This window comes from Sebastes fasciatus, chromosome 14, assembly GCF_043250625.1.
Source record: "Sebastes fasciatus isolate fSebFas1 chromosome 14, fSebFas1.pri, whole genome shotgun sequence".
In the NCBI taxonomy this organism is placed as follows: Eukaryota; Metazoa; Chordata; class Actinopteri; order Perciformes; family Sebastidae; genus Sebastes; species Sebastes fasciatus.
Window position 1 is genome coordinate 1,476,804 of NC_133808.1, and position 210,626 is coordinate 1,687,429.

Consider the following 210,626-nt stretch of genomic DNA (forward strand, 5'->3'; position numbering starts at 1 on the left):
ACACCCATCTACAAACGCTATGCTCTTAGCTTGACTCACATTTAGAGGACAAAAACTCAACTCAGCAGAAGTCAGGTCACTTTTAACTGTGAGCAACACAACACTCCTACTATAGAAAGTAAACCTTAAAGTATAGCCTGCTCCTACATGCTCTAATCATATTGATATAATAGGTCAAATATAAAACACTGGTTAAACACATTTACATACAATGTATTCTCATTATAAGTAATGAGAATACATTACATATAATATATACTGTATACTACATACTGTACATATGTATGTAGTATGATATCTGCCCAAAAATTATTCCTAATTTTCTATGCGTTTTCCTATGAATGCCCAGCAACACGTGTCAGTTTCTGCTCGTTACATGCAAACAGTCTTTTCTAAATAAACATCAGTCTTCACAGGAAACAACTGTGTTAGGTTAGGTTAGGTTAGGAGAACTGGATACAGCGTTGGAGGAGGACTCCCGTTCATTCCTATGAAAGTTGCTCAGTGCCTCAAGCCAAACTACCAAATGATAAAGTACCTGGATCATCCAGCGATCTTCCTCATCCATTGGGCCCATAGAGCAGGCGCAGTAGCATTTCCTTTAACCTCGGCTCCCAGGCCTCACTCCAGCCTCGGTCTGGGTCTCATTCACATTAATGGAGGAAGGGAAATAACTCTGGATACAGCTATTAGTGCATTTTACAACTTTTAGGACCTGATGATTTAAATAAGGGCTATTCAAGTTGATTTACCTAAAAAAAAAACTTATCCGCCAAGTTACAGACATCTCTTTCCCAAAATAAGTCTATAGGGAAAAGTCTTTTGGGGCCCAATGGCATCATGTGATGGACACGTTGTAGTACCACCGTTTGGCCACTACGAATATTTGCTTCTCAGCCCGGCACTCTTCCTGGGGGCTTGGACAGCCTAGTTTTTTTGGTGGAAAAACACAGAAGACTCTTCTCATTTTTCATCTTTATCTCATCTGATCATTCCAACACGGATATTTTCACAGCGACATGAACATCTGTAGTGAAGCTAAGTGGTGAGTGAGGGTGGTGTGAAAATGAACGTCAAACGCCGCTTTGTTTCATGTACGTATTATAACAACAGCTTGTATATCCCCAGTCCTCGAGCTTCCGGTTTCCCTTTTTCAAAGACAGATACAGACTACCGCCACCTGCCGGTCGGGAGAGTTATTACATGTCATGCAGGCGCAGAAGGTACAGTAGCTATGTGGTAGTTGGCCGTTGGCTGTCGTCTTTGTGGTGTGTTCAAATACAACTTGTCAGCCAAGACAAAGGCAACGTGAAGTGACTCAACGGGCGGCCTTCGTCGCCGTTGGTTCTTTGATGTGGGGTTGGTGTGTCTGGGCCTTAAAATGCGTTATCATGAGACGCAGAATGTCCTTGAAATGTTGTGCGTCTATTTTAAAAATGGTGTTGTTATTTCAGTATTCAGTGAAGTGATTGTAACCAGTTTTGTACTAACAATACATACATTTCTCCACATTTTGGGAAATTCATTTGTTTGCTTTCTTGATGAGAGGGAGATGAGAAGATTGATACCACTTTAGTGTTTGTACCGTAAATACGAAGCTACAGCCTGGACACAGTTAGCTTAGCTTAGCACAAAGTCTAGAAACAGGGGGAAACAGCCTGGCTCTGTCCAATAGTGAAATAACTGCCTACAGTTTTTTGTTCGGATTAAACAAACAAGGTATATGAAGGGAGTTTAAGAGGCACTGATAGAGCAGAGCCAGGCTAGCTGTCCCCCCCTGTTTCTAGTCTTTGTGCTAAGCTAAGCTAACCTGATGCGGGCGATAGCTTCATATTTGACTGACAGATATGGGAGTGATATTAATCTCCTCATCTAACTCGTGCAAGAAAGCAAATAAGTGCATTTCCCAAAATATCAAACTATTCCTTTAAAAAGAAACTGGAACTGACATGGTAGCCATAGGTTGCTATTTTTCTGTTCCAGCTCAGTCTTTTGTCCAACTACACATGTAATCATTAGTGCTCTCGACAGATTCTCCCATGTCAACATCCAGGACTAACACCTCTTCTTGAGGTTACTCTTGAGCTTCAAAGCTGTCAGAGTAGAGTGGAAGTGCTAGACACACAAACACATTTCCTTCTTCCTCTAACTCAAAACCTGCAGTGTTTCTATCCCCTCTCTCTGTCGCTGCTTCTCCTTGGAGGCTCACACTTTTGTCAACATAAAAGTATGACCTCCCATTCCTAGCGTTTGAACTCTGACTTTTCCCACTTTCACCCCTTGGATAGAGCGGACGGAATGACGCTCCCATCCTGTCATTTTTCCAACTGTCCCCCTCCTTTCCATTCCTTTCCTTTCCTCTGCTCCCCCCCTTTTCTCCATCACTCCCTTTCCTCGTTTTCCTCCTCCCTCATATCTTCTGCTTTCCTGAATTCCTCCCGTGTTCCCGATGGTCTGGTATGTTTCACACGTTCCCAGTGATGTGTCAAGGAATGTTGTCTTTCCCTTGCCTATTTAACAACAACACTTGCTATTTATTTAAGGGTCCTTTTTGCTGCCAACTCTCCGACAGTTACATAGAATAGAATGCACAAGAAATCAATGATGTCATGCACACAGGCTGTCAGAAAATGGGTTAAATAAGAAATGGTGGATGGACATTTTTACAAGTCAGCAAATGGATGTATTTGCCCTCTAGAGTCCTAGAAATGCAAGTGCATGATCTAATTCTGACAGATCAGTGAGCGTTAGACCTTTGTAAAACAGAGCAATAGCCAATAATATATATATATTAGGGCTGTTAATCGATTAAAATATTTAATCGCAATTAATCGCATGATTGTCAATAGTTAATCGGGATTAATCTCATATGAATCACACATTTTTTATCTGTTCAAAATGTACCTTAAAGTGAGATTTGTCAAGTATTTAATACTCTTAAGTGGTGGACACACTACCAACGTCAGGAGCGCGTCGCGGCTGCGTGGCGTGTTGTTTTTTAGAGTGGCCACACTGCCTACATGAGACGCACGTCTCACGCGCGTCAGACGCGCGTCTATTTTATAGAATAGAGGGCTTGCCTATTTTTCACGCGAGCCGCGCGCGTCTCAGCTGCGTCTCTCAGCAGCAACAGACAGTGAAGGTGATCTATTGACTGTATATTAACATCATATCAGCAAGACTTTACTACAGTTTCGATGTCTATCTGTAGAATATGTTACGGAGATGAAAAAAGTAAAGACTTATTTTTTAAATCAACACTTCCTGCTTTTATTTCGAAATAAAAGCCCTCAAGCGTTTTTTCTGTGGACAGAATTCCTTCATTTGTTAACACAAGGCTTTTATTCTGAAATATGTGCCAGACAGTGTTCTAGAACACAGAATGACTTGGAGAGCTCAATGAAGGAATATAGTAGGAGTTTTAATTGTGTTATTACTATTATTTACAAATTACCACACGTTTCTGAACCTTTCTCTGTCTAAAATAAATATAAATCACATTTATCATGAAGTTAAATGGCCATTAAAAGGCAAACTCTATGTAGAAAGAAAGGGCTGACCACAGCAGCAGAAACCCAGCAGACACGCAGCCGACACCCAGCTAGTGTGAACACCAGACGCGTGAATCACACAGCCACCGCGCGACGCAGCCTCCACGCGCTCCTGACGTTGGTAGTGTGCCCACCACTTTATCAACACGGGAGTGGGCAAATATGCTGCTATATGCAAATGTATGTATATATTTATTATTGTAAATCAATTAACAACACAAAACAATGACAAATATTGTCCAGAAACCCTCACAGGTACTGCATTTAGCATAAAACAACGTAATGACTATGACAATGACTTGCCCCAAACTGCATGTGATTATCATAAAGTGGGCATGTCTGTAAAGGGGAGACTCGTGGGTACCCATAGAACCCATTTACATTCACATATCTGGAGGTCAAAGGTCAAGGGACCCCTTTGAAAATGGCCATGACAGTCTTTCCTCACCAAAATTTAGCGTAAGTTTGGAGCGTTATTTAACTTCCTTCATGACAAGCTAGTATGACATGGTTGGATTAATTATGTTTTCATATGTATCTTCAATCTAGCTTTAAAACGGAGTCTGCTACAACCTAAAAATCGCGAGTTGCGTATTAAAACTGTGACAGCCCTAATATATATATATATATATAACAACATTTCCAATCATAATTCATGCCTTTTTATTCTGCTAGAGGTGATTATGATAGACTCATAGTCTCACAGACACAACTCAAATTGTGCGATTTTCTGATTTTGCCAAAGGAACATTTCCGTAATCAAATCTTCAACTGTAAAAATTCTCCCTAAATAAAAAAATGTGGGAAGCTGCTGCAGCAGAAACAACAATCAGCATATTCCCTCATTTCAACAAACATGCCGCTGCAAGTCGCACCGTCGAATGAATGAGCTTTGTGTCCTGGGAAAGCTTCCTGGAGTTGCTTGAAAACCTTCAGCAGGGGGTGTGGCATTGCTGTAACCGTTGGCTGTTGACAAACTACCAGGATGGATGATGACCAAGTTTCTTTGAAAATGCAATCTCATGCAGAGGAGGATTATTTGGTATCTGTTTTCTTTTTCACAAAAGTAAGAAATGAATGTTCCTTTTCTTTTCCTAAAAGTGATCTAACTAGTTTTGATCTGAAGCACCAACCCACAAAGCATTTTACATACAAAAAGGAGGAGATGGTTAACATTTTATTTTGGGCGGGAACAACTTCTCACACACTTAAAGGGCGGGTCCATTTGCATTCTTTTCAGGGTTTTTTTTCAAATGGGAAACCCACTCAGCCGTTTGCAAAAAGCAGTGTGCTAGGTTGCAAAAGTAAGCTACTCAATAAGATTAGGAACAAGCCCCCAGGAAGCACATTTTCGTAGTGGCCAAACGGCGGTAATACAACTTCCGTGTCTGTCACGTGATGCCATTGGGCCCCAGAAGACTTTTTCCCATAGACTTACATTGGGAAAGACACATTGGTAACTCTGCAGATAATTTTTTTGAGGTAAATCAACTTCCGAGTACGAACACTCTAATAGCTCTTATTTAAATCATTAGGTCGTAAAAGTTGTAAAATGCACTAACTAAATGAGTTATTTCCCTTCCTCCGTTCATGTGAACGAGACCCAGACCGCGGCTGGACCGAGGGCTGGGAGGCGGAGTTAAAGGAAACCCTACCCGAAACCCGTCTGCTCTCTGGGCTCAATGGATGCGGAAGATCGCCGGATGATCCGGGTACTTTATCACTCGGCAGTCGAGCTATTTCGGCCTCATGCGCCACTGAGAAACTCATAGGAGTGAACAGGAGCCTGCCTCCGACGCTGTATCCAGTTCTCTTTATACGTCCATGGATATGAATAATGTGAACGCTAGCACTAGCTGAGTCAACGTTAGCCGGACTAGTTAGCTGCCAGTACTCCTGTCTCCTTCTCCAAACTGGGAGGGTGCCGACGGCCATTTAAGTTACTATATGTATTACACTGACTATAAAGATGTATACTGTATATGTTGCAGCATCATCATGTAGAAACCTACGTCAGGTCACGTGGGAAAATGTTTTTTGAGAGGCTTTGAAGGGAAAATAGCATTTTGATGCTAAAACATACATACTTCAACCAAAAATACTAAATCACCTGTACTGAGTAGTTTCCACATGTTGTCACATCTTTGTTTCACCTTTACATATTCTACAGTCCTTTTCATCGTTGACTGCATCTGTTGACTTCAGAAGATGGTGACATGGCCCCTCCCTGTGCTCCTCTGGGTTGCTCCGAGCCACATGTTTGTCTAAGTGCCTGCTTGATGTATATACAAGAATGCAACTGCAACACCTTGAGGCAAACCTCATGGTGTACTTTAATGATGGTTTCTCACACAGACGGAGGCCTTATACCATGATGTCGAGGAGGACATTTTTGCATGAAGTGTAGCTGTCTGGATTTGTACTTAAAGGTTGATTTGATACTGTATGTGTGTTTAGGTTGTTAAATGCACAGTATACAGTATGTGGAAACATTGTAAGCCCTGGGGTTCAATGCACAACTCAAGAACAATACTAATGGGAATAATAATAACCTTTATTTGTATAGAAACCTTCAAAACAACTGTGCGTCACAGAGTGCAAGACAAGAATATGAGTATACAAGCGACAATAACAAGTAAAACACAAGCTAAAATACATTCATATGCAGATAAAATGTATAATAAAATAAAATACAAAACACTTGGCTGGATGATGTCAGCATGAAAATACTTTTCAGTAAAATTATGTGTTATGTTAAAGGTTTTAATATGTTTTATGTTCTACGTTGTGCTGCTATTTTGGCCAAGACACTCCTCTAAAAGAGATAGGAGTCGCCCCCTGCTGGCTGTTAGAAAGAATGCAGGTTTAAGGCACTTCCACATTGGCTTCACTTCTCAGACCCGTAGGTAGCCAACTGATACCAACCACGTCATGTTAGCTTGTCGGGATAATAATATCGCTCCAAAGGTCTGCTAAATTTTGGCGATGGAAAAACTGGCATGGCGATTTTCAAATGGGTCTCTTGACCTCTGACCTCAAGATATGTGTATGTAAATGGGTTCTATGGGTACCCATGAGTCTCGAGACCAATTTATGCTAATCCCATGCAGTTTGGGGCCAAAAACATGCAATTTTTCTCATGCACGATAAATGTGATATTTTATGCTATTCTAAAAATGGTGTATTTGAATATTTCTGCATACTGGGGTCCCTAAACAGTCTTGGAATTGCATAAATTGGCTATGACTGGAAAGCCATGACTTGTGGATTCAGTGAGCCCAACTGTATTCATGTGTGATGATATTAGTCCCCATAGTAGCCATTTCATATAGTGAGACCATTGTTGGAAACCTGACGTCATGGTTAGTTTTGTTTACTCCAGGTTATGTGATATCTGCAAGAGACACAACAAACAGGTTCCCTGATCAGTGTTTAAATGGGACCCCTAATGCTTGTGATTACCAACAACAGTCCAGCACAGGTGGTCATACCTATGATGATACGATGGATGCCCGGCAGTGTTTGATTCGTATAACCAGCTCAGACTGGATGTCTGGTCGCACAGCGGGAAGGAAGGCAGTGATGGTACCCTTTTGTCGCTAAATCAAAGGCCCCCACAGAGGGGAAAATGGCATGCTGGGAACAAAACAGATGGCGATGGATCTTTAAATGACCCTTTTTCACAGGCCAGCGTGTGTCTAACACACGCTCACTTAAAGGTGGCCTTGTACGCTACTATAGGAGTGTGTGTGTGTTTCCTGTGATGCTATCAATTCTGAAGCTAATGGACCAATTTTTGCGGTGTTGAGCTTTACACACAGAGTGTGAGGAATGCCTTGCGTATGGGTGAGTGTGTGCTTGTTTGTTTGTGTGAGTGTATATGCTTTCATGTGTCCAACACCATCAATTTTCAAACCAATGGGCCAATCCTTCCCTGCCAAAGGAGTTGAGGTGCAGTTTGTTGATTGTAAAATCGATGTGAAGGCTCTCCTGGCATGATGGTTCCCAGAGTGTGGGTTTCTGAAAGACAGCCACGTGCCTCCCAGCAAAACAGTTTGATTTTGCTGTTATTTCATTCATCACCGGTACTTCCCTCCACACCATCGCAAATTTCCCAGATGAATCTATCAAGCAGAAGACATTTTATTATTGGCATGCACCTTATTTACATTTGAATGCCTTGGAGAACAAGCATGCACGTTTAAGCATGCCGTCTAAAATGGTTAAGGAGCTAGTTGAAGAATTAAGCATTTCTAAGATATGTGTCAGATTCCAAAGCTGAGTGCATATCTGTGAGGCTCTGTATGTGTGAGGTTGGGCATGTGCGTATGGGAAATCATTTCTGTATACACTGGTTGTTGTGTGTTGAGAACAGAATGAGAGTTTGTCCTTTAAGGTCTTTGTCTACCACAAACAAACCCAAGGCCATCAGAGATTGATCTCATCAATGCATGGTCACACTTTTACTCCTCTTTATTTCACTTGTAGCTACATCCAGTCAAGACAAACACTCACAACACATGTAAACCTGTAAAAGGCACCTCTGTGCTTACCTTTGGCAGTATGTATGGAGTGGGTGGGGCCACTAGGACCTCACCTGAGTAAAGAAAGACCGGGCGGACTTTACCATTAGACGAGATGAGCTAAAGATTTATTATGATATGATACATATAACTCCCTACGAGAACTTATGAAATGCTCTCAAAGCACTAAATCATCAATGTCAATGTGCCACCCCCTGCACACTCCAGATGAATGGATTATTCCATCAGCAGGCGAGCCACCGCTGTGCACCACAAACTTGTTGAATCTCTGGTGTTTAAGCCTCGAGGTAAAGTGCAAACACTGAAACGGAGTTTTTACATTTGGCATTCCTACAGCAAAGAAACTTTCTGAGTTATTATGACGACCTTAGCAAACAGTTGCTTATTTACACATCCAGCAGTGACAGAGCCACATCATCTTTCTTTCCTAAAAAAACATACTTTCCTAAAGCTTACTGTTTTGAGAAGGTAACTGTGTAACTATGGTGACAAACACAATATCAGAGTATACGGCAAACTAATCTTTACCAGCACATTAGCTGACTAACATCTACCGTTAGCATTAAAGGTGCTCCATACGATATCCAGAGCATTAATATAGCAGCAAACAACAATTTAAGATATAGAGGAGAAATGTCTACCTGATCAGAGAATGAAGTCCCCCTCTGTGTGTGTTGTAATCAGAGTTTCTCCTTGCTTCGTTTACATACAGACCAGCACACGGGTACTTCGCAAAAAGTCATGGCCGCGCCCCCTTTTGGTGGATTGAAAACCGAGGATCCCAAAGACTTCAATGCAATTTGACGTATGTTTGGATTATAATTTTGATAAAATCATATGCATTCATCTCGTTATACAAAGTTTTTTTTATACACACTTCTAATAATTATTCTGTGATCTTGCCTGAACCTGAGCATTCAACATACCTTCATAAATGAAGGTTGATCGCAGTCATGTCCCTTCAGTCTTCCCCTGTCCAACACAGTGGCTGGATATTGCTTATCCAGGCATCTATTTGATTGAATCCCGTTAGGCTGAGTGTTGTCTGTAAATAACCAATGTGTTAATAGACAACTGTTTGATCTATAGGCTGAGATTTAGTTGGAGTCTGATGCTGCTATAACGTTAATGTATGACTGTATTACTGCAGCAGCCTCCCACTCAAGCTAACGTTAGCTAGCCTTGCTAGTCACTGTCACCAGCATCATTAAGTAAGTTACAAATGTCTTCATACAAGACTGGAGATAAGTGACATTTGCCCAGTGGGACTTTAACATTCCACATTCTGTGTGACTTTCTTATAGATTGGATTTTATTTCACTTCCATTTCATTACACAGAAGTTCCTGTAGGCTAGGCTACTGTTCACCAGTCACTCTGAGCAAAAAATAAAAGAACTGTGAAAGTGCTTTTATATGTTTGTGGGTAGAAAAGATAAGATGTACGATAAGATCTACTTTATTGTCCCCAAGGGAACATTTTGCTTGGGAAATAGTGCTGCACATCAGATTAAAACAATACAAAATTCAAAAGTGTCAACCTGCACTTGACTAAACTTGATAATGCAAATCCAAGTAAAAGCGGCAAATGGTACACTCACATGGCAGAAATATAAAATCATACCACCTGCTGTCTGCATGACAAAAGTCTTCCTTTATTTCTGGAAATGAGGTGGGCTTTCCTATTTTTTTGGCAGCTTGTGGCCTAGTTCACTTGTTGTTGTATTTTTGAAGTAAGTAAAAGTGAAATCCACCGTGGGATGATCTTGCTGTCCACTAATGACAGCATTCACCACATTCCTCGACCTCAGATGAGAGCAGATACTCAGACATTCACAGAAATGTCCTTCCTACTCCTCCCTGGCCTCGGGCCCACTGGATTTGAGCCGAAACGGGCAGGAGAAGACAGGAAACTGACAGGATTACACTGACTGGGTCTGCTACTGCGCAGACACACAAATATAAGCTACAAATAGGGGTGTGCCCAGGGGTTGAACTGCAGGGTACGAAGCCCGGGAGGTGTCATGGAGAAAAAAACAAACTCATCTATGCTCTCAAACTCGAGCTATGGATTTATTAATTTGTGCGCAGCACATATTACTTAATTCATGTTCTCAATTTAATATTATTTTTTTGTTTCTCTCCCTGCCCAAGAAAAGCCATGCTTTAAGCCCCCCCCGTCACCCCCCTAGTGTATTTTTACATTTCTATGATATTTCATATTTATTTGAGTCATTTCCTGACTATATTGATTAGCCACACTGTTTGCCATTTTTTGTTAACAAATAACTTAATTTTGTGTTCAAAGTGAAAAAAAGAAGGTTGTTGCTAAAATGGGAGTATGACGGAAAGCAGACGATATCGGAGGTTTGCTGGCCTCTAACAGGTCCGAACGACAGAGAGCACAACTTTCAGCTCAACAGAAAACAAGAGGAAAGTCCCGTTAGAGAAATAAACAAATCTCAGTGTAGCCCTGTGCGCTGTCGGTGCTGGAGCTGAGGAGAGAGAGCAGCCGGTGCCGGAGCTGAGGAGAGAGAGCAGCCGGTGCAGGTCGACGTGCACCTCCAAAACGTCACAAAACTGTATTTCAAACAGCCAACCTAGGCAACATGTCTATCCATCCTCCGGTGCGCTGTGACTGGGGTGCGGCTCCTCGGTTCAGCCCAGCAGCAGGCAGACGGCCGCCTCGCCAGGAGGAGACGGTAAAGACGAGTGCGCGAGAGAGAGAGAGAGAGAGAGAGAGAGAGAGAGAGAGAGAGAGAGAGAGAGAGAGAGAGAGAGAGTCGGTGTATTGCGCTAATTCTTGTCTCATTTATGGTCTGATAAACACTTAATTCATCTAAACTGGGGGACTGAAAGAAGCAAACAGGCAGGCCAAGACAGAAAATCAAAGTCATTGATCAACTTTCTCATTTCACAGCTAAACAGTACACTACAAGATGATTCTGAAAGCATCTAAGGAGAGAAATAGTCATTACAGTAACAGAATATTGATTCATATTTGATCAGCGCTGCCTAGTTTCACCGTTTGATCAGAGCTTGTGAGTGATTGACAGCTGCTCAGAGACGGCAAGGCTCCAGCTCGGCTCTGATTGGTTGTTTTCCTCCGGTCTGTGAAATCCTGCAGATGTCATTAGGAGCACTGGAGGACACCAGAGGACACAGAGGACACACAACATGATGTTTTCAGATTACCTGTCTCATGCACTACTGTCAGGATATAGTGACCGTTTTATAAAAATAACTTTTCTAATCATATTTGCTCCATTTCTACCCACTGCTGCTTTAAATATAGCCGTGGGTTTTATTTCATAGGCACACATTTTCCTGCTGCGCCACCCATAAACTCTGGTTTTATGTGCAAAGTGATGTTTAATTTCACTGATTAGTGGAACAAGTTGGCAACGTGTGAACGCAGAGTTTGGACTTTTACCAACAGTGAAATAAAAATGTTATGACAGATTTGATGGGAGCTTGGGGCTCATCCTGAGGACAGCTGCTTTGTTTCAAAATATTTCACTGTCTGTGTGGAATCTCTGTGTTACAGCTTCATCAACTTATCAATGACGTCACCGCTGCTGTGCCTAAAAAGTGCCCATTTTTAACCATGGAGATGTTCGTATTATTCCTGCTGCTGTGTGACAACTACAGGTATTTAATAATAATGTAAATATAATTATTCAGGGACGTGAACATAATGGGTAAGATGTATTAATGTAATGCATTACAGACTGTGATATAAAGCAGAGTGATAGAGGCTCAACTCAACATACATGAGAGCTACTGTATTTAGTGATTTAGTAGATGTCTGTGTGCGTGCACCTCCACCAACTGAAGCCGCACTAATTGTCTCGGAGCTGCAATGTGGGACGTTGTCCTGTGTGCAGAGGCAGACTAGTTACAGCTACAGTCTATTTTTCATTAAGGAGTGGTTTTGCAGCTTTGTTTGGATGGCGGGAGAGCTGTATGACACCTTCCAGGCTCCGTAGTAGCCCACGTGACTGACTTCTTATCTTAAAATTTGGTGGAGGGATAGGGCAGGGAGATGAAGATGAATGACTGTGGGGACTAAACATTCTCCATGAGGGATTTCTCTTCCTAATAGGTTTAAGGAGGTCAAGTACAAGACGGTGCTGCAGGTGAGAACAGGAAGGAGAATATAGCTCCTCTCAGGTGCTGTTTAGTTCAGATATGGCTGCATATAAAACGCTTGTATTTCTGTCTGGTTGAACAGACCTTGATTAAGTTAACCAACTTTACTTAGCACATACATTAGCTAGCTAGCTAACATAGTCATTCTCTATCACGGTTGAAGCTGAGCAGTGCCGGCCAGCCGGTACACGCCGGTGGTGGCGGGTGGCTCGGCCGGTTGGAGACGGGTGCTGTTGGCCAGCCGGTACCCGCCAGTGATAGCGAACGAGCCAGCCAGCCAAAGCCAAGCAACGCCATCCGACTGGTTCACTATCGCTGGTCTCGGTTGGCTAGCATTGCTTGACTTCAACATAGCTACGTTAGCTATCCAGCTCACGTAGTCATTCACTAACCAAGATATGCTAACGTTGTACTCGTATAACTCAACTAACATGTTTAGTTATGCTAACGTTACAACTTCCTCGCTCTACGGTGGTGAAATGTTCAGCATGATGATTGTGAAGGTGACTATGCAGCATGTTTGAAGTATTCCCTCCTTTGGTTACTGTAGCTCCACATTCCCTTCACACTGGAGCAGTAACAAGAAGGACTTTGTTTTTCTTGCGCAACCCAAAGAATTCCCACACTGCAGAGTTTACGTTTTTAGCAGGGCGATAAAGTATCTCCTTTTCATTCGTCGTCATTTTGACAGAATCACGAAGACAAGACGTGCGCTTGCTTATGGTGTGTTACTTTATAGTCATGTGTCATATAGTCGCGTGTGTGACGTCATGTCTGTGACAAGCTTTTATTTACTGCGTGAGGGAGAACACAAAAGAGAAATAGCTAAACCAAGAGCTAAATTGAATTGAACACGATATACCGTGGTTGGATTATTTACACGATATTACTATTTTCATGTTTTTAATACCGCGATTACTGCAAAACCGGTATACCGCGACACCCCTAGTGTCAATGCATCATTGCCTGATTTTTTTTGTATTACACTTGGCAAAGTGGAGTTGACATTATGAAGTGTTTGAGGTTAATAACAGACAAACAAACATGCCTGTTCTGTATATGCCCACAGGTCCATTTCAAAGCTAGGAACATTTTGAAGTCTGCCAGAATGACCCATGGGTGACCCTGAGCACAGTTCCACCTGAGAACCTTCATATATGAACTCTGCATGATCTTTCCCCTTATTACAATAGTCTGCTGGTGTTTTTAATAGCAATGTGACTTTGATGTTTTCAAAAGCACACAATCTTGAGGAATGCTGCTGGTGCTTTGTCCTTAAAGGGGAACACCGCCTAAGTAAGAATTCCAACATGTTATTTTCATGTTCAATCAATATTTGTGAACACGAGCTCCTCTCTCTCAAAGCCAGAAACCACAGAAGTAAGTCTCAAACTTGTGATGTCATAGGGTATAATACTGATTTTGTGTTGTTTTTTTTTATACCCAAATGAGCTTTATTCTATTGAAGTGTTGTCAGTTGTGAAAATGTTCCCATATACTCAGAACATTCCCCTGGGTGCTCTCAATGTCATCTAGAACAGCTCTCCCCATTCACTGTCTATGGAGCAGCTCCACACTTTATACCCTGTGACATCACTAGTTTGAGTTTCAGCACTCTAGTTTTTGGATTTGGGAGAGAGTTGTTCATGTGTACTAATACTTTTTGCACTGTTTCAGACAATAGGAAGAACATGTATGAATTTTGAAAATGGGTGTAGTTCCCCTTTAAGGCTACAGATACCACATCCACTCATTCTGTGAATGAATGGCTCTTAGGAGGGTTTATCAATGGGTAACCAGCAGTGTAGAATTAATATGTTTTGCTAAAAAAAGTTAATAAAAAGAAAAAAATACTCATTATGCTGAAGAACATAACGAGTGTTATATTATTGGCTTGTTATTACTGATACAATAATATATAAACAGCATTGCAATGTAAAAACATGTATTTATTGTCTATTATGTTAAGTTAAACACTTTTTGATAGCAAAATCTGAATCAGATCAGTCAGTCAATTAAAATACAACCTAGTGGAGTAAAAAGTACAATATTTCCATGTTATGGAATAGAAGTATAAAGTAACATAAATTGTAAATACTCAAATTAAAGTAGCTCAAAAAAGTACTAAACTACAGTAGGCCTACTTGGCTAAAGTAAATGGACTTACTTACTTTCCACGAGCACTAGTCCAAGGCTGTTGCTCTGGATCTTTGAATATGTCATCCTTAATACATCGGAGGAACTTATAGGAGGGCTTTCTGACAGACTCATTCGAGGTCTTGAGTAAAGTTCAAATAAAGCACACATCACAAAAACAAAGTATGATACCAGGACATTTCTGTTACCGAAGTACTTCCGGGGTAGCAGTCTCCTTGTGGATGTCCACTGAACTGAATGTCCCCGCTGTGAAAACGGACGTTGTCGGCAGGATTCGAACCTGCGCGGGGAGACCCCAATGGATTTCTAGTCCATCGCCTTAACCACTCGGCCACGACAACCGGATTACTGTATATGTAATGGAAATTGGCAAAAAACATATTGATTCCAGTTGCCCTTAGGGTCCACTGACTGTTCAGATGGGACTCAATCATGCAACAGCAACATGATTCCGCTGACATGTCCCTCTGAAGCCGGGAGGAGAGAGGTGCTATTTATGGTGAGCACAGCACCATCTGGTGGTGGACACCTGCAGCTGAGAGACATTCATTCAGTCCTCTTTATATGCACTCAAAAGTCTTTGGAGAGGAAGTCGGTTAAAAACGGTGCAACAGCGAAAAACAACATGTGAAGGGAGGGCCAATGAGATGTTCACTAGTTGTGTTGCTCCCCTTCATAAATCTATTCCCTGTATATGAGCAGCAACATGCAGAACTAACCGGCCTGGATGTATGGGTGGATTTGGAACAAGGGTTGAAAACACATTTTACATGGATACACATTAAAGTCAGAGTGGTAGAGGAGGTGTTCAGCTCATTCACTTATGTAAAAATAGCAAATATGTAAAAAAAATACTCTATTAAAAGTACATTTTTGCATTAAAATTGTTATTTAAGTTAAATTAGCAGTAGGCAGAATGTTTTTGGCATATGGCAACAATTCCATAATAACCTTTTAGTATATTGTAATTCAAGTGTTTTGAGAGAAAACTAGACTTCTACACCTCCTCATGGCTCTGTTTTCAGACAATATCTTCAGTGATCGGCCTGCTAAGTCAAATCCTAACAACTCCTAACACTTCCTACCCCCCTCAAGCAAGTCCTAACAATTCCTAACAGGTTCCTAACAATTCCTAACAAGTCCTAACCAAAGGTCCTAACATTTTACCTACTAAGTCCTAATAGCCAATAGCGCACAGCAGTGGCATGTCACGTGACATGGACAGCAACAACAACGGATACGCCCCCTTCTCCATCTCTGACAGCAGCAAACACAACAACAGAAGCAAAACAGTAACGTTATTTACGAGGAAATGATCGTATGCAAAATGCTTAATTTTCAAATTACTATTTATTTGCTAGCTGTGCTTGATTGAAGTTGTCAACGTACCCGTAATATAAAATTAATTCATGTACGGTAACTGTTAATAACGCTCATAGAAGCGATAGTTGCTGTGTTCACACAGATTCTTTTATGGACCTAAATTCGGCAACAAGTGTCTGGACTTACTATCAACATTGTGAATGTTAATTGTGAATTTATAGTGCTATTTTACCATTACTGTAATGCTAACTCTGTAGTGTCTGTAATGTTAACTCGGCCAACTGACAAGATTCATGAGAATGACGTTTGTTCTAGTTGCTGTTCTGTTGTAAATCAGCTACTAGCTAGTAACAGTATTTATTACACGGCTGTGTTGAATACTCGATTCTGATTGGTCAATCAAGGCATTCTGTGGTCTGTAATTTCTGTATTACAGACCGTTGCGATGTATAACAGACCGTTGCTATGTGCGCAGCTCTGATGTCGGGCTCTGAGGGACCGTTTTTGTGTAAAAATATTGATTTCTTCAGTAAGTAGTCTTTCACAACAATGACCGGCTCACTGTACATTATCCCTTACATACAGTACAGCTAAACCACTGTTATTATACTTTATATGTATATATTACAGGTGTATTTAAGTCCAATATATAACAAAATGCAATGCTTTATGGTCTTCTAGATAATACAAATCTGAGAAACATCAGTTTACCTGTCAATGTGTTATTTCTGTAAGAGATGATTTTTTTCAGATTACCTGTCTCATGCACTACTGTCAGGATATAGTGACCATTTTATAAAAATAACTTTTTTTTTGCTCCATTTCTACCAACTGCTGCTTTAAAGTACCTAAGTATTATTAGCTGAATGCACTTAAAGTAGGCCTATCAGAAGTAAAATTACTCATACTAATATACAGCATATTATATTAATTTATTAATTCATTGCATGTGTGAGTAGAATTTTAGTTTAGTTATTGGTTAGTTTAATCTATAAATGCATCACATTCTGTAAATTTATCATATTTTTTGTATGAAACAACTACAATTTTAGAGGAACTAGTAATAAAAACAGCTCTCAAATAAATATAAAAAGTACAATATTTGCCTCTGAATGTGGCGTAAAAGGATGAAGTGGTATGAAATGAAAATACTCAAGTCACATACAGTTACTTTAAAATTGTACTTCAGTAAATGAACATAGTTAAATTCCACCAGTGAAAAAGCAATGCACGAGATGCGTTCTGCATCTATTTACTATAATGCAGGTGTTTTGTTCCACCATTTAAGGAGTGACATTTACTGTGTGATTGACACACCAAGAATAAGAAAAACAAATATGACTTTAAAGATCATAGATATATCTATATATATATAGATACAATTTGTTATTTAGAAATGATCTGTATGTTAAAGAACATGATTGTGACAATAATAGTCACTAGCCTCTGTGTTATTGCTTAGTCACTGTAAAATAACTCGGCCACACCACAAACAAAGAGTGACACAGCATGTTACATTTCGTGATATAAATTATTTATTTACATTTACAGAAAAATGACCCCATCAAGACAATGTAGTAATAACTATTGGAAATAGAACCCAAGATACAGAAGCCGACGTCATCGTCACAACCGAACAGAGAGCTCTATAATAACATTGTGCCCTCTGTCAAAGGTCTCCTATAACACAAGGTGCAAGGCATCACGTGTAGCCCCGAAACCCCCCCACCCCCCTCCCAGACCGAACAACACACACCTCATTTAAAGCCCGTTACCCTGCTTTGCACTACCCCGCTTTGCTTTAACCCCTCATCTAGAAACGACAGACACCGGCTAGCCCGCCTCTACCAAAGCTCACACATCTAATACACATTCCCACACACACACACACACACACACACATTCAGTATCCTCAACGCCCCCCCCAACACCTCATGGTTGAGTTTTTCAGAAAAAACCCTGGGCGGAAGTGACAAGGTGCAGGGAGACACATCTGCGACTAGGGGGTTTGGCGGCGGTGGGGGGGGCCGATGTCAACATGACCCCACGTGTGAGTCTTGTCTCTGCCTGGTACGCCAGCTCTGTCTCTGCCGTACCGCCATCCTCCCTGGGCATCCTTAAAGTTCATACTGGGAGAGAGGGCGAGGAGTGAGGGGAAGCAGATCCTAATTTTCGGGGTTGGCCTACAAGGGGGGGAACATCTAATGCCGCGGCGCTCCGGAAAGTGGAGGGCGACTCTCTCCGGTGTGTCTGGGCTCAGATGAGCCGAGTGGAGGCGCGCATGGTGTTCTCTGTACTGAAGTGGACATTGTTCTGCTTCTGCCGGTTGATCCTGTTGGTCCGTGGGCACTTCCTGTGCAGGGAAGAAGAAGAAGAAGAAGGTGAGGGAGGGGAACATGTAGGGGTTAGCTACGCCACTTTGCAGCTCTGAAAACTCATTCTGATGCAATTCTGATATTTTTATAGACCTCAGTAAGGCTGTCCTGAAATGATATCTTAAATTATAAGGTTGGAAATAGTCTATATTTTTCTTATTGTCAACAATTCCTGTGAAAAGACCAAAACCAACAATAAATTGATTCTACTGCTAAGTGTTGTCTGTGTAGCTAGAGCCTGATTGATCTGATTCCTCTGTGCCATAGAGCTCCATTGTTCCTCAAATACTCATCAGTGAGCCCATACTTGCCAACCCTCCCAATTTTCCCATTTTTCATTGCCCTCTACTGGTTTCTTCCCGGTGTCACCATTCTCACGTTTTTCTCCTGATTTTTTCCTTTACGTTATCATGCTTTGTTACGTTTCTGGCACTGTACAGAGCGTATGAGCCCTACTGCTTCCACCCGACAATACAGCTACACCAAATGTCGTTTCCTGACGGAAGAGTTGTTTGCGACACAAGTCTTATCTCACTCGCCGCACATCACAGTGACCAGCACCCAAAGTTTAGCTTTGCTCTTCAAAGCGAAAAACTGTCGTGGTGCGACGCAAGCCACTGGTAATAATGTCTTTCAGAGCGCAGTGGTGCCGTTGTCGTGTTGTGTCTGAATGGACCTTCAGGGAGTGAGAGATGGAGAGAATAATGGAGAGTACTAAGAATAAGAAATACTCAAGCAGGGGCGAAACATGAATAAAAACAGATTAATATTAGTTTATGCCAGAGATTCACTCAAGTTCTCACCAGAGGGGCGAAATATTAATGCCACTAATTTCTTTAACGCATTAACGCAACTTTTGATTTCTAGGTTGTAGCGGCTCAGTTTTAAAGCTAGAGTGAAGATACTGGCATCATATGAAACTAGAAAACCTAAAGAATCCATTGGTACTATTGTGAAGGAGGTTGAATAACGCTACAAACTTACGCTAAATTTTGGCGGGGAAAAAACTGGCATGGCCGTTTTCAAAGGGGTCCCTTGACCTCTGACCTCCAGATATGTGAATGGGTTCTATGGGTACCCACGAGTCTCCCCTTTACAGACATGCCCACTTTACTTAGTACTTTTTCAGCCCAGAGTAGTGCTTGCTGTCTTCCTCTAAGCCTGGGCATGCTCAACATCCTGTTTGTAGCCTGAGAAGTCAAACCCAGGACATAAAAGTCCATGTCCAGAACTCTCTAATGCCCTGTTAGTTCTGCTCTTTTTCACAGCTGTGTCTCCAGTAGGAAGGATACAGAATTGTGAGGTAACATGGTATCTCACAGTGGAGCCCTTTCCAGCAGACCTTTTCCAACACGTGACAGAATGTTATACACAGGGGGGAGAGGGGGGGATCCAGATGACCTTTTCCACTCCCACCTGTTTGTCCTTTAAGTGAATGGCAGGTCTATATAATAAGTGGAAACATGAACTACAGCTCAGTCTGCCCAACAGAGATAGGACACTGAGGTGAGTGAGTCACTGGCAACTGAAATGTACACTCATTGGCCACTTTATTAGGTACACCTGTTCAACTGCTTGTTAGCGCAAATATCTAATCAGCCAATCACATGGCAGCAACTCAATGCATCTTATACTTACACTTAAATTGAAGCCTTATTAATGTTACAGAGCTGCCCGTCGCTGTCTGTTATGAACGTCGTCTTCACTACTGGTGTCCAGTATTTACATACTGTAATATTTCATCAGAAATAGTATGCCAATCGCGTACTATTGGTTACATACTAAGGATTCAAACATACAAAAAAAAACTCACATACCGCTTTAGCGCACTAAATAGCATGTTAGTATGGAATTTCGGATGCAAGTGAGTTCACTGAACTCAAAATGATCTCCACAGTCACCAGATCTCAATCCAACAGAGAGCGCCTTTGGGATGTGGTGGAACGGGGATTTGCATCATGGATGTGCAGCCGACCAATCTACTGACACTGCGTGGTGCTGTCATGTCAGTATGGACCAAAATCTCACCATTTTGAGAAAATTGGCAACCAATTCTTGGCCTTTGATTGCCATCAGTGGCAACCACTTTTTAACACAATAAATAAGTGAAAATAGGGACAGCAAACAGCAAAACGCAGCAGATGTTCACCCCAAAATAAATACTTTTAAAATATTTGTTGCATTAGTGATATTTAAATATTGCTGACAATCCTGAAACACTAAGCCGACGGCGGGCGTCGAACAGTTTGGGGTCGTCGGTGAGCGTCTGTCGGCCTAGTTTTTGCGGTGTGTCCCGCACCGTCAGCTCTAGTCTGCCCGTGTCGGAGGTTTTTCGGCCGATTCAGCATGTTGAATTGCCGGCTGCGCCCGTTGGTGAGAGTATTCACTCTTATTGGTGGTTCAGCTTAAACGGATCAGTGCACGAGAAGAGAAACAGAAGTGAGGGAAGTAAGAGGAAAAACACAGAAGGCTCTTCTCATGTATCATCTTCATCTCATCTGATCGTTCCAACACACGGATATTTTCACAGTGACATGAACATCTGGAATGAAGCTAAGTTGTGAGTGAGAGTGGCGTGAAAATGGTCGGCAGACGCCGCTTTGTCTCATGTACGTATCATAACAACAGCTTGTATATCTGCCGTCCTCGGTCTTCTGGTTTCCCTTTTTGAATGATGAATACAGACTACCGCCGCCTGCTGGTGTGGAGAGTTATAACGTCTCACGCAGGAGCAGAACGTACGTGCTAGTTGGTCGTTGGCTGTAGTCTTTGCAGTGTGTTCAGGTGAAACTTTTTGGCAAAGACAAAAGTGACATGAGGCGACTCAACTGGTGGCCTTCATCGCCGCTAGTTCTCTGATGTCGACCCGGCTTTAAAGTCAGAACGGAACCAGACAACGATGCACGTGCGTTTACAGACATCTGTGGTGATTACAAATGGCGACCTTATTTTCAGTTTCGGCGACCAGAAGTTGATGCCTGGCAGCCTGGCAACCACTGGAATGTTTCCAGCACCTTGTTGAATCTATGTCATCAAGAATTAAGAAAGTTCTGAAGGCAAAAGGGGGTCCAACCTGATACTAGCAAGGTGTACCTTATAAAGTGGCTGGTGAGTGTATGTCTGTACAGATTCATTCATTCACTAGACGCCACTGTAACAAGTGACAGCTGTGTGATGAATTGTGGACTTTTACAAGGCTGAGTCTTTTTATATTGTTTGCTTTAAATAAATATCGCTGAGCAGCAGGAAACATTAATGGTACAGTGGCTGTATTATAATTCTCTCTTTCCTTCTTTATCTTCTCCCCTTACCCTCTCGCCTTGCCCCTTTACAACTGCTCGCTCTCTCATTTTGTCCCCCGTCCTCCTCCCCTCCTTTGCTCAGAGGAGCAGTTTTGTCTCGGCCAAAACTCTTTTAAAATCTTTTATTAAATGTCATAAATTGCTTAGGTCAGCCGGAGGCAGACAAGCCCCAGGCTATATGTGTGTGTGTGTGTGTGTGTGTGTGTGGGCCATCACTGTGAATACAAAACGCCTGTTCAAACACAAGTGTGTATGCTTGCCTACACAGATATCTCTGTGTATCCGTGCTTGTACACACATGCTGCATGTTTTCTGATGTGTGTGTGTGTGGGTGTGTGTGTGTGTGTGTGTCTACAGGGACTGTGACAGTACTTTCTCTCTGCGGTGCAAGCAAGGTGACCTTTCAGCTCTCCTCCAGGCTCAGGAGCTCCACAGCCTCCCTTTGTGACTCCCAAATACAGACAACATGGAAACAACTGCTGCCAGGTTCATTAGTAAGCTGTGTTTGCATGTGTGTATGTTAGGGGTGGGGCATATCACCTCAAATCTATATCACTGTATTTTTGGGGTTTTTTGCGGTGACGGTATCATATCACGGTATTACAAAATTAAAAGGGATTTTTTAAAAAACAAGCTAATAAGCTTGAAAATGAGGTTTAGGCCTGCATGTGTTGTGGGAGAAGTAGCCTGCCTCATAATGTAAATGTAATGTGATTCATTCAGAGTTAATAATAACAGACATGCTGCTGTTTTGAGTTGTGAGTGAACTGTAGCCGAAACCTGGATCTCAGCAATAAAGAATATTTGGAAAAAAATGTTTCACAAAGGCCGATTTACTGTTGGTTTATTATTTTAAAGCTTTGTTCACCTCTTTTCATCACAGCCAGACTGGGAATCACATCACATTTAAAAGAATTTACATCTTTGAAGAAACCGAAAGCTGACATAACCTTTTACATCTTAACCCACATGAACTAAATATACAGCGTACGCTGTTGGACCAGTACTGTCCAGAAGACACATGGACCGTGAGCGGCGCGGCTCGGCTGCGGACGGCTCATCTAGAGATTCGCCGTGTGTCGCCTATTTTTATCGTGTGATGCGCGCAGTTCTCAGCCAAAATAGAAAAGTGGAAATGATCTGTTGAGGGCTGCAGAAGCAGCTCCGCGTGAGGTCACAGCAGTTAAGCACCGGCAGCCGCGCTGCTCTACCAGGCTGTAAACTGATAACATGGGCGCTGAAACCGGTATATCGCCCCCCCTTAGTGTATGTGTGTGTGTGCGTGTGTGTGTTTGTGAGTGTGTGTGTGTGTGTGTGTGTGCGTGTGCGTGTGTGTGTGTGTGTGACTCACCTGGTAATGCAGAGCACCACCACACAGATGATGACCACCTGGAGGGCTCCGATGATAGAGGCGATGAGGACATAGTGCAGTTTGCCAGAGCCTGGCACCACATAGAGCACGTTGTACTCTTTGATGTCACACTGGGGGCCTCTGAAACCCGAGTGACAGCTGAGAACACACACACACACACACACACACACAAAAGTGAGAAGAGAGAGAAATAATTATTTCTTTGCACTGAGAGACAGGTTCATTATTTCTGTGTTTCTAATTGAGATGTCAGTAACTGTTTGGTAAAGACGTTGTGGTGGAACAATGCATTTGTGTGACAGTGTAGCGACGGTGTTTTTTCTTTGCTGTGACTGTTTAGATGAACATGACCGATAAGGCTTGCGGGGGGAATGGGAAGAATGCGAGTACGTTCACGCTAAGCATGATGACGCTAAGCAGCTAAACTCATCGTCATTTTCTCTTTGTTTTGGGCCTCTGTCCACACTAAAGCTGGAGTTACAGCTGTGCGTTCAGAGGTTACAGCGTAACTACGGAACAGACACAAGTGTAAAACCGGGTCTACAGAAGCAACGGAGATACCACATGGAAACTGCCAGAACTGTGATGGCCGTCTTAGGCTGCTTGTCTTTTCTCCTACAAGTTTGTGATGCCGGTGGATTATTGTTAGTGAAGATAAACAGTATAGCAAAGAAGACAACTTTCTGTCCCCTCCAAAACGCTGCGATCACTCATTTTAAAGAGGACCTATTATGCTTATTTCCAGGTGCAAACTTGTATTTTGTCTTTCTATCAGAACATGTTTACATGGTTTAATGTTCAAAAAAGGCTTTATTTTTCTCATACCAGCTGTGCTGCAGCACCTCTTTTCACCCTCTGACTGAAACGCTCTGACTTTGCGATCATAAAATAGTGATTTGATAGACATCTCCGTGTCACATTTTGCCTGGTTAAATCACAGCTGTAACTGGGCTATATCAACTGTGTAACAGATGTTGGCTACGACCAACAGTAGTTGTTTGTTGACCAAAAGAGGATGAAGAAGAAAAGATTTGACTGTTTTCATATTGTTCAGGTATTTCAGAAAAACAACCTGAAGAAGCTACTGTGGACGTGCATCGTTTTCACCAAGCGGCGACCTCCGGTGCTGAGAAATGAAGCCACTTGAGGCTGGCTCCAAAAAAGAGTCAATCTCCAGAGACCCCTATGTTAACATGCCAAACTTTACAGCACCAATAAACATGTTAACAGCCAGGTACAAAAAATGGTTTTGGTCTCAATAGCTAATTTCCCCGTTCAACTGTACAGGGTGTGAATGTTTATACACCCGTTTCAATTATATTAAGGCTTAAAGTTGAGCATAGTTGAGGACGTAGCCGCTTTGAGTGACAGGTGGGTGCCGTACCAGGTCGCTAGCTGCTAGCTGTCTGCTCTGCTACGTCGCCTAAGCTCCACCCACCATCCACCTCTTTGCGCATTTTGGATTAGTAGGGAGTCAGGGGCTGCGGTCCAAAAGTCTTTTCCTCTCAGGAAGTTTCCTAACTGAGTGAAATGACCCGGAAGTACCTCAGTAGCAGCCATGATAAGAGCTGTTAGAATCCTCTAAATGCTGAGGAAAGGAGCTTCAATGTTTCCTTTATTATCTCCTTTAGCATAGGATACACTGGACCATCCTTTACCAAAGGAAAGGAGAGAATAATATCCCACAATTCCTTGCAGCCGCAGCATTTAAAGCGACGCACCATTCGGCCGTTCCTGAAAACAAACTATATGCTTATCTTGCATATTATTTTCATACACTCATACACTAATTGGGATTAATGTTGATAAATAGTGAGCGGACAGTGACAACCATTTTGTTTCACTTTATTCTTAATTATCTATTTATTTCAGTAAAAAACTAAACAAGAATAACAAATAACACGAACAGTGAACATATCGCAAACAGTCAATTAACAAATGATCAACGAAAAGGAGTAGAACAGCCTACACATATGTATGTCTCCATAACTCCAACAATTAACTCAATATTCATATAAACTTTGGTGACTGGTAGTGACTAAGTAACGTTAGGTCAGCTGATCCTTTATTATCTGTTGATAGAGTGTTCCAGCAGCAGGAGGAGGACCTGTGGTATCTCTCTTTCACACACCGCAGATGAAGCAGCCAACACTGAAAGACCTATTTAACAATGCACGGGGCAAACATGCACCTTTTGTAGTACATCTATGCAACATTGTAGTTTCATCACGGCAGACCCGCGTCACTAACATCCGCCGCCTTCGCATCATAATTAAGGAGCCTAGTGGAACTATAATCAGATCTCTTAATACAACAGTTGTCTTTTCCTAAGTCCTTGTGAATCCTCCTTCACTTCTTTCCTTGACCTCATGACGTTTTCCATCGAGGTCAAGGAGAAGTGGTTATGTGAAGAGATTAGGACGTGATCTTTTTTTACTTTTTGACAAGCAGCCAGGCTGTGTCGTCGCTGCCAAGATGGCGACGGCCGGAGCCGCCCTCTTTGAGCTTCACAGCGGCTCTTCAGAAACCACTGGATGACGCCACGGAGACTACGTCCACATTTTATACAGTCTGTGGTTTTCACATGTAATTGGTATTTTTAGATTTAGCCGGCTTAGTGTGGACGTAGTCTGAGAGAGCCAGACACACACACACACACACACACACACAGAGAGAGAGAGAGAGAGAGAGAGAGACTAATGGAGATGATCTTTGTCCTCAGAGAGGAGCTAAAATGGTTCCCCTTTTAATCTCTCTTTCCCTCTCCACCTCCTCTTCTTTCCCTGCTTTCCTGCTGTCTCTGGGGAGGTTGTTACCCACCAACACCTGCATATCCTTGTTTGGTACCAGCATACACACAGAGTCTCCTTCACATTCTCTATCCCTTCGACCTGACAGTGGGTAAGATGAACATTGCAACCTTGTTCTGTTTGGAGTTTGTGCTCTGTTTCCACACTCGCATAGAGACCACGGTGCTTCCCTTCTCAGTAGGGCAAAACCTCCAATTCCTGCCACCAGTAGGGGGCAGCAGAGACCTTTCACACTCCCTCTCTGCTGAGCACTGCTCTGTATGCATGAAGAACGTCTGGCTGGGTGAGCTGGGACGAGCGAGGTTAGAGAGAAAGGAGAGAGATAGAGGGAGCGAGAGATACCAAGACCCCCTGGCTGCCACACTATCAGGCTGTAAAAGATGGCAGACCTGAGCGGCACACATGCACATTCACTGTGTGTGTGTGTGTGTGTGTGTGGGGGGGGGGGGGGGGGGAAGGGGGGGGGGGGGGGGAGTGGTGGGTTTAATATCATTCCTCATTGTGCCTTTGTGTAAATGCATGTCTGTGCTGCCTGTGTTCAAGTGCATTGTGTGTGCTTATGTGAATATGTGTGTACTGTATGTGTGCTACCAGGTGCAGCTGTGAGACTGCTGTTCTGTAAGTGTGTGTATAATGTGTGCAAAGTGTGTCTGCATTTGTTGTTTGTTGCATTTTCTTGTTGTCCTATACTTATGAGGCCAAAATATTCCCTGACGTGAGGACATTTTGCTGCCCTTTGCTTCTTTATAGGATATATCCAATTTATGGATCTTATTTTTGTCCAGCCATTGTTTGTATTGGTTTGGATAACATTTGTATTCACCAAAGTCATTGCTGAGCACGGAATGACTAAAAGAAAGCCTGACGGGGCAAGAAACAAAGTCCCAGGTTGGCCAAACTTAGAAGAGTTTCTAAGTTTTGTTTCTTGTTTCTCTTTAAGGTGAGCCTCCATCACAGTTCACTGACTGACTTTCATCTGCAGTGAGGGATTATTACACACAAGTTCTGGCCAGACAGGTTTGTTTGGAACCTCTCGCAACAAGCAAGCTTCGTACCCCATTGAACTACGTACAGATCTCAGCTCAGTTTGGTGAGAAGTAATCAGAACCAAAATGATGGCCAAGCCTTCAAAATGATCATCCAAGGTGGAATTAAACTGTAATTATCCTTTAAGGGGATGGTTTAGGATTACGACTACAATTAGGACTAGGGTTAGGTCAAGGTTTTGAGTAATACCAGGCATGCAGTGGTCATGTTAAACCTGCATTAACTATTTTTTTAGCCACTGGGAAACAACGTAACGAACTGTAAACAACACTGACATTATCACCATATGCTGATGTGTTAGCAAACAGTTGTCGACTGTATTTACTAGGGCTGTCAATCGATTCAAATATTTAATCGTGATTAATCGCATGATTGTCCATAGTTTTCGCAAATTAATAGCACATTTTTATCTCTTCAAAATGTACCTTAAAGTGAAATTTGTCAAGTATTTAATACTCTTATCAACATGGTAGTGGGCAGATATGCTGCTTTATGCAGATGTATGTATATATTTATTATTTGAAATCAATCAAACCCTCACAGGTACTGCATTTAGCATAAAACAATATGCTCCAATCATAACATGTCAAACTGCAGCCCAACAGGCAACAACAGCTGTCAGTGTGTCAGTGTGCTGACTTGACTATGACTTGCCCCAAACTGCATGTGATTATCATAAAGTGGGCATATCTGTAAAGGGGAGACTTGTGGGTACCCATATAACCCATTTACATTCACTGATCTGGAGGTCAGAGGTCAAGGAACCCCTTTGAAAATGGACATGCCAGTTTTTCCTCGCCAAAATTTAGTGTAAGTTTGGGCGTTATTTAGTCTCCTTCAAGACGCTAGGAGGAGATGACATGGTTGATACAGATGGATTCCATATGATTCCATATTCATACGATACCAGTATCTTAATTTTAGCTCTAAAACAGAGCCCGCTATGACCTCTGAAAGTTAGTTAAAAATGTTGTGTTAATACATAAAATAAATTTGTGGTGTTAAAACAAATTTGCATTTATGCGTTTTTATCACGTTGACGTTGACAGCCCAAATATTTACACATCCAGCAGAACCAGTGTTGTCTCTGGCCACCCGACAAATCTTTTAGCTCTGTTTTGGTCTACACCAGCTCCTGAGGGAAATATCTGGCTCTTTATGTGCTAAACGCTTCACTCGTTCACCAGCTGGTTGCAAACTTTGTCTGTCTGCTGCTTGGTGCTGGGTAGTAGTGTACAGTGGGTTCATCAGAGCTTTTTAACTGAAAGCCACGCTGACAGCCCCAGCGAGGCTGAATGAAAACAGTAAAGTTGCAGGCAGTAAAACTGAAACAATGAGCTGAAAGATGCTAAAAAGTAATCAGTAATTTCCTCCATTGTTAATATAACATCAATTACAGTAGAACAGCTTTGTTAAGGGGTTTGGTCCCAATGCTGAAAACTGTACTAGATTGTTAGCAGTACTTATGTTGATCTCTTGTAATTGACACTGTTTTTACAGCTTCTGACTCGCTGATGACACACTGGAGGTGTCAGTCATCAATGACGGTGACAGCAGCATGATGGTGTGTTAACAGCCAAGTATTATCACTGGCAGACAGATGATGGTGCAACAAAGTGTGGGTTCTCAAGATGAAATCCTTACCAAATCAAAATGAAACTTGTGAAACAACATCATAATGTGCGCGGAAGGAAACACCAACATCCTCATTTAGCAGTGAGAAATACAACATGAGATTAATTTCAGCCAGATCTCAAACACTTCCCCCTCTCAGTACACTGGCAAGATAAACAAGTGTGATTCAAAAAATAAATGGGGTCCGGCACTTGCCTTCTATTGCTACATTTTTAACTGACTAGCCATTTTACATTACACGCTTTCATTTTCGGTGTCGGCAGATTAGGGAGGGAGAGCATCATCACATTTGTGGTGAAAAGACAGAGCCGGTCTGAGTCCTCTTGCTTTATGTAGGACTTGTTTATAGCCACACTACAGACAGAGTTACAATGTCAGACATTGTAGCCAATGATAGCTAAGATGAATATAGTTTAATTGATTGCTACATAATAATCCATGCACTGTAGCCCATAATTAGCTACTGCAAATATAGCCGTATTGATTGCTAGCTATTAAAAACCCATTCAACTCATTATGAATTAATGACCAACAGTCCCAACTCAATATATTATGCTAAAATTACACCATATCTAGAAAATATTGTTTTGTCATCTAACTTTTTAGAAGGAATTTCCTAAACTTGTACTCAAATATTGTGGGTTTAACTGTTGACATTAACTTTCCATAACCGTCACCAGTCTGTGAAACAGAACATGTGTCAGTTTAATCATTAATGTATTTATAGAGATATTATGCTTAGTTGTTGTAGAGCTACCGTGGTGCTAACGTAGCAGCTAGGTGGCTCATGCTAACAAGCTGCGGCCGTGTTCGGTTTGTGATTGGCTCGGATGGGGGTGTGGGCGGCACCTCATTACAGCGGCTTCAGCCCCCCCGATCACTACTGCGCAGACTCTGGCTACAAAGGACGTTAATATCTCAAGATGGCAGCTCCCGATATTTTGGCTTGACTTTTGTACAGTGGGAGGAAGTGGAGACACGTCGTCCATCTTTCTATACAGTCTATGGCCCTATTCCTAGGGCTGTCGCAATAACCACAATATCACAATACTGCCCTGTTGACAAGTCAACCGCAGGGGACGGCAAGCAACCACCACAACCACTATGTTCACATTGTTTCTTTTTCTGAAATCTTTGCAATGAGAGCGCCACGGCAACAGAGTGACACGGTATTCTGCGCTGCACATTTGGTGTTTTTTTTTTTAGTTATTTTTTTGGAGAGATTTTTCAAGCATTTTATTGATAGGACAGTGGATAGAGTGTTGGAAAGGGGGAGAGAGAGGAATGACATGCGGAAAGGACCACAGGCCGGATTCGAACCCGGGTCCACCGCTGCTAGGACACAGCCTTGGCAATACATGGGCGCTCGCTCTACCGACTGAGCTAACCAGCCGCCCTTGGTGTTTTTTTTTCTGGTCACCATCAGTTGAAAAATGTTCAACTTTGGGTAAAACGCTACGCTCATCAGTGTCACTTTTTACCAAGCCGTCCAATCACAATGGAGGAGGGGCGGGACAAATACCACAACGACCAACCGTCACATCCTACATGTACAAGTGCTGAACAAAAACAATGGAGGAGAAATGGATACACAACAGCATACCTAATAATAGTTACTCATCCCTTGTCCTCACAAATCTAGTAATACTGTATGTGTGTACCTGCAGGAGGGCTGGGCCACGATACTGGGGAACTGACACTCTCCGTGGACGCAGTAGTTTTTGTAGTGATCAGGACAGGGGATGTACAGGTTGCGGGCCCGCTCGTTCCTCGGATCCACTTTCACTTTCTCCTCAACTGCGTAAACACAAACACACACACGGACACACACGATCCATAAATCCTGACAGCAACATGTGCTTGTGGCCATCTGTGAACATACATTACTGTCCTGTACAAGAAAGACACAGGTTTCAATAAGAGAGGAAGAGATTACTAATTAAAGTAAAAAGGATAGAAATGGATGTAGTGAGAGAAAAGTGTGAGAGCGACAGACAAAAGGAAGTGAACAGAACAGAGTCAGGACTAATGCAGCTTTGAGTGGCAGCACATGTTATTTGGCCACCGTTCCACATGCACTCACCTGGGAGGTCGGTCCGTGCGAAGTGTCCATCTCCGCCTTTGATGTCGCCTAGAAAGGCCAAAAACACATTCAAACTGATCTCAGGTCACCACAACCTCTCCTACAGCTCCAGCCCCCTCCATTATGGGTTACGCGTTCAAACTGATGCCTGAATGTGAATCATCATCTCAACAAAGGGTCCACTTGGCGTGTGCACCTGTCAAGTTAATGCGCATTTATGTGAACCATTCTCTTCAAAAGTGAGAAACCATCTCCCCTAAAGCATTGCACTGAACAAAAGGTAGAAAGGAGCAGAGCCGGGTGGAGAAGATCAGAGGGAATAATGCATTTTTGTTCACCTTATTGACGCTGCATTGAATTCCTCTTTTCACAACGGCTAGACAAAATCTCCTTCCAATCATTATCATTTTATTGCGATTGATTTTTTTTTCTTCCAGTGGTCCGTGAATTTATTCCCTCAAACTGAGTCTGTGAAAGTATTTCCCAGGTTTATGATGCAATTATTTCTTATTTTTCTTATTTATTTTTCTTTTTTATTGGCTCTTGGTACACCAGAGGAAGACTACAGGTAAAGAAACAAAGCAGTGAGATCAGAACCTTGAGACTTGTACGTATGACATCCACTTAAGAAAAATCAAATATAAGACTAAATTAATTTTGAGACTGCTCAAAGGGGAGACGCTACAAACTAAACAAGACTGCAGCTACAAAAACGCTCCTCTTTCTTCCTCCTTTAATCTTTCCTGGCACCACACATCGATGACAACGCAACGTCTTAATGATACAATACGTCATTTTATGAGCATCTGGTGCCACAAGTGCATCATGTTGTTCTAGATTACTGAGCTACAGTAGAAAGCAGGGCTATTTCCAGAAAAAGAAAAATTAAATGTAAAGCTATTTCCCAATAATATGGCAAGTGACACATGGGGAAATTAGTAAGGGTGTCACGATATTATCGATTCTATATCGGAACTGAATCAAAATAAGCTTCCGATCTCGACCATTGAAAACATTGATTATTTCGTTGATTATTTTTACTTCTCTGTGCTCCGTCTAAGAAATGTAACAGCCTTGTCACTCATGGTTCAAACTATAAACCAGCACAAACATCCCAATCACTAACATCAGCCACCATGTTCTGAACAGACACATTACATTACAAACACTAACAAAAGTGACATTTGTATTTTGGAACATAAAACAGCAACCTTTAACTACTAGTCCAGCACTCGGGACTAGGCAGGCATGATGGGAAATGTGGGCCGTCCCTGTTGCTACAATACTCAGGGCACTTCCTGCATATGCCCAAGGCCTATTGAAAGAGGCTTGGTCACGCTTCATCAACGCCTCATATCTTTGGGGGTATAACACATGCGCTGTAAAATCTGACCTGCACTCTCTGAAATTGAGCCAATCGCAACGCACGACCGCAGCTTCAGTTACACTGCGCATGTGTTATACCCTATACCCCAAGACCCGTGTCCTCCCGTGACCCAGCCTCCTTCCATAGGCCTTGCATATGCCTGTGGCATTTTACACCAAGGCCTATTGAAAGGCTGGGGCACAGGTCTTACATGTGCAGTGTAACCGGAGCTGCGGTCGTGCGTTGCGATTTGCTCAATTTTTTATAACCCAGACTGTTGTAGTCTTATTTTTGAAACACTTTCTAAATAAAAAGGAGTTCAGTTTTCTTTTTAAAGTAGAATTTGAAAATGTAAATGACAGTTGTCAGAGCATAAAACCAATGACCTGTTGACCTTTACAAATCAAGACTCCGTAGTCTAATAATGGCATGTTTGAATCGAAAATCGAATGGAATCGTGACACCCCTAGGAAAAAGTATAAACCAGCAATCTAAATATCAAGGTGACACTTTGAATCCCGGCTAACATGAGGTCTACTTTATCACAGGTCTAAATCCCTCAGTTTCTTGACATTTGTTTCGCTCCCCTCTTCCCCTGATTGAAACAGAATGCGTGGAGCCGTGATCAAATCGATCAGAGTGGTCCGACCCAAAGGGTGTGACGTGGGGGAATACAGATTTCTATTTGTGTTCCAGAGCTGGTTAGCCCTGATTGCTTTACTCCCCATTACTTCTCAAAGCCTACATCTTGCTTCTCACATCTCGATCAATTGTCCTGTTGGTCCCGGGTGGATGCAGAGCCAATCAGATGCTCGCAGATGTACCCACACACAATAAAAGCTGCTACAATTGAGATTTGAACACCTCCCTGGATTGTCTCTGCCTCTCTTTCCACCTGATGACGGCTCCACACAGATCTTATAGTAGCGCAGATGAATCAAAACAAGCAAAGCTAAAGATGTTGGTAGATCTGACCTCAAATAAAATACAATTAAAAACACATTCAAAAGAAAAATGCCTTTGTCTTCTCCCACATGAATTAGCAATAGGACTCGGTTTAGGGATTTAACCACAAAGATTAATAAAATAACTTTATCCCTGGAACAAACAAATGCTGCACCCAAATAAAAGATACTACACTAAAAAGGGGGATTAACATTCAGTCAAATTATCAATATACATAGCAGAGAAGCCTATGTGGGATTTGGGGATTATCTTTGCACACTATTCCAAAATATGATTGAGTGAAAATATCAGTAATTCTGAAATGTGGTTGAGTTGTGCAGCTGCAGGGAGATATAGAGGCCTGCTGTCTGCATTTAGCTCTGCACGCTATCTCATTTGGCTCCATGGCCTCACTTCAACCTGAAGTGAACACCTGCCCCGGCAGTCAGATTGACGGCGTCCGCTGTGTGAGTGAAGGTGTTGTTGTGTCTTTTAGAGTGAATGTATGCACGCCTGTGTGTGTTGTGTTCGTGGGTCTGACCTTGGCAGTGGCCCAGGTACTTGACCTCGATGCGTTCCTGCTTCTGACAGGACGCCTCCTTCACCTGGCAGGGGTTGTCATAGGAACGACCGTCTGAGGCACACACCGGGTTGAAGCTGATGTGGGAACAGTCGATGTTGCAAACACACCTGCAGAGCAAGAAATCACATTAGAGTCTAGACGTCCTAGTATTGTATTTATTATCACTGTCAAGATCTAAGATAAATGAGATGTGAAGTATTAATGAAAGCGAGAGCATCTTTATTCTGTGTATGTTTGGGGACGCAGACTGAAATCCGTTGGGGGATTAAAAATGAGACAAAAAAAAACCCAGTACATTTTGCACTCAGTCAGGACGCTGGACCATGCATAGTAATCCTGTTCAAACTGGGATGTGGCACATTCAGTCTGACACAATAGCAAATGGATTGCAAAAAGAGAGGCTGCACTGAGGTCTTGATTGACAGATGATGTATTCTGACAATCGCAGGATGCAATTAATAATGAAAGAATTGTAGATAACAAAGATGTTTTTGTGTTGCAGAGGAAACTGTAACACAAAAAACAGCCACCATTCTAAAGCTTTCAGATATGCAAAGTATTTTAGATAACATTGAAAATAGCCTAAATGGAAAATAATAACCTGTAAGCTAATACTATCATAGTGCACACTGAAACAGCTTGGTGGAAAAAGTCAGTGCAGCTTGTTTCTGCTATCACACCATGTCTTTTTAATGTCCTTCAACAAAACGCACTCCGTTGAGAAATTGTAAAAAGTGATCTCAATGAAGATGACTGCAGAACATCGGCTTGGAGGCCACAGGCATGTCTGCTGTATTATTGTCACAGCTGAGCACTAAAATGTGGCCTACATTACCTCCAAATGGAAATTCTCTTTTGTTTCCACGAGCAAGTTATAATCACTGATAGCCTGATTAGCTTAAAGTGGCAAGTTTTTTGCTTTAACTTATCATTATGAAGTAAATGTTGATTGCACAATGTAATGGCTGCAGAGTAACGACACCATCTGCGTTTAGATTGGTTCCCTATAAGCCTCGCTTTCACTATACAATTCTGTCTGCCACCGGGTCGCGATCTGCTGGCAAAATGAAGCCTCAATTTTAATTTTACTCTGCCCGCTGACATCAAAGAACTAGTGGCGATGAAGGCCGACTGTTGCGTCGCCTCACGTCGTCTTTGTCTTGAATGACAAGTTGCATGTGAACACACTGCAAAGACTACAGCCGACGGCCAGTTAGCACATACGTACAGAAGAGCCTTCTGTGTGTGCCCTCTTGACTTTACTCGTTGGCTTGCTTTCCTTACTTCCGTTTCTCTTCTCCTGCACTGATTTGCTTAAACTGAACATCAAATCAGAGTGATTTCTCTCACCAACTAGCTCCGCCGCCGATTCAACATGCTGAATCGTCCGAAAAGCCTCTGACAAGGGCAGACTAGAGCCGACGGTGCAGGATACACCGCAAAAGCTAGGCCGACAGACGCTCACCAAAGGCCCCAAAGTCGGCTTGTTGTGTCAGGACCTTTATAGCTCTGTTCAAACTGGGATTCCTACGGTTGATCCTTGCTTTGGACAGCAGCCAGGCTGATAGTGGTAGACATGTTGCTAACAACACCGCTAGCTACCGCTAGCAGAAAACTAACCAGTGGTGTGTTCCAATCCGCGTACTTCTGTACTTACACTTTTTTTGAGTGCATAAGTGCGTTCACACTGGGAAGTACGGCAAAATGCAGCGCACTCAAAGTACCCGGATGTTGTACTCAAAACGGTCAGATCGTTGAGTGTGGAACGCTGGACACTTTCCACACTCAACTGTCGCCATCTTGGCTAAGTAGCGGAAGGGGCGGAGCCACGACCACTATTCAAACATATGTAGATAACAGAATAAAACATTACAATACGTAAACATACCGGTGCATTTTCAGCCAAAAATAGGAAACATCGTAGACGTAGGCGACGACGTTGGAAACGTAATTTCCACTCTGCTTTCATTTTTTTCTTCAACAAAGCAGGCAGATATTTCAGCGGTAGTTGACGGGTAAAACCTGAAGGAGGCAGCAGTGCAACACAAAGGATGCCAGCTGCCGTAAAACCCCTAGAAGAAGAAGAAGATATTTTGGCGGGTAGCGAGCCGCGGTGAAATGTTGCGATCGTCATTTCCGGTCAGTGCGCCGCAGAGTATTCGATTTGAGACGACCCTACCTCAGTGAAATTTACGCACTACTCAAGTTAGTACAGAGTGCACACAGTGCACTACATTGAAGTGTACTTCAGGAAGTACGTGGATTGGTTAGTTTTTCTGCTAGCCACATACAGCTAGCAGGAAGCTGGCTGAACCCGATATGTCATATGAGCGTGTCCCGTGGGTCTGATGACCGTTCATTATGCCGAAGAAAATAACTCTGAATTTGGCTGTTAGTTCATTTTACAACTTTTAGGACATAATGATTTAAATGAGGGATGTTTAAGTGTTCGTTTTTTCGACGATTTACCTCGAAAAAAATTATCCTCAGATGTACAGCGCCATCTAGCGGCTGTTGACAAAAAAGCAGCAGAGTTTTTGTCTCTTTGCTTCTGTACTCTTTGACAAACATCTATGATACGTTTAATAAACTCAACAACGAACCGTTTTTTTTTTGCAGTGACCTTTTTAAAATGAGCAGTGGTGAAACTTAGCCTACTATATTCTATTATATCTTTCTTTACAATGATAGCCTACCACTGCCTGTTGCCACTTTAAAATGAATACATTTACTGCTTGCAGCTGATGATTACTTTAAGTGCAAGTTGTTTGATTTAAAGTTTGGAAAAGCTTTTCCATATAACTGACTAAAATTCAAAGTGTGTTCGTTTTTTTTGTCTTTGGCAAATAGCTGCTTACACCCCCATATGCTTTTTCTTCTCTGTATATTGAATCAGTTACTTCCTCCCATAAAGCGGATATTTCTGGTGTGTTTTTGTGGCAGACTGATGCATTCATTTCTCAGTGACTCAGACGCTTACTAGATTGCTTTTAGCTCTCGCAAATTAACCGGGCAATTTGCTGTCGCACCACAATTTTCGGGGAAATTTAAGTGCGAGACGTTCTGTGTTTGTCTCTGTGTGTGAGAGTCTGTGTGGGCTCCACGGTGTGTGCGACATCTGCACAAATGACGGAGAGAGAGAGAGAGAGAGAGAGAGTCAGCACATACACCTGCGTGCATGTGCATAAACGTTTGCTTGTGTGCGCGTATTTTGGCATACCTGTAGTGTGACCCTTAAGTGTGTGGCAGGCCTGATCAGCAGAAATTACACCCAGATTGCCTTCCCCAGACAGTTGCTGCTGAGTGGCGCTGAACGCTAGATTCTGTAATTATAAATCTGTCATTATTCTCCTGGTCTTTTCATTTTCCCCTGGTGCCAGGCTCTCAGTAAAGCACAGGCATTCAGCTGTCTTACAGCTGCATTTGCATATGCGCCCACGTGGGAGCCCGCCAACACATAACCGTGCGCCCACACACACACGCAGACACCTTCTCAATCAGCCATGATGATTCGTACTGCTGACATTGATGTTGATTGAAACCCCGTGCAGCAAAGCGTGGCAGTGCTCAGCTACTGTTGTAATGATGGATCAGCAAAGTAAGAATGATGTGAAGAAAGGCTTCGTTATGCATCAGAGAAAACACAGTTGTATCCAAAATCCTTCATGACACTGCAGGTGAGCCGACGCAGCCCTGAATGACCTGCCACTGCAGAGGGTTACACGGTGAGACTGTGGCACCGTGATTTAAAGGCACAATGAGTAGGTTTTTCCTAAAAAACAACACAGAGACAAAAATAATCCCTCTCAATCTTCACTCGCTGTCAACAGTTTTCATTCCAAATGGAGAAATAGTCCCGAAGAAAACAGTTGACAGCACGTTGTGTGTATTATCCAGAGAGGTGAGGATACGGTTTGTGGAAAGATATTTTACTGTTGATTTTTCTTTTATGCGTGAATGAATTCCCATTCGCTTCCCAATTATGGGTGTCAAGATGAAGAGAATCAGAGATATGACTACATTGATACCCAACCACAGATCTAACACAAACTCTTTGTGACACTTGGGGCAAAAATTTAAAGAAAAAACTATCTTTTCAACACTGTCTCACTCTAAACTAAAAGATATGTCAGACTCTACCCTATACAATACTGCCTGAAATATTCACATTGAATTTTCAGAATGCAACACGCAGTGGTATCATAAAATGTACTGGTGGAAATAAACATCTTGCAACAAGGGCTGTCAATCGATTCAAATATTTAATCACAATTAATTGCATGATTGTCCATAGTTAATTGCCATTAATTGCAAATTAATCACACATTCTGTTCACAATATACCTTAAAGGGAGATTAGTCAAGTATTTAATACTCTTATCAACATGGGAGTGGACAAATATGCTGCTTTATGAAAGATATATGTATATATTTATTATTGTAAATCAATTAATAACACAAAATAATGACAGATATTGTCCAGAAACCCTCACAGGTACTGCATTTAGCATAAAACAATATGCTCCAATCATAACATGGCAAACTGCAGCCCAACAGGCAACAACAGCTGTCAGTGTGTCAGTGTGCTGACTTGACTATGACTTGCCCCAAACTGCATGTGATTATCATAAAGTTGGCATGTCTGTAAAGGGGAGACTCGTGGGTACCCATAGAACCCATTTACATTCACTGACCTGGAGATCAGAGGTCAAGGGACCCCTTTGAAAATGGCCATGTCAGTTTTTCCTCGCCAACATTTAGTGTAAGTTTGGAGCGTTACTTAACCTCCTTCACTACAAGCTAGTATGACATGGTTGGTGCTGATGGATTCATCAGGAAGTTAGTTTCATATGATGCCATATCATCATAGTAGCTTTAAAACTGAGCGCGCTACCACCTCAGAAAGACTGATTGCGTTAAAGAAATTAGTGGACGCTAAAACAATTTTGCATTATCGCGTTAACTTTGACGCACAAAACACACTTATGATTAATTAAGAAACTAAATACAACACTTTGCTTCTAGTGCCTTACTTTGCACCAACATTCTGTGCCATTGAACTAGCAAAAGTGGAGCTGGACACACCCTAAATTATTGATAATGATACAATGTTGAAATAGGGCCCATGACTGTATAGCATTGTTAAAAATACTAAATTCAGGATGCTGACCTGGTTAGATGTAAACAATACCCGTTTGGCAGCATTTAAGCAAGAGCTAAGTGTTTCCAGTGTTTCACTCCCCATGTTTACTGGTGTTGCTGTGACATCATTTCCTGGAGTATTTCTCGTTCCGTATTTGATATAAAAAGAAAAGAAATAAAGTAAAGAAAATACTTTTCTCTTTTCGTTACAGATTATGAACGTTTTTGAAAGAGTAAAAGTATCAAAACTTTTGTATTGGGCTGAATTGGCTTGTAATCACAGTGTATTGTATTGGTACAAATGTAGTAGCATTTTTTTGTATTGGATCATGGACAGAGTATGTAGACAAGTGTTAGAGGGTTAGATACACACCAATAATTCCATTGTATTCAGGTGCATGCAGATAGCACACAGTTATAGCCAACATTATCTGCAGGGCTAGATGCCACGAGAGGCAAGCAAGATTTTTTTTTCTTTGTAATTTGAGTAAACCTTTAAAGATTATAAAACACAGACTCTAATTTTGCAATAGCCACCCTCAAGACAAGATTAGAGTCATAATTAAAGTGTCTGCGTTATCATAAAAACGATCTAAATGAGAATAGTTTTATCATGAAAGGAAGCAGTGAGAAGAATTATGAGGAACTAAGAATCAAAGTCAAAAAAAATCTTAAGAGCTGCTGAGCTAAAATGAAATTTCCACACATAGGGAGTATAGTCTTAACACGGCACACATGTGCATGCATACATGCACATTACCCCCCCACAGCCTCCCATCCTAGAAGAGCTTTCAGGGTCTCGGACCATCCCGAGAGGCCGCTGTTGCTCGGTGGCTGATGTCTGGGCTTCATACATTTTTAATGAGGCCTCTCACTTTCTCCACAATAGGCACTATACCACTAGACTGCAGTGCGTCAACACATCCTAATGCTACTCGCACACACACACTCAAACACCTGCAGACAGCCGTGCACTAACAGCCATATACATGCACCAGACAGCAATCGCTTTGTGATAAACCTTGTTTTCCCCCCTTTTTCTCTCACACATACCAAATCATTCCTTCACACATTGTGCTGAGAGGCACAAAGACGTGTTAGTGGTGTGTGTGAATGTGTGCACTGTACATATCGGAGTGTGTGTGAATGTGTGTGTGTGTGTGTGTGTGTGTGTGTGTGTCACATGTGCGTGAGGGTACTTTCTTAGCAGGATGTGTCGTATTGATTAGTTCCCTGCAATTATTTCCCTCCCATCAAGCCTCCCCGCCCCCAGACTGTCTGCTGGCTCCCAACTGAAAAGGCCACTTACACACATGTAAACACACACACACACACACACACGCACACGCACGCACACACACACACCACACACACACACACACACACACACACACACGCGCACACACACACACACACACACACACACACACACGCACACACACAGGCACACTGTATATTAATTTTTTTCTATTTAGACAGGTAATCTCATTGGGACACGGGGTCTCATTATCAAGAAAGACCTGGTTAAGACAACAGCAATAGGACACAAAGTTACAGAGACATGATATTCATATAAAGACAAGATAGAACACAAGCAACTTGTCCTCCTACAACTGTTCCTATTATATCTTATAATATAAAATATCCTTATTTTTCATGCGTTGTCCTATGAATGTCCAGCAAGACGTGTCATTTTATGCTCGTCACATGCATAAAGTCTTTTCAAAATAAACTTCCGTATTCACAAGAGACAATTTAGTTAGGATTATGCAACAAAACTACTAAATCAACGTTGACTTCTGGTTTCACACGGGACACGAACAGAACAGAACAGAACAGATAAGATAAGATAAGATAAGATAAGATAAGATAAGATAAGATAAGATAAGATAAGATAAGATAAGATTGTCTTGGACTCCGAGCCACTGCATCACACAACATACCAAAGTAACAATGTACGTACATACACGCATAAAACATGGATCGTACATACACTCATGCATGAACATGCTTAAAATCACATGTGGAGTGTGAGACAGTAGTTCTTTAAAAGAATAAAGGATAATAAAAGACAGAAGTTTCAAATACTATAACCAGTTTAAACCACTGGTTTAGCCGGCAGTCCAAGGGTAGATTTATGGATAACGTTATACCAGTACAAAGTTCTGCGCATGGATAATGATGACTAGTTGACTAAAGAATACAGAGTACAATGGTGTATGAGATGTTTACAACCGGTTATGAACCTCAGAGCTTCGTCATAGACAGCGTCCAACAGATGACGAGAGTGAGCTGAAGCGTTTCTGTACAGAATTCTGTACAGGACATTCTGGGGGACCCCAGAATGTCCCCATAGTTCAGGAGAGACAAGGAAGTCGCAGCAACAAACCCTTTCCTGGCATTAAAGGACAAATAGCATTTGTTCCCAAAAAAAGCCCAATTTTAATTTCAATTTCCTTAAAAGACGATCAATTTTCATCAATTGTGATGTCCAAATATTTGTATGTGAACTTTGTAGGACATTGTAACGTCCACACACAGTCGCTGAGGCAAACACATCCACTGACTGCCTCATGTTGTGTACAAATCCTTAGCAGCAAACCTTATTGCAACTGAACATAGCATTGATTTTCATAATCCTTCGCCTCAAGTTTCACTGTAATCCTTTGAAAAAATGAGTGAGAGAGAAATAGGCAGACAGGGAGAGAGAGAGGAAGAGAGAGAGAGAGGAAGAGAGAGAGAGGAAGAGAGAGAGAGAACAAATCAACAATGTTGAAACAGAAATAAAAAGGGAGAAAGAAAGAAGAGAGGATAGATATGTATATACATATAGAAATGATTGGAGGCTGAAGAATACACGCACGCACGCATGCATACACACACACACACACACGCACACACACACAACATATTAACATGGCAGTGCTTGGTGGCATTAAACATTGTGAGTTCAGTAGTCATGCATGGATAACTGAACGGGCCTCCCGGTACAGACCCAAGGGCCCAATGGGTCAGGAGGTTGGAGCCTCTGTTTGAAGTAACTGTTAACAGTTCTTGTTGGAAAGGCAATCAAATGACTACAAGGAGTCACAAAACGACATCAAAGAGATGTAAAACAACCACAAAGAGTCACAAAACGATTTTAAAGAGTCACAAAACAACTACAGATATACAAACTCTACAAAGAGTCACAAAACTACTACAAAAAGATGCAAAACGACAGAGACAAAAAATTAGTGCAGAGTCACAAAACAACCACTTTAGAGACTCAAAACCAATGCAAAGACTTGCAAAACAACCTCAAAGAGATGCAAAATTAGTGCAGTCACAAAACCACTACAAAGAGATGTAACACAACCACTTTAGAGACTCAAAACCAATACAAAGACTTGCAAAACAACCTCAAAGAGATGCAAAACCTGCACACAGAGACTCAAAACGAGTGCAACGGGTCACAAAACAACTACGAAGAGTCACAAAACAACTACAAAGAAATGCAAAACTACTACAAAGGATCACAAAACGACTACAAAGAGATGCAAAACAACTGCAAAACCTTCATAAAGAGACTCAAAATGAATGCAAGGAGTCACAAAACAACTACAAAGAGGACTAAGATAATCAAATAAAAAAAAGAAAACATAAAATGACCACAAAGAGACGTGAAACTAATTCACAGAAAAGCAAAACTACCACAAATTCATTCTGTGTTTCTTGTTCCTATGCAGGAGGGTTGGGGTAGGATGGGGGGGGACTTGTAAATGTCTGTGCCCAGTGGCCCATTGTCTCATAATCTGTCCGTGTCAGTAATGTGTGGAGGGCTTCCAGTGGACTTGTCGTCTGTCTGGCTTCTCAGTGAGATTCTCTTTAGCTCTCCATAGAATGGGCTTTAACAAGGACACAAGTGGCCCTCGCTCCTTTCTCAGGAGGCCTAAAGCCAGCGCTCACACAGCAAGTGTCCCTCCAGCCCCTCTCTATGACTAGCCCACTATTTGCTCCTCCTCTACCTTAATTCTATCAACACTGATGGGTGCTATTGATGGCTTTTTGTGGGTAATTACAGTTTTACACCACAAATGGATCTAAATGGGTTTTTGCGACACTCTATTGATCCTTGAGGGCTAAATTGGTCTTTTTGCCTGCCGCCTGCCTCCAGAGTACAGAGAGCTCCAGAGGGACGGTGGAGGATAGCAGGGCTCTTTGCCACAGCAGGTCAAATGCAGCATAGTTTAGCCAAAATAGGTTCAACCGACATCCAGTATTTCAGTCACATCACGGAGCATGTTTTTCTTGTCCTTATCTGAATCCAGATGGTGATGACAAATCCAACCAAAGGAATGTTGATTGGGGGAGGGACTGGCCTGATTCTCCTCACCTGACTGCTCAGTGAAAGCATCATTTCTTAGCACATTATGACAATAACCCTTCATTAGAATAGTCATGCATACTTTTATGCTGTCAAAGTGTATTAAAAAATAACATCAAAATGTCTTGTGATGATTGCTGGGAAGAGCACACTGATGGTTTCTTTCTCTAAAGGCAACATAGGATGTTGTTGATGCCACCAGCAGTTACAAGTGTCTCGACATTTCATTACATTTTGAAAAGGAATGCATTCATTGTATGGTGGCTTTCATAGTCCTTCGACTCCCGTCTAGTTCCAGACCTCTGAGTTGCTGCCCACAGGTTAATGGAATACTTCACCCACTAAATGACCATTTGTATATCAATTACTGACTTTGCGTTACCTTGAATTCTTGAAGAGAACTTTGTTTTTCTCACATGCCTCCACAGTGAACGGAAAATTAAACAAGATTCCGTCCAAACCGAGTATCTGTCTGGACCTCGTGGTCAGTCTGTGAGTTTGTGGCTAAATTGTTATTCAAATAGTCAGTGGTCATGTCCATAATGTTAAATCAAGTGCTACATGTCCACCAGGTCCAGTGAGGACACGCTGCTCCACTCAACTGGCCGTGTAAGTGCTGACATATCCTATCGTGGAATGCACCTGATTGGTCCCTGGTTTTCTGCTTGCTGTTTCAAACAGGAAACAACATGGCGGCCTGCTCATAAACTTTCTGTTATCCCGTCTAAACAATCTACCAAAATCTACTTCTGAAAACATTTTCAGTGAGAAACAGGCGATGATGCCACTGCTGAACCTGGTTCATTTTAGAACTAGATCTCCTAGTCTGACAGCTTGGTCCAAGTTCCATGAGACGGACGCGTCGTGCTGGACGGGCTCATTTGCATAAAGGACAGTTCCCCGTCTTTTCATTTTGAAAGAGCAGCGGCCAATGAGGAAACTCCAACACTCGGCCGACTAATCGTGTAACTTCATCACTCAGTCAGTCACTCAGTGACAGACTTTTGGGTTTGTAGGACTGGCCCTCTGTGGTCCAGCCAAAAACAGAGAGTAGACTTGATGAGTAGCGCACCTGCACAAGCGTGAGACTGTGTGTTTTAAATAGTAAGGTTTTAGTGTACAGGAGTCGTGTTAAGATGGTGCTGATGAAAACAACATTTTCTTGCTTCATAATAAAAGCTTTTAAATAACTAAATAATGGGGAGCTTTTATTGTGAATAATTGAAAGGAAATGAAATGTGTTTATCAGCGTTTTATAGGCGCTCCTTTGACCGCTAGTCACAGCCGTGGATCTGCTTTTAAACGTCATCGACTCAAGACAACCACATCATCAGTTAAAGACACACTTTCAACCTCGTAGGCCCGTTGTAATGTGCTGGGCTGATGCACCCAGTCAAACCAAGCCAAGCCAAGCCAGCATGTGTATGGAAAAGGGGCTTAAGAAATGTCAAACAACTCCTGTAAAACCCAATATTTCTTGGATCAACGAGACAAAAGTTAAGTTAACTGCTCTTTGCAACCTCTACCGCAGCTTCTATGTCATCAGCAGGGTGGATACATCACTCACCACTGATTGGTTAGGGCATAATGAAAAAACGCTCCCAAGCAGAACACAACCAACATGAATAAAACGTCAGACTGAATAAAGAAATGAAAACAAAATGACACTTGAGTCTGATTATCAGGCTACTTTGAGTCCCACATGCCCAGAAGCACTTCATCCAGTGGCTAGCAATCTATGGAGCAGCATTTATTTATCACTTTGTATTGTTTGTATGAAAATAAGAAAAATGCAATATAATAAACACATCACTTTGCCATCACCTGGCTTTTGATTACAGTCATCTCTCTCCACTCATTGTTTGATTAACTGACGGTTTTGTTTGATTAAAATCAGCTGCCGCCTGATTGGAATAACATTCATTTTAATCTAAATGATCCTACGCTACGCCAGCGGTTGGCTGCTGTTTGATGAAAATTACCTGCTGTTGGGTTGCAATCACCTGTCTGATTATTCGCCAGAAACATTCTTGTCAAACCACCTTGGGGCTTTTGAAAGATTAAAGAGTACTTGTCGTTTCCGTTTTACAAGGAGGGACGCTGAAATATTCATACGTCTGTTTGTGTCAACTGCTTTTTTAACGAGATACATTATTGACTTCGGCTGCCTCTCTCGTCTTCTTATCGTGGGGGCAAACGTCTCGCGGCATATACTCTGCAATTGCCTTTTGTTCTAGTCATGCCGCACATGCTCGAGGCTCCATTTTCTTTTATGTTTTCACTTTTGTGTGCACACATAATCGACAGTACATTGTGCTGTTGTGACCTTATGAATTCCACCTTTGGGGATTAAGAAATTGCCAATAAATCAATTTCTGCGTTTTAGTAGAATATTAAGGTGCATTTGTGAGAGTGGGTGGCATCAGGAGGAGTGGACTCCAGCTGTTTGGTATTTGCAACAAGGCTCAGAATGCATCATGAAACGTTCGTTGGCATTACGGTTACTGCACACCAGGGTACATTATCTTTCCATTACATCAGGCAGTTTGATGGAGTCATACTCTCAGGGCACTTCTAATTTCAAGCGGTACGTCTGGGATTTCTCATAAGCGCTGCTTCCCTTTCTGCTGATACCAGCTGATCCTTGTTCCACACCAAATCAGTGATGTTGGTTCATTTAAGCTGTAGAAAGCAAATACACTGATGCAGCTGTCTGCTGCTGGAAAACAGTTCACCAGTTGAGCCTTCTTCTAATTGGGCTCTGCACCCGCATGTTCATTATGTACCCCTGAGGATGTTTCTAAGTGCTGTTACTTTGCTAATGCATGCGGGGGAAGCCGATAACATATTACGTGCATCCGTCTCTTCTGCAATAAACGGTTAAATTCACGACAAACGTTATTTCTTCACTGAACTAGTTTTCCTTGTGTGAGTCAAAGTCATTTTTGGCCTGACATTGGCAAGTCCTGTAAGGATAGTAATTGGATTTCCAGAATAAGCGAAAATCTCCTTTCTCTCTGTGCCCTGCTCTAGTAATTGAGGTTAAATGAAATGGTCAACCATGCACTAAACCTCAGTGGGTGTTCGGCGACGGATGTGTGCAGTAGAAAGAAGAGGTCTAATCTATATTCTTAGTGTTCAAACACACTCAAATCTTCAAATAGCAAATAGGGGGCATTTTTTTAACGTTTATATATATATATGTATATATATATAAGGGCTGTCAATCAATTAAAATATTTAATTGTGATTAATCGCATGATTGTCCACAATAATCGCGATTAATCGCAAATTAATCACACATTTTTTATCTGTTCAAAATGTACCTTAAAGGGAGATTTGTCGAGTATTTAATATTCTTATCAATATGGGAGTGGGCAAATATGCTGCTTTATGCAAATGTATATATATATATTTATTATTGTAAATCAATTAACACAAAACAATGACAGATATTGTCCAGAAACCCTCACAGGTACTGCATTTAGCATAAAACAATATGCTCCAATCATAACATGGCAAACTGCAGCCCAACAGGCAACAACAGCTGTCAGTGTGTCAGTGTGCTGACTAGAACCCATTTACATTCACACATCTGGAGGTCAGAGGTCAAGGGACCCTTTTGAAAATGGCCATGACAGTTTTTCCTCACCAAAATTTAGCAAAGTTTGGAGCTCTTTTTAACCACCTTCACGATGAGCTACTATAACAGCAACACTCCGATAGATCAATTGCGTTAATACGTTGAAGAAATTAGTGGCGTTAAAACAAATTTGCGTTAACGCGTTATTATTGCCTTAACTTTGACAGCCCTAATTTTTTGTAAATAAGCTATTAGCTGAAAGTCAGAAGTCACTATCGAAGAAACTAAACATGCTGTTAAGAAGGACTAGTGCATGAACGATACAAAAATGTATATAGCATTTCTATTTTTTATGTCTTTCTTTATTTTTTATTATCGCGTTAACTTTTACGGCCCTAATATATAAACGTTAAAAGATTGTCAAGATCACTTGCGTTTAGCTGTGTAGGTCAACTGGTGTCATAAAAAGCATTCTGTGTGTGTGGGCAAACTCACCAAACGTCCTCTGCGTCCACATCGCATTCGGCCCCAAACTGGCAAATATCACAGGTGGACGTGTCCTTCGTGTCTGCCTCGGCTGAGCCCTCTCCTCCTGAAACACAAAGAGACAGAGCAAAACGTTTAACGCCCGAGACAGATGTGTAACAACGTGTCTGTGATTATATTTGTCTAACACCCGACTGGTTCATTCAGAGAGGGAGTTCAAACCTGTAACAAAGGCTCGTAACAATGCGCCTCTCACAATGCAATGTGACCGTGAGAAATCAGCCTTGGACAGCTCAAGTGCATTTATATTCTGCCATATCCTGCCATAATCCCACCGAAGCCTTCTCCTTCATCCTCTCACTCCTTCCCCTTCTCTCCACCCTTTCCCTGCTCCCTCAAGACTCTCCTTGCCTGACTCTCATCTATCACTCCCAATATCCCCGCTGATCTGGTTGGAGTCCCTCTTTTATTTCGTCGTGCTGGTTTTCTCGCATTGTGAGTGCGACTCCTTGGCGGGGGAGGGAAGGGGGGGGGTACTGGCGTCAGGCTTATGGCGGTTTAGGGACCCCGCCGGTGCATATCACACCTCATGAGCGGGCCGAGGGGGAGAAGGAAGAAGAAGAAAAAAAAAAAAAAAAGCAATCTGGCCAATCTCAAATTGCATTCCCCTTCCACAGAGGACTCCTCCAGTCTCTGCACGCTCTTCTTCTCTTTCCCCTCGGCCCTCTTCTCCATTAGAAAAGCTATTTTTAAACTTCCTCGGGCCCATGAGGACAACTTTGGAAAAGGAGACGAAGAGGTGGAACTTGGCATCATTTCCACATGTCATATCTTTAATCTGCTCAACACACACGCATGCACAGATACCCGCATCGCTCCCTCGTGTCGCCACTTACATTTTCCCTTCTGAAACTTTTGTTATTTCTTGTGATCCCCGGCGACACGCTGGATGAATTGGGAAAGAACTCTGGTCGAGAGGTTTAACCTGATTTTCCGCTGTCGAGCTTAAGTTGAGTTTGACTCTTATTTTAAGGTCAAAGTCGGTTAACGTTCCTTCGCTGTCTTTCACAGTTCAATCTAGTTAGCATGTGACTTTCCTCCTCCATAACTCTCAGCTTGGATTTTGTGGCTGTTGGGTCAGATTATCCCAACAGCTTCATTCGCCTCTTTTGCCTGTGTCCAAACACACAATGCAGCCTACAAGATTGAAAAGTTCCTTTGCTGAGGATGTTAAGCTCCTTTCAAACGTCCTGCCTTTGCTTTTCAATGCTTTTTTTCCTTTTGAAGCTGTGTCTGAAGCTGCAGGTGTTGGAAGGCAGCCATGGCGGTGAGGCATCATGTCCTCTGAATGCTGAACATTTGCAGTCAGGTGGCAAGATGTACATTCTGTATTCACAGCTTTGGTTCGCTTTACCTTCAGGTCACAGGACTGGCAGGACTACAAGGTGCGAAGCTGAGTTGGCACGTAGCCCACCAGTGGAGCTTGAATGCCAAATTGTCTTAGTGTTCACTGCAAAAACCATTTCAGCAAATACACTCATATAGAATTCTGCAGCTTCATTTGTTTCCAAAATATTCTGGAAATTTTCTACCAAAGTTTCCCAGTTTGATGATAAGATAATCAAGCAGCTTTCTTGATAAGAGTAAAGTGAAGGCATCTCAAAATAACGGCCTTTTAGTTGTGAGAAACATTTTGGCTTGTAGTTTCATGGCGGTGTGGAGGTACAAACTAAACAAGACTCTTTATTGTGGCTGTCAAAGTTAATGCGATAATGCGTTAAAGCTGAAATAGGCGAGATTGGAGCAAATATGATTAAACAAAAGTTATTTTTATAAAACGGTCGTTATATCCTGACATTAGTGCATGAAACAGGTAACCTGAAAAAAATCATGTTCCTCTGTGTCCTCTGGTGTCAAGATTTCACAGACCGGAGGAAAACAAGTAGTAAGAGCTGATCTGAGGTCTGCTGTCCAGCTTCCGTCTATGAGAGTCAGCTGTCAATCACTCTGAACTCCGACCAAACGGTCAAACTAGGCAGCGCTGATCAAATATGAATCAATATTATGTTACTGTAATGCCTATTTCTCTCCTCAAATATTTTCAGAATCATCTTGTAGTGCACGGTTTAGCTGTCAAATGAGAAAGTTTGTGATGCCGCCGCCATTGTAAAATCTGGTGAAGGAACGCCAAGTTCTGGTCACATGACCGGAGAACAGCCAATAGGAACACTCTCTCTCAATGAAGTGACCTGTGATTGACTAAAGTCTCCCGTCACGGGCTAGATGTTCTAAAGCCTGAAAACAGAGCCATGAGGAGGAGCAGAAGTCTAGTTTTCTCTCAGAACACTTGAATTACAATTTGCTGAAAGGTTACTATGGGATTTTTGCCCAATGATGCCAAAACAACTACTGCCACTTTAACGTGAATTCATTTTAACGCCACTAATTTATGTAACGCATTTATGCAACCTGCGATTTCTATGGTGTAGCAGGCTTAGTTTTAATGCTAGAGTGAATATACTGGTATTATATGACACTAGAAAACCTAAGGAATCCATTAGTACCAACCATGTCATACAAGCTTGCTGAAAAGGAGGCTAAAAAACGCTCCAAACCTACTCTAAACCACGAGTCTCCCCTTTACAGACATGCCCACTTTATGATAATCACATGCAGTTTGGGGCAAGTCATAGTCAAGTCAGCACACTGACTCACTGACAGCTGTTGTTGCCTGTTGGGCTGCAGTTTGACATGTTATGATTGTAGCATATTGTTTTATGCTAAATGCAGTACCTGTGAGGGTTTCTGGACAATATCTGTCATTGTTTTGTGTTGTTAATTGATTTACAATCATAAATATATACATACATTTGCATAAAGCAGCATATTTGTCCATTCCCATGTTGATAAGAGTATTAAATACTTGATAAATCTCCCTTTAAGGTTCATTTTGAACAGATAAAAAATGTGCGATTAATTTGCGATTAATCATGACTAACTATGGACAATCATGTGATTAATCGCGATTAAATATTTGAATCGACTGACAGCCCCACCCTTTATACAGCCAACCACCTCTGCTACTAATATCATGAACGTCATCCACAGCATTATTAAAGTGCAAACCTAAATCGCTTTAAGTGGCTGATTTAACCAAATCCTTTTGCATAAAAATAACCTAAATGTTGAATTTGTCATGTAATATAAAAAAGGTGATGAAATAAAACAGTTGGGCAATGCTATCAAAAAGTGCTGAAACATAAAGAGAAAAAAGAGAGAAAGAGAAGAGAAGTCCTCTAGTAACCACTGTGCTACTCAATAGTGAGTTTATTATAAGTTTCTCTTATATCAGCGAGAGTACTTTTAGTCCCTAGAAATGGTTCAAGCTCCCAAAACTTTAGACCCTACATTTGAATAATGTAACTTGATAGCATATTTTCGTTAGACCCTCCTTGCCCTGGTAAAATCCCCCGCTTTGTAAGGCAGGCTTTCTGTTATAAATTAGTTGTCTCCATCACTAAGGTTATTATTTCCTCCTGAGCCAAAGTGATCTTGATGTGTAAAATCAAAAACAGTTTGGGGCCGTCGATGAGCGTCTGTCATCTAGTTGTTGCGGTGTGTCCTGTCCTAGTCTGCCCGTGTCGGAGGTTATTCGGTCCATTCAGCATGTTGAAACGGTGGCGGAGCCCATCGGTGAGACTTGGTGTGTCTGGACCTTAAACTCACTAATGCAAGCAATACTTACAAACCCATGTTTCTTAATTCATATACTTTCAAGGCGTGTTGTTCTCAAGTGCTCAACTGTGCATGACGGTTCAATTATATGGGCTTGTGTTTTGTCTCACATCAGAGTTTAAGGTACTGTGGACGCCGGGACTGCAGCTAATTGAATTAGCCAGTTGTGACTCTTTGCTTTCCGCTGACGTAAATGTAATTTCCCTTATTTCCACCCGTCGTGTATGTTGTGGTGTGTGAAATTTCCAGAGGGCTCTCGCGGGCACCGGAGCTAGCCAGTCTCTCTAGCTGCTCTGTACTCTGTCAAATGATCAGCTCCACATAAAGGCTTGTGTGCAGGCAAGCATGTAAGCTCTCCCACGACTCTCCTCTCCTACGAGAGAGAGGGAGAGAGAGAGAGAGAGAGAGAGAGAGAGAGAGAGAGAGAGAGAGAGAGGGAGGGACTGTACACGATTCTGTAATGCCTGCTCGTATTTCTTACGCCCGTGCACGTACATGCACGACGCAAATGCCAACATTGTCTCCTTTCCCTCTTCTTTCTGTCCTTTGCTCTACAGCTAACACATCTTGTATGCACACTCTCTCACACACATACTCACACACACACACACACACACACACACACACACACACACACACACACACACACACACACACTCTTCCCCAGATCCCCATACACGGTACTGCAGGCACAATTACCAAAGGCGACTGGGGACAGGCAGTGTTTTCCACTCCTCAAATCCCTGATAGAGTCTCCTGTAGCACTAACACAACATCGCCCCTGTTTCTGCGTCTACTAATCCCTGGAATCAGGAGACACGGCTGGGTAATGACTGAAAAGATTAGCCCATCTACTGCCCCCGCGATCACCCCCCGCCAGCTCCTACATCACCTAGTATCGATCCACGCTTGGGCCAGACCGGTCGACTAGCCTCCTCTTTGACTACTGTCCTAGCCTCACCTTCATCTCCACCAAATCCTTTCTCTCCTTTCTTCCCTTTGTATCAAGCAGTTCACTTAAATAAACGCAATACTTTCTCTCTGTAAGTGAAGCTCGGCACAACAGGAATGGGAGAGAAGAAGAAGAGAGCAAAGGCAAGAAAAAAATGGAGATGAAGTTGCCAGGAAGAGAAGAAGAAATGGAGTGAAATGGGAGAAAAAGCAGGATAAGAGATCAAACTACAGAGGAGCCAAAAATGGTGGGTCATTCACAAAGGTGTTTTGGAGCTTCCTCCGGGATTTAAAGTATCTTTAATCCCCTTACTGGTATCTGGAGCTTGGCCACGCTGAAAATACTATGTGCTTACAAATTCACATAAAAACACAACAAAATTCAATACTGTGGCTTCTGCATTTAAACCTTAGATTCCACTAGCCATACACTCACCTCTCTTTTCCCACAGACAATGGGAAAGGTTTTTCTGCTATATAGAAATAATAAATAGAAGCAGGCACGGCTACTGTGCACGGCAAACTAGAAAAATATCTGTGATGATATGACAAATAACTTTTGACAAATATTTTTTTTTAAAGTTACTACGAGGAACTTATAACTGGTTATGAATGACGTTACGATGCCTCTATATGACCGACACAAGTGAACAAGTCCATCAGTGCGAATATTGACGATATATATTCTATATCGTTATTCTTAATGCTTGTCATCAGTGCCACCAAGTCAGATTCCATCAGACGAAATCATGCAGGTTCACCAGAAACTGCTTCAGCTCAGACTCCATAGAGGCCTCCGGCTGCGAGCGGCCCACCGCGGACAGACCCAGATCCGGCTTCACTGCCACCTCCGACCTTAAGTCGCAGCTCCGGCGGGAGGTGGAGAGCTCCGCGCTCGGCAGCAGCAGCTCCTCTTCCGGCCAGGAGCTGAGCTTCTCCTCGCCGCTCTGCCAGTCCCCGCTGGGAGCCAACACCGACACCCCGCTGCTGGAGGACCAGGACGTATTGCTGAGCCCGCTGGAGGGAAGGGAGTCACGGGAGAACCAGAACCAGGATGGCACGGGGCGGACTGTCAGACCCTGCTGCACTAAAATGCGAGGTTTTCTAAAGGGAGCCTGTTGCTTCGAAACACTACTGCTTTTGTCCACAGGGACCACCAAAATCAACACAAAATGAAAGTTCCTCGTAGTAACGTTAAAATGCGTTCGTCAAAAATGGAAGCAATGAATGTATATCGCCATTTGGACATCAGTGTGTACAATCCATAGTAAATTAAACAAAAGCAAAAAGAAAATGGTGCAGTTTAGCTAATCTTAGTAGAAATTAAAGACAAATATAACACACTAAATAATTAATTGCACAAGTATTCATTCCCTTTACGAAGAAATATTAACCCATTTGTGCCCGCAAATTACATTTTTAATTTCCTTTGGTGAAAGTGTGGAATTTTTTAAATCGGTCAAACCGTTTGACTGAACAGTGAGTGTCTCTTATCACACTATATCTATTCTTTGGGCTCATGGGACTACTGTTATACTCTATTGTATTTTAGGGAAAAACAGTAGTCCCATGTGCCCAAAGACTACATATATACTGGAAAAACAAAGTTTGGAAACTTGTGTTTGGTGGATTATTTCTCTGTTGTTACAATGCTAATGGGCATTGTATTTTACACACTTCACAATGATGTCCAACTTGTAAGGATCATGCATTTGTGGGATGAGCAGCACAGCTGATTATGTGGGTAGTGCCCAAGAAAAATTTGCCAAAATGCTCTGCCAATGGTAAACAGTGTATTCTCATAAGGCTACCAGGAAGCCTGCAACGACTGCCCTTCACCGTCAGGCCCGTTTGCGCTGGTGTCGACAACACAGACAATGGAACCTGAACATGTGGGGGAATGTCATGTTCAGTGATGAGCCCAGGTTCTGTCTTGGATGGCAGGGTCAAAGTATGGAGACGACGCGGAGAACGCTATGCTGATTGTTGAACCGATGGAGTAACAGCTTTTGGTGGGGGCAGTGTCATGGTGTGGGGCGCCATCTCCCTCACTGGCAAAACAAGGCTGGTCATCATTGAAGGCCATCTCAATGCAGTGAGATATCAGGATGAGATTCTGCAGCCAGTGGCGATCCCATACCTCCACAATCTGGGACCTAACTTCATCCTCCAAGATGACAACGCTCGCCCCCACACAGCCAGGGTTATCACAGACTACCTCCACAATGTGGGAGTAGAGAGAATGGAACGGCCTGCCAAGAGTCCACACCTCAACCCAATTGAACACTTGTGGGATCAGCTTGTACGTGTTAGAGTACGTGTTGCTGACCTGCAACGAATCCTGGTTGAGGAATGGAACGCCATCCCACAGCAACGTGTGACCAGGTTGGTGATCAGCATGAGGAGGAGGTGCCAGGCTGTTGTGGCTGCGTATGGATCTTCCACCGCTACTGAGGCTCCTGACGGTGTATTAAATGAATAAAGTGTAAAATAGCCAATATGTCATGTTTGTTCCTTGTTACTGATAGAGAGTTCAATCATCCAATCCACCAAACAACTCAAAACAAGAGTCAATACCAACAGGAGAATACACTGTTTACCATTGGCAGAGCATTTTGGCAAATTTTTCTCATCCCACAAATGCATGATCCTTACAAGGTGGACATCATTGCGAAGGTAAATAAACAGGCTTTCCAACAATGTAAAATACAATGCCAGTTAGCATTGTAACAACAGAGAAATAATCCACCAAACACAAGGTTCCAAACTTTCTTTTTCCAGTTTATTATGATTAAGAAAATGGATGTATCTCATAAACTAAAAGGAACACAATCAAGTATTTGTTATCTATGAACTCATAACAACAATATCAAAGATATGCACACATATGCAGTGTCTCATATATTCATGAATTACAGTCATAAAGCCTTAGGATAAGTTTAAACATTTTCAACCCCATTAAGTTCTATTCCCGCTGCCCACTATGAATTTACGTATGTTTATGTCCGCTGATGTTTTTGACTTTATCTGCAATAACAGCTTGCATTCAGTACGTACACAACCTTGAGACAAGTTAAGGAAAAGTACGATCCAGAGAACAAGAATGTCAACTACATCCAAAATGCATTCAGAGGTAACATGCTGTAATAGAGCTAACCAATAGTCATCCTTTTGATATAAAGCATTGCTTTGAAATGAAGAAAACTACAAAGGCACTGAATATTCTTTAGAGTACAGTGAGGTAAATTCTAACAACATGGAAACAACATAACGCGGCATTAAATGTGCCTGAAGTAGTCGATTAGTGCAAGAAGGCCACTGGTGGAAGAGGCCATCAAGAGTCCTCTTAATGAGCTGCAGGGTTTCACGGCTAAGAAGACACTGAGACACCGTTGCCAGGATGATTCACCTGTTGTTGCTTAATGGCTATCTGGATGAGAGTTTTCTAGTGGCGACTCTGAACCTAAGCGGAAGCAGGCTCTATGCTCTAACAACACCAAAATAGATGGTCTCAACAGCTCAAATTCCACAGTCCTCATGCAACCCGACAAAACCCACGTCCTTTTGCAAAGAAGAATGGGGAACAAGTTGCCGTGTCCAATTCGTCCCCTAGCTGATCGACCTATTGACGTAGACTCAAGACTGCTACTGCTGCCAAAGGTGCCTCTTCTATATATTGTATTGACACGAGGGGTGAATGGTCTTGTGTTTTTGCTATTGTCTTTCTTAAATGCCTTTCTTTATTCCTTGCACAATCTCATGTTGCGCTGGGTATTACAGTATAGTACTATATTATAGTACTATAGTATAGTACAGCATATTCTTTAGGTGCTTTTCTCCATCCATACATCGATGAAACAACAAAGACTTTTAGGGAAGGAGACAGGAAGAGAGATCATTCATTTGAACGAGCATACGGAGAGAACGAAAGACAATTTCTAGACACACACACACACACACACACACACATACACACACACACACACACACACACACACACACACACACACACACACACACATGTACCCACAAAGACACACACCCAAACACAGACAGGAGATTTAGGGCACTCTAGCATGCGGCTATCATACGGATGATGAATGAAGCCCACACACCCCTGGAAACAGAGCAAGACCACTACGACCTTGGTTGCAAACACACTGGGGAGAGGAGAGGGCCGGGAGGGAGACATGGGTGGATGCATCCTACATACAGTATGGTTGTGTGGTCACTGAACCAGATTCAGTGTAAACCCCACATGGCTCTCTATTGTGACTGAACCACCCCGCAAAAGGTTTAGGCTGGGTGCAATCTAAAAATTTTTACAACAATATATTCAATTGATAGATATTGCGATAATATCGTTATCATGAATTCTTTTGGCGGCGATAATCATGTAGTGAAAATCTGACATCAACAAGTCATGGTGCAGAACGCCTCCGTCGCACCAGACAAACTCAGCGAAGGAATATATTTTGGCATCTGTCCACGGACTGTTCTCCTCCATGTTGTCCTTCATAGCTCTCCGCTAGTAGCAAGACCCCAGGAAGCACACATTTTCGTAGTGGCCAAACGGTGGTACTAAAACTTAGTGTCCATCACATGATGCCATTGAGCCTAAAAAGACGTTTTCCAATAGACTTAGATTGGGAAAGAGACGTCTGTAACTCTGTTTTTTTAGGTAAATCAACTTCCCAGTATGAACACTCTGATAGCCCTTATTTAAATCATTAGGTCCTAAAAGTTGTAAAATGCACTAATAAAGTTATTTCCCTTCCTCCGTTCATGTGAATGAGACCCAGACCGAGGCTGGAGCGAGGGCTGGGAGGCGGGGTTAAAGGAAATGCTACTGCTCCTACTCTATGGATGCTGAAGATCGCCGGATGATCCGAATACTTTATCACTCGGCAGTCGAGCCATTGTGGCTTCATGCGCCACTGAGCAACTCTCATAGGAATGAACGGGAGCCCGCCTCCAACACTGTATCCAGTTCTCTTTATACATTAATTGGCTAGTAGCAGCATGGATCCTGCTCAGCACTTCCACACTTTGAAATCCGATTTGAGCGTCCAAACTGAGACTCCTCTGTAGAAATCTGATTGGAATAGCATTTAAAACCACTTCCAAATGTAGTTTGAATCCGAATTGCAAAAATCACATTTCAAGTTTGTCTGGATTTTTTTTGCTGTCCAAGCTTTTTAAAATAAATCTGGATACGAAAAAAAAGGATTTGGCCTGGCAGGTGAACAAGGCTAAACTGACATTAGTGATGATTTAATGACAGGATTCATCAATGCAGATTAACTCAACTTCCTATACACACGGTGAAACACCCTGTAGACAGTGTTCTGTAGCCTGCTCTCATTGATATAAATGAGTGAGACACAATATTAGAAACACCTCTCTGTATAACACAATGCAATTAAACAAACTATAGCCTCCGAATTAGAGTTCAATCAACACTCCCTAAAACAGTTTCAACAAAAACTGAATACTATAACCTTCATGAAGGTGCAGGGCTGTTGTATTATTTGTTTTAGCTACGTGTACCTAATATATTTCTCTTTACCAATTGCATTGAGGGTCCCAAAAGAGTTGTATACAGACAACAGAATAATTGCACCATGCCAGTGAAACAAAATTATGCCTATTGGCAGCTGTGATAAATCTTACCGGGGGCTGTTTTCTTCCCGTAAACAGACATGTGATCCATGAAAGGTGATACAGGAAGCAATAAACATGAGCCAAATAGCTGATAATGGCCCCGGGATGATGATACTGAATCTATGGTACAGTCACATTGTATCTGCATCACACTGCCAGTGGTACATACAGTTTGAACTCTGACTCATCTACATAAGATGTAGTCTTTCATTTGTTTGGGAAGCTCCATTAAAACAAGACTGCTGACAATTAAACTATGAAACCCATCAATCAAAATGGCAATATCAATGGGCTGCTGCCCCAAGTGGCCGATCTGACAGGGCGAGCTGGGCCAGAGAACAGAAGACAGCAAAATAATCCATAAACATAATGGACATCAATATTGAAAAGATGACAGATGAGACTGTCGACAGAGGCCAGGATTCAATTTCTATTCTTTTTTTTTTTCCTGCAGGAGACCATATCGCTTTTCACAAAGTCATTTGTCAGCCATAAGGCCGATGAAGAGAAGCCGAGCTCCTCCAAAAAGTAAGCCAAGGGCGGTTGTTCCAGTGACGCGAATGAGAAAATGAATCAGGCACGGGGCAATAATGACTGTGATATAAATAATGATACTATCAAAATGCTTGGTGGGCACTGCCAGGGAAACACAAAACAGAGTCCATGTAGTAGTACTCATGTGACCAACATATAAAACCCATCAAGAAATATTTCAAAAGGTTGGAAATGAGGACAAACCAGACCCAATTTGCTTTCCATTCTATCAAAATATGGATCAGGCAAGACCTATTAGAAATGATCCCACCATATTTGCCTTGTGCAGAGTTCAATCGAATTGAACTTTGACAAGCGAAATAGCAAGGCTTTCCGATGTCCAGCCAAGTCAGTTGGGTGGGACTGACCTCATTCAGAAAAGACTGATTGTACATATCCTTGTTTATAACTGCACAGCAAAATAATAGAAGCAGCAGAGAAGGAGGGTTACTGTTGAGCTGCAGAGATTGTGTTTCGCCATTGGCCAAGTTTGGCCTGAACACACCATAACTCAGATAAAGTCCTCACCGGGGTGGATTTATTAATCGAGCGTAGCGTTAGTTCATGCAGGCCATGATGTCAAGCTCTGCTCATAAGATGGCGATCGGCTGATAACAGCTGATCTTAAGCCAGCCCAATCAGCTGATGCATCAGCTGACAGATCAGCTGATTCCTCTCTATGCATTCATTGGTCAATTTCATACAGGGCACCTTATTTAAGCTGCTTCAGCCGGCCTACCGTTGCTGCTTCCTCTACAAGCCGCTCGCAACATGAGAACAACCAGATTTTCCACGTACAAGCTTCAATTTACCCTGCTGCTCGTCATGTCGATTTCCGTCCATGATGACTGAGCTATGGAGTCACAACAACAGCATCCGAGGCAGAGGAAGCCATCGGCAAAGAGAGCCGTTCCCTATCCGCCGGAGCTCGCATCTGATAAGTAGACATTCAAGTTCTGCTCCCAGCATTTCCTAATGGCCAGTGTCCAGGCTCCTACAAGTCCTGGTTGAAAACCACATCACGGCTCCAGTCGGGTCTTCTAATGAAGAGCTTTTGTAATGTTTTGGAAAGCGTCCATGGCAAAACTCCACCAGCAGATCTTCTCAAAACCTGCGCTCCCAGGAAGCCGCCGAGAAAAGGAAAGAAGTGCCCGAAACTCCGCTGCAGTCCCAGCTACGGCCGCTGAGCCGCCATCCAAAAGAGCACGAGATCCAGCGGTCCAAGCCCCGGTCCGAGGCCCGGTCCGAGGCCCGGTCCAAGCCCCGGTCCAAGCCCAGCAGTCCGAGCTCCAGCGGCCCGAGCTACAGCCCCGGCAGCCGGCTCCCTGGAGCAGGAGGACAACCCTGTCATTACAGCTCTATCCAGCATCCATGTCGGCATCTCCAGTATGACTCCAGATCCAAGCTTTGAGTCCATGTCGGCATCTCCAGCAAGCCGGCTTCTTCCAAAACACGGAAGGGCCGTCACCTCTACGCGCGCCGCAGATCGATTACGTCACTCCATCGAGCTTTGATGACGTCACAGTCCCGCGGAGATTTCTGGGAATTGCAGTCCAAATCTCCACCAGGGTCCATTATTCCACCTGCTGCTGCAATTTCGCACAATCTGAGAAGCCAAATCCTTGCAGCCATCCTTCATAAAGGGTGCAAGACTGATGGAGATAGGAAGGAACATCTGTTTTAATCTGAGTCTAATCCCGTCTTCAATGATCCACTATCTGAGATGCCAACCTCAAGCCAGCCAATGAGAGTCATTCTTTGTCACAGATGAGGGGAAACCCATGTCCCAAGCTTGGTTTGCTCACACCTTCGCCTCCTCTGCCAATCATGCGGACTGCCACCAGAACGCTGCACTGCGCATTCTCTCCGCATAGGAGCAACAACAGCAGCATTAACAGCTCTTGTCTCCACACTCGAGGCTTGGGGCCGATGGTCATCAACCGCTTATGAGCGTTATCTCCGGCCGGAGGCTCAAGACATCCTCGAAGCTCAAAAGCTATGAGTGCTCAGTAACTTGCTGGCTATATATAGTAAATGTTACGGCATATCTGCTTGACTCTCTCATTTGACTTTCTAGCCATATGCCTCAGCTTGCAACCTGTGAAGAATCAAAAGGCTTCACTGTATATGTTTTAATCTAATTAGCTTTTCATTAAGTTTATGCTGATGCTGCTCTACGCTGCTGTTGCTCTACGCGGCTGTTGCTCCAAGTTGCTACTCTATGCTTCAACCTGCTGCTGCTCCACGCTGCTGCAGCTCCACACTACTGCTACTCCACGCTGCTGCAGCTCCACACTACTGCTGCTGCTGCTCCACATTGCTGATGCTGCTCCACGCTGCTGCTACTCCACACTACTGCAGCTCCACGATACTGCTGCTGCTGCTGCTCCACACTACTGCAGCTCCACGATACTGCTGCTGCTGCTCCACGCTGCCGCTGCTTCAACCTGCTGCTGCTCCACGCTGCTGCAGCTCCACACTACTGCTGCTGCTGCTCCACGGTGCTGCAGCTCCACACTACTGCTGCTGCTGCTCCACATTGCTGCTGCTGCTCCACGCTGCTGCTGCTCCACGCTGCTGCAGCTCCACACTACTGCTGCTGCTGCCTCACGCTGCTGCTGCTCCACGCTGCTGCTGCTTCACGCTGCTGCTGCTTCCACTGCTGCTGCTGCTCCACGCTGCTGCTGCTCCACATTGCTGCTCCACGCTGCTGTTGCTCCACGCTGACAGAGGAAACTCAAGAAGAAGAAGGATGCAGGAAGCTGGAACTCGGGTTCAGTTTCCATGACGGAGGGAATTCTTCAACGTGTAAAAGATTATAAACAGCTCTGCTGACTCGTATGTTCAGAGAAGAACACATCGGTCTGTAGATGATCACGTTTTCCATGTTACAGCCTTAAATTAACCCTGCTGATCTGTCAGTACTACCAGTTCTGCAAAGAACATTTACTCAAGTACTATACTTAAGTTCAGTTTGAGGTACTTCCATGTAGGCGCTGGGAAGGCCAGGGAGGTTTTCTTGGAGTGGTCATTTTTTTGGGGCTCCCTGCGCTCCCTGCTTTTAGCTTTCCATGTATGCACATGGAAGGGCAAGGAGGTTGCTCTCCTTGCCTCATGTTTTCCACGTATGCGCGTGGAACCACGTATGCACATGGAAGGTTGCAACCTGTGTAGATGCAGGCGAACTGAAGCTTCATGAAGCATCAAAGCTTTCCAGCATATTGGTCGGGAAAGGGTTAATATCTGGATGTATCATGTGCACGAAACCACCTGGTGGTCAAAGATTATAAAACAGGCAGATATGATCTTAACCATGTGATATACTGTATTTTGCGCCAGTAAAGGATGTTCAGAATGATTATATATTACAAGGTAATCCATTTATATCATGTAATATAATGTCCATTTTCTAGTAAGTATATTTTGAGTTTATAACATACATGTATATTAAACTGTAATTGCTGCTGCGCTCCTGCCTTTAGCTTTCCATGTGTGCACATGGAAGGGCAAGGAGGAGTGCTCTCCTTGCCTCATGCTACCACGTAGGCTCGTGGATCCACGTATGCGCGTGGATGGGCAGGGAGGTCCCAGAGCAGAGCCATACCGCCAAATATAATGTATATATATTACTGCAATGTAATAAGTGTCTTTGACTAAAGTGGTCCTGACTGAAATCGAGCGTAGCGTTAGTTCATGCAGGCCATGATGTCAAGCTCTGCTCATACAATGGCGATCGGCTGATAACAGCTGATCTTAAGCCAGCCCAATCAGCTGATGCATCAGCTGACAGATCAGCTGATTCCTCTCTATGCATTCATTGGTCAATTTCATACAGGGCACCTTATTTTAGCTGCTTCAGCCGGCCTACCGTTGCTGCTTCCTCTACAAGCCGCTCGCAACCCACCTCCACCCCACCACCTCCTTTTAATACTGTTTCTAGGGCTGGGTGGTATGGCCTAGGATAATATCGCGATATTTTAGGCTATATCGCAATATTTTCAAATATCCTCTAAGCACTTCATAAATGCTCAATTTAACCCTTTGATGCATACAATCACACCAATATTATGATCTTGTAGTCCCTGCAGTATATGTCTGCATTAAAATCTCTGTTGATATCCATTAGTGGTTCTTTGGAACAATTTTAATCTTTCATACAAAAAGGGTTGGCTTGGAAACATTACATGACAATTTGTGTTCGATGTTCGCGATGTAGTCGTTTTCTGTACCGCAGGGGGACAAGCCGCGATACATCGACTATATTCGATGTGTCGCCCACCCCTAACTGTTTATGACTTAATCAATGTCAATTCTGTTGTCATTGATTCCGGCTCTGTTCTGCACCCAGGGGGTCTTTGCTGCTGCTCTCCCTGCCTTTGGCTTTCCATGTGTGCACATGGAAGGGCAAGGAGGAGTGCTCTCCTTGCCTCATGCTACCACGTAGGCTCGTGGATCCACGTATGCGCGTGGATGGGCAGGGAGGTCCCAGAGCAGAGCCATACCGCCAAATATAATGTATATATATTACTGCAATGTAATAAGTGTCTTTGACTAAAGTGGTCCTGACTGAACTGGCTTGCTCTCATGGTTTAGCAAGACCCAATCACAAATGACATGTTGGTGCATGATGTAGCGATGATTCTCTTGCGACCTTTCAGCTTTAGTGTCACAACATGTTGTTGGTTCTCTTTATTCATTTCGCAGGTAGTTTGTGGTGCAATGGCAGAGCCACGTCAATGGGGAGGGAGTTTGGGAATCAGTAATTGCATTGTTTGTTGTTCTGGTTGTATGAGTTGTCACTCAAACATTTTCTCATTCCCTCAACTTTTTACTTTTCACAATAAGAGACTGGGCTTCTGAGTACTACAGTACTATAGGTGCAGCTGCAGCCAGGTACAACTACCATTTAGGGATGTGACGGTGAGGAAATATTACCACCGGTTAATAAACCTATGACAACACTGGTGTTACCGATTACACCGGACATTTACAAGAAAAGATGACGGTGAATTTGTGTAGCACACTTAATTTGATCTTTACTGTCGGGTGGCGGTGTGTCTGGCCTCTCCGGTAGAGCTTTTGCTGCGGGGCTGCAGGGGTCTACCTTGCGCCGCACACACCGGCTGTGACTGCTCCATCCTCCTACGGCGATTAACGCTACCTGATTAGCGCTACTTGATTAACGCTACTTAATAAACGTCATGGTTCTCTTATAGCACTGGGTGTAAATATGAAATATTGCCAAATAGTGCTTTTGCTTTTCGTTTCGACACCAAATCCTCCGCCATCTCTCGGTCTGTCAACTCCCTCTCGTCCCGTGTGTGTGAAATCTGACACCTGCTACTCTGAGCTGACTCCTTAAGATGCATTCACTTTCAGATTGTAGCGTCCGTTGTCCGACTATCTATTGATAACATGCCGCTGATATGGGAAAAATTAACTAAATGGGTTTTATTTCTGTAAAAAAAAGCTAAACGATGGTGGGGACGGTGGGTACGTAATGTAATCGGTGTGTGCTGGACCAGGGTGTAACACCGGTAACACCGACATGCCTACTACCATTGGTGGTGACTGTGCAACTATTAACGAATTCACGAACAAGGTCCCCAACTGGGACAGAGCCTTTCTGAATGGATTAAAAAGAGGAATTATGGCTTTAAACCTTCATTTTCCCCAGTTTTGGATTAGAGGATTAGATCCTGCATTCTGTTCCCCTCTCGCCTGAATGGCTCAGTGACTGTCTTTCAATCCTGTCACCTATCTACAGTCAATAAGAGCTCTGGAAAAGTGTATTCAGGTTGCTCAATAAAGTGGTCGTCTACACCTCCTATTTTCTTTATTCTCAACTAAGACAGAGAGACAGAGTATGGCCTGTGTAATTCGTGTCCATTGATAGATATGCAAATGATTTAATACCAAATTTTGATGGGCATTTATATTTAGAGAAACTAACTGTTCCACAGGCATCTCGATGGTGTCCTGGTTAGGGCTGGGTATTTGAAAGTTTTCGATACTGGTCATAGCCTGTATATAAGAAGTGGACGTAGTCACCGTGACATCACCCATAGGTTTGTGGACTATGGTTTTGAACCCTCGAGTTTGGCATTTTGGTCGTCGCCATCTTGGTCTTTTGAAACCAGAAGTGACAGAAGAGGGTGGAGCTAAGTACAACCGAACGCTGAATAAGACATTTTCAGGCGACCAAAATGTTACAATTAACTTTCATGAACTGAAAACACACTGTGAAAGGGTTAAAGTTCTAAGACGAAAACACGGACAACGGCGTGGTAACGACCTGTCAATCATAAGGTAACCAATGTCTAAAGCATACCCTGCTTTATGGTCTATTTATTTATTATTCTATTGCGGTGTGAACTGGTAGCTGGAGAGGTGCCAGTTTGCCTCTTGTGTACTACCGAGGTGCCCTTGAGCAACGCACCAAACCCCCAACTGCTCAGGGCGCCTGACAGGGGCAGTCCCCTCGCTCTGACATCTCTCCATTAATGCATGTATAGGTCCTGTTTGTGCATGTATGTATTTCAGGCCTATGTGTACTGTGTAAAAAAATAACAACAGAGTGACAAAATAGAATGAAGGGGATCAATAAGGTATGCCTTCTTCTATTTGACTCTAAATGGGACCATCATTTACTAAATGAACATCATGCTGTATTGAAGAAGACTTGAAACTAGCGATTGAGACCATAAACTCATGTTTACAATGTTTACTGAGGTAATAAATCAAGTGAGAAGTAGGCTCATTTTCTCATAGACTTCTATACAATCAGACTTCTTTTAGCAAACAGAGGAGTCGCCCCCTGCTGGCTGTTAGAAAGAATGCAGGTTTAAGACAATTCTGCATTGGCTTCACTTTTCAAAAGAGGTTGCTGCATGATACTGGTGCCTATTCAGAAAAAAATGTGACATTTTAGGATATATGCTTATTTCCTCTCTTGCTGAGAGTGAGATGAGAAGATTGATACCACTCCATCTCATCCACTTGTTGCCAAGAAACAATTACAATACGGTACTACCCATTAACACCACAACTTATTGTTTTTGATGTTAACTGTTTTTACTGGGCATGCATTAAATAAACAAGGTATGTGTTGATTAGTGAGCTTTAGATGTGCTGTCAGGCCTATTTTTGAACTAGCTAACTGTTCGCCCCCTGCTTCCAGTCTTTATGCTAAACTAAGCTAATCGCCTCCTGGCACTAGCTCCAGAGTTATTGCACAGACATGATTGAAATCGATCTTTTCATCTGGCTCTTGGCAAGAAAGCAAATAAGCACATTTCCCACAATGTCAATGCATTCCTTCAAGTTTTGGTACCAATGCCAAAATGATACTGTACATTTGTTGATAGCTCACATTGAGGAATAATCTTTTTTTCTACAAAACATTACTTTCTGTTCAACAAAATAATTGAAATGATCATTATTTAATTCAGTCTTAAAAATAAACCAAACACAAACATTGCCTAAATATAATGCAGTCTACAATTAGCACATCTCAGTTGGTGCCCAAAAACAGCTGAAGCTCTGGTGGTGGGTACAATTCATTTTGGCTGCTATGAAATTTGTTAATTTTGTTATTTTTGAGAATGAACAGACCAGTGAGAGTTTAAATAGTAGTCCATCAAACGTCACTCATCCATGATTTCTTCCTGTTTTCGGCTATCAGTCCTAATCAGAGAGATATCTGGGGCAGTGTCTTTATATAGAATACAAATAAAAAAATCACGAAATACTGTGTGTTTATGTTGATTAATAGCATAAAAACTACAATTTCTGAACCAAGTCTTGGACATCTGGAATTTGGAACAGCTCAGTATGATGCAAAAAGCATTTCACAGTGCACTGCTTTGGCAACAACAGGGCGTGGAATCAGCTTTTGTGCCTTTCCTCCTCTGTATTTGCTATGGCCCTTTTTTTTTTAACAGTCCCTTCCTGTGTTGTGTCCCAGACAAGATTCATGTTTTAATCCGGAAATAAGCTGAATTAGCCTAAAGCAAGTCCCATTTGACTTCAAATAACACAGGGAGAAAGCAATGCAGGCTATTCCTCCCTAAAGAGGACACCCATCTAGTTTAAGTTTGATTTTTACTAATTCATTATGACAAAGCCACAGCCCCAGCCCACAGCACTCACTGTCTATTAAACTGGAAAAATTAATCAACCACACTGAATAATTCATGCCTTTGTTTCTGTTTAATTTCAAGTCTATTTCATTTTATATGAATGTGGAAGATAGCACCACCAAGGCATCAAAATGCAACAGATCACCATTATTTGGCCAATGTTTTTTCTTTGTGTCCATCTCTCCCTCCTTCCATTACGCCATTATTTGTCCTCATACACACAGCTCACAAGGATTTTGAATTTCTCATCCATATCTCCCATCAGCATGCTCGTTGGAAATTCAATTAAATTCCCTCTCAGTTCGCACTAGCAGCTAGGCCTCTCTAACCTTGGCATATTTACTCTCCAAGCCCCAGCACAATGTGGGGAATATACAGGAATGAGCTGGCAGGGAGTAATAAACATCCTCTCTTTCTCTGTCTCTATCGTTAGCCATTCACCCTTGTGGAAAATTGTGATGCACTCTTGTTTGTCAAGTGGTCGAGTTCTGCAACAAATATCCTGTCCCATGTGGCTTGTATGGGCCACAAGTGGCACACCTTGACCAGTGTAGAGCTTTTGTGGATAGATAGCATACTGAGGCACTTCTGAGGCACTTTTCTATTTTTTTTTGTGTTGAAAATTACTCAAAAATAATACACCCAAAATTGGCTGAGCAAATATGTTACTGTCAACTTATTCTAGGAACACCCAGACAGGTGTTTGAGTATGGCTTATTAGATCTCTGTTTTCTACGTGCTAATATTTTCAGCAGAATGTTTGTCCACTCAAAACACAGCTCTCCAAAGTGACTTAAAGCAACAGTTTGACATTTTGGGAAACGTATTTGCTTTCTTGCTGAGAGTTGGATGGGAAGATTGCTACTACTCTCATATCTGGGCATTATATGGAGTTAGAGCCGAGAGAGAGTTAGCTAACAGTTAGCATAAAAATGAGAAGTGGGGGAAACAGCTAGCTAACATGTTGTATCATAGACTATATGAGATAGTCAACATGACGTCACCCATTGGTTTGTGAACTCTAGTTTGGCATTTTGGCCGTTGCCATGTTGTTTTTTTTGTAACCAGAAGTGACACAAGAGGGTGGAGCTAAGCACAACTGAACGCTGAATTTTCCAGCGACCAAAAATTGTATAATTAACTTTGATGAACAGAAAACACTGTGAAAGGGTTAAAGAAAAAAACACCGACAACTCCGAGATTGGACAACGCCGTGGTAGCAACCTGTCATCACAAGGTAGACATCCCCTAAAGCATCCCCTGCTTTATGGTCTGACTCTAAATGGGACCATCATTCACTAAATGAACATCATGCTGTATTGAAGAAGACTTGAAACTATAGATTGAGACCATAAACTCATGTTTACAATGTTTACTGAGGTAATAAATCAAGTGAGAAGTAGGCTCACTTTCTCATAGACTTCTTTTAGCAACCAGAGGAGTCGCCCCCTGCTGGCTGTTAGAAAGAATGCAAGTTTAAGACACTTCTGCATTGGCTTCACTTCTCAGACCCGGAGGTAGCCAACTGGTTGTATCTCAATCTGTTCACAAACCAAAATGTAAAAATGATTTATGGGGAGTTACCTGCTGCTCTGCAGGCGGAGTGATAATGGACGGAGCCAGGCTAGCTGTTTCCCCTTGCTTCTAGTCTTTATGCTAAGCTAAACTCCTGATGGAGAGTGGAATTGCTCTGCTCATCTTACAAGAAAGCAAATGAGCACATTTCCCCAAAAAATGTCAAGCTATTATTTGTGCCTTCAAAACCTTCTGGGGGTGTACCTGAAAGCTAAACTTTTATTCCATTTATATTAAAATAACAATGGCTTAATCAAAATTACAGTAGTAGATTTCAATTTAGGCTACATTAGAATATGAACACGAGCACCCAGTATCAGGCCAATGAAAGAAGGCCTTTTGCACAAACACATTGTGGAATGAAGACCAAGTGGAGCACAAGCTAACCTTGAAACTGGGATGGTTGTTTTTTTGTCATTTCAACTGCTCTTGCTGCTATCCACGTGGCTGGTCGTGGTGATTAGTTTTATAAGCTGGTGCTGCTGACTAGATTTATGGGCTCAAAGTTAAACCGAAAGAAACACCCAGCCCCAACTGGAACCTAAAGCAAATCCATCCATATCTTGCCGCTTACCCGGGTCCTTGGAAACACACCAGACCCCGATTCCTCTCCGTGCAGATGGCGAGCCTACATGCTAAACAGACAAGACAGTAGCTGACTAAGGACTGTTAAGGTAATGCTACATTTGACCAGCAATGTAATTATATGCGGTCATTTGCTGTAGTTGTTATTGCTAAACATGGCTAGCGTGGCTGCTTGTAGTAGCTAGCTCTTAGAGCTAATTTGGGGATGCGGAAAATATTTCAAGTGCTTTCCAACTTCACCATGAGTAGCCATTGTCCGGTTGCTGAGTAGCTCATCAATACGACTAATTTTTGTCCATATGCTCAAGTACTGTATCACTGTCAGCCAGTGGCTTTGAACTGTATTATGTTGTAGGAAAGATGACAGCTGTCAGATATTTTTCTAGAGCCCAGTGTTATGTAATTTTGTTTTACATTGCTTTCCCAAAAGTATGACCCGATTAATGTTGAAAAGCAGCAAAATGGTCGGTCTGTGTATATCCCTCAGGCAGGAAGAAGAGACGACAAAATGACGGAGAGAAACAGAGAGAAACGATACAAGACGTGTGTGGTTTCATTTGAGTGTTTTTGTGTGAATCTCTATAGCTATGAGGACCAACATGGGATTGAAAATGAGGATGATTAAGAGTATAGTAATCATTATATCTGGGTGTATGATATGGGAGGGATTGTGACTTATCTTCACTGTTAAAGTAAGCATGGGGTTAGCATGAGTCTAAGGTTCATCAAATCATTTCTGAATGTGGTCAAGTTAAAATATTCATAGGTAAAGCAATATAATATGTGTGTTGTAGTGTGTAAATGGTTGTTTCTGCATGCATGGTCATGAAGACAGAGGCCCAAGGCATATATTATATGTACTGTATACCCACACTGTGCGCATGATGAAAAGTCAAAGCAGCAAAAGAAAGAAACGTTGCTTATTTAATTATCCACTTTGTAAATCAATTGATAAAATACAATTTTGCCTCCTACACATTCATATTTTGCATTCGATGCAAGGCTTTAGGGCACTTTGGCAGTGAAAGTGGGTATTTCAAAGCCTGTACTGACCCTTGATGACTGTAAAATATCAAACATTACCAACATCCGCTCATTAACAAATTAAAACTGACTCTTCCACCTTCAAAAGGCCTGTATTTACTTGCTGCTATATCAATGCCGTAAAAGAGAGTTTGCTTTGCTTGACTTTATACTGGCATCAGTCCAGGCTTGAATCTTATCTTGGGGATCGTCTTTCAAGCAGATAAATTAAAGCTGCAGTCGGTAACTTTGAGCAAATATGATAAAAAGTTATTTTTTATAGAACTGTCACTATATCCAGGCAGTAGTGCATGAGCCAGATACAGTAATCTGTGAAAAAAAAAAATCATGTTCCTCTGCCTTCTCCTAATGGCATTTGCAAGATCGTAATGCCATTGCATTGTTGTGTTTTGGTGAGTAAAACTGAATGTAACACTGAAACTTTAAGAATACATTTTTGCACAGAACCAGGACTGTGGGTTTTGTTCCCCATCGTATAGTGTAGTACAGTAATTCTCAAAGTTGGGTCCGTGGAACTCTGTCAGGGGTCCGCAAAATAATTAGCTATAAATTATAAAATTGTGCTATAGACTATCATTAAAAAGTACATAAATTATTTACAGATGGGGAGCATTTTCACCAATAAAACAAGCATATTGTGTCCATTACTCCCAGCCACGTTGGCTTTGGGCCAACAGAAACTCTGATATGATTGTGACATATCAAGTCACTTCACTCAGGGTGAAACAAACCGTTCCTGATGCTGCTTAGCTTATTAGCCAGCTAGCTACGTGGCAAAATATTTGAGTCAGTCCATATCGTCAAGACCAAACTAGCTAAATTGAGAAAATATGACGACAGTTATATAAAGCGACAGTGACGGGAGACCAAAATGCATCCTGTGTCTTCAGGTGCTAGCGAACAAAGCCATGAAGCCGAGCCAAGCTAAAGCTACATCTGATTACGAAGTACCCGGAATATCAGGGCAAAACAAAGTGGTGTTAACATGGTTCAAACTGAAATGTATTTCTGTTTGTCACCATCAAACAGGGCTTAAGTATTTAGGTTGAAAAGTTATATAATACAAATAGTTCCAATGGCATCTAAGAGTACAAATGGTAGTAAACATTATGCTTAATCGATTATGAGGGGGTCCTTGGACAATTTTCTCCCCTTTAAGGGGTCCCTATCCCCAAAACGTTTGAGAACCCCTGGTGTAGTATACTCATGCCATAAGGACAGGAGGAATCATTACAGTGACCAATAACTCTTTCAACTTACAATGGCATTTGAGTATTGTGTTAAGATGAACTTGATGAAATCTGTGCCTATCCTTTAAGTTTATAGATGGAATGTTTTGCCATAGAACAATTTATGCACCTGCATGCACAGCTTCTCTGAGCAGACACTCCCCTGACATCCCCATCAATTGACCCCTCTGTCCTTGGGCAAACACACACTTTAGTGGTCTTGGCACAGTAATGCCCCTTCTGTCCCCATCACCTGCTTGCTCCATTATGCATCGGTGACAGAAAATCTCAGGAAATGTCAGCCTCCAGCCTGCAACTACTCTGTACCAACTCCACCGGTGTCGGCTGGCAGCCCACTGAGCCCCGCCATGCCACGTCTAATCTCGCCACCAGCCTGCAGGGCCAATCTCACACCACCACTGAGTGTTGGAGAGAAGCCTTGGACAGCCGGATGGCGGGTGAGTGGTGGCAGGGTTTGGTCTCAAGGGAGGAGGAGGAAGAGAAAACTACGGGCTAATGGCTAATCCTGCGTGCACAAGACCACCAGAGAGGATTGGCCAGGGCTAAAGAGAGAGCTACAGGGGGATAGAGGATTGGGGATCAGACTAGGCAGGAGGAAAAGGAGCTGGAGAAAAGGGAGGAAGAGTAAAGCCATATCAGGGTGTGGAGGCTATGAGTGGGGGAAGAAGGATGAGGAGAGGCAAGAGCTGGTGCTCACTGGTTGAGATATCTGCACTGTTACAAAATGATAATAAAGTCAATGTAATTCATCAGCGCAGCAGTTTGTGCATCCCTACGATGAACCACATGACATGCAGTCCAGAAATGAGCCACTCTGCTCAAACCAAAAGCACCATGACCATGATTGTTCTCTGACCTTGACCACATTTTTTATTATTGTAACCATGACGACGAAGCTCCCCTAACCTTAAACAGGACATATTATGCTTATTTTCAGGTGCATACTTGTATTTTGTGTTTCTACTAGAACATGTTTACATGATTTAATGTCCAAAAAATGCTTTTACTTATACTATACTTTTCTCATATCAGCTGTACTGCAGCACCTCTATTCACCCTCTGTCTGAAACGCTCGGTTTAAGCTCCTGCCCCCCCATCCCGAAAAGCCCAGTCTGCTCTGATTGGTCAGCTGGTCCACTGTTGTGATTGGTCAACCGAACCAAACTCTTCGGACTGACTCCGCTCCAGCTCTGCTCCAGCTCCGCTCTAACTAGCTTTGTTTGAGAGAAAAATGTGTTACTTGGTGACATCACCACATTACGGAAGAAAAGGCAGGACTTCAAGCGAGGCGTTTCAGGCAGTTCAGGAGCAGTGTTTCTGTGGGGGAGAGTAACTCCCTTTGGAGTGGACTTGGGGCTTTGTCACTTTGCAGACCTTTTACATGCACAAAATATATAACACTAAAGGAAAGGGAAAAAGCACAAAAGCCAGACTGTTCTCATACACCGTTCGTAACTATACCTACGAAAAGTAGATGCACTGTAATTTGTATATACTGTATCCCACAAAATCAATTCATATGTAATCCACGTAATTGTGAACGAGGAAGAAAGAAAAATAAATAATAATAAAGAGCAGCAAATGCCGCACAGGGAGGAGGTTAGGGTTGATGAATGGGTCAAAAAACATCGGACTTCGTATCCCGTGTGAAACCAGAAGTCGATACTGATTTATTTGTCACGTAACTTCCATACTTAAGTTATGCCACTTCCGGAGTTATTTTAACCCAAACCACAATCTTTTCCTAAACCTAACTAAGTAGTTTTTGTCATGTAACTTCCGTAATTAAGTTACGCCACTTCCGGTGTCGTGTAACCACTTTGGGCGTGGCATACTACGAGCTTTCCTAGACCTAAGCAAGTAGTTTTCTTTCCTAAACCTAATGCCGTTGGTTCCTGTGAAGACGGAAGTTTATTTTGAAAAGAAGCGGAAATTGACACCGGACATTTGTAGGAAAACGCATAAAAAATGAGGAATAACTTTTCGAAAGATATCATACGAACCGCATAATAGGTCCCCTCTAACAAAGTAGTAACCCACACCATAATTTTTCTCCAAACTCAACCAAGTCATTTTAGTGCCCAAACCTAACCAAACTTTAACCATCATTTTCCCACATAATAAAACAGAATTATTTGAACAGTAATTTGTACCAGTTAGAGGTGTCAGATCAGAAAACATGTGGTCATTCCAAAGGGCAGTTACAAACAACCTTTGGCCGTGTAATTTGAAGGACTTGTTGTTGGGTGTCCACCATCTGCCAAGATAAATATGTTGCTCTTTAGCAGTTAAACAGTCCACTTTGTTCACCAGCTAGTTTCTAACTTTGTCGGTCTGTTGTTTGGTTTGGTTAAAAAACAGTTAAATTGCCGGCAGAAAAACAAAACAATGACTTAATACACTGTAAAAAGCTCTGTACAGCTGAGAGGAAATGCAGAGTTGAGTGGTAGTTTTCTGTGAGTTCATCACTACAAGCGACACCTTTCACATACATGTAGTCATTTGATCCATTGTTAATATGCATAGACTAAGAAGTGAACGTAGTCACCGTGACGTCACCCATTGGTTTGTGGACTGCTGTTTTGAAGCCTTGAGTTTGGCATTTTGGCCGTTGCCATGTTGGTGTTTGGGAACCAGAAGTGACACAAGAGGGTGGAGCTAAGTACAACCGAACGCTGAATAAGACATTTTTAGACGACCAAAATGTTTTAATTAACTTTCATGAACTGAAATCACACTGTGAAAGGGTTAAAGTTCTACGACAAAAACACAGTCAACTTTTTCATTTGTGTAACTTATTTAAAATATTGATTAGACACAAGTTGTCTTTAAAGCACTTTGTTGATTTGCTTCAAAAAGAGTTGTACAGGTTTAATTATCAATTGCACTGCATGGAAACGTACTGATTGCAAAAACATGAGAACAACATTCTGCCAAAGAATTCTGACAAGTCTTTTCTTGGACTGACTGAGTTTTCTATGACAGTGAAAAGCATTGGAAGGAAAAATGTGGCAGGGCAATAATCCAACAGAGAAAAGAAGCTCGGACACAGAGTTGAATTCTTGTGTTTTTTGTTTTTTTTGTGGTTATGACCATTTTCATCTTCATACGAGCCATGCTGCTATGTTTTGCTGCAACTCAAATGATTCACAGTTCAAGAAGTTCATCGAAGCAAATCTTTACAAAAAGTGTTAATTGTTTGGGTGGCCTTAAAAGCAACACCTACAGTAGAAATGTCATCAACAGCTGTTCCTTTCTCCTAATTTGTGAGAATTTGAAGCTCCATGGTACGAGCAAGACGAGGGTAACATGACACCTGTGTACTCTGAAGTGTAAGAAGGCTAAAAAGTGCACAACACAACAGATGAATAGAAAACTATTGCAACGCGCAAAACATGGAAAGGCTAGTTAATTAATTTCTTTTACCTCTATTTCGTTCTGATGGTAACGTTACCTTATATATGTGATTCAAGTGTAATCATCAGTGCAACCTTTTGCAATAACCATAATTTATAAATGGTAAATTGATAGTAAATGAAACTTAGTTAATAGTTATTTCACTATTAAATAATGAAATGATAATGTTAATTAATTATAACGGTATAATTTATGTTATTTTAACGGTTTATTATTGAACACATTATTACATTTCATATACTGTATATGTAAGTATTTGTTAATGATAACAAACTTATTTGTAAACCTTTAAGACGTTGTTTTGTAAAACATCTATAAACATTACATAGATCGATATTATAATTGTAAAATGGTTAATAAATACTTTGTAAATAGGGCTGTCACGATTTTGATTCTAAATGGAGAATTGATCGGAATTAGCTTCCGATCACGGACATCGAAATCAAAAGCAGGATTGATGGCCTCGAAATTGAAAGTCAAATCGAATCGTGAATTTGGAGAATCGTGACAGCCCTATTTGTAAAGCGTCTATAAACATTTTTTAATAGATAGTTAATACTTTGTCAACGGTTAATAATTGGTTCCTGATCCATCTATCATTTACCGATGTTTTACAACCAATTTCTTAAAGGTTTAGAATTAATTTGGTAATCACTAATCACTATTTAATACACTATATAAAATGTTATAATGTGTACAACAATAAACTGTTCATAAATAGTGTACTAATGTAATCAGAATGTAATTGTTTTCATCTCTTATCAGATATGATATATATAAATAATTTATAAACTAATTATCTCATATTACACAAACTAATGATGGAAAGTATAGCATTACTAACACTAAGTAAACATTATTGATTATTATTACATTGTTTGTTAACAGTAAAATCACCATTAACTAAGTAAAATTAACTATCATGTTACCATACATAAATGGTTATTATAAAGTGACCAGCAGGGGTCAGCTGTGAAGCGTGATAGACAAGTTTATTAATAATCTAGTTAGATGTGTTAAAAAGGCAACTGTAGAGCAGGGCAGCAGAATGGAATGAAGAAGAAAGACGAATGTAATTATTAACCTAAACATCCACTTCAGACATGTCTCTCTATTTAGAGAAATAACTTATATCTAATACGGTGGTTCACTGAAAAAAATCCAGAATCTATAAATATGAAAAATGTTACTGCTAGACACAAGATGTCTCCTACAGTACTTCACTGAAAACTCTATTCTCAGTGTACGTATGTGCACTGGAGGATTCAAGTTTCCACATCACACTTCTGGAAGTCGCATGTTGAACCATGATTGGGATCACAAAATCACACATCTCAAACTGAGAGTTCATGTGAGCACAGAGAACCGTCCTAGCAGATGAATGTGAAAACAGCCTCTTAGTGTCAATCTCTGCACAGTGATGCTCAAACATCACAGAACATCACACACACAAGTCAAAATATGGTGTTTTGCATCTACATTTATAGTCATACAGGCAGAAATGCAGCAAAGAAGAAGCAGAGATGCCAGTTCTACCAGAGAGAAACCTAAACAGACGTCCTTCCAGTCTCCCTATTATCTCGGCCTATTGTACATTTCAGTAAATACACAAACTCAAGAAGCTGTTGAAAAGTATTTTGAGAAATGATATAAAAACAAAAACTAACTGAAGTTGAAGAAGATAAGGTGGATTGACTTAGTGTGTATGCACTGTGTAACAATAGGGGTAGGAAAAAGAAATCGATTCACCTATTTATCGCAATTTTTAATTATTTTTTACGATTTTGAAATCAATTCTTTAATGCCAGAATCAATGATGATGATCTCTATAGACCACCATGGCCAACTTTACAGCACAAATAAACATGTTTACAGCCTGGTACAAAAAACGGTTTAGGTCTCTAGAGCTAATTTCCCCGTTCAGGACAATTGTATGAATTTTTATATAACTCACTCGTTTAAATTATATTAAAGCTTAAAGTTATGCATAATTAAGGGCGTGGCCGCTTCGAGTGACGGTTGGGTGCCATCGCAGCTGCTAGCTCTCTGCTAGGTGTCACCTCAGCTAATTCCAGTCACTGAACTCAGCCTCTCTGCCCTGTTTGTGACGTTGGTGCCTTTTGGAGATATTTTCATGCACATATCGGACTAATAATATGGCTTGCTGTGTGGTTAATTATTCGATGGGCATCCTGCTGACCAATGTGCGGGCATTGGATGATGGGCTCCCGCTGGAGGACCTCCGTTCCCAACGGGACATCGGCTAAATCCTGGAATACTGGACAGCGCCATGCAACCGTGACTCATTTTCCATCTACCGATCTGACAGAACAAAGGATGCTAAGAATAAAGGAGGAGAGGTGCGTTTTATGGTGATTACCGTTAACGTTAATGCACAAATTGAAAGAGCTGACGGCGTTGCATTTCACTGAACTTGTAACGTTACCTTATACGATTTCATGTGACAAATAAAGCTACAATGATTGATTAATTTATTTGAAGCCTGTGCTCCAATTTTTTCAGTGAGTGAAATTCTAACGTAAGTATTTCATGTATATGTTAGCACTGGTACCAACCGGCAACCGGGAGCAACAGGTAAGGAACCCGGTCTCCCTCCATGCTGCAGCGCACCCACTTCTCCCCCGCTAACCTGCTCAGAACATACTGGCAAAGTCGGCAGAGCATAGAGTGAGACCGGGGTCTGGGCTACTGCCGGTGCTGCAGTGCAGGGTTAACGTTAGCCGGCTACTCAAAGTGTCATGTAGCTTGTGCTTGTAGCCCGTTCTCTTCCATGATATAGCCAAGCTTCTTAGCCATAGCTTGCTAGCTTGGTAGCTTGGAGATTGGTGGATGTGCTTCAGCAACCAGGCTTCATTCGGCCTGCCTCAGCTCCATCCATGCTCCATCCCATTGCCCATTTTTGGATTAGCTAGAATCGTCACAGCCAAGCTGGCGACGGCCGGGAGCCGCCCACTTTGAGCTTCATTTTTGCTCCTCAGAAACCTCCAGGTGACATCACGGAGACTACATGTTTTCTACAGTCTATGTTCACACTGACTTTTTACAAACGAACCAAGAGTAAACATGAAGTTATACAGACTGACAGATAACTCCTTTAATGCTTATAAGCATTATTAGTCTGCAAATTGACCGCATGTTATGAATAATGACTAACAGGTAGAGACAGTAATGAGTCGGGGCTTATTACTGTGGGAATGCTGACTCACACTATTTAATGGACTTAATGAACTGACAAAGTACGCACAGTCGGATACAAGCACAGCAGTTTGAACAGCTTTTGACCTATTAATCAGGAAAAATACCCACACTGACGTGCATACATATTACTATGGTAACCAAATGATTTGCATAAATTGGTTATAAACATGGCCTTATACATCAATTTATAGTTTATTCTATTTTTAGTAGTAGTTTAGCTTTTGAAATCATGCTAAAATCCCATATCTGCTATCATTTATGGGCGGCTGTGGCTCAGAGGTAGAGCAGGTCGTCCACCAAACGGAAGGTCGTGGTTTGATCCCCGGCTGCCCCGGGTCACATGTTGATGTGTCCTTGAGCAAGACACTTAACCCCAAATTGCTCCCGAAAACTGAGCCATCGGTGTGTGAATGAGTATTTAGATTAGATCCTGATAGGCAAAGTTGGCAACTTAGTAGCCTCTGACATCAGTGTATGAATGTGTGTGTGAATGGGTGAATGCTGACATGTAGTGTAAATCGCTTTGAGTGGTTGGAAGTCCATTTACCGTTTACCATTTAATCCTGGTTCCTTTACTTTCACACCACAAACAAATGGCACCAGAGTCCGCAAGACCCTCCTTTTCAAGTGGTCTCCCTTCGGTTGTTTGGTTCACACCAGGGTTTGATTGACAACTTTCACACCAGCCCAAACCGAAAAAAAGGACCTGAGTTGGTTTTAACCGAACCAAACCGGCTAGGTGTGAAAGCATAAACACACTGACTGCTCCTTTACTGCCGATGCACCATCCCATTCCTCAATATGATCTGCTCCTCTAATGTAAACAAACCACCAGCCATGCTGGGCATTCCCAACGCACAACCTATAAGTTCTGCTCTCAAAACACAAAGCCATTAGCACGCATAGAGTTTCCCCCCACTTCAGTGCCACGAGGGATTCGCCCGCTCCTCCAGAGAGGAGCCTTAAAGCCCAAAAATAAACAGCCTTCAGATGTTTACATGTGAAGCACAACGCTGTGGAAGGCCCGCGGAGAGTGAGTGGAAAGCTCATTTGCACTGTTGATGAGAAGAATCAGAAACGGCTGCCTTTGGTTAATGGTGATTGAAACTGTATTTAGGTAGCAGGGGGAAATATTACAGCCACAGAGCAAAAGGACAATTCGGAAAAAGTACTTTTATAAAGCAAATTTAGACCTATTCAATTTTGCATTGTAGATAGAGTCAACCTTTTTCATTTAAAAGTGTCAGTGTACTGGATTAAAATGGCAGTAGACAGAATGTTTTTGGCATCATTGGGCAAAAATTCCATAATAACCTTTCAGCATATTGTAATTCAAGTGTTCTGAGAGAAAACTAGACTTCTGCTCCTCCTCATGGCTCTGTTTTCAGGCTTTAGAACATCTAGCCTGTGACGGGAGACTTTGGCCAATCACAGGTCATTTCAGAGAGAGAGCGATCCTATTGGCTGTTCATTCAACGGCAGCTGTCAATCACTGGTGAATTCCGATCAAACGATCAAACTAGGCAGCGCTGATCAAATTGAATCAATATTCTGTTACTGTGATGCCTATTTCTCGCATGTTTAGCTGTAAAATGAGAAAGTTTGCTCCGGCTGGTGGGCGGTGCTTGGTATTTCCTCAACTGATCTCAACATGGCGGCCGGGTCACAAACTTTCTTATTTCTCAAGATGTTTCTGAAAACACTTTATTCGAGAAATAGGCATTACAGTAACAGAATATTGATTCCTATTGATCAGCGCTGCCTAGTTTGACCGTTTGATCAGAGTTTGTGAGTGATTGACAGCTGCTCAGAGACGGCAAGACTCCAGCTCGGTTCTGATTGGTTGTTTTCCTCCGGTCTGTGAAATCTTGCAGATGCCATTAGGAGCACCGGAGGACACCAGAGGACACAGAGGAACATGATTTTTCTCAGATTCCCTGTCTCATGCACCACTGTCAGGATATAGTGACCCTTTTATAAAAATAACTTTTTGTAATCATATTTGCTCCATGTCTACCTACTGCTGCTTTAACTGTATATCTGTGAGCCATGTCATGATGTAGAATAAATGCACTAATGGAGCCCACTGTTGAAACACTTGTAATGCTTATCTGCTCTACTATCACCATGGCTTACTATATTAATGGCTTCTGTAAACAATAAGATGAGGAAAAAAACTAAATCAAACAAATATGTACAAGTTGTCCAGCAGATATTACACCTCAGCTGTGAATATAAGTCCCATATAAAATGCCCTGTTCTGGGTTACTGAGCATCAGCAGAATAATAACTGCTGCAATTATATTCAGGCAAATGAAAAAATGTTCTCCGTGGTAGAATGACCCACAAGAGAAACCGCACTATCTTCTCTCTCTCTCTTTTCTCCCCCCCCTCTCTTTCTTTCTTTCTTTCTTTCTTCATACCTGGAATTGAGGCCAACATCTCTCTGTGAGCCCGTAACTCAAATTGCTTTGCTAGCATCATCCAGCCTCTAATGAGCTGCGCTAGCTCACTGGTGACAAAGAAAATGACAGCTGGCGTGATTACAGAAATCTGGGACTTGACCAAACTGGAACTTGTGGGGAAGGAGAAACTCTACAAAAAGGCACATGAATAGAGCTTGGAATCCAATATCTAGAAAAGGAAAGGAAAGCATATCACCATGGTGACTGAAAACCTATGATGTTATGAATAAATTGGGCACGTTAGAAGTAATAATACCAGTAAATTTAAATCCAGAAATGGAGAAACTGGGCTGAGATAAGCGTCAATGTTCCATTACAAGGCTTACATAAGAAGGCATGCCCTGAAATCCCTAGGGAAGGGCCAAAAGGGCGAGTGATGTCTCCACTGCTGCTGTATGAAGGATTATGAGCCTTCATTTATCTGTTTCCCTGAGTACAGTCTTTAGAGCCATGACAGTTACACTGTAAGACTTGTGTATACAGCAGATGGTTATGGCACATTATAACCGAATATCACTGAGCTGATATATACTGTGCAAGGTTTCCCTGGAAGTTGAACATACAATCTGTCATTTGTTTTATTATCCACTGTATGTTGTGACATTATGAGGAACCATTGTTACATGTGCACTTTTACAGTGTACTTTTCTCCAGTTAAACCTGCAGTCAGCAGAATGTTTTTGGCATCATTGGGCAAACCTCCATAATAATCTTTCAGCATATTGTAATTCAAGTGTTCTGAGAGAAAACTAGACTTCTGCTCCTCCTCATGGCTCTGTTTTCAGGCTTTAGAACATCTAGCCCGTGACGGGTGACTTTGACCAATCACAGGTCATTTCAGAGAGAGAGCGTTCCTATTGGCTGTTTATTCAACGGAGGCAGCTGTCAATCACTCCGATCAAACGATCAAACTAGGCAGCGCCGATCAAATATGAATCAATATTCTGTTACTGTAATGTCTATTTGTCATGTAAAATGTTTTCAGAATCATCTTGTAGTGTACTGTTTAGTTGTAAAATGAGAAAGTTTGCTCTGGCTGGTGGGTGGTGCTTGGTATTTCCTCAACTGATCTCAACATGGCTGCCGGTTCACAAACTTTCTCATTTTACAGTTAAACAGTACACTACAAGATGATTCTGAGAACATTTGAGGAGAGAAATAGTCATTACAGTAACAGAATATTGATTAATATTTGATCAGCGCTGCCTAGTTTGACCGTTTGATCAGAGTTTGTGAGTGATTGACAGCTGCTCAGAAACGGAAAGGCTCTAGCTCGGCTCTGATTGGTTGTTTTCCTCCGGTCTGTGAAATCTTGCAGATGCTGTTAGGAGCACCGGAGGACACCAAAGGCACCTGATTTTTTTCAGATTACCTGTCTCATGCACTACTGTCACGATATAGAGACCATTTTATAAAAAATAACTTTTTTTAATCATATTTTCTCTAATTCTACCCACTGCTGCTTTCAATAGGAAGGTTCACAACTGCTGACTGTCAGCTTACACTGAAACTGGAAGGGGCAGTTCATAACAGTTTGAAATCCTTCTGCGAATATGCCCCCTCACACACACACACACACACACACACACAAAACAGCTCAAATTCTTTCCTAAAGTGCCCACCTGATTCCCCTGTTCTCTCTCTTAATCCCGGTCAAATCCTTCCACTACAGAAAAAAAGGTCCAATCCTCCCATCTCTCTATCCCAATATCCGTCCTTCCCTCCCATTCCGTGCTCCCCACCCGCACCACTCTCCGTCTCAGCCCTGTTCCATTATTTTCAGGATGACAAAAAAAAAATATGACAATAAAATCCCTGATGCCGGTGAGAGCCCAGGCTGGCCCAGAGGTGACCCTGCTATTCTCATCAGCCTCCGTCCCACTTTTCACCCACCTCCACTGATAGCTCTGACACTCGCCGGCTGCCGCTCGCCGCTTACGTTCTCTTCTCACACCAGATACTGTCTGAACCTCACCACCACCAACACCACCACCACCCCAACTCATCTCACTCAGAGCCCCTGCTGTGCACACACACACGCAATGGAAATTTTAATAATAATTTCAGAGTGGTATGATTGGATACATTCCCGTGGAGAGACGAAGGAAAAGCGAAAGCAGCAGAGGTGAGAGATGGAGAAAAGAGAGAGCGAGAGATAGAGTGAACTTGTGTGGATGAAGGGATCTAATGACTTTGCTTCTACCTCATTTGCAGATCCCATCCCTCTCCGTCTATATTACGCCGTTATCCCCGTGCCAAAACAAAGGCTTATCGGCCGAGCCTCTCTCGTGTGCACGGTCTGAACGTATGCTCTGTGAGATCGTGATCTGTTTTAACGTAGGGACTATCTGGGTGTACATTGCAATAAACATCATATGCCCTTCCTTTTCATGTGCTCTATGAGGAATGGGGCTGTTTGTGTATACAATACCAGAACGTGGACATGACATAGTCTTTATCTTTATTTCACATTCATCAGCCAGTCTGGATATATATTGAGTATGTAATGCTGCTGTTTGGTAGATGTTTATCCAAAGAGAATTATGTACCAATGAAAACATTATTTTTTAGCAAAGGAATGACATACTGTAACTTATCATCCTATCATGCACAAAGCTGCTGGATTTAAAAATATTTTAAATGACATCATGTACGACATCTGGTTAAACCACAGCCTCTATTGTTAATACTGCTACACTAACTAGCTTTCATTAGCACCTATGTTAGCCATTTTTAGCAACTCTAACTACTGCTAATTATGCATTATTATGATAATGCAGGTAGAGGTGAAGCCAACTTTAGTTTATTTATACAGTCTGCATCATCAGTGTAGCTGCAAAATGAAGAAAACACAGTCCTATAAACTATATTAGCATTTCCTAAAATATCTAAGAGCAAGAAGTTGCAATTATAGATTATTTTTTACAAATTATAAACCTGGTAACTTGATCTTAAACCATTTTCTAGTTTCAGTCTTGCTCTGCTTGTAATTTATCTAATGTTTGAAGCTTTTTACTGCTAAATATTATAGTCCTGGAAACCCCTCACATGTTCAGCACTCACAATTTAATGATCCTGTAGCCTATAGAGAGGGGAAGTCCCGCCCCTTACGGTGGACCCCATTGGACCTTATTTCGGAAAAAATATGTACGTAATTCAACGGCGAGAAAACAAATAATATTTAGATTTTCTTTGAATTGTACCATTGCAGTCTTTCTAATTATGTATTTTCAAAGTCTGATACTTCAACAGACTGACAACAAACTGAAACATTCTTGACTTGCAGGAGAGGAAAACATGCACATTCTCAAAATAGTTTGTGGTGCTGGGAGTAGATCCCCTCCAATATGTACTTTTTCAAAAAAATTACTTGCTCCCGCACGCACTTTTCTCTGCTTTATTAGTCAACGTTTCGGTCAACAAGGACCTTCATCAGGACATTAAGAAGATAAAATGGTAGTGTGTGTTCTTTTAAACACCACCAAATCAATGTGATTGGATGATTGGAAGTGTCTGCCATCCCTATTGGTTGACTTGCAACATTATGTTCTAAATTGACAAACATATGTGTTTAAATGTGTATTCAATGCACAATTCAAAAAAATATTAGTCTCTCGCCGTCGACTACCGTACATATTTTTTCTGAAATAAGGTCCCATGGTGGTCCACCGGAAGGGACGGGACTTTGCCTCTTTATGGGATAAATCTGTTCTCGTGGGCTTGGTCAGACATATGACAGAGGTATGACCTGACAGTCAGTTCAACGTGATCTCATCCCTACTCGTCATATTTTGTCACTTGGAGAGAAGCTTTTTGCATAGTATCTTGAGGCTTAAGGTTCACACATGGTTAACGTTGTGAAACGGTGGCGACTTAGTTAGGGTTATAAAAACATCTTGGTTTGGCTTAAGATAAGTACGCTTGTAACGTAATGTAAGCTATGGCTGTAACGTCTTGTGGCTCAGTGGCACTGCATCACGTGACATAACGTCGTCAGTAAAAATAACTCAACTTTTGGTTTCACACGGGACACGAACACCGGTCCCCTGAGTAAAAGTCCTGTGTTTGTTTGTCCCATCCACCAACCCCCAACCACCGTTAGAGGACTTCGCATTTTTAAATACTACGTCCGTTGCTAATAATGACGCGGATGGGTTAACATTGGAGTTAGCTGAAAGCCTGGAGCGTCTCATACAGACGGTAAAGGGTTCCTTGTACGTCGGGATCAAGACGCCGAGGGGCACTGCCCAAGCGTCGTTATTTGACGCCCTTCGAGTGAGACCAGGCTGGTCAGTTGATGGACAGTTGATAATAGGGTCCGGCGTATTGGACGAGTACATTCGCTATCTGTGGGGCGGTTGGAACATTTTAAAATATCGCCCAATCCATCAAATCATCATCACTGCAAACCCCCCCCCCCCCCCCAAAAGAAAACAGAACAAACAAGAAAAACAACAACACCATCATGCCATTATATTTTCCTGTAACTGTACAAACAGCAAATGAACTTTGGTGGTGAACATGTTTGCTCGTTGTGTATGTAGCTGGGCAGATTCTCAGTGTTTGGGATATGATCTAAAATGTTGCACCTGACATTGCAGAAATTGTTGGAACAAGTCAAACTTTTTGGTTAACACTCAAGATTCAGCTAACCTGTGCAATAAAAGCAGTGGAGCTTTCCTTTCATGTCGAGGCTATTGGTGCAGAATGTCAACTTCAGTAAGGTTCAGACTTCTCAACAGGCCTGGAAGCCTATCTGCCCTTCGGCTTTCACCTGCCTATTAGGGTGGAACATATTGGCTAGATAGCTTCTGTGTGTGTGTGTGTGTGTGTGTGTGTGTGTGTGTGAGAGAGAGAGACATGCAGCATAGAATGACCAAATAGGACATGCACAAACACACACACACACACACACCCACGTACACGGGTGGGCTGGCGGTGGTGAGCCTTATCGCAATGCCACAAAGTGGGAAGATTAGATTACTCACTTCCCTAAACCTCTAACTTGGTTACCATAGCAATAGCAGTGTGACTGGGGCAGCAGCCGCTCATTGTGGAGGCTGCTGACGCGGGAATGGATGGCGGAACAATCACCAGGGGAACTGCAGGTCAGCCAGCTATTCTACCTCAGTAACTCACTATGCTGGTCTATTCTAGTCCAACTTCCAATTGTTTCCAAAGTCAGAGCAGGCAAATGAGCTCACCTTCTGGTCACCAGCTTCAACATCCCGACACAACCACGACACTGAGACACTAACAGCAGAGCAGAGATTATTCTGGATTATTCGCTAATATTAGGCCTAATAGTGGAGTTTTTATTGCTCCACAATATTTGGAGAGTCCATAAAATCATAGTGTGGAGTGCAGCATCATGTAATAATTTTTGTGCATTGCTGCATACCGACCACGGGAGATCAATTGAAATTGAATTCATAATTGCACCATAGTGGAGCCTCGCCCTTAATTCAAATTAATGAAGTGCTTGCAGATCCATAGTGTTGTGGGTTTGATCATTAGATGAATTACCCCAATCAGGCCATTGTATTTCAATTAAGCCAAGCACTGTGTTTATCTTTTCATTAGTCAACACTCAGAAAAGTAAATGTGAAATAAAGAGTGGAGGCAGGGTGTGCTGCGTGTGCACATGGATATACAAACACATATCTAATACTGTTCTCTATTTAGAGATCCTGTTGTGTCAACAACAATGATAGAATAGTGATTTTAATAGTCGTGATGGTGCTGAGGGACTAGTGCTTGAAAAGTCTCAGCCTGAACTAAGCTCAGCAAATAATTAAAGAGACACACAAAGGAAAGCAGAAAGGACAGAGAGACACGTAGAAGAATGCCTCATAAATACTGGTATTAAGACCGCAGACAGACTGATGCTCTCTCGCTGCCGCTAAGGACTCATAATGGAGTCCTTTTTTACCATTTAAACAGAAAAATGTCTCTGATAAGTTACGGGACACTGTTTTGACCTTGACAAAGCACTTAATTTAGATAAGAGTTACCCTTCCAAACTGCAGTGAAATGAGGTCACTTTAATGCCGGAAGGCCGCAGAGCATGACAGAGTTTAAATCTTTGACTTTGGGGCTTGAGGCAGGAGTGTCCTGCTGGCTCCTAACCAGTGTTCTAGTTGGAACTATTTGGGACTAATTTAGGTCTACTGGAGGATTTTTTCAAAAAGTACATATTTAATATTGAATTGAAAAAGCCACACAGATCTGAAGTACATTTAGGTCTTTTGGAGAGACAGTGAATAATTAAAGCTACTGGTTGGCAAACTAACATTTGAAGAGGCTGGGTGCTCCATAGAAAGATATTTCAGAGGTATTTAGTGGTCAACTACATGCACTGTTTTTAGCCTCTCTAATGCTGGGTACACACTACACGAGAATCAAGTCCATTTGGGGCCTGATTCAGCCCTTATGACGATCGTCAGCAAAGCCACCATGTTTTGATGGTTCTAAGGATTATCTTTCCAGATGTTCCTGTGGTGTGAGGTAAGTTAAGAGTTTTTTTTACATCCCCGATCGGCTCGGAAGTCGGAAGTTCATCCTGGCTGCATCGATTTCAAATCGTAAATATTAAATATGTTCAATATTTATGATTGGATATCCTGTTGTGTGTGAGGAACCCCGAGGACAGCCGATGACGCAGTCACGTGGGAAAGAACGACAGCCAATAGAGAACCAAGCTGACTGAAGCGGAAGGATAACCAGCGCCATCATGGCAGCCACGGCTAATGCATGAGCTAATGCTAAACACAAAGCATAAAGTAGTAGTAAGAGGAGCCTCAGGAATGGAGGACCGATCTGTTGATTTGTGGCAACAACACAAGTGTTTATTTAACGTGTCTCCATGACTTCATCCATCCATCCTTCGTGAATGTTCAGTACAAAGTAGTAAAAACTAACATCGCTAATTCTTCCTGCCCGTCGTCCGCCATGTTTGTTTACACTAAAGTCACGTTTGATCGCAAGATATTTTGCGAGACTTCTTTTAGTCGTGACTGTTGTTGTTCATGACTAGAATCTGTTAGTGTGTGGTGTGCCAAATTGTTGCTCAACGCACTACAGGAACAAAACGATTAAATCTTACATGTCGTTATGTGTGGGGTCTGTCACATTTTCAACATCTGTTAAGATTTGAAAACTCTTTAAGTGTGGGTCTGCATAAGGACGGCAATGCTGGTCCATCAGGTAGTCGGTCCACCCCTTTTCATACACACTAAAATATCTCAATGAATGTATTTACATTTTGTACAGACATTAATGGTTCCCAGAGGATGGATCCTAACCACTTTAATGATCCCCTGACTTTTGCTCTATAGCGCCACCATGTGGTTGACATTTGTATCACGCTATCACTGATAACATCTCTGGCCGTGGTTACACTTGTCTTTTCAATGTGACTTTTGACAACCGATCATTCCAAGACACTAACTGTCAACTCTGTACGCTCCACGATGGGATCTTGCTTGCATTGGGATCCAACCAGCCCGACCACATGCTGAGGGGGCCGGACTCTGGCTCGCATTGACTCACATCTCAGTGAGGTGTGACAGCATGTGGGCACAGTCTGGACAATTTATCACACGTAAATCTCATATCACACCCCCCCCCCCCCCCCCCCTCCCCCCTGTACAGGAAAATGTGTTTATTACTGAATTAGTGGAGCTTTGTTAGTGGATTTTCTTTAATAAAAACAAGTCTATTAATGCTGCAGGGAGGAAGAGTGAACTGTAAAAGTAACGGGGAACGTTTATTGTGAAGTATTTATAGGAAATTAAATGTGTTTATCCTCCGTTTGACAGCTGCTTTTTTGACCATGAAATATATCCCATCACTTCATCAGTTCCGATCTGGCACATCGGATCACAAAAGTCGTATTGAAAAGACACTCTCTCATTCACAACCTCTCTGTGTCTCTCTCTCTCTACTGGCTCCTACTCTATCAGCTGACTGTGGGTGGTTCACTCTTAGATAACCAAACAGATTCTACCATGCCCGCCTCCACCCCGTCACCTCCAGTCTTCATCAGATTCAGTGTCCAGGCCTGCTCTACATCCCTTCATTAGATCTTCAGCTACTCCCTTCACCACCACCACCAGTGTTTAGACTCCAGAGGGGAATATACCTAATCTCATCACGGCATACTACGTCATGCTGGAGTTTAATCACCTCACTAATCACCTCTAATCATGCACTATTCTTCTATCATGTACCATGTAATAAATGATTGTTCATTCGATACGGAGTCTCTCCTGATTGAAATGCATCTCCTACCAACACTTCCCTGCTGCCAACTCCTGTCAGTGGAAGCAATGAAAACCTTACGGGTCTTCCCAACCACACGCCTCTGATCAGCCACAGAAAACTATTTCAGAAGAGACACCTTCCACTAACAATTATTCCACAGAAAATTCTCAGTAAATGGTGAGTTATATTCTTTATATTTGGTATAAGGCAGCACCAGCCTCCCTCTCGCTCCCCTCCTGAAGCTGTCCATGGTTCTGACACATTTTAAGACGACTCCCACCTGTATAAAATTTCATGGCAATCCATCCAGTGGTTGTCGAGTCGTTCAGTCTGGACCAAAGTGCTGGACTGATTGACATTTACATCCATGAAGCCAAGCCACTAGCAAGGCTAAAAAATAGAGGCTGTATTTCTTACATGTCTAGCTTATTTCCTAAATGTGATACTATAACATTTCACAAATTATGGACCTCAATTTATATCTCTCTTAAGGTCTTTACAAACTGGGGGCATTTTTTTGTGTGATATATTTGCACGTCAATATATTCACTCAAACTGTTGTTTTTGTCATGCGTACTTTCATACAGAACACAAATATCATATCATCGCCAATATTTATTTACGGAAAGAGGAAGATTTTTCTGAGCTTTTGCACTCTGAATAAAGGCATCAACCAATCACGCTGTGTGGAACGGGCATATTCAATATGTTCACTATAGTGCACGACAACATGGAGGCTCTAAAGTCTGAACCAACCTGCCTTGACAAAGGCTGCACAGACCAGATCCACTCCTTCCGTTCTTCCCTTTCACAATAAAAGCCCTAGACATAAACACTGCGTAACTGTTTACCAGAGAGAATTTCAATTCACTCAGAGCATTTCGCTATAGGAAACTCAATAAAATAGCTTCCAGTAGTGACGATAGTTGGTCCTCTGCCTGAATAAATCTATTCAAACCTTTTATTGAAAGGTTTTTTGTTGCAACTGTCACAAATTTGATTAGCTGCCCGTATGAGTAGTTTTGTTACACAATATTCACAGTATTCGTCACACCCCCGTTGTGTAAAGGCATTTAGAGTTTGGTTTTCTTTACAAGGAGCTTTGAAGCTTCACATATCTACCAGCGTTTTTTAAAAACACATTTGTGGGACTTTGTTGAGGCCCACAGAAATCTTTGAGGTTTAACCCCGTTAAAACTCTAAAAAGAATGCTAAATAACACTACAAAGTTATGCTAAATTTTGGCGAGGGAAAACTAGCATGACGATTTTCTAAGGGGTCTCTTGACCTCTGACCTCCAGCTATGTGAATGAAAATGGGTTCTATGGGTACCCACGAGTCTCCCCTTTACAGACTTGACCACTTTATGATAATCACATGCAGTTTCTTGCATGCAGTACAAAAGTGTTATTTTTTCCTATGCTAAAATGGTGTTATGGTGCATATAAAGCTGAGACTCTTGTGGATCCAATGAGCGACACTGTATTCATGTATGATGATGTTAGTCCCCAAAGTAGCCATTTCATTGTAGTGAGACCATTTTTTGAAACTTGACCTCCCTGTATAAAATGACCTGTGGTGACCTCTAGGATAATCACAGCCTCATGAAACTTTACAACCACAAACTAGAGACCTAGAGCATTCAGAGGATGGATGGATCAGACTTGAGATTTAGAGCATTCAGAGGATGGATGGATCAACTAGAGACCTAGAGCATTCAGAGGATGGATGGATCAAACTAGAGACCTAGAGCATTCAGAGGATGGATGGATCAGACTTGAGATTTAGAGCATTCAGAGGATGGATGGATCAACTAGAGACCTAGAGCATTCAGAGGATGGATGGATCAACTAGAGACCTAGAGCATTCAGAGGATGGATGGATCAAACTAGAGACCTAGAGCATTCAGAGGATGGATGGATCAGACTAGAGATCTAGAGCATTCAGAGGATGGATGGATCAAACTAGAGACCTAGAGCATTCAGAGGATGGATGGATCAGACTTGAGATTTAGAGCATTCAGAGGATGGATGGATCAAACTAGAGACCTAGAGCATTCAGAGGATGGATGGCTTTCCTAGCTAGATTGACAATAAGGGGGTTTCTGAGCACAACAATGATCACTATTCAATGACTGAAAAATGCAATTCTTGCAAAAATCTCCAAATGTCAAAAGTTTTTTAAACTAAATCACAGCATGGCTTTTTCTATGGTGTTCCTCAAGGTCTTGCCGTCTTAATGTGGCATTTTGGAGGGATTATTGATAATTTTTTATCAATTCTCGATTGGTAAAAAAAAGGTTAAATTTAGCACCAAATCTGTGTAACAAATGGTATCAACACAAAAATTGCTGCAACAACTTATGAGACATAATAGAGCATGGGGATGGACATCACAAACTCATATCATAATGTTCTATGCTCTTATACACTTTCACAATTTATCTTAATTAATTAATTAATATCTATTTCTGATTCATGATTAGAACATCTTAACACACAGTGCCGAGCTGCACCTCAAATTAATCTTCAGGTTCTCACTTCTCACTTCTATGTGACATCTACTGTTGACCTGCTATCTCCCCCTAAACATCCCCCGTCCCCCACCCCTACCAATCTAAAAAAGACGGCGGAATGGTGAAGGGTTAAGGCTTTGGTTATCCTTTGTCCCTCCTTGATCATGTGAGGGCAATTCAATTTCTCCACTGTACAATTTGATTTGGACAAATGTCTGATTCTGACTAAAGGGGCCATGTGAGCAGACTCATGTCCTGAGGGCATCTGTCCCTGCACAGTTGTCTCACTTATTAGATCAAAATAAACAAACACACAAAAAAGAACGAGCATAAATGCACGCACACACGCACGCACGCACGCACGCACGCACGCACGCACGCACGCACGCACGCACGCACGCACGCACGCACGCACGCACGCACGCACGCACGCACGCACGCACGCACGCACGCACGCACGCACGCACGCACGCACGCACGCACACACACACACACACACACACACACACACACACACACACACACACACACACACACACACACACATATAGAGCCAAAGAAACTGGCAACTACCCAGCTGAGCTGACCGGAGCTTTATGCGTGTAGATTTATCATTGGCCATTAAAATACATTTGATTTTTAGCGGGATGTCTCTCCACTGCTGGTTTCCTCTATAGGAGTCCAACCCGCCTTTAACAACCACTTTCTTTAACCTTCTCCCCTGCTCATAAAACACCAGCAGCTCTCCTCTTTCTCCACCTCTGCCAGCTCCCCTCCTCATTGTCTTCCGTCTCTTCTACAGTATCTCTCCATCTATGTTGACCTCTGCTATGATTCTATCTTTAGAGGGCGTGTTTGTGTTTCTCCTCTTCCTGTCCTTGCCCTCTTCTTTCGCTTCCCGCTCCCCTACTGCACATCCACCCTCTCAGCCCCCGGGCCATTTTTTCTTAATTGTCTCTTTTCCTCCTGAATGATCGATTCGTCAGATTTATCTGACAGTTTGAGAATAAGGACATTTCTCCAGCTCCTCCTTTAAACCACCCAGAGGTCTCAAAAGGTGAGCATTCATGATGAGCTTCCGAATGGATGTTCAGAGAAAACCTCTCGCTTGTTTTCAGAGGATGGCGGCTTATTTGAATGAGGATAATGACACTAAACTCTTCCCCCTTCCCCTGCCTGATGCTTCACTGTCCATTTCTGCTAGTCCTAATTATTATTATTACTATTTTTTTTATGACGACAGTCAAGTGTTGTGATGTACTTCTATGGGAGCAAATACAGTATGTTCTACTGTAGAATTTGCACACTTTAAGAGATGCGGATTTGTTTTGCTGTTCCAGCTTTTATTCCTCTTTTTGTTCTGGATGTTCGGCTGGGAAGCGATGCATTTTCTGCGCTCTTTTCACTTCAAACAAATGTAAATGAAACGATATTTTCACATTTCGGGGGCTAAAATTTGATTCAGGCCCAGGTCCACACGTATACAGATATTTTTTAAAAACGGATATTTTCCTCTACGTTTTGGCCTCTCTTCCACAAACAGAGTTTTGGGTCACAAAAAAAGGATATTTTTGAAAACGCCTTCTAAAGTGCAGATTTTGAATTACTCCAGTTACTCTGTATCTGTGTGGACGTGTTTGTATCTGTGTGGACGTGTTAAACGGAGCGTTTGGGAAACGATGACGTCCTCTTTTTATTTCGTGCATGCCCATTGTTGCATTGTGTGCATGCTCCAGAAACAATAACAAAGATGGCCGACTACCGGCTTTTCTATGTTTTGTTAGCACCGCTCAGACTAATTACTACTTTACATTTGAAAAATGTTCCAGTCACAGGAGGCCAAAGCAGGAACACATTAAATATGTTGAGGCCGAATGGTGACTGAATGAGCTTTCGGGCGATTAAAGGCGAGGTTTGGAGCACTCGGAAGGGCTACGGATGTAAACCTGAATGACCTCCCTTTCCTCATTTATGCATGTAAAGAGACAGTTGATGACAGCAGAGTGATGACAGGAATCCAGCGACCCTCCTACCCCCCAACAATAACTGTTATTGACCTGACTGTAATGAAGCCGAAGGAGAGGGAGAGAGAAGGGTGGTAACAAAATTCCTTGACCCTTAACTTGTGATCTCACTTGTGGTGACATGTAGATATTAGGGCGAGCGTTTGGAGTTGTTTTTGCATTCGAGCGTGGACGGAGATATTTTGTAAAACAAAGGTTGGGTGGACGTAGTTTTTTTTAAAGGGGGGGGGAAATATCAGTTTTTAAAACTATCTGTCTACATGTAGACGGGGCCTTACTTTCATGCATAAATCTGCTCATTAGAAGAAAAGTTTGTGGAGGCGTGTGTGTGGCAGGGCTGACCTGTAGCTTGCACTGGCTACAGAGTGTACTTTTGAGACCTTGTTGGCTAGTATGGAGCATTTTGTGATTGTCTATTACACAGACAGCATTTATGCAAGAGAGACTCTGTGAATCATTTGTTTCTCCCCCCTCAACTTTGCAGCCTCCGAAACCACCATAAAGATGAATCAACACCTCTCTTGAACATAGGTTAGATTATTGATTAAACTTTCTTTTAACAATACAAAAGGAAAGGCTTTCAGGATGAGGACTAACTGATGTGTTAGGCAAATATAACACCATCTCCACTAACATTGCTGGGGTTGCTGGAGTGTGAAGTTCCCCAAAACGAATAAAGAGCAGGACAGAGCCGCTAACGCTAAACTCTGAAAGCATGGAGGACCGGCTCCCACACGGTGGAGGTGTGAACAGGGCTTTTGTAACGTAACCCCACAACACTCCTTGGCCATGGAGCTAACGTTCCGAGACCCGCTCCTGCCCCGATACCGTGACGTGCAATACTGATCCCGCCCCGCCGCCCACACATATGACCAATTAATTCCGCTACCTGACCCACTCGACTCGACATCTGTGACCTCACCCGGAAATCCTATATTAACCATGCGCTGTTAAAATAGTTCCATTAGGCAGCACGTTTAAAGTGATCATTTTGGGCCATTTCATACATGTGAAAATAACATAATATATTTTAATATGAAGGTAACTCAGGAAGTACAACTTAGCAGTAGGCTAAAACATTAAAACATTAAAAAAATAATAATTATTATTTTCAATTCATTTTAATATATTTATTACCAACACCCGAGATCCGACCCGCAGGATCTTTGTTTTATCCAGAACCGAACCCGGTTTTTACAGACATGCCCACTTTATGATAATCAAATGCAGTTTGGAGCAAGTCAGCATTTTTTTAATACTAAATGCACCTGTGACAGTTTCTGGACAATATTTGTCATTGTTTTGTGTTAATATATACATACATTTGCATAAAGCAGCACATTTGTCCACTCCCATGTTGATAAGAGTATTAAATACTTGACAAGATCTCCCTTTAAGGTACATTTAGAACAAATAGAAAATGTGCGATTAATTTGTGATTAATTTGCGATTAATCGTGATTAAATATTTGAATCGATTGACAGCCCTAATGTTTACATGTGTATTTTTCATAATTTTCAGAAGGTTGTAATATTCTGGTTATTTTTAGTTTTTTTTATGAGAATTTCATATATCTTTTTTGAGAATAAATCATGCTCACTTTCTTACTCTTTTCATTCTAGACATTTCCCTGGGAAGGCTCAGAGTATTTGTACGAGACAGAGACCGTCTGAATGCTTTGTTTCTACAGTTGCAGGAAGTAATGACTGTGCCTCGCGATGAAATGCTGAAAAACTCTCTCGGGAAGTGGAATCCTTGTCCAATGTACAACAGGGTTAGACTTAAATGGCATTGCTTGATTTAATAAAAAAGACAAGGTGACAAATGCTGATGTAAATTTTTACAAGCCACAGTTTAGGTTATGCTTCTTACCCTGCTGCGTCACAGGGATCCTTGTCAAATAATCAAGTTCAATGTAAAGCAGCAGATGTTGTGAATATTGTGTTCAGAAGACACGTTTCATTTTGTTTCTCCCACATGTTTCTTATCGCTGTCTGCACTCCTTCTCCTTCCCTGCATCACTCGCCCTCTGTTTCCTCAGTTCTGTTATCTATTTTGCGACTTTCCTCGGGCCATTTCTTTGTCCACCCCCCCACCCTCTCCTTCGCTCACCCTCTCTCTCTCTCTGGTTGACCTAGCACCAGTTTCATTTCCGCTCGTTCATTCGCCTGTCCGCCGTCTTTTTTTGGGAACTAATCTCTTTTCCAATCTCTCTCTCATATATGCTTGGTGAAGCTCCGTGCATGAGAGTTAATGAAGGAACTGCATGGGTAAACACACAGGACGAAGGATAGAGACGGACCAGAGTAAATATATGCATACGAACGAACATGCACCGACAGATGAACCCGACTACTGACTGTGTACCGTCTGGGCTGACGTTGGAGCTGCGTCTTGTTAGTCAATTAGGCAACTAATTAGAGTTGAATGACACATTATTAATCAGCTGGAGGTTTGAAAGGATCAAAATAAAAAGTCACTCGCAGCCCTAAGCTCTTCTCCATCATTACAAGAATAAACTCTCACACACTTATCCCCCCCTCCCAACTCACATCCTCCTCCAGCTCCAGCTATTGTTATTTGCGATGTTGGTCACAGACCATTCTGAGAAAACAGCCCTTGTTACTCCGTTTCATTCACAAAGTTGAAGAGAACAAAGTTCCCCCACCACTTATAGTCTCTGCACTGTCCTTTAGGGCTGGGACGATACACCTATCTACCGATTCCATACAATCACAATACTTGGGTGCTTATTCGATATGTTTTGCGATTTTTAAGTATTGCGATTCTACAATAATTGTGATTCGATATTACGATTTATTGCGATTTTTGTTAACCATTTTAACACTAAACCAAAAGTTGAATCATACACTTCAAGGAATTTTTACTTTGGAAAATATCTAAATTGATACAGTGATGTGCTGACGTCAAATATATCAGTCATTGTCAAGAATTATTGATTATTTTTTTTCCAGCAACCAAAAAAATCAAAGAATAAAGATATTTCCCTCACACATTAGAGGTATTTTCTTTCTAATTTATAAGGGACATGTAATGTTTTATACTTCTGGTGAATATAATCCAATCATTCTTATTTCCATAGATGTATTTTGTAAATACAGTTCCCTTTGTTAACACCATATTTTCAAAACCAGACGTCCTCACACGTGTCTACTTCCTCTAACTTCTCCAAGGTGGTCTCTAGCTCTCCCGTCAGCTCCGTTCTCTTTATCCATCCATGGTCAGCTCCATCGGGGCCGTTTCAATGCAGAGAACATAAATGTCAGTATCTGGGTGCTCTACAGTCGTAGCGTCGGCCCGTTTGACCACGGAGACAAGAGCGACGGCCGGCTGGACCGCACGTTACCGTAATACGATAACGTTTCCTGTCCGTGACAGAGTTAGCATGCAGCTTTAGCTCTGCTCTGTCTAGCTCTGCTTTTCCTGTCAATGTGTGAAACCCAAAGTGTTTCCATCCTTTACTGGATGTGTAGTGTTTACCACACTGGATTTAACAGGTTAACGGGTACGGAAAGGATATGATGTCACTTTACTCAGACTACAACAATAAAAGTATCTATTTCAAAATTGTAAAAATAAATAAATCGTGATACATACAGTAGGTGAATTGATTTTTTTTCCACCCCTACTGTCGTTGCAAGTCTTTTTGAAACTAGCCCTGCGTATATTCAGTGAGGATATTACAGTGGCAGTGCACATTTGCTGCATAAGTGGATTTGTATTTTGGACCTCCCAGTTGTACAAGAAAAAAAAAACCTCAGTCAAGTTAATCAGTTTGAGATTAGGATTCCCAGAGGGCTGTGCCAATCATGTTTTAGTGAACTGTGTACATAAAAGTTATGCAATTGCTGAACATTTTTTTCAAACCATACTTTCAGTTTTTCTAATTATTTCCTGCCTTCAAGGCCATAAGTTTCAGGATGATCTGAAAATTATCTTGCTTAGACTCAAAAAATAGCTTGAGACAGAAAATCCATCACAAGCATTCATTTTTATAATTCTCTGTTACGGTTGCATTATCATTCACTGCAGCAGTTGTGAGCAAAAACCATTAAAAAAATCCTCTCCTTTATGATGCAATCAAGGCCACTTTGATATGTTTTTTTTCCTTGTAAATATTCCCTGCTTCGTGCCGAATTAAATTCCACCAAAGGAAAAAATAAATAAATAAAGGGAATGAAATGTGTGTTGATATACAGACTGTTGGCAGGCAGAGGTAGCGCTTGTTTTTGCTTGAGAGTTCTCAAGCAAAAACAAAGGCAGCGCTAGGGCATCAGGTACGGGGACGCTAAATTAGGAGGGGAGGGGGGTGCTGGTGCCCAATCAAGGCTCTCCATTGCCAGTCAGACTGTGGCTCATCCCAGTGTTTCCCACAGGATCTTGTGACACTGTGGTGGCTGGACCTCAGACCCTCACAGGGGTTCTGGGGGCATGCTCCCCCGGAAGGAAATGTTGTAGTTTAAGTTAAATGCATCAATCTGGTGCACTTTGACACCAAAATTAATATACTGTCACACCCACAAAGCATGGTAAACGAGATGGGGTGATGGGGTCGGTGTTTCAAGACGAGTCAGGTGGGTTGCCGGCAGACAGACAGTCACGCCGGGAGCAGGGGACCCCGGGACCCCAGGAAGGGGTGAGGTCCGTTCGAGGGGTGCTGTAAAGATCACCTTCACCCTGGGCCTTTCCAAGCCCATCTAGAGCCAATCGCGGCACACCGCCATGGAGGAGATGCGCCTGCCGAGAATAATCATCATTTTCTTGAAGGTAAATATCTTTAATAGGGCTGTCAATCAATTAAAATATTGAATCCTGACTAATCGCATGATTGTCCATAATTAATCACGATTAATCGCAATTGAATCGTACATTAAAATATGTGCATTATGCAAATGTATGTATTAATGTGGGCCAATGAATTTCTTCAGTTTTCTAATTTCGTATGATGTCAGTATCTTCACTCTAGCTTTAAAACTGAGCCCGCTACTACCTCCGAAAGATCGATTGCGTTAATGCATTAAAAAAATTAGTTGTGCTAAAACAAATTTGCGTTAACGTGTTATTATCACGTTAACTTTGACAGCTCTAATTTTAAAATGATCTACATTTTTCAGTGATAATTTGCCTCTTAATAGCACCGCCTGTACCGTCTGGCATCAAATTAGAAAGCTGAAATAATATTCATGAAGACTGATGTCGTGTGTTTCTTGCATTGGTGTACTGTAGGTAACATAGACTTACTGACTCTGCTGCTATTAATCACACTGCTGTCACTTCACCATGCTATTTCTTTTACTCTCTCTATTTATCTGATCTATTGCTGTCCTTGGGCTGCTGCAACAACCAAATTTCCCCTCAGGTGATCAACAAAGGTTTATCTTGTCTTATCTTATCTTAAAGTAAATGGCCATGAGGGGGCAGTGGTATCAGGCTGTAAACACAACATTGACATATTATCACATTATAAAGCTGCTGTGGTGAACGTGTTGGCAAACAGTTGCCTATTTACACATCCAGCAGAAATGGAGTCACATTAGCATTCATATGGGGTCATGCTTATATGTTTATAGGTAGTGTACAGTGTGTTTTTGAGTGGTTGTTTTTGCTGCAGACATCTGTCTGCTGCATCGTAAAAAACATTCGAGTGGTGACACTGAACAGTTTGCAGGCCATCAAACTGAAACAAAGACGCTAAAACACTGTAGAGCTGAGGGGAAGTGCAGAGCTGGCTCATAATTCAACTATGATTGACCCATTTCACTCACAAGTAATCATGTGATCCATTAATTATATACAAAATATTGATTATAACAGCTTTCAATAAAATAATAAGGTGTATAAATGCAATTAAATAAAAAAGCAACCTAACATGAGTTACAAAAACAAATATTTAAATTACTCTAATGTGCAGTATAAGATCATTATATTCACATTTGAATATTTTTAATGATTTAATGATATTTAGAACTTTAAGTATCTGTTTGTTTGTTCAAGAATGAATAACATATTGTTTAAGGTCACAAATTACCCCGATTTCCTTTAAATAAACTTGTCTGGGCTTAAAGTCAACATGTCTGTTCTGCTGCTGAGTTGCACACAAAGATTCAGTGGAGGAAGACCATGAGCACAGAGAAATACATTAAGAAGCAGCGCATGTGGAGTTAGAACAGAGGAGGAGGAGGTGAGTAATCTTACCATCGTCTCCTGATCCTGAGCCTGCATCTGTGGAGGAGAACAAACAGTTATTAACCAGAGGCTCACACAGCCACAGACATAAGCTGAATAAGCGTGTGCGTCTGCATATGTAAGTGTGTCTCTAGGCCGATGTGAATATCTGCTTGTGAGTGTATTAGGGCTGTACCGAAAGACATTTTAAAAAAAATATATATATTCAAAGCTTCTATTGAGATTTTCGAATGAAGCTTTGAATGTCTGCTGTCATATTTTATGACGTCATCACCCTAAAAAAAAAAAAGTCCTCGAAGAAAATCGTCATTTTGAATAAAGTGATTCATCAGATTAAATTAGTCTCTTTTTTTTTATCAAATCAACATTCTACAATGAATATAACTCCTCAGTTTCATCAACATAAATACATATGTGGTTATGTAAGGGATAACTGCCGCACTTGCATCGCCCTGAAGGGGTTTCTCTCACAACAATGACCCGCTAGCTGTACATTATCCCGCTTATTACACGGCTACTTACTGAAGAAATCAATAATTTGACACAAAAACGGTCCGCCAGAGTCCATAGCAACGGTCTGTTATACATAGCAACGGTCTGATATAAAGAAATAACAGTCCGTAGAATGCCTGGATTGACCAATCAGAATCAGAAAGTATTCAACAAGCTGTGTAATAAATAAATGTAATTTATGGTGCTGTTAGATTGCTGCTAGACCCCCCCTGTTAATGCAGGTGTGTGCCTCCCTTTGTGTGCGTCAAGCAGGAGAGTAAACTGCAGTGATGTTATTTTTTAAAGGCTAAACGCCAACAAATATGGATTGAAGCAGAATATTTCATTAGATAAAAACATGTTGTAAATTTTAGAAACGATAACATCTATCTTTTTTCAATAAATATTGACTATTGGACTTATAGTAATAATATTAGTGTAGCCTGATCTTTATCTACAACTGTGCAGAAATACCAGGTTTAACCAGAATCAAGAAAGCAAAAAAAAAAAAAAGAAGCTGCGCAGCATTCAAATGTTGATTTAGAACTTGAATGTCAATGTTATGAATGAGGCTTCGAAGCTTCCAACTATTTGGTACAGCCGTGGAGTGTATGTGTGTGAAGAGTGAGACGCTGTGTGCGCTTGTGGGTGCATTTGAGCGAGACGAGATTTCTCTAAAGATGGTGCAGAAAGTGATACTGAGAGTCTGGTTCCAAAAAGAAAAAAAGTGCAGGGTGCCCTGGGGCTTTGAGCGTCATGCATCCCCTCCATTCTACAGCAGTACATTGATGATAACACCTCCAACTGTGGACCTTTCCTTGCTAGGACTGTGGAGAGACACTCTGTTTCCAGTTGTCAATGCGTTTGTGTGTCAGCGACTCCCTTCTCCATGGCTTTCACACTGAATCTGTGTAAAGCTCCCTCAAACACATTCAGCTTACTGAGACTGTTTAACAATATGGCTGTGAAAGGGATACTGATGAGCACTTCGAAGAACAGGCAGCGTGTAACTTGAGCCGCAGCATAAAGTGATGTGCTAAAATGCCCAGGGCCAGAGAGCAGACGCAGGGCCTCAGAGGACTGGAGGGGGATAATAGCTCAGCTCCATATGAATATCATGTGAGAAGGGTTTATAAGAAGAGGTGCACACACTAAAACATATGGAGTCTGACAAGTAAGCTGTGCTGATACTTTAATGACATGAGCTTTGGGTCGATAAAAATACATTTCAGACGGGATAACACCACGTCTCCAGGGTGATATTCTTTGAGGTCAGTGCAGCAGATGGTCAGTTGTGCCAAGGGAGAGTAACTCTCAAAGCACCCAGTCAAAGTGTGATTATAATTAGTGACGTGGGACCACCTCCAAAATGAAAGTAGACATGAATTATTTTACTGGCATATTTTTAAATTAAAATGACTGAAAACATTTTTTTTTCTCATTGTCAGATTTCTTTAATTGAATTATTCAGTCCCCTTACAGTTATTTGCAATCGCCAAGACACAAACACTGGTACTTGTTGCACAATTATTGAAACCACTAACTCGTGTAGCCTATATCTATTGGCCAAAACTGTCTACTTTACACTAAGTTTGAAATTCTATGGTTTTTCTACATTAGACACATCATTAAAAACTAAAAGCTTGTGTGTGTTGTTTGCTAAACACTGCCATTGAAATACTCAATTATCAATCACCTGCACCCAAAATGCATCTGTGAAAACACCTGTAACCAATTAGATCACTTAGAGCTTGAACACTATAAATAGGATTCCGGTTTGCTCTTTGGTGTGCACAACAATGGAGGCCAATTTTGGAGAGAGAGACAGAGGAAGAGGTAGACTGTATTTTGTTTACAGTACAATTCAGTGACTATGCTCTTGTCATCTTCAGATCTTCAAAGGAACTGTGTCTGATACTGTTATGAGTATATGAGTATTGAGAATGAACGAATGTATTTGTTTCCCCATTGCACTTGTGTTCACAGTATGCTACAAATGAGATGGATAATAGTGTTCTATGGAAAGGGCTATTTATTTGGTGTTTGTATGTGAAGTTGTGATGCAAAAATCCCATTTTTGGAAGACTTTATATGAATGAAGTCTCTTTTGCAAGAGACGTAAGATATGTAGTATTTTCTGCATATGTTTTTTTGTGTGTAGACTTTCGAGAAAGAGGACCCTGGTTTCAGAAATTACATTTACAGATTACGCGTTAATGCCACTAATTTCTTTGACGCATTACTGCAATCAATCTTTCGGAGGTTGTAGCGGGCTGTTTTAAAGCTAGATTTACGCTAAATTTTGACAAGGAAAAACTGGCCTGGCCATTTTCAAAAGAGTCCCTTGACCTGAAAATAGGTTCTATGGGTAGCCACGAGTCTCCCCTTTACAGACATGCCCACTTTATGATAATCACATGCAGTTTGGGGCAAGTCATAGTCCAGTCAGCACACTGACACACTGACAGCTGTTGTTGCCTGTTGGGCTGCAGTTTGCCATGTTATGATTGGAGCATATTGTTTTATGCTAAATGCAGTACCTGTGAGGGTTTATGGACAATATCTGTCATTGTTTTGTGTTGTTAATTGATTTCCAATAATAAATATATACAGTACATACATTTGCATAAAGCAGCATATTTGTCCATTCCCATGTTGATACGAGTATTAAATATTTGACAAATCTTCCTTTAAGGTACATTTTGAAGAGATAAAAAATGTACAATTCATTTGCGATTAACTATGGCCATCATGCGATTAATCGCGATTAAATATTGTAATCCATTGACAGCCCTAGTTAAATCCTATCTATACAATCTGGATACGAGACACATTTTAATGACAGGTGTAAAGGGGGTCTGTCAGCCAGTCTGAAGGTTATACTACCATATCAGCAGACCCACAGTGATAACGTAATGCACAGCACAGCAGACTAAGACCACTAGATTTTTTTCTTGATATATCATGACTTTATTCTATAATATTACGAATATATGTATATAACTCAGATATGTTTTGAATGTGCACTAAGTTTTGAGCAAAAATCTTTCTGAAACACATATGAGCTATTAAAGTCCAGGGGAGGAGTAAATCATGCCTACATGTGTGTTGACTCAGCAGAAATAACTTTCATATCTGAAAGAAATACAGAATGCCTGAAAGCCTTACTTCATTATATTCCATTATATTCCTTCACTTGCAGCCTGAATTTTGTATTTTTCTTTACATGAATTAAGACATTTGCATCATAAATTGTTACATGCAAATTTCCCCACTGTGGGACTAATAAAGGAATATCTTATCTTATCTTATAAAAAAACACCAGAATGCAGGAAATGAAGTGTTTGATGGTCAAAATAATCCCCCCATTGTTGAAATTAAACCTATATCTTCTTAATCAAATCTGTTATTTGGCATTCAATTACATGCTTTTTAAATGATTTAACACTGAATAATAATCAACATTACTATTCAGGGGAGGCAATTAGCCTACATTTTAATTGATGGGGGGGGGGAGGGGGGTGGTAATGGATCTGGATAATGGATACGGGGGCACTGGCACAACAAAAAAGGTTGAGAACAACTGTTTTGTTGGGTAACACTGAATGCAAATAGAAATTTTAACACGTTTGTTGTACATTTGTTTTCAAATGAACTCCACAGGGCACCTTTAATGTTGAAAAAAAAAATCTCCATGCACACCCTCTACAAAAACTGCCCTCCTCTGTCTTACCTCCTGTTAAATCTGCAGAATTTCAGTGACCTTGGTACATGTGGGACACTAAATGTGCAGTGTTTCATGAAAAGGCTTAGCTTGAAGGATCAGGCTGAAGTCAGAAGGGGTTCATGGGAGATCAATAAAAACCTTTAGTATCTGTACAAGGGCAGAGGTTTCAGGAGAAAAAGACTGGCATTAGAAAATAGAACAAAATGGCAAGGGAGATAGGCACAAGCCTGCTTTTCTGCCCGCTTGTCTGCCAAATGAAGGGTCACAAAGAGGAGATACCACACAATCTTATTTTGTGAGAGGCACTGAAGAGTGAGTAAGAGAGCAGAGGAGGAGTGCCAAGAGAAAAAATAGTTCCCCTCGTAGACAATAGATGATTGAGGTGATTTTTTTTCAGTCTTGGAGCGATTGATTAAAAGAGGGGAGAAGCAGATAGAAGAGAGGAACCTTCTATAGTAAACCTATTGTTCATTTTGTGATAAAACGCGCCAAATTCGGTACATATATATCTCAATATATTTAGAAGAAATCTGGATATTAGGCCATTGCAGACTGGCATTCTGATGACCATGGTAGCCATTTTCCAAAATGGCTGCCAGCGGTTACTGACAGAACACTTTGGCCATCCCCAAGCTGCTGTTTCCATGTTTTCAGCACCGCAAATGTTATTTACATACAAGTTAAAGTGAAAAAATATGTTTTATTACAATGTAAGGTAATAATAATTGAACCCCCCCGCCTCCATCCAAAGGAGAGAGGAGATCTTGGTACCTGGAGGCGCAAGGCAGGCGACCAGGGCGAGGCTGCCGCACCACACTTAGGTTAAGGTTCCAAATTGACACCAGATGGAAGTTGCAGCTCACATCAATGTCGGTCCAAATGTCATCACTTAATTTTATCCTATTGGACATTTGTGTCAAATTGTCATACTTAGCATATGAATTCTTGAGTTATGGCAAAAAAATTGTTTTGTGAGGTCACCTTGACGTTTGACCACCAAATTCTAATCAGTTCATCCTTGAGTCCAATGTTTCTGTTAGATATAATGGAATTCCCTCTAGGTGCTCCTGAGATATCTCGTTCACGAGAATGGGATGGACGTAAGGTCACAGTGACCTTTGACTACCAAAATCTAATTGATACATCCTTGAGTCCAAGTGGACGTTTGTGCCAAATTTGAAAAAATTCCCTCCAGGCGTTCCTGAGATATTGCATTCATGAGAATTGGATGGACGGACAGATGTACAAACGGACGAACGGACAATCATAATGCTTCTGGCCACGGCGCAGAGGTATAAAAACAATGTTTTCTCTAGTATCCACCATCTGAAAAAAGAATACTGGGAGAACTGTTTTTAGCAGGGTTACTAGGATCTAGAACATGTCCGCTATTGCATGTGGGTCCAATGATATAGCAAAGTTTGATCAACCGCTGGTGGCCATTTGAAATGTTTGCCGTTATGAGTTTGTGATGGCCCAATATCCAGTTTTGTTCCCAATTTATCGATCAACACATCTGCCAAATTTGGTGCAAAATGTTCAGTTGTTAATATATGCTGAGCTATGCCGCCCCACTACCAGTGGAACTGTAACCTTACTGTGCTGCTAACATCAGAGGCTATGCAGCATTGCACACAAACACACACACAGCACTACCTGCTTCCTGCTACATTCTTTACTGTGAAACCTTGTAATTTATGTTTTTTTTGTGATACACAAGCAGCACCACTTTCCATATTCTTTGTACAAAAACTTAAAATGCGTAAATGCATATATGCAGTATTCCTACACTCGCAAACACAACCCAGGTGCAATATTTCCAACAGCAACAAGAAGCATATTATTTCCTCACATTTTGTGATGTTGAACTGTGGCATGTGCAAATATGAATCTTCAGTGCACCTTTAAAAGGCTACAGTAGCTGTGTGGGGAGATATAGAGCAAGCTTTTGCACCTTTGAAATTATGTTCCATCAAAGCAGGACCAGATAGGAACATTTTCAGCTCAGTAGGAAACATGGGTTTTAATCTGCTGACCACAGGAGTTGGCAGATCCCAAGACTCTGCACGAATCTTTACTATCTTACTGACCAAATAGCTTTCTAGATAGAACACAGATCCCAAATTAAAATCTCAGTGGTGGACTGTCCAGCCATCACTATAATTTGCCATAATTGACTTTTCCTCCCTGATTGCCATTAGAGCTCACTTTTCAAAGCCCCAACCAGCCCAGTATCTAGGATTTATGTGCATACTGTATGTTTCTGGGATGTCACGAGCAACTTGGGGTTTAGTGTCTCCCTCAAGGACTCTTCAATGTGCAGACAGAGGCGGGGATCGAACCACCAACCTTCTGCTTAAGGGACGACCAGTCTACCCACTCGCCAACTGCTGCCCTATTGCCCTATTCACGATTGACGTCCATTGTCAACCTGCCATTTATGTAGCAAGGCAGAAAGTATGGGTGTGGAGGTGGTGGGGGTGAATGGGCATCACATACATGCAATTAATAATTAAGCACAAATATTAAAAACACTGGCATTTGGATGTAGTCCAGGATTTTGCAGAATCATCTAACACTAAAGTTCTAGTCTGGCGACAGGGTTGTCCCACTCCCAACTTAAAATGTCCTTCAGAAAGACCTTGAATCCCAGCTGCTCTGCAGCTCATCTTGACCTCTGACCTCCTTGGAGGCGAGCAAGCAAAAAGAAAATCTCCCTACAGATCAATAACGTATTAGACTATTAATTACTTAAAGTACTTAGAATTCAGATAGAATTTGCAACCAATTAGCACTGACAAGACCTGGGTTTTTTGTACACAGAGAATTAGTGGTGTATTGATGACTTCTCCTGTACTGTATGTGAGACACCATTACACTGATTCTCATTCAGCTCCTGGTCTACTGATAACCCGGAGTGTGCTTCTTAAATCATCATAAACATATGGCTCCTGTCATCTGTTGGTGCTCAGGGATTGCAGAGCGACAAAACGGTGATTAAGCATGTCATCAACATTTTAACAATGTGTCAATTAAACCTTCTCCCAACTCCCCGTTTGACTTCCTGGAAGTTATACTGTTGACATTTGTGAACTGAGTTGGAAAGTGCTATGTTAGCGCTTGCCTTAGCTAAACTCTCTCCTTTGGGGAAAATAAAGCGCTTGGTTTGTTTCACTTCGCCAGGCTAATGCTCCTCACTGCGCTGGGCTAGCACTTGATGTGATAGAAAAGTGGTACCATCCTGTGGTAATCAGCTCTCACTGGTTTTGTACCGCTGAGAGCACTTCCTGTTATCAGCCTCTAAATCAGAACTTCCTTATCTGTCGGTGACATGAAGGTAATAAAGACTAGAATGAGCTGGAACAAAGTGTAAAGTGTAAATTTGCTTCTTCGTCTGACAGATGTTTCACTGAAAAAGTCAATAATGGGCTAAAACAGCCCACTTTATAAGAAGGCACAACCCTAAGCCTCTGCAATATAATATTGCGCATGACGTGCACACTTTTCTACGGCAGCCATTACAAGATTTTGCTCGGAGACGACAAAACAGAAGGCTATGGTGTCGTGTTTGTCTATGCCTCAGTGTCGTCACTTAGCATGGAACTGGCACCTCAGCATGCCTCCTGTTTACTGTTTGGAATGACAGCCGACTCTAACGTCTGGCCTCTTGGCCTCAGCAGCATCCAAGAGGGTTGATGAGAGCACATGAAAGTGTCAGGTGGCTGTTTGGCTTGGTAAACACGAGAAGGATCCTGCGGGTCAGTCATGTACAGTAAACAACCTGGTAATGTGACAAGATGGGTCACAAGTACGTAAAAGGTTTCACATCAAATAGGGAACGTGAACAACTGGAGCCCTTCCTTATCAACTCCGGCTGAGGCCATATACACTGAAGTCTCTTAAACCCATTTTGATTCCAGGTCAGTTCTCAGTGGCTCACAATAGTGCCAGTTAATAACAATCTGTCCTAAAAATTAAAACCACAGGAGACAAAGGAGTCACTGGGAGAAGATGTCAACACTTCTGGCTACTACATCTATAAGCTGATTTAATATGAAGTATGTAAATCAGCTGTTTTCAGCTCTAAAAATGTGCACGACCTGCCCAGCACCAAACAGCAGAAAGACATAGTTAGCCGCTAAACTGGTGAACATAGTGGAGCATTTAGCAGCTCAAAAGACACATATGTCCTTCAGGAGTTGGTGGAGACCAAAACAGAGCTAAAAGATGAGAAAATGATTTATCAGGTGACTAGAAACACATCGTTAAATGAATGCTAATGTTGCTCTGCGTCTGCTGGAGTAGGGATGTCACAATACCAGAAATTTAGTAGTCGATTCCATTACCAGTGAAATTCCATGATTCTTGATACCATGGTAAAAAAAGAAAAAAAAGCCCAATAAATTCCACATACTTCAACATACATTATTACCGTTTACATACTGTTTTGTTTTTTTTCGAATTTCTTATTAATCTCTGATGATCCGCCTCAAGTTTCTCACCAAAAACTAAATTTTACAAGATAATATTTTGAACACATGATAATGTTATCCTTCAACCAATATTTTTACAGAATATATCTTGAACGCATCATCATGTAACTCAATGTAACCTCCGTACGTTAGCTCCGTTGTTTAGCCGAGCAGGACTGTGCTTCCCACCGGCTGCTAACAGGTAATGTTAACTAGCTCTCTTCCTACTGATTTCATCAAGAATTTGTTTTTTACAATGTGGCGTTGTCAGGGAAATTTTCAATCATCAATCATCCCTAGGACGACGGGGCGCCGTTAGCCTCGAGCCCTGATCCCCGGGACCTAAAACAAGTACTGTCACATTTTCAGAATTTTGGCATTGACTTGGTACCAAATCAGTTCTCGTGACATCCCATTTGCGAACATGTTAAGCATAATTACTTCATGAGGTAATGATTTAAGTATTAAAAGTGACTTAAAAGTGCGACAAAATAGAGAACACATTAACAGTGGAGGACTCCCTGTTTTTTGTTCCACTGATCCAATAATATGACGAGTGTTTCCCCCAGAGATGTCTGTTTCATGATGTTTCTCACCCTGGCAAGGAAAACAAGCATTGGCACTGGCAAGCTGACATATATCCATTACACTGTGTACTGTCGGCGCTAATGGGATTCTGGAAGATGGAAACGAAAAGGAGGACAGGGAGGGACCGAGAGAGAGAGGGGAGGGAACAAGTGAGAGAAAGAAGGTTTTGTGGCAGTACATGTGCAGCTTGGGTAAAGTAGTTTTGACGCTTGCATTCCTTACAATTAGCTACTTGTATCGCTGGTATTCGTGATATCTCTTAACATTTTCCACTGCTGCACTCATTTTGAGTTAGCTTAGCTGAGAGTATCAACTGAATGGCTAAGTGGTGAAGAGAGCAGAGAGGAAACACTTCAGAAGTAGCTGCCTGCCCTACTTTTCCACATGAAAGGTTTGTGTGTAACACTTGCTTATGTAAGAAAGCTCCCACACAGCAATCTCGTCATGTGTTTAACTTTCCAATGAAAAGGAATGTAAATTTAGATATCGAAATGATATCAACTATTCCATGACTTTAAATTGACTGTAATTAGAATGTTTTTTCCACCTGATATACAAAATCTGCTGTATAAGGTAGGGCTAGGACAATACGCCCATCTCCCGATTCAATACTATCACGATACTTGGGTGCCAATTCGATAAGTATTGCCATTTCTACAAGTATTGCGATTCCATATTACGATTTATTTTGATTTTTCTCACCTTTTGTTAGCTAGACCATGGGAAAAAGTTGAAACGGGACTTTTACTTTGGAAAATCTCTAAATTAATACAGTAAAAATATTTGATTTTCATCATGTATGTAGTCAGATGTTCTGAAGTCAAAGTCATTGTCAGGAGTGATTTTTTTTTTTTTCAGCAACCAAAAAAATCAAAGAACAAGGCAAAAGTGAGCATGGCTCACATACCCCCCCCCCACTCACTGCTTGACCCCTACTAAAGTAGGGACAAAAGTTTTGCCCTTTTGCAAAAATTTCAACAAATTTGGGCACTCTCATACCATCATACCAAATCAGAAGTTCCTAAATTATATAGTGTTAGCGGCAACGCTTCCAATACGATGAACCATTTCTGAAGACATCACCCCGGTGTGTCTGTTGATAGCGCAAGGAGGAGAGAGTCGGGTAGGAAAGAGCAACTCCTTCACCCCGCAGCATTTAAACAGCCTCTACATGCAGACTCAGACAGGGTAAAGACACAACCACAGCATCGGGGAGGTTTATAATGAAAGATGTGCAGCCTTATGCAGTCGTGGAGGACGCTGGATTTCAGCATATGATTAACATAACGTTACTTGATCCGCGCTATAATATTCCCTCTCGCTGACACTAAAGCAACACAGTAATTCCAGCAGCACAATCCCTGTAATGTGTTTTATATTTATTAATTATTTTTAAATAACACAGTGGCACAGAAATCCAACCGTATTCCTCCAAATACTGCCCTTTATGAGTGGAAAAACTAATCTCTCAATTAAGAGCTGATCATCAGGGAATTGAGACATATGTTAAACTGTTGTTGTTGTTTTTTAGTAAAGTTCTGGTTGAGCTTATGCTTCAATTTATGTTGATGGCCTTAGTCTATAATTACATCATATTTATATGAAAATAACAAAGCAACATTTTTTGTTTGCACTAATGACTGTAGAAGACCTATTCTTTCAGTTAAGATTTGTCAATGAAGAAGAGTTTATGTTCCTTATTTAAGCCATACTTCGCTTAAGGCAAACATTTGTTAACTTATTTTTGCCAAATAAATGAAAAGCATGTTGAAATCAGAACATGACCTCCTCGCTGTGACATAAATGTACCGAACCGAACCGAAAACCGTGACCCCAAAACCGTGATATGAACCCAACCGGGAACTTTGTGAACCGTTCCACCTCTAGTATTTTGTACATACAGTTCCCTTTGTTAACACCTTATTTTGAAAACCGGACGTTGTCACACGTGCATACTTCCGCTAACTTCTCCAAGTCCGTTGCTAGCTCTCCCATCAGCTCAGACAATGAAAGGGAAAACCTCAATAAATGAGTGGAAAAACATAATCATTCCCTAAATGAATAGAAGTTGGAGAAGTCAGAGTGACGTCTATTTGTTTAGTTTAATGTGCAGCGACATTCCAGAGTTGCAGTTTGATTGACATGCATCAGCGCACGTATTGTATCATTTACTTTTAGTATAAGAACAGCCTTTTGTCAAATAAGTACAAAAACAATATACTAAGTATATTATACTGCATACAATTAATATGCAGTATGGCACAGGGACACAGTGCCAGTCTATGCAAAATATGATTTCTGAGCAGGAGAAAAGCTTCATATCCAAAGACAATCACATGAAAGTTTTTAAAGAGAAAAGGCAGCACACTTTGTGCACATGTTTTCATTAGTTAGTCTTTAATTATTATTATTGCTTGTGTCTGGGCCACTGCTAAATTAATATTAAATTTAACACAAATTTCTGTAAAACATTTTTTTCAGCCTTTTATCATTTATTTGTTTGTCTCGAGGGTACATCAACAAAGTTCAATTTTTTTACGCTGTCACACCAAATTTAGCACAGCAACACAACCACACTAAAACTTGAAGTCACAAAATTACCCACAAATGTAGTATTCAAAGTTAAAACCACTGGGCTATACTTAGAAAACAGAGTGGGAGTCAGAATCCACTGAAATGAACATCCATTGGCCCGAGAGGGAGGGAAGTAGACGTGTTTACTGTGGCCTTGTTCTGGATAAATGGCAGAATAAAGTGTACATCTGAAGGGAACATGTGACGCTGAAGAGAGCATATACTGTCGTGGTTTGTTTGTCGGAAGACTGCACCACAAAAAACGTCCTTGTTTAAACCCTGCATTAACCTTTCAAAGGCACTGCTTGTTGCATGAAAGAAAGGGGTCTCTATCCTTTTCTCTTTCCAAATACACACAAATCCATATCACGCACACTGGCTTACACCATCACATGTCTTGCAAAGGACCTCGCACACAAGCCACAAACAAGCACACACTAGAGAAAGGCTGGACATTTCATGTGACACACAGTGCACTGTCCTGCCTACTGGCACACAGACACCACTTCTATTACTGCAGTAACATTTCCAACTCGCTCTCCACATGTTGCCTCTGCTGAGCTGTGCCCATTCAAGGGCCTTTTAATGGACTTCTGCCTGCTGCTTGTCACTGAGGGTAACTGAGTCAGCAACTGCTCAACTGGAGCCAGCAGCACTATCTTAGTCTAAGCAGTGATTCACATGTGCCTCAGAAACAGCCAATATCACCTTGCCTGTGGATTCACTCATTCACAACTAAACACATTATTCAGAACATGACTCAATTATTGTTAGATTTAGAGAGAACTCCTTTGTGGGCGTGAGGGAATGTTGGTTTTTTTACTGAGGTATTTGCTCATCCATTTGGATTAAACATATTACACGGGCCAAACATAATTACTAGGGCTGGGACGATCCACCTATCTCCCGATTCGATACTATCACGGTCCTTGGGTGCCGATTTGATGTGTATTGCGATTCAATATTACGATTTATTGCGATTTTTGTTAATTTTTTTAACTGTAGACCATGGGAAGAGGTTGAATGATACACTTCAAGGGACTTTTACTTTGGAAATTTTCTAAATTGATACAGTAAAAATGTTTGATTTCCAGCATGTATGTATTCAGAGATGTCCTGAAGTCAAACATATCAGTCATTGTCAGGAATTATTTATTAATACATTTCCCTCACAAATTAGTGGTATTTTCTTTTTAATGTATAAGGGACATGTAATGTTTTATAATTCTGGTGAATATAATTCAATCAATCTTATTTCCATAGATGTATTTTGTATAGTATGTACAGTTCCCTTTGTTAACACCTTATTTTGAAAACCGGACATAGTCACACGTGTATACTTCCGCTAACTTACCCTAACCAAGTCCGTCTCTAGCTCTCCCGTCAGCTCCATTCTCTTTCTACATCCATGGTCAGCTCCATCGGGGCCGTTTGAATGCATTTAATGTAAATGTCAGTATATGAGTAGTTTGGCGTTTTTTTCCCCACCCCTAATAAATACACATGTTCTAATGAAATAAAGAAATCAATGCCCACAATAATGTCATGGGCTGACAGTACAATGGAACGTTACATAAATGGGATCATGTAATATTATGTATAATTAGATAAGGAGAGTTGTTTCAGTCACTGTGGTCATTTTCAAAAAGAATGCTCCAGGTACAGTTCATGGCAGCGGATGCAGGAGAAACTGGGTGTCTTAATTAAAACAGTCCCACCTTATGCTCAGTCATCGGGATGAACATGCAGTCATTTTACAAGGCTCTTATTTCCACTACTACCTATAGAGTGAATTCATATAACTGTTCCTAAACCTTTTATGACCAAGAACCTTTAACTTTATGGCACTGCGTACTCCGTGCAGCACTACTGGTCTCCATAACAGCTAATGAAGTGGTTGACCTTTTCCGAGTGAAGACGCCCACTCAGCAGCTTAAACACCAAACTATATCGGCAAACAGTAATCCCAATTATGTTAGATAATTACACAGAGCACTTTTTCTTTCCAGTAATTGGAAAGATGAAAACAATAGGGGATGCCATCATTGGAAGGTGTATACAAAAGTGAACTATGGTCTTAGAAAAAAAGTTGCTACTAAAAAAGGGATAATCTACAACAAGCTGTGCAGTTGATGAAGAATATAAAAAGATAAAAACAAGATGGAAGCTAATCGCTCATTGATATGAAGAAAAAGGGGGTTTGCCATTGCCAGCAATTAAAGGGGACCTATTATGCTTTTGTGCTTTTTCCCTTTTTCCTTCGGTGAGAAATATTTTTCTTCCGTAACGTGGTGATGTCACCAAGTAATACATTTGCATAATACCTGCCTAGCGGCTAGTTTGGCATGCCCTCAGACAAAGCTAGTACGTGTGGAGCTGGAGCGGAGTCTGAAGAGTTTGGTTCGGTTGACCAATCACAACAGAGTGGACCAGCTGACCAATCAGAGCAGGCTGGCTTTTCGTGTTAGTGTTTCAGACCACAAGATGTGCTGCAGCACGGCTGGTGTGAGAAAAAAAAGAGTGTTTTTTGAACGCCATACCCCCCCTCACCGCTTGACCCCTACTGCAGTAGGGCCAAAGGATTTGCCCTTTTGGAACTAATGGAATTAATGGGCATTACCTAATTAATTAATGGGCACCCTGGACTTCTAACCCCCAAAAGGCACAACTAGACAACACTGTCAACCATCACACCAAATTTGAAATTCCTAAATTAAATAGTTTCCGAGTTGTTCTCCGTAAACGAAAGTGTAACGGACGGACGCGGAGTGCTTTATACCCCCGACTACATTGTCGCGGAGGTATAATTAAAATGTTCTGGTAGAAACCCAAAATACACTTATGAACCTGTAAATGAGCAGAATAGGTCCTCTTTCAAACATAGTTTCAGTTTCCACCACACACTATTTATTCTTTCTTGTAGTCTATTAGTCATACAGTGAGTATTTATTTAAAAAAAAAAATCAAGTGGCTTCACTAGATCCCTCACAGAATTAATTCAAGTACTCTTTGAAGAGGATAAAAGAAAAGGAAACATCTACACATTCCAGAAAAGAATGAAGTGGCCATCAAGATGATGTGTGATTCAGCCATTCAATTTTCTGCTTTGTTGAGCGTGCCTCTTGGCGACAGAGTTACAGTAACTACCTATGACAATTTGGCGAGCATTTACATTTTATGCCTTTTGACATTTATTTAAGCATTACATAACGAAAGGCCATAGCTGTCAAGCTTTCTCCTACTTTCTAGTTAACACACCGCATTTAAATAAACTGTATAATCAACTTGTTTAACACTCGGCAGTTGAGCAATGCAGTGTTCAGTTTCTTGTGAGGACATTGTGTGGCTATGATGAAATCTTCATCTGTTCAATGAGAATACTCGTCACTTGTCATTGTAGTCGTGCTTGTTACATTAAACTCGGGAGAATTACATCAGTCTGTCACCTCTGGCAAGTTTTTCATCATGCATTTTTTTTTGTAATTCCTTTGAAGTAATGCATCACTCTGTAATTACTGAACCTCTTCCACTGGATGTATTTGCATGTATTGATGATTAGAATATTTAAGCCTGGAAATTGAACCAGTGTATATACAATGTTCAAGTTGGATTAGGTTTACACTTCTAGCAGCCAGCTTTACATCACCTGCATGCTTACAGATAACTGTGCACCAAGTGTTCAGTGAGCGGTACCTTCTTAGTTGATGGTGTAAATATTGTGTGTACTGCAGGGGTGTGTTGGTGTCAGTCCTCTGTGTGTGTGTGTGTGTGTGTGTGTGTGTGTGATCAGCCCTGTCTCATAATAAGTTCCCATACAACAAAACTGCATTGTGAATTACGTTTCAAGGGAAACTTATTTTTACATTTGTTTTTGACGTGTCACAAATGCGTTTGAAATGATCGTCAAATGATCAAACAAATACAAATACCACTGTCAACATTGACTTTTAATTCATGTCCGTAGCTTAATAATGTAACAAATGTAGTCATTTTCAGCCTTTACGCTCCCAGCCACTGGATAAACCTTCTAGAGGAACTGAGAGGAGCTGAAAATAATGATATTTTTAAACGTAAACTTAAAACCCATCTATTTAGTCTGGCTTTTATGTAGTGTTTTAAAATGTGTATAATTTTATGGTTTTATTGTTTGTACTTATTTTATTTATCATCATCATTTTAGTGTTTATTTTACTCTATTTTGTTTAATCAACATGTTTTTGCTGATCATTTTTACCTCTTTAATTATATTTTATTTTATTAAATTTCATTATTTTAAAACAATCTGCTTATTTTGTGTAGTTTCATAATTTTTATTTATTTATTTTCATTTTCTTGTATTTTATTTATCTTTTATTATCTTAAGTATCCATCTTTTATTGCTTTCTTATTCAATGAACTTTTATATTGGTTGTTTTGGTGTGCATTCGTTTCTAAATCCATTTTTAACATTCTACATTTCTGTCAATCGTCTGTCCAGCACTTTGAATTGCATTTGACTTGTTTGAAAGGTGCTATATAAATAAAGTTTGATTGATTGATTGAAACTATGATGTTTTTTACACAACCTAATCAAATAGTTTTGTTGCGTTTTTGTTTTGTTTTGTTATAATTTCGTAGTCATTTCAAAGCAGCAGTGGGTAGAATTTCTTTAAAAAAAAATTGGAGCAAATATGATTTTATAAAGTTATTTTTATAAAACGGTCTCTATATCCTGACAGTAGTGCATGAGAAAGGTAATCTGAAAAAAAATCATGTTCCTCTGGTGTCCTCCAGTGTTCCTAATGACATCTGCAAGATTTCACAGACCGGAGGAAAACAACCAATCAGAGCTGAGCTGGAGCCCTGCCGTCTCTGAGCAGCTGTCAATCACTCACAAACTCTGATCAAACGGTCAAACTAGGCATCGCTGATCAAATATGAATCATTATTCTGTAACTGTAATGCCTATTTCTCTCCTCAGATGTTCTCAGAAACATCTTGTAATGTACTGTTTAGCTGTAAAATGAGAAAGTTTGTGATCCGGCAGCCATGTTGAGATCAGTTGAGGAAATATCAAGCACCGCCCACCAGCTGGAGCAAACTTTCAAATTTTACAGCTGAACAGTACACTACAAGATGTTTCTGAACACATTTTACGACCGTTTGATCGAAATTTGCGAATGATTGACAGCTGCCTCCGTTGAATGAACAGCGTGTATTCGCTTGCTTATAAATTCATGTAGGTGCCATAATGTAAATGTACGTACCAGCAGGACAGGCGCCCTCCGATGTAATGAGTACTTCAGACTGCTGCTTGCAGGCGTCCCTGCGCAGGAAACACTCGTTCTGGTAGTTCTGACTGTTGGAGCCGCACACCGGGGCATAGTCATTGTTGCACTGCAGAGAGGAGAGGAGAGAACAGGTAAGAAGATGAGGATAAAGAGTTGACGAGGTCATATTAAGGTCATCTAAAGAACATTGAGTGTGTGTCCTTGTTCATTCAACATTCAGATATTCAGGATAGATGCCATTGTCTTGACAGGGTAAGTGCTTACTTAACACCGCTAAGTGCTTAATCATACGCTGTATGTGAGGCCTTGGTTAGGGTCAACTCCATTTTTATTAATGCCACTTTAGAAAATAAATGTGAAGGACTGATTTTATCATTGTATTTGCTTTCCAATTTCTCTGTTCACCCTGTAGGAAAAAGAGAGATATTCTCAACTACAAATACAATCCACAAATTGAAAATGAATAAATACATATAGGTTACATTTGAAAAGGAAAATCAAGATGGAAATGCTTGAAACTCGAAACATTCACCACTTGTTTCGACCTTTAAAGACCCCTGTATGTAGATGATATAAGAATGTCTTTTTGTTGGCATTCATAAAGCTTCCATTCCCTTTCTTTACTTGGAGAAATCCTACCAATTCATTTAGTCAAATGTTGGGGTATGAAAAACAAAACAGAGAGATTGCTGTTGCTCAAAGTCCGTTTCTGACAAACACCATCAGAGCTCCTTTCAGTTACGGCTGCACAATTAATAGCAATTTTAACAAAATGGTAATATGGCCTACTGCAATCTTCAAATCGCAGGAGGCGCAATATCTCTTAAAGGCGAAAGGTGTGTCAAAATACCATTTCAAATGAAATATTGTCAGAGATGTCCTGGCCTACACATCATATTCTACCGACTTAAAAAAACATCTTTGTTCGGTAGAGATCCCCACAAAAATCACACTACAATCATTTCAATAGTTTTGTCAAAGTTAATGCGATAACACAAAGTCGTTTTAACGCCACCAATTTCTTTAACACATTAACGCAACTTGCGATTATTAGGTTGTAGCGGGCTCAACCATGTCATACTAGCTTGTTGGGGAGGCAAAATAACGCTCCAAACTTGCGCTCAATGTTGATGAGGGAAACCTGTCATGTCCATTTTCAAAGGGGTCCCTTGACCTCTGACCTCCAGATCAGTGAATGTAAATGGGTTCTATGGGTACCCACGAGTCTCCCCTTTACAGACATGCCCACTTTATGATAATCACATGCAGTTTGGGGCAAGTCATAGTCAAGTCAGCACACTGACACACTGACAGCTGTTGTTGCCTGTTGGGCTGCAGTTTGCCATGTTATGATTGGAGCATATTGTTTTATGCTAAATGCAGTACCTGTGAGGGTTTCTGGACAATATCTGTCATTGTTTTGTGTTGTTAATTGATTTACAATAATAAATATATACATACATTTATATAAAGCAGCATATTTGTCCACTCCCATGTTGATAAGAGTATTAAATACTTGACAAATCTCCCTTTAAGGTACATTTTGAACAGATAAAAAATGTGTGATTAATTTTGGATTAATCGTGATCAATCATGGACAATTATGCGATTAATCGTAGTAAAGTAAATATTTTCATCGATTGACAGCCCTATATGTAACATAACTTACAGTACGTAACAAAGTAGTTTTGTTTAAATTCACAACATTAAGCACCAAAGTGGAGCGTCAGAGTTTGACGCGCTGGGCTAGCCAGTGCGTTAAAAGGTGACCCCAAGGGGTCCTGACCAAGCGTCTGTATGTTGGGAATGAGAGCGGGTTTTTTCACTGGTTTAAAGTGTTTAAACGGGGCTCAGTTGGAAAAAGGTGATGTCATGTACTTCCATGCTCCACAACATCTGAATCAGAATGTGAAGGCTGAAACCACACCCACACAGTCATGATGAAGCAGATTCACTGACTTTTAGAGTGTTAAATTCTTCAGAGAACTGGCCAGCATCTACAGCTGCTCACCTCTGGCGTTGCTCCACTGGAGCAGGAGCAGGTTAAGTGACTTGCTCAAGGGCACTGAGCTAAATAGCTGCTAAGGTGCAGGAGCACATTACTCATTCATTTCCCCACATGGTTTGTTGGCTTCATAGCAACTGGAGATATTTCAGATGACTGATGGCACTGAGCATCGCCCAGTCTTAGTTCTTATTTTTTGGGGGGGCTGCAGAGGAGAGATATTCATTTGATTTGATATTGATTCCCCCGTGCTACACCGCAGGAATAACAAATGTGATTATTCAATTGAGAAGTATTCCTTTCTATTCCCTGGGAAGAAGGAATGGCTATCAGAGGGTCCAGAGAAATTGTTGCTCCGTAGTCACGGCCCATAACCCGATTAATGTGCTGAAAAATGGGCAATGTGTGAAAATGTGTTCCTGCTGGGTGTGACATCACAAGGACAAGGGGCTCGTTCTGAGAGGCCCCACAGGAACGAGGCTAAGGAGCTCATGGTTCTTTGTCTCCACTTCTGTTCCCCTTTCAGTCTCTAATGGATTGACCTGGAATCTGTTCTCTATGAGCCAAATCATCCCTCTGTGACCTCGCAGAACACTACATGGCTCTCACAAAAGCACATGACTACGGAGGAGCATGAACACGTGCTAGTCTGTGAGTGTTTACAGGCACATGACACTCCAACTAAGTCGATACAGGCTGAAGAGAAAACATGAAGGAAAAAAGTCATTTTCAGGAAAAACTCAACAAAAATGAACAAACAGTTCATCTCTGTGTCGGTGCTTCCAATCATTTTTATTTTTTTTATCTCTCCCCAGCCCCATTGCACTCATATATGTATAGTATGAGTGCCTGCCTTTCCAGTTTAAACTCTCCTATCAGGTGAAGAATATGAATCCAAAATCTCTTAAATTGGTCATAACAACAAAGCCCCAATTAAACCTGCAGTAGGCAGAATGTTTTTGGCATCATTGGGCAACAATTCCATAATAACCTTTCAGCATATTGTAATTAAAGTGTTCTGAGAGAAAACTAGACTTGACGGGAGACTTTGACCAATCACAGGTCCTTTCAGAGAGAGAGCGTTCCTATTGGCTGTTCATTCAACGGAGGCAGCTGTCAATCATTCGTGAGCTCCGATCAAACGGTCAAACTAGGCAGCGCTGATCAAATATGAATCAATATTATGTAACTGTAATGCCGATTTCTCTCCTCAGATGTTGTCAGAATCATCTTGTAGTGTACTGTTTAGTTTGCTCCAGCTTCTGACAACATCTGAGGAGAGAAATAGGCTTTACAGTGACAGGATATTAATTCATATTTGATCAGCGCTGCCTAGTTTGAGCGTTTGATCAGAGTTTGTGAGTGATTGACAGCTACTCAGAGATGACCAGGCTGATTGGTTGTTTTCCTCCGGTCTGTGAAATCTTCCAGATGCCATTAAGAGCACCGGAGGACACCAGAGGACACAGAGACACATGATTTTTTTCAGATTACCTGTCTCATGCACTACTGTCAGGATATAGAGACCGTTCTATAAAAATAACTTTTCATATTTGCTCCAATTCCACCTACTGCTGCTTTAATTGTTCAAGACGCATAAAAACATTCAAAAGGAACAAAATATTATTACATTCTTCAGTATTGAGTTTGATTTCGTCACACAGTCCCACCTACTCGTACTTCACACAAAAGTTGTTTTATTGAGGGGAACTCCACACAGGACACGAGCTCTGAAAGAACAGGTTGTCTTTGACGAACTCTGTGACTTTATCTTTAGCATCTTTTTAAACAAAAGAACTCAATTGACCCTTCACTAAGTCCCGCCTCTCGAACGCAGACTGGCCAATCATAGCGTAGCATCGGCAAGCCTCGACCATAGTCCAACAACTCTACGGCTTTGCTCCACAGACTCTCACGCCATCGTTTCAGATGTTCTTCATTTTCAGGCTGGTTGAGTAGATTCCGAGGTAGTTGTTGTTAAACGTTGCGTAATAGTGATACTCGTTACTCAGAGAGGTTGGAAGGAGATTTACATTTCTAACATGTTACGTTTCTGCGTAAAAACCTGTGGAGCTATTATTAATGTTAGTGTGTTAGGACATCATTAGCTAGTGTTAGCACTATGCTACACAAGCTACTGCAGGTATACTGAATCCATAGCTTTGTAATGATTGCACGTTAACAGTGAATAAAGACCAACCCAAGTTTACAGGAACAACGTTGTTCCTTGATTCCATTTTCTTCAGTCTCGATGGCCAGGTGATGGTGGTTCAGTGTTACAGTGTGATCTCTAGGCTTTAGCTTCTATCTTTATCTTTTTAACCTGTTTTATCTGCTGGATCAGTTTGACATCCTGATATATCCTCCAAATGCATATTTAAGTTATTGTCTGTATGCTTCTCTGTGAAATTGCGTTTTCGTTTTCCAAAAATGAGATACTATTTATTCAGGGAGTGCAGTTAGTAACAACGGGCTCCATGCTCGATCCGACAGCTGGACGTCTGTAGCAGCGGGGGACGGGGCTTAGCGAAGGGTCAATTTTAATGACGACTTTAAACCTTTATCTTTAGCAAAGCTTGCATGTAAACTTAAAACTGTGTCGGTGAGAATGCTCACCTTCTTCTTTGCAGTTTCTCTCTAAACAAAAAGACAAGACGGAGAATGAACCAAAAACATATGGTTTGGGAAAATGTGGGTGCTTCCTAACAGGGATCACATCGTTATCATGCTCATTCAAGTCTGACAACAGAAATACATATAAATGAGAACAACTTAAATGAGAGTTAGGCTGTATTAAAACACATTATAAAACCAGTAGCTCAAATCAAGCAATCTGATTGGTTCATAGCTGTGATATAATAACCACATACCACGGCTATGATGTCTAATTCCTTTGCACTTTCACAAGTTTCAATCCGTGTCTGAGCAAAAAACACTCTGGTACGTGTCCACAGGGGCGTTTCTTATCGCGAGGGATCGCCTCGCTTCCCAGCGTTGGACGCTTGATGGACTGCAAATAGACATAATGCACTCGGCACCTGATTGGATGAACGCGTTCCCTCGTGGGCTGCTGCTCCCAGCTTTCAAAACGGAACCAACATGGCGGCGCATTTGGAAACTTTCTTCTCTTATCTCACGAAAATAGTTCACCGAAATATGTTTCTGAAAACATTTGATGCGAGAGGTAAGCCATGCAGTTGCTCAATCAGTCTTTATTTTGGATCAACAGTTTAAAAGTTTTCAGAGGCGGCGAGTCGCCTCAGACGCCACTGATTTGCATAATGTGGCCTAGACCTTAACTTTACACAAATGAAGGCTCCGTGTTGGCTTTCTGCCAACACGGAACAGGTTACAGATACAAAGTAATCCATTACAAAATGGAAACATTAACTTCTATGGAGGAGCAGACTGAGCAATTTCCATCTCCAGAAAAGAATCCACCTGCTAAACGACATGCAGCGCTACGTAAAAAGGAGATTCCACATTGTTACGCAGAATATGCGAGCAAGCATGAACGCGGCAGAAATACACTAACCACTGCCTCCGCAGCACCACGATTCAGAAACTATCTGATGAGGGTCTTGACATCAGAGAGATTACGGCGGTAGCGTTAAGTGGATTGGCAACCGAAACTCTGGGGCCGGAGAAACATCCTCGCCGCACCGAGCAACACACCCCCACCTAACAAAAATGGCAAGCCGAGTACAAGCGGTTATCAGAGTCATCCTACTGATGCTGGACAGTTTCTCAGTGGTTGCACAATAAATGGCAACATAAATGAGCCAGATAATGAAATCAATATAATGCTGCCTGTGATGAAAAAAGATATATGCTCTCTGCTAGTGTATGTTCTACAGAAACCGCCTCAGCAGGCAGGACGGCCTTTTATAATTGTAAACATTATTATTTATCAGGGCTGTCAATCAATTCAAATATTTAATTGCAATTAATCGCATGATTGTCAATAGTTAATCGTGATTAATCGCAAATGAATCACGTATTTTTTATCGGTTCAAAATGTACCTTAATGGGAGATTTGTCAAGTATTTAATACTCTTATCAACATGGGAGTGGGCAGATATGCTGCTTTATGCACATGTATGTATATATTTATTATTGTTAATCAGTTAACAACACAAAACAATGACAGATATTGTCCAGAAACCCTCTCAGGTACTGCATTTAGCATAAAACAATATGCTCCAATCATAACATGGCAAACTGCAGCCCAACAGGCAACAACAGCTGTCAGTGTGTCAGTGTGCTGACTTGACTATGACTTGCCCCAAACTGCATGTGATTATCATAAAGTGGGCATGTCTGTAAAGGGGAGACTTGTGGGTACCCAGAGAACCGAAGCAACATATCACAAACGATAATCACAACATGGCCTGTCGTGAGGTATTGCTTCAGTATACTGTAGGTGAACACAGAGAGCAGGAGGGGACAGTTCGTAGGTTTAACCAGCTGAGACTCAGCACAGTACAGTGTGTCCCACTCCTTACTAGGACTGGGAGGATACACCTACCTCCCGACTCGATACTATCACGATACTTTGGTGCCGATTCGATATGTATTGCGATTTTTAAGTACTGCAATTCTACACGTATTGGGATTCGATATTGCGATTTTTGTTTGAATAAAGACATTTCCCTCACAGATTAGTGGTATTTTCTATTTAATTTATAAGGGTCATGTAATGTTTTATACTTCTGGTGAATATAATCCATCATTCTTATTTCCATATATGTATTTTGTATATACAGTTCCCTTTGTTAACACCTTATTTTGAAAAGCGGACGTAGTCACGTGTCTACTTCCTCTAACTTCTCCAAGGTGGTCTCTAGCTCTCCCGTCAGCTCCGTTCTCTTTATCCATCCATGGTCAGCTCCATCGGGGCCGTTTCAATGCAGAGAACAGAAATGTCAGTATGTGGGTGCTCTACAGTCGTAGTGTCAGCCCATTTGATCACGTTTCCTGTCCGTGACAGAGTTAGCATGCCGCTTTAGCCGTGATGTCTAGCTCTGCTTTTCCTGTCAATGTGTGAAACCCAAAGTGTTTCCATCCTTTACTGGATGTGTAGTGTTTACCACGCTGGATTTAATATGTGAGGGTGCAGCCAACCCTCTGCCGTTTTGTACTTCCTTGTCTGGGCTCGCTGCAGTTTGTTTTGGTTGACGGATACAGAACGGATATGACATCACGTTACTCAGACTACAACAATAAAAGCACTAACTTCCTTCTACCTCAGGATAGACTCAAATGATGCAAATATATCGATTTTGGCATTAAAAAAATCAATTTAAAAAAACATAATCGCGATACACTGGTGAATTGATTTTTTTCCCACCCCTACTCCTTACCAGGTGTTGCTTGAGAGTTTTGTTGTTTGGCCACCAAAAGAGGACAAAGAAGAACTGCAGCAACTTTCCTATGGTTTAGGTGTTCGTCTGCGGACAGAGATCTTTAAGTGAAGGACCTGAGAACAGCACATCGTTTTCACACAAGCTACTTTTTCAGATTTAGCTGGCTTAGTGAGAATGTCATCTGAGACGCACAGACACACTCAAGGTCTGATGGCCGCAGGGAGAAGCACAAAAATAACCGTGCCATCGATTCAGGAGCCCAGGAGCATCAGAACGATCAAGTGTGAACACTGTTTTTAACCAGCTGAGGGGGGGAAAGATGGCAGAATACACATAAGGAGAGGAAAAGGAGGAGGAGGAGTATAGAAGGGAGAGAGAAACTGCTGAGAACACTGGCTCTTGATCAAAGGGATCGACATGCAGGAAGGAAAGGCTGTAGAGAAGACGACGGCAAACATGATGAGTGAAATTTGACTTAGGGGGGAGAAGAAGTGAGTGGAAATGGATGAGAGAGAGACAAGGGAGACAAGAGAGGGGTAATGAAAGCAAAGAAAAATACAGAAGTGAGATGCAGACGACTAGAGAGAGAGAGAGAGAAAGAGAGAGAGAGAGAGAGATGGAGCCCTGGCTCAACAAACTTGGCACGATAAAAAAGAACCACAGTGCCTGAAGAAACCAAGGCACGGAAAAAAAGAACATCATAAAATAAAATTTAAAAAAAAGAAAGAATGAGAAGAAGAAATGGGGACACAGGCAGAGAGAGGGAGAGGAATAGAAAATCCCCTCAAAGGAGAGCGGGAGAGAATGAAAAAATGGCAACCCCACAAAGGCGCTTGGAATAGCTTACTGCGGGGCCCGCGCTTTTTTTTATTTGCCATCCTCTACCCTTCCCCTCTGTCTCCCCCCCCCCCGCCCTCCCTTCCCCTCACTCTCACACTCTCTCCCATCTGGCTCAGGCTGCTCTTAACCTGGGGACTCTCACTTTATGCCAGGCATGATGCAACGGGAGGGAAAGCTGCCCGGCAGAAGCCTGCGGGTGTCTTTTAAGAGGGCCTTCTTCTCCGTGAAAACTCCCCCACCCCATCTCTTGATCTTCCCCAGTATTTTGGCTCTCACCCCTGCGGGAAAGGAGAGGAGTGATGAGAGGATGGGTGATTTAAAGCCTCCGTCTCCCTAAGAGGAGGTACAAGACGGGAGGCAGCTGTGTGGGTATAACGCAGGTCTTAAAGCATGTTGGGTGTATCCCTTTTATATATTACGTGAGGCGGACCAGAAGTGAGTGACTTAGACAGGCAATGGGGCGGAAATAGATTGCCAAACACAAAACAAGACAAGACATAAAACATTGTCTTCATCTTAACTGACTCTTTCAACTGATCTTCTACCAGTCTAGTTGAAAAGACCTTGACACGTACCTGCCAAGTTCTTATCTATTCATCTGGGACTTCTCTTGACGTGACAGTTAGGAGGAGAGCGAGCCGGGGTTACGGATTTCAGACTTTCAAACTGACTTGTATTTCTTCACACGGCGCTTCTTTACGCAGCACATGACCATAGAAGAGACAGAGGCGTTCTTGTTCTAGCCTTTGTCAGGGCGCTGCAGCTTTGATCCTTCAATTCCTTGATAACTATCAGCGTGTGATGTTGGAGGTCGGCTAATATAAGCTACGTCAGCTGTTGCTCTTTACTGTACAGTGAGTCGGCCCAGATGACTGTCAGCTAAATGTAAATGAAAAAAGACATTGGAAAGTTTTCTCTCAGAACTCTTGTATTACAATATGATGAAATGTTATTATGTCATTTTTGCCCAATGATGGCAACAACATTCTGTCTACTGTCCCTTTACCAGTGAATAAAGACCTACCCGGCTTTACAGGAACAGAGCAACAGTGTTGTTCTTTAATTTGATCGTCTTCTGTCTCGATTAGGTGATGTGGTTCACTTTTACACTGATCTGCTTTAGCTTCTATCTTTATCTTTTTAACCTTTTTGTTTGTGTTTTTGCTGCTGAATCAGTTTGACATCCTGATATGTTCTCCAATGCATATTGCAGACCCTTCTGTCTGCTTCTCTCTGAAATCATGTTTTTGTTTTTCCAAAAACTATCATGGGCTCTATGGTACTGTAGCTCAGGTACTGACAGCTTGAGGGAGTAGCAGCGGGGGACGGGGCTTAGCGAAGGGTTAATTTTAATGACGACGTTAAACCTTTAACTTTAGCAAAGCGTGCATTTAAACTTAAAACTGCGTCAGGGAGAATGCTCACCTTCCTCTTGGCTGTTTCTCTCTAAACAAAAAGACAAGACTGAACCAAAAACATTCAACATATGGTTTTGGGAGAAAGTGGGTCCTTCCTTACTTTACGGTACAGGGAGTCGGCCCAGATGACTGCCAGCTAAATATAAATTAGGAAAAAAGACATCGGATATGCGTGTTTGAAAGATAGCGCCATTTCAAGGAAGATTCGGGAGGAGGGAAAATGTATGTTAATGAGAGGGGGTGATGAGACAGACGGTGAGAAAACTTGATCCTCCACAATTCTCTGCAGACAGGGCAGCGGGGGCCATTGGCCGGGCCATATGGCACGGCCTTATGTCCCCGCTGGCTGAGGCTTTGCAGAAGTCGCAGACATTGCCCTACACCTCCGCTGTGACAAAACCTGGACAATCGCGTTGTGTCTCGACCGAGAACACAGCGACAGCAGAGGTGTCGATGGTCCTGTGTGTGTGCTTTTGTGTGACTGGACTGGCTTGGTGACAGGAAATATGGAAGAGAATGCAAATGTATTCATGCAGGTGAACCTCAGGGCACTTGATCATACATCATCAGAGTTACATTTACAGCATCTTGTGTGCATTTAAGTTAGCTTCTATTCTTTCATAATCCTCCCCGCCCTTTCTGGGTTTTTTTGTCACTGGAAATTGAGTTTCCTTGAACCTCCTGCAGGGGCTGCTGTGGTTCTGCCTAGCCTCAACTCTCTCCATCCGAATTCCAAAAGCTAAGCTTTGGGACTGCAGCCAGGACCTGTTGTCTCTCTACCTGCCTGGGATCGGTGCATCACACACATGCACAGACAAACACACACACACATAACCAAAGCATTCCACCGTCTGAGCACTTTGTACAAAAAAAGCCATCCGTGCCTTACCAGGTCACAACAACACACAACAACCTTGCGAAACAAGCAGAACCATCATCATTCATTCTGTGCCTCTATAGACGCTCCCAATGCTGACTTCGGAGAGCGTCCGACATAACTGCCGGCTGACAGGGGTGGAACAAAGACAGGTGGTGGGAGGAAGTGGGGGAGGCAGAGGAGTAGGGGGAACGCAGAGTGAGAAAAAAATAAATAGGTTTGAAGAGGAGGATGTGAGAAAAGGGAGGGAGGTGTAAGAGGAAAGGAGATGCAGCGAGGCCGGCAGGGTGAGGGAGGAGAGGAGGTAAGAAGGTATGAGATTGAAAGGTGAAAAAGTGTAAGTGATGGAGGCGGAAGGATGGCAGGATGATAGCAACGACAGGCACGAGGAGAACAGTGTGGGGGAGGCGGCGAGGGACATGCACAACAGGAACGGCACGAGAGGAAACCATACGAGTGGGAGACAAAGGAGAGGAGAGATGCAAAGTGAAGGCGAGTGCACGCATCAGTGCGTGACTATGTAGCGGAGGGAAGGAGCATGCCAATTTGAGGGGTAGAGCTCTGCGAAATGCAGCAAGAGCAAACATGACAGGACATCAGCATCAATAAGCAAGAAAACAAATGAGTCATCCGTCCGTCCAAATGGAGCCCCGCTCCACCCAAAACCTGCAATCTCCACATATGTAAAAAAAAAAGATCAGTCCAAGCAACGATTTGTCAGACATTTGCAAATCCGCCAGAGAGCAGTCACACTGAGGTACAGTATGTGTGGACTGCAGCACAGCGGGTGGGTGTCATTCTGAAGGGAGATATCCACTGTACAAAACTGCTCCATTATTGGATTGGAAGTTGAATGGAACACTACAGATTATTAGACTCGTGCTTATAAAACTCATTTCAAATGATGCACTCGTTTATATTCAAAAAATCATCTTACATATGATTAGGCTAATTTAAATGAAACATTTAGACAAAGTAAGTCAGGACGCTAACAAGCAAAGCTTAATATCTTGAAAAGCAGTCATTAAAAAAGTTTGTGTGAACTTGGACAGCGGATAAATCTGCAGCTCCCTGAAAGCAGCATTTTAATTTGAGGCAGCATGAAGACCAAGTTGAACTTTGCTCATTTGGTCAGCTTTATACTTAACTGCCCTGGATTCAGTTTGACAACTGTGTGACTTGCACCAAGATCTCACGGCAATATACTTGGATATGGATGAATAGTGTAACGTGTGTGGAGCGATTACATCAAAGTTCATAGAGACTGGGGCACAGTTTTAAAGAGGACCTATTATGCTTACTTTTTGGTGCATACTTGTATTTCAGGTTTCTACTAGAACAGGTTTACATGCTTTAATGTGAAAAACACTTATTTTTCTCCCGCCGGCTGTGCAGCAGCACCTCTTTTCACCCTCTGCATAAAACGCTCTGTTTGAGCTCCTGCCCATCCTGACATCACGTTACGGAAGAAAAGGCGGGGCTTCAAGCACGGTGTATCTTTGCGTGGACTTTGGGGTTTGTAACTCTGCAGACCTTTTACATGCACAAAAAAAACATATATCACTCTCTAAAGTAGGGATGCACCAATACCAAATCGGGGCGGCTGTGGCTCAGAGGGTAGAGCAGGTCGTCCACCAATCGGTAGGTCGGTGGTTCGATCCCCGGCTGCTCGAGGTCATGTGTCGATGTGTCCTTGAGCAAGACACTTATCTCCAAATTGCTCCCAGAGGCATAGCCATCGGTGTGTGAGTATTTAGGTTAGATCCTGATGGGTAACGTTGGCTCCTTGCATGGCAGCCTCTGTGTATGAATGTGTGTGTGAATGGGTGAATACTGACATGTAGTGTAAAGCGCTTTGAGTGGTTGGAAGACTAGAAAAGCGCTTTATAAATGCAATTCCATATCGGGCCGATACTGACTCAGATAGCTGGAACAGGTATCAGTGACAATGGAGACGATCAATTCTATATCTATATACTATATACATTATATATGAAATTTGAATTCCAAATTCCAAGTGTTGACCAATTTGTTGCTGCGGCACAGTTGTTAATTGAGTGTTCAACACTTCATTCATTGTAATGATTGCCAAATAAACAACTTTACAACTATCAATAAATATCTGCTATAGATACTACATAATAGGCTACTTTGCGATCCATCTGATGGCAACAAAGTAGATATTTGAAGCTCCCTTTCTAAGCTCCTCACCAGAGATCTAAAAGTGTTTCCCCCTCAGCTGGGAGTCTCTGCAGGCTGATGGTCCCTGCAGTGTGGCCTCGTGGGTCTGATGCCAGGTTACTAGTACTTTAAATAAAAGATAGACACTCAGGGGGACAACATTACCAAGTGCCTGAATTGCCTAAAGCAATGTTAGTCAATGTAGACGAGCAGATTCCAAAGTCCTCAAGATCCCTGGGCTCCTTATGGTCAATGAAACCATGTTTCAGATCAGCTAAGTTAACTTTACGTGTCAAGTGTTTGTTTAAGCAACCTTCATCCTGTAAGACGCCCACATTACCGCTGTCATTGGATCCAGCTGTCATTCAATCCCAGGATCAATTTTGCCATCACTTGTAAATACAACCACAATATACAAGACGACCTCCTCAATACCGGCAGAACTCTCTACTCTTTGTGCCTTGGCTTGATCACCATAGTTGACCCTCACTGCATTGTGGACACATCACCCAAACACATCATCCAAACAGGCCTGGTTCACACCATGCCATGCTGTCCAGTTGACATTCCCTTCAAAGTCTGAACATTCCCTTCAAAGTCTGATTCACATTGTCTGACCCCAATCTGGTTCCAAATACCTTCTTAAATACTATCTGTTGATAGTAGTCTGATCTGATATTTTAAAGATGATATATATATATATATATTTTATAAAACACATAAGACACAGTTGGTCATGTGTACAACTGGTCAGAAAATGACCAAACAGCTGTCCTTTCTAGAGAATCTGCATCTACAAAGTATTCCACCACGACAGCAGGTGCTGTACAGTATTTGTACTCTTCCTGAGCTCTATGCTAATTGCAGGGAAAGTCAACAGCAACACACTCAGGCAGCAGCCAAAATTCATGGCTAATTTTCAGTGCACAGATGCATAAAGATGAGTGGCTAAGCCTCTGGGGCCCCGTTAGAGGTTTCAGTGTGTGATCATTACATAAAGGGTTACAATGCATAACGATTTTGGAAATTCATGGTTGAACTTTCAATGCACAGCTCGAGTATGAAGCCTGTCCAGTTCAGTGACACTCATATAGACCACAGATACGTAAAGGGACAGATTTGGCAGCATCTAGTGGTGTGGTTGCAGATTGCAACCAACTGAATACCACTACGCTCACTCCTCCCTTTCAAGACTGCGTTAACACTAACCACTGAGTGCTTACGCTTTTCGCCTCGCTCAGAGGCCATTCTTAACCTAATAACACTACTTTAGGAGCAGCGGAAGTCAGACGGCAGCTGGCGGTACACCGGTTTTGCACTCTGTGGCTCATGTTACTGCAGTTTCACAAGTGTGTCAGAGAACTACGGTGGCCTTCAGGTAGCGTAAGAACGTGAAAGTCTCTCTCTAGAGACAGTTTTTGGTTTGTCCGCTCTGGGATACTGTAGAAACATGATGGAGCAACATGGCGGACTCCTTAAAGAAGACCCGCTCCCTATGTAGATATGAAGGGCTCATTCTAAGCTAACGAAAACACAACCATTCTTAGTTTTAGGTGATTATACACTAATGAAAACATAGTTGTGAATATTATATTCTATCTCTGCTAGTAGAGCCCTCAAAATGTTACACACTGTTCCTTTAATTTGGACAAACTAGGCAAAAAGCCAAAGTTGTGTTTGTGTGCAGTGCTGAGAGAACCTGCCATGTTCACCTCACATTTGTACTTTGCCATCATTTTCAAAAATAAATTAATTCAGCAACAAGCTTCATGCAGACAATATTAGATAATTAAGCTCACGACATAAACGCAACAAAAACTTGCCTTGTGCTCTGCATGTGAACAAGGCCATGTCCTCACAACTTATGGAGAACTTGCTTAGTGGAGAGGATGGGAAACTAAACAACTAAATTATAAAAAAGTTGGAAATAACAGCCGTGGCATCGATCTCTATACCTCAGGGCCTTTACCCTTCAGAACACATTCTACAGGGGTTAATTAAATATCACAAACAAAAAAACATCGGTAAAGACCAAACGTCATTGACTCTCAGCTGTCCATATCTTAACCCTAGAGGACCATGTCAACAAGGCAGAAGCTCCACAATCAGCAATCCTCATTGACATACTCATGAGCTGCTGTCGGGCCCGTTCTTTCTACATTGATGGCTGATTCTGAAGTACCTGCAGCCACACAAGGTCACTAATAGGGCAGCACAATTAATCAAATATTCGCGATCACGATTTGGGCATCCCACAATTAAATGAACATGTCGTCGGCGTAGAAGTTCTTCAGTGAGGGAAGAAGACATAAAGCTGCAATTTGTCACAACTGCAAGTCCAAAATAAGCCGTGGAGGAACAACCTACAAACTTAACAATTAACTTAATCAGACACTTACTAGATTATAATTCACTCCCATGATGCTGCTCAGAGTGATCACAGTGATCGGCTCATCTGCCGACAGCACGGAGCTACACAGCTCCGGTTACATTATGATGTGCTCTACTCAGTAAAAATGAGTATTAGGCTACGGTAAAATAGAACCCTATCCTGATGAGTTCAAATGTAATCTTGTAAAATGTAGTTTTTGGTGAGAAACTTAAATAAATCCAGTTGTTTGAAGATGTTTTCACAGCAATATAAAATAGATAATAGAGAGAGAAATATGACCTGTTTAACTTCCTAACACTATTTCTGAGCAGCTTATAGTATATAATTAGAACTACTAATGGAAAGATTTTTTTAATCAAAGCAAATATTTACATCAAAATACAATCATTTATTTCCTAATCAGTTGAATTGTGTGTTTTTATGCAAATAACCACAATACGTAGATGACAATAACAAAGGAACAGGATCACTTTTTAGAATTTAGAGTTTTTGACGGTTGAATGTAGCACAACAAGTGAAAGCAGCGCTCTGTTTATTTAAATGTCAAATTTTATTTAAATGTAAAATTGCAGTAAAGTTGTGATTGAGTTGTAAAAAATTGTGATAAACATGTGGCTATAATCGTGCAGCTCTAGTTGCTAAGCATCTGAAATTATAAATGGTTTTAGTGACTCTAGACGTGGATAGAGAACATTTGAAACTTGGCATACATACATATTATGAATGTTTGTGCAATGTATTTTACCACAATAAAAAATACAGTACAGTGCTTAAAGATATCACCATGAATAAATGAATCAAGAGTCACAATGACTATATTATGCATTTATTAATAAAACACAACTTAGAAAATATGAAACCCCTTGTGTTTCAACACACTGTAGGCATTATAAGATTAATGTTAATATTAATATGCTCTGAGATAAAGTTAAAGCTCTTGACTGAGCGAGGCATGATGTCACTGTACAGATGCTCCAGTTGTGACAAAATGTTTAAAGTTGTAAATAATTGTCAACATAAGAGATTACAGGCGGTTCCCATTCTTGAAAAGATTCTCTAATGTTGTCCTCAAACACCAACACGAGGTCTACAGATCTCCCTGTCACGTTGTATTTAGACAGCAGCTGCACAAGTATCAACAGAGACCAAATCACACGCTGATGATATGACTGGCTCAAGTGCAGCTACGCTAGCACAGCAAGGGACTGTTGCACATGCAGGCAATGTGGCAGATGCTATTCACTGAGAAGGCCTTTCTGTCAGCGACTCTTAGTCCCAGGACAGCCTCCTGCTATGGACTTACATCTAGCCTCCACTCCCAGTGTCTCACACCCAAGACTAATGTCTAACTAGGACCATCTATCTAAATGACAGGCCTGCAACTCAAGTCCATGCAGACTTAAAAGTCCCATCTAAAGCATTCTCCGTCACCGCCGTGGCTGACTCTAAGGGCGCTTTCACAAGCCATAGTCCGTTTGGTTAGTCCGAATCAGAGTGAAATCCATACCTTTGGTTTGTTTTCTATTTAGCCTGGTTCAGTTTCAGAGTGGCCCAAATACAAAATTAAATTTGCTGAGGGGAGTGTACAAAGGAGCAAATTCATCTTTTTCATCTCGAGAGCTGCTGCCTCTATGCAGGGAATCGCAGACTTTGACGCTGTCGATGCTTTTTCACTTTGACTCGGCACTGATCGACTGTTCAGGAATCTGTTCTCCTCCAGTTTATGACTTTATAAACGTCACTGTTTTTGTGGACTATTTTTTAGCATATTCTGTGTGTTCTCTTCGGCCCAGATGTCAAGCAAACATCGGACTTCTGCAGAAGTCCAGGCCAGGTCCTCTCCCACTCATGTTAACCTGTTGTTACCTGTGTCCAAATGCCCGCACAGGCAGCATGCGTTTTGGTTCGTTTGGAAACGGTCTGAGACCGCCTCTCGCGTACGGTCTCATGAACGATCTTGCGAACAGTTGTTTTGGTCCGTACCAGGAGTTTGATTACTGCGTTCACAACCGCCCAAACAAACCACACCAGGTTGAACTGCACCAGAGTTTGATTAAAGCAGACTAAATGTTGGCTTGTGAAAGCACACAATCGAAGACTATGCTTGAAACATCCTTCTACAAGCACTATGTTAGAGAGAGCAGGGTGTGCTATTGCTACCCCTCCCCACTATAGTCACCTCAGTACAGTTCAGCGCCTGTGCTTTTTATTTCGGCGCCCATGTTAACAGGTTAGAGCAGCCACACAGCCAGCATGAGCAGCGTGGCTCGGGGGAGGCGCTGCTGCATGTCGCCTGCCTGGTAATATTTATTTTCAACTCAACACTTCGTGCTTCTGCTTCAAAGTGAAAGCCCTCTAGCATTTTTCTTAGGACAGAATCCCTTCATTTGTCAACACAAGGCTTTTATTCTGAAGTATTTGCAGGACAGTGCTGTAGAAAATGCAGTGACTTGCAGGGCTCCATAAATAAATAGTAATAATCCACAATTAAAAGATGGTACTCTATTATTTATAAATGAGCACACACTTCTTTACCATTTTCTGTCTAAACTAAATATAAATTACATTTATAATGAAAGGCAAACTCTATGTAGAAAGAAAGGGCTGGCAGTAGCAGTCCAGCAGCATCAACGCTGTCTGTGTGGACGCGCCGCTCACTTTCAGAAAAGGCGTATAAAATGCCACGATAATGCGCAAGGTGTGAAAGTCTGGTATTTGTAGACCGGCCCATCCACCCCGACATCCTCCTTATGCAGTGTTTGCCTTTTTCTATATTTCCTGGTTGACAATTACGTGGATTACATACAAACTGATTTTGTGGGATTTAGACGGATTACAGTGCATTACTTTACGTAGGTACAACTACAAACAGTATATGAGACCAGCCTGAGGTCTTTATACTGTACTACACTGCTATAAGCTGAATTTATTATAAACTGGGGAAAAAAAGTTCGGAAACTTGTGTTTGGTGGATTATTTCTCTGTTGTTACAATGCTAATGGTCATTGTATTTACATCGTTGGAAAGCCTGTTTATTTACCTTCACAATGATGTCCAACTTGTAAGGATCATGCATTTGTGGGATGAGCAGCACAGCTGATTATGTGGGAAGCGCCCAAGAAAAATTTGCCAAAATGCTCCGTCAATGGTAAACAGTGTATTCTCCTGTTGGTGTTGACTCTTGTTTTGAGTTGTTTGGTGGATTGGATGATTGAACTCTTTATCAGTAACAAGGAACAAACAAGACATATTGGCTATTTTACACTTTATTCATTTAATCCACCGTCAGGAGCCTCAGTAGAGGTGGAAGATCCATACGCAGCCACAACAGCCTGGCACCTCCTCCTCATGCTGGTCACCAACCTGGTCACACGTTGCTGTGGGATGGCTTTCCATTCCTCAACCAGGATTCGTTGCAGGTCAGCCAGCGTGGTTGTGTTGGTCACTCTAACACATAAAGCATGCCCAAGCTGATCCCACAAGTGTTGAATTGGGTTGAGGTGTGGACTCTTGGCAGGCCGTTCCATTCTCTCTACTCCCACATTGTGGAGGTAGTCTGTGATAACCCTGGCTCTGTGGGGGCGAGCGTTGTCACCTTGGAGGATGAAGTTAGGTCCCAGATTGTGGAGATATGGGATCGCCACTGGCTGCAGAATCTCATCCCGATATCTCACTGCATTGAGATGGCCTTCAATGATAACAAGCCTTGTTTTGCCAGTGAGGGAGATGCCGCCCCACACCATGACACAGCCCCCACCAAAAGCTGTTACTCCATCGGTGCAACAATCAGCATAGTGTTCTCCACGTCGTCTCCATACGTTCGCAGACAGAACCTGGACTCATCACTGAACATGACATTCCCCCACATGTTCAGGTTCCATTGTCTGTGTTGTCGACACCAGCGCCAACGGGCCTGACGGTGAAGGGCAGTCATTGCAGGCTTCCTGGTAGCCTTATGAGAATACACTGTTTACAATTGGCAGAGCATTTTGGCAAATTTTTCTTGGGCGCTACCCACATAATCAGCTGTGCTGCTCATCCCACAAATGCATGATCCTTACAAGTTGGACATCATTGTGAAGGTAAATAAACAGGCTTTCTAACCATGTAAAATACAATGCCAATTAGCATTGTAACAACAGAGAAATAATCCACCAAACACAAGTTTCCGAACTTTTTTTTCCCAGTTTATATTATATAGGCTTACTTTTCTTCACCTATATACATATTTATTGTTTATAGTTGTTATTGATACAAATTCAATTTCTTTTAAAACTTTAACAGTGAAGTGTACTACATAAAACATACCGTTTTACGTACATATTTGCTATTGTGTTTTTGACAAATTTCTTTTTGAACTTCCGGCTTGGTACATAGCTTGGGCATGACTCTTTAATATCAGAGATCCTATTCCTTAAAAGTGCAGATGACAAAATTGTTGTCATTGTTCCATTTTTAGAATCCTAATCAATATAGTATCGGCTTCGAAAATCTAGTGTTGGTCACTTTTCTAGCTACGTCGTCCACTCCCCCGCAACTTGTGTGAGAAAGCAGTGGTAGACAACAGTTAACCATGCATAAAGACACCAACAGTCTACATGATACTACTGTAAGTTGTACAACAAGGCTGACTCAACAACTTTTACTCAAATGCTCATATCTCCAGAGAATGATTGTGCATATGTGGGCTTGTTGAGCATCCTCCTAAATACAGAGTCAGTGGCTCAGAACTGCTGAAAAGGGATTTCATTCAGCTGAAGGACACTCCTGGGAACCTTCCTGTGCAAGCATCTCAGGCGCTACCCCAACATAAAACAGGGGTATGAAATGCTTCACTTCACTGCTATCCCTTCATCAGCATGTGTGGCATATAGAGAGAATTTCAATGACAACTTTGACATTTTCTGGGGGCGCAGAAAACTGTTTCAAGAGGATGGAATCCACTGATCCCAGCTGAGAGCTACTGTAAGGTGCTATGCAAGAATTTATTACATGGCCTTCAAATCCTTCCTTTGAAACGTCTGAGTGCATCCGAAGCCATCTGAGGGGAGACACAGAGACATATGGAGCTGATAGCAAATCTGACGCTGTGAAGTACACCTAAAAAAGTAAATAAAGAACCGGTGCCCTCCTCCTCCTCCTCCTCCTGAGTCTATCAAAGATTATGAAGCAGAAGTTAACTTGGCTTTTAGATTTTGAACTCCACATTCACACTTCGCTAAACTCCTCTAAAACCCCATCGGCCTCGCCTGACAATTACACTCAATTGCAATTTTGTTTCACCTAAAATATATATATAAATATGAGATGTCAAAAAGGCTGCTAGAAACGCTTCATTGTGAAAAAGCAGTTTCTAACCATGTCAGTGAAGGACTGCTCAGACTATGATGTGGACTGTCCAAGCCCCCAGGAAGAGCGCCGGTCGTTGATCCCAACTTTTGTATTGGCCAAACGGCGGTACTGCAACTTTGGTGTCCGTCACGTGATGCATTGGGCCTAAAAATACTTTTCCCCATAGATTTACATTGGGAAAGAGACGTCTGTAACTCAGCAGACTTCCCAGTATGAACACTCTGATAGTCCTTATTTAAATCATTAGGTCCTAAAAGTAGTAAAGTAGTAAAATAGTAAAACGCATTAATAGCTGAATCCAGAGTTATTTCCCTTCCTCCGTTCATGTGAGGGAGACCCAGATCGAGGCTGGAGCGCAAGCGGTGACGACGGCGTGACGTTGGGACCCCGTGACCGAGTCATGTGACCGAGCATACCCAAGATGGCCAAGATCCGGGTACTTTTCCCAGACGGAAGTCGAGCCATTTAGGCTTCATGCTCCACTGAGCAACTCTCATAGGAATGAACGGGGCCCTGCCTCCAACACCGGATCCAGTTCTCTTAATGCATCTGCTCTCCCAGGGCCGTAGTCCAGTTATAGACAAGTAGTATTATTTACCTAGATAAATTAATAATACATATATATATATATATATATATATATATTTTTTTTTTTAGGGCTGTTAATCGATTAAAATATTTAATCATGATTAACTACAAATTAATCGCACATGTTTTATCTGTTCCAAATGAACCTTAAAGGGAGATTTGTGAAGTACGTAATCCTCTTATCAACATGGGAGTGGGCAAATATGCTGCTTTATGCAAATGTATGTATATATGTATTATTGGAAATCAATTAACAACACAAAACAATGACAGATATTGTCCAGAAACCCTCACAGGTACTGCATTTAGCATAAAACAATATGCTCCAATCATAACATGTCAAACTGCAGCCCAACAGGCAACAACAGCTGTCAGTGTGTCAGTGTGCTGACTTGACTAGGACTTGCCCCAAACTGCATGTGATTATCATAAAGTGGGCATGTCTGTAAAGGGGAGACTCGTGGCTACCCATAGAACCCATTTACATTTACTGATCTGGAGGTCAGAGGTCAAGGGACCCCTTTGAAAATAGCAAGGCCAGTTTTTCCTCGCCAAAATTTAGCACAAGTTTGGAGCGTTATTTAACCTCCTTCATGATAAGCTAATACTACATGGTTGGTACCGATGGATTCATCAGGTTTTGTAGTTTCATACGATGCCAGGATCTGTTACACAGTTACCCGGGTTCACATAGTGCCGCGCTATGTTAATCGGTGCGCAAGCCGAAGCATGGCTGTTCACATGAGAAGCACATTTCTCTGCTGTTTACTATGGAGCTCTGTCTCTCTCGCTCTCTCTCTCTCTCTCTCTATGTGTCTACTTATGTGTGTGTGTGTGTGTGTGTGTGTGTGTGTGTGTGTGTATGTGTGTCTGCTCGCCTCTCTCGCTCTCTGTTTAGACACAACTGACAAATATGTGAAATAAGTAGGTAATTTAAAACCCAAAGAGCAGTGACACCAGGCTATTTCTAATAGAAGAACCGCTGGAGAGAGAGGGGAGGGGAGTAAAACGTATATTTAACATCTTATCAGAATCAGATCATTTATATCACATATCATTTATATTGTTTATAGTAGATCGCCGTGTTTTCTTGCCAGATTTGCTCGCGTCATACGAAGAAAATAGATCAGACGCCGAAACTATTGCTGAAGATCGCGAGCCGGTCATTGTTGTGAAATAAATCCCAAGAGGGCGATGCGGCACCACGACGCCAAGAGGATATCAATTTATGTTACAATTTATCAATTCATTAATGGCTACACCTATTTCTAATGTTTTTGCTATATTTAATGACATTTATTTATCGAGTTATTTATTTCTTCATTCATTTATTTTTGATTTTGGCAGGTTGCGTCCTCCATACTGAGGGGCCACATAAATAAATAATATAGAACAAAAGAGCTGATTATGGTGAACTGAGATTACTAAACTTATTCTGTTTCAATAAAAATTCAGTTTCTGACAGTAAAACAAGAAACATTTCCTTCGTACAAAAAAGATACCTGTGCCTCAGAACATCATTTCAACAGCAAAATTTTAAAATGTAATAAACGTTAACTTTATTGACCCTTTATTAAAGGGACTGTTTGTAAGCATCAGAAACATGTGACACGTGGCCGTTAGTCAACGAAAGTCAGCGTCCTGTTGCTCGTGCTTGCTCGCCCTAGATAGACATGAACGAGCATCGCTCAAAACAGTGAGGCGACACACGTCAGCTAAAAGCACAATATCACTCTATATTTCAGCTGCTTGGCAGTAATGTTAGCTGACCAGACGAAGGTCTCTCCATGAATCAATGCTGATCCTAGTGTTGGCTTTTCCTGCTTCAGCCTCCCGACCGCGGCCGGAGGGAACAGGGGAGACACCGGAGTTTTGGGCGGAGACGATAACGTTTCTCTCTGCGGAGCCCCGTCACTTCACAAGACACGGGAAACCTCTGTTGGTCTGGAGGAGCTGCAGCAGTTATTTCTGCACAAACGTCCACTGTACATTCACTAGATATTCTCAGAGCTAAACTAACTCTTCTGCAGTGCGGAGTGTGTGCGCATGCACGTGAGAGGTGGAGTGAGAAAGCGAGTGAGAGCGAGAAAGCGAGTGAGAACGAGTGCGGTGTGTGAGTGAAGGCAGACAGAGGAGCAGAGTACAGCAGAGACTCCGGTCCTGGAGACCAAAGCTACGGTCTCCCCCGCGTCCTCCGACCGCGGCCAACACTGTTTAACAGACGGGCTTCACTAGATACAACCAAGAGGTTTTAGTGCTTCACTGTAGTTTGTGTTGGAGTCTTGTCTGAACATCGTAGACACACGCGAGTGCGCATGGGACACCGACCCGCAATGATTTATACGTGTAAGAAGTTACAAACAGTCCCTTTAAATAACACTGATGTAACATTAAAATTGCACACAGGATTACGTGCAAACAGCGTCTGTGTTGACAGAGTTGCTGCTGCAGTGCCAGGCAGTCAGTGTGTGGCACTGATGTTAAAAATGCCATTTCAGCCTTTATTCAACAAAGGGTAATATATTTAACAACTTGTGATATCATAATAATCATTTTATAAAGACTACTTCAATAAAGTACAATTTTGAATGCAGGACTTTTACTTGTAACAGAGTATTTTTACACTGTGGTATTACTAATTTGACTTAAGTAAAAGATCTGAATACTTCTTCTGTCTCTGCGATAGTTTGTCAAATAAGTTTGGTTTCAACTCATGAAAATGCATTGGTATAAGAGAATTTTAAACTGTGATAATTGTGAGAATTATTGTGGAGGAATGTCTGATTGGTACACTGATGTTTGTGCAGGTGAAATACTGATAAAAGATAAGATCAAACTTTATCGATCCTGAGGGGAAATTGCTGTGCAGCAGTTTTAATACAAAGTGGGAAGAGTGCAAATACAAGAGGTAATCTCATGTTTGGGTCAGAGTGAAGCTACTTGGATTTAGGCTACATTTCAACCTTTGAGGTGAGCTATATTGCATGAATAAATAATGTAATATTGTAGAATACACAATTACTCAATTCATCCTCTTAACCCATATTTTCAAGTGTGTCATATTTAATTTGCTGTATTTATCTATCAGATGATCTTCCCAGACTCCTTGGCCTTGAAATCCACAGGTCTCTGGGCTAAACCATGGATATCCACTAAACCTTCAACCACTACTGGTGCTTGGTATTACCTATTTCTTCCCATTATTCGGTATTTTTTCTTATATCTTATTTTCATTTCATCCAAACACACACAGGTGTCTGCAGTTGAAAAACATTACTAGAAAACCTGAAGTTCACTGCGCTCATTCTAGACGTTTATTGTAGGCTATTTACTCTGTACAGCGAATGATCAATACCTCCAACAGTACCCCTGCAAAAACACTTGACAATATTGCTCCGCTCAGGACAAAACAGACATTATGTGGTTAAGTGGTAAGACATCACTGTGATCAGGCAGGTTTGTGAAAAAAAACCAAAAAAAAAAACAGCAGCAGAGCAGCCAAAAGAAAATGGAAGCATTATGGCATCGATAAAGAATCAATAGTTACCTACAACAATGGAACTAATGTCTGCAGGGTTGTTGCACAGGCTGGATCCAACTCCACATTATTTCACCCTAATACTACTTCATGCAACAAAAGCCACAATTAGCCACACTGGAGAGCAAACAAACCACTATTGCAGAAAATTGTCGTTAGTTAATTAGCTGTTAACTTCTAACATTCATTCAGCGTTCCATTTTAACACTCTGAGACCGGCAGGATCACGGGAGATCCCGACCCACTTCACTGTCTGTGGGAGGCTGCAGCGGGCTCAGTGTTAGAGCTAGAGGGAAGCTATAAATATCATATGAAACTAGAAAACCTAAGGAATTCATTAGTGCTATATCATGCTAGCTAAAGAGGTCCCCTGACCTCTGATCTCAAGATATGTGAATTCAAATGGGTTCTATGGGTACCCAAAGGTTATGATAATCACATGCAGTTTTTGAATGCAGTATAAATGTGTTATTTCCACCTATTCTAAAAATGGTGTATCTGAATATTTCTGCATACTGGGGTCCCTAAACATAAATTGGATATCACTGTAAAGCTGAGAATGTTGTGGATCCAATGAGCCCAACTGTATTCATGTGTGATGATGTTAGTCCCCATAGGAGACATTTCATTGTAGTGAGACCATTTTGTGAAACTTGACCTCACTGTATAAAATGACCTGTGGTGACCTCTAGGATAATCACAGCCTCATGAAACTTTACAGCCACAAACTAGAGACCTAGAGCATTCAGAGGATGGATGGATCAAACTAGAGACCTAGAGCATTCAGAGGATGGATGGATCAAACTAGAGACCTAGAGCATTCAGAGGATGGATGGATCAGACTAGAGACCTAGAGCATTCAGAGGATGGATGGATCAAACTAGAGACCTAGAGTATTCAGAGGATGGATGGATCAAACTAGAGACCTAGAGCATTCAGAGGATGGATGGATCAGACTAGAGACCTAGAGCATTCAGAGGATGGATGGATCAGACTAGAGACCTAGAGCATTCAGAGGATGGATGGATCAGACTAGAGAACTAGAGCATTCAGAGGATGGATGGATAAAACTAGAGACCTAGAGCATTCAGAGGATGGATGGCTTTCCTAGCTAGATTGACAATAAAGGGGTTTCTGAGCAGTTTCCACAACAGAAGTGCTCGCCATCCAATCGCCGAAAAATGCAATTCTTGCAGAAATCTCCAAATGTCAAAAGTTTTTAATACCAAATCACAGCATGGCTTTTTCTATGGTGTTCCTCAAGGTCTTGGTGCCTTAATGTGGTATTTTGGAGGGATTATTGATAATTTTTATCAATTCTCCAGAGGTAAAAAATGGTTGAATTCAGCACCAAATCTGTGTAACAAATGGTATCAACCCAAAAATTGCTGCAACAACATATGAGACATAATAGAGCATGGGGATGGCCATCATATACTTCTATCATAATGTTCTAAACCCTCATACACGTTTACAATTTATTTTAATTAATCAATCAATTATTTGATTCATGTTTATTTCTGATTTATGACTACAACAACTTAATAAACAGTGCTGAGCTGCATCTCTAATTAATCTTCAGGTTCCATCTTTCAGATGATGTACACCACTTCTATGTGACATCTACTGTTGACCTGCTATCTCTCCCTAAAGACCCCCTGCACCCCCACCCACCCCACCCACCCCAAAAAAGACAAAAATGGGTCTATTGTGGGTCTCAGAGGGTTAGGGTAATTGAGAGTTCTTAATCAAATCAACAACTTTCTAGTTGAAAATCATATCCATCAGAATATTAAACTTCCTGTCACTCCACAGAGTTAATTACAGCCCACACTGCTGTGACAGGAATAATTAGCGGTCTGACATTTAACACATCTCTGTTGACTCTCGACCTCAGTGAAGCCTTCAACATGAATGTTTGATGTGCGTTTCAGACATATTAATAAAAGAAAAGTCTCAGCCACGAGGGATCCACTCATGATCCTTGATATCAACTCTTCCCTGTGTATGTTTCCACGAGCGGTTTTCATCAGACCACTTGATGTACAGCGCTTAGCAGTTCAGTTCATACAGATAGTCACAGCTTTTGCTTTGTTATTTGTCCATCATCAATGAGTGGATTAGTGTTATCTTCTCCAAAGCCCCCCCCCCACCACCATCAAAGGTGTTTTCACTGATCGTGCCCGGTTAGACCTCTTCTGACTGTGTGTATGTACAGACTGATTCATTGACATCTCTTTCTTTTTTCATCTTGTTGCACCTGTTGTGGTGGGAGAATTACACTTTTTTCATTCTTATAATTTCATGTAGTTTGGTGACCTCTTGTTATTCTTGTAATTTGTTTATTATATATAATGACTAGGGATGTCACGATTCTCCAAATCCACAATTCTATTTGGTTTTTCAATTTAAAACATGCCATTGTTGGAGTCTTGATTCGTAAAGATCAGCAGATCACTGGTTTCATGCCCTGACAACTGTCATTTACACTTTCAAATTCTTCTTTAAAAAGAGATGCTACGAAGTGTGATATTTTCTTTTTGGCATCTGCCACAATAAGGCTGTCAAATTTAAATAATTGAATTCATATGTAATAATAACTTACTTCACTAGTTGATACTATTGGTCATTTGGGGAACAAGCTGTTAAACAAACAACAAAAAGAAGATCCACTAGATTGCGGGAGGGCACTTTACAACAACAGCTAGAGTTTCTCAGAGTTTACGAGGCACACCTGAATCCACCATGACGTCCCTGTCGGCGCCTACGTGCTTTACACTACGGCGAGCATAAACCCCGCTTTGCCCCCGAGCATAAACCCCGCCTTGCCGTACAAAGCGACGTAGACACACAATCGATTTTCTGTGGAGATAAGTTTGAAGAGCGCTGCTTTCTTTGGTTGCTGCAGTCTACAAACTGTAGTTTTAACTGTCGTGTCAACGATGCGTTGGCTTCTAGCCTGGATTGTGTGTTTAACTTCTTCGTATTTGTGTAATATTATCTTACGACCTGCGCACTGAGCTTTGATTGGTCAGTAGGCTGTGCTTTCATACGAGTTGATCTCTTATCTCGACATCTACGCCGTGGTAGGTCTGAAAACCCGGGGTTAAACCTGAAGTTATCTCGCTAACCACAAATCCTGCTTCATAGTCAGGTTTGAGCTCATGTTTAAGCTGCGCTTGCCACAGCATGCAGCGCCCAAAGTTGGGCTTTGCTCGATGCAGCAAAAAGCCGTGGTGGTGTGACGCAAACTACTGGAAATAATGTGTTTCAGAGCGCAGTGGTGTCGTTGTCACGTTGTGTCTGAAAGGACCTTCAGTGAGTGAGAGAAGGAGAGAGAAATGGAGAGAACTAAGAGAAAGATATAATCAAGCAGGGACAAAAATAAACAAAAACGGATGAATATTAGTTTATGCTAGAGATTCACACGCGGAGTTCACACCAGAGGGGCGAATTATTCAGTATTCTTTCCTGGGAATTAAAGTTATAATGAAAAGTTTAACATAAATATGCTGTTGCACTTTTATCCCTTAAAAGTCACCAGAATGCAGGAAACAAAGTCAGGGGCTCTGACCCCCAGACCCCCCGCTTTGGTTTCCAAATCATTTCTATTTTTAAGGTCTCAAGGTTGGCAAGTATGCAGATATTCCGTATCATAACAACCAAAAGCGTCTCAGCTGAAAAAAACGCTGCGCCTCCAAATCGCTCCCAGCTGAGCGTTGGTGGACATGGGCCCTTAGAAGACCACCTCCATGTGTGCATCGACAGTATTCAGAGTTATTGGACAAATACAACTTAAATACTCTTCCCTAATTAATTCCTCAGTTGATCTTTTGTACTTTAAAATAGTGTCTGTAGTGCATATTACTGAAATATGGAAGCAAACAACAACGATTGTGTTCAAGCTGATTTCAAATGTATTCAGAGCTTGGCTCATAAAGAAGTAAACTGACATTTCACATAGCATTCCTCTGAGACTGCTGGGTTTCTCCTGTATGTGTGTGTGTGTGTGTGTGTGTGTGTGTGTGTGTGTGTGTGTGTGAATACATTTCAGTATTGTGTTCTGTAGACTCCCACTGGGATAGTGGGATCTTTTTGGTTCCAGGACTGTGATGAGTTATACCCTTTAAAATGTAAAAATTGCCCTTCTTGCGAGTTTAAGTAATCACATCCACACAATGCATATTAGGGATTTGCTATACAGTGTGTGCTGATGGTTAGTTGACTATAGTATTGCCCAGCCTTAGTACAAACACGCACACACACATGCATGTACGCACACAGAGAGACACACACGAACAAAGACACATCCTTCATCCACAGAGACCTGACTGATAGCCTGGTCCATTTCCTGTATCCATTAGAGGCGGCTCTAGATTATGCAATTCATCCCAAGGCTATCATCCACCTCTATCAATAATAAACATCTCCACGAAACTAGGGCTAGCCTCGGAGGATGGAGACGGCACCGCCCAGCACGTTCTACTTCTGCTCTGCTCGGGCCGTATACTGAGCACTGCATTTGCTTTCCACACGACTTGTCTTCAGTCGCTGGGACCCCCAGGCACAATCTTTACTTATGCCTTCTCGCACTTATCAAAGCTACGGCTTTATCAACTCTGACAGAGACGTCTCAGTGCGTATGGTGGCAGAGAGCACCTGTGGCTCATGACAAGAGACAGACGCTCTCGTCCAAGATTCCTCTGCGTCTCTGATGCGCCCTCTTTCTTTCTTTCCATCAGCCAGGCCTGTCGACGCGTGATTGACGTCTGGTGCAGCCTCTGTGACATGACCTGGTGCGGGGGTGGGGTAGTGATGGAGCTCGGGAAGGAGGGAGGGTGGGCTTTTTTTCACAAACATATTATGTTCGATGTTAATCAATGCACTGCATTCAGTTTGATCCGTTCGTATGAGGTTACTGTCACAGGTTAATCCCTGGTGTCGCTTCCTGAGGTCAGGCTTCCATCCAAATTTGGAAGTGAATCTTTACAAAATTTACAGAAAATCCGCAAAAGAAACTGCCATTATGTGAATTAGGGCTGTCAAAGTTAACGTGATGATAACGCCTTAACGCAAATTTGTTTAAACGCCACTAATTTCTGTAACGCAATTTACGCAATCAATCTTTTGGAGGTTGTAGTGGGCTCGGTTTTAAAGCTAGAGTGAAGATACTGGCATCATATTCATTCATTCATTATCTGTAACCGCTTATCCTATTCAGGGCTATGGGGAGGCTGGAGCCGATCACAGCTGCCATTGGGTGAAGGCGGGGTACTTATACCTTGGTTTATATCATTACCTATGCTTTTGCTAAGTCCCGCCTACGGTGCATTTCTATTGGCTGAGTAGCCTGTCAATCAATCCTCCGTAGCAGAGGTAAATAATCTCCTTTTGCTGTTGCTCCAGAGAGTTGCGTGACAAGTGAGCTGTTACGGTAGTTGAGCTGTACTGCACAGTTTGGGCGTTTTGGACAGTGAGAGCCTGTGTGCGTCCATTGAGAAGTAAGTCTCCTTTTTCTGTTTGAAGATATGTCTTAAGTTGTTACATGAGGGATGCATAATTGTTAGCCATGCTCGTTAGCAGAGTTAGCTCTGTATCGACTGTGTTTATGTTTCATGCAATGTGTAGCGATGCTGTACATAGTGTTACGGAGTGAAATGATGTTTAGAAGCCAAGAGGGCGATGCCCAGTAGAGACATGTGTTCATAAGAGATAGTGCATATTAATGAATGTTATTTTTATTAGCTATAAAGTTGTTTATCCTGTTATTTGATAGCACTGTGTAAGAGTATTAAAGGTCACCTATTATGCAAAATGCACTTTTCCATGTCTTTTAAACATCAATATCTGTCCCCAGTGTGTCTACAAGTCACCATAGTATCATAAAAGACCATCCTCTCTCTTTTTCTCCTGCTCCGTTTGTCCGGAAATGGGTGTCGAAACAACGCTGCACAGCTTTTCTTTTCTTCTTACGTCATTTGAGAATTAGCCATATAAGGGTTTCCTGGTCGAACCAGAGCAGAACCTTCAGTAGCTGACCCCGCCCCACAGCGCGTCACTGTCTCTCCTCCTCAACCGAACTTGAGCAAAGTAGCTCCTACTGTTAGTCTGCAAGAACCAGCAGAACAGGCTTCATGTACTCCCATCATCTAAATATAACATGTTCTTTCACAAAGGCTTTATGTAATTACACTGTTTAAACAGGTGATATTTATATATTATATATATTTGATGTCATGCATGTAGCAGAGTACAGGTAGTAAATAGTGACTGTAAGCAACACAACACATTTCTGTTTCACAGTCAAACTTTATTTGAGTTGACAGATGACAATATTAATTATTCACAGCATTTGTAATCATCTCACCTGCAGTTATGTTAACATGGTACAGGAGAAAGTCTTCAGCTCTGGTAAACTATGGTAAGCTAAGCTCCGGTGGTCTGTAGTCATGGTAACACAGAGACAGCTACTACTGTAAACAATATACCATTACTCTGATCTTCCATACATTTATCTTTTAGCAGAAATAATGAACTGACTACTGTTTCACATCTTCTATTTTCCACCCTGATGGTCGCTGTGTTTACACACCGTGTCATAGCGGTAGCATGTAGCTAACCCGTTAGCATGTAGCTACATGCTACCGGGTTAGCTACATGCTACCGGGTTAGCTACATGCTACCGGGTTAGCTCTGTATCGCCATGTAAACAGAGCCATCTGCTTTCAGCCATCTGCTCTCAGCTGTCTGCTCTCAGCTGTCTGCTCTCCTCTGGGATGATTCTGTCGGTCATTTCTCACAGATGGATCTGTAAAGACAGACGTAAAACAGAGTGTGTGTTTACGGTTTACAGAGTTGATGCATAATGTAAACACCGAGTTAACTAACAGAGATATAAATAGTATTATTTACCTGAGAGAAACCGACAGGAGAACCTGGAATCTGGACCGCAGATGTTGATCATGTGTCGCCGATTTCTGATCAGATTCCTCCGGTAACGTGCGCTGGGTGAAGTTTCTGGTTTATAAACTTTATTCTAGCTGCTATCTCTCCACTCGTCTCTCTCTCTCTCTCTCTCTCTCTCTCTAAAGAGAGAGAGAGAGAGAGAGAGCTTCTCCGGGAGGGAGGGGGAGGGTGACGCTGTGTTGTTGAGGACGTTTGATTGACAGAAAACGCTGACCAATCAGAGCAGAGTGGGAGGAGACAGGCTGTGAATCAGGGGTTTTCAGACAGAGGCTGAATTAGGCTCTGAGGCAGGCAGACTCAGGCTGCAGTATGAGAAGAATAAAGGGTTTTTTGAACATTGCAGCATGTAAACATGTTCTAGTGCAACATTAAAATACATCTATGAACCTGGAAATGAGCATAATATGAGACCTACAGAGCTACAGACACAGAAATCAGCACTTTTGGAAATGGGCTGAAACAGAGGTTATAGAGACATGCTGGAATGCATGATCTGATTGTTTTTTTGAAAAAAAAACTTCAGAGACATGGTTTGGAGGTGTCTGAGACCTATAATAACTAGTTTAAATGGAGTATAATATGTGACCTTTAAGGAATACAGTATATTCTGTATATGTTAGTAATGTTAGTTATATGGTGAAATTCTATACATAATGCTGTATTCTGTAGAGTAAGGCTGCAGTGTTGTGTTGTATGTAATGCTTCACATATAATTCATATTCATTTAAGTCCTTTATTTCTATGGTTACAGAACCACACACAAACAGACACTATACTTCCTGTCTGAAGTGTATATGGTGCACAGTGCGTGAAATTTACAATAAAGTTCACTGAAGACAAATCCATCTCAAGAGCATTTTTACTGATGTCCCACGGTGATTTCCCTATCCCACCAGCAAAGTAGTAGTCAAGCGCAGATCGCCTTGTCCGATTACAGTACAGCAGGTTCGTCCTATGCTTTCTGGAGATTTTTTCAAAATCAGTATGCCATCTGGGTATTTTTGGCACTGTAGACTTTGCTTTTATTTGCATACTGCATACTACATACTACATTTTGGCTAAATCAGCACGTACTACTAGTATGGTATGTGGTTTGGAATACAGCCTGCATCTTGAAACAAGACTACTTAAGGCACACAACTGCCCTTTTGAGAAAATATAGTGTAGTCAAGTGACTACTGAGGAAGCATAAAACAAATTATCACCACAGATAGAAACATTCATCCATTCAAATCAAAAAATGACACCTGTGTCGGTTGTGAGAAGTGAGAAGGGTCACAAAGCCAGAAATTGGAACAGGTGTTAAGTCCATTTAGGTCGACCTGGTTCATCCTGTGTCACCGTGTGGAAACAGCTATTTGTCAGATTATTAGCCTCATGTGGGGGACTGACCTTCTTTCACGTGGGAAACAGCCTAATGATGGCTCACTATATGGAAGAAAAGGAGCGGTGTGTCTGAGATAATGGTCACCGACAGTTGGGTCAATTATATGAATCAATTCTATCAGGCTTGTTTTTCCAGAGAGGTTGCTCTTGATTTGAGTCAGTACCGACTAAAAAACAGTTGCAGACAAATGCTCTGTTCCACAGGCCCAGCAAAGTTTTATTTTGCTTTAGAAAAACTCAAGCAAAGCCATGCCACCATACCCCAGACACTTAGAAGCAGTCGATGTCAGAGAAGGTGAATGGGAAACGGACCAACAAACCAACAATGGATCCCTGAGGAGTGCCGTCAGAGTGACAAATCTGTTCTGTGCCCGACACTGTGTTGTATTCCACAGACCTCCTGGACAGAGGGTTTGTCAAACGTTGTCCGGGTAAGTGACAAACTCTTCTCCCATGATGCCTTGTCCTGTTTACGAACACTGGTCAAGTCCGTACAATGGAAGGAGAGACAAAGAGGGAGTAGCAGGCGCTGGAAACGAGGGAGGGCGAGCTATTTGGACAAGCGAGGGAGAGAAAGAGACAGGCAGAGAGTAATGGAAGAGACGCGAGTTACTGTGACAACGGGAAGATGGAGAGAGATAGAGGGAGACTGGAAGGTGGCTGGCTTGTGCTTCTGCTCTTTAACCGCTTGGCAGTCTTCTCTTGATTAGGGCCTAGCCCGCCAGTCCCTGCGGAGTCTCCCCAGCCGAGTCACAGGAGACAGCCTCCTCTGTAATAGTGTCTGACAGGCCAGCCAGAGCCACAGAGGAGCTGACACAGATGCTCCGTTTTTCAGGAGAGATGCCCAACGCAATTCCTCCCCAAGTCCTGAGTCTCCTTCTCCACCCTGACTAAATAGTCTCAGTGTAACAGGCGACTCCAAGCCCGGCTGCTAGAAATGAATTTTGGATGGATGGAGATGAGGTGTAAAGGAGCGACCTCCCTGGAGCACATTTAACTAGGGATGCACCAAGCCAACTTTTTCAGTCTCGATACCGATAGCGATACCTGGGCTTTGGGTATCGGCCGATACCGAGTACCGAGCCGATACCAGTGTTTCATTAATAGGCTGCATGCCTCACTGTGTGGACGTGACTGAGATAATTCTGTTATGTGTGAGGCTTGACTTAATCATTGCTTACCTAACTTAAAATGTAAAACAAAATGTAACCAATAAATACATAGATATATATTTACTGAATTGTTATTTGTTATTAAAATTATAAATTGTACACCAGCAACTTGGTAAAAAACCTTCAAAACGAACAGGAATGACAATTCAGGTGTAAACCTTTTTAAAGCAACAACAACTTGATCAAAACTTCAACAGAAATTCAAATTATAATATATAATGTATACAGTAAATAAACATAGAATTGAATTTAATAAATCGCCCCCGTTGTCACCGATACCCGATCCTGCTATTTGAGTCAGTATCGGCCCGATATCCGATCCGATATCAGTGCATCCTTAACGCCGGCTGGCGGTACCATGGTTTTACACTCTGCGGATCATGTTATCGCAGTTTCACAAGCGTGTCGGAGAACTACGATGCAGGTAACATAAAAACATGAAAGTCTCTCTCTAGGGCCAGAGTTTGGTCTGTCCATTCTGGGCTACTGTAGAAACAATGCGGCGAAACATGGCGGACTCCATGAAGAGGACCCGCTCCCTATTGTAGATATAAACGGCTCATTCTAAGCTAACAAAAACACAACGATTCTTAGTTTCAGGTGGTTATACACTAATGAAAACATAGCAATGAATATTCCATTTCTGCTAATAGATCCCTACACACTGGCCCTTTAAATAAGTAATAAAAGAAAGTATCCGTGTCAGAGAGAAATTAACGGTACAGTATAACAGCAAAATATGTTACACAAACATAATTATGTCAACAGCTCACTCCATGAAACAGACCAGCATGCGTCAAACACTCAATTCCTTCATCATCACCTGCTTTGTTTGAGCTGCATGCTCTCACACATTCAGACCAAAAATATGTGGCTCAGAACCTTGCCTCCTGTGCTAACTCATCTTGCTGATTTTAATTGGTATATTTATCTTGCAAAGACAAGAGGTGGTGGCGCCTCACCACAGACACCTCTGACAGGAGAGATGTGAGAACCTGAACAATTAATTGACCCACATTACAAAAAGAAAGCAAACACACTTTCTCACAGTTGGTGTCTGCCCTGCAGATCATTTTGGTTCATTATGCCGCAGGGTTGAGATATCCAACTCTGATAATTCTGCTGCTATAACGGAGGAGAATGGAGTTTCACTTGTCCTCCTCAAAGCAGTGGAAAATGTCACTTTAAAAACTCAGTGACCTTTAAACTACTCAGGATAATCCAAAGATCTTCATAGAGACTCTTTTTTTCCCCTGTATGAAGTAGTTTCATTTTGAAGCAGAACAAAATGCTTAGAACTAAAAAAAATTCCATTCACCCCCATTATATATGCAGTTGGAGCAGAAATCTCAGATGAATATCTTAAAAAACCTCAGCACATAAAAACCTAATATATGTGCATGGAGAGAAGCCACTAGGTGTAAATGGTAAAATCAGTATTTTTCTAATTTGGATGAACTGAATCTTTTACACTTTAACTCTCCTACAAGCAAAGAAACAAGACGGGCAAGGACAAGAAAGACAACGAAGCAAGAGGACCACATACATGGGAGAAGTGACTGGAGAAAGACGGATGAGAGGATGGAAGAAATGGCAGGCAGTGTGGAGATGGTGGGAGATGTGGGGTTGAAAGAACTGGAGTAAAGAGGATTATGCTATGCAATACACTGATGAAACAATCCAGTGCTTATCTTATTGTAAAAGAGGACTACATGCATTTGTGTAGCCAGAACAACGGAGCATTGAATCAACTTCACCAGCCAACATCATTACTTATTCAGCAACAAAACTTGACTACTTTTGGGGTCATCGTTCTTCAAATGGATTTGCTTAGGCGTGGACTTTGGGCTTTGTAACTTTGCAGACCTTTTACATGCACAAAAAACAATATAACACTAGAGGAAAAGGAAAAAAGTACAACATATGAGGTCCTTTTTAATGTTACAGTAATGACTGTTACACCTGTAAGTGCTATAGAGAACCTTGCTTTTTGCCTTAATGCAATCATAGGGATCAAACTAGCATGGGCTAAATGTGCCCATAAACAAATCAAATTACAAAAATATTATCACAAAGGTTGTTCAAAAATGACTTATTTTCAAAGTAGGGCTTATCCAATTGCCTTTAGTCTTTAGCTGTGACTTCAAAATAAAGTGAAGGGCCCTCCTTAGCGATCTCATTACCACTCACTATCAGCTGCTGTAACGGATTTTGTACAGTGTGAAAACAAAAGGTGCATTCAGTTTTATGAAAAGTCTGATAAGCAACCCTGAGATGAGGTTGGTATTTTAACGTTATCTGTCACCTTCGTCACAGATGAAAGCTTATCGTCGCCTTTGTCGGGGTCCCTGCTGTTACAGCTTCCAAGTGCAGCCCTTTATATATATGGGTATGCATCAGGAAATTCACCATCGCTCAGAATCTCAGTCCCAGTCGGTTCACATGGCCCTGGATAAAAGGAGGATAAATGAATGCAAATATATGGAATGGGGTCTGCATCAGAAGCTGGTGTCAGTACCACCTGGGCCTGTGTGTGCATCGGTGTAATCGCAGGTATTTCATTATTTCACACTCTATAATATAAGCCTATTCGTGTAGATGTTAAGATGGTTTGTGTGTTTGTATCATGTGTGTGTGAAAGGAGAGTTGGAGAGGAAGGTTGACGGGTCGGTCGTGTTAAGTTAGGAGCATACTCGCATTTGTGGCTTGTGTGTTTTTGAAAGGTGTGCACCAAAGTGTTTTCACAGGTCCTCGTTTAGTGCCATATGAAGGATGTGCTGCCCTTCCACACCTTCCCCATCAACGACATATGAACCCACATTTAGCTCTCATCCCTCTTTGAAGTGCTGCGAGCTTCAGCAGTCCGGCCCTCACAACCCAAACATTAGACGGCTTCCGGCACTGAAAGGCGGGAGAGCAATTGGAGGTCAGGCATTACGGCGAATAGTTGCCACATCAAACAACCAGCAGGGAGCATATTGAAGACCAAATGTGTTGCCAACATTATCCTAAGTTCTTTTATATAAAGTCAATAACTATGCTACGCTGACTGAGCGTACATTATGATGTTGAATGCATATTAGGATGTCAGAAGATACTGTCTGCATGTAGAGGAATGAGCCACTAATGTGTGAACTAATGTTACATAAGCTGAAATGATACTTTCCCCGTCTGTGTTGCCGTGAGGGTCAGCGGGAAGTCAATTTACTCATCTGCCCACCTCAATGAGGTTCTAGTGTGGATGTCTAGCCCGGACTCACCAAATGACGTATGAATGACACGGTAATTTGTACGCTTTATGTGCAATAACAATGTTTTTGTTGCTTTTGGCGTGTCATTTGTATGCCATGTAGTCTGTACTGACTGCAATGTGAATGCATCCTCATGAATATAGTCACATAGAATAAAAAGTGAGAGAGACTGCTTCTCATGAGCGGGAGAGGAGGTGGATGGGTCCAACAAACACAGGACTTTTAACCAGGAGGCCGGTGCTCGTGTCCCAAAGTGTTGTTGAGTTCTTTACTAGGGGTGGGAAAAAAAACAACGATTCACCTGTATATCACAATTTTTTGTTTTTATGATTTTGAAATTATCTTTTAATGCCAGAATCGATATATTTGCTTCATTTTAGTCTATACAGATGTAGAAGGAAGTTACCGCTTTCTTTGTTGTAGTCTGAGTAAAGTGAGGTCATATTTGTTCCGTATCCGTCAACCAAAACAAACTACATTTGTCCGCAGCGAGCCGGCGGAGGGTCCATGTGGATACGAGCTGCACCCTCGCATATTAAATCCAGCGTGGTAAACACTACACATCCAGTAAAGGATGGAAACACTTTGGGTTTCACACATTGCTGGAAAAACAGAACTAGACATCGCAGCTAAAGCTGCATGCTCACTCTGTCATGCACAGGAAACGTAATCGTATCGTAAACGTGCAGTCAAGCCAGTTCTCATACACCATTTGTAGCTATACCTACGAAAATTTACGCACTGTAATTCGTTTACAGTATGTTCCACAAAATCAATTCGTATGTAATCCACGTAATTGTGAATAAGGAATAAAGAGCAGCGAACGCCTCGTAGGGAGGAGGTTGTGGTGGATGGGTGGGTCAACAAACACTGGCCTTTCACCCAGGAGACCGGTGTTCGTGTTCCCTGCGAAACCAGAAGTTGACATTGATTTATTTGTCATGTAACTTCAATACTTAAGATAAGCCACTTTGGGTGTTATTTTAATCCAAACCACACTCTTTTCCTTAACCTAACTACATAGTATTTTTCACGGAACTTCCGTACTTAAGTTACGGCACTTCCGGTGTCATGTGACCACTTCCGGTGTGGCGTACTACGATCTTCTCCTAAACCTTGCGTTGTGTTTTCAACAAAGTTGTTTCCTGTGAAGACGGAAGTTTATTTTGAAAAGATTGGAGCGGAAATTGACGCTAGACGTGTGTAAGAAACTTGGCTTTATCCAATGTTCAGATTTCTGTTCTGGAAATGTATGCAAATTAGCACATTTTTGATAAGATAATGCCTCATTTGCACATTTAAATACAAAATTTCAGAAATCTTGTAATACAAAAAATAATTGCTTTAATGTAAGCAATCAACTGGGGAAGATTCATGGTGATAGCTATTAGTTCAAATGTTTACCTGTAGTGTCTCTCCTTAAAAGAAACCAGGCGGTAGGAGACAGCCCACCCAAACCACCTCCCTGAACAACATTAGGCTATACTTCTGTCTCTGCTGCTGAGAGATAAGAACAATATATACATACAGTAGGTTGTTTTGAGCATTTGCATGAACAACCAATGCTGTTGTTTTTCTGGTGAGGACAGTCTGAAATATAATAATAATGATTTAGGCCCAACTAAAGAATGTTTTCATTTTGCATTTGTGTTCCATGTGCCAACATGAAAATTAAAGGCCCATTTGCTGGTTTCTCGCGGTGAGGTTGGAGATTGCAATCAACTGAAGCTTCTCCGGTGTGCCAAGCATGTAGGAGAACTACGGTGGCCGACGCGTAAATGTGAAAGGCCTTATCTAGAACCAGTTCGGTTTGTCCACTCTGGGCTACTGTAGAAACATGGCAGAGCAACATGGTGCGCTCCGTGAAGAGGACCCGCTCTGTATGTTAATATAAACGGCTCATTCTAAGGTAATGAAAACACAATGATTCTTATTTTCAGGTGATTATACACTAAAGAAAACATATTTATGATTATTATATTCTATTTCTGCCAATAGATCCCCCTAAATGTTGCACACTGTTCCTTTAAGACTGCGACTGTTGCATCTATGTTGATTATCGGCAATATTGGTGAGTTAAATGTACAATACATTTTTGGGACTTAAATGTCAATTATGTCAATTTCAAGACACTATTCTAGGCAGTGTTCAATGACAGGTTTAGAGCTGGTGTGTTTTAAAAATAGCCCAAAGTAGGAGACATTCAATTCTCAGAGTTATGTTGATTTTATTGCCTTTTCATTTAAATTGAACTACCATTTAAACACTTCCCTTCGTTATGGTAGATATTTAGTTTAATGCATTTTGAATGTGGGTGAAACCTCTTTCTTGAAGTCTGCAGTAAGAACAATTTTTGCTTTTGCATTTTTATAGGTGGAATGATGGAATTCACCTGAGCAATTGTGAATTATTTGTAATAGTCATTTGAAGTTTTACATACAGTAATATGGTACTGCACACATGCAGTAATTCTGCTTTTCTGACTTCTTTGAACATGACTCCATCATTCATGTGCACTTGGATTAATGTGCCTGACTTTATATCATCAGCATGTCAACAACCACTGGGTCTTCTACACAATGACAATCTAAAATCAGTAGGGCTGTCAAAGTTAACACGATAATAACGCATTAACGCAAATTTGTTTTAAAGCCACTAATTTCTTTAACGCATTAATGGGGGCTCAGTTTTAAAGCTGCATATATCATATGAAACTAAAAAACCTAAGGAACCCATCAGTACCAACCATGTCATACTAGCTTGTCGCAAAGGAGGCTAAATAACGCTCCAAATGTGCGCTAAATTTTGGCGAGGAAAAACTTTCGTTGCCGTTTTCAAAGGGGTCCCTTGACCTCTGACCTCCAGATATGTGAATGTAATGTAATGGGTTCTATGGGTACCCACAAGTCTCCCCTTTACAGACATGCCCACTTTATGATAATCACATGCAGTTTGGGGCAAGTCATAGTCAAGTCAGCACACTGACACACTGACAGCTGTTGTTGCCTGTTGGGCTGCAGTACCTGTGAGGGTTTCTGGACAATATTTGTCATTGTTTTGTGTTGTTAATTGATTTCCAATAATAAATACATAAATAATTTGTATAAAGCAGCATAATTGACCACTCCCATGTTGATAAGAGTATTAAATACTTAATAAATCTTGTTTTTAAGGGATGTTTTGAACAGATAAAAATATGTCCGATTAATTTGCGATTAATCGCGATTAAATATTTTAATCAATTGACAGCCCTAAAAATCTGACATTTCTATATCATTTCTATACCAAATGACAATCGTCATCATTCAGTATCGTATTATGAACTGAACTGTGCCAAGAAAATCCTAACAAACATGCTGGATGTCCTCTACCACGCCACAGTAAGCATCCTCCCTACCAGCCTGAAGCCAGAAACAGGACTGGGTAATCATGCAACACCACCATGAGCCAGTGAATCACTACATACAATTGGATGTTTGTCTTGTTTATTTTGCAAAACATACAAAGCAAGACAGCACCATTCTGGGGTCCAACCCAAAGATATCCTACCAGACTGCAGACTATGTCTCGTCTGGTGCCACAATTCTCTGTCCTCACTGTAAACCAAAGCTCCTGCAGACATTATTCAGGCGTACTATATCAGGACAATACAGGTGGTGTGGTACTGGTGCCAACCATAGAAAAACAATTTGCAGCGACTGGCTGAACTTTCTTGTACTTTACTTTCATTGATACATGTACTAAATCTGGAAGACTGGAAGTACTGTTTGGCCTGTTCTGCTGCACTGAGCTGTAAGTAATCCTGACATAAATGACCCATCGCATTACTTACATCTGCTGTGTTCACATCTGTCTCCCATTCATCTGCACAATCTTCCGCAGGAGTCTCCTTAAACCTTGGACGCTTTTACAAATATTCCGCTCACAATCTGCTGCAGTGTAGCATCTCATTTGTAAACAAACCTGCTGCATCTATCCCAGAAGTACACACAGAGTTGTCCAACTCCCTGCCCTTTAGGACTTGAACGCCTTTCAAAAACATTATCTACATCAAGCCTACTTTCTGCCAATTGAACTTTCAAAAAGATGTGCTGGCAGCCATTTTATTGGATGCTTCAGTTGTGTCTTTTGCCAATAATCTTTCCTCCAAACTAATGCAATGAGTTTTCATGAATTTTTCTACTGTTGGCCTTTTTAACTTACTGTTGGCAGATTGTCTTATTCATTCACTTACATGTATAAATAAAAGGTTTAATAAACAATAATTGATAACTTAAAGGGGCAACTAGGTGGTATTTTACAGGGCTCCAGACTTTTTACATTGGTTGCACTGGTGCACCTAACTTTTTCTATTTAGATAAGGTGCACCAGCGCATAATTTAGGTGCATCCAAAATATTTCAATGCGCCTTTTGACGCCGCAATAATACATTTTAAGCATATTGTCAGTTCCCATAGGCCTACACTAGGAATGTAACGATACCACAAATGTAGTAGTCGATACCAATACCAGTGAAAATCTACGATTCTCGCTACCGATTAGATACCACAGTAAAAAAATAAGGAAAACAATAAATCCCATGTATTTCAGCAAACACTCCTTTATTACCGTTTGCTTTCTGGCTTTTGTTGAGAATTTAGTCAGAATTCTCTGCTATTTTAAATAGCTGTGAAAACATCTTGATTTATTCAAGTTTCTCCCCAAAAACGACATATTAAAAGATTACATTTGAACACATCATGATAATGTTATTATATACCCTCGCCTGATACCCTTTTTTTCTGAATAGAGCTTGAACGCATCATAATGAATCTCAATGTAACCTCTGTTAACGTTAGCTGTTAGCTCCTCTGGACTGTGCTGCTAACAGCTAACGATAACTAGCTTTCCCTCTGCCGATTTCAACACAGATCTGTTGTTCACATTGTGTATCAGGGAAAAAATAGGACGGGTCAATAGTGAGTTTACCGTGTACTTTTGGATTTTAGACGCCGTTAGTCTCAAGCCATGACGGTACCTGCGGTACTGTAGAAACGTTTTCAGAAATTTGGCATCGCCTTGGTACCGAAGTATCGGTTCTCATGATATCCTTAATTACAATCCTTATGTACACATTTTTTGGATACTATGGACATGGCAATGAGCTTGGCAAATGTGTCTTTTGTTGTAAGACTTAAGAAAGAAAAAATTGTCAATAACAGAAAACTCTCTGTTGGCAATGGAATAGCTTCCTGTGATTCCTGTATTTAAACTGCATTCATCTAGAACTCTAAGCAGAAGTCTCTTGGACCAAAAACTGTACAGTTTGTGTTCTGAGAAACAATTCCAGTGATTCCCAAACTCCAAGAATATATTACACAGCACCATTACAGAAGGCAATGAAATGTGCCATTTACCCTTTGGTGGACAGTATTAGTTGAAGTGTTTCGCAGCGCCATGAGCGTGCATATTTTTAGAATGGACGACTCTTTTGGGAATCAGCACTGTGACCGGACATTAACGAATCCAAAGTGGCAACAGCAGCTTTTCCCAGCAGCTATTGTGAGATGAATTACAGACAAATGCTATGTGATTAATCAGGGTGTGGTGTTAGTTGACAAAAAAGCGACTCGTTTTCAGGTACAAGAGAGTATGTTGCTTTGTAGCAGTTTGACTCGAGTTAGTGAGTGAAAGTCTTGGCTCTTTCAAGAGCCAGTGTGAGACGAATCTAATGCATCTTGGCAATGAATAGTGTCCATTGATTCCACCACATCAAACTCACTTCCTCTTCACAGAGCCCCTTGCATGTCTCTTCCTTTGGTTTTTTTTGTGTGTGAGAGTGCACGCTGTTAGAACAAAGAAAATCCATCCAAGATGAGAATTTATACAACTTTCATGTCTCGTCTGACAGCCCTGAATGAACTGCCAGAAAGAGAAATATCTTGGACCTATTTATTTGACACTGATTGAGAGTGACTGATTATTTCAGGGCACGGCAACAGTTGCTAGGCTAGGAAGGTCATGTTTGCGTTGACTGATGAAACAAAGACAAGGAACCTTCCTCACAAACAAACAGAAGATGCATAGATGCGTTGACCTCAGACCTGTGGTATTAAGCCAGAAATTGTGGTATGACCTGCTCTTTTCTGAGAGCACAGAGAGCGCCTCAGTGCACAGCGACAGCAGTATCAGTGTGAGATCTCCTGAAGAGGAATGGAGCTGTAATGTCATTTATCTACAGGCCTCTGTTAACGTTTGCTCCCAGGGAAGTACGAAATTGAGATAAAAGCTGGTGACCAATCGAGTGTCAGCCTGCCTAGTGCCTGGCTGCGCTGATGACGTGCTGATAAAAGCGACGGATGAGAACACATGCTACGTCTTCAGGTCTCAGTGGCTTCATTTACCTAGGACTCTGCATAGCAGATTAGTCGGCAAAGCTTGCAAACGTTATACCAAAATCAATACTCGGCTGACTGGTTTGCTCCTTTTTTATTATAGGTCTGGTCGTAAAGTTAAGTATGAGTCATTATCAAGAACAGCATAATTTCCCAGATTTATGCCATTAACGGGGGCCTTTCAGTCTTAGGTCTCATCAGTGGCAGTCTTGTTTATGAATGTGGAGAGCGTGCAGCGGTCCAGGATAGTGACATGGGGTTTCACAGGGAGCCATAAACCAGCACCCCGGGGGGCTCATATTGTCCAATCAAGACAATGGACTTCGATCCAGTTGATTATAAATAGCCAATAACTCTTTAAAATATTGTTTCACTTTAATAATATATTACCTTTCAACTCAACATGTTTCCAGTAACATATGTTAATATTAACATGCGCTGTGCCTGGCAAAGTTTTCTTGATCTACGGCCAGTTTTTTCTTCTTCAAGAGTACTTCTGAGTTCTGTGAATCACACTGTGTGAGAACTTGACATCTGAATCATTTGAAGTAGCTGGAGCAACATATGTTCTTATTAAGATGTCTAGGATGTGCTTATTAAGCTTCCTGTCTTGTAAGCCTTTTCTCTGTTGTTGATGTACTATGCAACACTCATTTCTACTGTATATTGGGCTAAACTATTCTTTTTTTAGACAACAACAAAAAAGATGATTGAACTTCTTGACAACATTTTTTACAACTAAATACTGTAGCAACCCCGAACACTTGTCAGCCCTAACTGGATAGAGTGGTGCAGGGAATGACGTATTTTTGTCGGCCAACCAGGAAGTTAGCATCTCCATGGTTTCCCTCGGCAAAAAGCCCATTTTTCCATTGGATTTTGGATTGTTGCAAAAAAATAAGCTCAGTATCAAACACAATTTTATGATACTTAGCCTACACGTTTTGTTCAGCAAGACAATCTTCACAAATGAACACCGCTTTTAGGATTTTTAAAGTGTGAATGCAATCAGCAGAAGTAAAAAGCTAACGTTAGGCTATAAACCAACCACGGTCGCATGAACGTCAGTAAACACAACGAGTCTGTGAAGGCCAACAAGTTGGCGTGATGACGTTTAGTAGTCTCATTTAAACATTTGTTAGCAACCGCCTTTTTAAACACATAAAAGCTTCAAAATTCACCATTGGGAAATTTACTGACATATTTTACAGTATATCCTAGTTAGGGATGCTACATTTTCTTAAGCGATAGCCGACCCTCGTTAACCGATTATTAACCGTTAACCGACAAGATTATGCAGCGGTGCGCCAGCTGCAGTGTATGAGACTTGTGTGTGCTGCGTGTAGTGTCGCAGACATGCAGCCACTTTCCCAGTAAAAGTCTCCACCGCACATTTAGTTTAGTTTAGCAGGTTGTCAGCTGTGTGTCTGCCCGGATTATCTTTAGCGAGTGTCCAACAGTGTGTGTATTTGTGCTACGTTAGCAGCTCTAGCATTACCAGTGGCTTCGTGCTCACCGCGCCACACACATAAACTTGAATGAGTGTCCGACAGACCGTGTGTGTGTTGGCGGTGGAGAGTGTGAGGTTGTTGGTGACGTTCTAGCTGTGAACATAGCAGTGTGTGTACAGTTTATTTGTTGGTGAATAAATGCTGCGACTCCTCCGCTCCGCTCAAGCTAGCTCGAGCCAACTTCCTGTATCCTGTAACTCTGACTCTGCCTCTTAAGGTGGACTGTTAAGGTGGACCAGCTTTTCTCCTTACAGTGACGAGCCGCTCCTCTGAGCCGCTCAGCTTTGTAATTCATTATTAATATTTGTTTTAACCGTTTTAACCAATAGCGTTAATCAGTTAAAATGCTAAATGTTGGTTAACGGTTAAACGGTTAATTATTAACATCCCTAATCCTAGTACAGAACGTTCAAATCTCAGGCATCTAACTAAAAACCCATTCTATAAAATGCTAACTCATTTCCAGGTTCTGGGACTCGTTTCTGCACCACTCTATTGACCGTTGACTAAGCCTTGCCGCCCGCAGTTACAATTTCAAAATTTCTAGCCAGCGACCGTCAATTTTGTCGGCTGAAATCCCAACTGTCTCTGGCCGATTTTACCAGCATTAGCTAGCTATCTAGTTAAGCTAACATTAGTGCCATGGATTGGTTGAAAACGCTGTGTTCTGCTCACTTGTTTTCACACTCAACATTACAAGAGAAATATGTTTTTAAGATGAGGACTGGCCACTAAGTTTAACAAACATGATTTCTGGCAATTTTGGCTAGAGTTGTATAATACAAAGCTGCTAGCGTTAGCCTACACTCTGCTAGCATCCAGGGGTTCCAGACACTGGAGAAATACTACTCAGTGGATTTACTGGTCATGATCAGGACTTTAATAATATAGCTCTTGATGAAATGGCCTTGGAAGTAACACTTGATTACGACTGAAGACAAATAACTTATATTGATGAGAAGTGAAAGCTAATCGGGCGTTTCTTTGAAACATCAGCGTGCAGCAGCAGAGCTACGACTCCGCCATTTTGGACTGAACTCGACTGCTGTATTATCAAAGGACGCTAGTAAAACGTCTGTCTACAAAGTGCCGTACACAAGTAAAAACAAAATTACTCCTATTTTATTTTCATATTTAATGTCTCTACCAAAATGACCTGTGTTGAACAATAATATGCCTATTACAATAACTATTTACTTATTTATTAATTAGACTTTTTTGCCCGGCCCCTTCCCAGAGGAGCATAAAGTGAGCGATGGACATAAATGGAAGTTAGAACAATCCAGTAAATTTTCATGTCAAGGGTCCAAAATCGATGTCAAACAGACCACAGATGTGTGAAAGATTGTGTCCTGTGTTTTTGTCCTGTGTGTTGGTAAATAGCCTACAACTCCATTAAATTCTGTTGATGTCATGCTACTAGCTTGTGATAAATAAACAGGTATTAAAGTGTACTCCATTTCCTTTCTGCTGCTTTCAGTATGCTGCTAAAACACAACAAATTGCTTGTTGATTTAAAAAAAATAAAAGTAAACTATTTCCAACATTCTTTTATTGAACAAATTTAACATTGAACTGAACACAAAAAGGATTTTAAAGTGCGGTTCTCTACCGATACTCTCTTTCAACTAACTTAAAAAAAGCAATCTTTGGCGATGTGTTTATCGCGCAAGTTGACATCGCGATGACGATGAAAAAACAATATATTCTGCAGCCCTAGTTAATACATCCACCACAGTACAGGCTTACAACATGCAGCCAATGGGTGTATAAGATAATAAAAGCGATGAATTACAGCCAATATATCCATTATTACAGCCGCATACAGCTAGCAGGAAGCTAGTGGGTCTGATGCACATTCATTTTGCCGAGGAAAATAATACGGCTATTAGTGAACTTTACAACTTTTATGACATGATGATTTAAATGAGGGCTATTTAAGTGTTCATACTGGAAAGTTGATTTACTTAAAAAAACAAAACATCCTCTGATTTACAGACGTCTCTTTATACATCCATGGCTATGGACTCATTGGTGTTTTCAGTCCAGCGCTACCGCAACGCCACCTAGCGGCGTTGTCAAAAAAAGCAACACAGTTTTGTCTCTTTGCTTAAATACTCAATAGTAAGCTAGTTAGTCATGCTATGCAATTGTATCTTAGAGCAGATTCAACCCTGTTTAATCCATTCCTCACTCTTTTACTTGTGTTTTTGTTTCAACTAAATGCAAAGTATTGTTCTGACTACACCTCCATGCACACTGCTTTAACATTTAGAGAAATCCTAAGCTTGGCAGGCCTTTCGGTTGCTAAGGTATGATTGGAAATTCTCTGTTCGGAGAAGGGTTTAATGAACAGTCTGTTAACACTAAATACAGCTCAAAATAAAAAATAAAAAACAGTAAAACTATAACAAAAACAGGTCTTACCTTGAAGTCGCAAATGCATGTCACCATGTTCCCAATTCTTAGACATTCCCCATCGAACTTGCATGTGTTGGTGTCGCACAAGAACAGGTCTGTGTCCCGGTCATCAAAACCTGGAGGACCAAAGCCAACAAGAGACATCAGTGACTAAGTGTTTCTCTGTTCAGCCCTCAAGCAACTCTAACCTGAGCTGAATCCAGGGTCAGCCATAATGAGTGTCCACCATTAGTCATGGCTCCCAAAGCACAATACACTCTTTGATCACATACTGTGCACTTAAAAAAGACAAGGCTAGTACACATCCTTGTCCTTAGCTGCTAAAATGATGAAATACATAAAAAAAACACTAGTCTCTGGACTCTACTGGAGGGACGAACAAAAGATATTTCTTCATTTGGTGTTTTGATGATGGACAACGTTGTTTAATACGTCGGTCCACAACCTCCCATAGGTGTTCAACAGAGGTGACTGTAGAGGCCATAGTACACGATTCACATCTATGGAAGCATCTGCATTCGTCATGTTCCCCTGCTCATTTATTCAGCTTTTTTCCTGTGCTATTTGTTTGTGTCCGACTCCGGGGCCGTTGTCCTGGAGAGGCAAACCTGGGATATGATCCGATTCAGGCTGCGTTAGGGATCTCAAATGACTCCAACAAAGCATCCCGAATCAAATCAAAGAGTCACATGAGCATGAGACTAGACTGAGCTCGGGGCTATTAGTCTACCTGAACTGAAAAAGCAACCTCATGTACATGCAGGCTTTTGCATTTCAAAGTACATAGGTCTAAATTTGACCGAATTCCAGCTGACATAGAGCTGGAAACTTTGTTGTTAAAGCATTATGATTTATCCGTGTATGGTCTATTTACCCTACGGTATAATCCCGTTGACTCCAAGGTAAAAGAAGCAGGTTTGAAGAAGCAAGTTTGCTGTAGATTTTCATCAAACCCTATGACTTCAGTTATTAAGGGGGGGATTTAATGAGAAAACACATACTCTGTGGTTATTTTCATGATGAATTACTAATTGCCTGATGATAACACAAAGGGGTCTGATTACATCCTGTTTTGGGATGTTGTAAAAGACGACTTTTTTTCTGATTCTCAGTTTGTTTATGCTGCTTATGTATGTGATTTTGAGGGCTTAGTATAGAAGTCATTATTATGCATCTATAAAATCTGCTTCATCAGCTTTAAGAGAGACACTAGAGCCTGACTGATGTACCAGATGTATAAGCTTATCACAAATATGCAAAACAAAATTACAGTACATTCATAAATGATAGGCTGCTTTACTGTTTGTAGTTAACTTATTTTTTATTCTTATGTCAAGTTTAACACAATGTATTTTTTTGTGTAGCATTTATTAGGACTGTCAAAGTTATTAACGCAAAATCATTTTAATGCCACTCATTTCTTTAACGTATTAACCTTATTGAACTTTTGGATGTTGTAGCGGGGTCACTAGATACTGACATCATATGAAACTATATAACCTGAGGAATCCATCAATCTTCATCAATCGCGATTAAATATTTTAATTGATTGACACCGCTAGCATTTATAATATTTGATTTCCAGTTAAGTTTAGCATCATCTTTGATAACAATATAACTGTCACATTTTAAGAGTCCTTGCAACTCTTTGTGAATGTGCTGATGACAAAAAACTATGATATGTAATTATCACACTTTCACACTCAAACGTGAATATCGCTGTTGGCCTTAAAAATCCATCGATCAAGCTCTAGTTGTCACCTTTGTCTCTACTGCCAACCTGAACTCATGAGAAGGTTTATAAATAGCACCATATTACATGGACATTCCACGTATAATGACAACACATTTTACGCTTTTCGCGCGTCATTTGTACGCCTCTTTTCGCACGTCATTTTTATGCTACGCAACAAAACTACGGTAACGGCTGCAATTGCAAGAAGGAAACAAAATCACTTATTAGGTTTAGGAAAAACATCCCGGTTGGGCTTAAAATAAAGTGACACTAAAAAACATGTCACAAACGTCCCTTCAAAATAACTCGACAACAACTGGTTGAAAGTCCTGTGTTTGTTGTATTTGTCATTTAGTGCGATCGGGCAAAGACAGAGAAAGATTAACTGTAGGTCAGAAACTGACACAATTTAACCGTCGCTATGGGTGACGTTGCTAGCACAAATAAACAAATGCTTTTTTGAATCTCAATTTCCGAAGAAATGACAGAGCTGTTTTCCAGCCATGCTTCCAATTAAAGCACAACAGGGCCACTGCAACCAAAGAACACAGAGAACTGTGGATACTGATACGATGACTGGATATGCAACACCTTATAGGTTATTGAGTCTGCTGGTTGAGGTAATTAACTGAAACCTAAGATAAAGTTTAACTTCAGCTCTGGCTTTGCAGCAGCATTTGGGCTTGGAAGTTTTAAACATTAATGTAATCTTTAATAAAGCATTAAATATAGCAAATAGAAGAGCCTGAAGTCCAGAATGCGTGGTATAATTGGAATTTGAAGCAGAGGATGTGCAAAGATACTTATCTTTTCTGTTCATAGATGAACAATGTGAGGTTTGTTCCTTCATTTGTCTCAGTTCATGCTTTGTAGCCTTATGGAAAATTGTTTAAAGCTATGCATGCAATGTATTTCACCTATGTGACTCAGATCACGTGAATATGAACTGAACATGTTGAGTAGAATTAACTCTTTTAAAACTTTGTTTAAAGCTGCAGTAGACGAGATTGGAGCAAATATGATTAAAAAAAGTTATTTTTATGAAATGGTCTCTATATCCTGACAGTAGTGCATGAGACAGGTGATCTGAAATAAATCATGTGCCGCGGTGTCCTCCGGTGCTCCTAATGGCATCTGCAAGATTTCACAGACCGGAGGAAAACAACCAATCAGAGCCGAGCTGGAGCCTTGCTGTCTCTGAGCAGCTGTCATCACTCACAAATTCCGATCAAACGGTCAAACTACGCAGCACTGATCAAATATGTGACCCGGCCGCCATGTTGAGATCAGTTGAGGAATTACTGAGCACCGCCCACCAGCCGGAGCAAACGTTCTCATTTTACAGCTAAACAGTACACTGCAAGATGTTTCTGAAACTTTATGTGAGAAAAAGTCATTAGAGTAACAGAATATTGATTCATATTTGATCAGCGCTGCCTAGTTTGACCGTTTGGTGTCTCTCTGAAATGACCAGTGATTGGCCAAAGTCTCCCGTCACGGGCAGAGTGCCGACTCCCCCCCTGCATCCTGACTACACCGGTCCAACATCGACCCTGATTCCTCCCCTCATGTAAATATAATGTAAATAATGTAAATCAGCTTTTATTGTCACACATTGTTTTTTTGTACACAGCACAGCACAGCACAGCACACAGTGAACTTTACTCTCTGCATTTAACCCGTCCTAGTGTGTAGTGGGTAGCTACTACTGTATATAGCTGGCTGGGGAGCAGTTTTGGGGGTTCGGTGCCTTGCTCAAGGGCACCCCGGCATTGCACAAGTTCGTACTCTTGAACCTGCGACCGGTTCCCAAGCCAAGTCCCTACGGACTGAGCTACTGATGCCTCATCCCTTCATCCTCCTTCTGGACCCTTAATCCATCCCTCCGTCATCATGGCTCCCCTCCATGTTCTATGGAATAAACTATTCTAAACCCATATTGTTACTGGCATGGTCTTTGTTAGTGAACCGAGTGCTGAACTGATCTCATACAGATATTCTCTTCTGGCATGCTGTCCTCTACAGGGAGCACTAATGTCTAGTTCAGTTTGCTAACAGCTCTCCTGGAGCAGGTACCGCGTCGCTGTCAGGCTCAAGGACACTTCAGCAGTACAATGTACACAGTTACTATACCCACTATACCAGCATGTAGCTCTACTCCATGTTTCAATCAGACTTGGCCAATGTTTAACATCAGTCTGATAGTTGCATTCAAAAGACAGCCACCATACAATGTACGTCAGTAGAAATACAATTAAAAAAAAACACTGAAAAAGAGTTTTACAGTTTCAGTGATCACTTTCACTTCATCAAAAAAGAGCACTTGAAATCACCTTTATAGTTTTAATCTCAAGGAGTTTTCCATGCTGTTGATACAAAACCTAACAAGTGCTGAACTCAAATTAAAAGTATTTAATGAAACTTAAAATGAACACCATAGCGTTGGTAGAAAACAGGCGGAGTTTATCACCAAAAAAACTATCAATGTCCTCAGCTTTGGGCTCTTTACCACTGACATTACGAGCCAGATATTTTATTTTCTATTCATAGACAGACTTATTATAATGGACACTTAGACTCAGCACCTTGTGTAACCTAACTGTAACAACCGATGCCCCTTTCCACTTCTAAAAGCCCTCCTTGGCATGGAACAACCTATCAGGCAATAATACCCCATGGAAGAGAGGCCCAATGTTAAAACCAACCTGCTATTTGCCAGGGTCCTGAATGACCATAAAGTGCAAGCTCTCTGTGCAAATATACAATCATCAAGCCAAGAACGGTGACATGAGAGGTCTCGGCGCTTGGAGTGCATGGATGGAGCAAAGCCCTTAGCCCGAAGAGGGCCGTACTGTAAGAGGCAATCTGGAAAGCCACAAAAAAATTGGCACCCAGGCAACTGGCATGGTGATACCCTTTGGAGAGAGGTATGATGACAGTCATACTACTGGCTAGGTGTATAGAAATGATTGGAAAATCCTTTTCACTAGAGTTATTCCGATACCGATACCAGTATCAGAAATACGTCCGATAACTGGATATCGGCAAGTACGCCAGTCTATGCACCGATCCGATACCGGGGTTTCCGCCAGTGTATTGCCAACACAGTCTCACGGCAGCTTCTGAAGTAGTCACGAAATGTAATCCCTTTGATTCGTGTACATACACAAATTTCCCTTTTTTTGTGACGCTCAGCACGACTTTCAACAACATATTTCAATTTCCGCTCCAGTCTTTTCAAAATAAAACTACTCAGTTAGGTTTAGGAATAGATCGACTTTGTTAGGCTTAGGCAACAAAACTACTTAGTTAGGTTTAAGGAAAGATCACAGTTTCAGTTTAAATAACACCGAAAGTGGTGTAACTTAAGTACGGAACTTACATGACAAAACTACTTAGTTAGCTGTAGGAAAAGATCGTGGTTTGGGTTAAAATAACTCAGGAAGTGCTGTAACTCAAGTTGGGAAGTTACGTGACATACAAATCAACTTTGACTCCTAGTTTCACGCGGGACACGAACAGCAGTCTTTTGGGTGAAAGTCCTGTTTTTTGCCCCGCCGGGCCTGAGACGACTCCTCGCCAAACCAAAGCATCGGGGAATGATGTATTTTTAAGATGTTTTTTAAACTAAAATGTGTTACACAAGTAGCGAACACCTCGTAGTGTAGGTTGTGTGCTTAACGTTAGCGAGTGTCGGTGTTTGCGGTAAAGAGAGAGACAGACGGAGAGACAGAGGGAGCGTGTGTGACGGAGTGACAGTGAGGGTCAGCTGTAGCTGTAGTGTGTGTACAGTTTAGGCTGTCGTGGGTGAATAAATGCTACAACTCCTCAAGACACAAGCCAAGTTCCAGTGTCTTGAAGGAATTTACGTCTCCATTACAACAGGGCTACCTGCTTGAGGATGTGTGTAGCCGCGGCTGTGACTAGTGGTCAGAGGAGTGGCTGTAAAACGGCGATGAACACATTTAATTTCATGTATTCTTCACAATAAAAGTCCCCCGTTATATTGTTATTTAAAGGCTTTTATTATGAAGCAGCAAAATCAGGATTTTCATCAGCAGCAACTTAACACGACTCCTGTACTGCTGAAAGTAGGGATGCACCGATACCATTACCAGTATCGGGTATCGGGTCCGATACTGTGCTCATATACTCGTACTCGTACTCGCAAAACGGCTCCAATACAACGGCACCGATACCACTTTACAGTGATCCCACCTCAACCGGCACGCACCGGCCCTCACTGTCATTGCGCCACGGGGTTTTGCTGAGAGATGGTGCAGTGAGCCCTTTGTCCACGGTGCGGCGAGGTCCAGGCGGGGAGCGCTGTAAAGCTGCGGCCGCGAGCCACCTTCGCCCCGAGCCTTTCCAAGCCGACCTAGAGCCGGTCGCGGCGCACTGCCTCGTATGGGTGACTCCCCAGCCTGCCGTGTGTCTCTCACACCCTCCAGCTGGCTGTTAACGAGGGTCTTTTGGCACAGAGAAGTACTCGTATCGGTACTCGGTATCGGCGAGTACCCAAATGTAAGTACTTGTAATTGGTCTGTGCATCCGTATCGGTGCATCCCTAACTGAAAGTCAAACAGTAAAATAAAGCAGATATTTGAAAGTACAAACATTAGCAAGAGATTCAGTTAGAAGCTACAAAAGTACATTATATCACAACCATACATGATCAGCAGTAAACAGCTGTTATAATAATAATAATAACTAGGCCAATATGATTGTTTTTTTATCAAACTGCTATCGGATTGGTACTCGGTATGGGCTGATACCACAGCTTCAGGTATCGGAACCTCTCTACTTTTCACAACTGCTGGTAGACTCTTTGTGAGATGGGAAATGTTTTGTTTTTGTGAAATCACTCCAAGTTATTAATTTGACAGTTTGATATTTTTGTTTTTAAGGTTTCCTGGACAGAAGGTTGTGAAAATAACAAATGAAAGAAAATAGAGGGAATGTGGCTCCTCCTCATGCCATTAAACTGTCTTCTTTACCAAGAAACAGATGTGCAGCTTGGATATCTTCAGGAGCCAGTAAGCAAGAAGAGCACACGTATCAATTGTAGACAACAACTTAGAGGGATTCATTACCGATGGAGTCATCCTTATGAGCAGCAGTGCAACTGAGACTTACAGATAAAATAAAAGACGCTTTGTCTACACTAGAAAAACAAAATAAAAGACGCTTTGTCTACACTAGAATTACAAAATAAAAGACACTTTGTCTACACAAGCATTACAAAAAAAGATTTGTTTGTGTGAACTGTTTACAAAGACGAATGTGACGCATCAGCTTTTGTTATGGATGTCAAGCCTCTGAATGAAACAAGTATAAAACATAATAGAATAAATGTCCCAGATGATCACCTCTCAGAAACATCAGGGCCAACAGGGTTTCGGCTTCAAGGAAAATTCAGCACAAATCTCAATTAGTTATATGACAATGATTGCCTTAAAGCGAGTACAAATATAGATTTACAGTACTGGTACAACCTGAGAGGCAATTTCTCATACGTGTCAGTTAAGGGCTCAGGGAATGCGATATTCTTAAAAAGATGTTGTTACTATCACAGTAATAAATGACACACACTCACCCTGACATGCAAGTTATTTTTCATCATCTTAGGGACGTTGTCTTTTACCAATAAAACTAATTTGGCCATTGCTACAATCCCTTTTTTCCGATTGTCTCAAGTGGCAGCTGTTGTGAATTCTGCAATCTGAGTGCTTACGTTTGGAAAACATCACAATTAACGAGATTTGTTGTAAAAAAAAAGAAGCAATTTCTTTATGCCATTAGAACATGAACATAATTATATGCTAAAATAAGGGCTGTCAGGGAGATTGTTCTGGGGAGTGAAAGTCATTGTGTTTGTAAGAAACAGCTCAAGGCATAGTTTAAATCCAAACATGACAGTTGGATATTTGTTTTTTTGTTCAATAGCTTCTTTTCAAATGTCCACATTTACTACTCGAGCATCTATGTTTGTCCAAACACAAATGGTTTTCCCTGCTGAGCAGGTAAAGATAGGTTACTAACCCTGACAGCTCTGCACACCCATTGAGTTTTTAGAGGGTGTAACATCCGCCGCATTTGACAAAGTGAAGCATTTACTGTTATTGTTCTGTCTCCAACACTTGGGATCCATTTCTGAGCTGAAACTCAGTTCTGACAACTACAGAGTGCCTGTCTAAAAAACTGAAAAAAAAGAGTGCCGGTGTAGTAAAAGAACAGAAATCAGAAAAGTGAAAGTAAATGTTGCGAAACACTTCCCTTACAACACTTGGCCTTAGAGCTCCAAAACTTTCAATCATGACTAACCACCATCCTCATGATAAGAATTATCTTTAAAGATGCATTTCCAATGTGCAGAATTATAATAACCGACAGACATAAATCAAACCATAACTGTCAGTATCCGGAAGCTAAGTCTTTTTGATGGAAACAAGTTTTGGAAGTACTGAATATCAAACGAGGCTTGATAAGTCAGTGAATCTTTATTCAATCACGTAATTTTTAGCTCATGAAACTGTGGCGGGCTGGATGTCAGATCACTTTGATCACATTTGAATTAGACTAAACAATGGTTGATTATGATCGGATAAAGGTCCAACATGTTAGACGCCATAAAGACATTATGGCCAACGTTATATGACGTTAATATATAATACGGGGGGGGTTGGGGCGGCGTTCTTATGTTCTCATCTCGTGAACACGGTAAACACGACACCATTTGAAGGCACCATAAAACCCAACTCCCTTTTTTTCTGTGGTTTCTGCTATTCTGGCTTTAGAATAGTATATACTATCCTAACCTAAAGTAAAAATTCCGTCTGCATCAGACAAGTCAGTAATTCTACCTAGAAGTAGCTCTTTTAATATTTTTTTTAACATTTAACAGAACAGACTCTAAATTCCTACATGATCAATATTCCATAAAGTCATTCTGTAGAGCGCGATGGTGAGAGATCTTACAGACATCTTCACAGTGGAAGGACCTAATACTCCTGTGCAACAGCAAGTACATTATGACAAATAACTGTGGTATTAATAACATTCATTATGATATTCATGTTGATCTGAACTGTCATTGTTTGTGGTACGAGGTGTTCTGTTACGTCTTTGTTATCTGTACTTTTTGACATTGTATGATTCCTGTTTCTGTATTTAAAATAAAATAAAAAAACTATAAGTAAGCAGACGAACACCAAATGTTAATGGGTGCTTTTTGGTACCGGCTCTGTGCACAGCCCAGGTTGCACTGTGTCAGAGGCCTGGAAAACTTACACTTCCTGCTCCTGCCCTGCCGTTCCAGGAGGAGATTACAGTGAGCTGAATAATTAACGAAAACAAGCTGGCAAACATCAAATATTGAAAAGGTAATGTTTATATGCTAACGATTAAGATGGCAAGCGAAGCACTTACTTGTCTAAAAGAGAGAGCTTGTCAGCCAAATGCATCTCCTCCTACCTACCTGGAATTTCACAACACTAAGAAGAACGAGGAGTCCTTCCCCCCTGTTTTAAGCATTGTTCTGATCAATAATTAAGCAGACTAAATTAATAATGAAGGCTGAACAACCACAGCGGTGAGACATCCTCTCTTGACCTCTCTCGTGCCGGGGGCCTTTTTTTCTGTAACTTTGCAACAGGTTTTCTAATGTTTGTCATAGAGAGAGTTATTATTATGTTATTAAAAGCTCCAAGCACCAAAATCAGAATCAGAATGGGTACTAATTACAGAAAGTCTGAAAATAAAGCATTTTCAGTTTAACAAGCCAGTTGCTAATGACTAACTTTTGATACCGTTTTGATTAGACCTCCCTTCCAGTGGCACGTCTTATTCTATTACTCAGTTTCTTGCCGCTGGTTTCTCTCAGAGGTGTGGACCTGCATGCAGGAGAAGCACTTTTGACCTCTGTGTTGACAAATCTTGGAAGCAGATGGCCGATCCTCACCAGACTACTGGTAATTCATTCCACTTGATGGGATTTACAGGGGGCATATTCCGCACTTATCCCTGTCACTTCGACTATCAAAGCATCACATGGCCTTTCAGGGTGAACAATAGCAGGAGGATACAGTGAAGAAGGGATTGTGCCCCTGCTCAGAAACCCTCCCACAGGAGATGTAAGGTATATCAAGGGGTAAATACATTCATATTACAATACTGCAATCTGTGAAAAACTATTTGAATTGTGATAGAAAATAAAACTGAATTGGACAGACTGAAACTGGTACTTAGGGATGCATTCAGCGAGAGATGAATATTAACATTCTCGGCTTCAACTTGTTTTGATATGGATGAATAAAATGGCAAAAAGACATGAGCTGATTTTAGGCCAAAGTCACCTATTAAAGATAACACAGACTTCGCTCATTTATCTAAAGTGATACAAGCCAAATATGACAGGCAAAGTGCCACCAGTGGGTTGACTGTGATAATTACACAAAATGTTGAATACACAGTCAACTGTGCTGGATGGATATAAAACCTGTCCAATTGGTAGTGATGCACCAGTCTGACTTTTTCAGTCCCGATACCGATAGCAATACCTGTGCTTTGGGTATCGGCTGATACCGAGTACCGATCTGATACCAGTGTTTCATTAATAAGCTGTATGCCTCACTGTGTGGACATGACTGGGATCATTCTGTTATGTGTAAGGCAACATCAGGCTTGACTTAAACATCGCTTTCCTAAGTTTTATCATTAAACCGTCAAGAGTGGTTAACACGGCCAGTCAAATTATAGGGAAACCACAGATGCAGCTAAACAGCAGGCTGGTCTTGACATAACAAGTGACCATCCATTGTACCCACAATTTGAATTGTTTGGCGCTTTAGACTGCCAAAAACGTCTATAAGAATTCATTTGTCCCAAGTGCAGTTAAATTATTAAAGAATTAAATACATTTGCCTCGTGTTCATGGAATTGGCACATTGTACATTTGTAATTGGCCTTCAGAACCTACTGAACTCCAAGCTCCTCCAATGTTTTTATTGTTTCTTACTTTTTGTCTTATTTGTAACTCATGTTGAGTAACTAACTAACCAACCAACCAACCAACCAACCAACATTAAAACAATAAATCGTACTCCAGCAACTTGGCAAAAAATCTTCAAAATTAACAGCTTTTTACTGCAGCAACAAATTCGTCAAAACTTAAACAGGAATTCAAATTCCATTATATTATATATATATACGTATATGTGTAAACATAGAATTTAATTGAATAGATCGGCCCCATTGTCACAGATACCCGATCCAGCTATCTGAGTCAGTATTGGCCCGATATCCGATCCAGTATCAGTATCGGTGTATCCCTAATTGGTTTGAAAAGAGTTGGCTTTCCATGTTCATTCACACGTATAGAAACATAATTAATGGAGCACCAGCTTTTCCATGTAGGTAAATTACCATCGTAACAAGACCTCAACCACCACATTGCTTATTTATTAAGATTTGGCTAGTTGATTTAAAAAAGCCTTAAAGGAGCAGTGTGTAGGATTTAGCGACATCTAGCAGTGAGGTTGCAGATTGCAACCAACTGAATAGCCCTCCGCTCGCCCCTCCCTTTCCAGAGCTACAGTGGCCTTCAGGTAACGTAAAAACGGCCCTCTTTAGAGCCAGTGTTTGGTTTGTCCATTCTGGGCTACTGTAGAAACATGGCGGAGCAACATGGCCAGCTCTGTCTCCTAACAATTACGTTCCCATACAACTAAATTGCATTCTCAATTATGTTATATTTTGTCGTGGATTATGTTTGTCTTTGACGTTTAACAAATACAGCATGTATTGTATTGTTGAGGTCAGTTGAGGAAATACCAAGCACCGCCCACCAGCCGGAGCAAATATTCTCATTATAAAGCTGAACAGTACACTACAAGATGATTCTGACAACATGAGGAGAGAAATAGGCATTACAGTAACAGAATATTAATTCATATTTGATCAGCGCTGCCTAGTTTCACCATTTGATCGGAGCTCGCGACAGCTGCCTCTGTTGAATGAGCAGCCAATAGGAATGCTCTCTCTCTCTCTGAAATGACCTGTGATTGGTCAAAGTCTCCCGTCACAGACCAGATGTTCTAAAGCCTGAAAACAGAGCCATGAGGAGGAGCAGAAGTCTAGTTTTCTGTCAGAACACTTGAATTACAATATGCTGAAAGGTTATTATGGAATTTTTGCCCAATGATGCCAAAAATATACTACCTACTGTAGCTTTAAGTATCTGAATCTGCACATAGCTAGTATCTAATATTGTCAAATAAGTAAATAATTGGGGAGTCATAAGTGATGATTGAGAAAGATTATTTTACTATGATACGATACATTGTTTTTAAGGAAAATCCTACTCATTCTGCCTTTAAAGACACAATGAAATAAACATACATTTAAACACTTGAATTATAATATGCTGAAAGGTTATTATGGAATTTTTGCCCAATGATGATAAAAACATTCTGCCTGCCCAACCCTCGCTTTAAATTGGTGGCTGGTGACAAAAACGTTTCACAGTTCGGTGAGTGACTAAGTCTTGTGAAGTTTTACTTTGGCACTTCCAATGTGTAGATTACAGGTTCCCATACACAAATATAACCAGCTTTTTATGAAACATACATACAGTAATTAAAGAAACAAATGCTCTCTGCTGACATATGACTCATATGACGTGTTTTCACACATCCTGCCTAGTGCAGCTTTACACATTCCAGTACATGTCTCCCAATGACACACTGACTGAGTTCACCACAGGCATCTCGAGACCAAGTCTGCACTCACAATAGAACAAAGATTAACTTAGTGTCAAGATCATTTTGGGATCCTCTGTTCTGCCTCAGTGAAGCCTTCAATGGTCGTTGTTCATGGCCGTCCACAGATGCAAACCAAACAGAATGACAATCTTTGTCAAACCCACTTTCTCTCCCCTCTGTTTTATTCCACCGAACAGAATCCCATTCAGCACTGGTTCAAAGGCAGCACTGCTGAAACTGGTACCCCGTTCCCATTTTCATGACACTAGCTGCCCATAATTATCTGCATCTTAGCACTGAGGTGACACTGAACTCATCCCCACACAGTTATTCAGCCTGCCATAGTCTCCCTGGGCTTGAAAACTGTCACACATTAGTGCTGTTGTTAAAGTGCATGTGCAGGAAGGAGTGGATAATTAAGCCCTGTGCAATTACTGGCTGTTGTTTTTTTTAAAAATTATTATTGAAAGGGGTTTATCTTTTTTCACGACACGGATCACGTGTCACTTGTTCTGTCCTGTTAATTCTAATTGATGCCGGCTGCATGTGTGTATGCTTTGTTCTCAGTATATGCACTTAAGCCTCCTCAAGGCGTTGTTGGATAAAAGCCTCGAAATGCATATGAGAGTGTGTCAGGAAGTGGGGAGGTAGGCAAGTGTGTATTTGGACAGGATGTGAACCATTATTGGTCATCACGAGCAAATTATCACCACCATCAACAGCCGCACAAAATGATCCTCCAATACAATACAAGATATGGTAGACGGTTTATCCGATGGAGAATAAACACCAGGCTGAACCACTGCAAACTGACACATTAAAACAGATGAGCTAAGTCATCGCTGCTACAGTCATTTGCTAAGGATTCTGGGAAGAAAACTCTAAAACCTTTAAACAGATAAGCCGACCACACAGAGCACCATGACACTCTAAAGCTTCATTTAAAAAGAAACAAATTAAACACTAAAGATGATTCAAATTAGTGATGCACCGATCTGACTTTTTCCATCCCAATACCGATAGCGATACCTGGGCTTTGGGTATCGGCCGATACCGAGTACCGATCCGATACCAGTGTTTCATTAATCAGCTGTATGTCTCACTGTGTGGAAGTGACTGGGATTATTCTGTTGTGTGTCAGGTGACATCAGGCTGGACTTAAACATCGCTTTCCTAAATTTGTGAAACAAAATGCAACAAATAAATACATAGGTAACATAACATCAATTTACTGAATTTTCATTTGCTGTTATTTATTATTAAAATAATAAATCGTACGCCAGCAACTTGATAAAAAATATTCAAAATTAACAAGAATTACAATTCAAGTATAAACCGTTTTAATGCAGCAACAAATTGGTCAAAATTAAAAAAGGAATTTAAATTCCAGTATATAATGTATATAGTATATAAACATAGAATTGAATTTAAGTATCGGCCCCATTGTCAAGATACCCAATCCAGCTATTTGAGTCAGTATCAGCCCGATATACAATCCAGTATCGGTGCAGCCTTAATTAGAATGATGCAAATATTATAATAATAACAATATTTCTCATTTGGTCGTGTTTGTGTCTGTCTCAATTAGCCTGTTATCATAATCAAATTCATTTAAAAAAATATCCAAATGAAGACTTTGTTTGTGAATTCATATTTATTTATATGTATTTGTTTAAATGTCCAGCTAGCTGCTACACATACTCCCTATGTGATGTTTGCAACATATCCTCCTATCTCTTTCTATTAACATCCTAGTGCTCTATTCAGGCTGCACTGACTCCATATTGATGTGTGGCTGTTATGAGCTATATTATCAATACTGCTACTTGCCCATGAGTGTGTGGACGCGCTCTCGGAGCTATTTTAAGGGTTCAGACTTGGACAGGCGACAGGGGAAATATATGGCGGCACAGCCGGCTGATTTACAGAGAGAGAGAGAGAGGAGAGGAGAGGGGAGGAGAGGAGAGACGCTGGTCGGCTCTGCAGCCTGCTCCGCTCCTCTCCTCTCCTCTCCTCTCCACTCCGCTCCTCTTCCATCGCTCTGGGCACCGAGCACCGAACACACACAACAAGTTTACAGCTCGGTGGCCTATAAAACAAACCACTACATTTATATTTAAAGTAACACTCGATGGAACGACCGGGACGCGGAAATAAATTAAACGGGATTTATGCAATGTATTCCAGAATTTGAGGGAATTAAAGTGTAATCAGAATGGAAGAGCCGGAGTTGACCAGAAGCATGTCGTTACGCAGAGATGAGCACAGAGATGCGACTCTCTGGATCCTCTATTGATAACACTGTTGGTGTTATTATCTGGATCCTCTATTGATAACACTGTCGCTGTTATTATCTGGATCCTCTATTGATAACACTGCCGCTGTTATTATCTCGATCCTCTATTGATACCAGTGTTGGTGTTATTATCTGGATCCTCTATTGATACCAGTGTTGCTGTTATTGTCGCCTTATTCTTCCGTTCACATGATCCTCACTGCTGCTGCTCTCACTTTGTCTCCGATCCAAATCATTGATCCCCTCTCTATCCAGCTGATTATTGTGACATGATCGGTGGTGGATGCGTCGCTGTCATGCTCCGAGACCAACTCAACCAGGCTAAATGCACTAACTCAACCAGGCTAAATGCACTAACTCAACCAGGCTAAATGCATTAACTCAACCAGGCTAAATGCACATGAAGCAACCCCCCAAACAACTGTGCATCCTGTCATCATGGTGTTCTCTGCAGCCTGGGCTCCACAGAACAGAGACAACACCAGACCCAGGCATGGACATCATAATAAGAACCAGCCATGCGTTTTAAGAGCTCCTCTAAACTTTGTCCTCTAATGCTGCTTTAGTCCCGCTGGATCACTAGTGGTCTGGTTCTCTAGATCTAATGCTGCTTTAGTCCCGCTGGATCACTAGTGGTCTGGTTCTCTAGATCTGATGCTGCTTTAGTCCTGCTGGATCACTAGTGGTCTGGTTCTCTAGATCTGATGCTGCTTTAGTCCTGCTGGATCACTGGATCACTAGTGCCCTGGTTCTCTGGATTAAAACACTAACTCCCGCCGTCATGAGGTGACTCTCACCGGAGCAGTTCCAGCCGGTGGGCGTCTGGCAGTCGCTGAGTGAGGACGGGAAGGCTCTCAGTTGCTCCACAGGTAAAGTAGCGAGGAAGGAGACCAGAGTGATCCGGAGCCAGCCTCCCGCCGTCCCGCTCCACCGGTGCAGCCGTCGGGGCTCGTCGAGCGGTGCCGCCGCCGCCGCGGACAGACCCATGTCTCACTGGCCCCGGCAGCACGGGCGGGCTGGGAGAGAGACGCAGACTCGCACCGACAACTCCGGTCCCGGCAGGTTGAGCGGGGCGCCTAGAGACCCACGGAGGAGCATTTTCCGTGCGACACCGTGCGCCCCATGTAGCAGTTCTTACCCCCGTGTACACTGACCGAATGGGTTCCGCCCGGTCCAGGGGAGGCTGCTGCAAGAAGAGGAGGACTGGGGTGGTGGTGGTGGAGGTGTAGAGGGGGGATGGGGGGGGGACTGCCGAGCCTGGGTGAGAGATGGAGGAGGAGGCTGAGTGGGATGAAAAGTTAGCCAGGAAGGCGAGACGACTTCAGAGAAGAGGAAGATGCTTGAGGATGAAGAGAGGAGAGGAAAGATGACAAAGAAAACAAAAAGGAGGGTGATTGAAAAGGAGGTAATCAAACTGTAGAACTGAGAGCCAGAGTATCCCACGGTCACGGTCAGGGCTCGGACACGGCGGGCAGTAGAGTGATAGTATCCACGGGTGAAACCAGCAGCTCTCCTGCTCGAGCGGAGCGGTCCTCCCGGTTCCTCTGGAGGCTATGTGTGCTGCGTTCACAGGCGCAGCGAGTTGCTGCTATTCTCTCTCTCTCTCTCTCTCGCTCTCTCTCTCTCTCTCTCTCTCTCTCCCTCTCCCTCTCCCTCTCCCCCTCTCTCTCTCCCTCTCCCTCTCTGCTCCCCAGCAGCTGTTTCCTACAGTGGTTATGATCACGTGGAGTATGATGCGAAGAGGGAGGGGGTGCTCCTCCAGTAATAATTGGAATATCTTACTGGTGGAGTAGGCAAAACAGTGGAAGACAGAAGGAGAGAGATAGGGGGGGAGAGAAAGAGGAAAGAAAGCAAAGCAAGGCAGAGAGCTCCAGGTCTAGTCCTATCAGTTGCTGGTGCCTACACCAAAGGGTAGGCTGTAGGCCTGGAAGGGAGCCTTTATAATTGGCCGGCAGCATTTTAAAAAGTCTGCAGGAATCGATTCGTCCAGCCTGGCCTTGGATAATTGCTCCGCTTTGAGACGACACGGACGCTATTCCTGGGTCTCTGCCTCCAGGCAACCCGAAGATACCTCGATATTATTCATATACTTTTGGACATAACCTGCTGCTGTCACGCGGGGCAGGATGCGGCCAGTAATTGACATGCTTTCGGCCATGAAATGCCCTAGAAAGTGCGCAGCATCTGCAAGATTTAAAGAGGCCAAGTCCAACATCAGGTTGAGAACACTCACCCTCTGTGAACCAAGGAAATTAGAAGCCATGCGCATGGAAAAGCCCATAGGAAACAAAGGGGCTGCTGTTGAAGCCTGTCACGACTATAAAGAAGATACTTGACCTCATGATTATAAGGAAGCTAAGCTGCAGCTGCCTGTAAACAAATAAACCTTTTATTGCTTTTCACTTACTTCAAGCTCATTACATGGGAATATCATGCCTTGTCTCTGCTAATGGGTTCATGACACACATGCTTTGCAGCAACAGCAACTAGTGTTGTCAGGCTATTAAATGGGCATTATCAGTTGCTATAAGCCCCATAGATGTGGGTCAGTAGGGGCCTACTACACCCACTAATTGGTTTTATCATCTATTCACATGTTAGATCACTGAAAAAATTTATAAAAGAACCCAACAGCGACCATATTTATTACAGGGGCAGAAGCTGAAATCAGGCAAACACAATGTTTTCCCTAAACTTAACTGTTTTTTGTTGCCTAAACCTAAATAACTTGTAGTTTTGTTGCTTAAACCTAAATGAAGTTGTATTTTTATTTCCTAAACCTGTTTTTGTTGCCTAAACCTAAAGAAGCTGTAGTTTTGTCGCCCAAACCAAAAGAAGTTGTAGTTTTATTGCCTAGACCTGTTATTTTTGCCTAGACTAAAAGAAGTCATAGTTTTGTTGCCTAAACCTAAATAAGTTGTAGTTTTGTGGTTTAAACCTAAATTAAGTTTTATTTTTATTTCCTAAACCTGTTTTTTATTGCCTAAACCTAACTGTTATTTTTGCCTAGACCTAAAGAAGTCGTAGTTTTGTTGCCTAAACCTAAAGAAGTTGTAGTTTTGGTGCTTAAACCTAAATTAAGCTATATTTTTATTTCCTAAACATGTTTTTTTCGTGCCTAAACTTAAAAAAGCTGTAGTTTTGTTGCCCAAACCTAAATAAGTTGCAGTTTTATTGCCTAAACCTAAATGTTCTTTTTACCTAAACTTAAAGAAGTTGTGGTTTTCTTTCCTAAACCCAAAGAAACCTTTTTGTTTGTGTTCAAAAACACTTTTCAGTTCCACTTTCACTTTTACAACATAGTAGGTGTAGTAGGCCCCTAATGACCCACATCTAAGGTGTTTATAGCGACTGATAACACCTATTTAATGGCCTGATAACAGTCGAATCGGGTGCATAGACACACACACCTGCACACTAGATGTCTTCTGTGGCATCACATCGAAGAAAAACACATGTGGGGGATGGAACCTAGAGGACACATCTTAGATGTTGGTGTTAATTTAAACATGGCTGCCCCCCATCAACACTCTGTGTGCAACTATTCTCATGGCAGTACAAACCACCACAGGAATAGCTAACTTCATTTGCACAGGATATTCATAGAATGAGTGTAAACATCTCGGGACACCTTTTTGGTTGCACCTGATATTCCTAATATTGTCATTGAATCAAGTGTATGTGAAAGGGAAGTGCTAACGTTGTTTTGTTTTTTATGCCTAGTACATTTCCTGTATGAGTGAGACTCCCATCTATTCCTGCAGGTGGCCATTTCCACCAAAAACGCCCTGCTAGACTCATTGTACTCTACCTGCCCCAAACAGCAGACAGAGTGGCAACTAAATACAGTACAAGCATCTGGCAGCAAAACAGAGGTTTTGTCTCAGGTGTTTGAGGCTTACAGGGGGTGGAACTCAATGTGGCTAGAAACACCAGATAAATGAGAATATTGCTTTGTGTCTACTGGATGTTCAAACCTGCATTGACTTTTCTGGCCACTTGGGGGCAGTGGAAGCAAGCTGTAAACACAACCTTGACATATTATCACCTTTTTAGGTTGATATTGCGAGCTCATTAGCAAACGGTGGCTTACACATCCAGCAGATATGTAGTAACATTGGCAATCATTGGAGTCATGTTTCTAGATACCTGATGAATATCTGGTGCTTTATAGCTGCTAAATGCTCCACTATGTTCACCGGCTAGTCGCTAACTTTGTCTGTTTGTTGTTTGGTGCTGAACTGGTAGTGTGGCGCTGAAAATAGTTGCCTACTGCATCCGTCAAAGTGAATTACAACAGTAAAAGAGGCTAATATGCTCCGTAGAGGTGAGAGGAGAACTGCAGAGTCGGGAGAGTTTGGACTACACAAATATAGTTCAAAGCTAGGGTTGGAAAATGTTCCTCAAAAACATTTTTTGTTATATTTGTTGAAATTCTCATTAAATCCGACAGCAATCAACAAATCAAATGCTCTGCCAAAAAAAGAAAAAGATCCAGTATCTGTGGCAGTCGCAGGGCTATAATAAGTCTGTCCAATCATACGACCTAACTACCTCTACCCGTGCACTCACAGAGTGCTACAAGAATGAGTCCTAAAACTTGGAAATGAGTTAGCATTTTAGCACTTCCAGTTCTTTCGTCTGGAAGTCAGTGGTTTTTTTTAATGGGTTTTAGTTAGATGCCTGAAATAAGGGGGTTAACACAAGCGGAAGAGTTTTTAACGTCTTGTTCTACGACATAAAATACGTCAGTACCCACTTGTGTATTTTGACACCTTTATGTGTCTTAAAAAAGGCAGTTGCTAAAAAGTGGCTAAATGAGACTACTAAACGTTATCACGCCGACTCGTCTGCCTTTACAGCCTCGTTGTGTATACCCGCGTTCATGCAACCATAGTTTGTTTATAGCCTAACATTAGCTTTTTACTCCTGGTGATTGCATTCACGCTTCAAAAATCATAGACGTGGTGTTCATTTGTGAAGATAATCTTTCTGAACCAAACGTGTAAGTATCATAAACGTTTGTTTGCCACAGGGCTTATTTTCTGCAATAATCCAAAACCCAATGGAAAAATCCCATTGGCTTTTTGTCGAGGGAACCAGGGCGATGCTAACTTCCTGGTTGGCCTACAAAAATATGTCATCTCTTGAGCGCTCTATTGCATGTCACCAGAGTCTTCAACAAGCTTCTAGCTTGACAGCTGTGAGTACTAACAATAGCTATGTTCACTGTTTACGTTCAGTTTTGGGGGAGTGGCTTTGGAGGGAGGCCTGAACGGACCATCAGTGTTGCAGACTTGTCGACTTTCTCGCTAGATTTAGCGACTTTTGGAGCTAGTGCTTGTAGCTACTTTCATTGGAAAGAGGGCAACACTGCGCTGGGTTTTTAAGTTGGATCATTTATTTTTTTTTTAATCGAGCAAGAGTTTGCTTTAAAGGTTCATTATTGAACTTGTAAATAGGAAAATAATTTAAGCACAAGGCTGACTTATTGTAAAATTTCCTGCTGATGAAGGCCACAATATGTGGCTGAAAGCTCAGAAAAACTTCCAGTGTTGTAACTGGACCTTGATTTTTTTTTAAATAATGGTGGGTTAGCTGCAGCCCAGATGTTAGAGCAGACTGTCCATTAATCAAAGAGTTGGCAGTTTAATCACCACCTTCTCCTGTCCACTTGATGAAGTGTCCTTGAGCAAGACACTGAACCCCAAATTTCTCCCGATGAGCGTGTACTGTATGTGGGGGGAAACATGTAATTTGCTTTAGACAAAAGCATCTATCAGATGAATGTAATGTTTAAAATGATCACAAAATAAAGACGTGCAGTCTTTGTCTGTAGATCTGTCAGGCAAAACCAGAGCGAGGACAGCAACAGAAGCTGGCTGAATATGTATAGTGTGAGTCTGAAACTATGACAAGGAAGAGGAAAAGATAAGGCTAACTAGCAGAATAGTAGCAAGACAGCCCAAGGCTGCCTTTGTACTGGTGCTAATTTGGAATTCAAAGCGAGGCTTCTCTTTTTGCTTCCAGCAGTCTTCATTTGTCCACTGAAGCATTTGGGCATACTGTACAGTTGCTGCTTTCCAGGCAACCTTGTGTATAATCTGGTGTGTGAAATAGGAGTACAATGGGAGAAACAGGAGTTAAATATGAGTTTTATTGTAATGCCATTTGAGAAGTTGGATAACCCATTTCTCTGTTGGCACTAGAGTACTTCACATGAAGTGTGTGTTTTTTTTCCTGTGGCACAGCTGTAGAGAGGAAGCTTTAGTCCTTGCTTACATCATAGACACCTGTAACACAGTTGCCAAACTTACTTCCACCATGAGTCCTCCTAATTCCTGGCAGAAGGAGAGAAAAATTATTTGCCAGCATTTTTGAGCAATCACCAACAGGACCAGACTGGCCGCTTTGGACCAGTTTTCCTTGTGGGCAGTTTCAACCATTTTGGCTGTTGGGGCTGTGACACTGACGACTAGCCCAGTTGACTGGCCCAGACTGGTTTTGGGGTGGAGAAAGCTATCAGATGGCCATGGGTCACGATCAGACCCTTTAGCATAATGGTCATAACTAAGCTGATCTCAATACAGTTTAACACAAGGCCATGTCAATGAACGTTGGCTGGTCTGAGTCAAAGGCCCACGAATATTTCTCATTCCCAGTCCATCCTGTTTTGCTTGCGTGTGCAGAGGCCAGTCGCCACCGCACTGGGATGTATAACAGGGAAGGCTGACTTTAGAACGGAGTCGGTTCACTCTTTAGGGTTTCATTTTACTGGCATGTAAATAGAGGAATCTTTTGAGAGTCTCCAGTCTGACTCAAAAGATTTGGACCACTTTGCAACCCTGTTACCTACAAAATTACAGGACACAAACAGTGGTCTCCTAAGTGAAAGTCTTGTGTTTCTTTAAACCACCCAACCTCCTCGCTACATGGCCTTCCTCGGATTAGAAACGGATTTGTGATACCTCAAAAACAAGCGTAATCTGGGATAAAATACCTTTCCCTTGAAACGGGACAGGAACAGCGGTCTCCTGGGTGTAAGTCCTGTGTTTGTTTGACCCACCCATCCACCCTGACCTCGTCCTTACACGACTACGATTAAAAGCGTATTTGTTATACGTCAAAAACAAACCTAATCAGCAAGAAATTAGTTTCCCTCTAAACATAATTGACAATGCAGTTTCGTTGTATGGGAACATGCTTTTTAGGAGACCAGGCTCTACTGTGACTGCGCCTGGTCCCGCTGCTTGGTAGCACAGACATCACTGAGATAAAGCACACATTTCTAGGCTTACAGAAAGCTTTACAAATATGAAATCTCAATGAATAAAAAAATCATAATACCATGAATAATAACTGATCATCCAGGGTACCCTGTCAATAGTTTTAAAGATATGTTGTTCATAATGGGGAAATGCTTCCTGAGCCACTGTAGCTTTCTGGGCTGACTTTGCCACATTTTGGAGCAAGGCATGAATTATACACTTAAAGAGGACTTATTATGCTTTTGTACTTTTCTCCTTTCCTTTAGTGTGTTCTATAGTTTTTTTGTGCATGTAAAAGGTCTGCAAGATTACAAAGCCTTAAATCCACGCCAAAGGGAGTTACTCTCCCCCCCCCCCCCCACAGAAAAACTGCTCCTGAACTGCCTTGCTTGAAGTCCTGCCTTTTCTTCCATAACATGGTGATGTCACCAAGTAACACATTTGCATAATATCTGCTGAGCAGCTAATTTGGCACGCCCTCAAACAAAGCTAGTTAGAGCGGAGCTGGAGCGAGGTCAGTGCGAAGAGTTTGGTTCAGTTGACCAATCACAACAGTGGGCCAGCTGACCAATCAGAGCAGACTGGGCTTTTTGGGGGGGCAGGAGCTAAAACTGAGCATTTCAGACAGAGGGTGAAAAGAGCTGCTGCAGTACAGTCGCTTTGAGAAAAATAACATATTTTCTGATCATTGAAGAATGTAAACATGTTCTAGTAGAAATCCAAAATACAAGAATGCTTCTGAAAATAAACACAATAGGTCCCCTTTAAACTAAAACAACATCCAGTGTAGCATCACAACTCTATAAGAGAGTGTTATGGGAGTAAGGACAACTGGAATGAATAAATAATAATAATAATATGAGGGAAGGAATTCAGTATTTGTATGCACCAAACATGATTGCTAGCAGTTAGCAGTAGGGATGTCACGAGAACCAATACTTCGGTACCATGTCGATGCCAAAATTAAAAAAAAGTGACAGCACTCTTTTTCTACAGTACCGAAGGTACCGTACGATGCCTGTAGTGGTCATTGGTAGGGATGTGACAGTGAGGAATATTTTCCCACCGGTTAATAAACTTGTGACAACACCGGTGTCACCGATTTCACCGGACATTTTACAAGAAAAAATGATGGTCAACATGTGCAGAGCGCTGACTCTGATCTTTACTGTCGGTTGGCAGTTTGTCTGGCCTCTCCAGTAGAGCTTTTGCTGCTGGGCTCCGCTGCGGGGCTCCACTGCGGGGGTTTACCTGGCGCCGCTGCTCCGTGCAAACCGGCTGTGACGGCTCCATCCGCCTCGCGGCGATAACCTCATTAACATTATGGTTCCCTGATAGCCCTGGGATTAAACTTGAAATATTGCCAAATAGGTTCGACAACAAATCCTCCGCCTCCTGCTCCTGCTACTCTGAGCTGACGGACCAGATGCGTTCACGGTCAGTATGTAGCGTCCGTCGTCTGACTATCGATTGATAACATGCCGCTGATACGCCAAAATGAACAAAATGGGTCAATTATTTTTATTTATTACTTAAAGGCTACATGCCTCTGTTTTTTGTAATGTTCAAATGTTTTTAATAAAAGTGCGTGTTGAATTACATGGGATTTATTGTTTTTTTTTTACCGTGTTATCTAATTTGGTATCGAGAATCGTGGAAATTCACTGGTATTGTTATCGTCTACTTGATTTCTGGTATCGTGACATCCCTAGTTAGCAGAGCTGTAAACACTTTGAGCGTTCTTCCTTAACACACCGGAGTAGTCACAGCAACATGTAACTGCAGTTCATACTGATACAAAAACTTTAATCCCAGAAAATCTCTTCCTGATTTGTGATCAAAATGAAGTAATTAAAAACATGAATTAAGGGCAACACACATCAGTGGCATACGATGCAAGTCAAGTCATTTTCTATGTAAGCCTGCACGCTGCTGGTGTCTTGAAACATTTCATCACAGGTTAATGCATGCCATCTCTTCAGGATTTGCCACTGTCCTATTTCCCAGTGTCAACACACATCAACTTTCCTGAAAAACACCAGTTTTATTGTATTCAGCCCTGCGATGTAACTTGCTGCTGACCAAACAAAGCCAGTTTCACGTTTGCTTTGTTAGAAGAGCAATGTTAATTAAATCGGTAAATGGACTGCAGTTATATAACACTTTTCTATCTTAACTGACAAAGCGCTTTACAATTTGCCTCTCAGTCACCCATTCACACACACACACACACACACACTCAAACACTGATGGCGGCAGAGCTGCCATGCAAATGGCCTGCCCAACTTCGGATTCAGTGTCTTGCTCAAGGACACTTTGACATACGGACAAGAGGAGCCGGGGATCAAACCGCCAACCTTGTGATTAAAGGACGACCTGCTCTATCTCCTGGGCCACAGCCGCCCCTTTGAGAGAGACATGTACCAACCTAGCTAAAACAATGATAAATGGGTTAATAATGACATTGGTGGCAGCAGTGGCGTTAGCCTCTGGCTAACGTAGTAGTTTTGTCCCATCAGCATTGCGTTGCGTCTTGACTAGAGTAGCTCTGAAAGTGCTTTCAAGGCCAGCTGATGGTTGAACAACAACCAGTTTGTCACACACACTGTATCATCCTGGCTCAAGGTTAGTGGTGCCCCACTTGCTAGAAGCTAAACCATCCATCCTCCTTAGGCTGCCTACAGACAGTTGTCTCTCTTTTTCTGATATAGCAGCAAAGCACACCTGGAGTGGTGAATACCTTTGTCTTGTACTAAAAACATTGGTCTGGTGTAACGTGCTAACATAGCCAGGCTAGCTTAGGATGAACACATTAGATCATACTTTCACTAAAAAGTCATTGACATCCTTGAGGAGTACATTTGTCCTGGCCCTCATTCTTGTCCTTGCAGACTACAACAGAACATTTGGTGTGTCTACTTGCCACTTCTGGGAGTAGAGATTCAGCTTGGAGGTAAGCCAATAAAAAGTGTATCGGCCAACCCTGCATTACATATTTTTCACGAAGGACACTAAAGGAATTGAGGTTTTCTCATTCCCTACTTTAGTAGACACAGCTACTTGCATTTATGTGAACCTGCCTGGCAATGCAAGACTAATCTCTTTCTGTTATTTTATTCATTTTACACGACTTCTTACCGTTTAGAGCTTATATATAACAAGGTTTAAATCCCAATATAGATGTGATTGATTTTTTTTGTGTGTGTGCGTGTATACCTGTCCAAGACATGCATGGCTTTGAACTTTCCTTCAGAGGCCAGGAGTGCAAAATCATCCACACTTTAAAATTCCTGAGGCGGTCAAGAGAACTCGGTCTGGTCTGTGTAGGTGGACACTTGCAGAGCAATGCCAGCCATGCTTGTGTCAATCTTTGTTCAAAACTTCACCCACGTGGATTTGCAGGGTGTAAATTGAACAACCATCTTGTTTTTTGGATAAGCTTTTACCTCAAGGCCAGACAGTTGTTCTCTGCTATCCCACACAGCTCCAGTAACAAAAGTAGATAAAGGTCAGCACAGAACATACTGGTATAGTTGAGTCTCCTTTTGATTCCTCCTAAAGAAGCCCGTTGAGTGCTGGCTGCAGAGTTTACAAGTCGCTCTCCGCTTTAACAGAATACACTGTGCACTGCACCTAAACAGTCATTTCTAAAACATTGCTTCTTCTGGCTGTGACTTATTTTTCCCTGCATTAGTCGGACTTAATACCTAGTCCGGTATCAGTGACGCCCATGCAGGCGTTGCGAGGAGGAGGTCAGCCTAAACGCAGCCTAGCCCCAAGCTAAAGGCTAATTACATTTCTGACTTGCTGAAATGTACACCGTCTCCTGAGAGAGCATTCTGGAATAACACTCAACCCTGTATCAGATATCTGATGATTGATTTTTACCTCATAATTACTCTAATGTATTAATAAATCATCCATTTCTTTAGTAAATCTAGGGGATGACGATGTCATGGGAAACATTTGCTGGTGTATATTACCCATGCCAAAAGTTGAAAGGTTAGAGTGCATATGGAGACGTATGGTATCGAAGTGTGTCAGCATGTTATGGTGATTGCTGAGATGCATTATCACAACATGATACTGGGCTCTTGGACGCATTGGTAGTTTTGTGTGTGTGTGTGCGTGTGTGTACTTGTACAGCTATCTTTGTGAGGACCAATTTGAGTTTTAGACCTTCAGAATGAGGACATTGGAAAGTGAGGACATTTTGGTTGGTCCTCACTTTGGGACAGGCCTGTTTGAGGGTTTGGCCCGGTTCGAATCCTCTTCGTCTTTGTCCCTTTGCTGCATGTCGCCCCTCTCTCTCCCCTTTCCAGTCTATCTGTGTATCTCCTGTCTATCAAATAAAGGCCCAAAAATAATCTCATAATAATAATAATAAAAGGTTACGGTAAAGGTTGGGGTCAGGCATTTAGTTGTGATGTTGTGTGATGAGTTGTGTAGTTGTATTCCATTGCAACTCCAGTGCCCAGGAGCAGACCTACGCCTCCACCATTTTGGACTGTAATTGAGTCGACTACCATAATGACGCCAGCAAACGTCCGCCTACAAAGTGTCGTATGAAAGTAAAACAAAATGATTTATTTTCTATTTTCATAATTTTAATGTCTCTACCAAAATGACCTGTGTTGAACGATAAAAATACCTTAAATATGCATACTATTATAACTATTTACTTACTTGCTTATTTTATACATATACATTTTATACTTTTTTGCCCGGCTGCTTCCCAGAGGAGCATAAAGTGAGCGATGGACATAAGTGGAAGTTAGAAAAATCCAGCAAACAGATTTTGAGAGCAATCTCAAATGTTTTCATGTCAAGGATCCAAAATGGAGACAATAGTCCACATACCATGGATGTAGAAGAGGGTCCATTAGACCACAGACCATGGATGTAGAAGAGGGTCCAATAGACCACAGACCATGGATGTAGAAGAGGGTCCAATAGACCACAGACCATGGATGTAGAAGAGGGTCCAGTAGACCACAGACCATGGATGTAGAAGAGGTTGTGTCCTGGTCTTTTGTCCTGCGTGTTAGTAAATAGCCTACAACTACATTAGATTATGTTGATGTCATGCTACTAGCGCTACTAGCTACTGGCCGATAGCCGGTTGTTTGGGAACAGAGACGTTAATACATCCACCACGGTACAGGCTGACAGCATACAGCCCATGGGTGGATTAGAAGATAATAAAAGTGATGCAGGGCGGTGCGGTCCCGTGGGTCTGCTGACCGTTCATTATGCCGAGGAAAATAACTCTGAATTTGGCTGTTAGTGAATTTTACAACTTTTAGGACATAATGATTTAAATGAGGGATATTTAAGTGTTCGTACTGGGAAGTTGATTCACCTAAATATAAGTATCCTCTGATTTACATTTGTCTCTTTATACATCCATGACTATGGACTCATCAGCGTTTTCAGTCCAAAATCTATTGCCATCACACGGTCATTGTCAAAAAAGCACCAGAGTTTCACCTCTTTGCTTCTATACTCTTTGGTTTGGGGGTTAAGGTTAGGGTAAGCGGCTGGGGAATGCATTCTGTCAATGAGTGTCCCCATAAAGATAGAAGTACAAGGTTGTGTGTGTGTGTGGGGGGGGGGGTGTAACTGGTGAGCCAAGCGCTTGTCAAATTAAACTTTTGTCTCAGCACACACTGATTAGAGTCACGACTCCGATGTGTGAGTTTCTGCAGTACTTTGAAACTATGATTAAGTGCAAGTTCCTGAAAAGCGAGTAGGCTTCCATGTGCAGACCGGCTGTTCCAGGAATTGTCGTCATCATCATCATCACCACCTCAAGCATCATTATTCATCATAATCGACACATTTATTGTAATTTTCTTCCCACCTTCTCAATCATTATTCTTCTTCATGCCCTCACAGTATCTGTCACTGTCGATGTATTCTTTTATTGCTGCCTGATGACAGTGACATAACACATTTACAAAACTCGTTCTCATTTGAGTCGTAGGCAATTGTATTTGGTACTTCTACACCAAGAACAGTACCGAAATGTAATGACATTATTATTATTATTATTATTTGTATTAGAATTGAAAGAAACTACTCTGTACATTATGTGAGCATACAATAAATATGCGTATGTTTCGAGAGCTCCAGTATACAAAACTGGCCTCCATATCCTGGTGCTATTAGCATAACAGAAACCTATTGTTACGGCAACACTGTCTCCCAGAAATTACATGCATATACTATTGATTTGTTTTCCCAATTGTGCTTTGGAGGGATTGCAATTGCTGCCTGGATCATATTCTCTTGAAATATTTTTTTTTCTAGTTTACAGTGGGAAGCGCTTTTATGTAACACATGCGAGTCGTAGGGAGGTGGTCTGGGTGGATGGTGGCCGTTCAAACGGCAGGGCTCCGATATCCGAGACTGGGGATTTTTCAGGTTTGGGAAAGCTTGTAGTTTCGGTTAAATGTTAATAAATTAACCATAATAAATAATGCTTTAGTTGCTACAGTATGAGTGGATATTGTAGAAAAACAAATGAAATGCATTGTCAGTGAATATATAGCCAACCAAAGTCGGCTAATATATTCAATATCAACATTTTGCTACTTGGCAAATACATCCATTAACAATGCTTCCTGTGAACTTTAACATTAACAAATTCAACTTTTTAGAAAATGTAGTCCAATTGGCATCTCGTCTCTTTCAGAATGTATGTACTGTAGCAAATTAGTACTTTATAAATGTAGTTTTAACACGGAAAAGGTAGGTACGTATTGGATAATGATATTTTTATATTTGCACTTTTTGTATTTGCATTCTTCCCACTTTGTATTGCAACTGCTGCTCTGCGATTTCCCTTGGGATGAATAAAGTTGTATTTGATCTTATCATCCCGACCTGTGAGAGGCAGCAATGTGCTCCAAGGCATCCAGTCTGCCGGAAATACAAAAGAAGAGGAGGTACTTCCTTTTGTCGCAGACTGACAGACAGTGCATCCATTCAGCGAAGAGGAACCTACCTTTTCAAGATTGAGTCTCACCTTAATGTCATTGTGATTTCTCTTTTGCTGTTGTGTGAATTGTCGTGTTTTGTGAAATGCTGTTGTGTTCTGACCCTCAGGGCCACCATACTTATTGGACTGTCAAGACTTACACTGGAGATAAAGCGGCTAAAATCAATGTTTTCATACAACAATGTATCGAATGACAATGTGAAAACTATGTGGCAATGTGAAAGTGGTCACTCGTACAGAGAATTATCACCTAAATCTGCAGCTCCGCTCAGCTTTATGGACCTAAACAGTGAGTTACAGCTCACTGTTTAGCCGTCATACTGCAACAAGCAGCTGTTTTCAGCTAAAAAGCTCTAACAACCCACTGTACGCTACCTGCTCAGCACAAAACAACAGACAGACACAGTTAACAATTAGCTGGTGAACATAGTAGGGCTGGGACGATACAACTATCTCAATACTATCACAATAGTGGGTGCCGATTAGATATGTATTGCGATTCAATATTACGATTTATTGCGATTTTTGTTAACTTTTTTAACACTAGACCATGGGGAAAGTTGAATCATACACCTCTTGGGACTTTTATTTTGGGAGATATCTAAATTGATAATAGTAAAAATATTTGATTTGATGTATGTAGTCAGAGACGTCTTGAAGTCAAATATATCAGTCATTGTCAGGCATTATTTATTAAATCTTTTCCCAACCCAACCAAACCCCAAAATCAAAGAAAAAAGACATTTTCCCTCACAAATTAGTGGCATTTTCTTTTTAATTTATAAGGGTGATGTAATGTTTTATACTTCTGGTGAATATAATCCATCAATCTTACTTCCATATATGTATTTTGTATATACAGTTCCCTTTGTTATCACCTTATTTTGAAAACTGGGTGCTCTACAGTTGTAGCGTCGGCCCATTTGACCACGGAGACGAGAGCGACGGCCGGCTCGACCGCATGTTACCGCGATAAGATAACGCTTCCTGTCCGTGACAGAGTTAGCATGCAGCTTTAGCGGTGATGTCTAGCTCTGCTTTTCCTGTCAATGTGTGAAACACAAAGTGTTTCCATTCTTTACTGGATGTGTACCACGCTGGATTTAACATGGGAGGGTGCAGGTCGTATCCACGTCGTTTTCTGCTTTGTCGTTTCAGCTTCTTGCGGTTTGTTTTGGTGACGGCTACGGAACGGATATGACGTCACATTACTCTGACTTCAACAATAAAAGCGGTAACTTCCTTCTACCTCAGAATAGACTCAAATGAAGCAAATATATCGATTCTGGCATTAAAAAATCTATTTCAAAATTGTAAAAAAACAAAATTGCGATAGGTGTATCAATTTTTTTTCCCATCCCTAGAACATAGTGGAGCATTTAGCAGCTAAAGAGCCACATGAGTTGGTGGAAATGAAAACAGAGGTATAACGAGAGTGAATGTTGGACTTACATTCATCAGGTGGCCAGAGACACGTCTCTAAAATGAATGTTAATGATTTGTAAATAAACAATTGTTTGCTGACAAGTTCGTCAACACAAAAAACAGTTATTGCTGATTTACATTTAGATTTTGACTGAGAGTGTGGATATACTTGTTAACTTTGACTTTTTAACTTTGATAGCCTTTTGGTGAAGGCATATGCTGACACCCTCAATAGAAATGGAAGATGGCCCGTAGAGTCACTGCAAGCACGAAATTTCAAAAATGTTACGAACAGCTGTATACATTATAGCCTACGCATAGCCACTTGAAAATAACATGCTATAGAGTTTGAACTTTGTTGTAAATAAGTGTATCAAAGACACTTTTTTTTCACAAGTAGGTATGCTTTGTACATGAATAAAAACAGGAAAGAGGGCATCCATCCCTGACACAAAGCCATTCAGCCCATGAAATATCCATCATAAATATCCCAGTGCTTTCAGTCTGGTGTATGCTTTAAGGAATGAATGAGGAAGTAGCGTTTTCCTCTTCCCCACTCATGGGAACTAATAGAGTTAGCCTGAGGGTAATAGCCTGCGGTAGAGGAGAAAGGCAGCTGCAGCACAGTAAGTTAGAGTCAAACTATACCGCTTGGTGGATACTAACACCTAAAGCACCACAACGAAAGATGATCCCTCACATTTTTTAGTATAGATGGTACCAGTGGGAGTAAAGCCATGATTCCTAGGGCTACACAGGCCCACACAGTTATGGGAATTTTTTTTAATCTGAGAAAGAATCAAATGTGCCACTTTCCTGGGCCTGACATGTGATCTACCTCTTCAATTCTGTACTACACCCAAAACCTTTCACTTTCCATTAGTGAATCCATCTCCTCTTCTGTTCCTTAACTCACTACTTCTATTTCTTTTTTTCTATCGGGGATCTATATTCAGTTTTGTAGTTGATGGACAACAGGTCACAAGTGACAAAAACAACTATTTACTTTTCCTCAAGCTTCAAAACATAAAATGTGTACATAAGGCCTAACCATAATGGTTCAGTTTGGTACTATAATTCATCCATTCACTGGTGTTTGTATTAATGGTATAATATATAACCGTTGTCACTTCCTGTTTGTAAACACATGGCATTCAAAGATGGCCACACCTCCACAGCTCAACAAGCCGAGAGGGAGAGAGAGAGCAACGATGGTCTAGCGAGCTATAGAGTGACTGAAGAGAGGGAGCGGCATTAGTGAGAACAAAGCAGCAAATTTGAGAAATTAAATTGTACTTTCTGATTGTTTACAGGCAGTTACGTTTCAAAACACACAACTAACTCCGCACAACTCTGCAAGAAGGTGCCGGATTTCGAGTGAATGCAGGCTTCCTGTCTACTGGCTGTGGCTCAGAGCTGCTTTCGTCAAACTACAGACACAAACCAATCATAGCTGCACTCACAGCACAGAGAGGAGCAGGGGGATCACTGGGACACATGCACATAACACATCCCGTTCCATTCTGTGAAATACGGACGCTTTGTATCTAACAGAATAAAGGGGGACTTGTGAGTTGGTATCATTATACCTTTAATGCTACGAATACACAACATTGCTATATACGCTAAATAATTTTTACTCACTACAGGTCATGCCGACACAGACATTAGACCTATAATCATGCTATAATATAATTACACTCATATGCATATGCATAACACCTGGGACATACCTTTCTTGGTATGTGTATGTATGTGTATATATAGTAATTACATAGGAGCAGATGTTGGACACGTGCACGCGTGGGACTCAGTGCGTCAGCAACTTGCATACAGATTGTGCCACCCATACCTGCAGAACGGCCACCTCTCTCTTCAAACAGTGATTTTAATGAGCAGGTGCTGGGCAGAGGGACAAAAGGCATTAAGCAGCTCGTCTCTCCTGATTGCAGGCAGCCGCGCTCCTCTGAGTTAGATGCTGAGGGAGGGATAAACTTGTACGATCCACCCTCCTCCCTGGGTCTCTGCTCTCTGTGTGTCACCTTCTCTTTGATTACATTGTTATTCCTGTGGAATAACAACCAGTCGCCACACAATTTAAGATGGTTAAATTATGATCACAATTCATACAGAAATTTAAAATAAAGTCAGTAACATAAAGAGGTACAATATTTATAAGTTATGCCACTCGCAGTCCAATATCTAAAGTAAGAGTTTGCACATCTTTGCACACTTCTATAAATCACCGGAATCTTTATTTTATGGTTCATAGTAAACAACAGTGTTGAAATACTCTGTAAATAATAAATAAATTAAAAATCTTGCATCCAAAATCTAATTCTATAAATTCTACTTGAGTAGAAGTATAAAAGAATAAGCAGTACTTAAAGTATAAAAAGTAAAAGTGCAGAATCCTCCAGAATGATATGCTTTGTATAATTATTAATGCATTTATGGTAAAGGTGTGGCTTTAATCTATAATAATTAGGGCTGTCAATCGATTAAAATATTTAGTCACGATCAATCGCAAATTAATCGCACATTTTTTATCTGTTCAAAATGCACTTTAAAGGGAGATATTATAGGGAGTATTTAATACTCTTATCAACATGGGAGTGGGCAAATATGCTTGCTTTAGATAAACGTATCTATATATTTATAACTGAAAATCAATTAACAACACAAAACAATGACAGATATTGTCCAGAAACCCTCACAGGTACTGCATTTAGCATAAAACAATATGCTCCAATCATAACATGGCAAACTGCAGCCCAACAGGCAACAACAGCTGTCAGTGTGTCAGTGTGCTGACTTGACTATGACTTGCCCCAAACTGCATGTGATTATCATAAAGTGGGCATGTCTGTAAAGGGGAGACTCGTGGGTACCCATAGAACCCATTTACATTCACATATCTGGAGGTCAGAGGTCAAGGGACCCCTCTGAAAATGGTCATGACAGTTTTTCCTCGCCAAAATTTAGCCCAAGTTTTAAGCGTTATTTAACCTCCTTCACGACAAGCTAGTATGACATTAAACAATTAGTGGCGTTAAAACGAATTTGCATTAACTTGTTATTATTGCGTTAACTTTGAAAGCCCTAATAGTAATACATCATAATTTCTTTGTTGATTAAATTTTGTATTAATCATTTCAAATCTGTAAAGTAACTAAAGCTGTCAAATGAATGTCGTGGAGTAGAAGTTCAAAGTAGCATAACATTGAAATTGACAATTGATAAATCTATAAATTACATGTGAGTGCTAAGAGGCAACATATCATGAAAAACTCACCTTTGCAGTGCTTGTGCACATACATTTGGGTATCTGGAGTCTACCAACCCACAAACTGTGAAATTGTCAGGATTTCTGGAATAACAGACTTGGACCCAAACGCAGGTATACGGATGAGGAGGCAGCAGGCTGAGTACTATGATTTAATAACAAAAAAACTTGCCATATACAAAAATGCAGCTGGTCCAGCAGGAACATACAAACAGCTAATCCACAAAGTAAAGTCAAAAGGAACAAAACACTGGAAAAACTCTCTCAGGAGAGAAACGCACCACACCAGGAGCGACGACAAACTGACACAGAGACAGGAAAACACACTGACTAAATACACAAGGAGATGATGAGACACGGGTTAAACAAATCAGGGCGGGGCCGACAATCACTAAGGCGGGAAAACACAAAGGCAGGAAGTAAAACAAGACGTGACACACTGATAAGTATATCAAAATGAAACAGGAAACACTATACAAATGAAACAAGGAATATCACAGAAAACCCCAAAACCAAGAAACTAAAATCCTCTAGACAATTTCAGAAGTAATAAGCCACTGTAAATATAAACACAAAATAATCTGAAGTCTTAACAAAAAGCAAAAGTCCAACGGCCTCTGGGCACAGCGGCAGACCGTGACAGAAATAAGAAAACCGAGTCAGTTTTTTGTGGGCTGTCTAGATCAGAAAACATGTGATTCAACAAGCCGTTCAGATTTGGCTCCCCTTCCTATGTCACATGCAGACTCATTAGAATATACCGAACCCCCACCCCCCTCTGAGTATCTCCACCCGCAGCTTGAGATCTACCTTTGCAAAAGTGCACCATATTTTTCTCGCACACAGACAGAGGGTGAATATAGGTATATTCAAACAGACTAGTGATGTGTCGGTCGTGAAGGAGCCGGCTCCCGTACGAGAGATGTTTTTTGTTGTCGTTGTTAATTAATACAAGGATGATCTTCTCCGCGTCACGTGCACTCCATGCATGCACTGACTGTGACTGAATGTTGTGTTAATGACCTGCGTGCGGTGCCAGTGATGACAGACAACGATCATACCATCAAGGGCGGGGGTGCGCGGCACGCTGGCGGTACAGAGCAGGAGTGAGAGGAGGAGAGAAAGAGAGAGAGGAGTTTGGTGTGGTGCGCGAATAGCAGACAAGATGAGGGACAGTCGGAAACGAAGCAGCATTTGGATTAATTAACTGAATTTAAGTGATATATGTGCACACATACTAATCATAGTTCAAAACAGTGCTAAATTTGGCTGAATGATTACAGGCAGAAGTGGTAAAACAAAGAGCCGTTTGGGAGCCGAAAGAGCTCTTCTTGGTGAGCTGAGCCAAATGATCTGGCTCACTAAAAAGAGACGGAATTCCCATCACTAAAACAGACAGCTTGAGAAAATGTGTTTTTTGGATATTATAGTATGCAAACATGGTCTAGTAGAAACCCAAAAATACAAGTATGAACCAGGAAATAAACAACATATGTCCCCTTTAAGTAGATTTTCTCACTTTCGTTGAGTGTTCCATAACAATTGTCAAAGACTTGATGTTCAAGCAAACAAAGAAGTAGCCTCCGGTAAAGGTTACCCAGGTCCAGACCTCAGGGAACTCAATGGTAACTGCGACAGTGATTTTGAAGCTGTGACTGCTCATAACATTAAATACTTCAATATGACTGAAGAGGTCTTTGAAGCTGCAGCAAAATGTAGGCACTAGGCAAACATAATGATAAACCTACGATGAATAGGAAACCACATAGGAATAGGACACTACACCCACATTTTTCTGTTTTAATTCAATTTATTCCCAACAGTGTTGCTACTTCCACAAACATCAAATGCATTTCTTTGTGTGCACTACCAGGTTTTCAGTGTAAAAAGCTACTTGCTTATATGTAATGTAAAAGCATTCATGGATTGGCTATAGGTTGAATAACTATTGTGTTGCAACTACAAAGAGTGACAAAGGAAAATGTCACACATTATTACTCAGAACAAAATATCACTTGTAATGTCAGAGTTCATGATCTGTTCCTTTAGTTTAGTCTGCTTGACATGTTATATTTGTATTTCATGCAAACCACAAATAATAAAAACACGAGAGAGCAAAGCGATTAAATACAAACTGTCTATTAGAAAAAAGAAATTCAGAAGGACATCACAACAGAAACGTGTCAAAATGACACAAATGCTACCAAAAGAAGCAAAAAGGTGAAAAGCCATGATGATAATGATAATGATAATGATAACAAATGATATGAGGAAGTGCATGTGCATGAGAGAGAGAAAGAGAGTGAGAGACTGGAGAGACGTGATGTGTCATGTTACTGGAACGGTGGTTTTTGTAAAGGAAGATTCATTAACGAAGTACATGTACAGTAACTGTTCCCACAGTCAAAATCCATTCAAGTGTGAACTCCATTCAAATAATTCAAATAAGGTTATAAATGGTGTATTTTCTTTAGATAGAATATGTGGACACCTGAGGTATAAATCCATACAGTATGTAATTGACTCTTGCTGTAAGACTGTAACCAGTCTGCTGAAGACATTTTAAGAGCGTATGGAAGACATTCTTTTGGTCTTGGGAGGTCAAAAACCCATCCATCCATTATCTGTAAGCGCTTATCCTTTAGAGGGTTGCGGGGGGCTCGAGCTGATGCCAGCTGACATTGGGCGAGAGGTGGGGTACAGGACTGGACAGGTCGCTAGTCAATCACAGGGCTGACACTAGGGGTGTCGCGGTATACCGGTTTTGCGGTAATCGCGGTATTAAAAACATGAAAATAGTAATATCTTGTAAATAATCCAGCCATGATATATCGTGTTCAATTCAATTTAGCTCTTGGTTTGGCTATTTCTCTTTTGTGTTCTCCCTCACGCAGTAAATAAAAGCTTGTCGCAGACATGACGTCACACACGCACGAAGAGGAGATACTTTATCGCCCTGCTAAACACGTAAACCCTGCAGTGTGGGAATTCTTCGGGTTGCGCAAGAAAAACAAAGTCCTTCTTGTTACTGCTCCAGTGTGAAGGGAATGTGGAGCTACAGTAACCAAAGGAGGGAATACTTCAAACATGCTGCATAGTCACCTTCACAATCATCATGCTGAACATTTCACCACCGTAGAGCGAGGAAGTTGTAATGTTAGCATAGATAAAGTTATATAGTTGAGTTATACGAGTACAACGTTAGCATATCTTGGTTAGCGAATGACTACGTGAGCTGGTCAGCTAACGTACCTAAGTTGAAGTCAAGCAATGCTAGCCAACCGAGACCAGCGATAGTGAACCAGTCGGCTGGCATTGCTTGGCTTTGGCTGGCTGGCTCGTTTGCTATCACTGGCGGGTCCCGGCTGGCCAACACCACCCGGCTCCAACCGGCCGAGCCACCCGCCATCACCGGCGTGTACCGGCTGGCCGGCGCTGCCCGGCTTCAACCGGCTGGAGCTGGGCAGTGTTAGCTAGCTCGGACCCCACCGGTGATAGTGAATGACTGTGTTAGCTAGCTAGCTAGCTAATGTATGTGCTAAGTAAAGTTGGTTAACTTAATCAAGGTCTGTTCAACAAGACAGTGACAGCTGGTACTTTTCTTGTTGTCAGGCAGCAGCATCCAAGAAACATTCAGACACACTCACTGCTGTGTGAAATACACTGCTATCTGTTGTTTTGGAAAGAAAAACAAAGAAACGTTGGACCAAATAAAGTTAAAGATGTATTTTAAGTGATTGCGTGATTTTTTTAATGATATCGCGATAATATCGTTATCGTGATATTTTTTGCCATGATAATCGTAATGAGAGAAATTGATATTGAGACAGCCCTAGCTGACACATAGAGACAGACAACCATTCACTCTCAATTACCTACGGGCCATTTAGAGTCGCCATTGAACCTAACAAGCATGTCTTTGGACTGTGGGAGGAAGCCGGAGGACGAGGACCAGAACCCTCTTGCTGTGAGGTGTTTGTTGACTACATACAGTAATGTTCAGTGCTAAGTCAGCGCTATGTTGGGACCTGCCACTCAAAATGGCAGAGGGCCAATGAACTACATTTCCCAGGGTCCTTGAGTCCTTAACTCCACCCATGGACTCACACTAACCACGGTTACTGTAAGTCCTTTGACCCTGTCAAATGCACCGATGACAAAACCAGAGAGCTTTCTTCTGTTCTTCTCCTCCTCTCTTCTCCTCCACTCCTCCATCTTCAACCGATAACACAGCAATTGCATGTGGCTAAGCAAGACTGTTCAACCTCAACCTCTGCTATGTCAAGAACTACAAAATCCTTCAACCTTTACAAGCTATTGATATAGTGATTTTTGATTACAGTTGATTTAATTCATTAATCAGAGTTCGAAATTGATACTTTAGTATACTTAATGAGATTTATTTCTATGAGACTGAAATAATTGGCTATTCATTCTGTTTATTAAAAAAGTGGTGCCCTGAGGATGATTTAATGTAAATTACTAAAGTACTATTCAATATAATTACTTTTGGTAGCTATTCTAATGCCTTTTTGAGCTTATGCAACAAAATATTTTGGTGACCCGTTATTATTAATATACACTGGTAATTTATTAATATAAATTGTATTAATATTAATAATGATCTTTAATATTTTCTAATAACTAGACCAGCTCCTAGTTGCGTCCCCAACAGCTACGATTACGCAATAATGATTACACATCCCAGGCTAAAAGTCAGCATCCTCACCAGTTGATGAACTATAGGCTATGGTTATTTAGCTCTAGTACAATAGTGCAGTCCTATACAAATAGTGTGCATAAGGATAGACTGTTAGTTCTCTCCAAAGTAGCTTGTTTGTCTAAAAATGCTATGCACAGGTGAGATTTCTGCTGTATTCAAAGCATTATTCAAAAGTTAGTTTCACTTTTACAAGAGATTTGGAGGATACAGTAAGCCCTAAGGGGAAAACATGTATCTGTCAGTCTTACAGCAAGCTAAACTTTATCACTCACAGTACACACAGTACTGAGTGAGTCTGTGACAATATCTAAGATTGTATATGCTTCCACTTATATGGCTGGCAGTTAGTTTGGTAACATATAAAAGCACAGTGGGAGGGAGAAGGCGTAAGCTTTAGTCAGTGTCAGACTTTAGAGTGTGAGCATACGGCTACATCCTGGAGGCACAAGTACCAGTGCAGACACTGAACCAATCAAACTTGCAAAACTACCAGTAGAAAAAAGTCATAAATGCATCAGTCCTGAATGGGACGAGTTGTAACCCCACAATATGATGTAGTTAGCCAACTGTTGCTCGGCCTTGGAAGTACAACAGAGGGGTGGCCCTGGGTCATGCTAACAGCAGCTGTCAGCAGCTTACCTGAGAGCAGACACTGTTTATCCATTTCTTACACTTTTGCTCTGGTTACCAAGTATTGCTCCCACTATAGCAACCTACTCACCGTTAGGCATGCTGAGAAGATTCTAAAGCTCGACAGACTTGCCGTGCCTATTTGTGGTTACCTCGTTACAGTATGATTGGACAATCAGTGTTCAGAGAGGGTCAATTACTGTATACTGAAGGAAAAAATCAAGCTCTTCAAATTGCACATTGTAACTACTGTTGAGATTTTTTTTTTACATCTCTTTGAGTGCACTTTCCCAAGTGAATGGGTGTCACTAGCTTGAAAAGTCTAAAACATTCGCGAGGGGATTAAAATATATGAATTCTTGCTGATTTCATAATGGTGAGCTATTGGTGCTTTCATCAACAAATTGTAAGGAACGAGGACTCAGTGGTTTTTCCTTGGCAAGAGGTTAACATGACTGAGGACTGACGGGACAAAATAAGTCAATGTTACTTTTAGTTTCACTGGTTAAATTCCTTGTTTGGATGGCGTTATTATAGCGACTCTCACGCTATTTATACTAAACGTCACTTGCTCTGACCATCGGATATTGCGACGACGCGTCACATACAGTAGATAAAGGGTGAGATTCCGTGGGGCACTTTACTTCACAAGCTGGGAGTGAGACCAGATTGTATTTCTGGAGGTTTCCTAAGCTCAACAACGACATATTTATTTGTTACTATCCTCACTTAGTCGGTGATGTTATCTATATAATTATAATAACCTTCATGCAGGGAGCTGGGATCATCAATACCGTTTTTGTGTGATTGTTAGATTACTGTCCTCAAGTTGAAAATGCTTGATAAAACATGAGCCGTGCATGATAATAACACAATAAATCCATAGCAGAAAATACTCATTTCAACACTGTAGATTGGTATGTATAGAAATTAAGTTTTTCCCTTTTGTCCTGTTTCTGCAAGACTGAAGTGACACTAAAATGACTTGTACTGACAGTAAAGTCACTAAAGTTAATGTCCAATCGGTGTGTGCATATGCAAAAACAATGTCGGACTCCGTAGTTTTCTCTGGTCCCCTCCCCAATTTGACCAGTGACGACATGTATAGCCGCATGAAGTCATTCCACAGCTGGCTGTCGTGGTGGTGTCCAGCAAACGATGTGGACTTCATTGACAATTGGAACCCTTTCTGGGGAATTCCTGGTCTGATTAGGAGAGACGGCATTCATCCTACTTTGGACTTATCCAGAAATCTGACCAAGATTGTTGGTGGAACAAATCCATGACAAACCAGGGGTCATTCCAGGACGCAGAGCTGTAGTCTTACACACTTCTCTGCGCTTCCATTAGAGCAGTTACCCACCCATAGCTTAACCCCAAACCTCACTGAGACTGTGTCTGCCCCACCTAAATTAATTAAATCAAAAGTAAACAGAAGAGGAGTTAAACATAATAATCTAATAAAATCTAACACTAGCACTGCAATAAAGCAACAAAACAGGAGAATTAAATGTGGACTCTTAAATATCAGATCTCTGTCATCTAAAGCTCTACTAGTAAATGATTTAATATCAGATAATCACATTGATTTATTTTGTCTTACTGAAACCTGGCTGTGTCAGGAAGAATATGTCAGCCTAAACGAATCCACTCCCCCGAGTCATATTAATACTCACATTCCTCGAGACACCGGCCGAGGAGGTGGAGTTGCAGCCATCTTCGACTCAAGCCTATTAATAAACCCTAAAACTAAACTAAATTATAACTCATTTGAAAGCCTTGTTCTTAGTCTTTCACACCCAACCTGGAAAGCACTACAGCCAATTTTATTTGTTATAGTGTACCGCGCTCCAGGCCCATATTCTGAATTTATATGTGAATTCTCAGAGTTTCTATCAAGCTTAGTCCTGAAAACAGATAAAGTCATTATAGTAGGTGATTTTAATATTCATGTGGACGTTGATAATGATAGCCTCAGTACTGCGTTTATCTCTTTATTAGATTCAATTGGTTTCTCGCAGAACGTGCATAAACCCACTCACCGCTTTAACCACACCCTCGACCTTGTTATGTCATATGGCGTTGAAATTGAACATTTAATTGTTTTTCCACAGAACTCTCTTTTATCAGACCATTATTTAATCACTTTTGAATTCTTATTACTAGACTATACACCATCAGATAAAAGTGTGTACACTAGATGTCTATCCGATAGTGTTGTAGCTAAATTTAAGGAAGCGATTCCATCAGCATTAAATTCAATACCATGTCTCAATATAACAGAGGACTCGTATGTTAATTTTAGCCCTACCCAAATTGATCATCTTGTAGATAGTGCTACAGACTCACTGCGAGTCACACTTGATTCTGTTGCCCCTCTAAAAAAGAAGTTAGTAAAACAAAGGAAGTCAGCTCCATGGTATAACCCTCAAACACGCAAATTAAAGCAAGCATCGAGGAAACTGGAAAGGATATGGCGTTCCACCAAACAGGAAGAATCTCATTTAGTCTGGCAAGATAGTCTTAAAACATATAGGAAGGCTCTCTCTGATGCCAGAGCAGCCCATTACTCATCATTAATAGAGAAAAATAAGAACAACCCTAGGTTTCTATTCAGCACTGTAGCCAGGCTGACAGAGAGCCACAGCTCTATTGAGCCATGTATTCCTACAACCCTCAGTAGTAGTGACTTCATGAGTTTCTTTAATGATAAAATCATAACTATTAGAGACAAAACTGGTACCAATTTATCCTCAAACTTAGGAACCTTAGAAACAGCTGTACAACCTGATATATATTTAGACTGCTTTTCTCCTATCGATCTCCACAAATTAACCTCACTGATCTCCTCATCTAAATCATCTACCTGTCTCCTAGACCCCATCCCAACTAAACTGCTTAAAGAAGTTTTACCTCTAGTTAGCACCTCTTTACTGGATATGATCAATGTGTCTTTACTAACAGGCTATGTACCACAGTCCTTTAAAGTAGCTGTAATTAAACCTCTTCTTAAAAAGCCCACTCTTGATCCAGAGGTCCTAGCCAACTATAGACCTATATCTAACCTTCCCTTTACCTCCAAAATACTCGAAAAAAGTAGTTGCCAGTCAGCTGTGTGACTTTCTACAGAACAATCATTTATTCGAAGATTATCAGTCAGGATTTAGAGTGCACCATAGCACAGAGACAGCACTAGTGAAAATTACAAATGACCTTCTAATGGCATCGGACAAAGGACTTGTCTCTGTACTTGTCTTGCTAGATCTCAGTGCTGCTTTCGACACCATTGACCATGACATCCTATTACAAAGACTGGAACATTTAATTGGCATTAAAGGAACTGCACTAAGTTGGTTTAAGTCCTATTTATCAGATCGATCTCAGTTTGTACATGTCAACGATGAGTCCTCCATGCACGCCAAAGTTAGTCACGGAGTTCCACAGGGTTCTGTACTTGGACCAATTCTATTTACCTTATATATGCTTCCCTTAGGCAATGTTATTAGAAAACACTCCATAAACTTTCATTGTTATGCAGATGATACCCAATTATATCTATCAATCAAGCCAGATGAAACAAACCAGTTAATTAAACTTAAAGCATGCCTTAAGGACATAAAAACCTGGATGACCTGCAATTTCCTGATGTTAAACTCAGACAAAACTGAAGTTATTGTACTAGGCCCTGAGCACCTCCGAAACAAATTATCTAATGATATAGTTACTTTAGATGGCATTGCCCTGGCCTCCAGCACCACCGTAAGGAACCTGGGAGTTGTCTTCGACCAGGATATGTCCTTTAACTCTCACATAAAACAAACCTCACGGACTGCCTTCTTTCATCTACGTAACATTGCGAAGATCAGGCACATCCTGTGTCAAAATGATGCAGAAAAATTAGTCCATGCATTTGTTACCTCTAGACTCGATTACTGCAATTCCTTATTATCAGGCTGCTCCAATAAGTCTCTAAAGACTCTCCAGTTGATCCAGAATTCTGCAGCACGTGTACTGACTAGAACTAGAAAAAGAGATCATATTACGCCTGTATTAGCTTCTCTGCACTGGCTGCCTGTAAAATCCAGAATAGATTTTAAAGTCGTCCTCCTCACCTACAAAGCGCTAAACGGTCAGGCCCCATCATATCTTAAAGAGCTCATAGTACCCTACTACCCCACTAGAGCACTGCGCTCACAGAATGCAGGGTTACTTGAGGTTCCTAGAGTCTCCAAAAGTAGAATGGGAGCAAGAGCCTTCAGCTATCAAGCTCCTCTTCTCTGGAACCAGCTCCCAGTTTCAGTCCGGGAGGCAGACACCGTCTCTACATTTAAGAGTAGGCTAAAGACTTTCCTCTTTGATAACGCTTATACTTAAGCTGCTATAGGCATAGACTGCCGGGGGACTTCCTATGACACACTGTCATAAGGAACTTCCTATGACACACTGAGCTCCCCTCTCCTTCTGTATATACTCATGTCCCATGTCCATGTTGTTACTAACTTCATTCCTTCCCGGGAGTCCTTGTGCCTCCTTGTCTCGCAGCTAACCGTGGAGCGGGGTCACACCTGGAGCGAGGTTATACCTGGAGCATGGGTACACTTGGAGCAGGGTTTCACCTGGATCTTGGTGGTCTCCGGTATTGTGGCTGCATCTGCTGCCGCGTCGGTGCCTGCTTGACACCAACTGCTACCATCCCTAATTAACTACGTCTGTACGAGGGACTACCAATGCTAACGAGGGATTTCCAACACCTAGTGACAATGTGGCAGCCTGGAGAATAACACTTCTCAATCACTGCCAAAGACATCAAGAGCTCCCAGCAAGCATGCTGATGCTGCAGGAACCAACGCACGGGCATCGATCGCAGGGACGTCCCACACCAATACACATGGACGTACTGAGGAGAGATGCTGGACAGTGCTGGCTTTCCGATAGTTGTATTATCACTCTTTCCATCCACCACTATTGGTTTTGTGTTATCAGTCCTACTTGTATTAGCTATTACAGCTGCTAGACTGCTATTGTGGCTGCTTCTCTATCTCTCTCTCTCTATCTATCTCTCTCTCTCTCTCTCTCACTCTCTCTCTATCTATCTGTCCCCCCAGCCGGTCTCGACAGATGGCCGCCCGCCCTGCGCCCGGTTCTGCTCCAGGTTTCTTCCCAGTAATCGGGGAGTTTTTCCTGGCCACAGTGCGCTTGGTGGATCCTGTTGGGTCTCTAAACTATGGTGTACGGTCATAGACCTGCTCTATATATAAAGCGTCTTGAGATAACTTCTGTTGTGATTTGACGCTATACAAAAATAAATTGATTTGATTTGATTTGATTTGATATAATCATGTGTGCTTCCCATTTAAGGGCTGAGGAGAGAAGGTCATACAAATTGGGGGATGGGGAGACCAATTATTTTAGCTGTGACAAACAAAATTCAGGGAAATTTCTTCCGGTTTGTGACAGTAAGTATGATAAAAAAAAAGATGAGGAAAGTTGGTTCCATATACAGCAGCTGGAGCTGAGAAACTATGCTGCAATCGACACACATAATCACAGAAAGGATTATGTGAGGACGGGAGTGAACAAAAATCAATTCTACTGGCTGTGATCACAGAGGACATAAAGAGTTACAATGGTTTTGCAACTTAGAAAATAACTTTTTGTGGCACATTTTGGTTATGAGATAATGTCATGTGTGTGACCACAATTTAAAAAAATGAATAAAAAGGAAATCATTTTTTTTTTAATAGTATTTCTTCAATACTCCGACTACTGACTACTGGGACTAGAATGTGTAGATCTCGGCCCAATTGCTACATATATTAACAACATGCAGTATCACCTTCACTGCAGCATACTCTCTAATAAGGTTTGTAGGGCACTGGAGTTTTGAGTGACAGCAGGCAGTTATGAGAAATTAGTGCAATAGCCAATGGCAAAGGAAAGAACTATATTGAGGAGATGTTATCTAGGCTACTACATTGCAGACAGAAGGAGAAGGAATCTGTTGTTGTCAAGCTTTTATCTTCATTTTCTGGGTTGATCTGGTTGATTTGTTTTTGGCTCAGTTGACCCTAACTCATTTCTCACACTGATGGACGTGACAAGAGAGACAGACGCTGGTCCCCTCGAGGCTTAAAGAGAATGCATGGTAGGTGTGTATTGCTCTCTTCGAGGTTGCATGGCCATATTGGACGTCCCTTGGATGATCATGCAGCTTGGTTTCACTCCCAGGGTGCCAAATTATGCCGCTTGGACGGTGGCCCGCGCCGTCTTGATGGGACACACAAGACACCCTTTAACGTCTATGTGAGACACACCAGGCTTTCAACTAATTCCAAAGTAAACCAATCCGTGTCATTATTAGACACTCAGAACAACGGACGTAGTATTAAGAGCAAGGAAGTCCTTTAAGGGCGGTTGGTAGGGGTGGTCAAAGGGTCAAACAAACACAGGACTTTAACTCAGGGGACCGGCATTCGTGTCCCGTGTGAAACCAAAAGTTGAGTGATTTGTACTGAAAACGCAACCCGATATCACACCAACGCATCTGCCTGTCCACCAGAGGATTGCATGTCAGTATCACGGGCAACAAAACCACAAACGTCATGGTTGGCCTCAAAATAGGTTTGTAAACTAAGTACAATAAGTACTGAAACAACGTTAAAAATAATACGGAAAAAACGTCACAAACGTCACTAATGTAGCTTACAAAACAAAACACCGGTCTCGAACACCGGTTTGTTGGACCAATCCACTCCCCCCCCCGCCAACCCTAAGCAGTCTTTCTCATTTATTATTCTATGTCACTAGCAATGATATCATATGCAACTAGAAAAGAATCCATTGGTACCAACCATGTCATGCTTGCTTTTCATGAAGAACGCTAAATACTGTCCAAAGTTACCTAAATTTTGGCGAGGAAAAACTGGCATGGTGATATTCAAAGTAGTCCCTTGACCTCTGACCTCCAGATATGTGAATGAAAATGGGTTCTATGGGTACCCACGAGTCTCCCCTTTACATACACGCCCACTTTATGATAATCACATGCAGTTTGGGGCAAAAACAGTTTTCGCATGTAGTACAAATGTGTTATTTTCGCCTATATTTAAATGGTGTATTTGAATATTTCTGCATACTGGGGTCCCTCTTGGAATTACATTAATTTGGTATGACTGTAAAGCTGAGACTCTTGTGGATCCAATTAGCCCAATTGTATCCATGTGTGATGATGTTAGTCCCCATAGTAGCCATTTCATTGTAATGAGACCATTTTTTAAAACTTGACCTCACTGTATAAAATGACCTGTTGTGATCCTCCTTCAGAGGATGGATGACTTTCCTAGCTACACTGACAATAAGGAGGTTTCTGAGCAGTTTTCAGAACAGAAGTGCTCGCCATCCAATCGCCGAAAAATACAATTCTTGCAGAAATCTCCAAATGTCAAAACTGTTTGATGCCAAATCACAGCATGGCTTTTTCTATGGTGTTCCTTAAGGTCTTGGTGTCCTAATGTGGTATTTTGGAGGGATTATTGATAATTTTTATCAATTCTCGAGTGGTAAAAAAAAGTTAAATTTAGCACCAAATCTGTGTAACAAATAGTATCAACACAAAAAATTGCTGCAACAATTTATGAGACATAATAGAGCATGGGGATGACCATCACATACTTATATCATAATGTTCTAAGCCCTGATACACTTTAAATTTATTTTAAATAACTTTTATTTTTGACTAGAACAACTTATACATACAGTGACACACAGTACTGAGCTGCATCTCAAATTAATGTTCAGGTTCCCAGCTTTCAGATGATGTACACCACTTCTATGTGACATCTACTGTTGACTTTTTAATCTATTGAACATCCCCTGTCCCCCCCACCCCTACCAGTCTGAAAAAAAGAGGGCGGAATGGTAAGGGGTTAACCAAATAGTATTTCAAATTTTGAAAACCGGTGGCAGTAGTATATTAAACATAACTTAGTGCAGATAAAGGTAATTCATGGAAAGCCCGGACAGTCACTTAAAAACTAAACAAATACCACAACAGTAGACGAGACCAATATCCAAGAAGAGGAAGAATAAAAAAACAAAAACATACCGGCACTCAAGGTTCCCGGGCCTGGAGCAAATTATTCAGTGACAACACATTCGGTGTACGGAGGTTTGCTCAAAGGTCAGGGACATACTGAGCATAATAATTCCTTCAACAACATCCAGGGTCCCCCGGAGGCTAACGTACCTGAAAGGAGAAAAGCCCTGTGGAGCCGTCATACTGTATACAGCATTTCAGCATCAGACCAAGTATGTTTACGTGTACAAGAAA

The 210,626-nt window shown here is 41.6% G+C and overlaps 1 protein-coding gene and 1 non-coding gene across 3 annotated transcripts; both read right to left on the bottom strand.

The window, feature by feature from the left end:
- Positions 1–14,661: 14,661 nt before the first annotated feature.
- On the bottom strand, positions 14,662–14,743 carry trnas-aga (transfer RNA serine (anticodon AGA)). Its single transcript has one exon. It is a non-coding gene; the product is annotated as a tRNA-Ser (tRNA).
- A 2,494-nt stretch (positions 14,744–17,237) lies between these two features.
- Positions 17,238–179,578, bottom strand: tmeff2a (transmembrane protein with EGF-like and two follistatin-like domains 2a). Of its 2 annotated transcripts, XM_074658193.1 has the most exons (10): positions 178,760–179,578; positions 163,178–163,287; positions 115,510–115,639; positions 98,420–98,446; positions 46,829–46,925; positions 33,202–33,350; positions 30,350–30,397; positions 29,928–30,063; positions 22,754–22,912; positions 17,238–18,078 (listed from the first exon to the last, which is right to left on the bottom strand). In XM_074658193.1, exons 1-10 carry the CDS (start codon positions 178,947–178,949, stop codon positions 17,982–17,984), a joined length of 1,143 nt encoding a protein of 380 aa, XP_074514294.1. In that variant the 5' UTR covers positions 178,950–179,578; the 3' UTR covers positions 17,238–17,981. The 2 variants fall into 2 exon arrangements, with proteins under 2 accessions (XP_074514294.1, XP_074514295.1); XM_074658194.1 differs by lacking the exon at positions 30,350–30,397.
- Positions 179,579–210,626: the final 31,048 nt, after the last annotated feature.

Bases quoted from the DNA above. Each gene is read 5' to 3' on its own strand.
- tmeff2a (XM_074658193.1), bottom strand. From the start codon at position 178,949: ATGGGTCTGTCCGCGGCGGCGGCGGCACCGCTCGACGAGCCCCGACGG. The intron at 163,288-178,759 runs GTGAGAGTCACC...TTGGTCCTCCAG, and splicing joins CACCGGCTGGAACTGCTCCG to GTTTTGATGACCGGGACACA. The intron at 30,398-33,201 runs GTCAGACCCACG...TGGCCTTTCTAG, and splicing joins GTACCTGGGCCACTGCCAAG to GCGACATCAAAGGCGGAGAT.